Source organism: Pelophylax lessonae (genome assembly GCF_965119305.1).
Source record: "Pelophylax lessonae genome assembly, chromosome: 2".
Taxonomy (NCBI): Eukaryota; Metazoa; Chordata; class Amphibia; order Anura; family Ranidae; genus Pelophylax; species Pelophylax lessonae.
The window spans coordinates 44,154,046-44,442,403 of NC_138769.1; the positions used below are offsets into that span (position 1 = coordinate 44,154,046).

Here is a 288,358-nt window from a genome sequence, read left to right on the forward strand (position 1 = left end):
GGTTTATTACACTCACGATATCTGTTCATTGCACTGTTTGTGATTTATTTTTGATCTTTATGTGAATAAACACTTGCATATTTATTTAGATCATCACTTATATTATTTCTGGCACACTTCACTATTCGTGGTTTATCACAACTTTTTATCCCCACTCACGTTATTTGGGGCATTTATAAAGGTAGCGCCAACACCAATCCCACAATTTTTTTATTTATCACTTTCACCTTCACCTAAGGTTTGATTGGGGCAGCTTACACCTTTTTTGTTTGTTTGTTTTTTTTCACCCTATTTCATAATTTGAAATTCGTAGCGCTGATCACCTCTCTTTATCAGAATCCTATTTAGCTGGGAGAAAAAGGACTTCGAAATCCACTGTGGTGAGTTGCGGAACAGATATGTAAATTTCGGCAATATTTTCATTTTGATTAGGTTAATACGGCCCAGAAGAGAGAGCGGCAAATTCTCCCATGCCTTCAGCCTGGCTTTAAAAGCATTGACAACTGGATCCAGATTGAGCGGGATGAAGTCCGTCACATCTCTCGAGACACACATCCCTAAATAAGTAAACCTGTCCACCCATTGTAACTGAATATCTGGCGGGGCTACCCGTTTTGCCTCATGACCTTTACTCTTAGCTTCTTTAGCAAGGCAGTAGTCTTCTTGGAGGTGTGTTTGGGGTTGTTATCATGTTGGAATACTGCCCTGCGGCCCATTCCCTGAAGGGATGGAATCATGCTCTGCTTCAGTATGTCACAGTACATGTTGGCATTCATGGTTCCCTCAATGAACTGTAGCTCCCCAGTGCCGGCAGCACTCATGCAGCCCCAGACCATGACACTTCCACCACCATGCTTGACTGTATGCAAGACACACTTGTCTTTGTACTCCTCATCTGGTTGTTGCCACACACGCTTGACACCATCTGAACCAAATAAGTTTATCTTGGTCTCATCAGACCACAGGACGTGGTTCCAGTAATCTATGTCTTAGTCTGCTTGTCTTCAGCAAACTGTTTGTGGGCTTTCTTGTGCACCATCTTTAGAAGAGGCTTCCTTCTGGAACGACAGCCATGCAGGCCAATTTAATGCAGTGTACGGCGTATGGTCTGAGCACTGTCAGGCTGACCCCCCCAACCCTTCAACCTCTGCAGCAATGCTGGCAGCACTCATATGTCTATTTCCCAAAGACAACCTCTGGATATGACGTTGAGCCTGTGCACTCAGCTTCTTTGGTTGACCATGATGAGGCCTGTTCTGAGTGGAACCTGTCCTGTTAAACCGCTGTATGGTCTTACCCACCGTGCTGCAGTACAGTTTTAGGGTCTTGGCAGGCTTCTTATAGACTAGGCCATCTTTATGTAGAGCAACAATTATTTTTCTCAGATCCTCAGAGAGTTCTTTGCCATGAGGTGCCATGTTGAACTTCCAGTGACCAGTATGAGAGAGTGAGAGTGATAACACCAAATTTAACACACCTGCTCCCCATTCACACCTGAGGCCTTGTAACACTAACGAGTCACATGACACCGGGGAGGGAAAATGGCTAATTGGGACCAATTTGGACATTTTCACTTAGGGGTGTACTCACTTTTGTTGCCAGCGGTTTAGACATTAATGGCTGTGTGCTGAGTTATTTTGAGGGGACAGCAAATTAACACTGTTATACAAGCTGTGTCATTTCTTCAGTGTTGTGACATGAAAAGATATAATAAAATATTTACAAAAATGTAAAGGGTGTACTCTCTTTTGTGAGGTACTGTATATGTGGCCCCACGGAAAAAAGCCCAGTTCAGTGAGTCTGCATATATGCGTTATATTGGTGGGAAGGGGTTACGGTTTCTTGTTTGTGTTAATTTCAGTTATAGCATAGGCACCTACATGCATCAGCTTCTGAACCACCGAGACTGAATCCCTGGCAGTTCTGATGACCATTCCATAGTTTTTTATTTTATATTTGAGTTATTTTGAGGGGACAGCAAATTTACACTGTTATACAAGCTGTACACTCACTACTTTACATTGTAGCAAAGTGTCATTTCTTCAGTGTTGTCACATGAAATGATATAATAAAATATTTACAAAAAATGTGAGGGGTGTACCTACTTTTGTGAGATACTGTATCTGTCATACATATATATATATATATATATATATATATATGTATATAGAGATAGATAGATAGATAGATAGATAGATAGATAGATAGATAGATAGATAGATAGATAGATAGATAGATAGATAGATAGATAGATAGATAGATAGATAGATAGATAGATAGATAGATAGATAGATAGATAGATAGATAGATAGATAGTGTGACAGGAAGTCAGGTAAATCTGTGGGTGTTGTCACAGACGGGAAATACATTTCTGCCTTGTTTAGACAATTAACCAATTACTATTAGGTGTCGGCTGCAGAGATAGCCAGAAAGGTTTAGGACGTTGGAAAGCTTCAGCTATTCAGAACAAGGCAATTAAGGCCTCTATAAGTTATCCAGAGGATGACTACTGATTGCTGCCTCCTGAGGCTTTTTGCGTTAAGGAGAGCAGTGAGCTGAGAAAGACTTCTGAAGGTGAGGTGGTGTTGACTCGTTCTGTGTGAAAAGAAAAACAAATAGACTATTGGTTTTCTGCTGTATGACCAGCAGTGTCTGCCCAGCAGTAGGTTGGTACAGACACCATAGGTAGGTTCCTGTGTTGTGAAGGTAGACGCCCCAAGTGGCCAGGGTTTATTTTATGTTTTGTTTGATTTATGCTGTTTGGATTCTTGCACTTGTTTCCAGCAAATTGGAAGAATAAACCATAGACCGTTGTTTTCAACCACTCCTCGGCTGTCTCTCTGTGTAGCGAACCCAGCCAGGGGGTCACCCACACCCGCTACCAAGCCAACCCCTTACAATAGATATACACTCCAAATTATCAGCGCTGGTAATTCAAACTGCTGGCGTGGCAATCAAATGATCACATTTTATAAACACCATCGGAGCCATGAACCAAAGGTCAGAGCTGCAGAACACAGGGGGAATGTGCGCCCATTATCTCGCTATGAAAACAATTTACGCCTTTTGAGTGTTACGCCATTTAAGTTTTACCTGTCAGAAAAGGTGCAGGAAATACGGGTACTGGTTTATCCGCCCCCAGGCATAAACTACAGCGCTTATCTGCATGTACGTTATCCGTATGGCTTTCCAATAAATACTACTCACAATGCAAATCATCATTTTCCTTTGCCTTCGTATAATCAGTCATTTATTTATTTATTCTAGCGAGACAGGCTGCTCTCTCACCGATACCTATTATTGCTATTATAGCAAATAAAATGACAAGACTTTCTCTTTCCTTGTTTGTAGATCTCACACCCTATTTACCTAAATGCTTTTATATGCTTTTATATGCTGGAAAAAGCAATGTCAAGTCAGGTTCTAGACTCTATAAAATAGTTTTTATTTAGTACAGTTGGTCCAGTACAAATAATATAGGTTAGTCTGGTGACCCTGAGTGGAAATATTACCCCCATCCAGAACTTAAAGCGCAATGACTTAAAGTCAATGACAGCTGTTTGAGTGTTTTCTATCTATCTTTTCCTTTTCAGACCCATGATCACATGGCAGAGGGAACATACTCTTTCTTAGATTCTTAGATCTGAGATTATTATTATTTTAATGCAGGATTATTATTTTATTGTGCAGGATTCATAGTGACATAAATAAAAATACACACACACACGCCACTTTATTAGGTACACCTTGCTAGTACCGGTGTTCCGTGAGAATTACCTACCCGTGAGAAAAACCTACCCCTCGTGACTTCCGGTGCACGGCACTGTATGTAATGCAGCGGTTACATTAAAACAGCTGTGCTGAAATACGAGTCATCTCCGCTCCTGTCCCTGTCACTTCCCTGATCTCGGCTAGTAAATATAAAAGCGGCGGTGGCTGTATGAGAACATAAATCACGGAGCCGAGAGCCGCTTTTATATTTACTAGCCGAGAGCAGGGAAGTGACAGGGAGAGGAGCGGAGATGACTCGTATTTCAGCACAGCTGTTTTATGTAACCGCCGCGTGGGTAGGTTTTTTTCACGGTACACCGTGATCTTTTCATACTAGTGCGCATGCACACTAGTCAGCTCCTCAGTTGTTCCATTAGGTATCCGGGGCTCTGAGCATGCGCACTGCTGCGCTGCTCAGCTGTTTCTGGCCGGAAGTGACGAGGGTAGGTTTTCCTCACGGGGTAGGTAATTCTCACGTTACACCGGGTTGGACCCCCTTTGGCCTTCAGAACTGGCACAATTCTTTGTGGCACTGATTCAACAAGGTGTTGGAAACATTCCTCAGAGATTTTGGTCCATAGTGACATGATAGCATCACACCGTTGCTGCAGATTTGTTGGCTGCACATCCATGATGCGAATCATCCCAAAGGTGCTCTATTGCAGGGATCCTCAAACTACGGCCCTCCAGCTGTTGCAGAACTACACATCTAATGAGGCATCGTAAAACTCTGACATTCACAGACATGACTAGGCATGATGGGAATTGTAGTTCCTGAACAACTGGAGGGCCATAGTTTGAAGACCCCTGCTCTATTGGATGAGATGTAGCGAGTGTGGAGGCCATTGGAGTACAGTGACCTCATTGTCATGGTAAAGAAACCAATGGTGACATGATTGGAGCTTTGTGACATGGTGCATTATCCTGCTGGAAGGAGCCATCAGAAGATGGGAACACTGTAGTCCTAAAGGGATGGCCATGGTCAGCAACAATACTCAGGTAGGCCTTGGTGTTTAAACAATGCTTAATTGGTACTAAGGGCCCAAAGCGTGCCAAGAGCATATCCTCCGCACCCTTACACCACCAGCCTGAACCGTTGATACAAGGCAGGATGGATCCATGCTTTCATGTTGTTTACACCAAATTCTGACCCCACCATCTGAATGTCACAGCTGAAATCGAGACTCATCAGACCAGGCAAAGTTTTTCAAATCTTCTATTGTCCAATTTTGATGAGCCTGTGCGAATTATATCTTCAGTTTCCTGTTCTTAGCTGACAGGAGTGGCACCCAGTGTGGTCTTCTACTGCTGTAGCCCATATCCTTCAAGGTTTGTTGTGTGTTCAGAGATGGTATTCTGCATACCTTACTATCAAATAATCTGCAAGCTTCAATGGGTATAGTGAGGGTATGCCGCTAGCACCAATCACTCCCCTTAAGGTGAGTGTGTAAGCAATTCAAATTAAATTTAAATAAAGTGCTGCGCAAAATATATAATTTAAAACAGTGTATCTAGATCCACAGTGTGCAAAAATAAATATTAATATGCTTAGGTCATGTGCATAAACTTCCCATAAATGCAATGAATAATCCTAGTGAGATTTGAAAATACAGTGATTCAATCAAATGAAATACTGGTGTGCTAAAATAAAGAAAAAATGAAAAAAAGTCAGTGGTTAAAAATCAAATATCCGTGATCATATGATAATAAGGCAAATCCCCATCACCAGTGCTCGTATTATAAATGAAAGTTTGTAAGGAAAAAAATTCAGAAGATATTGGTTATTGTGCCACCTCCACACTTGTGATCCCCCTCTGGGTGGATATCTCACCATAAGGTGTGAGACCTCGCAGCTAAGCTTGGTCAAATAAAGCCTCAGACAATCCCCATGGATGCTGAATAGGTTCTCCCCTCCACTGTGCTGGCTCCCATTTTATCTGTATTACACTTTATCCGCTCACATGTATGGGGAGAAACATATATCCATAGTGCGAATATTGTTGGGGTAAAAGCAATTTTCCCCTGCCTTCGCTACTGGCTGACACAGGGGTGGCTCCCTCCTCTCCCCTGCCTTCACTACTGGCTGACACAGGGGGTGGCTCCCTCCTCTCCCCTGCCTTCGCTACTGGCTGACACAGGGGTGGCTCCCTCCCCTGCCTTCACTACTGGCTGACATAGGGGTGGCTCCCTCCTCTCCCCTGCCTTCGCTACTGGCTGAGACAGGGGTGGCTCCCTCCTCTCCCCTTCCTTCGCTACTGGCTGACACAGGGGTGGCTCCCTCCTCTCCCCTGCCTTCGCTACTGGCTGACACAGGGGTGGCTCCCTCCTCTCCCCTGCCTTCGCTACTGGCTGACACAGGGGTGGCTCCCTTCTCTCCCCTGCCTTCGCTACTGGCTGACACAGGGGTGGCTCCCTCCTCTCCCCTGCCTTCGCTACTGGCTGACACAGGGGTGGCTCCCTCCTCTCCCCTGCCTTCGATTCTGGCTGACACAGGGGTTTCTCCCTCCTCTCCCCTACCTTCACTACTGGCTGACACAGGAGTGGCTCCCTCCACTCCCCTGCCTTCGCTACTGGCTGAGACAGGGGTGGCTCCCTCCTCTCCCCTGCCTTCGCTACTGGCTGACAGGGGTGGCTCCCTCCTCTCCTCTGCCTTCACTACTGGCTGACACAGGGGTGGCTCCCTCCTCTCCCCTGCCTTCGCTACTGGCTGACACAGGGGTGGCTCCCTCCTCTTCCCTGCCTTTGCTACTAGCTGACACAGGGGTGGCTCCCTCCTCTCCCCTGCCTTTGCTACTGGCTCACACAGGGGTGGCTCCCTCCTCTCCCCTGCCTTTGCTACTGGCTGACACAGGGGTGGCTCCCTCCTCTTCCCTGCCTTCACTACTGGCTGACACAGGGGTGGCTCCCTCCTCTCCCCTGCCTTCCCTACTGGCTGACACAGGGGTGGCTCCCTCCTCTCCCCTGCCTTCGCTACTGGCTGACAAAGGGGTGGCTCCCTCCTCTCCCCTGCCTTCACTACTGGCTGACACAGGGGTGGCTCCCCCCTCTCCCCTGCCTTCGCTACTGGCTGACACAGGGGGTGGCTCCCTCCTCTCCCCTGCCTTCTCTACTGGCTGACACAGGCATGGCTCCCTCCTCTCCCCTGCCTTTGCTACTGGCTGACACAGGGGTGGCTCCCTCCTCTCCCCTGCCTTCGCTACTGGCTGACACAGGGGTGGCTCCCTCCTCTCCCCTGCCTTCGCTACTGGCTGACACAGGGGTGGCTCCCTCCTCTCCCCTGCCTTCGCTACTGGCTGACACAGGGGTGGCTCCCTCCTCTCCCCTGCCTTCGCTACTGGCTGACACAGGGGTGGCTCCCTCCTCTCCCCTGCCTTCGCTACTGGCTGACACAGGGGGGGACTGCCGCTCACTCCGTTTTACCAACATGGACTTCGCCCCTCCCCTACGTTGACGACACAAGGGACTACGTGTCTTCCTCAGGGGGATGTCCCCCTGAGAAAGACATGTAGTCCCTTGTGTCATCACGCGTAGGGGAGGGGCGAAGGAAGTCCATGTCGGTGAAACGGAGTGAGCGGCAGTGAGAGGAACGCTTACATAGACAGTGAGCAGCTGACCGGGATTATCTGTCAACTCATTACTTATTTGTCACATCGCCTGCATAGATTGGTGCGCTGTAAGCACCTATTAAATGTGAGTAATATTCTTCTTTTTATTAAAATTGCTTTTACACCAACAATACTCGCACTATGGATATGTGTTTCTCCTCATACATGTGAGTGGATAAAGTGTAATACAGATAAGCTGGGAGCCAGATATATTCTCTTCTTTGGACCATTCTCTGTAAACCCGAGAGATGGTTGTGTGTGAAAATCCCAGTAGATCAACAGTTTTTGAAATATTCAGACCAGCCCATCTGGCACCAACAACCATGCCACGTTCAAAGTCACCTAAATCCCCTTTCTTATCCATTCTGATCCTTAGTTTGAACTTCAGCAAGTCGTCTTAATCACATTTGGATACCTAAAAACATTGAACACCCCATGAGCACCCCTAGACTGTTCATTTGTGTGACGAGCCATCAGGAGCAAGGAGGGATCCAGGGACTTTATCTAAAGGTAACCGTGACACTATTCAGCAGGCCCTGCAGGTACAGTGCTACATACAGGTGAGGACAACTCTCACTTGGCCTCACTTTAGTGGAAATGAATAGCAGATCTGCTAAACCATACAGCACTTGTATGGAAGAAGAAGTCCTTTGCTTGTGTTAGCAGAAGATTCAGTGAACTCTATCTTCAGGACACTAGCCAGTGTCCCCATTAGCTTACACCCAGCCCCCTGACTTTCCTGCACCAAGAGGGGGATTTCAACAGCAACAGTCTCTAGGATCCCTGTGGGATGTCTGTACTCACAAGGTACTTGTCCGCAGGTCACCTTCTCCCGTAGTACCAGACGAGATCCATGGACGTCCTCCCTCAGTCAGCTTTTAAAAGAGCCCCTGGGTTTCAGCATCTCTGACTATGGCCCTCAGGTCAACCACCTAAGGTCGCATGGCAGCCTGCGCTGGGGAGAGGCAGCAGTCCCCTCCCCACCTGGACTCCGCTCTCCAGCTGGCTATCAGGAGCCACATGTGCACCTCAGATATAAGTACAGTCACCCAGCTTGTACCGGGACCCATCCAGTGCCTATTGGCCAGGGCTGTACAGATATCCCCTTCGGCATGGTTTCCTCCCACTGTCCAATAAACTGCACTACTATTGGATTAGTGTGAAACATGAAACTAGGTTAAACAGCATCAGAGCACACTAGGCAGGACCTATTTAAGAATCATAGCCCTCTGTTAAGCAGACAGCTCCTAGATTTACTTAACTGTCTGCCTGTTAAACAGAGAAACCAAAAACTATATACACCTACCGAGCACCTACCTAGGAGGGTGCTACATACAAATTAGTACAACTGGTTTACCACCATTTATACATCCACAGTACCATTCTGTGGTGGTGTAATTGCCAATCTATTTATCAATATTTATGATTATGTGGTGTTTATGAAGGAAGTAATTACTAAGGTTTATTCCGGGTCAGCAATGGTGTAAAACGATTGATATGTGGTTGTAAATGGTGAACCTATGTGGATATAAAAATAGGAATATCTATTGTTAGGGCTCTTTCACACGGGCGTTCCGATCAGATCCGCCAGTCAGTTTTTTAGGCGGATCTGATCGGATGCCCCATGCATCCCTATGAAGCAGCGGATGTCAGCGGTGACATGTCCGCTGACACCCGCTGCCATCCGTATCCGACCCTGTCCGTGAAATCCGGACGGATGGAAACCCTATTTTCCATCCGTCCTGGGGATCGGATCGGATAGGATCGGATGAGAGCAGACAGGCGGTCCGCTCTCATCCGATTCCCCATAGAGAGCAGCGGGGGCTGTGACACCTCCCTCTCTTCACTGCAAGCGGAGACGGAGCTGTCATCCGCCGGCTCAGCGGGGACCGGCGGATCGATCCCCGCTGAGCAGCACGGATCCGCCTACAGAGGCGGACCGTGTGAAAGAGGCCTTAGACAGCAATAAAAACTGAATCAACATGGGAAGTTTGACACAAAAAGCTTGGGGAATCAACAAAAATATATATATATATATATATATATATATATATATATATATATATATTGTGACAGGAAGTCAGGAAAATCTATGGGTGTTGTCACAGACGGGAGATACATTTCTGCTTGGTTTAGACAATTCACCAATTACTATAGGGTGTCGGCTGCAGAGGTAGGCAGGAAGGTGTACGGAAGTTGAAAAACCTTCAGCTGTTCAGAATGAGGCAATTAAGGCCCCTATAAGTTATCAAGAGCATGACTAGTGATTGCTGTCTCCTGAGGCTGTGTAAGCTGGGGAGAGCAGTCAGATGAGAGACTTCTAAAGGTGAGGTGTTGAACTTTTTCTGTGTAAAGAAAACACAAATGCACATTTGAGTGTCTGCTGTAGGATCAGCAGTGTCTGCCCAACAGTAGGTTGGGAAGACTCTTTAGGTAGGTTCCTGTGTGTGAGAAGGTAGACGCCCACAGCGGCCAGGATTTATTTTGTGTTTTATTTAGATTTTTTGATATTTTTGCTGCATGCACTTGTTTGAAGAAATTGGAAGAATAAACCATAAACTGTTGTTTTCAACCACTCCTCGGCTATCTCCCTGTGTAACGAACCCCCCCAAAGGGGTCATCCACACCCACTACCGAGCTAATCCCTCACAAAAAAAAAAAAAAATATATATATATATATATATATATATATATATATATATTTAGAGCCATACTGGGCCACCATTTATAGACATACAGTGGGCACGGAAAGTATTCAGACCCCCTTAAATTTTTCACTCTTTGTTATATTGCAGCCATTTGCTAAAATCATTTAAGTTCATTCTTCTTCCTCATGAATGTACACATAGCACCCCATACTGACAGAAAAACACAGAATTGTTGACATTGTTGCAGATTTATTAAAAAAGAAAAACTGAAATATCACATGGTCCTAAGTATTCAGACCCTTTGCTCAGTATTTAGTAGAAGCCCCCTTTTGATCTAATACAGCCAGGAGTCTTTTTGGGAAAGATGCAACAAGTCTTTCACACCTGGATTTGGGGATCCTCTGCCATTCCTCCTTGCAGATCCTCTCCAGTTCTGTCAGGTTGGATGGTAAACGTTGGTGGACAGCCATTTTTAGGTCTCTCCAGAGATGCTCAATTGGGTTTAAGTCAGGGCTCTGGCTGGGCCATTCAAGAACAGTCACGGAGTTGTTGTGAAGCCACTCCTTCGTTATTTTAGCTGTGTGCTTAGGGTCATTGTCTTGTTGGAAGGTAAACCTTCAGCCCAGTCTGAGGTCCAGAGCACTCTGGAGAAGGTTTTTGTCCAGGATATCCCTGTACTTGGCTGCATTCATCTTTCCCTCGATTGCAACCAGTCGTCCTGTCCCTGCAGCTGAAAAACACCCCCACAGCATGATGCTGCCACCACCATGCTTCACTGTTGGGACTGTATTGGACAGGTAATGAGCAGTGCCTGGTTTTCTCCACACATACCGCTTAGAATTAAGGCCAAAAAGTTCTATTTTGGTCTCATCAGACCAGAGAATCTTATTTCTCACCATCTTGGAGTCCTTCAGGTGTTTTTTAGCAAACTCCATGCGGGCTTTCATGTGTCTTACACTGAGGAGAGGCTTCCGTCGGGCCACTCTGCCATAAAGCCCCGACTGGTGGAGGGCTGCAGTGATGGTTGACTTTCTACAACTTTCTCCCATCTCCTGACTGCATCTCTGGAGCTCAGCCACAGTGATCTTTTGGTTCTTTTTTACCTCTCTCACCAAGGCTCTTCTCCCCCGATAGCTCAGTTTGGCCGGACGGCCAGCTCTAGGAAGGGTTCTGGTCGTCCCAAACGTCTTCCATTTGAGGATTATGGAGGCCACTGTGCTCTTAGGAACCTTAAGTGCAGCAGAAATCTTTTTGCAACCTTGGCCAGATCTGTGCCTTGCCACAATTCTGTCTCTGAGCTCTTCAGGCAGTTCCTTTGACCTCATGATTCTCATTTGCTCTGACATGCATTGTGATCTGGAAGGTCTTATATAGACAGGTGTGTGGCTTTCCTAATCAAGTCCAATCAGTATAATCAAACACAGCTGGACTCAAATTAAGGTGTAGAACCATCTCAAGGATGATCAGAAGAAATGGAAAGCACCTGAGTTAAATATATGAGTGTCACAGCAAAGGGTCTGAATACTTAGGACCATGTGATATTTCAGTTTTTCTTTTTTAATAAATCTGCAACAATGTCAACAATTCTGTGTTTTTCTGTCAGTATGGGGTGCTATGTGTACATGCATGAGGAAGAAGAATGAACTTAAATGATTTTAGCAAATGGCTGCAATATAACAAAGAGTGAAACATTTAAGGGGGTCTGAATACTTTCTGTACCCACTGTAAATAAAGATAGTGGAGAACCACAAACTAGAACCCCAAGGATTGTTTCTATGAGCAGAGTGTCTTACATATAATGTAGTGCAGTATTCATTGTATCAAATAACCCTATTATGTAAATATCCGAATAGAGTCAAAAGGTAAAGCTCATTTGCAACTGGGGTCATTTTTGCATAGGTTTCCAGTTACTAAAACAAACTTCATTTGAGGCAATATCAAAGAATTAGTCTTTGTTGGACAAGGTTGGTGCCATTAAACAAGTTCATGGAGATGGGAACTTGATCAGTCCAGCAGCAATAGAGTGATCTTTGTCCAATATCAAAAAATATTAGAAACTATCTTTATTCAGGTAAATTACATAAAGCAAGAGATAGAAAAAATGTTATGATGACTGTGTCCGGGTTTGTGTGCCGATGGTGAAGGCCAGGTGCTCACAGTACATGCATATACTTTCACATATAATATATTCAGATAAGGGGAGACAGTAGTAGCTGGCTGCCACAAATTGACCATATTACTTTTTTTTGCCCGCTCATTCAGCCCGTACAGTAGAGTGTGTTAACTCCTCTCACCTTCCTCTATGGTCAGGTAGACTGGGGGCCAGATTCTCCAAAAAGTAAAAGGTTCTTCCCTACATTGTACAGTAAGATAGTGTGATAGTCTCCAAGGCTTCTCTGGATGGTCATGAAACACAGTTCCCATGTTACCAAAATTAAATTCTTAGTACTGGAGACCGGCTACTATGGGTAACTGCATCACAAATCTCGCTAGGCCACTTGTTGGGTGTCAACAATTTAGCATCCCATTACCCCTAGGCAGACATGGGAGTAAGTCACACATGTGCAAGTCACAAGCAAGTCTCAAGTCTTAACCTTCAAGTCTCAAGCAAGTCCCAAGTTACTGTGGCGAAAAGCAAGCAAGTCAAGTCGAGTCCCTGCTAGAAGTCAAGCAAGTCAAGTCATTTATTTTGGTCAAGTCACAAATCAAGTCAAAATGCTGATCTACCCCAATTTTTCCCTTTAACCACTTGCCGACCGCCGCACAACTATCTACGTCGGCGGTCAGCCCCTCACAGGCAAACTGACGTAGGGCTACGTCGCTTGCTTGTGAGGGTCTAGGGAGCGAGCGTGCGCCCCCGGAGGCGCGCTCCCGCTCCCGCGTGGTCACGGACCCCCCCGCGCGTGTGACCGGCGGACCCGATGTCCGCCGGCCACTCTGCGATCGGCGGGGGAGAGGGAGAAAGTCAGGCAGCTTGTGTAAACAAGCTGCCTGTCATTCTCCTCGGTGTAAAGACACTGATCACACGGATCTACTATGTAGATCCCTTGATCAGTGTCCTTACAGCTCAAGCCACAGCCAATCACAGTAGAAAGCACGCCCCTAGGGACACACAGCCCCTCCCTCCCAAATAAAGTTAACCCCTTCACTACCAGTGTATTTTTACAGTAACAGTGCATATGTATAGCACTGATTACTGTAGAAATGTCACTGGTAACCCCAAAAGTGTCAAAAATGTCAGTCAAGGGTCCGATCTGTCCGCCCCAATGTCGCAGTACCGCAAAAAAAATCGCAGATCGCCGCCATTACGCGTTAAAAAAAAAAAACAACAAAAATGACAAAAATCTTTCCCTTTGTTAGTAAACGCAATAACTTTTGCGCAAACCAATCAAAATACGCTTTTTGCGATTTTTTTTACCAAACATAGGTAGCATAAAACAAATTGGCCGAAAATGTTAAAAAATTTTGATTTTTACATTTTTTTTGGGGGGAATTTCATATAAAAAAATGTGAAAAATATTGTTATTTTTGCAAAATTACGCTCTTTTTTTGTTTATAGCGCATGATCAAAAAATCGCACAGGTGATCAAATACCACCAAAAGAAAGCTCTGTTTGTGGGAAAAAAGGACACCAAATTCGTTTAGGTACAGCGTCGCACGACCGCGCAATTGTCCGTTAAAATCACGCAGTGCCGAATCGCAAAATACCCCCTGGTCGGAATGGGGGTAAAATCTTCCGGGGCTTAAGTGGTTAAAGAGGTGGAGATCAACCTGGACACCATGGGAGAAGTCAAAGATCACCTTGCACAGTGTCATCTCCTCACACCTGATTTAAAGCTCTAAATGCCGTGTTGCAATCACATGCACTTCACGGCAATCATGGATTTAAATCAGGTGGTGAGGAGGTAACAAATTGCCTCCTCACCACCTGTAAAACACACTCGGATCACTTTTCAAAGGAGCAACAGTGCCTGCTGCACTTGTGAATGAGCCCTTAGTTGCATTCTGCAGCAGCACCCTTAGGGCTTGTTCACACGTAAAATTAGGGGTGGTAAAACCCTGTGGCTGAGTCACGGATTTACAGTAAATGGGGCCACTCTACAAACTAGTGATCGACCGATATCAGTTTTTCATTGCCGATACCGATATTTTGGCCATTGAATTTCGGTATTGGCCAATATTGGCCTGATATTTTCGTACATTTAAAAAAAAAGTTTTTTTTATTTTCATATTTAGCACTTGACAGGTACTCTTGTGGAGAGATCCGGGCATCTAAAAGACCCCAACCCCCTCCTCTGCACTTCAAAGCATTCAAAACAGCCAAGTTTGGCTGTTTTGAATGCTGTAATTTTTTTGAATTTGGCGCCGAGTACCCGGAAGTGATGTCATGACTTCACTTGCAGGTTTTACATGGAGACCCAATAAGAGCCGAATGCGGCTTTGATCGGGTCTTCGGCGGCCGTGCAGGCTGGTTGCCCGGGTCTCCCGGTGGGACAGGAGACCCGGGCGAGCCGTGGAAGGCGGCGGGAGGGGGGGGGGTGGGCGTCCCCTCCCGCTCCTTGTAATGACAGCCGAGCGGCTTCTCAGCCGCATCGGTTGTCATTACAAGACAGCCGACCATCGGATATGGACGCCGATACCGGGGTGATGCCTCTAGCTGCAGGCACCACTCCGGTACAGCACTTTCCTGAAATATCGGCAATATCGGTAACCTCCGGGGCCGATTCCGATATATTGGGCAGATCGGCTTTGCCGATAATCGGTCGATCCCTACTACAAACGCCCCGCAACTGCATGCTTCTGTGGGGCCCAAAGGGTTAAAGCAGGCGGTGAGAAAGCAACACAACGCTGCCTGATTTAACCCCTTGTTTGCTATACTCACAAGTTTGCAGGGCACTTGCAGAGTGGCCTCATTCACTTGAATGGTCATGCTTTGCGGGTACTAGACCCACCAACCATGACAAGGAGTATAACTCCTGCTGTGGCTGCGACATGTGGGCACCCCTGGACACTGCAGCTAAAGGGGCAGGGGTGGTAAAAACACTTAACTATGGGGTTTCACAACTCCCCAAACTACAAATGTAAATGAACCCTTATTATCTGAGCCCCCTTTAAGGCTGCTTTCACACTGATGTGCTGTGGTTTACTCGCACCGTGGGTGAAGTGCATGTGCCACCTTCCTGGGTTAGCTGCACTTTGCTATAGACTTCTATTATATCCTGTAAGTGTTGCACTTTCTGAAAGCGCCCCAAAACTCCTGCATTCAGAAAGTGCACCACACCTGCAGGATATAATAGAAGTCTATGGCTAAGTGCAGCTAGCCCAGGAAAGCCACAGATGCACTGTGCTGCACCCGCAGTGCAGGTAACCCGCAGCACATCAGTGTGAAAGCAGCCTTATAGGGGGTTCAGAACATAAGGGTTCATTTACATTCGTAGTTTGGGGTTAAGATGTGTTTTTACCACCTCTGCCCCAACCGCACCCCCTTTAGCTGCAGTGGCCAGGGGTGCGCACATGTCGCGGACACAGCAAAAGTTATATAAACTTCACAAGTATTCCCTCTGCATTGCAGTGTGTGTGATGGTCTGGAATGGCGGGTCAGCAAGCCCAGACCCCAATCTACCAGTCACCCCTCTGCGACTTACTGGTTGCTGACCCCCCGCTATACTGTGATGTTCCACCTGCTCAGTGCTGGGCTGATTCAGTCCATGTATGTCTGTATCATGGGATTGACTTTGTCCAACCAGGACTAATCCTTGAATAACGCTGAACTGATGTTAGTTTCAGTAACTGAATACTTAAGGCCCGTACACACGTACCGATCGTCAGCCGAAAAGCTTCGGCCGACGACCGATCTGCCGATTGTAGGCTTGTTAGTATGATGCCTCCGACAGCCGACAGCGCACATTCGGCCGAAAAGAATCTGTCATGCAAGCATTAAAATTTTTGTATGCCGACACCAGAGCGGCCGATTGTTCGCCAGTCAGTACAGAATTCGGCCGACAGACAGCAGATTTCCAAGACTGGGCATGCTCAGAAAAGGAAAAACACAGGGAAAGTTAACCATTACATGACATCACTTCTGCAGTCGGCTGTAGTCGGCGGACAAAATTCTTGTGCAGTCTTTTGCACTTTTCAGCGGACACGACAGCCCGGGGACAAAAGACGGCCGATCGTTCGGCCGACGATCGGTACGTGTGTACGGGGCTTTATGCAAAAATTTCCCGGATAGCAAATGAGATTTACCTTCTCACTCAAATCCTGATATTTCCATAATGGGGTTATCTGATACAAGGAACGCTGCAATACATTCTATGGGAGAGGCACATTGGTAAAATCCCCAGGGGTTTGTATGTGGCTGCCCTTGACTTCTGTTTTTATATACATAATAATATGCGCATACAAATAGAAATTAAATACGCTATATTGTCAAAAGTATTGGGACGTCTGCCTTTACACCCACATGAACTTTAATGGCATCCCAGTCTTAGTCCGTAGGGTTCAATATTGAGTTGGCCCACCCTTTGCAGCTAACAGCTTCAACTCTTCTGGGAAGGCTGTGCACAAGGTTTAGGAGTGTGTCTATGGGAATGTTTGACCATCCTTCCAGAAGCGCATTTGTGAGGTCAGGCACTGATGTTGGACAAGAAGAAGTCCTGGCTTGCAGTCTCCACTCTAATTCATCCCAAAGGTGTTCTATTGGGTTGAGGTCAGGACTCTGGGCAGGCCAGTCAAGTTCCTCCACCCCAAACTCGCTCATCCATGTCTTTACGGACCTTGCTTTGTGCACTGGTCCAAATCATTTGGTGGAGGGGGGATTATGGTGTGAGGTTGTTTTTCAGGGGTTGGGCTTGGCCCCTTAGTTCCAGTGAAGGGAACTCTTAGGGCTCTTTCACACACTATGTCCATCAAACGGACTCCGCTTTTCTCAGCGGGGGATAGATCTGCCGATCCCCCGCTGAGCAGAAGGATGACAGCTGTGTCTCTGCGCTGTGTGCGGAGACACAGCTGTCAGTTCCCCATGCATCTCTATGGGGGAAATCGGATGGGAACGGACTGTCGGCCCATTCTCATCGTCCAGATTTGACGGATCGGATAGGGTCGGATGTCAGCTGACATGTCTCCGCCGACATCCGATGCCGCATAGGAATGCATGGGGGGACCGTTCAGAGCCGCCAAAAAAACGAACAGGCGGATCTGAACGGTCCGCCTGTGTGAAAGGGGCCTTAAGGCGTCAGCATATCAAGACATTTTGGACAATTTCATGCTCCCAACTTTGTGGGAAGAGTTTGGGGATGGCCCCTTCCTGTTCCAACATGACTGCGCACCAGTGCACAAAGCAAGGTCCATAAAGACAGTTTGGGGGGGAGGAACTTGACTGGCATGCAGAGAGTCCTGACCTCAACCTGATAGAACACCTTTGGGATGAATTAGAGTGGAGACTGTGAGCCAGACCTTCTCGTCCACATCAGTGCTTGACCTCACAAATGCGCTTCTGGAAGAATGGTCAAACATCCCCCATAGACACACTCCTAAACCTTGTGGACAGCCTTCCCAGAAGAGTTGAAAAAAAATGATATGAGGCCGGAACGATTTAACTAGTTACTGCACACAATGCGATTCCTACTAATATTGGCTCCCTCTCAGCCACACAGGAACATCAGCTAGATTGAAGCTACCTTTACCTGGGCCTACACTGTGGGCCGGTCACTCCCAGCCGTTTACTGGAAACGCCGTCATGAAGGAGCGCAGAGGTTTATGCATTTCTATAAATCTCGTAAAGTCGCCCGGACTTTACTGTAATCTCATGTGAAACCAGAAGAGCCGGCAGAGCACTCCACTGAGATAACATCATTCCCTGGAAACACTTTGTATTTACTGTGAACAGCATACAACACACATTGACAGCAGAGAAGACGGGACAGCCAACCAGAACTAATGCCGCATTAAATCCAAAAACCTAGATAGTAATGAATTGCAGCTCACTAATCATTAGATGTGGTGGCTGCTTTTGTTTTCTTTTTTTTTTAGGCTTTTTCCCCCCTTTATTAGTCAGGTGCCACTCTGGATGAAGGAGCACAGGGGACACCTTTGGACAGCAGCATTGCCAGTCTGGGGAGAGAGGAGTGTGGGGGGGGGGGGATAAGGCCCCTTTCACATGGGCAGTTAGATTTCAACTTTTAGCTGCGGATAGAGGAACCTATTTACCGCCCCTAAATGCAGACAATGCATCCCTATGGCCCCGTTCACTAATGAGCGACCGATTATCGGCAACACCGATATATATCGAGGGCCGATATGCACTTTCCCCAATATATCGGAATCGGCCCCGGAGGTGACCGATATTGCTGATATTTCTGGAAAGTGCTGTAACGGTGTGATGCCTGCAGCTAGTGGCATTACCCCAGTCAGTGGTGTATTTTAGTTTTGTGCTGCCCTAGGCAAGACTAAAATTGGGCGCCCCCTTTCCCCCTCCTATGTAAATTTACCCCACTCCTTCCTTTTTAACGGATGTTACTCTCTCAAAAATTGAAGGACTCAAAGTGCCAGCATGAACCCCTGAGATCTCACGAGAGAGGGGGTGGGAGAGAGAGAGGGGGGGTAAGAGGGGATGGGTGAGTGAAGGACGGAGAGAGAGAGGGGGGTAAGAGGGGGGTGAGGGAGAAAGAGAGGGGGGTGGGTGGGTGGGTGAGGGAGGGAGGGAGAGAGAGAGGGAAAATGAGAGAGAGCAAAGGGGTGGGTGAGGAAGGGAGGGAGAGAGAGGGGGGATAAGAGAGAGGGGGGGTGGTGAGAGAGAGGGGGGATAAGAGAGAGGGGTGAGAGAGAGGGGGTGAGTGAGAGAGAGGTGGGAGAGGCGGCTCTAGCAACCAGTGGCCACAAGAGTCTCAGGTGGAGGGGGGTGTCTTTTTTGCTGCCCCCCCCCCCTGCAAAGTGCCGCCCTAGGCCTGGGCCTTGTTGGCCTAGGCCAAAATACAGCACTGACCCCAGTACCGGTGTCCATAGCCGATGGTCGGCTGTCTTGTAATGACAACTGATGTGGCTGAGAAGCCGCTCGGCTGTCATTACAAGGAGCGGGAGGGAACGTTCCCCCCCCCCCTCCCGCCTCCTTCCACGGCTCGCCTTGGTCTCCTGTCCCACCGGGAATCCTACCTTCATTGCCACCGTCTGACCGGCTCTCCATTTCTTTGAATTTGGCGCCGCCAAGTACCCAGAAGTGATGTCATGACATGATATCACTTCCGGGTACTGGCGGCGCCGAATTCCAAAAACGTACAGCATTCAAAACAGCCAAACTTGCCGTTTTGAATGCTTTTAAGTGCAGAGGAGGGGGTTTGGGGTCTTTTAGATCCCCAGATCCCTCCACAAGAGTACACGTAGACATTAAAAAAAAAAAAGATTTTAATGACCAAAAATATCGGCCAATACCGATATCCGATGACCAAAATATTGGTATCAGCGGTAAAAAAACGATATTGGTCAATCAATACCGTTCACACACCGCGTTTAGCAACGTTTTCATAACATACGGTTTTGTGCATTTAAGAAAAATAAAGCGGGCAGCGTCCGGGAGCGATGTACCGCAGCTATCTGTATATAGACGCAGTTAATCGCAGTACAAAGAAAAAATAAGTAAACAGTCACTTTACAAAAGGCAAGAATTTACTACCGCAGCCGCATGTAAACGCAAGTAATCGCATGTATACGCAATGTACAAATGTGAGTAATCTTTGTGCCAGGAGTGTTGGAATTTCAAAATCACAAAACATGATTTTACCAATGGTAGAACAACCGCCCGTGTGAAAGGGGCCTAAAGGTTATACAACATAAATAAATACAAGCTGATCATTGTAAGCACAACTTTCAGTGGTAAATGGTTTGTCCCTTCCTTGTAAACTGATACACCTGGCAGAGTTTGTTTATTTGAAAAACAACAGACTTACTGAGCAGATCACCAGATGAAAATAGAAGAAAGAAAGCCTAAAAAAAAAAAGGAAAGAAAACGAATGCAGCCATCAGATCTAATGATTGGTAAGCTGCAATATAATAAATGTTTGTTTTTGGGTTTAACACTTTAGAGTTAAACCCCACGCACATTGCAAAGACATATTAGTCAGTGCAACTCCTTAATTGTTAATATAAAATGTATTTTTTAAATACAAGCAGTGAAGGTTTCTGAATTGCACTCCCAGTACAGCAGAGCTCGGGCTGGTAAAGGGAGATGCAGCACAAAAATGATTATTATTATTATTCAGGATTTATATAGCACCAACAGTCTGCACAGTGCTTTTCAATGTAAAGGGAGACAGTGCAGTTACCGGGCTCTGCTCTTAAGAGCTTACAGTGTAATAGGGGGGTAATAACTGTGGGGGATGAGCTGATAAGAGTTAAAAGTTCAGTTGTTAGTTGGAATTTTAGCAACAATATTAGCTCCCTATCAGTCACACAGAAACATCTGATGGAAGCAGGGGGGTATCTACCGCGAGGCAAACAAGGCATTTGCCTTAGGGGGGCATTTTTAAGGGGGACAGCGCCGCCCCCCCCAGGCAGAAGGGCAGAGGCAGTTCTTTAACCGCTTGCTGATCACGCTATAACTGAATGACGGCTACAGCACTATCGTCCAGTACTGGGAGGGTGTCTATTGACGTCCTCCCAGAATTCACAGATCGGGTTAAAGAGCGAATCACAGCGGCTCTTTGCGACGTGATCACCTGTGTCCAATCACAGCTTATCATGATGTAAACACAGAGAAGAGAGACGGTAACCGGCAAGTATGATGATCAGGCAATGATCAGGGAACTGATCCTTTGTGTTCTGATTATCAGTGCAGTCCCAACAGCGCCCATCGGTGCTGCCATTCTGTACCCATCAGTGCAGCCTATCAGTGCCTCCTCATCATCAGTGCTGCTGATCAGTGCCCATCAGTGCTGCCAATAAGAGCCCATCTGTGCTGCCAATCAGTGCCCATGAGTACTGCCATTAGGTGTCTCCTCATCATTGCCACCTATCAGTGCCCATCAGTGCTACTTATCAGTGACCATCAGTGCCCTTCAGTGTTCATCATATGCCCTACTGACCCCTGTCTTATGCCCTGCTGACAGCATCCTCTGCATTGCTGACCCCGTCCTATGTCCCGCTGACCCCATCCTCTGCACTGCTGACCCTGTCCTATGTCCCGCTGACCCTGTCCTCTGCACTGCTGACCCCGTCCTATGTCCTGCTGACCCCATCCTCTGCACTGCTGTCCCCATCCTATCACCTGCTGACCCCATCCTCTGCACTGCTGTCCCCGTCCTATCTCCCGCTGACCCCATCCTCTGAATTGATGATCCCTGTCCTCTGCACTGCTGTCCCCGTCCTATGTCCTGCTGACCCCATCCTCTGCACTGCTGACTCTAGACCCCATCCTATGTCCCGCTGACCCCATCCTTTGCACTGCTGACCCCATCCTATGTCCCGCTGACCCCATCCTCTGAATTGCTGACCCTGTCCTCTGCACTGCTGTCCCCGTCCTATGTCCTGCTGACCCCATCCTCTGCACTGCTGTCCCCATCCTATCACCTGCTGACCCCATCCTCTGCACTGCTGTCCCCGTCCTATGTCCCGATGACCCCATCCTCTGCACTGCTGTCCCCGTCCTATGTCCCGCTGACCCCATCCTCTGCACTGCTGACCGGTCCTGTGTCCCGCTGACCCTGTCCTCTGCACTGATGACCTCGTCCTATGTCCCACTGACCCCATCCTCTGCACTGCTGACCCCGTTCTATGTCCCGCTGACCCCATCCTCTGCACTGCTGTCCCCATCCTATGTCCCACTGACCCCATCCTCTGCACTGCTGACCCAGTCCTATGTCTCGCTGACCCCGTCCTCTGCACTGCTGACCCCATCCTATGTCCCACTGACCCCATCCTCTGCACTGCTGACCCCGTCCTATGTCCCGCTGTCCCCATCCTCTGCACTGCTGTCCCCGTCCTATATCCCGCTGACCCCATCCTCTGCACTGCTGTCGCCGTTCTATGTCCCGCTGACCCCATCCTCTGCACTTCTGTCCCCGTCCTATGTCCCGCTGACCCCGTTCTATGTCCCGCTGACCCCGTTCTATGTCCCGCTGACCCCATCCTCTGCACTGCTGTCCCCGTCCTATGTCCCGCTGACCCCATCCTCTGCACTGCTGACCGGTCCTGTGTCCCGCTGACCCCGTCCTCTGCACTGATGACCTCGTCCTATGTCCCACTGACCCCATCCTCTGCACTGCTGACCCAGTCCTATGTCTCGCTGACCCCGTCCTCTGCACTGCTGACCCCGTCCTATGTCCCGCTGACCCCATCCTCTGCACTGCTGACTCCATCCTATGTCCCGCTGTCCCCATCCTCTGCACTGCTGTCCCCGTCCTATATCCCGCTGACCCTATCCTCTGCACTGCTGTCGCCGTTCTATGTCCCGCTGACCCCATCCTCTGCACTTCTGTCCCCGTCCTATGTCCCGCTGACCCCGTTCTATGTCCCGCTGACCCCGTTCTATGTCCCCCTGACCCCATCCTCTGCACTGCTGTCCCCGTCCTATGTCCCGCTGACCCCGTCCTATGTCCCGCTGACCCCATCCTCTGCACTGCTGTCCCCGTCCTATGTCCCACTGACCCCATCCTCTGCACTGCTGCCCCCGTCCTATGTCCCGCTGACCCCGTCCTATGTCCCGCTGACCCCATCCTCTGCACTGCTGTCCCCGTCCTATATCCCGCTGACCCCATCCTCTGCACTGCTGTCCCCGTCCTATGTCCCACTGACCCCATCCTCTGCACTGCTGCCCCCGTCCTATGTCCCGCTGACCCCATCCTCTGCACTGCTGTCCCTGTCCTATGTCCCGCTGACCCCATCCTCTGCACTGCTGTCCCCGTCCTATGTCCCGCTGACCCCATCCTCTGCACTGCTGTCCCCGTCCTATCTCCCGCTGACCCCATCCTCTGAATTGATGATCCCTGTCCTCTGCACTGCTGTCCCCGTCCTATGTCCTGCTGACCCCATCCTCTGCACTGCTGACTCTAGACCCCATCCTATGTCCCGCTGACCCCATCCTTTGCACTGCTGACCCCATCCTATGTCCCGCTGACCCCATCCTCTGAATTGCTGACCCTGTCCTCTGCACTGCTGTCCCCGTCCTATGTCCTGCTGACCCCATCCTCTGCACTGCTGACCACATCCTATGTCCCGCTGACCCCATCCTCTGCACTGCTGACCCCATCCTATGTCCCACAGACCCCATCCTATGTCCCACTGACCCCATTCTATGTCCCGCTGACCCCATCCTCTGTCCCATTGACCACATATATGGCACTTGATGAATAATGTCTCAGGGTCTGATGAAGAAGCTGTAGCTGTTCACTGTAAATGGCCACAGCTTCCCCATCAGACTCTGAGACAAGAACGGTATACCAAGTCTGGGGTGTGACAAATGTATATTGGGGATGGGGGGGGGGGGGGGTTGCCCGATCTTAGTCTTGCCTAGGGCAGCACAAAATCAAAATACACCACTGGATGGAAGCCACCTTTACCCGGGACTAAGCTGCAGTCCGGAAATATCCAGCCATAAACTGGAAGCACCATATCATGTAAACATCAGGAACACAAAGCATTTATATAAATCGTAAAATCGCCCAGACCCAATTATGACACCGGAAAGACTGGCAGAGAATTTAATTGAGAGAACATCATCCCCTGGGAATTCCTTGTATTTACTTTGAACTTGATAGAAAGAACATTTACAGCTGAGAAAGTTGAACCAAAAAGAAAGTTTTATTTGGTTACAGCGTTGCATGACCGCGCAATTGTCAGTTGAAGTAATGCAGTGCCTTATTGCAAAAAAATGACCTGGTCATAAAGGGGAGGTACAATTTCCGGAGATCAAGGGGTTAAAGGAGAAACGAAAGGTGACCATCTATCAGATGACCTCTTGCAAATTCTTTTTCATCTTACTCTTCTCTCCATAAAGCAATATAAATGTAATGTCACCCCCCTCCCCATTTAAATAGCACTGCAAAGAGGTTAGCCCCCTTTCACTGATGAAAAGGAGTGACCACCATTGATTCTTGAATAGATTAAAAAGGTGAATAATATTTTGGGAGCAGAGAGTTGGGTTTCTCTTGGTAGAGACCAATGTCACAAACTCTTTATCATTTGGGCCACATGGGTACACTTGACTCTGCAAGTGCCCCAGTGCCCAGACAGTCTGCTGCAGACAGGAAGAAGCATTTCCTCAGTCACTTTTCACCCAGTCATCAAACTACAACACTGTAACTTTGTAGCACCTTATAGCGTGAAAAGCTGTCGCAGGGGCTGATCTGTGTCAGACGTTTGCCAAGAACCACACAGGCGCCAGGATTTACATGTTTGATCACTTACAATGATAGTGGCATCCTTCTGGAGAGAATGGCAGATAAAAGCTTTGTCGGGGGGAGTATTTTGATCTCAGTGAAAGGTGATAAACATCTGAAAGTGTTACACTTACACATTACATGGCGTGCAGACTGCAAGTAAAATGACACGTTATGCTAGATCCACTTGAAGCACGGAATCTCTGAAAATATGACAACCATTACATCGAACAATTTACGTTATGCATGGAGATTTGTTGAATTCCAGAGTCCGCCCTACAAAAAGTCAATCATTGCCGTTATGCAGAATTGGCAGTAAAAAACAAGGCGAGGTACGAGGCTCCAGAACTGGTTATAGGGCACGAGAAACACCTCGGCCCCGCGGTCTTATTTCATCAAGGCCGCTGTTTATATGTTAAACAATAAGAAGAAAAATCCTGTCAATTATCTTGACAGAATGGATGTTTTATAAATGTCACCGGTGTAAGGGTAGAGGTGAGAAAACTTCCCCGGATCCGGCATGTCTGATCTTATCTGAACCAGCCGAGCACAGACTGAGAGCCGGGTAAGAGATAGGAGGGAGAGTTCTGGATGGGGAGTTGTGTGCAGGGCCGTCTTTAACACAGGGCAAAAGGGGCAGTTGCCCGGGGTCCAGTCATTGTTGTGGGGCCCAAATCAGCTGCCCCTTGAGCCCACACTGCCTGCAAATAGTTAATAAGGGGGTTTTGGGAGGGCCCAAGAAAATATTTGCTCAGGGTCCAATCAATATTAAAGACGGTCCTGGTTGTGTGAATAATCCAATGAGAAAGGAGGAAGAGAGAGGATGGGGGCAGGATAGGAAAGGAGAGAGGGGGCAAAAAGAGACAGAAAGGGGAGGAAGAGAGAGAGAGAGGGTATGGAGGAAGGGTGCAGAGAGAGAGAGAGAAAAGAGAGAGAGAGAGGGTATGGAGGAAGGGTGCAGAGAGAGAGAGAGAAAAGAGAGAGAGAGAGGGTATGGAGGAAGGGTGCAGAGAGAGAGAAAAGAGAAAGAGGGAGAGAGAGAGAAAGAAGAGGAAGAGAGAGAGAGGGTATGGAGGAAGGGTGCAGAGAGTGAGAGAAAGGAGAGGAAGAAAGGGAGAAAGAGGACAGGGAGATGATAGGAAAGGAAAGGAAAGAGGGGGTAGAGAGAGAGAGAGAAAAATAAATGAGTGAAAGAAAGGGAGAGTGGGGACGGGGAGATGATAGAAAAGGAGAGAGGGGGCAAAAAGTGAGAAAAGAGAGAGACAGAAAAAGAGAGGAAGAAAGAGAGAGACAATGGGGAGAGCATAAGAAAGGAGAGAATGTGGCAAAAAGAGAGCGAGAGAGAGAGGAGAGGAAGAGAGAGGGGGGAAGGAGAGAGGGGGCAGAGAGAGAGAGAAAAGAGAGCAATTGAGAGGAAGAGAGAGACAGAGGACAGAGAGAGGATAGAAAGAAGAGAGTGGTCATAATGAGGGAAAAAAGAACAATAGAAAGGCGAGGAGGAAAGAAAGAGAGAGAGAGAGGACAGGGAGAGGATAGAAAAGGGAGAGGGGGCAGAGAGAGAGAAAAGAGAGAGAAATAGAGAGAGAGAGGAAATGAGAGAGGGGGCATAAAGAGAGAAAAGAGAGCAATAGAAAGGAGAGGAAGAAAAAAAAAAGAGGACAAGAAGGGGATAGAAAAGAAGAGAGGGGGCAGAGAGAGAGAGAAAAGAGAGTGATAGAAAGGAGAGGAAGAAGGAGAGAGGACAGGGAGAGATTGTAAAGGAGAGACGGGGCAGAAAGAGAAAAGAGAGTGGTAGAAAGAAGAGGAAGAAAGAGAGGACAGGGAGAGGATAGGGAAGGAGAGAAGGGGGCAGAGAGACAGAGCAGAGAAAGATAGAAAGGAGAGGAAGAAAAAGCTAGAGAGAGGACATGGAGAGGATAGAAAGAAGAGAGGGGGTAGAGAGAGAGAGAGAGATAGAAAGAAGAGAGGGGGTAGAGAGAGAGAGAGAGATAGAAAGAAGAGAGGGGGTAGAAAGAGAGAGAGATAGAAAGAAGAGGAATTTTCATTCCTTCCACCATGGGAAAATTCCTGCTGAACCAGACAAATTGTGATATTCTACTGCTTGCTTAAAGGAGTTGTAAAGTCCGAATGCATTAAGATAAAAACCTTCTGTGTGTAGCAGCCTCCCCAGCACCCCCTAATACTTACCTGAGCCCCATCTCTCTCTAGCGATGTTCACGAGTCCCTCGGCCACCTGGGGCTCTCCCTCCTGATTGGCTGAGACACAGCCGCGGGGGCTCCATTGGCTCCCACGGCTGTCAATAAAAGTCATATAGCCAATCAGGAGAGAGGGGGCAGCGCCAAATGGCACAGAGCTGCAGCTGAGCTCGGGTGCCCCCCTAGCAAGCTGCTTGCTGTGGGGGAACTCGACAGAAGGGAGGAGCCAAGAGCAGCAACGAGAGACCCGAGAAGAGGAGGATCCAGGCTGCTCTGTGCAAAACCAACTACACAGAGATAAAGAAGGGTAAGCTGAGAGAGAGGAAGAGTAAGAAGAGAGATAAAGGAGGAAGAGAAAGAGTAAGGAGAGAGAGCGAGAGTAAGGAAAGAGGGTAGAGAGAAAGTAAGGAGGGAGAGGGAATGGATATAGCGAGTGAATGAGAAGGAGAGAGAATGTCCCCAGGACATCTTGATCAGATTTATAAAAAAAAATACACCTTGGGACATTTTTTTTTTTAAGGACTTGTTGAAAAGTGTAGCGTCATTATTTTCTTTTCTACTATGTACCCCTTATTCACCCACATGGGGGCTGTGTATGGGGGGCCCCCTTATATTAACCACATACCCACCAGGCCTATGTTTTACACTTTTTGTTTATAAGTTAAAATCAGTATTTTTTGCTAGAAAATTACTTAGAACCCCCCAACATTATATATATTTTTTTAGCAAAGACTCTGGAGAATATGGCGGTCATTGCAATATTTTTTTAGTAGTATTTGCGCAGTGGTCTTTACAACGCCATTTTTTTGGAAAAATTATGAAAAATCACATTTCACTGCATTTAGAAAAAAACTAAACAGTAAACTAAGCCCATTTTTTTGTATATTGTGAAAGACGATGTCACCCTGAGTAAATAGATACCCAAAATGTTACGGTTTAAAATTGCGCACACCAGTGGAATGGCAACAAACTACGGTCAATAGAAATCTCAATTGGCAACGCTTTAAATTTTTTTAACGTTTACCAGTTTACAGTTAGAGTGTAGCTCTTTTTTTTTTTTCATTATTGCTCACGCTCTGGCGATCGCGGCGATACCTCACATGTGCGGTTTGAACAGCGATCTAATTTGCGGCTCGACTTCCATATACGCTTTATTTCGTGCGCGAGCTAACGGCGACGGGGGCGGCTAAAATTTTTTATTTTTTTTTTCCTATTTATTTATTTTTTTTTTTTTTTTACTTTAACACAGGTTTTTAAAAAAATAAATAAATCTGATCACTTTTATTGCTGTCACAAGCAATGTAAATATCCCTTGTGACAGCAATATGCAGTGACAGGCACTCTCATCAAGCACATAGGTTTTATATGTATTTTTAGAAGAACCCCATGACATTTTTTTTTCATCTATACCAGATACTTATCTAGAATAAGTATCTGTAAAAGATTAAGTCCTTGTTCACACTACCGCGACTTGTCAGGCAACTGGTCAGCCTGACAAGTCGCGGTCCATGCAGTGCTACGGGAACCGTTCTAATAGGAGCGACTCAAGTCACTCCGACTTAGAAAATAGTTCCTGTACTACTTCGGGGCGACATCGGAGCGACTTGCATTGACTTCCATTATGTGAAGTCCGTGCAAGTCGCGCTGAAGTCGCGGTGCACGCCACTTCACAGGTTCGCCCCCGAAGTCGGATCGCCATAGTGTGAACCGACACTAAGGCCCCGTTCACATTGCCGCAATCCGACTTGGGGGGGCCACCTCGGAGGTCGCGGTGCAAGCAGCGCACCGCAACCTCGGAGCGGCCGCCACGGACTTCATAACATTGAAGTCTATGGCGGTCGCCTCCGGGTCGCCCCAAAGAAGCTCCGGACCCTTTTTCTAAGTCGGACGACGTTAATACTACATCATCAGACGATAACGAGCCACTCTGCCGCAGTAGTACTACCGTACTCAGTCGGCAAGTGGTTAAACTGTTTACTTTCCTCAAAGGGGTCATTTGGAGGGTATTTGTACTGTCCTGGCATTTTAACCCCTAGGCACCGAGCGCCCGCATATTTGGGTACGTTAGCCCTGACATAGCTGTGCCAAGAGCGAGCGCCCTGCGCGCTCCCAGCACAGTAACCGGTGGCTCAAGAAAAGCTCACAATCGCTCCATGTGATCTGGAGTTTTCTGATCATGTGACCGCTGTGACAGCCAGTCACGGTGGTCACATTGCCCCAAGCCCCAGGCTGCCTCCCAGAATTCCAAACCCCCTATAGGGCCAGCGGGAGCCGGCACCAAAGGTATAAGGGCCTCAAGAAATTCAATTTTTTTCACATTTTCAAATATATACCGTATACCATAGTGTGTAGACACTATAACTTTCACACAAACCAATTAATATACACTTATTGGGATTTTTTTTACCAAAGACGTGTAGCAGATCACATTTTGGCCTAAATTTATGAAGAAGTGTGATTTTATTGGATATGTCTTATAACATAAAGTAAAAAATATCGGGTCTTTTTTATTAAAATTGTTTTTCTTTTTTTCGTTTATATCGCAAAAAAAGCCCAGTGGTGATCACATACCAACAATAGAAAGCTTTATTTGTTTGAAAAAGAAACAGGTGTCAATCACAGGGCCAGCAGGCCAAATGCGGCCCCCCAGGCCATTTCACATGGCCCTCACACCTCTCCTGCAGCTACAGGACCCCCCTTGTCTCTGCCCCCACCTTGTCTCTGTAGTCGGCAGCAGAGAGGACAGAACTCCTTTGCCAGATCCTGCACTCCTCTGTGCAGCTGCAGAAAGGCTTGTCTTTGTCCACCCCCCCCCATTCTCAGCAGTCCGCAGCAGAGAGGAGGGCAGAACTACTCCTATAGATCCTGCACCTCCTTGACTCTGCCTCCCCTGGTCTCAGCATTCAGCAGACTCTGGAAGCTGACTCCATCCCTCCTCTGGTTCTCCTCCAGACTCTACACTTCTTCCCTGATCCATCCACATCTTCTTGCTGGCAGCAGCACAAGGTAAGGGGGTGCATTGTGATGAAAGGAAGGGTGGATGACTCTTGACTTCTGATGGTGGGGGGGGGGGGGGCTCCTGACATCTCATGTAAGGGTGTAGGGGGCGTGGGGTGCTCTGGACATCTAATCTTACAGATATAACCGGCCCTTTGAGGGGAACCATAATGCTGATGCGGCCCACAATGAAATTAAGTTTGACACCCCTGGTGTACAGTATTGGATGAAAGAGCAATTGTCAGTTAAAGTAGTGCAGTGATGAATAGCAAATAAAATGCTCAGGTCATGAAGGAGGGGGAAAACTTTCGGGAGCTAAGGTGGTTAAAGGAATTTTGCATTTTAAATGTTGACCTTAAAGCATTAAAATGGTTTTAAAGTCAAAAGGTTTTCATATCCTTATGCATTCTATGCATTAAGATAAAAAAAAAAACCTTCTGTGTACAGCAACCCCCCTCAGTCCCCCTGATACTTATCTGAGCCCCATCTCAATCCAGTGATGTTGCATGAGATCCTCCGCTGTCCGGGACTCCCCCTCCTGATTAGCTGAGACACAGTGGCAGATGTCATTGGCTCCCAGTGCTGTCAATCAAAGTCAGTGAGCCAATGAGGAGAGAAAGGGGGGTGGGCAGAGCCACGGCTCCGTGTCTGAATGGACACACAGAGCAGCAGCTCAGCTTGGGTGGCCCCATAGCAGGCTGCTTGGTGTGGGGGCAGTCCAAACAGGGGGGGAGGGACCAGGAGCACCGGCAGGGGACCCAAAAAGAAGAGGATTGGGGTTTTGCACAGAGCAGATAATTAGAACATTTGTTTTTTTGTTTAAAAAAACTTGACTTACCAAGCTGAATTTCATTTTTTTTTTTTTGCTGCTTTGGTACATATACCCCCCAGGGCAGTGCCCATCCCCCGTGCCTTTTTTTGTCTATTGGCCTAGAAAATGGTCATTACTGTTTTTTAAAGAGGAAGTAAACTTAAAATAAGTAACTTGTACCTATAGGTGAGCCTATGATAAGACTTACCTATAGGTACTGTAAATATCTCCTAAACTTGCACCGTTTAGGAGATATTTACCTTATATGCAGCCAGTGACATCACTGGCGTATGCACTCTGAAGGAATGGCCACCCATAACATTCCTCCAGAGCCTTGTGCCGTAATTGGCGGCTCCCACGCACCTGCACGGGAGTGACATCATTGTGACTCCGGCCAATCTGAGAACCGGAGACTGCGAACCAGGAAGAAAGATGGGTGAAGATGGGCGCCCCTGCAGCGCTGACATTTCAGCGCTGGACCAGCTTCGGTTTAAGGTAAGTTTTACATAATGTGCTAGCATGCAATGCATACTAGCACATTATGCCTTTACCTTGCAGGGTAAGAAGAAAAAAAAAAAAACCTGCGGTTTACAACTGCTTTAACTTTCAGCTCCCATTTACTTCAATGGAGTTCAGATTTGGCACCTGAACTTCTGTAATGTTCAGAATCGAACCCAGGTACAAAAAAGAAAAAAAGTTTTGTCTGGAGCCGGACTTTAACGCACTTTGTTTTTTTGTTACAATATATTTAACACGCCCTCTCCTTATGACCTCCCTGTAAACCCTCTAATACCAGCTAATACTCTCAGTTACTGTATATCCCATCATACAGCCTACAAGACAATCAGAGTTTTACAGGTCACTATAGCAATACAGACAACAGAATATAATAAAAAGTAGCATGACAATACAGCTGCCTGCCCCGGTGTCACCGAACACACCGACATCCCATGGGAAAATGATTAGCCGCTATTCAACAGATGGCATAGTGCTAATTCCAGAGTCTGTACCAAGAACAGACGTTTTCTTCTGTCCACGCACAGACTGAATGGTGGCATTGTGTTCTGCGGGCATTGTCTGCTGGGATAATACTCATGGTGTATTCATCTACTACATACAGGTTCTATAATGATGAACTGGTGCCAAAAAAAAATCAAACCCACAGAGAGTCTTGCTTTAATTTCATAAACCCTCCCTGACAGCGCCATGACCAGTATGACACCCCAGTGTATGACCTTGAACCATAGAAGTGGCAACCACTTGGAACCAGAGAGGCCAATTCGCTGCTTCAGGTGACATGTGTAATCCTGAGGACAGGGGGGACTGGGTTCTAACCCCGGCTGTGCAACTTGGTTGCACACCTCCGCTGGTCCAATAGATTTATTGAAACGTGTATAAAACTGCCACCAGGACAAGGGCACAGACCAAGGAAAGGTTGACGAGTTTCACAATGACAACGTGCTTCTTCAAAGGTTTTGAAGAAGCACGTTGTTAGTTTGAAACGCGTCAACCTTTTCATGGTCTGTGTTCTTGTCCTGGCTGGTCCAATAGATTTATTGAAGCGTGTATAAAACTTCCAGCAGGATAAGGACACAGACCATGAAAGGGTTGACGCATTTCACAATGACAATGGGCTTCTTCAAAGGTTTTGAAGAAGCACATTGTCAGTTTGAAATGAGTCAACCTTTTCATGGTCTGTGTTCTTGTTCTGGCCAGTCCAATAGATTTATTGAAGCGGTGTAACGCTCCTGCGTTTTATGTATAATGTGGATTTACAGCTGCAGAAATATTCCACTTCAGTAGTCATGTAGAGAAACGCTGAGACACCAATCCCAACTCCCAAGACTCATCATGTGTGGATAGTCTCAATTCAGCAAGTAGATACACACACTCAATAAGATGTTCCTAGAGTGACTTATATGTATAGTAATATAGTGATGATAGGCTGAAGAGACAGGTTGGGTAGAGATGGTAGATGACAGACACTTGAAAGGAATGTTCTTGAAAGTAAGATAGTAGCAGATGGGATGCAGATAGGTTTAGCAATCATGTATGGTAGCAGATGATAGAGTAGCAGGTGAACATACAGGATAGACCAACCAAGTGCAAGAGCAGATGGTATTAGGCTCAAGAGCTAGCAATCTTAGTTAATGCAGATGTAGTAATAGTCCTTAGTATGCAGAGCTAGATAGTGTAAGCTTTAGTATGAAGGTTATAGAGGTTTCCCCTGTGGGGTACTTATCACTAGTAGCAATGTAGTAGAGGAGAGGTTCGGCAAGAGCGGATGATCCGGTAACGGGATACAGGGATCAGCAGCGTGGTTCCGATAGCGAGGTATGCTTGCAAGCATGAGAGCTTCAAGGCAGATTATGCGGCGTTGAACGAACATGTGAGTGAGACCGCCGGAGGTTGAAATTGCCGCTCCAGCGGCGCTCAGTGATGACAGCATCGGTCTTAAAGGTGTATGCGCGCCTTACCAAAAGAGAATGGTGGGGCACATACACTTAGGAAAAGTGGAATTAGGGTACCAAAGGTACCAGAACATTACAGTACCCCCCCTTAAGGCCGGCTCCTGAAGGCCTCTGGAGCTGGTTTGTCTGGGTACTTCGCATGAAAGTTGCGGATTAATCTAGGGGCATGTATGTCAGAGGTGTTTAGCCAGGTGTCGTCTTGGGGCCCATAGTTCTTCCATCGAACTAAGTATTGAAGTTTTCTTCTGTGGATACGAGAATCCAGAAACTCTTTTATCTCGTATTCTTCTCCACCTTCAACTTGTACAGGAGGAGGAAGTGGGATAGTAGGCCTTATTCCTTGGTCAGGAACATGGGGCTTCAGTAGCGACACATGGAAAATGGGATGTATTTTGAGGTCTATTGGCAATGTAAGCTGTACTGCAGCTTTTCCAATAAGTTTCTTGATTGGGAAAGGTCCCAAGAAGAGAGGTCCAAGCTTTTTGCTAGGGATTTTCAGTCTTAAATTTTTTGTTGAGAGCCAAACGAGGTCCCCAATAGCATACTGAGGAGAAGGTCTTCTGCGAAGATCATAGTACTTCTTTTGTTGACTATGAGCGTGTGCAATGGTAGTATTAAGCAAACCCAGAGAGTCCTTTATTTGGGTAAGATAGTCTGAGGCTACTGGGTTATTTGAAGGAAGGATGCGTGGTGGAAGAATAGAGGGATGAAACCCATAGTTCAAGTAGAACGGACTCTGCTTGGTCGTACTGTGGGTTGCGTTGTTGTAGGCAAATTCTGCCAGAGGGAGAAGATCCACCCAATCATCCTGTTGGTAAGAAGTGTAACAACGTAAATATTGCTTGATGCATTGGTTGACTCTTTCAGTCTGTCCGTTGGTCTGCGGATGGTAAGGAGAAGTGAGCTTCCGCTCAATTCGTAGTATGTGACATAGTTCTTGCCAGAACTTGGAAATAAATTGTGATCCACGGTCAGACAAAAGAGTTTTTGGGATACCATGTAACTTAAAGACATGTTTCATCAGGAGTTCTGCCGTTTGTTTGGACGAAGGTAGTCTGCGAATAGCAATGAAATGTGCCATCTTTGTCAGATGGTCCACTGACACCAAGATGGTATTAAATCCTTTGGAAGGAGGTAGTTCTACTATAAAGTCCAAGGACACAACTTCCCATGGAGTTTGGGGTATTGGTAGACTGCATAGTAGACCGGATGGTCTCGTAGTGTCAATTTTGGACCTGGCACAGACATTGCATGAAGAGACGAATTTTTGTATAGATGTTTTCATGTCAGGCCACCAGAATTGTCTGGTAATCAGATTAAGAGTCTTTGTCATACCCATATGTCCTGCCATAGGCACATCATGCGATAATTCCAAGATCTTGGTGCGCATGGTAGGTGGTATGTAAAGTTTGTCGTTGTAGTAGAGGAAGCCTTCTGCATCGGTATTTAGTTGTGGTGGGGGTGAATCCAAACTTATACCATGCAAAACCTCTTCCTTCAAAGAACGGACAACTCCAATAATACGCTTGTGAGGTATTATAGGAACGGAAGGGATTTCGAAGTAGTTTTCTTCAGTTAGTCGTGATAGTGCATCCGCCTTTTTGTTCTTATCTGCAGGTGTGTAGGTCACTAGGAAGTTAAACCTTAGAAAGAATAGTGACCATCGTACCTATCGGTGAGAGACAGTTTTGTTAGTCTGAAGATATTGAAGATTTTTATGGTCCGTGTATATAAGTATTGGTAATTGGGTGCCTTCGAGTAGATGTCGCCAATTCTCCAGAGCCAATTTTATAGCAAGCAGTTCCTTTTCACCCACGGGGTAATTTACCTCTGGACTGCTTAAGGATTTAGAAAAGAAGGCGACTGGATGGAGTGGTGAAGTGTTAGTTGGTCGTTGGGAGAGTATTGCTCCTACTGCCATGTTTGACACATCTACTTCCAGAATGTATTGGAGGGATGGGTCTGGATGGCGTAGTATGTGAGCAGAAGTAAACCTTGTCTTTAACAGGTGAAAAGCTTTATTTGCTTCATCTGACCATTTGAATGGTCTCTTAATGCTAGTGAGCTGTGTGAGGGGTCTCACAATGGCAGAGAAGTTCCTGATGAATTTCCTGTAGAAATTAGAAAATCCAAGGAATCGCTGTAGCGCCTTGCGGGTGGTTGGTGTAGGCCAATCCTGAATGCAGGATATCTTACTCATGTCCATCTTGATTCCTGTTTTGGATATGATGTAGCCTAGAAACAGTACCTCTTCTTTATGAAACAAGCATTTTTTCGGTTTCACGTATAGGTTGTGTGCAAGCAATCTCGATAATACTAGTCTTACATGTCTTATATGTTCAGACAAGGATCGTGAATATATAAGTATATCGTCCAGATATACCACAACACAGACATCTAGTAAGTCTCTGAAAATATCGTTTATAAATCGTTGAAAGGCTGCAGGGGCGTTGCATAGCCCGAATGGCATTACAAGATATTCGAACAATCCGTATCTGGTTCTGAATGCAGTCTTCCACTCGTGTCCATCACGGATTCGAATGAGATTGTATGCCCCTTTCAGGTCCAATTTTGAAAAATAGGCAGCTCCACGCACCTGCTCAATGAGCTCAGGGATAAGCGGTAGAGGATAGCGATCTTTTATTGTAATAGCATTCAATTGCCTATAGTCGATGATAGGCCTGAGACTTGAGTCCTTATTGCGGACAAAAAAGAGTCCTGCTGCTGTGGAAGAAGTGGAAGGTCTAATAAAACCTTTTTTCAAATTCTCATCCAAATATTCTTTGAGATGGGAAAGTTCATCCTGTGAAAGAGGATAAACATGACCGAACGGCAATTTGCTATTTGGGAGTAGATCAATACTACAATCATAGTCTCGATGGGGAGGTAGTGCTTGAGCATTTTTCTCAAGAAAAACCTCAGAGAGATCCTGATAACATAGTGGTGCAATCTCATCTGTCACCACAGACAGGATCTTCCCGGAAGACGGGAGGTTACACGTACCCTCGCAATAGCAAGAGAGGAAGGCCAGGGTCCGTTCCTTCCAATCTATGGTTGGTTGATGTGTGTGTAACCAGGGAAGTCCCAAAACAATGGGAAAGTGGGGTGAAGGTATTAGATCGAAGGTAGTGGTCTCCATATGAGACCCGTTAGTAGTGACTAGGAGTGCCTGTGTCTGATCAGTGATCGGACCAGAGGATAAAGGAACACCGTTAATAAGACTCACTGAGACAGGTTTAGGTTTAGAAATAATAGGGACTTTATTTAAAGCAGCAAAACGTATGTCAATAATTTCCACAAGATCCTGTGTCAATCATGGCCTTAGTAGTAATCCTGTTCTGGTCCCACTGTAATGTTAAGCAAACAAAAAGGTAAGGGTTAGTAATTGAAGTTGTCAATCCCCCTAGGAGGACATGTGAACACTCACCCTTCTTTTTGTAGACTAGGGGACAGACGATTATCTTGTGATCCGGGGATGCACAGTACAAGCAGAGATTACCAGATCGTCTTCTGGCTCTTTCCATAGTTGATAGAGGTGGGCGTATGGTTCCTACCTCCATAGGAGTGGGGTCATCGGCCGAAATCCGAGAAGAACTGGATAAGGGCATTCCCATTTTTTCAGCCTTTCTTTCTCGTAGTCTTCTATCTATGGTGATACTGAGTTGTATCAATGCATCCAGGGTTTTTGGCAGATCCGCTCGGGCGAGCTCGTCTTTAACGGCCTCTGATAGGCCAAGCCTAAATTGAGTTTTCAGAGAGGCATCATTCCATTCTGAATCAAGGGTCCATCTCTTGAATTCTGCGACAAAGTCTTCCACAGGTCTCCTACCTTGTTTCAAGGACCTTAATTGAAGATCGGCAGTACTCTGCCTATTGGGATCATCATATAGGCTAGTAAGTTCTGCTAGAAATAAGGCATAGGATTTGAGAAGCTGATCGTTTTTCTCAAAAAGAGAGTCTGCCCAGGCCCGAGGATCGCCTGTTAGGTAAGAAATAATAGTACAAACCTTAATGTGATCAGTAAGGTAGGTACAGGGTTTTAGCAAGAAAAGTAACTCACATGCGTTTTTAAATTCGCTAAATTTTTTGCGATCGCCTATAAATACCAAAGGAGGATTTATTTTGGGTTCAGGGGACTGAGCAGTGGTAAGTTGTGTCAGTCTGGTTACCTGCTGCGTCAGAGCCTGATTTTCTTCTCTTAATTCAGCAAGTGCGTGTATTAACGCAGTTACTTGCTGTTTTAATTGTGTCACCTGAGTGGTTATTTCTGCTGAATCCATTTGAGGTTCGTTCAATCTGTAACGCTCCTGCGTTTTATGTATAATGTGGATTTACAGCTGCAGAAATATTCCACTTCAGTAGTCATGTAGAGAAACGCTGAGACACCAATCCCAACTCCCAAGACTCATCATGTGTGGATAGTCTCAATTCAGCAAGTAGATACACACACTCAATAAGATGTTCCTAGAGTGACTTATATGTATAGTAATATAGTGATGATAGGCTGAAGAGACAGGTTGGGTAGAGATGGTAGATGACAGACACTTGAAAGGAATGTTCTTGAAAGTAAGATAGTAGCAGATGGGATGCAGATAGGTTTAGCAATCATGTATGGTAGCAGATGATAGAGTAGCAGGTGAACATACAGGATAGACCAACCAAGTGCAAGAGCAGATGGTATTAGGCTCAAGAGCTAGCAATCTTAGTTAATGCAGATGTAGTAATAGTCCTTAGTATGCAGAGCTAGATAGTGTAAGCTTTAGTATGAAGGTTATAGAGGTTTCCCCTGTGGGGTACTTATCACTAGTAGCAATGTAGTAGAGGAGAGGTTCGGCAAGAGCGGATGATCCGGTAACGGGATACAGGGATCAGCAGCGTGGTTCCGATAGCGAGGTATGCTTGCAAGCATGAGAGCTTCAAGGCAGATTATGCGGCGTTGAACGAACATGTGAGTGAGACCGCCGGAGGTTGAAATTGCCGCTCCAGCGGCGCTCAGTGATGACAGCATCGGTCTTAAAGGTGTATGCGCGCCTTACCAAAAGAGAATGGTGGGGCACATACACTTAGGAAAAGTGGAATTAGGGTACCAAAGGTACCAGAACATTACAGTACCCCCCCTTAAGGCCGGCTCCTGAAGGCCTCTGGAGCTGGTTTGTCTGGGTACTTCGCATGAAAGTTGCGGATTAATCTAGGGGCATGTATGTCAGAGGTGTTTAGCCAGGTGTCGTCTTGGGGCCCATAGTTCTTCCATCGAACTAAGTATTGAAGTTTTCTTCTGTGGATACGAGAATCCAGAAACTCTTTTATCTCGTATTCTTCTCCACCTTCAACTTGTACAGGAGGATGAAGTGGGATAGTAGGCCTTATTCCTTGGTCAGGAACATGGGGCTGCAGTAACGACACATGGAAAATGGGATGTATTTTGAGGTCTATTGGCAATGTAAGCTGTACTGCAGCTTTTCCAATAAGTTTCTTGATTGGGAAAGGTCCCAAGAAGAGAGGTCCAAGCTTTTTGCTAGGGATTTTCAGTCTTAAATTTTTTGTTGAGAGCCAAACGAGGTCCCCAATAGCATACTGAGGAGAAGGTCTTCTGCGAAGATCATAGTACTTCTTTTGTTGACTATGAGCGTGTGCAATGGTAGTATTAAGCAAACCCAGAGAGTCCTTTATTTGGGTAAGATAGTCTGAGGCTACTGGGTTATTTGAAGGAAGGATGCGTGGTGGAAGAATAGAGGGATGAAACCCATAGTTCAAGTAGAACGGACTCTGCTTGGTCGTACTGTGGGTTGCGTTGTTGTAGGCAAATTCTGCCAGAGGGAGAAGATCCACCCAATCATCCTGTTGGTAAGAAGTGTAACAACGTAAATATTGCTTGATGCATTGGTTGACTCTTTCAGTCTGTCCGTTGGTCTGCGGATGGTAAGGAGAAGTGAGCTTCCGCTCAATTCGTAGTATGTGACATAGTTCTTGCCAGAACTTGGAAATAAATTGTGATCCACGGTCAGACAAAAGAGTTTTTGGGATACCATGTAACTTAAAGACATGTTTCATCAGGAGTTCTGCCGTTTGTTTGGACGAAGGTAGTCTGCGAATAGCAATGAAATGTGCCATCTTTGTCAGATGGTCCACTGACACCAAGATGGTATTAAATCCTTTGGAAGGAGGTAGTTCTACTATAAAGTCCAAGGACACAACTTCCCATGGAGTTTGGGGTATTGGTAGACTGCATAGTAGACCGGATGGTCTCGTAGTGTCAATTTTGGACCTGGCACAGACATTGCATGAAGAGACGAATTTTTGTATAGATGTTTTCATGTCAGGCCACCAGAATTGTCTGGTAATCAGATTAAGAGTCTTTGTCATACCCATATGTCCTGCCATAGGCACATCATGCGATAATTCCAAGATCTTGGTGCGCATGGTAGGTGGTATGTAAAGTTTGTCGTTGTAGTAGAGGAAGCCTTCTGCATCGGTATTTAGTTGTGGTGGGGGTGAATCCAAACTTATACCATGCAAAACCTCTTCCTTCAAAGAACGGACAACTCCAATAATACGCTTGTGAGGTATTATAGGAACGGAAGGGATTTCGAAGTAGTTTTCTTCAGTTAGTCGTGATAGTGCATCCGCCTTTTTGTTCTTATCTGCAGGTGTGTAGGTCACTAGGAAGTTAAACCTTAGAAAGAATAGTGACCATCGTACCTATCGGTGAGAGACAGTTTTGTTAGTCTGAAGATATTGAAGATTTTTATGGTCCGTGTATATAAGTATTGGTAATTGGGTGCCTTCGAGTAGATGTCGCCAATTCTCCAGAGCCAATTTTATAGCAAGCAGTTCCTTTTCACCCACGGGGTAATTTACCTCTGGACTGCTTAAGGATTTAGAAAAGAAGGCGACTGGATGGAGTGGTGAAGTGTTAGTTGGTCGTTGGGAGAGTATTGCTCCTACTGCCATGTTTGACACATCTACTTCCAGAATGTATTGGAGGGATGGGTCTGGATGGCGTAATATGGGAGCGGAAGTAAACCTTGTCTTTAACAGGTGAAAAGCTTTATTTGCTTCATCTGACCATTTGAATGGTCTCTTAATGCTAGTGAGCTGTGTGAGGGGTCTCACAATGGCAGAGAAGTTCCTGATGAATTTCCTGTAGAAATTAGAAAATCCAAGGAATCGCTGTAGCGCCTTGCGGGTGGTTGGTGTAGGCCAATCCTGAATGCAGGATATCTTACTCATGTCCATCTTGATTCCTGTTTTGGATATGATGTAGCCTAGAAACAGTACCTCTTCTTTATGAAACAAGCATTTTTTCAGTTTCACGTATAGGTTGTGTGCAAGCAATCTCGATAATACTAGTCTTACATGTCTTATATGTTCAGACAAGGATCGTGAATATATAAGTATATCGTCCAGATATACCACAACACAGACATCTAGTAAGTCTCTGAAAATATCGTTTATAAATCGTTGAAAGGCTGCAGGGGCGTTGCATAGCCCGAATGGCATTACAAGATATTCGAACAATCCGTATCTGGTTCTGAATGCAGTCTTCCACTCGTGTCCATCACGGATTCGAATGAGATTGTATGCCCCTTTCAGGTCCAATTTTGAAAAATAGGCAGCTCCACGCACCTGCTCAATGAGCTCAGGGATAAGCGGTAGAGGATAGCGATCTTTTATTGTAATAGCATTCAATTGCCTATAGTCGATGATAGGCCTGAGACTTGAGTCCTTATTGCGGACAAAAAAGAGTCCTGCTGCTGTGGAAGAAGTGGAAGGTCTAATAAAACCTTTTTTCAAATTCTCATCCAAATATTCTTTGAGATGGGAAAGTTCATCCTGTGAAAGAGGATAAACATGACCGAACGGCAATTTGCTATTTGGGAGTAGATCAATACTACAATCATAGTCTCGATGGGGAGGTAGTGCTTGAGCATTTTTCTCAAGAAAAACCTCAGAGAGATCCTGATAACATAGTGGTGCAATCTCATCTGTCACCACAGACAGGATCTTCCCGGAAGACGGGAGGTTACACGTACCCTCGCAATAGCAAGAGAGGAAGGCCAGGGTCCGTTCCTTCCAATCTATGGTTGGTTGATGTGTGTGTAACCAGGGAAGTCCCAAAACAATGGGAAAGTGGGGTGAAGGTATTAGATCGAAGGTAGTGGTCTCCATATGAGACCCGTTAGTAGTGACTAGGAGTGCCTGTGTCTGATCAGTGATCGGACCAGAGGATAAAGGAACACCGTTAATAAGACTCACTGAGACAGGTTTAGGTTTAGAAATAATAGGGACTTTATTTAAAGCAGCAAAACGTATGTCAATAATTTCCACAAGATCCTGTGTCAATCATGGCCTTAGTAGTAATCCTGTTCTGGTCCCACTGTAATGTTAAGCAAACAAAAAGGTAAGGGTTAGTAATTGAAGTTGTCAATCCCCCTAGGAGGACATGTGAACACTCACCCTTCTTTTTGTAGACTAGGGGACAGACGATTATCTTGTGATCCGGGGATGCACAGTACAAGCAGAGATTACCAGATCGTCTTCTGGCTCTTTCCATAGTTGATAGAGGTGGGCGTATGGTTCCTACCTCCATAGGAGTGGGGTCATCGGCCGAAATCCGAGAAGAACTGGATAAGGGCATTCCCATTTTTTCAGCCTTTCTTTCTCGTAGTCTTCTATCTATGGTGATACTGAGTTGTATCAATGCATCCAGGGTTTTTGGCAGATCCGCTCGGGCGAGCTCGTCTTTAACGGCCTCTGATAGGCCAAGCCTAAATTGAGTTTTCAGAGAGGCATCATTCCATTCTGAATCAAGGGTCCATCTCTTGAATTCTGCGACAAAGTCTTCCACAGGTCTCCTACCTTGTTTCAAGGACCTTAATTGAAGATCGGCAGTACTCTGCCTATTGGGATCATCATATAGGCTAGTAAGTTCTGCTAGAAATAAGGCATAGGATTTGAGAAGCTGATCGTTTTTCTCAAAAAGAGAGTCTGCCCAGGCCCGAGGATCGCCTGTTAGGTAAGAAATAATAGTACAAACCTTAATGTGATCAGTAAGGTAGGTACAGGGTTTTAGCAAGAAAAGTAACTCACATGCGTTTTTAAATTCGCTAAATTTTTTGCGATCGCCTATAAATACCAAAGGAGGATTTATTTTGGGTTCAGGGGACTGAGCAGTGGTAAGTTGTGTCAGTCTGGTTACCTGCTGCGTCAGAGCCTGATTTTCTTCTCTTAATTCAGCAAGTGCGTGTATTAACGCAGTTACTTGCTGTTTTAATTGTGTCACCTGAGTGGTTATTTCTGCTGAATCCATTTGAGGTTCGTTCAATCTGTAACGCTCCTGCGTTTTATGTATAATGTGGATTTACAGCTGCAGAAATATTCCACTTCAGTAGTCATGTAGAGAAACGCTGAGACACCAATCCCAACTCCCAAGACTCATCATGTGTGGATAGTCTCAATTCAGCAAGTAGATACACACACTCAGTAAGATGTTCCTAGAGTGACTTATATGTATAGTAATATAGTGATGATAGGCTGAAGAGACAGGTTGGGTAGAGATGGTAGATGACAGACACTTGAAAGGAATGTTCTTGAAAGTAAGATAGTAGCAGATGGGATGCAGATAGGTTTAGCAATCATGTATGGTAGCAGATGATAGAGTAGCAGGTGAACATATAGGATAGACCAACCCAGTGCAAGAGCAGATGGTATTAGGCTCAAGAGCTAGCAATCTTAGTTAATGCAGATGTAGTAATAGTCCTTAGTATGCAGAGCTAGATAGTGTAAGCTTTAGTATGAAGGTTATAGAGGTTTCCCCTGTGGGGTACTTATCACTAATAGCAATGTAGTAGAGGAGAGGTTCGGCAAGAGCGGATGATCCGGTAGCGGGATACAGGGATCAGCAGCGTGGTTCCGAGGTATGCGAGGTATGCTTGCAAGCATGAGAGCTTCAAGGCAGATTATGCGGCGTTGAACGAACATGTGAGTGAGACCGCCGGAGGTTGAAATAGCCACTCCAGCGGCGCTCAGTGATGACAGCATCTGGGTCTTAAAGGTGTATGCGCACCTTACCAAAAGAGAATGGTGGGGCGCATACACTTAGGAAAAGTGGAATTAGGGTACCAAAGGTACCAGAACATTACAAGCGGGTATAAAACTGCTACCAGGATAAGGACACAGATCATGGAAAGGTTGACGCGTTTCACAATGACAATGTGGTTCTTCAAAACCTTTGAAGAAGCACATTGTCAGTGTGAAACACATCAACCTTTTCATGGTCTGTGTCCTTGTGCTGGCCGGTCCAATAGATTTATTGAAACATGTATAAAACTGCCACCAGGACAAGGACACATACCAAGGAAATGTTGACGCGTTTCACACTGACAGTGTGCTTCTTCAAAGGTTTTGAAGAAGCTCATTGTTAGTTTGAAACGCGTCAACCTTTTCATGGTCTGTGTTCTTGTCCTGGCTGGTCCAGTATATTTATTGAAGCGTGTATAAAACTTCCACCAGGATAAGGACACAGACCAAGGAAAGGTTGACGAGTTTCACAATGACAATGTGCTTCTTCAAAGGTTTTGAAGAAGCACGTTGTTAGTTTGAAACGCGTCAACCTTTTCATGGTCTGTGTTCTTGTCCTGGCTGGTCCAATAGATTTATTGAAGCGTGTATAAAACTTCCACCAGGATAAGGACACAGACCATGGAAGGGTTGACGCATTTCACAATGACAACGTGCTTCTTCAAAACCTTTGAAGAAGCACATTGTCAGTTTGAAACGAGTCAATCTTTTCATGGTCTGTGTTCTAGTTCTGGCCAGTCCAATAGATTTATTGAAGCGTGTATAAAACTGCTACCAGGATAAGGACACAGACCATGGAAATCTTGACGCGTTTCACAATGACAATGTGCTTCTTCAAAACCTTTGAAGAAGCACGTTGTCAGTGTAAAACACATCAACCTTTTCATGGTCTGTGTCCTTGTGCTGGCCGGTCCAATAGATTCATTGAAACATGTATAAAACTGCCACCAGGACAAGGACACAGACCAAGGAAAGGTTGACACGTTTCACACTGACAGTGTGCTTCTTCAAAGGTTTTGAAGAAGCATGTTGTCAGTTTGAAACGCGTCAACCTTTTCATGGTTTGTGTTGTTGTTGTCCTGGCTGGTCCAATAGATTTATTGAAGCATGTATAAAACTTCCACCACGATAAGGACACAGACCATGGAAAGGTTGATGCGGTTCACACTGAAAACGTGCTTCTTCAAAACCTTTGAAGAAGCAAGTTGTCAGTGTGAAACGCGTCAACTATTCCATGGCCTGTGTCCTTGTCCTGGCCAGTCCAAGATATTTATTTAAACATGTATAAAACTGCCACCAGGACAAGGACACAGACCAAGGAAAGTTTGACGCGTTTCACACTGACAGTGTGCTTCTTCAAGGGTTTTGAAGAAGCACGTTGTCAGTTTGAAACGTGTCAACCTTTTCATGGTCTGTGTTCTTGTCCTGGCTAGTCCAATAGATTTATTGAAGCATGTATAAAACTTCCACCAGGATGAGGACACAGACCATGGAAAGGTTGACGCGTTTCACACTGACAACGTGCTTCTTCAAAACCTTTTTTTGTGCTTTCTAACAGTGGGGGAGGTGCTTTAACTGGAGGAACACAGAGATCCTTGTTCCTGCTTAGCAGAAACACAAGATCTTCCCCTCTCACAGAACAGCGGTCTGCCTTGTTTACATGGACAGAACGCCGTTCTGCCTCTCCTGAAAACGATCGGCGTGTATTCACCGGACCCGCTGATTGGCTCCCGCTGTGGTGGCTGCATTGGTTTTCTTTTTTTAGTCATTTTACCCTCTGTTTTCACTTAGTAATCTGTATTACAGCAAGAATTTTTTTTTGTGGGTGGAACTAATTATAGAAAATGTAAGCACCAACATCACAAGGATAACAAACCAAACAGAACTTAATGAAAAGCCAAAAAAAAGAAAAAAAAATCTAATATATATTAAACGTACTGATTTATTTATTCCAAAATATTGAAAACATCAATTTAAAAGAACTCTATGTTCAACTTGTATATTACTATGCTTTGATGACCGGTTTCGCCTTGTCGGCTTCTTCAGAGAAAGCGTAGATGTTTATCTGGCTAAATAAACTATAAAAACTATAAAATAAAAATACAAAATATGATAAATACAATAATATATACACCAATACAATATACCATAAATAATCTCACACGATCATATTTAAAATCCCAATGCAGTCCATGAAACTCAAAAATGCAAAGAATTATCTATACCTGCGGTGCAGAGCACACAACCTGATACAGGTGATATGAATAACAAAATATAAAATAAATCATAAATAATATGATAATTCATATCACCTGTATCACGTTGTGTGCTCTGCACCGCAGGTATAGATAATTAGTTGCATTTTTGAGTTTCATGGATTGCATTGAGATTTAAATATGATTGTGTGAGTGTATAGCAATAAAAACCTTGCGCTTATGGTAAATAAATTAACTTAAAAAGTGCTGAAAATTAGTGCTAAACCATAGAAGTGGTTTAAAATATGTGAAACGTGTATAAAACTTCCACCAGGACAAGGACACAGACCAAGGAAAGATTGACGGGTTTCACAATGACAACGTGCTTCTTCAAAGGTTTTGAAGAAGCACGTTGTTAGTTTGAAACGCGTCAACCTTTTCATGGTCTGTGTTCTTGTGTGAGATTATGGTATATTGTATTGGTGTATATATTATTGTATTTATCATATTTTGTGTTTGTTTATTTAGCCAGATTAACATCTACGCTTTCTCTGAAGAAAGCCGACAAGGCGAAACCGGTCATCAAAGAGTAGAAATATGCAATTTGAACAAAGAGCTCTTTTAAATTGATGTTTTAAATATATTGGAATAAATAAATCAGCACATGTTTAATATATATTAGATTTTTTTTTTTTTCTTTCTTGGCTTTTCTTTAACTACCTCAATACTGGACACTTAAACCCCCTTCCTTCCCAGACCAATTTTCAGCTTTTACCGCTGTTGCATTTTGAATGACAATTGCGCGGTCATGCAACACTGTACCTAAACCAAATTTATGTCATTTTTTCCCCACAAATAGAGCTTTCTTTTGGTGGTATTTGATCACCGCCAGGTTTTTTCTTTTTTGGTGCACAAATAAAAAAAGACCGAAAAGTTTGAAAAAAAAAAAAAGTTTTTTTGTTTAGGTTATAAAATTTTGTAAATAGATACGTTTTTTCCTGCACTGATGATGCCGCACTGACAGGCACTGATGAGGAGACACTGATGGGGTGGCACTGATGGGGTGGCACTGATATGCAGCACTGATGGGCACTGATAGGTAGCACTGATATGCAGCACTGATGGGCACTGATATGTGGCACTGATAGATAGCACTGATATGCAGCATTGGTGGGCACTGATAGGCAGCGCTGATGGGCACTGATAGGCAGCACTGATGGGCACTGATGGGCGGCACTGATGGGCACTGATAGGCGGCACTGATGGGCACTGATGGGTGGCACTGATGGGCGGCACTGATCGGCACTGATGGGGGGCACTGATGGGCACTGATAGGCAGCACTGGTGGGCAATAATGGGCACTGGTGGGCAGCACTGATAGATGGCATTGGTGGGCAGCACTGATAGGGGGGCACCACTGGCAGGCTCTCTGAGCCCTGTTTGCCATCCCTGGTGGTCATGGTGGGCATCCCTGGTGATCATGGGTGGGCATCCCTGGTGGCTCTAGTGGCATCCCCTCCCCCAGGACTGCACTGGTAATCAATCATCTGATTACCAGCACAGACCCCCCCTGTGATCAGTGAGTAATTAGAAATACTCACTGATCACCCCGGCTGCAGAATCGATCCTCTGATCTTCTCCTCACTGACAGGATCTGTCAGGAGGAGAAGAGATCGAAGCCGTTACAACGGCTGTATTGACATTACATGACGGCTGTGATTGTCACAGCCGTCATGTGATCAGGAGGGCCAATCACAGGGCCCTCCTGCCGAGTCTTGTTGCTCATCGAGATCGCGCATCCGTGGCGGCGCGATCTCTCTCCTTCTGAAGGACGTTCCGGAACGTCCGATCAGAAGGACGAGACTCCCACCCGGCCGTATATGTACAATGGCCCGGGTGGGAGGTGGTTAAGTTCTGTTTGGTCTGTTATCCTTGTGGACCTAAAAAGTCCCCAGTTCTCACATTTTATTTTATCTATATTAGAGCGTCTCCACTCTGGATGAAGGAGCACAGGGGGCACCTTTGGACAGCAGCATTGTCAGTCTGGGGGGGGGGGGGTTGAATGTAATAGCAGGTTTAAATACACTAACAAATTGAAGCTAAACTCCAGCTAATACCTTATAAGCAGTTGCAGCATTCAGTCTTTTTGGGATAAGGGTTTTACATAAATAAATAAAAGCTGATCGCTGTAGGCCAGGGGTGCTTAACCGGTGGCCCTCCGATGTGGCTGTTATCTCCTGCTCTAGGATGGGGGGTCGGCAAGCTCAGATCACGGGGGTTGCTGACCCACCATCCCAGATCATTAGAGTGGATGGAGCCAGCGCCGGAGGAAGCAAGTGGCTGCGGAGGGAGCAGGAGCCACATAAGCCGATGCTTCCTCATTTTTCCCCATGTGAAGTGGATATGGTGTCACTCTGTCTGGGACAGGAACCTTTCAAACAGCAAGTGATGCCAGCAGAAGCTGAAAGATAAAAGGTCAGTTTATTAACCACTTAAAGCGGTTGTATCCCCCCCCCCCCCCAAAAAAAAAAAAACAACCTGCAGGACAATGGCATAATGTGCTAGTATGCATCGCATACTGAAGAAATACTTCACTTAGAACAAAGCCCTGACACGGTCGCCTGGACACCGCTAAGGGAGCTGACATCTTCCCTCGGGCGTCTCTTCTGGGTTCGGTGGCTCCGACGCTGTTAGTGGCCAGAGCCGCGATGACGTCACCCCCGCGCATGCGTGCGGGAGTTCACTTTCCGGCAAGGAGCTCTGAAGATCCGGCAAGATACGCCGGACCTCCAGAGCGCATGCGCCGCTGGTGTCAGCGGCTGCATGCAGGGCGAATATCTCCTAAACCATGCAGGTTTAGAAGATATTAATTTTACCTACAGGTAAGCCTTATTATAGACCTTATTATAGGCTTACCTGTAGGTAAAAATGATAAAACTGATTCAGGATTGCTAGCTGCGTAAGAAAAATACGAAGTTGTGGCAGCTAGCGGAAGCCATAACCCCGGTAAATATTTTCAAAGTACCGACGTAAATACATGGCAGGCGGTCCAGGAGTGGTTAAAGCGGTAGTTTCGGAATATACTTAAATGTTACCTACAGGTAAGCCTATAATAAGGTCTATATAAAGGCATACCTGTAGGTAGAATTAATATCTCCTGAACCTGCACTGTTTAGGAGATATTCGCCCTGCATGGAGCCGCTGACACCAGCGGCGCATCATGCGCTCTGAAGGTCCGGTGTATCTTGCCGGACCTTCAGAGCTCCTTGCCGGAAAGTGAACTCCTGCACGCATTCGAGGGAGTGACGTCATCATGGCTCCGGCCACTCACAGCACCGGAGCCACGGAACCCAGAAGAGACGCAGAGGGAAGATGTCAGCTCCCTCAGCGGTGTCCGGGCGACCGTGTCGGGACTTCGTTCTAAGGTAAGTATTTCATAATGTGCTAGTATGCAATGCATACTAGCACATTATGCCATTGTCCTGCAGGGTTTCTTTTTTGTGGGGGGATACAACCGCTTTAAAGTGGTTAATAAACTGACCTTTTATCTTTCAGCTTGTGCTGGCATCACTCACAGCGCCGGAGCCGCTGAATCCGGAAGAGATGCCGAGGGAACATGTCAGCTGCCTCAGCCGTGTCCAGGCGACCTTGTAGGGGCTTCGTTCTAAAGGTAAGTATTTCATAATAATGCATACTAGCGCATTATGCCATTGTCCTGCAGGTTTTTTTGTTGTTTTTTACACAAGAAATACAACCACTTTAAGGTTTTCATACCAGTTTGCAAAGCAGACATTTTTTCACTCTCTTAACCTTTTTACAACCGCCCGCTGCAGATGTACTGCGGCAGGCAGCCGCTCCTGCTCGAAGTGGCGTAACTATATGTCAGTCGCGCACAGGAGGCTAGGGGGCGAGCGCGCGCCACCAGCGGCGTGCTCCCGCCCCCGCTCGTCAGCGGGGAAGCTGATGCATGGGTCAGGCAGCTCCGATTGCCGCCTGACACCCGCTATCGCTCCCCGCTAAGAGAGAAGGACGGTTGGCTGTTGTAAACACAGCTGACCGTTCTTCTCCCTGCAATAATCATACAGCCCCTGTGATCCTTCTATATAGGATCACATGTCTCTATGGTTATTTCACAAGCCACACCCCCCCAGAGTTAGAATCACTCCCCTAGGCTCACATTTAACCCCTTGATCACCCACAGAGTTAACCCCTTCCCTGCCAGTGTCATTATTACAGTAACAGTGCATAGTTTTAGCACTGATTACTGTAGTAATGTCACTGGTCCCTCCAAAGTGTCAAAAATGTCAGTAAGGGGTCCGATCTGTCCGCCGCAATGTCGCAGTCCCACAAAAAATCGCAGATCGCCGCCATTGCCACTAAAAAAAAAAAAAAAAAAAAAAAAACAATAAAAATGACATACATTTTTCCCCTAGTTAGTAGACGCAATAACTTTTGTGCAAACTAATCAAAATATGCTTATTGCGATTTTTTTTTTTACCAAAAATATGTAGCAGAAAACATATTGGTCTAAAATGTTAAAAAATGTTGGGTTTTAATTTTTTTTTTTTTTTTGGGAATATTATATTTAGCAGAAATATTGTTTTTTTTTTCAGAATTGTCGCTCTTTTTTTGTTTATAGCGCAAGAAATAAAAATCGCACAGGTGATCAAATACTACCAAAAGAAAGCTCTGTTTGTGGGAAAAAAAGGACATCAATTTTATTTGGGTACAGCATTGCATGACCGCGCAATTGTCAGTTAAAGTCACGCAGTGCCAAGTTGAAAAAAGTGGCCTGGTCATTAAGGGGGCAAATCCTTCCGGTCTTAAAGTGGTTAAATACATGAAGACTTATTTGAGAAATGCTTACAATATAAGAATGTGATTGACTGGACTGATTAATAGCATGACTCTTAAATATGGATGAAAATATGAATTAAACAATTACTGAATCATCAGTCATTAGGGAAAGTCGAATCACGTAATTTTGTTTATAAAAGCCAAGGGGTTTCCAGTCACAACTTACCAACCAGCCTGCGACCAACCGAATTGACCAGTCTAAAGGCCCGTACACACTTGCCGAAATTCGGCAGGGAATTTTCGTCCGAAGGCTGATCTGCCGATTTAAGGCTTGTTAGTATGATGCTTCCGACAACCGACTCCGACTTTTCGGCCGAAAAAAAATCTGGTGTGCATGCTATAAAATTTTTGTCCTCCATCAAAACACGGCCGATTTTCGTCTCATTAGTACAGATTTCGACAGGGAAAAATCTAATGAGCAAGACTGGGCATGCTCAGAGAAGAAAGAACACAAAGAAAGCAATCCAACACATGACATCACTTCTGAAGTAGAATTTTGTCGGGCGAGAAAATTCGTGTGCAGTCTAGGCACATTCCAACCAACAAAACACCACTCTGGACAAAAGACGGACGATCGGTCGGCCGATAATCATTGCGTGTGTACGAGGCTTAACAGAAGTTAACAGAAGACTCTATGGACTCTGTATTGTCAGGACTCTGTATCTTCAGGACTCTAGCCAATGTCCCCTTTAGCTTGCACCAAGCCCGCTGAAATTCCTGCACCGAGGGGGGGGTTCTAACAGCAACAGTCTCTAGAATCCCTGTGGGAGGTCTGTACTCACAAGGCCCTGTCCACAGGTCACCTTCTCCCGTAGTCCAAGATGAGATCCATGGACATCCTCCCTCAATCAGTCCTCAAAAGAGTACCTTGTTTTCAGCCAGTGGCGGCTGGTGCGGATGGCGGATGGCATAGGCATGGCACAGGTGATGGCACAGGTGATGGCATAGACATGGCACAGGTGATGGCATAGGCATGGCACAGGTGATGGCACAGGTAATGGCATAGGCATGGCACAGGTGATGGCATAGGCATGGCACAGGTGATGGCATAGGCATGGCATAGGTGATGGCATAGGCATGGCACAGGTGATGGCATAGGCATGGCACAGGTGATGGTACAGGCATGGCACAGGTGAGGGCACAGGTTGGCTTCAATCACTTACCTTCTGACGGCGGCGGGATGGCGGGATTCCGGGAACCGAGACGAGCAGCGCCGTGGACGTCCTCCTCTTCAGTCTTCTGTCTTCCGGTCCGGGTGGCGGGAAGGAGATCGGGCGGTGACGGTGCGTGACTGATGCACGCACCGGCACCGCCCCCATTGCGAGTCAGCGATGTCCTGGATGATGATTGGTCCAGGCTGGAGACTGGACCAATCACAGCCAGGATATCACGAAGGTGGGGGTGGCTCAGCGCTTTTTCCTGCGCCCAGGTTACGCCCCCAGAAGGCAGCCAATCGGCGCCTCTTCTGGGTCGTAAACCCCACCCCCCCCCCCAAAGCCACCAGGCCGAGCGCATAGGCCTGTGAACACAATTTTTTTTCTTTTTGTCATTTTTTTTTCTATTTCTTTTTCTTTTTTTTTAGGGGGGGCGGCGCTCTGGCGCCCCCTATGCACGGGCCGCCACTGTTTTAAGCATCTCTAACTATGGCCCACAGGTCAACCACCTGAGGCCGCATGGCCGCCTGCGCTGGGGAGGGGCAGCAGCCCCCTCCCCATCTGGACTCTGGTCTCCAGCCGAATACCAGGAGTCACATGTGCATCTCAGATATAAGTACAGTCACCCAGCATGCACCGGGGCCCCTCCAGTGCCTATTGGCCAGGGCTGTACAGATATCCCTTTCTCTCATCTGTATGGTTTCCTCCCACTGTCCAATAAACTGCACTATTATTGGATCAGTGTAAAACATCAAGCCAGGAGGAGCAGCATCAGAGCACACTAGGCAGGACCCATCTAAGATCCACAGACCTCTGTTAAGCAGACAGCTACTAGATTTACCTAGCTGTCTCCCTGTTAAGCAGAGAAACCCAAAACTATATACACCTACCGAGCACCTACCTAGGAGGGTGCTACAATTATTTTAAAAAAAAAAGAAGAATAAATTGAGCATAAAGGATCAATAAAACAGAAGAAAAGAAATTAACATTTCAGGACATTGTGAGAAATTCCTTTTTTTTTTTCACAATGTTATCAGGGGGATTGATAATCCGTAATGCAACAAACTACATGCTGTTAACTCACTGAAGGCCCCTCAAAGGAAACATCAGCGTCAGGCTTGAGATGGTTAATTACATGGCCGTATAGTCCTGCAGCACCTCTCCTTTTTGAAAGCAGTTTGGTGAAACTATGTAATATACATAGCAATGTAAATTATTTCAAATTGTCATTATGAAGGTAAAGGTCAAGTAAAAAATAAAATACATGAAAAGATCTACTAACAATACTAATATACATATGTAAAAGTCTTCCCAGCAAATGATATGCTTGCCTTTTATGTAGCTTTTTTTGCACAGCCGGGTCCTCTAGTTTCTAGGCATTTTAGACTAAAAGGTTTATGAATGACATTTGACAATAGTCTCCTATGGGATCAGTCCCGGATTACCAAATAGGCACCGGCCTGTGGGCCCCATGCCATTTAAGGGGTATGTGATAACAGATATAAATAATATTAATTTGATCTTGAAAGAAAATTACAATTAGGCTTTCTTAACCACTTTACCACCGGAGGATTTTGCTGTCTTCCGTCCAGGCCACTTTTTGCGATTCGGCGCTGTGCGACTTCAACTGACAATTGCGCGGTCGTGCGACGCCGTACCCAAACAAAATTTACGGCCTTTTTTCCCCACAAACAGGGCTTTCTTTTGGTGGTATTTGATCACCTGTGCGATTTTTACTTTTTGCGCTATAAACAAAAAAATAGTGTTTATTTTGAAAAAATAACAATATTTTTAACATTTTTTTATATGAAATTCCCCCCAAAAAAAGATGTGAAAACCAATTTTTTTAAAAATTTTTGGCCAATTTGTTTTCTGCTACCTATGTTTGGTAAAAAAAATCGCAATAAGCGTATTTTGATTGGTTTGCGCAAAAGTTATTGCGTTTACTAACAAAGGGAAATATTTCTGTCATTTTTGGTGGGTTTTTTTTAACTCGTAATGGCGGCGATCTGCGATTTTTTTTGCGGGACTGCGACATTGCGGCGGACAGATCGGACCCTTGACTGACATTTTTGACACTTTTGGGGGTACCAGTGACATTACTGCAGTAATCAGTGCTATATATATGCACTGTTACTGTAAAAATGACACTGGCAGGGAAGGGGTTAATTTTATTGGAGAGGGAGGGGTTAATGTATGCCTGGTGCTTACTGACGTGTGGGGGGGGAGGTGACTGAGTGAGTCATGGACAGATCGGATGTCCAGCTATGCTGAACAGTCCGATCTGTCACTCCCTGTCACTATGGAGATCCGCCCGCTTGTGTTTACACAGGCGGGCGGATCTCCACACTAGATCCCCAGCGATCGGGGCAGAGCAGCGGCGATCGCCGCTGCTCCTCCCCTGGCCCGACTCCCGCTGTGAATGAAAACAGCGGGAGCGAGCCTTCGGCGGCGCGCAAGCGCCGCCCAGGAGGGGGAGTGTCTGACGACGTAGTACTACGTCGTCAGACGATAACGAGCCACTCTGCCGCAGTACTATTACTGTGGGCGGAGGTAAAGTGGTTAAATTGTTTAGAAAAGATAGAAAAAATGAATCAACTGAAAGAAGTATAAACTTTGAATAAAGTGGTTGTAAAGCCTGAACATTGTTTACCTTAATGCACTCTTTGCAAAGTGTTTAGGCATCAGCGTCCCCCTCAACCCCCGATTTACTTACCTGAGCCCTCATTTGATCCAGAACCTTGCATGTCTGCAGCTCTTCTCTCCCCTCACTTTCCGGCCGCGTCTTACTGGCTTTGTTGGGACATCTGGAGCCATTGGCTCTCACTGATATCAATCAAAACTAATGACAAGGTGGAGCGGGGCTGTCAGTGGACAAGCAGCTTCCCATGGGGGCACTGGACAGAGGGGGGGGGGGGCCAGGAGCGCCGGCGGGGGACCTGAAAAGAGGAGGTTCTTGGCCACTCTGTGCAATTCTATTGCGCAAAGCCAGGTAAGTATAGACATGTTTGTTATTTTTTTTTTATGTACTATACAGTAAACCTTCAATTGAGAGTAACTTGGTTTGAGAGCGTTTTGCAAGACAAGCAACATTTTTTTAAATTTTGACTTGATAAACAAGCGATGTCTTGATATACAAGTAGCGTCACGTCAAAACGGAGTATAAAAGAGAAGAGAGGTGCCTATAAGTGTAGCAATATGGTTACATTTAATGAAGGTACAACATTTAGCAACTCACATGGTTGATGATTAAAAGAGGCACATCTAAGTATGCCGGCATCCGGGGTAAAGATGTCCACATAAACCCTCCTCCTCACTGCCATTGACGTCATCCCTTCTGTGACGAGACCAATCTCGCCCCATTGCATTGGAGGAGCCTGGTTGCCCGCCTGCTGCCTTTTGACTATGGACCCTCTCATCAGCCCATGCTAAACGTAAACCCCATGGCAATTTGACTGTGTTTGTGGCATCCGAGTGCTGTTTGGATATGTTGAGCGCTCAGATCCAGGCTATCTGGGGATGGGTTAAATATGGGGTTCTGTTCAGTAGACTGGGAGTTATGCATTTCTGTGTCTTTTTGTGTTTCTTTAAACATGTGGCTAATGGAGCCTTGCCTCTCCTGGAAGCTAAAACGTATTCCTGTAAACTGTAAGGAACAGGAAGCCAACTCCCTCCGCAAAGACTGGAAGTATGTATGGGAGAGGAGATTGTTACCACCTCTCCCCAGCGGCGGATCAATGATGGGCAGAGTGTTCTATCGGGAGAGGAGCTTGTTACCCCCTCTCCCCAGCAGCAGCTTAATGTACCAGGGGGAGACAGTAAGCCTCCCAACAGTGCAGATGGGACCGTGGTCTCTGCACTCACAGCACAGGGGGTAAAGACAGTCGGTCCTGACCCCCAGCAACAGGGCTGTTTAGCCAAAGGGAAGACAGTCGGTCTTCCGCCACAGCAGCATGGTGGTGTATCTAAAGGGGAGACAGTCGGTCTCCCCCTCCAACAACCCGTCTCCAACCAGGCTACTTCTGTGGTAGCGCTGGCACCAGGGCAGAGTACCGCTGGTCTCTGCCCACTCAGCAACCCACCAAGGCAGTCTGCCAGTCTCCTACACAGCCGTGGTGAGGCACCTGGACATGGACAAGTTTCTCCTCTACCCAGGTGTAGTGACCATTTATTGTGGGTGGGCTGTACTGTTTTTTCTACTTTGTGGGTGGGCTGCTGGACTAACAAGGGCACTGACCGGCAGGAGGTCAGGTACCCTGTTAGTCTTTTTGGAAAGGGGGAGAGATGTGACGAGACCAATCTCGCCCCATTGCATTGGAGGAGCCTGGTTGCCCGCCTGCTGCCTTTTGACTATGGACCCTCTCATCAGCCCATGCTAAACGTAAACCCCATGGCGATTGGACTGTGTTTGTGGCATCCGAGTGCTGTTTGGATATGTTGAGCGCTCAGATCCAGGCTATCTGGGGATGGGTTAAATATGGGGTTCTGTTCAGTAGACTGGGAGTTATGCATTTTTGTGTCTTTTTGTGTTTCTTTAAACATGTGGCTAATGGAGCCTTGCCTCTCCTGGAAGCTAAAACGTATTCCTGTAAACTGTAAGGAACAGGAAGCCAACTCCTAATATGGGCATTACAGGAAGTTCTGAGGAGACGGCGGTCTATTGACACTGAGTAATGTATATTGAGGGCTCGTTAGGGAACCATTGTTCTGTGTCTGACTATTGTGTACATTGATTGCCCCCTGGGGCTTCTGTCTCCTTGCATTGGTCAAAGCTATCTGACCAATCCCTGTTGACTCATTTTCAAGCCCTCATTTGCATATGCTGGAGAGGACCTTAGTGAGAACTGCAAGTACTTTACAATTGACCAATGGGAAAGCGGTTGTTGGGGGAAGGATGTTCCAATTTCTGTATAAAAGTGTGCTCTGTTCTTCCAATAAAGGTTGTGCCTGTTTTACCCCCATCTCGGAGCTTTGTCTCGTTATTGGGGGAATCTGCTGCAGGGATTGCTATGGTCTTCCATACTCCCTTAGAGAATCACTAAGCTCTTGTAAGAGCTTGTGAAAGAGCTTGTTCGTACTGCACTCTCTGGGGAAAGAGAGGTTCACCCACAGGAACCTGGGGCCTTGTCGTTGGTCCAGGGTGGGTAGGAGATGCCAAGACCCTAACCAAGCTGCGGCGGTTCGTGGAGTCTGAAGTGCTTACGGTGTCTGGTGGAGTGCTTGGAGCCCTCGGGAAGCACTAGGAGCGTCTGTCAACGGAGGTACCTGCTCAGGGGTGCCCTGTTCCGTAACACCTTCCACACTGCGCTCCAAAATCGTTTTAAGTCTCGTTTTCAGATCGCTCTACTGCAGGGTAGTCTTCCCGGTCATGACTGCAGACTGATGGCGGTGAGGAAGATGGTCCTTGTGGACAGCTTTACCCCTAGTTGCCTGCATTCTTAGATGTGCCTCTTTTAATCATAAACCATGTTGCTAAATGTTGAACCTTCATTAAATTTAATCATATTGCTACACTTAGAGGCTCCTCTCTTCTCTTTTATACTCTGTAGCTTCTGCTGGATTTTGCTTCTAATCCCCTTGTGGAGGCGCCATTTGTGGATGGACATTTTATGGTTTCACAGCCCAACACATTGCTATAATCTTTTTATATGGATTATAAACTGAAGGATTTATGAATAAATGGTTGTGGAACGAATCATCTGAGTTTCCGTTATTTCTTATGGGGAAATTCGCTTTAATATAAGAGTGCTTTGGATTACAAGCATGTTTCCGAAAGCGATTGTGCTCGCAATCCAAGGTTTTACTGTATTAATGTAATGTACCCAATAACAACTTAAAGTCCATAAAACATAGACATCAGGTTCACAATACAGTTTGTCTCTTAAAAGCTCATCATTTTTTTCAGCTGTCAGTTTTTACTAAATTTTTGCAACCTACGTACATGTAATGTACAGTAGTGATAGTTATCTCCATCTAGTGGCCGACATGTGCACTGCATGGTTCAATGTCATCCCACTAGAGCGTGTGCAGGAGAAATCTCCAGAAACCTGCGAGGAGGGCCCCAAGATTTTGACTGCCTAGGGGCCTCCACAGAGTTTAACTGCTTATGGACCACCCGTCGTAGATATACTGCGGCAGGACAGCCGTCCTGCGCAAAATCACATATATGTACAGGGTCTGGGGTGTGCGCACCGCCAGCGACATGCTCCCGCTGTGATTGGACACAGCGGGAGCCAATCAGCGGGTCCGTTGGACGCGATATCCGCTGGGATCTGCCGATCGTTCACAGGAAAGGCAGAATGATGGTCTGTCTATGTAAACAAGGCAGACCGCCATTCTGTTAGAAAGGAAGATGAAGATCTTATGTTTCTGCTAAGCAGGGACACGGATCTCTGTCTTCCTCCAGTTAAGCCACCCCCACACAGAGTTGTATAAAGTACTCAAAACCCATACTTGAGTAGAAGTGGAAGTGCTCGATCAAAAAGTGACTTGAGTAGAAGTACTAAAGTATTCAACATTTTTTGTACTTAAGTATTGCAAGTCGTTTTTTAAAAAAATTTGCTACTCAAGTACTGAAAGTAAAAGTACCAGTAGTTTTGAAAAAAAAATTGCTACTCAAGTACTGAAAGTAAAAGTACAAGTACTGTGTTATGTAGTTATTAAAGAAAGAAGTCAAAAGTTTGAACATCATATTGTTTTTTATTATTTCAAATGCAGCTTTTATTTATACATACAGTAGCATTTATTTTCGTATGCGCTGATAATACACATGTTTTGAGCTTCATGAAACCTGCCATCTACTGTTCTGGCAGTGGTAATTTTTATAATTGTAACGAGTAACTATGCAGCACAAAAAAAAATATCGGAGTAGAAGTATTGAAATCATTGAAAAAATGTAGTGAAGTAAAAGTGGAAGTAGGAGAAAAAAATTCTACTCTAGGAAAGTACAGATACCGCCTTTCGGTACTTAAGTACAGTAGTGAAGTAGGGCAGAGATGTATACTTAGTTACTATACATCTCTGCCCCCACACAGTTAGAATACACCGCTATGAGCACACTTAACCCTTTGATTGCCCCTGATATTAACCCCTTCCCAGCCAGTGTCATTAGTACAGTAACAGTGCATTTTATTTTAGCACTGATCACTGTATTAGTTTCACTGGTTCCCTCAAAAGTGTCAATTAGGTGTCCAATTTGTCCGCCGCAATGTCGCAGTCCTGCTAAAAATCGCTTATCGCCGCCATTACTAGTAAAAAAATATATAAATAAATAAAATGCCATAAATCTATCCCATAGTTTGTAGACGCGATAACTTTTGTGCAAACCAATCAATATAGCCGTATTGGAATTTTTTTAATTAAAAATATGTAGCAGAATATATATTGGCCTACATTGATGAATAAATTCGATTTTTTCCTTTTTTTTTATTGGGTGTTGTAACGGAGCTCCCATACCCAGCCTAGGTATCTCCGCTGTATCATCCTTGAAGCTGAGGAAGTACTTAAATATCCAAGGCAAAATCCCCCCAGTAACTGGACGACACACAGTTCTGAGAGTCAAACTAGACTACGTTTGTTTATTGAAAAAACAAGGGATCTCCAATCTAGGAAAACCCCTCCCTCTTTGAGCCATCCCACACACATGGCTGAACATCCCATAATAACCTTACTCAGAGGCACAATAGAACAATAGACTGCAGGTATTTAACAATAACAAACCCCCACCCATCTCCTGAGGGACACTGCTCCCTCACTCTTCCAACACAAATCACACTCTTAGTGTCCATTCCACTACACTGCTCCCCCTTAACCACAAGCCGGCATACACAGTCTGATCCATAACGGATCGGCTTGGGGATGTCCGGGGAATACTCACAGATCATTTTTCCAGTTCAGTTTGTCACGATAACCCGTCAGCATTGCCATTCTGGTGTCCATACAAGTAGGGCTGAAGCTTCTTTTCCCTGGGCAGAAGCTTTCTTCTCAAGTAGGTTACGGGTTGCTCTCTGCCATCTTCTCCAACCTAGCTCAATACTGCTCCCAATACAAACATTAAAGTGTCTGGACCTCAGAAGGCCAGTAGGTCTCTGTGATGTGGGCGTGGGATCTGGACTGGCAGGAATGCTGAGGGCAACTGGCCTAGGTCGTTCCCCAATAAGATGTCGGTGGGGAGCTCCCGTATCAACCCCACATCGATCAGACCTGACCCGTCACCCCAATTCAAGTGGACCCTCGCAGTGGGTAGCCGATGTACTGCTCCCCCTGCCATCCGTACCACTACTGAGCCTCCAGTTCGAGCGGCATCTGGGACCAGGTGTCGCTTGACCAAGGTGAGAGTAGCTCCCATGTCTCGGAGACCTTGCGCGGGCTTTCCATTTAACTGGACGGATTGTAGATGGTGCTGTCTGTTCTCCGTAGTGGCTTGCACCAGGTTAGCTTCGTGAAGGGTACCCAATTGCTCCTCGGTGGGTTTGAACCTGGGTATGACTGGGGGAACCTCTGCGGCATAGTAGGGGACCGTTGTCCGTGCTGAAGGGGGTGACCCGGGTCGGATCCCTGCAGCTTGGTTCCTGCTCTGGGTACAGTTTCGTCGATAGTGCCCAAACTGCTTGCACCTGTGGCACTGTACCCCACTGCGGGACGGGTATCTGGGTGTCTGATGTTTGGAGGAGTTTCGCCCCCTCTGTGGTAGTGGGGGTCCTGTTCGAATCCATGAAGCATGGTTCCGATTCTGAGTGCAGTCTCTCTGATAGTGCCCAAATTTCTTGCACAAATGGCACTGCACTCCGTTGTGCCCGTGGTATAGATTTTCTGGGCGCTTAGGGATTAGTCCTGATCTTTGTGGTGCTGGTGACCCTGGGTTATTGTTCAGCAGTCTGGGGTTTGGACTGAAGCTAATCTGCGATTGCCTGCGGGCATCCTGATATTCATCGGCCTGCCTGGCCGCTTCAGGGAGAGTGGTAGGTTTGCGGTCCCTTACCCACTCCTGTACACCTGGGTTTAGTCCATTATAGAATTGTTCCAGTAAAATCAGCTGGGTGATCGCTTCTGCTGTGGTTGCCTGACTGGCTTGTAGCCAGGCTTGGGCTGCCCTCTGCATATGGCAAGCCCATTCAGTGTGGGAGTCCTTCTCCTGTTTCTTGGTTTCCCTGAAGCGTCTCCTGTACGCCTCTGGGGTGATGGCATATCTTGCCAAAATCACTTCCTTTACCCGGCTATAGCTTGAGATTTCCTCCTCTGGCACGGCTCTGTAGGCTTCTGCTGCACGGCCTGACAGTTTACCAGCTAGGATCCGTACCCAGTCTGTTAGTGGTACTTTGTACAACCTGCATTGCCGTTCAAAATCTTGCAGGAAGCCATCAATCTCTTCCTCTGCTTCCACAAACATTTTAAAGGCATTATGTGGTACCTTTAATCTTGTCTCTGGTGCCTGTGTAGTAGTTGGCCGTCTCTCCAAGGCACGCTGCTCTGCCAGCCGGAGTTGGTTCTCCCGGTCCTCTCTTGCTGTGATAAAGGCATCCACTTGGGCTAACGTTGCCTGTATCAGCTCTATTGAGGGGTTTTCTCCATAAAACGCTAGCCTGCGTTTCACTTCTTTGTCAAATTCTGTATCCATGGCTTCCGTAGCCATACTGCATGCCCGATCCTCCTCGGTCATTTTGCAATCAGCGTGGCTTTGGTTTTATTGCTGGCGATCTTCCCTCTCACTTCCAGCAAATCCTTTAACGTGGCTCGTTTTAATCCAGCATAGTTCGTCTCCATTCACACTTCCATTCGTGTAACCGAATTTGTACAAACTGCTTCCTCTTGCTGCAAGGCTTGCATCCCACCGCTTGCCACCAATGTAACGGAGCTCCAATACCCAGCCTAGGTATCTCCGCTGTATCATCCTTGAAGCTGAGGAAGTACTTAAATATCCAAGGCAAAATCCCCCCAGTAACTGGACGACACACAGTTCTGAGAGTCAAACTAGACTACGTTTGTTTATTGAAAAAACAAGGGATCTCCAATCTAGGAAAACCCCTCCCTCTTTGAGCCATCCCACACACATGGCTGAACATCCCATAATAACCTTACTCAGAGGCACAATAGAACAATAGACTGCAGGTATTTAACAATAACAAACCCCCACCCATCTCCTGAGGGACACTGCTCCCTCACTCTTCCAACACAAATCACACTCTTAGTGTCCATTCCGCTACAGGTGTGTCTTATAGCGTAAAGTAAAAAATATTGTTTTTTTTTTTTGTTTTTTGTTTTTTAAATTGTTGGTCTTTATTTTGTTTATAGTGCAAAAAAACGCAGAGGTGATCAAATACCACCAAAAGAAAGCACTATTTGTGGGAAAAAAATTATTTTATTTGGGCACAGCGTCGCAAGTCCTCGCACTTGTCAGTTAAAGTAATGCAGTGCAGTTTCGCAACAAATGGCCCGGTCATGAAGGGGGGTAAATATTCCTGGGGCTGAAGTGGTTAATTTGACACTGGGTGAGATTATTGTACAAGAAGTCCATTGTGCATAGAAAAATTATGCTCTCCATGATAGCACTCACTTTCCAAAAATATTCAAGAGGACCCAAATTATGCCCAAAAATAGGCAAGCAGAGGGCAAAGTACTAGTCAACAGCACTGGCTGTATTTGTCCTGTAAGTGACTTTGTCTCCATTACTGATTCACTATGGCTTTTTCTGCAGTGTAGCTCTGTGTAAAGGCAGTCATCTTGGCAGAGGCTTGCTCATATTAGAAGCCTCCTTGTTACTGCAGGGGTATTGATGAAGAAGCAGCAGAAGAGTTGGAGAGTCACAGAACGGATGAAGCAGAAGCAGGTAGATACTTGCACTGCAGGTCTTCGGGTACAGCTTCTTCTTCAGCAAGGAAAGCAGTGAGCAAAACACTAGTAACAGCAAGCTCCACATCGGAAGAGACTGGCAATCAGAAGCAGCAGTGCCTTAGTTCAGTGTTTGCAACCAAGGTTCTGCTGCACCCTGAGGTGCTTCCTGGGTTCTCCTGTGGTGCTGTGAGCAGAGGACCCAGTTTGCCCTGGATCAGCGTCATGAGTTGGCATGGTGTGGATGAGCCGGCCACCAGCACCATAACAATTAGTGATACCCTGGGGCCAGTAAACACACCATCATTCTTCGCTATGGTGATGGTGGCCAGGTTTTCTGCACTATGGCAATACATGACTCCAGGGCAGATGGCATGAAGGCCTACCCCCAGCATTCAGGGGAAGATGAAAGTCCTCCTCTACCTCCCACCCTCTGCTGCACTGCTGGTGCCAAAAGGTAGAGCTCTGATGTGATAAGAGGACTGTGTGATTGGGAGGCTCTGTGATGGGGGGGGCCCATGTGACTGGTAAGCCCTGTATTGAAGGGAATGTTTGATTGGGGGGCCCTGTGATTGGGGTGACTCTGTGGTTATGGGGGAGCTCTTTGATAAAGCAGGGGCTCTGATGTAATGAGGTTACTCTGCCATATATAGGCACGCCTCTGATGTGATGGGGGGGGGAGCTCATGTATAGGGGGACCCCTGATGTATAGGGGGGACTCTGATGGGATAGGAGGGCCCTGTAGTGAAGGGGTGAGTCTTACATGAACTGATAACTCTGATGTGAAGGGGTGACACGTACATGAAGTGGGAACCTCTGCCATGATAGGGAGCCTCTGATGTGATGAGGAACTCTGATGTGAAGGGAGGGCTCTGATGTTAAAAGGGCCTTCTGGGCCTCGCGTTCCACCACTGTGGGGGGGGGGGGGGGTCCCAGGAGGCCAGGATGTTGCCGATCTGTGTTATAAAAACCCAGCACTTTTCTCTTGTACCTGAGAGGAGAAGAGTGCTATGGCTGTGCTGTAGTCTACGCTCAGCCCAACTGCTACTACTGCTCGAGCGGCAGGGAGCGGGTCCAGCGGTGGCAGTGTGGAAGCCCCGATCCCCAGCTAGGGAAAAAAAAACGCAGAAGCGGCTGACCTGAGTGAAGGAGGATGTAGTGCTGATGTTTGGTGTGCTGACTCCTCCTCCCTGCACTCCACTGCAAAGACGGACACCTGCTGCAAGAAGTGGCACCTAAAAGAAGCCAGTAATCCATTGGTAAAGTTAACATATCCAGTGAATGTTGGGGCTGTGGCAGGGAGAGGGCGAGCAGGATGGGAATAGGGCGGCCGTGAGGTGGGATTGCGCTCCACTCCTCCTAACAACAGCTTGATGGGAACAGGCTGGTCCGCATGGCAGGGATCAATAACAGCCTTCACTCCTCAGGGCTCTCTGTAGGGGGCACTCTAGAGGTACTATCTTACTACCTCTAGAGTCCCCCTTTTACCTTCTTTAGAGTGCCCCTTTAGTGCCTCCACAGTGCCCCTTAAATCATCCAGAGTGCCCCTTTACATTCACTGCCAGAGTGCCCCCTTAGTACCTCCACGGTGCGCCTTACATCCTTTAGAGTGCCCCTTTACATCCTCTGCCAGAGTGCACCCTTAGTGCCTCCAGCATGCCCCTTACATCCTCCAGAGTTCCCTTTACATCCTCTGCCAGAGTGCCCCCTTAGTCCCACCACAGTGCCCCTTACATCCTCCAGAATGCCCCTTTACATCCTCTGCTACAGTGCCCCCTTAGTATCTCCACAGTGCCCCTTAGTACAGCGCATTCTGGAGGTACAATGGGAGTACTCTGGAGGAAGATGTAAAGGGGCACTCTGGAGGATGTAAGGGAGCACTCTGGCAGAGAATGTAAGGGGCATTCTGGAGGATGTAAGGGGGCACTCTGAAGGATGATGTAAGGAGGCACTCTAAAGCATCTAAGGGGGCACTCTGGAGGTAATAAGTTAGTACAGCCAGAGTGTCCCCTTTCATCCTCCAAGTGCCACCTTAATACTACTAAGGGGGCACTCTGGAGAATGAAAGGGGGCACTCTGGAGGGTGTAAGAGGGCATTTTGGAGGCACTGATGTAAGGGGGCACTCTGCAGGATGTAAGTGGGCACTCTGAAGATTTTACGGGGGAATGTTTGGAGGCACAGATGTAAGGGGGCACTCTGAAGGATGTAAGGGGGAACTTTGGAGACACTGATGTAAGGGGGCACGCTGGAGGCACAGATGCAGGGGGCACTCTGGAGGCACAAATGTAGGGAGGGCACTCTGGAGGTATAGATGTAGGGGGCACGCTGGACACATTAATCTAAAGGGGGTAATCTATAAGGGGGGCACTCTGGAGGATGTAAGGGGGCACTCTGGAGGCATAGATGTAGGGGGCACTTTGGAGACACTAATCTGAAGGGGGCACACTGGAGGATGTAAGGGGGCACTCTGGAGGTACAGATGTAGGGGGGCACTCTGAAGGATATAAGGGTGCAATTTGGAAATTTGGAGACACTGATGTATGAGTGCAGTAAAAAAAAAATTTGCTCCATCAGTACATTTCTAATGCTTTGTCACGGGGGTAAAAAGCCCTAGGATCAGTGGAAAGGGCCCCAGGCTCAAGTGGGGGGGGGGGGGGGGGGGTGGGGCCTTCATGTTTTTGTTTTTGCACCGGGGCCCTAAATGGTTCTATTTATGCCTCTGGCTTGTACACAATTAATATCTCTAGATGTTCCCTATAAGATAGCAAATCTCCATTTTTTTGAGTTCAGGTTAATTTTAACTTTAGTATAAAGTTCTAAACTCCTGGCAGCTCAATAAGAAAATTGGGAAAAAATGTTTCTGAACAGTGGCGGCTGGTGCTCCATGGGCCGGGGGGGGGGTTCTGGCAGACCGAAGGCACCAATCCCCCCCCCCCGTACCACACCAGACCGCACACCACCCCCCCCTCCCCCCCAGGCCACAACGAGACAGGAGAGACAGGAGAGGACAGACAGACGGGAACCCCCCCCCCCCCCCCCCGCTCACTCACCCTGCCTGGATGCAGCAGCAGGCGGCGACAGCTTTGGCTTCTTCCCCGTTTTCTGCGTCTCCTCCCTCCTCCTCCATGCCCAATGGCATGGCTTCTCCTTTTGGCCAATCGGGAAACGGGTCTCAAAACCCGCTTCCTGATTGGCCAGGAGGAGGATCCATGTGACAATAGCGAATTTTCATTTGCTATTGTCAAACAACTGGGTTTTTAGCCTGTGAGAGCCTCTGGCTCTGATCACCTGGTTAAAAAAAAAACAGCCCCATTGAACTCCGCATGTAGATTAGGGGGCCGGACACATGGATAGGGGGGGCGCCCCATATGACAAGCCGCCACTGTTTCTGAATCATTCTAACCCAACAGTTACAATTACATTTCTGCTTTGCTGTTGGCCTATTTATTCATTAATAAGCTTGTAATTACTTTAAGTTGAATCCAGGAATTTTTTTTTTGCATACTTACACTTGGTCAGCTTGGCACAATGTAATCATGCATATATGAAGGGCCAATAGGGATGCTGTAAATTACTGTAGCAGTTTACGCTACAAACAGTGAGAGCTGCAATCTTCCAGGTCCTGTGCAAGCATCTCCCCCTCTGCATGCTGACTACAGGCGGCAGCTTGTTCAGCACCTCCGCCATTCATAGAATGCCTTGTATTGTTTCAGAGAATACATGGCATTCTCTGATTGGATCCGGGCGAAGATTGTGAAATCACCCTCTCCACCTCATCCAAACAGAGAACGACTTGTATTCATATATCAGATACAGTATGCACACTTACTTCGAGCCAAGCTGGCCCAATGGGAGTATGCAGAAAATATGACCCAGACTCGGCTGTCATTACAAGCATCGGGAGGGGATGACCCGGGCAACCCAGTCTGCGCGGCCGCTGAAAACCTGATCAAAGCCACATTTGGCTCTGATCGGGTCTCCATGTAAAAACCCGGAAATTATGTCATGACATCACTTCCGGGTACTCGGCAGGAAGATTTAAAAAAATGACAGCATTCAAAACAGCCAAACTTGGCGTTTTGAATGCTTTTAAGTGCAGAGGAGGGGTTTTAGGTTTTAAATGTCCGAAAATATCAGCAGATATCGGCCAATACCGATATGCGAAGACCAAAATATCGGTATCGGCAATAAAAAACGAGATCGGTCGATCACTAATAAAAAGTGCATTTTATATACAACTATATAGATCAGCCCAAAGTGAGAGACAAATGGAGAGGAAAGAGGGACTTTGCTCCAAATCAGGGACAGTCCCTCGAAATCAGGGACAGTTGGAAGCTATGCCACAAGGCATTGTATGTGCACTGCCGTGCAGGTCAGTTGGGACCCCTTGCACTTCTGCATTGGGGTGCTTTTTTAAATAAAAGCACCACAACCCCCTGCACACCAAACCATCACTGCAATACATATATCTGAATAGGGCCTCAAGACAGTTAAAGGGAAAAAAATAGCAAATAAAGAAAAAAACAATATAGCGTATACAATTGTGACGCAAATCATATTGTAATTGAATGTTATTAAAAATCCCCTCTCCTTTTCAATCTGCAGCTGTTGTAATTTTCTGAGAATGCAATGCCACACCCCCAGAAACATCATTTCCTGCTTGTGTGATTGGCTCACCAAATTTACCAGAAGTCTGTACTAAGATACAAGTCAGATTTCTGGCATCCCCTGCAACAAAAATGTCATTTTTGGTGAGATACTCCCAATAGGAACACGTCTAAAGGGATGCAGGCCCAGCAACTTTCCTCATTAGAGTTCTGCATGCTATGAGGAAGGCGTAAGGCCGAAACGCGTCAGCATCTGTCATGTTGTCACCGCTATCCATGTTGGAATAAAGCATTTTACTTGGAAGAAGACTTTTCGTGTGCCGGCATTATTCATATAACATAGAGTTCTGCAGCTGCCACAGCTGATAGATAATTATGAAACCACTCCCATTTGACCCGCTCAGCACAGAGGAACAAACAATGATTTCTTCAGAATAACAAAAAGTAGTAATCTGCAACAAAGTTTGCTAAAAATTCCTGCAATGTACAGAGATCACCCAGAGGGAAATGTTTTTTTCTCAACAAAAGTGGAATTACGCTTTAACCACTTTACCACCGGAGGATTTTGCTGTCTTCCGTCCAGGCCACTTTTTGCGATTCGGCGCTGTGCGACTTCAACTGACAATTGCGCGGTCGTGCGACGCCGTACCCAAACGAAATTTACGTCCTTTTTTTCTGATAAACAGAGCTTTCTTTTGGTGGTATTTGATCACCTGTGCGATTTTTACTTTTTGCGCTATAAACAAAAAAAGAGCGTTTATTTTGAAAAAATAACAATATTTTTAACATTTTTTTATATGAAATTCCCCCCAAAAAAGATGTAAAAACCAATTTTTTAAAAATTTTTGGCCAATTTGTTTTCTGCTACCTATGTTTGGTAAAAAAAATCACAATAAGCGTATTTTGATTGGTTTGCGCAAAAGTTATTGCGTTTACTAACAAAGGGAAAGATTTCTGTCATTTTTGGTGTTTTTTTTTTTTAACGCGTAATGGCGGCGATCTGCGATTTTTTTTGTGGGACTGCGACATTGCGGCGGACAGATCGGACCCTTGACTGACATTTTTGACACTTTTGGGGGTACCAGTGACATTACTGCAGTAATCAGTGCTATAAATATGCACTGTTACTGTAAAAATGACACTGGCAGGGAAGGGGTTAATTTTATTGGAGAGGGAGGGGTTAATGTATGCCTGGTGCTTACTGACGTGTAGGGGGGGAGGGGCCTGAGTGAGTCATGGACAGATCGGATGTCCAGCTATGCTGAACAGTCCGATCTGTCACTATGGAGATCCGCCCGCTGTGTTTACACACAGCGGGCGGATCTCCACACTAGATCCCCGGCGATCGGGGCAGAGCAGCGGCGATCGCCGCTGCTCCTCCCCTGGCCCGACTCCCGCTGTGAATGAAAACAGCGGGAGCGAGCCTCCGGCGGCGCGCAAGCGCCGCCCAGAAGGGGGAGTGTCCAGTCACGTAATACTACGTGACTGGACGATAACGAACCACTTTGCCGCAGTACTATTACCGTACTCGGTCGGCAAGTGGTTAATGTTTAAATATTATCCATCATCAAGACAAAACAGAAAGGGGTTTCTAAGGTCTTTATTTGGACTTAAAATTACTTTATATAAAATTCTTCACATCAACGTTAGTGAGGTTTTTCCCCCGTTATAGGTTGAGTCTGCCCAAAACTGGTATCTCAATTTGGATTGGCCACTGGGGGGGGCTATATCATCACCCCTGATTTCAAGGGCTCTCAAGGGCCCCACTATGAAGACCTAACTCTTCAACCTCCTCCACTTTCTGACATAAACTGTATTATTCAGCTTGTATTCTGGTATCACACTGCCCAGGTTCCTGTATTCCTACCAGAGAAAGAGAAACCATCAGCTGAACTTTTGAGATACCAGTTTTAGGTGAACGTTCCCATGGAGGAGTAGAATAGAAATGAGTTTTATAGACATAGTAAAATAGTTACATTCTTATATAGTAAAAATAGATTCATATAAATCCTTCTAATCTTCAATAATATAACAGTAAAGTACTCTTTTATGGGCTACACAGACCATTTTATTGCATTTCCAGTATATCTATCACTTTCTTACTGGGCTTCCTTGTAGGAGAAATGTCAAATGACCTCCAGTTTCATAACCTCCACCCTAATCTGCTGCACACCCCATCTCGGTGCACACAGACATTAGAGAATGTTCAACCAAACCAGTCATTTATTATCAGACTGAGTAGTATTTGTATGCCTGAAGGCCAGCCGACCAATTCTGTTGATCTCTATGGTGGCAGGTTAGCACCAACAGGGTTCTCCTACCCTCGCCAAAAGCAAAAAGAGTAGGGGTTATTTACTAAAAAAACTGGAGAGTGAAAAATCTCGTGCAGCTGTGCATAGAAACCAATTAGCTACCAGGTGTTATTGCCAAAGCTTAACCACTTGCCGACCGCCGCAAGTCAGCCCCTCACAGGCAAAGTGACGTATGGGTACGTCACTAGCCTATGAGGCTATGGGGAGCGAGCGCGCGCCACCGGAGGCGCGCGCCCGCACGGTCACGGACCCCCCCGCGCGTGTGCCCGGCGGACCCGATGTCCGCCGGGTACTTGCGATCTTCCGTTAGAGCGGGAGAAAGGCAGGCGGCTGATGTAAACAAGCCGCCTGTCATTCTCCCCTGTGTATGAACAGTGATCATACGGTTCTACTATGTAGGACCGTTGATCACTGTTCCAACACATCAAACCACAGCCAATCACAGTTAGAATCACGCCCCTAGGGACACACACAACCCCTCCCTCTCAAAAAAAAAAAAAAGTTAACCCCTTCACTGCCAGTGTCATTTTACAGTAACAGTGCATATGTATAGCACTGATTACTGTAGTAATGTCACTGGTAATCCCAAAAGGGTCAAAAATGTCAGTCAAGGGTTCGATCTGTCCGCCGTAATGTTGCAGTCCCGCAAACAGAATCGCAGATCGCCGTCATTACGCGTTAAAAAAAAACAACAAAAATGACAAAAATCTTTCCCTTAGTTAGTAAACGCAATAACTTTTGCGCAACCCAATCAAAATACGCTTTTTGCGATTTTTTTTTTTTACCAAAAATATGTAGCATAAAACAAATTGGATTAAAATGTTAAAAAATTTTGATTTTTACATTTTTTTTGGGAATTTCATATAAAAAAATGTGAAAATGTTGTTATTTTTGCAAAATTGACGCTCTTTTTTTGTTTATAGCGCATGATCAAAAAATCGCACAGGTGATCAAATACCACCAAAAGAAAGCTCTGTTTGTGGGAAAAAAAGGACGTCAAATTCGTTTAGGTACAGCGTCGCACGACCGCGCAATTGTCCGTTAAAGTCACTCAGTGCCGAATCGCAAAATAGGCCCTGGTCAGGAAGGGGGTAAAATCTTCCGGGGGCTTAAGTGGTTAAGGCTCGGTTCACACTGGGGTGACTCCATTCAGTGCAATGGAACCATTCTAAATGGAGCAACTCAAGTCGCTTCAACTTAGAAAAAGGCTCTTGCACTACTTGGGGGTGACTTTGGAGCGGCTTGCATTGACTTCTATTACAGAAGTCGTTTGCAAGCCACGCTGAAGTCAGGCAGTAGGTGAGTTTGAAGCAGCCCCAGTGTGAGCCGAGCCTAACGGAACAAGCTGAAGTTAGACACCAATTGGCTACCATGCACAGCTGCACTAGATTTTGAGTGCTCCCGTTTTAGTAAATCTCCCCCATTGTGTATAAAAGTGTGTACTTGCATGTTTGTACAGCGTTTGTTCATAAAAATGATGGTTCAGCAGCTTAACCAGGGCTTTTTTTCAGCGGGAACGCGGGGGAACGCAGTTCTGGCACCTCCAGAACTGAATGTATGTAATGGCAAGGGGTGCTGGAGGGTCTATTGATGCTGGCTAATAGGGAATCTATTGCTGCTATTTTTGCAGAGGATGGGGGTCTATTGTTGCTGGGGAGGTCTTCTGTTGCTCATGGGGATTTATTGTTGCTGGAGTGGGTCTTTTGTTTGATGGTGGGTCAGTTGTTGCTGGGAGGGATTGATTGTTGAGGGAGGGATCTTTGTTGCTGGCTGCTGGAGGGCCTATTGATGCTGGCTACTGGGGAATCTAGAGTTGCTGGAGGGGATCTATTTGCTGCTGAAGGGGTCTATTTGCTGCTGGAGGGTATCTATTTGTGCAGATGGTCTATTGTTTCTGGGGAAGTCTGTTGTTGCTGGTGGGGTATCATGTTGCAGGGAATCAATCATTGCTGGGAGGGATCTACTGTTGAGGGAGGGGTCTAATGCTGCTGGCTGCTGGAGAGTCTATTGATGCTTGATGTTGGAAGTCCATTGTTGCAGGGGTGGATCTATTGTCGCTGGGGTGTCCATTGTTTCTAGGTCTATTATATTGCCTTTCTTATTATCGTTAATTCTCTAAAAGGGGTGGTACTGGGAGGTGGATAGGAGGTGAAACCAAGGAACGGTGCTCGGGGGTGGGTAGGGGACAGGGTCAAGGGGTGACTCAGAAGGTAGGAGTTCCTGCACCTATTCACTGAGAAAAAAAGCCCTGAGTTTAACTATCAATGAATGGCTGGCCACCAACTGGTGTCTGCAAGCATCTTTAGGTGTTCAAGTGAACCTGTGCTATGCCCATGCCAATGCTGAGCATTCTCTTTCCACCCCCATGTGATAGCACTTGTGACTATGTGGTCAATCAACAAATACCAGTGCTTTTATCTGGGAGGGAGTTGATTCGTTGATTGGAGTGCCCTCGATAACGAAGGAAAGGAAAATATGCAGACAATGATTGGACAGGGCACAGGTGTGTTTTAAAGTAGAACAGTATGGACATTAAAGTATTTACACATTTATTTTACAAGCAGTAAATATATGTTTTAGGTCCTGTTCACACCTGAGTGATTTTCAGCTTGTAAAACACTCAGCTCAGAAGCTCCAAAACGCCCAACAAGCAAAATTCCATTCATTTTATTGGCTCCTGTTCACATCTGAGAGTTCTGTTGCCTGAAGCAAAATGCCTGAAGCTCAAAAAAGTACATAAGCTTCTTTTTGGAAGATTACAAGGGTTTTTGACACCATAGGCTTCAATAGAGACGCCTGGCTTGAGCAGAAAAACGCTTGTAAAATGCTCGTAAAGTGCTCAAAAAGCAGCTCTTCATCCCTAAATTCCTCTCCCTCTCTTCCCCCTAGTGCTTTCTATTGGCTAAACAAAAATGCCTGAAGCTGTAAAACACTTGTAATACTCTTCTAAAAAAGATGCAGCATTGTGGAACAACTCATCCTCAATTCACAATAGAAGCATTAAAGTCCTTCAAGTGAGATCTTTGCATTCTGGATTTCCCCTTGTCTCGTGCTCCTGCTATTTGCTTACTTTAGATACTAGAAGGCTGAAAAGCTGCCAGGTCATGGCTGGGTGAGAAGATAATGGGGACCTGAGAAAGGGGGGAGAAGGGTAGATTGAACTGCCAAGTCACTGCTGGGAGGGGGAGGATGAACAGAGCTGTGGAAATAAAAGTACATTTATTTTTTATTTTTTTAAGAATCTTTAAATACTTGAATGTCCATGGGCCACAGTTCTACTTTAAGTCCATTATTGCCAGGTGTAGTCTTCCCCTTGTCTTCAGACATCGATAGAGCCAGCTAAATTCTGGGACTGTTAGCCAGGTTTCATAATTGAAAGTTTCAACTAAGTCATCAAACTAAAAATAAGTAAGACACATTAGACACCCAATGGTCAAAATTTCAGAGAGACCAAGTTCCAAAAGTCAAGAAAAAGACTTAGGAAAATAGATGTATCCTCTAAGATTTAAAGTATAAATTGTTTTCTCTAAATGAAGGGAACTGATTAGTGTGCAACCAGTTGTTTAGTAAACGCAATAACTTTTGCGCAAACCAATCAAAATACGCTTATTGTGATTTTACCAAACATAGGTAGCAGAAAACAAATTGGCCAAAAACTAAAAAAAAAATTGATTTTTACATTTTTTGGGGGGGGGGGGGGATTTCATATAAAAAAATGTTAAAAATATTGTTATTTTTGCAAAATAAACGCTCTTTTTTTGTTTATAGCGCAAAAAGTAAAAATCGCACAGGTGATCAAATTCCACCAAAAGAAAGCTCTGTTTGTGGGAAAAAAAGGACGTAAATTTCGTTTGGGTACGGCGTCGCACGACCGCGCAATTGTCAGTTAAAATTGCACAGCGCCGAATCGCAAAACGTGGCCCAGACGTAAGACAGCAAAATCCTCCGGTGGTAAAGTGGTTAAATAGCAGTCATTGTAATATTTGGTTAGACTTACAGTATATAAAAGTTTTTCAGTTAAAAGCAAAACTATGGATCTCCACCCAAAAGCTGAAAAGAGTCTAGATTATTCAAGAAACAAGCAAAAAAAATCTATAACACCTTTGTCTGAGCTCTAACTATGGTATTGTTTTCTAGCTACTGCTGGTGGATCCTCCAGGCTTCCAGCATTCTAAGGCCTCTTTTAAACAGATGGTCTGATAAGGTAGGTGGACCTAATCGGAGGTTCTCCATCTCTGCCCCTCAAGGAGCTTACAATCTAAGGTCCCAATCTCACATGGATACATACATCTACTAGGGCCAATTTACACAGGAGCCAGTCAACTTACCAGCATATCTTTGATGTGGGGGAGGAAACCAAAGTACCAGAGGAAATCCATGCAGGCAGAGGAAGAACATATAAGCTCATTGCAGATTGATAACAGGCAGCACAGTGGCTAGCACTTCACCCTTGCAGCAGGGGGGCCCTCTGTTCAATTTCTAAACAAGGCACTGTATGCGTGAAGTGTGCATGTTCTCCCTGTGTTTGCATAGGTTTCCTCCAGGTACTCTGATTTCCTCCAACACTCCATGCTGGTAGATAAATTGGCTCCTGTCTAAATTGGCCCTAGTATGTTTATGTGCGATAGGGGCCTTAGATTATAAGCTCCTTGAGGACAGGCCCTATCTAAATACCTGTAATAATATTAGTAGTACAGTCTAAACACTTCATTTTCAAAAACATTTGAGGACAACTGTTGAAGGGCCGGTCCACCAAAAACTGGTATATCAGTGTTGAGTGGATACAGGACAGTTTCTTATATCTCTTTGGAGTTCTATTGATGAGATCCCTGCACAGAGTTTTTGGGTCTGCTGTTCCCATTATAGGAGGTTCCCACCAACGCTGCTGGAATTTAATTTTTTTATATTATGGAGGAGGTAGCCAGGTGGATGGAAGCAAAGTCCAGCAGTGGGATCTCGCTGTTTGAGCGTCCAAGACTTATAGGAAGCCAAGGACTGACTTAGCCCAACAGGTTCAGCCGATAGTTAAAATATGCTTTTTGATGGACTGACCATTTAGAGGTTGCGAGCTGCACACTACTGGTCTTTGTATTACGTCATTTAAAAATAATCCTAAATTGGACTACTATACAGTGCCTTGCGAAAGTATTCGGTCCCTTGAACTTTGTGACCTTTTGACACCTTTCAGGCTTCAAACATAAAGATATAAAACTGTAATTTTTTGTGAAGAATCAACAACAAGTGGGACACAATAATAAAATGGAATGAAATTTATTGGATATTTTAAACTTTGTTAACAAATAAAAAACTGAAAAATTGGGTGTGCAAAATTATTCAGCCCCTTTACTTTCAGTGCAGCAAACTCTCTCCAGAAGTTCAGTGAGGATCTCTGAATGATCCAATGTTGACCTAAATGACTAATGATGATAAATAGAATCCACCTGTGTGTAATCAAGTCTCCGTATAAATGCACCTGCACTGTGATGGTCTCAGAGGTCCGTTTAAAGCGCAGAGAGCATCATGAAGAACAAGGAACACACCAGGCAGGTCCGAGATACTGTTGTGGATAAGTTTAAAGCCGGATTTGGATACAAAAAGATTTCCCAAGCCTTAAACATCCCAAGGAGCACTGTGCAAGCGATAATATTGAAATGGAAGGAGTATCAGACCACTGCAAATCTACGAAGACCTGGCCGTCCCTCTAAACTTTCAGCTCATACAAGGAGAAGACTGATCAGAGATGCAGCCAAGAGGCCCATGATCACTCTGGATGAACTGCAGAGATCTACAGCTGAGGTGGGAGACTCTGTCCATAGGACAACAATCAGTCGTATACTGCACAAATCTGGCCTTTATGGAAGAGTGGCAAGAAGAAAGCCATTTCTTAAAGATATCCATAAAAAGTGTCGTTTAAAGTTTGCCACAAGCCACCTGGGAGACACACCAAACATGTGGAAGAAGGTGCTCTGGTCAGATGAAACCAAAATCAAACTTTTTGGCAACAATGCAAAACGTTATGTTTGGCGTAAAAGCAACACAGCTCATCACCCTGAACACACCATCCCCACTGTCAAACATGGTGGTGGCAGCATCATGGTTTGGGCCTGCTTTTCTTCAGCAGGGACAGGGAAGATGGTTAAAATTGATGGGAAGATGGATGGAGCCAAATACAGGACCATTCTGGAAGAAAACCTGATGGAGTCTGCAAAAGACCCGAGACTGGGACGGAGATTTGTCTTCCAACAAGACAATGATCCAAAACATAAAGCAAAATCTACAATGGAATGGTTCACAAATAAACATATCCAGGTGTTAGAATGGCCAAGTCAAAGTCCAGACCTGAATCCAATCGATAATCTGTGGAAAGAACTGAAAACTGCTGTTCACAAAACGCTCTCCATCCAACCTCACTGAGCTCGAGCTGTTTTGCAAGGAGGAATGGGCAAAAATTTCAGTCTCTCAATGTGCAAAACTGATAGAGACATACCCCAAGCGACTTACAGCTGTAATCGCAGCAAAAGGTGGCGCTACAAAGTATTAACTTAAGGGGACTGAATAATTTTGCACGCCCAATTTTTCAGTTTTTTATTTGTTCAAAAAAGTTTGAAATATCCAATAAATTTCGTTCCATTTTATTATTGTGTCCCACTTGTTGTTGATTCTTCACAAAAAATGACAGTTTTATATCTTTATGTTTGAAGCCTGAAATGTGGCAAAAGGTCGCAAAGTTCAAGGGGGCCGAATACTTTCGCAAGGCACTGTATATCCAAACTTATTGTTTTGTGTTTTTTTTAAATGACCCTTTAGTCATTTTTTTAAAAAAATAAATAGATTTTTTATCTGGTGACAGTGCTTTTAAAGTGTTACTAAACCCAGGACTCTGCAGTCACTATATCTGGTCTCACACAGTACACAGAACATGGAAATGCAATAGTTTAAGTAAATATAAACTGCTAAAAAAACTAAAGTTTTCATTTTACTCTGACTGTCCTATGAGGCTGCAGGACCCCTGACCCTCTGTCCAGACAGTGCTGATTGGCCCTGTGCTGACCACATGCAAGGAAAAAAAAACCTCTCTAGCAATACACACCAAACTGAGCATGTGCAGAGTGCCTCCAAGGCTCTGTTCTATCAAGAGATGGTTTGGGGAGAGTGAAAGAAGGGGAGGATCAGAGAATACAGGATCAAACAGCCTTTTTAGACAAAGCAGAGGATTAACCCACAGTGAGTATAACAAGCATGCTTTACTGCATATACAGACACATTTTACTGTTGTGGGTTTAGTAACACTTTAATGTCTCCAAATTATTACATTGCTCATTGTGAAATAATAAGACTTATGTCCTGCAGCCTCTAGTTGGAAAAGACTTGGTAGCCAACATCCCGGGTTTTCATCTTGAAGTTGTAGTTGCCAGTTCTCCGTTGATACCAGCAGACCAGGATGGCGGTGATGATGGCGATCATAGCAAGGACGCCGATGGCAATAAGGATGATGTAACCTGGGCCGAGTGCGCCATTAGCTGGCCTGTCTGCATCATTGCCTGAAAAGAAAATTCAAATAAATATAATACGATTGCAGGGCTGCATATAAATAGCAGGGGGCTGTACCTGCAAAGGTAGCTGATCCTGCAGACACAACTACTTTAATTTATATATATGTAAAACCTTTATTATGACAGTTTTTGAGTCTGTGTTATCAGCACCGAGCTCAGGCAGGAGATAGAACAGCTTTGTAACGGAACCGTGACCCCACAATGTGCTTGTGTGCTTCGCTCAGAATACCGCTTCCTTCAGACTTGAACAGAGATATCAGATATTCTAGCCGCCCCCATACAAAGCTAGCCAAGAATAGCTTGTATAAGATCAGGAACATTTATTGAACAAACTCACACCGAATATATACCCCACCAGGTCAGGTGCCTGATTACATTATCATATGCAGATGAAATTGTGTACATGAATATAATTAACATATCTAAAGAACAACCAACACAAATAGTATTCTACTTTCCTACTAGCAACTAATAGATGACAGTGATTTAATTAACTTGAGCTAATTAACTAGCAGACTTGCCAGCATGAGCTCATGAAGTACAATACACATTATTATAAGTGTAAAGACTGTGCGGAGCAGTCCCCTATTGGCAATAGGTAGCGATGCCTTTAAAATGGATCCTAGGCCTTGAGTCCCAGAGTCTGTGTATCTTGAGGAGATGTGGACTTGAATCCAAAGTAAGATTACTCCAAGGGTCCCCCCAGCATACACCCCACAAAGAGCAATGTTCCCTCAGAAGTCAGGGCCCATAGTCAGTAGGCAAGAGGCTAGCCTGCAGTCCTGTTGTGTTACTTTACCTGACTATTGTGATCTCATGCAACTCTGTACTCAAATTAAATTTATGTCATCCCCCCCCCCCCCCCCCCCCACAAATAGAGCTTTCTTTTGGTTGTATTTGATCACCTCTGCATTTTTTTTTTTGCTATAAACAAAAATATACCAACAATTAAAAAAATATATATAAAACTATAAAACACATCCAGTATAAAATTCAAAAAAATCTAATTTCTTCTTAAATTTAGGCCAACATATATTTTGCTAGATATTTTTGGTAAAAAAAAAAATCCCAATAAGCGTATACTGATTGGTTTACACAAAAGTTATTGCGTCTAAACACTATGGGATATATACTGTAATTTATATCTATTTATTTATTTATTCTAGTAATGGCGGTGATCAGGGACCTATAGCAGGACTGCAATATTGCGGCAGATAATCTGACACTAACTGACACTTCGTGGGAACCAGTGACACTAATACAGTGATCACTGCTAAAAATAAACACTGTCACTGTACTAATGATACTGGCAGGGAAGGGATTAAACATCTAGGGTGATCAAAGGGTTAAATGTTTGCCTAGCCAGTGTTTTTGTATTTACTATGTGTGGTGCTTTCACTAAGGGATGTGATGGATAAGAAATCCATCACATCCCCGCTGTCATGATGGAGCTCTGCGTTGTTTACATAGGCAGAGCTCTGTCCAGCCTCTCTCCTCGATAAGCGGGTGCCGGCGGACATCCATTGGCTGGCACCCACTGATCAGCTTCTGCTGTGACTAATCACCCCCTACCTGGAAGTGCATAATCACGTATATATACACGATTCTGCACAGAACAGCTGCCCTGTAGCAATAAATCTGCTGTTAGACAGCCAGAAAGTGGATAATCAAAATATTCACTGTGAGCTTGTAAAAATTAAAAAATAAATAGAAGTTGCCCTCTAAATGTTCCTATCTTTCATGGCATAACTTCTTGTGCTGTGACATATTGCCGTTCTACCCTGTACCATATGACGGTGCCTTTGTAAGGAGTGTGCTGGATTACACAGACTCAAACAAATAATCAAAACTCACACAGCCCTGTGTAGTAAATCTCCACAATAACCAGGACTGGCCCAAGATATTGTGCTGCATGGGTCCAAGAATAAAATGATGCTCCCCCCCCCAAAAAAAAAAAAAAAAAAAATCACGCCCAACAAAAGGCCCCCCACATCCATTATTTTATATAAATATAACATTTAGAAAATATTCTATATACTGTTCCATATGTACTTCCATAACTCACCATCGGAACGGTCCACCAAACACTCACTGTCTGTCCTCAGTCCTCCTGTCACTCCTGTATCTGTCGCTCCTACCGCCCCCTAGAGGATCCAACCTGCTATGTGTGAGATGGAGTGCGTTGATGTCTGACGTCATTGCGCACACCATGATCACGTGAGGGAAGTTCCCCGGAGGAAACGCTCCGCCTCCTCATACTCATCAGTTTGCACTGCAGGCGGCAGAATGAAGTGGAGAAATGCCACCCATAATGCGCCGCAAACTGATGACACACAAAACTGCTGGAATAGAAATCTTGAGAGTCGATTTGCCACCCCTCTCTAAGTTCTGCCTTGGTCCAATGGACCCAGCGGGACCCATGGTAGGGCCGGCCCTGACAATAACAGTTTAAGAATGGAGCTTCTAGTAATTACAAATACTTATTTGTGGCTGTTTAAATATAAAAGAATTCAGTACTAACTTCTGCTGTTGAAATGCAGGGGTCCCATCCGCGTGACTCCTGTGAAGACGTTTTCACCGCTCCTCACTGACGCTCGGGAATTGCTACATGACTGCGAAAACAAGAGCAGAGACCAGGCTACATATTACCTATGGAATCCTATCAGTGAAATCACCGTCATATGTACTGTACTGTATATCCTTACAGACCAGCCCCCCCATCCTTATTGTGTGGGTGCAGAATCATTTGATGGATTTTTATACCTCTCTGGAAAGATATCTGTACCTGAATATCCAGTTTTACTGCAAACAGGGAATAAAAAGATCATTAGAATGCCCAGCTGCAAGTGAATTACACCTTTTATTATAGTCTTGGGTGGAGACAAGCTACTGTGATTAAAAAGTATCAGCACAGTGATAGATAGATAGATAGATAGATAGATAGATAGATAGATAGATAGATAGATAGATAGATAGATAGATAGATAGATAGATAGATAGATAGATAGATAGATAGATAGATAGATAGATAGATAGATAGATACAGGGCTGCTGTTAGAAATCGCGGGGCCCTGTACAGACTACCTGGCAGGCCCCCCCCCCCCCCAAGAAAATATTAAAGATATATTTAGCTAAAATTACAAAAAAATCACTATTAGCAGACACAAATATAACACAACTCACATAATTCCTTCTAAATCTAAAAAAAAAAAAAAACTATGTTAAATAAAAAAGAAGACGAGATAAGAAGAATATACAGGCTGGGCAGTTGGAGCTCAGTGATCAGAGAGACAAAGAGAGAGAAACAAAGTTACAAATAAACTCGTGAGCAGAGATAACATTAGAGCCTGTGCTGGGAGGGGGGCCCACACATGGGAGGGGGATTAGTGAGGGACCACTGTCTCTTTCTCAGCAGATAAAAGCTGATAGCAGGGAGAGGGACAGATCAGATTCAGGTGCTGGAGGAAGATTTCTGTATTTGTTGTCCATCACTAATCCCCCTCCCTGTGTGGGCCCCCCTGTGTGTGGGCCCCCTACAAGAGGGCTGGTGGTCCCCCCCTATCAGCGGCCCTGGATAGATAGATAGATAGATAGATAGATAGATAGATAGATAGATAGATAGATAGATAGATAGATAGATAGATAGATAGATAGATAGATAGATAGATAAAACCTCCTGCTCTCTAGCCCCCTCGTCACCTCCTCCCATGCTCGCCTCCAGGACTTTTCCAGAGCCTCTCCAATCCTATGGAACTCCTTACCCTTATCTGTCCGATTATCTCCTATTCTATTAGCTTTTAGGCGATCTCTGAAAACCCTCCTCTTCTGAGAAGCCTATCCTACCCACACCTAACAAATGTACCTCCATTTTCTCCATCAACCCATCCCCCACGGTTTTTGCCTTTTGTTTCACTTGACCCTCCCTTCTAGATTGTAAGCTCTAATGAGCAGGGCCCTCTGATTCCTCCTGTTTTGAACTGTATTGTAACTGAATTGTCTTCCCTTACATTGTAAAGCGCTGCGCAAACTGTTGGTGCTATATAAATCATGTATAATAATAGATAGATAGATAGATAGATAGATAGATAGATAGATAGATAGATAGATAGATAGATAGATAGATAGATAGATAGATAGATAGATAGATAGATAGATAGATAGATAGATAACCAAAAGTATTAGGACGCCGCCTTTACACGCACATAAACTTTAATAGCATCCCAGTCTTAGTCCGTAGGGTTCAATATTGAGTTGGCCCACCCTTTGCAGCTATAACATCTTCAACTCTTCTGGGAAGGCTGTCCACAAGGTTTAGGAGTGTGTCTATGGGAATGTTTGACCATTCTTCCAGAAGAGCATTTCTGAGGTCAGGCACTGATGTTGGACGAGACGGTCTGGCTCACAGTCTCCGCTCTAATTCATCCCAAAGGTGTTCTATTGGGTTGAGGTCAGGACTCTGTGCAGGCCAGTCAAGTTCCTCCACCCCAAACTCGCTCATCCATGTCTTTATGGACCTTGCTTTGTGCACTGGTCCAAATCATTTGGTGGAGGGGGGATTATGGTGTGGGGTTATTTTTCAGGGGTTGGGCTTGGCCCCTTAGTTCCAGGGAAGGGAACTCGTAAGGCATCAGCATACCAAGACATTTTGGACAATTTCATACTCCCAACTTTGTGGGAACAGTTTGGGGATGATTTAAATGGCATAAACAATAACTCACCCTAGCTCCACCGCACTGTGGGAAGATAAAGAGCTAAGTGTCGGTGCTCAGGCTGAACGTCCAAACCAAATGTTATATGAATAAAGCCGGCACACGAAAAGTCTTCTTCCAAGTAAAATTCTTTATTCCAACATGGATAGCAGTGACAACATGACAAATTCTGAGGCGTTTCGGCTTTACGCCTTCCTCATAGCTCACTGTTCAGTGCACAAATCAAGATCCATAAAGACATGGATGAGCGAGTTTGGGGTGGAGGAACTTGACTGGCCTGACCTCAACCTGATAGAACACCTTTGGGATGAATAAAAGCGGAGACTGCGAGCCAGGCCTTCTCATCCCCATCAGTGCCTGACCTCACAAATGCCCTTCTAGAAGAATGCTCAAACATTCCCATAGACACACTCCTAAACAGTGCCAGGACAAGGTCATCCAGCACCCAGGGCAAAGATGTCAAACTGTGCCCCTTCCCCCACTTCTCTAAGGGTTATGGTTAGCAGTGATGTCACTGTCACTACTCCTGTCAGTCTTGTAACAGAAGCATCTTGCACAGGGCGCCCCCATCCCTGCAAAATACTATTGTGCCCAGGGCAGCCAACCCTCCTGCCCACCCCTGCTGTTAAACCTTGTGGACAGCCTTCCCAGAAGAGTTGAAGCTGTTATAGCTGCAAATTGTGGGCCAACTCAATATTGAACCCTACGGACTAAGACTGGGATGCCATTAAAGTTCATGTGTGTGTAAAGGCAGGCATCCCAATACATTTGGTAATATAGTGTGTGTATATGCATGGTCTAAAAACACTTATTTTTCATATTAGGGAAATTATGGGAGATGAATATAAATTGTCCAGCTTGAATTTGGAATCACTTCTGACCAGACCCCCCCCCCCCCATCAAAATAATAAAAGTCAGCAGCACAGATGTCAAAGTTCTCCTCTTTCATCTTCCTTCAGCACGTTCTATGTATACATACCGGTTTGCAGGCGTTAGGCGCCACCTCCCGACACACAGACAGCCGGCAGTGCAGGTATACGATGGGATTGTTGACGAAGGAGAAGATCTTTGTCTGGAAAGTTGCATTGCTGGAGACGCCGTTTGTCTGGATGGTGGTGAAGGTGTTCGCCAAGGCGCAGCTTTAATGTGTAACGCAGATGAATGGTTATAAAGCACAAAGTGGACACAGACAGCAGTAAAAGCTTTACAGGAGTCCCAGCCCTTCCTCATCCAATCCAGAATTAAAAACAGAAATGTTTCAGCTGGAGTTAGACTTTAAAGTGTTACTAAACCCATAACAGTAAAATAAGTCTGTATATGCAGTAAAGCATTCGTGTTATACTCACTGTGGAACCTAAGGGGTTAATCCTGCATATTGTGTAAAAAGGCAGTTTGATCCTGTCTTCTCTGATCCTCCCCTTCTTCCACAGCCCCCAATCCATCTCCTATGGTACAGAGCCTTGGGGACACTCTGCACATGCTCAGTTTGGTGTTTATTGCATACCTGCCAACTGTCCCATTTTTCCCGGGACAATCCCGGCAAATAGGAGCCTGTCCCGGGTATTTTACATTGTCCCTGTTAATCAGGGACAATGTAAATCATTTAAAAAAAAAAAAAAAGTAAATCTTTTTTTTAATTTTGTGCCACACAGTGTCGCTCTCACCCCAGCTAGGAGTTGTAGTTCTGGCAGCAGGTTGTCTCTCTCTCTGTGCCCGCTCACTCTTCCCGCCTGTTGCAAATTTAACGTGTCACCGAAGGCAGGGTGTCAGCATGGTGCACTTTCCAAAATCAGCCAGCAGGGGGAGGCAGAGCACCTTCCGACAAGCTGGAAGCCTCACACTCCATTAATTACTACTATCAATAATGTTTTTTTATAGATATAATTTATACACCTGTTAATTGATACATATATATAGTTTTCTAGCTCTAGATAAATGTGTGTACATATCCGTGTATGTGTATGTGTGTGCATATATACAGGTATATATATATATATATTGCTCAAAAAAATGAAAACAGACCTCAATCCTCAATGGGAAAAATCTCATGCTGGATATCTATACTGGTATGGACTTGGTATGTGTTAGGATAATATGGACTGAGTAATGTGTTAGGACCTATACTGGTATGGACTATACTGGTATGGACTTGGTATGTGTTAGGATAATATGGACTGGATAATGTGTTAGGATCTATACTGGTATGGACTATACTGGTATGGACTCTGTAATGTGTTAGGATCTATACTGGTATGGACTGGGTAATGTGTTAGGATCTATACTGGCATGGACTGGGTAATGTGTTAGGATCTATACTGGTATGGACTTAGTAATGTGTTAGGATGGTATGGACTGGGTAATGTGTTAGAATCTATACTGGTGTGAACTGGGTAATGTGTTAGGATCTATACTGGTATGGACTTGGTAATGTGTTAAGATGGTATGGACTGGGTAATGTGTTAGGATCTATACTGGTATGGACTGGGTAATGTGTTAGGATCTATACTGGTATGGACTTGGTAATGTTAGGATGGTATGGACTGGGTAATGTGTTAGGATCTATACTGGTATGGACTGGGTAATGTGTTAGGATCTATACTGGTATGGACTGGGTAATGTGTTAGGATCTATACTGGTATGGACTGGGTAATGTGTTAGGAAGGAAAGGATGCCACATTGTTTTATGTAAATGAAAATGATCACCCTACAGAGGGCTGAATTCAAAGACAGGTGAATAAAGTGTGAAATGTGCTCAGGTGTGACCGTACAAAAAATGGAATATGTAAATCTAAATAAAGTGCAAGGTGTAAATAAGTACGATAAAACCTAATTATACCAGATAGTATAATCGTACTTATTTATACCTTGCACTTTATTTATATTTCCAGATTACATTTTTTGTATGGTCACACCTGAGCACATTTCACACTTTAGAATTGCAGGGAATTGTGATGAGAATTTTAAACTTTAGGCAGAAGTAGTGCAGCTGAATGGGAGAATTATTCCAACTCTGCTACTTTGGCCTTAAGTTTTCAATTCCCTTTTCAATTTCCTGTAATTCTCTCTTTATGAAGTAGACCCTATAATCTGATAAATGGGCGGAGATTAATTATGTGGAGTGGGCGGAGCTTCAGGGAAGTGGGTGTGGTAAGTAATTGATAGCTGTGCTGCAAAGTGTCCCTGGAAATTTTTTTCAAATGTTGGAAACTATGGTATTGCTAGAGAGTTTTTTTTTCTTGGGAGGGTGCATGTTATCAACACAGGGCCAATCAGCACTGTCCATACAGAGGGTCATGTAGCCTCATAGGACAGTCAGAGTAGAATGAAAACTCATCCTACAAGCTTTAACCAGACACTGATAGAAGTCACAAGACTGCTACAGTGGGGGGATCATTATTTGATCCCCTGCAGATTTTGTAAGTTTGCCCACAAAGAAATGAAGGGTCTATAATTTTTATCATAGGTGTATTTTAAATGATAGGGACAGAATATCAACATAAAATCCAGAAAAAACACATGATACAAATGTTATAAATTGAGTTGCAGTTCAGTGAGTAAAAAAAGGACCGTATTTATCGGCGTATAACATGCACCTTTTCCTCCTAAAAATGGAGGAAAAAGTAGCAGTGCGTGTTATACGCAGATATAAGAAAAAAAAAGTATAGGAAGCAGCGCCAAGAGGTAGAAGGGGGCGGGCGGGGCCGAGGAGAAGGAAGGACGCGCTGTCATCGGAAGTCCCGCCTCCTATGTCGACGTCTATCATAGGCGCCGGGACCGCCGATGACTGCGCGAGCATCCTTCTTTCTCCTCGGCCCCGCCCGCCCCCTTCTATCTCACGGCGCTGCTTCCTGGACTTTTAAAAAAGTGCTTCACATAGTGTCATTGGCGCAGGCGAGGCTGCAATTACGGGCACAGCGCTGGCGAGGCTGCAACTATGGGCACAGTGCTAGCGAGGCTGCAACTATGGGCACAGCGCTGGCGAGGCTGCAACTATGGGCACAGCGCTGGCGAGGCTGCAAGTATGGGCACAGCGCTGGCGAGGCTGCAAGTATGGGCACAGCGCTGGCGAGGCTGTAAGTATGGGCACAGCGCTGGCGAGGCTGCAAGTATGGGCACAGCGCTGGCGAGGCTGCAAGTATGGGCACTGCACTGGCGAGGCTGCAATGATGGACACTGCGCTGGCGAGGCTGCAATTGTGGGCACTGTGCTGATGAGAAGGCTGCATTCGTGGGCACAGCGCTGATGAGGAGGCTGCATTCGTGGGCACTGCGCTGATGAGGAGGCTGCAATTGTGGGCACTGTGCTGATGAGGAGGCTGCAATTGTGGACACTGCGCTGATGAGGAGGCTGCATTCGTGGGCACTGCGCTGATGAGGAGGCTGCAATTGTGGGCACTGTGCTGATGAGGAGGCTGCATTCGTGGGCACTGCGCTGATGAGGAGGCTGCATTCGTGGGCACTGGTGAGACTGCATTTGATTAAAAAAAAGTTCTGAGTTCAAAGCTGTTTATTTTAAATTTCAGCTTTTTTCCAAAAATTTCTCTCCTAAAATTTAGTTGCGTGTTATACGCCGGCGCGTGTTATACCCCGATAAATACGGTATTTGATCACCAAGCAAAACATGACTTTGTACTTGGTTGGCAAGCACAGAGGTAAGACGTTTCTTGTAATTGGTGACCAGGTTTGCACACTTCTCGGGAGGGATTTGGGTCCACTTTTCTTTCTAGAGCTTCTCTAAACCCTTAGGGCTCTTTCACACACTCCGTCCGTTGGACGGAGTCCGCTTTTCTCAGCGGGGGATCGAGCCGCCGATCCCCCGCTGAGCAGCAGGAGGACAGCTGTGTCTCCGCGCTGTGTGCGGAGACACAGCTGACAGTTCCCCATACATCTCTATGGGGGAAATCGGATGTCAACGGACCGTCAGTCTGTTCTCACCCGATCCCATCCGATCCCGATTCCATCCGCTGGACGGATGGAAAATAGGGTTTGACGGATCGGATCGGGTCGGATCGGATGTCAGCGGACATGTCTCTGCTGACATCCGATGCCCCATAGGATTGCATGAGGGGACCGTTCAGATCCGCCAAAAAAACGGACAGGCGGATCTGAACGGTCCACCTGTGTGAAAGGGGCCTTAAGGTTTCTTGGCTGTCGCTTGGCAACTCAAAGTTCCAGCTCCCTCCATAAATTTTCCATAAGATTTAAGGTCTGCAGACTGGCTAGGCCACTCCTTAATGTGCTTCTTCTTGAGCCACTCCTTTGTTTCCGGTATGTTTGGGGTCATTGTCATGCTGGAAGACCCATCCATGACCCATCTTCAGTGTTCTGGCTGAGGGAAGAAGGTTCTCATCCAAGATTTTACAATACATGGCCCCGTCCATTGGCCCCTCAATGCGGAAAAGTCGGCCTGTACCTTTAGCAGAGAAACAGCCCTAAAGCCTCATGTTTCCACCTTTGTGGTTGACTGTAGGGATGGTGTTCTTAGGGTCATAGTCAGAATTTTTCTTCCTCCAAACATGGCGAGTGCCCCTCCTCACAAAGACACATGTACAGTCATGCCAATGAACATCTAAATGATTCAGAGAAGGATTTGGAGAAATTGCTTTGGTCAAATAAAACCAAAATGTAGGTCTTTGGTATTAATTCAACTCGCTGTGTTTGGAGGAAATGTCTTACCTGTGTGCTTGCCAACAAGGGTTTCTCCACCATGTACTAAGTCATGTTTTGCTTGGGGATCAAAAAACTTATTTTACTCACTAAACTGCAACTTAACCGCTTGCCGACCGCCGCACGACTATTTACTGCGGCGGTCAGCCCCTCACAGTCAAAGCGACATAGGGCTACATCGCTAGCCTGTGAGGCTCTAGGGAGCGAGCAAGTGCCGCCGGAGGCGCACTCCCGCTCCCGCACGGTCATTGACCCCCCCGCGTGTGTGCCCGGCTGACCCGATGTCCACCGGGCACTCGCGATCATCCGTTACACCAGAAGAAAGGCAGGCGGCTAATGTAAACAAAGCCACCTGTCATTCTTCCCTGTGTAAGAATGGAGATCAGACGGTTCTACTATGTAGGACCGTTGATCTCTGTTCTTACACTAGTAGCCACATCCAATCACAGTAAGAAGCACGCCCCTAGGGACACACTTAACCCCTCCTTCTCAAAAAAAGTTAACCCCTTCACTGCCAGTGTAATTTTTACAGTAACATTGCATATGTATAGCACTGATTACTGCAGTAATGTCACTGTTAACCCCAAAAGTGTCAAAAATGTCAGTCAAGGGTCCGATCTGTCCGCCACAATGTCGCAGTCCCGCAAAAAAAAACGCAGATCGCCGCCATTACTCGTTAAAAAAAAACAACAAAAATGACAAAAATCTTTCCCTTAGTTAGTAAATGCAATAACTTTTGCGCAAACCAATCAAAATACGCTTTTTGCGATTTTTTTTACCAAACATATGTAGCATAAAACAAATTGGCCGAAAATGTTAAAAATATTTGATTTTTAAATTTTTTTGGGGGGGGGAATTTCATATAAAAAAATGTGAAAAATATTGTTATTTTTGCAAAATTTACGCTCTTTTTTTGTTTATAGCACATGATCAAAAAATCGCACAGGTGATCAAATACCACCAAAAGAAAGCTCTGTTTGTGGGAAAAAAAGGACGCCAAATTCGTTTAGGTACAGTCTCGCACGACCGCGCAATTGTCCGTTAAAGTTACGCAGTACCGAATCGCAAAATAGGCCCTGGTCAGGAAGGGGGTAAAATCTTCCGGGGCTTAAGTGGTTAATTTACTTTTATGTGTTTTTTCTGGATTTTTGGTTGATATTCTGTCTCTATCATTTAAATACACCTATGATAAAAATTATAGACCCTTTATTTTGTTTATAAGTGGGCAAACTTACAAAATCTGCAGGGGATCCAATAACTATTTTCCCCACTGTATATACTGCTGATGAGAAAAGGTATTTAGCAGTTTATATTTACTAAAATAATTCCATTCCCATATTCTGTGTAGTGTGGTACACCAGATATAGCCTCGTACACACGCACTGATTGTTGGCCGACCGATCGGCCGTCTTTTGTCCAGTGTTGTTGTGTTGGTTGAAATGTGCTCTAGACTGCACACGAATTTTGCCGGCCAACAACAACCAACTGCAGAAGTGATGTCATGTTCTGGTCTACTTTTCGTGTGTTTTTTCTTCTCTGAGCATGCCCAGTCTTGCTCACCTGACTTTTGTTGGCCGAAATCTGTACTGACTGAAGAACAATCGGCCGTTCTGGTGACGGCCAACAAAAATTTTATAGCATGCACACCAGATTTTGTTCGGCCGAAAAGTCGCAGTCGGTTGTCGGAAGCATCATACTAACAAGCCGAAAATCGGCCGATCGGACGCTGGCCAAAAATTTACGGCCAACAATCGGTGCGTGTGTACGAGGCTTAACACTTTAACATTAAACAGAATGAAGAGGCGGGGGAGGTAGAGTCACTACCTGTCCTTGATGAAGGGGAAAGACACAGGATCGTAGGCATTTTCTGTTGGTGTTGCCCAGCATTCATTGATGACAACTTTGAACTGGTCCTCCTCTGTCCTGATCCATATCCGAACCGTTATGTCGTCTGTGGCGGACAGCGTGAAGTTTGACGGGATGGGCTGATCTCCAATGAACAGTTGGAATTCTGGAAAGAACGATCCTCCTCCTTCTAGCTTCTCGATGATGGTGTAAAACCTGAAGAACCATAAGAAGTCACAGTGTTTTGATAAGCAGCCAGAGACTAAATTAGAGATGAAATCTGGTCTATGATACATTTACAACTGTGATTGTACAAAAATAGCAGACCACGGCCAAAGCACAGCACCCAGCACTGGAGAAGGCATCCAACACACCCAGAAATGTTGGATGCAGAAGATTCCTCAGCTATCTTAGCTCTTCAAAAGAGTAAAGATCAATCACAAGGGTGGCGGGTAGGTATGAGCGAATCTCCTGCGTTCAGTTTACAGTTTCTTGAATCTTGCTCAAAGTTCATGAACTTTGCAGGCAGCCCAATTAACCACTTGCCGTCTGCTCACTAGAGCTCTACTGCGGCAAAGTGGCTCTTGTAGGTCTGACGACGTAGACCTACGTCGGCAGACACTCCCTCTAGTCGGCGGCACGCGCGCGCCACCCGAGGCTCGCTCCCGCTGTATTCAGTCACAGCGGGAGTCAGGCCAGGGGAGGAGCAGCGGCGATCGCCGCTGCTCTTCCCTGATCGTCGGGGATCTAGTGTGGAGATCCGCCCGCTTGTGTAAACAAAGCAGGCGGATCTCCTAAGTGACAGGCAGTGACAGATTGCAGGGTTCAGCGTAGCTGAACATGCGATCTGTCCCTGTGTCACTCAGTCACCTCCCCCCACACACGTTAGCAAGCACCAGGCATACATTAACCCCTCCCTCTCCAATAAAATTAACCCCTTCCTTGCCAGTGTCATTTTTACAGTAACAGTGCATATTTTTTGAATACAAACGTTTTTATTGAGCTTTATAAACAAGAAAGCCAAAAAAAACAAAACCAAAGTATGACATATCAAAGCTGTGTCAGTCAGGGGCGTAACTACAGGGGTTGCAGGGGTTGCAATCGCTACCGGGCCCCATGCTCCAGGGGGCCCGGTAGCAAACCAGTGGGTGAACTTCTAGGATCTCAAAGGTCACACTTGCGACCGGGCCCTGGCATTTCACCACTGTGGGGAGGCCCCAAGATTGCAGGAAGGGGGCCCACTGCAGAACTTGTGAAAGGATCCTGATGCGGGACCATAATAAAAGGCCATGCAATGAGAGTAAAGAGCCCCAGGATTAGTGGGAAGAGCCCCGGGCTTGAAGGGAAGGGCCCCGGCCAGGGGTCTGGGGGGCCCTTCATGGTTTCTTGCATCGGGGCCCTGAAGGTTCTAGTTACGCCTCTGGTGTCAGTACATATTATTCCAACAAGTCATATATAGCACATGGTAAGGTAAATATATATACCAAAGAAAAAAAAAAGAAAAGGTATACAGTATATCAAGTTATGTAAGGCAGCGATATCACATGCTTAATAACCAGGGGCATAGTCATGTGTTTGTAGAAGGCAAAGAATGATAAGACATATCAGAGTCCCAGTTAGAAAGTAAGGCATGGAGATCGATGTCATAATAAATGTGCTATAGTATATTAGCTTGATATCCTGATCATATCAAGTTTCTTAGTGCATACTTCGGAAAAACTAACAGTAACAGTATTAACAGATTGTTCCTGAGATATAAGTTATTGTCTGGGGTAGGACCCCCAAGTAGACCACCGAGTGCTGAAAAAGGGCAACCTCATGAAAACTTAAAACAGGATTAGCCCGTAAACCAATTCTCCCATTTTTTATGGAAGATATGCATAGTATCATATAAAGTGTGATGAACCCTCTCCATACTCCCTGTCTCCATACTACCTGTCCTTGATGAAGGGGAAAGACACAGGATCGTAGGCATTTTCTGTTGGTGTTGCCCAGGAGAGGGTTCGTAACAGTGCATATTTATAGCACTGATTACTGTAGTAATGTCACTGGTACCCCCAAAAGTGTCAAAAATGTCAGTCAAGGGTCCGATCTGTCTGCCGCAATGTCGCAGTCCCGCAAAACAAATCTCAGATCGCCACCATTACTCGTTAAAAAAAAAAACACCAAAATTGACAGAAATCTTTCCCTTAGTTAGTAAATGCAATAACGTTTGCGCAAACCAATCAAAATACGCTTATTGCAATTTTTTTTACCAAAAATATGTAGTAGAAAACAAATTGGCCTAAAATTTTAAAAAATTTTGATTTTTACATTTTTTGGGGGGAATTTTATATAAAAAAAATGTGAAAAATATTGTTATTTTTTCAAAATTTACGCTCTTTTTTTGTTTATAGCGTGAAAAGTAAAAATCGCACTGGTGATCAAATACCACCAAAAGAAAGCTCTGTTTGTGGGAAAAAAAATACGAAAACTTTGTTTGGGTACGGCGTCGCATGACCGCGCAATTGTCAGTTAAATTCGCACAGTGCCGAATCGCAAAAAGTGGCCCAGACGTAAGACAGCAAAATCCTCCGGTGGTAAAGTGGTTAAAAGCATAGTATAGCAAATTATCTCTCTCTATACAGAACTGTCAACTCTTCCTAACCACAACACCCACTTGTAGGCAGGTGCAGTGTACAGTCTCCGCTGTAGGTGGCACTCCTCTATAATGCCAATGAAGCTAGAGGAGAAAGTCAAGAGAAACTGGGTTTCTCTATGGTTCCCTTGGAGCAGCGAGCGATCCGGTTGGTTACGCTAAATCCAGAGGATCCTTGCAGCAATCTTGGGTCATGCAAAGTCTTTTTTAAGTTCCCGACCCTGGATTTTGGGGCGCATCTTTACGAGTTGCTAGTGCAAGGACAGATCCCCCCCATCTGGCAGGGAAAGCACTAGTGGTAGGGAGAGGTTCCGGGGGGAGTAGGGAAAGCTTAAGGCCTACGTCTGATCTTTACTAAGCTCCCCTTTGGGGTTGGACTGGCCAGGCCGCATTCCATTCTCCTTGACAGCCAGCCACTGTTTCAACTCAATCCTGCACACTGATGACTCACTCATGGAACTGTTGTATGTGCCCCAGACGAGACATCCTCCACACCAGGTCTGTTGTACTGTCTTCAAGTTTTGCAATACATTGCATTCTGCAACCCGAGACTCTGTGTGCTTTCTGCCGCTGCTCTAAGCTGCACCATCGCTCCCAACTGTCCCTGATTTCGAGGGACTGTCCCTGCTTTGGAACAAAGTCCCTCTGTCTCTCCTCATTTGTCCCTCATTTTGGTCTGATCTATATACAGTGCCTTGCGAAAGTATTCGGGCCCCCTTGAACTTTTCGACCTTTTGCCACATCTCAGGCTTCAAACATAAAGATATAAAACTGTAATTTTTTTGTGAAGAATCAACAACAAGTGGGACACAATCATGAAGTGGAATGAAACTTATTGGATATTTCAAACTTTTTTAACAAATAAAAAACTGAAAAATTTGGCATGCAAAATTATTCAGCCCCCTTAAGTTAATACTTTGTAGCGCCACCTTTTGCTGCGATTACAGCTGTAAGTCGCTTGGGGTATGTCTCTATCAGTTTTGCACATCGAGAGACTGAAATTTTTGCCCATTCCTCCTTGCAAAACAGCTCGAGCTCAGTAAGGTTGGATGGAGAGCGTTTGTGAACAGCAGTTTTCAGTTCTTTCCACAGATTCTCGATTGGATTCAGGTCTGGACTTTGACTTGGCCATTCTAACACCTGGATATGTTTATTTGTGAACCATTCCATTGTAGATTCTGCTTTATGTTTTGGATCATTGTCTTGTTGGAAGACAAATCTCCGTCCCAGTCTCAGGTCTTTTGCAGACTCCATCAGGTTTTCTTCCAGAATGGTCCTGTATTTGGCTCCATCCATCTTCCCATCAATGTTAACCATCTTCCCTGTCCCTGCTGAAGAAAAGCAGGCCCAAACCATGATGCTGCCACCACTATGTTTGACAGTGGGGATGGTGTGTTCAGGGTGATGAGCTGTGTTGCTTTTACGCCAAAAATAACGTTTTGCATTGTTGCCAAAAAGTTTGATTTTGGTTTCATCTGACCAGAGCACCTTCTTCCACATGTTTGGTGTCTCCCAGGTGGCTTGTGGCAAACTTTAAACAACACTTTTTATAGATATCTTTAAGAAATGGCTTTCTTCTTGCCACTCTTCCATAAAGGCCAGATTTGTGCAGTGTACGACTGATTGTTGTCCTATGGACAGAGTCTCCCACCTCAGCTGTAGATCTCTGCAGTTCATCCAGAGTGATCATGGGCCTCTTGGCTGCATCTCTGATCAGTCTTCTCCTTGTATGAGCTGAAAGTTTAGAGGGACGGCCAGGTCTTCGTAGATTTGCAGTGGTCTGATACTCCTTCCGTTTCAATATTATCGCTTGCACAGTGCTCCTTGGGATGTTTAAAGCTTGGGAAATCTTTTTGTATCCAAATCTGGCTTTAAACTTCTCCACAACAGTATCTCAGACCTGCCTGGTGTGTTCCTTGTTCTTCATGATGCTCTCTGCGCTTTAAACGGACCTCTGAGACTATCACAGTGCAGGTGCATTTATACGGAGACTTGATTACACACAGGTGGATTCTATTTATCATCATTAGTCATTTAGGTCAACATTGGATCATTCAGAGATCCTCACTGAACTTCTGGAGAGAGTTTGCTGCTCTGAAAGTAAAGGGGCTGAATAATTTTGCACGCCCAACTTTTCAGTTTTTTATTTGTTAACAAAGTTTGAAATATCCAATAAATTTCGTTCCACTTCATGATTGTGTCCCACTTGTTGATTCTTCACAAAAAATTACAGTTTTATGTCTTTATGTTTGAAGCCTGAAAAGTGGCTAAAGGTCGAAAAGTTCAAGGGGGGCCGAATACTTTTGCAAGGCACTGTAGTTGTATACTGTATAAAACACACTTTTTATGTTTCAAAAAGATTCCCAGTGCTAAACTTTTCATCCAATTTCTAAATTGCTGCATTTGTAAATTTAAAAACCCAGTATAAACAAATAGTCATGGTAAAATAAAGCACCTGTGGGTTTAACGAATCATTTTTTTTCTGTATAATTCTCTTTTAAGGGGGTCTGGCAGGGGGTGTGTCCTATGCCTACATACTTTCGCTAATAAGTGTCCCTCGTTCCCATCTCAAAAAGTTGGGATGTATGCTGCACCTACCCAACACACTGACAATATGGCTGATGTTAGCCTCATCAAGGCCAGTGTGACATTAATGTGATGCTGATCATTGTTGCTTCAACACCCACCACAGAAGTCCAATACCTATTTGGTATGTGATGAAGATATATTAACAATCTTCAACAGTCCTATTCTGATTGAGCTGACATTCTGATTGAGCTGACGTGCAGTAATGGCATTGGCTCACATGCCATGACAGAAGAGTAGAACTGTGTGCAACAATAAAATCTTCTGATGGTTACATGCTGTACAAACACTCTCATGCCATAGGAAGGTCCTAAGTGACTTGGTCCTTACCCAATCCTTGCAAGTAGTGCTGGAGAGCAGCATTTTTTTTTTTTTTTTTTATTGAATCTGGTCCCCTTGATACATGCTGCTCATTATACAGTACTTATATGTTTGGAAAATGGTATTATGATACTACTACACTCATCGTGGAAATACATTACCCTCCAGCAGGATTGTATCCACTGGACCACAGGATGTTATTCTGGAAGACGCAGCGGATTAAGCTGACCGCCCTCGGGGTGATGTTTGGCATTGTTGCAGATAAGTCAATGTATAGGGTTGAGTTTACCACAGTGTGAGTCTTATTCTGAAAAACCAACAAAATAGGAGCATGAAGAAACTGAAACAAACAACTTGCTCAATTACAATGCATTCTGTATAGATAAACATTAGTTTGTACATCATTAGTTTGGACACTTGAAAATCACACCTGTATGAGGTTGTAGGACTGGACCATTACACCTGTATGAGCTTGTTGGACCTGACTATCACACCTCTATGAGCTTGTTGGATCAGACCATCACATTTCTATGAGCTTTTTGGACCTTGCCATTACACCTGTATGAGCTTGTAGGATTGGACCATCACACCTGTATGAACTTGTTGAACCTGATCATCTCACCTGTAAGAGCTTGTAGGACCTTGCCATCACACCTGTATGAGCTTGTTGGACCTTGCCATTACAGTAAACCTGTATGAGCTTGTTGGACCTGACCATTACACCTGTATGAGCTTGTATGTAGGACTGGACCATCACACCTGTATGAACTTGTTGAACCTGACCATCACACCTGTATGAGCTTGTTGGACCTTGCCATTACACCTGTATGAGCTTGTTGGACATGACCATCACACCTGTATGAGCTTGTTGGACCTTGCCATTACACCTGTATGAGCTTGTTAGACCTGACTATCACACCTCTATGAGCTTTTTGGATAAAACTATCACACCTCTATGAGCTTGTTGGACCTGACTATCACACCTCTATGAGCTTGTTGGACCTGACTATCTCACCTGTATGAGCTTGTAGGACTGGACCATCTCACCTGTATGAGCTTGAAGGACTGGACCATTACACCTCTATGAGCTTGTAGGACTGGACCATCTCACCTGTATGAGCTTGTAGGACTGGACCATCACACCTGTATGAACTTGTAGGACTGGACCATCACACCTGTATGAACTTGTAGGTCTGGACCATCACACCTGTATGAACTTGTTGAACCTGACCATCTCACCTGTATGAACTTGTTGAACACTACCATCACACCTGTATAAGCTTGTTGGACCTTGCCATTGCACCTGTATGAGCCTATTGGACCTGACCATCACACCTGTATGAGCTTGTTGGACCTGACCATTACACCTGTATGAGCTTGTTGGACCTGACCATCACACCTGTATGAGCTTGTTGGACCTGACCATTACACCTGTATGAGCTTGTTGGACCTGACCATCACACCTGTATGAGCTTGTTGGACCTGACCATTATACCTGTATGAGCTTGTAGGAATTGACCATCACACCTGTATGAACTTGTTGAACCTGACCATCACACCTGTATGAGCTTGTAGGACCTGACCATCACACCTGTATGAGCTTGTTGGACCTGACTATCACACCTCTATGAGCTTGTTGGACATCCCATTTCAAAACCATGGGCATTATTACTGAGTTGCCCCCTCCCCCTCTCTTTGTGGCTATGACAACCTCCACTCTTCTGGGAAGGCTTTCCATAACATTTTAGAGCCAGAAGAGCACTTGTGATGTTGGATGAGAAGACCTGGCTCACAATCGACATTCCAATTTATGCTAAAGGTTTTCGGTAGGGTAGAGGTCAGGGCTCTGTGCAGGACACTTAATGTATACTACATCAAACCAAATCTTTATGAAGTTGGCTTTGTGCACAGGGGCACAGTCTTGCTGGAACAGAAAAGGGCCATCACCAAAAAGGTTGGCAGTACATAAATATCAAAAATGTCTAAAACATTATTACTCTTCACTGGAAACACCAAAACTCATTAATTTGGTTGGTATCCCTGTTCACCACTGTGGACTACAGAACAGCTCACCATGTTGTAGAGATGAGGAGAGGGGAAGGTATTCTGAAGTCTAAATCAGGAGTGTGCAGCCTAAGGTATATAGTGGCTTGCACAGAGCCCTGACCTCAATCGCACTCAACACCTTTGGAATTACAGTAATTGGGGTCCTAACAGCAATCCAGATCTTCTCGTCCAACATCAGTACCAGCATGAGAAAAAGCTAACACACCATGCAAATAATGCAAACACATTGATGGTATCACTTGTGAGCTGGGGATAAGTTTTAGGTATAATTCTCCCTGGCGTGAGCAACCTTTTCAGGCACACATATTAGTCCAGTAGTACAGTGAGAAACAGTGGTTAGGTCATGCCCGCCCCTTCGTTTATTTAGCATCAGGTAGGCAGCGGAGCTGTCATTCATTGGGTGTTGGGTACATATCCTTTTTTTTCATGCAGGTCAGCAGCTGGCGTTCATCATGATTTATGCTGGATTTACTTCCAGGGACATTTTCTGTGGGAAATAAAGTGCAGCGCTATAAAATTAAAAATAGTGCATAAAATCATTCACATTAAAAATGTATAAAACGCACAATAAAAAGCATGTGGATCATAAATCATAAAGTCCTTAAAATCTGATTTCCAAAGTGAAAAGCAGGAATAAGTAAAACACCACTGCAAACGTGACTCCTCCACCACAGATGATACAACCTCTCACCTCCTGTATTCGACCACTAGGGGTCACACCACTTTGTATCAGTAAGCATTAATATGGAGACAGCCAGAAGATCTGTATATCCAGGACCCAACAAGTTTTACTTATTCCTGCTTTTCACTTTGGAAATCAGCTTTTAAGGACTTTATGATTTTTGATCCACATGCTTTTTATTGTGCACTATTTGTAATTTTATAGCGCTGCACTTTATTTTCTTTTACTGCATATTATAGGTTTTGGTAGGTTTGACCTATCCTGGTGTACAGCTGCTTACCCATCCATTTGATTTTAAGCGCTGAATTTTTATCTTTATTGTACATTTTCTGTGGGGGCGCTTTTTTAATAAAGGGCTTGTCAAAAACAGTTTTTTGTTTGTATTTTTTGGGTGAATGAGTAGGGGGTACTATGTACTCCATACTCATTTACATGGGGGGTTGGGATCTGGGGGCCCCCTAGTTAAAGGGGGCTACCAGATTCCAATAAGTCACTTCCCATACCCCAACAACCACCGGGCCAGGGTTGTGGGAAAGAGGCTCTTGTCCTCTACAACATGGGGACAAGGTGCTTTGGGGGGGTTGTCCCTATGTCGAGGGCATGTGGCCTGGTATGGTTCAGGGGGTGAAGGGGGTGCTCTCTTGTACCCCCCACCCACTTCCTTGTCTGCCAGTGCACAAAGCAAGGTCCATAAAGACATGGAAGAGCGAGTTTGGGGTAGAAGAATTTGACTGGCCTGCACAGAGTTCTTACCTCAACCAGATAGAACACCTTTAGGATGAATTAGAGCAGTGGTTCTCAATTCCGGTCCTCGGGACCCACTAACAGGCCAGATTTTAAGTATTACCTTGGGGGATGCAGACTAGAATACTGCAATCACTGAGCAGCAAATTAGATCACCTGTGATGTAATTTAGTTATCTTGCAAACCTGGCCTGTTGGTGGGTCCCGAGGACCGGAGTTGAGAACCACTGAATTAGAGCACAGACTGCGAGCCAGGCCTTTTTGTTCAACATCAGTGCCTGACGTCACAAATGCACTTCTGGAAGAATGGTCAAACATTCCCATAGACACACTCCTAAACCTTGTGGACAGCCTTCACAGAAGAGTTGAAGCTGTTATGGCTGCAAAGGGTGGGCCACCTCAATATTGAGCCCTACGGACTAAGACTGGGAAGCCATTAAAGTTCATGTGCGTGTAAAGGCAGGCGTCCCAATACTTTTGGTAATATAGTGTATTTTACAGCTGATCTTAAAGCGGTACATACCGCTTTGTGAATGGAGCCCACTGTTGCTTTTAACATCAGTACCTAACCTCACATATTTGGCGGAATGGGCCAAAATTCCCACTGACACATTCCAAAATCTTGTAGAAAGCCTTCTAAGAAGATCGAAGGCTTGTATAGGGGAGACCAACTCCATAAAAATAGTTTTGGAATGGTTTTGGATTTGGATGTCCAGCAATGATAATGGTCAGGTAACTAATGTTTGCCAAAATATGGTGTATATTCACAGATATTTTTTTATTTTATTCAATTACATTTTAAATCTTTCACCTTTTCTACTGAGAAATATACATAATCCCTTCCCTCCCACCATATGTATATAAACTATCCCCCCACACCTGTACTCCATCAGTGTCCACTATCAAGTAGATATAGGAGGAGTCCCCTGTAGTGCATTTGCACATCTCTCCCAGCAAGGAGTATTATCTCCAAGGGTTAGAAAGGCTGGATTCATCTCTTTTTCATGGATAGTGTAGGACCCACTGATAATGGGGTACTTTGACGCAGTGGTGGGCTTGAGCACGATATGGCCATATGGTGGGACCAAATCCCAATTTTTTTCTTATGGATTGTCTTCAAATTTGGTAGGAATTTCTTTTGCATGTGTGCGCTATTCTTTTTTAATGTATATAAACTATCCCCAGCACAATTCTCCGGGGGTGCAAATACTTTTTAAAAATGTATCCCTTTAGGAGTCAAGAGCCAACACTTGATGGTGCAGATGGTGGCTCTCAGTCCCAGCTGTCACTGTCAGCTCAGATCCCTGGATCATGTGATCACTATGTTAGACATGAAGAGAAAATAAAATGGCTACAGATAAAGCTGCAGGTCTGAAGGGCACTCACATTGAACACATCCGTGTTGCAGTCATTCCAGCCGGATTGTATGAGGACGTGGGTACCCGAGCTGCAGTTCACCGAGCACTCAGGGCTTCCAAGAAACAGAGAATGGCTGGAGATGGACATCATTTTCAGAAAGTCCTTCTCAATGGAGATCCCAATCCTCCCCGTCTCACAAATCACGTTGCTGGCGTCTTTTAAAGTCAGGCTGGGGGAATGAGGTGTGCTTGTAGTCTGAAGAGCCAGGAGGGGCGTACTGGTGGATTCTGTGCAGAAAGGAGACCTTTCATTAATACTGATAAGAACAAGTATGTGGCTGTATACTGTGCAAAATAAATACAGGGGGATATTATAAAATCAAAGTATGCAAGCATGGGAAAAAATAAAAAATTGGAAAAACAAAAATTTCAGATCAGTTGCTAAAAAGATTTAGGTCAATTTAATTTTTTTTTTTGGCTCCTCTGTAGTCGGTGGAGCAGTGTGTGATTTTTGGGCTGTTCTAGGTTTCATTGGCTGCAGGCTCAACTGCTTCCCCCTACCTTGTAGTCAATTGTAGAATGTATTGGGCTGGAAGAGGCCGACCCTCAGCCTGAACATTTATGTGGTGCCGGCCAATCCCTGGGAAAGGATGCCCAGTAGGTGGCTGAGAAATGGGGCCTGCAGCAGCAGGGTTGTTTTCCAGGAGGAGAAGTTTCCTGCCTATAGGGCTGCTTCCCTTCTGGGCAATACATCTCAAGTTCAAAGGAGCTCATCGAGGTCCCAGTTCACCTAGAGCTGGGGGGGGGGGCTATTTTCTGAGAATAGATGGAGCTGAACAAGGCATTCCATTGAGGATCTGCACTGGGAGCTCCCAAGAGAAATGTCTGTTTGATATTGGAAGGAGGCATTCAAGTATCCAGGGACATTGTGAGACTTAAGTGTAGGATCCTAGTGATTGTTGGATGCTACTAACCCTTTGTGCATCAGTGCCTGTTCTCCCTTGGATTGAGACATTCCTTTTCATTCACCTGGAGGCTTCTAGAGGGACTGTACTAATGGCACTTTTCCACTGCAAGTACCGGCTCGGCTCTACTCGGCCCTGCTTGGCCCTGTTTGCTTTTCCACTGCTGGTACCGCATGGTACGGTGTTGGAATGGTTCGGTACGGTACGGTATGGTTTGCTTTTCCACTAAAGTAGTACTAAAGTTAAGTGGGTGGGATAACAACGGGGTGGGTGGGATTCTCTGACCAATCAGTGGCTAGTAGTGACTGCATGCAAAGGATTGTGGGATATGGTACCGGATATGGTACCCCTTGGAACCACAATCGAGGTGGTACTGTTTTTGAGAGCCGTACCGTTCGGTTCCATGTAGTGGAAAAGCGCCGCTGTACCGTACCAAACCGTTCCTACACTATACCATGCGGTACCAGCAGTGGAAAAGCACAAAAGCGAGCCGAACCGTTCGGTTCCATGCAGTGGAAAAGCGCCATAAGAAGTTCAGACAAAGCAAAGAGTGTCCTCTGATAATTGCACTGTTTCTGGAGTATCTCGCAGCTCCCTGCACCCTAAACAAGTTCAACTTATAATAAAGCATCAAAAGATACCCCTAGACAGATCATTGAGCCGTGAGAGTGACTGTTGCTGTGTGCCTGGCTGCTACTACACCAACCTGGAAAATGAACCTTGGGATTATCAGCGGGTTCTTTTGGGGGGTAAGTGCTACTATTACGTGGGCTCCAAGAGGTTAAAGACCTTTCAGTTGATTATTTTGCTGTATGTGTCCTGTTAGTGAGGTTTATCGTCACTCCCTACATAACACAACAGGAAGACAGTGGAAGTTTCTACAAATGATGGAGGACAATGGTCACCAAAGAAAATGGACAGGATGAATCTCCCCAGCAGGGACATAAACTTGACAGGGGTTCTAATCCTTCCTTACTTTATCTAAAAAAAATAAGTTTTACCTATGCATACACATCAAGTGCCAATGATCACCAGTTATAGGTGGTGCGGGGGTTTAAAGTTATGGGACTGTTTTGGTGGGTTTAAAGTGCCACTGACCACCAGTGATGGTGATGGGGGAGTTCTGAGGCATTTAAAGTGCCACTGATCACCAATGATTGTAGGATTGTTTTTTATGTCTTTCTTTTTTTGGGGGGGGGTGCTCAATTGTCACTGACCACCAATTATTGGTGGGGGGTAATTTACCACTTGCCGCCTATTATTGGGGGGGGGGGTTCCATTGCCAATGACTATTAATTATTATGAGTGGGGGGGGGGGGTGTTTTAAAGTGCCAGTGAACATCAATGATAGGGAGGGGGGGTGGAAGTTTTTAAAATGCTTTGTCCACCAATAATTGTGGAAATATTTTGGGAATTAATTTGGCCATAGACAGTTTTAATCTGGGTCAGTTCAGTAGGGACCAGCTAAGATTCGATCATCCATCTATGGGCAGAATCTATCAATCAACTTGGGTACCACCAGCACGTCAGATTTCTAGCCATCAGCAATAATCATTCTGTTTCCCCGGTAACTGTGTTGATGAAGGAATTGAGTGATTTTATTTCCTGGAACCTCTGGTTGCAGGAAAAACAAATCTACATTATCTATGACTGGCCTTAGGAGTTAAAGTTGTTAACCTGTTGCGGACCGCCCACCACAGATTTACTGCGGCAAAGTGGCTCGGCTGTGCGAACCGACGTAACTGTATGTTGGTCGTGCGCAGGGCTAGGGGGCGCACACGTGCCCGCCGTCCCTGCGATGTTCTGAATTGGGTTCAGAACCGATCAGTCATCAGGTCCAGGCCAATGACTTTTGGCCTGGACCTGGTGATCGGTTCTGACCAATTGCAGAACATCCTGTGCCTGTGTAATGTAAACACAGGCACAGGAAATGATGCAATCTAGTGAGAAAAGAGAACATCTACCGTAAGTACACAAGCACTACACTGACACCAGTACACATAGGCACACATTGAACCCCCTGATTACCCCCCAGTTAACCCTTTCACTCCCTGTCACAGTGTACACTATATACAGTATACAGATTATTTACTGATTATTGTATTAGTGTCACTTGTCACTTCAGTTAGTGGTAGTTAGAGGGAGTGCCAGATAGGTTTAGGGTCCCCACCATACATCCCCTAATAAAGATTTAACCACCCTGATCACCCCCAGTTAACACTTTCACTCCGTGTCACTATATACAGTTTACAGATAATTTACTCATCACTGTATTAGTGTCACTTGTGACTTCAGTTAGTGTGAGAGACAGTTAGTGGTAGTTAAAGGGACTCCCAGATAGGTTTAGGGTACCCGCCTTATATCCCCTAATAAAGATTTAACCCCCTGATCACCCTCAGTTAACCCCTTCATTGCCCTGTCACAGTGTCACTATTATAGTGTACAGATCATTTTTCTGATCACTATATTAGTGTCACAGGTGACATCAGTTAGCGTTAACGTTAGTTAGCTTCAATACAGGATAGTGTCAGTTTGCCTGCCACATATTTAGTAATAGATTTTAACCCTTTGATTGCCAGTGACACACAAACACACGCTAAACACCTCCATTACTAGTATAGTGTCTGAACGGATCAATATCTTTGATCTGATCAGAACTATACTAGCGTCCCCAATAGTATAATATAGTGTTCCCAACACCTGCCAGCACCTGCGTTTAGCCCCAATACAACCCCCCCCCTCCCCCCCAGAAGTGCAGAATCTGGAGATTACTGTCACTTCCAATACACAGCACACTAAACCATAGCATTAGCAGTGTCAGGCCTGATCTCTGCTAGCACTAGCAGTTACATTTTTTGGTAGCGGTTCAAATAGTCCTTGACAACCAGGTGCTTTTTTTTACCAGTGAGTCGCACTGGGTACCTATAAATTGATTGGCCAAAATGTCCAAACAGAGGTACACTAGTGAAGAGGCCTACACGATCCTGAGCATGACAGATGAGAGCGATGGGGAAGCCTCACTGTCAGAATCAGGCTCAGTATACGAACGTGTAGAGAGCAGCGGCACCCTGACAGATAGCTCTGATGACAGAGTAGTGGTCGCTGCTAAGGCCAGGTGCACCCGACCCTGTTTTTCTGTTGCTGAGGTGCAACAACTGTAGGGTTCTCGTATGCAACAAAGTGTCAGTACTAGTGACGCTCAACCTTCTGGTGAACTGGCAAGCACCAGTGACCTAGTTCATTCTGGTCATAGTCAAACCAGCACTGCAGTAACACTTGGTGACGCGGCGAGTCCCATAAGTGCAGTTCAAGCTGGTGGCTAGCACAAGTAGTGTCCCGCAGCCACCAATAATTCCAAGACAGGCCCGTAGAGCCCATAGTGTCCTCCCTGATGCACTTGCAAATCCTCATTGCGAGCCCACCACTTCTGCAGCTCCCCTACTTCCCCCATTCACTGGCAAACCCGGAATTCAGGTAGAAACAGCCGATTTTACTCCCCTTGGTTTTTATGAGCTGTTTTTCATGGAAGATCTGTACAGATCTATTGTGGACCAAAGCAATTTATATGGCGATCAATTCATCGCTGCAAATCCAAATTTGACCCTTGCTAGAGAAGTTGCATGGAAAAGTATCACGGTTTCCGAATTTAAAACTTTTCTGGGCCTATCTCTCCTCATGGGCATTACTAAAAAGAGTGGGTTGAGGTCAGATTGGTCCCCTGACCCAATTCATCATATGCCTGTGTTCTCTGCTGCCATGACCAGGACTAGATACGAGCAAATCTTGCGGTTCATGCACTTCAGTTACAATGAACTCTGTCGTCCTCGGCGTGACCCTGGATATGACCGGCTCCACAAAATTCGGCCACTCATAAACCACTTCAACCAGAAGTTTGAAGCTTTGCATTCGCCCCAAAAAGCTGTCTGTGTTGATGAGTCCCTGATTAAATGTTCCAGCTGTCTTGCTTTCAAACTGTTTCTCCCCAGCAAGCGTGCCAGATATGGGGTCAAGCTGTATAAAAACGAAAAAAAATTCAAGCACTCCCCCCCCCCCCCGAAAGCAAGCATCGGTCTGCTGTCATATGTAAACAACAATTGCAGCATGCATGTGAGGTATCGCTGCGAACGTCAGATCGAGGGCAGTAATGCTTGCAATAGACCTCCTCTGTAAATCTAAAGTGGTAACCTGTAAAGGCTTTTAAAGGCTTTAAAAAATGTACGTAGTTTGTTGCCGCTGCACGGGCATGCGCAATATTAAAGCATGTCATGTTTGGTATCTACGTACTTGGCATAACATCATCTTTTATATGTTACCAAACAATTGGGATATACAGTATATAGTGTATTTGTGCATTCAATTTTAAAAAAAAGTGTTTTTTTTCCCAAAAAATTGTGTTTGGAAAATCTCTGCAAGTACCATGTGACAAAAAATATTGCAACACCCACCATTTTGTTCTGTAGGGCCTCTGCTTTAAAAAAATATATGACGTTTGGGGGTTCAAAGTGATTTTCTAGAAAAAAAAAATTGAAGCCGATCTGGCCCGTTCTCCAGCGGCAGAAGTGACATCAACCATAGACTTACTATGGAGCTTCCGTTGTCGGCTGCCTCTCCTGCAGATTCCTACACAGAGAACCCGCTACTGACAGCCAGGGGGGTACAGGCAGTACACTTGTAATGGGCCTCAGCTTCCAAGGGGGCCCGGCCCATGGACTGTATAAAGCCTGCAGGCCGTATGCAGCCCCCACAATCATTTGGTCCGGCCCCCTCTGTGGCTGACTCAGCTGAGCTGTCAGAACGGAGCCGATGTGATATCCCATGCACTCTGCCTGTGAGGAGACTGACCATGATGCAAGAAGCAGCTTCCTCCAGTGCGGCCGCTCCTGAGCCTCTAGCCAGCATTTCCCACAGCAGTACCAGCCTGAGCCAGCAGTACACACAGCAGTACCAGCCAGCAGTACCCACAGCAGTACCAGCCTGAGCCAGCAGTACCAGCCAGCAATACCCACAGCAGTTCCAGCCTGAGCCAGCAGTACCCACAGCAGTACCAACCTGAGCCAGCAGTACCCACAGCAGTACCAGCCAGCAGTACCAGTCAGCAATACCAGCCTGCTGCCTGAACCAGCAGTACCCACAGTAGTACCAGCCAGCAGTACCAGCCTGAGCCAGCAGTATCAGCCTGCAGTACCCACAGTAATACCAGCCAGCTGTACCCACAGAAGTACCAGCCAGCAGTACCAGCCTGAGCCAGCAGTACCAGACAGCAGTACCCACAGCAGTACCAGTCAGCAGTACCAGCCTGAGCCAGCAGTACCCACAGCAAAACCAGCCCGCAGTACCCACAGCAGTACCAGCCAGCCGTACCAGCCTCAGCCAGCAGTATCCAGAGCAGTACCAGCCTGAGCCAGAAAGTACCAGCCAGGAGTATCCACACCAGTACCAGCCTGAGCCAGGAGTACCGGCCAGCAGTACCCACAACAGTACCAGCCAGCAGTACCAGCCTGAGCCAGCAGTACCCACAGCAGTACCAGCAAGCATTAACCACCAGCAGTACCAGCCAGCTGTACCCACCAGCAGTACCAGCCAGCAGTAGCCACCAACAGTACCAACCAGCAGTAACCACCAGCAGTACCAGCCAGCAGTACCCATCAGTAGCCAGCAGTACCCACAGCAGTACCAGCCAGCTGTACCCCTCCCCCCAGCAGTATCCACCAGCAGTACCAGCCAGCAGTACCAGCAAGCTGTACCTACCAGCAGTACCCACCAGCAGTACCAGCCAGCAGTACCCACCAGCAGTAACCACCAGCAGTACCAGCCAGCTATACCCACCAGCAGTACCAGCCAGCAGTAACCACCAGCAGTACCAGCCAGCAGTACCCACCAGCAGTACCAGCCAGCTGTGCCCACTAGCAGTACCCACTAGGAGTTATTTTCAAAACTTACCACCGCAAAGAGTCGACTGCGCTGCAGACTGACTGACACAAACCTGGAAAACCAGTTTCGAGTAGCAATATCATCAATACCTAGCTAACATCACACACCTCACCAAAGAGAAGCAGTTCCAGCCAACACATTAGGGGTGAGTTAGTTAGATAAAACAGTCTAATTTTTACGTTGATAATTTTGTACGGCCCCCGAATTATGTTATAAATATCCAAATGGCCCTTGGCAGAAAAAAGGTTCCCCACTCCTGCCCTACAGAATCAAATGTGATTAATTTTACTTAATATTCAATATTAATATTCATCTGATTAGACAACACTTGGGCAGAGGGTGTGGTCAGCTGGTCAATGGGGGAAGTAGACCCAGCCCACGCAGGTACATGGAGCAGATACGAGATAGCAGGGTAAGTCACCAATCGAATTTTGTGTGTGCAGCAATATGCTGCTGCTGTGCAATTTGTGCTGTTGATTGGACTCATTTTATTTATGCTCCCGAGTCCTCAGATGGGACAAGCTGACAAGCTGGCATGATGGAGTTGCATTGTGAAAATGGATGAGGATGATTCTGGGTGGGGGTGAGAGTTACATTGTGGAGAGCCTATAATATTATCCCAATTCTTGCCCAGAATTATCCATCCCTTTCAACAATATATCCCCATCCTCGCCCAGAATTATCCACCCCTTTCCACAATGTATCCCCATCCCCGCCCAGAATTATCAATCCCTTTCCACAACAATCCCCATCCGCGCCCAGAATTATCCACCACTCTCTAGGATTCTGGGCAGGGATGGGGATACATTGTAGAGAGAGATGGATAATTCTGGGCAGGGATGGGGATACATTGTGGAAAGGGATGGATAATTCTGGACGGGGTTGGGGATACATTTTGGAAAGGGATGGATAATTCTGGGCGAGGATGGGGATACATTGTGGAAAGGGAGGGATAATTTTGGGCGGGGTTGGGGATACATTGTGGAAAGGGATGGATAATTCTGGGCAGGGATGGGGATACATTGTGGAAAGGGATGGATAATTCTGGGTGGGGATGGGGATACATTGTGGAAAGGGAGAGATAATTCTGGGCGGGGATGGGGATACATTGTGGAAAGGGAGAGATAATTCTGGGCAGGGTTGGGGATACATTGTAGAAAGGGATAGATAATTCTGGGCGGGGATACATTGTGGAAAGGGAGAGATAATTCTGGTTGGGGTTGGGGATACATTGTGGAAAGGGATGGATAATTCTGTGCAGGGATGGGAAATAATACACTTTTCATTTTCATATATTAAGCTTTAAGAGTGTTAAAATAAAAGTGGGTGCACTGAAAGACTCGGTGGGATGGTCAGTGGGCAGATTTGGTGGGAGGGCCAGTAGGCGAGCCATAGGGAATGTTGGTGGTCAGGTCCCAGGGGGCACAGGCCTAAAGCTTTGTAAGGGGCTCAAAAATTTCTCATGGCTGCCCTGCTGACAGCTCAGCATTGGACCGGACCGGAGCAGCTGCAGAAAAGGTATGTATAGCGATTTCTTCTTTACAGGGTTAGATAGATTCGTTTTAGAATGTGGCGGCCAAGTAGATTTAGAGTTAGGTTGTGGCCGAACTTCTACTTTAATAATGGAAGGATTGAACTTGACTTCAGTGGGCCACTTTTAAAAAGGCTAAGAGCACCTTAAGCAAGCTACAAGTTCATCCAGTGTGGGTTAACACCTGCTTTAAATAATTTCAATATTGAGAATATAGTATAAATATGTGTATAATTGTGAAGGCAAAGACAAGGCAGGGCATGGTGGAAATCTCAGATCACCTACCAGTATTCGGATTATTATTCAACATAAGAGAGAAGGAGCACCGAAGGTCCTGGGCTGTGGTGAGTTTGGCAGCTGTGGAAGTCATGGGGACAAATCCATTATTGGTGGTGGAGGAACTCATCAATGGATCAGCCTTTGGGTGCACTGTTGATGTCAGCGTAGTGCTTTCCTTATCACTGGTGGTTGAGTGAACTGCGATGTGATCTGGATATGTTGTGGCATTCAGCTCCATCGAATTCTGACCCCTGATAGGATTGGTAGACTCTGTGAGGGTCCCGGGACTGGTGTGTACTGTTGTCACCTTTGGATCTTTTAATGGGATTATCGGATCCTGAGACTTGGTGTTCCTTGTTTCAGAGGGAGCTGGCTCTGTAGTGACTGTTGTAGGTGTACTTGATACAAGCTGCTCAGTCGTGGGAATTTTGGGTGCGGAAACAGGGGACATTATGTGATTTGTTGGAGTTGTTGGTTGAGGCAGCTCAGTGGCAGGTTGTGTGGTGGTGGCAGTGGAGAGGGTTGTTGGAGGGGAAGTATCTATGGAAGTTGCAGAAGAATTTTTGCCAATGAATTCTGTGTTTGCCATGGATGTTGTCGACAAACTGCCTACTACCGTACCTGTGAAGAGATGAATGATAGTTTTAGGCCAAAATGAACTTTCAGCTAAAATCACTTAAATACAATCCAAAGCAAAAGATGTGCAGGTTTTGTTTATTTCCTTAGAGAGCAGTCTCTCACTTATTAGAAAAGCCTGTCCCCTGCCAGCATGATGGTCCCTGCCAAGACACTTGCTCTCTGTGGGGAAGCAGTGGTATCTCTGCAGAGGTTCAACACATGCCTATCTGAGTAAGGGCTCACTCACATGAGCAGTAAAAGCAATTGGTTGAACCCCAGCTTCACTACCTCCTGACCGCCTACCTAAACAAACCGATGCAACTATACAGGGCTGTACTTATGCTGCATCTGTAATACTTTTCGCCCCTGACAAAAGTTATATGACATGTCATTCAAGTGAATAAGGCGTCACTGCAACCACCCTGCGACCACATGGTTGCGGTGCAGTGGTGGGGCATTTTTAGGGTTAAATCAGGTGGGCAAATAACCTCTAAAAAGTGAACCAGAGGGGAGGCAGTATAGCCGCACATGTGAATGAGCCCTTAGAACCAGAGCTCCCCAACTGGCAAAGGTGCTACATACCGACTGGAAATCCAGCAAAGAATGTGTTGGACCTCTGCAGAGAGACCCCCTACTGTTACACAGAGGGTCCTTCTCTACAGCTCACTGGCAGGAAACAGACTGCTCCACTCAGGATGTGTCTGCTTCCTAAAGAAAGGTTCCATTTGCTTTCAATTTTCCTGATGCATTTTTCATACGCTTCCACAGCACTCGATGGGGTCAAAAACGCACAATGCCGCACCAAAAAAAAATAATCTGTACTTTTTTCCAAGATGTATGGAGGAGAAATGCACAGGCATGAACTGGCCCTAGGACTTTGCAAGTTTATTTTCTATGCAAATAGAATGTATTTAGCTGATTGCAAGTGATTGCGAATTTGCAAAGGGATAAAAAACATTTTTAAGTAACAAACATGTTATACTTACCTGCTCTGTGCAATGGTTTTGCAAAGAGCAGCTCCGATCCTCCTCTACTGGGTTCCCCGTCAGTGCTCCTGGCTCCTCCCTCCTTCCGAGTGTCGCTATAGCAGGCCACTTGCTATGGGGGACACTCGCCCCAGAGCCAGGCTTTGTGTGTCCATTGACACACACAGAGCAGCGAAGCCCCACCCGGCGCTCTCTTCTCACAGGAGCCAATGGCTCCTGCTGCTGCCTCCATGTCCAGTGAGGAGAAAAAGAGAGAGAGAGAGCTGCTGCTCTTGAGCACAGCTCTGGATCGAGACCCAGCTCAGGTAAATATAAGGGAGGGCTGGGGAGGGGTCTGTATACGGAAGGTTTTTTACTTTTATGCAGAGAATGCATTAAGATAAAAAACCATCTACCTTTAGAACCACTTTCAAGTAGAATTCCAGCCTACACCTAACTAGTCTTAAAAATGCTCCCTCCCCCCTCCTAACACCTATGCTGACTGACTTGTGTAAAGAGGATGTATATACTTACCAATTTTCAGCCCACTCAGGTGTTCCATCAGATTACCGCTACCCATCAGATTGTGTACCGGAAGTGACGTTCCGACAAAAAATACTTACTACGCATGCTCTATGTGTTCCAATATGTGTTCCATTGTGCTATGGATTCCAAACGCTCCATGATCTGATAGAACACGCATGCGGACAAATTACTACACCCAGCTACGTCTCGAATTTCAGAGTAATTCTAGCAATAAAGTGAGTGTGTGTGTATATATATATATATATATATATATATATATATATATATACATATTGATATCTGCAATGCTGTTTGGATGTTTCATTTTGAAAGCATAAAGGTTTAGCGCTGAGCAGTGCGGGGTGTACCAACATGGCCTCCGCCACCTTACTAATGCTGGCGTCCAGCTTTCAAAATGTAACATCAAAACAGCATCACAGATGTCAATATACTATATTTATTTATATACGCTCACTTTATTGCTAAAATTACTCAAGATGTAGCTGGGTGTAGTAAAATGTCCGCATGGGTGTTCTATCAGATTACCGCTACCAGTTATAGAACGCATAGCGCATGCGCAGTAAGTATTTTGTTGTCTGAAGGTCACTTCAGTTACACATTCTGATGGGTAGTGGTAATCTGATAGAACAGCGGTCTGGCAACATGATCCAGTTCCCCTGAGTCAGCCAGTAGTGGCAGCAAGGGGTAGGCGAGATTGTCAACAATGGCTGGGCCATGGAAGCCCATGGGTGCTTAAAAAAATTTTTAGGCCTGAAGATGACACAAACCCCCCAAAACATTATATATTTTCTGAAAGCAGATGCCCTAGAGAATAAAATAGTGTTAGTTCTAAGTTTTTATGTTACAGGTCTAGAAAACGCAAAATTTCAGTAAAAAATCCACTAGAGTTAATTTTAAGGCACACAACCGCAAACAATTACACAATCTTTTGATAAACTATAAAAGAAGAGGTTGCACCGAGTAAATAGATACTTAACATGTCAAACCTTAAAAGTTGCGTGCGCCTGTGTAATGGCGACAATCTTTAGTACCCTATAGTTTCCATAGGCGACTCTTTAAAGACCCTATAGATCATGGGTGTCCAACCTTTTGGCTTCTCTGGGCCACATTGAGTGTAGAGAAATTTTCTCGGGCCGCATATAAAATATATACTATAGTTAAGGTATATAAGTAATAAAATGCCGCCGCACACCCCCCCCCCCAAAGCCCCCCAGCACTAATTTAACACAACTAGTGGATTATCCCCTCCGAGGCAGTCTCTGCGGCCATGCCCCCTTTCTCCCCAGAAAAAAAAACAGGGGAGGGGGCCGCATTGTCAGGGGGCAGTGGGCCGCATTGCCTGAGGTTCCGGGCGGCATGCGGCCCCCGGGCCGCAGGTTGGACATGCCTGCTATAGATCATCAGTTTAGTGTTATAGAGGAGATCTAGTGCTACAAATAATTCTCTCGCTCCAGCGTGCACGGCCATATGTAACATGTGTATTGTAAACGGCATTCTCATACGTAGATGCCCCCAACACGTGCGTTTACGTTCGTACATATGTACATGTGGAATACTTAACTTTTTTGTATCACAAAGTGGACCATAAATCCCCCATGTAATGATTTTTTGTGACCGGTTCTCTTTTATGAGACATCCAGGGTCTAAAAGACTCTAGATGTCTCCCCTGCGCTCCACTGAATGTAATGCAATGCAGATCATATTGCATTACACTATTTCCCAGGTATGTTGCCCAGGGACACTAAGAGGCAGACCTGGAAGTGACGTCAAACACGTCGCTCTCTGGGTCAGCAACAAGGAGGGGAGGAGAGCGGACGTGCGACCGCTCTGCTCCCTCTACCTGGCAGCACTCGCTATGCTGCTCCCGGGCCCGCAGGTGGGCAAGTGGAGCCCGGGATACATGGCAAGGGCGCACCCGGGCTGTAGCCACAGAGAATGTGTGTAAAATGCGTGTAAACCCCCCCCCCGCTGGCAGTGAAAGGGTTAAACTCAAAAGAAGTGAAAATGGCCCTAAGGCACTCTAACACCCCCTTAGCAGCCTGTTTTAACCCTATAAATGGCGCACCAAAATGCTGCATTGCACGCATTTGAGGGGTCTTTGTGGTGCACCCTCATTTGTTTGGGGTGGTACTGCCTTTATAATGTGACACGATCAATAAGCAAAGCATCACTACTGCAGCATGTGAACATCCCCCGTCCACAACTGGAAGGGCAGTTGTAAAACATGTTTTTAACGCCCCCCAACTGAAAGTCTAAACAAACCCTTACTTTCACATTTCCTTCCAGGCCTGCTGGGATCTCGGTCAATGTACGTCTGATGACATTCACAGGTAAATGAGGTCTGTAGATCCTTACAGTCTGCATGGTCGTCGCAGTCATTATCCAGAGATGAAAGGCATTCATTGAACTCTGAAACCAAAATAAACCAATTATAGGAGGTTCAAAATAAGACTGGTCACAGATTCCCCAGTTATAAACAGCATGGATGGAGTATTCTGACAGCTGACGCCCACGGCTGTCTGAATACTCGAACAGTACCTGCATCTGTTGGGATGCAGCCTCTGTTCCACCAACAATTTTCCACCTGTCTCCTTTATTTTTTAAAGGGTGAGAACAGGGCCACCCATGGCTTGAATTTTGTCTGGTTTATTAGAAACTGGCCAAAATCAATATTTTTTGCTAGAAAATTACCTAGAACCCCCAAACATTATATACTGTGTATATGTTATAGCAGAGACCCTAGAGAATAAAATGAAGGTTGTTGCAATTTTTTTCTTGAAAAAAAATATACAAAATCAACTTTAATCCAAAAAAACACAATATATAACCCAATTCTTTGGTAAAATATAAAAGATAATAGCTAACATGTCATGCTTAATAATTGTGTCAAATGGTGACAAACTACTACAAACGATACTTAAAAATCTCCATAGGCGATAGTTTAAAAAAATTTACAGGTTACCTGTTTAGAGTTACAAAGAAAGTGTAGTGCTAGAATTATTGCTCTTGCTATACCTTTTGCGGCGATACCTCACATGTGTGGTACCAACACCATTTACAGATGCGTTCAGAACCTCCACGCATGAGCACAGGGGGACCAGCGGCGCTTTAAAGGTAGAAAATGTAAATTTTTTGCAAAATTTTCACTCTTTTTTTATTAATATCGCAAAAAATAAAAAGCGCAGAGGTGATCAAATACCACCAAAAGTAAGCTCTGTTTGTGGGAAAAAAAGGATGTAAATTTCGTTTGGGTACAGCATTGCATGACCACGCAATTGTCAGTTAAAGTCACGCAGTGACAAGTTGAAAACAGTGGCCTGGTCATTGAGCAGCAAAATCTTCCGGGGCTAAAGTGGTTAAAAATGTTTATTTTTACACAGTCCCTTTAATAGTCCTCTTTATGGAGACATTGGGGTCCTTAAGCCCCGGTTCACACTAGGGCGACCTGTGAGGCGACCTGGTCGCCTCACAGGTCGCCTCCCATAGGGAAGCTGCGGACCCGTTCTAATAGGAGCGAAAACAAGTCGCTCCGACTTAGAAAAAGGGTCCGGAGCTTCTTTGGGGCGACCAGGAGGCGACCGCCATAGACTTCAATGCTATGAAGTCCGCGGCGGCCGCTCCGAGGTCACGGCGCGCTGCTCGCACCGCGACCTCGGAGGTCGCGGTGCGAGGTAGCGTCGCCTGCATGTGAACGGGGGCTTAAAGCATCAGATAAAAAAAAACAAACAAACAAACATAGATCTGATGCTTTCCCAAAAAAAAAAAAAAGGCGGTGTTTACATCTGTCCTAAACCGGAAGTGTCGCTGCCAGCCTCCTACATTGTAGAGGTGAACAGAGACAATCTGGTCTCTCTTCAGCTATGTTTGCTTGGAAGTCCCAGAACTGCCCGATCGGATCCAGGGCCTACTGATGGGATGGGTAAGCCCATGGGGGGGACTACCCCTCCTGCTGTTTCTAAAAGCGATCCAGCAGCTAATCAGACACTTGAACTGCTTTTAGGGAAAAGGGAATTGATAGCTAAAAATTTTAATACTAGGGTTATGGCATTTTGGTGGCACGATGGAGATGGAGAACGAACGTAGCTGCCCTCTGAAAGGAATTTAGATGACAGCAGCAGCAAAAAAAAAAAACGAGGAATTTAGAGATTTGGAGGAGGCTGAGAGCAGTAGAAGGGACTTTTCTAATTTAAGAATACATGCTTGAATATAATTGTTTTTTATAATACAAAAGTTTAGTGTCACTTTAATGGACAATGTTAAGTTTGCTCTGTGCATTGTGCATCATAAACAATACTTTTTTCATCCAATTTTGCATGTCAGATGTCAGAACTGCACTCCAGCCAATTTCATCTACTTTCTGTCTACATGCCCGCACTCCTGTGTCAGCTATACATCATTGCTCCAAACCGGCTTCCCTACAATGACATTGTAGCTTCCCTACAATGACATTTTGTGGACCTTAATCGGCTTCCCTACAATGACAATTATGGACCATGATCACTTCCCTAAATGACAATTGTGGACCATGATCGGCTTACCTACAATGACAATCGTGGACCGTGATCGGCTTCCCTACAATGACAATCGTGGACCGTGATCGGCTTCCCTACAATGACAATTGTGGACCATGATCAGCTTACTTACCATGACAATCAGGGACCATGATCGGCTTACCTACCATGACAATCAGGGACCATGATCGGCTTCCCTACAATGACAATCATGGACCATGATCGGCTTCCCTAAATGACAATTGTGGACCATGATCAGCTTCCCTACAATGACAATAGTGGATCGTGATCGGCTTCCCTACAATTTCAACTATGGACCAGGATTGGCTTCCCTAAATGACAATTGCGGACCATGATCACTTACCTACCATGACAATCAGGGACCATGATCGGCTTCCCTACAATGACAATCGTGGACCATAATCGGCTTCCCTAAATGACAATTGTGGACCATGATCAGCTTCCCTACAATGACAATCGTGGATCGTGATCGGCTTTCCTACAATGACAACTATGGACCAGGATTGGCTTCCCTACATGACAATTGTGGACCATGATCGCTTACCTACCATGACAATCAGGGACCATAATCGGCTTCCTTACAATGATAATCATGGACCATGATCGGCTTCCTTACAATGACAATCATAGACCATGATTGGCTTCCCTACAATGAAAATCATGGACCATGATCAGCTTCCCTAAATGACAATCGTGGACCATGATCGGCTTCCCTACAATGACAATCGTTGACCCTGATCGGCTTCCCTACAATGACAATCATAGACCATGATCGACTTCCCTACAATGAAAATCATGGACCATGATCAGCTTCCCTAAATGACAATCGTGGACCATGATCGGCTTCCCTACAATGACAATCGTGGACCGTGATCGGCTTCCCTACAATGACAATTATGGACCATGATCGGCTTCCCTACAATGGTAATCATGGACCGTGATCGGCTTCCTTACAACGACAATCGTGGACCGTGATCGGCTTCCCTACAATGATAACTATGGACCATGATTGGCTTACCTAAATGACAATTGTGGACCATGATCGGCTTACCTACCATGACAATCAGGGACCATGATCAGCTTACCTACCATGACAATCAGGGACCATGATCGGCTTCCCTACAATGACAATCAGGGACCATGATCGGCTTCCCTACAATGACAATCATGGACCGTGATCGGCTTCCTTACAATGACAATCGTGGACCATGATCGGCTTCCCTAAATGACAATTGTGGACCATGATCAGCTTCCCTACAATGACAATCGTGGACCGTGATCGGCTTCCCTACAATGATAACTATGGACCATGATTGGCTTCCCTAAATGACAATTGTGGACCATGATCGGCTTACCTACCATGACAATCAGGGACCATGATCGGCTTCCCTACAATGACAATCATGAACCATTATTGGCTTCCCTTCATAGACAATCATGCACCATGATCAGCTTCCCTACAATGACAATTATGGACCATGCCTGTGCCATGTGTTGCAACGCAGCTACCTGTAATCTCCACCATGAGGGGAGGAGGGGATTTGACTGGGTGACAAAGCAGTTCAGCAACTGGCGGACGGCTGTCACTGCATGACAGGAAGAGCCTGAATATGGCAGGATCACCAGGGAATATTTGAAAGAAAGCTGCAGATCCATATACATTGAAAACAACATTTGAAGAGACCATGACACATAGGTGATTTTAATGAGTGAGTTTATGGATGATAGAACTTAACATAATAAATTTGTACATCCAAAACACTTTCAATCAAGTCCTAAGGTGATTGGCTGATTTACTCATACAGAAATAATATTGCGCTCTTTCTGCAGTAATAGTTACCTGTGATTTTAATAGACTGCGGATCGACCTTAAACGCGGAGCTTTCGTTGATGGCAGACAAAGAGGATGATGTGACATTGATGTAATTCTCCGTGCCATTGATGATGATTAGGAAATTTGTAACGATGCTCCCGGGACTCAGGGACAGGATTTGTACCGAAATCTGCTCTGGAGGGATGTGACTGGACAGGGACTGTTTCACCTAAAAAAGAGTAACGTACAGAGAAAAAGATGAAAGTGTGATATTTATGCCATGCAGGGCAAGTTTTTAGGATAACCATACACTATAGGTTAGTCTCAGGAGTCTCCAAATTTTCCAGAGGGCAAGTTTACTGTCTTCCGGGTATTAGGGGGGCCAGACTATGACCAGTGGGGAGTAGAAAATGTCCTGGCATCAGTGGCAGTTAACAATGCCCCATCTTTGAAATCAGGAGGAGGAATAGTGCCCCATTTTCGGTGTCACTGGGAGAAATAGTGTCTCATATCAGGGGGAGGACTAGTACCCATTTTCAGTGTCAGTGATAGAAATTATGCCCCTTCGTTAATGTCAATGGTAGGAATTATGCCCCTTTGTTGGTGTCAGTGGGAGGAATTGTGTCTCATATCAGTGGAAGGAATAGTGCCTCAAGGGAAGGATAAGGGAACCGGGCTGCAGTTTGGAGACCACTCCAATATTCTATCTGATAATGTAAAATCTTAGTGGCCATGTATTAAAATATAGAATCACACTTACATCAATGCAAAAAATAACATGCTAAAACATTCTCGCCGGCCGCCATAGACAAAAGCAACCCGCACTTTCAGGGACCGAGGTACGTGATGATGTCAGCACATTGCTCCTCCCTACGCATTTTGTCACAGGATGACGTCTTCCGTTCCCCCTAGATTTGGAATATGACTACTCTGAAGAAGGGAAAAGTACTTTTTGAGATGCAGCCCAATGATTGAATCATTGCCATGGGTAACTGGGACAGGGGCAGTAAAAGTAGTATTGCTGCAGTTTTAGGCTTCATTAAGACGTGCGCTGGCACCAGTCTTCCATGCAGGCAATTCTTTATTTACAGTAACCGAAAAAAATGTTTCCATACCAGCAAGGCAGTATTAAAAGGCAAAATTGTACACATATTTACAGAGCATGACTGTAGATATCCAAGAGCAAGGTCTTAACATAAAAAAGGATAAGCAAAGTCACAAACAATGAATACCTACAAGGCTATGTACAAACCAGCCATGGGGGGGGGGGGGGGTAACAAAAGGCTTCCATATCATAGGCTCTAAATGATATAGAGCTTGTCATGGAAAGCAAAACTGGCCAACTTTTTGTTTAGAGTAAAGTAGAGGAAAAGAAAAGGGAGGGAGGGAGGGAGGGAGGGAGGGAGGGAGGAAAGGAGTAAGGAAGGGTTAAGAAAATGGCAGAAGAAGAAAAAGAGAAAAAATATATATTTAAAAGAGTTGGGGATGAAATAAATAAATGGGCAAACAAATACACTGATAGGAAGTGTTGGTATGTCCTAGTAGGGGGTGCTACAGAAAATCCCTCAATCATTAGGCTGCATCTCAAAAAGTACTTTTTTTTCCCTTCTTCAGAGTAGTCATATTCCACATCTAGGGGGAATGGAAGACGTCATCCTGTGACAAAATGCGTAGGGAGGAGCGATGTGCAGACGTCATCACGTACCTCGGTCCCTGGAATTGCGGGTTGCTTTTCTCTATGGCGGTCGGCGAGAATGTTTTAGCATGTTATTTCTGCATTGATGTAAGTGTGATTCTATATTTAAATGCATTACCACTAAGATTTTACATTATGTCTTCTATTTTAGAGTATAATACCATGGAGAGTGTGTTTGGATGACCTCTACCTTTGCTCAAGTAAACCCCGCAGGAACATCTTTGAGAGGCCCGGCTGGGTATAAATACTTTTGACCTTTCTTGAGCAAAGGTCCATTCTAGTTGATAAGCAGGCATTTTCACTGTTCCAGGGTGGTGGTGGTGGTGTCTTTTGTGGACTTTGCACATTGTGATGGATGGTGACTAGTGTTGAGCGAACACGGACTGTATTATTCGTGTTCGTACCGAATAATTGGATTTTTTGTACCCGAACACGGACACGGACACTTTACTGTATGTTCGGGTAAAAATCCGTGTTCGGTCGTTTTATTTCCGGGTTTTGCATGCTTTGGCGCTCTTTTCATGGCGGGCTTTCAACAGCCAATCAACAATCGTTTAACTGGTGTGCCTTAAGCCATCCCAGCCATGCCTGCAAATGTCTTAGTAGCTGTGATTGGCCGTCTGAAGCATGTGACCAAGTCTTTATAAGTTCGAGGCAGCCGCAGCGGCGTCATTATGCTGCTTATATCAGGGACAGAGCACACATCAACGTGCTGGCTGCTGATTAGGGAAAGATAGGCAGGAAAAAACCATTTGTGTCCAGATAGAATTGAGGGACAGGTCGGAGTGTTTAGGCAGGGCGAGTTGTAGGCATTTTAGGGATAGAGTCTGCTGAATTATAGGGTCAGTGTCTTCTACAAACTACAATCGATATTGCTGTGTGGGGGGTGGGGTGAATCTGCACTCAATCCTGATCTACGATCTCTTCTCAATCCTGTTAGGGACAGAGTCTGCTGAATTTTAGGGAAACTGTGTTCTACAAACTACAATCGATATTGCTGTGTGGTGTGGGATTGGAGATAGGCAGGTGTCAGTGATCCACATCCATTTTTCTGTGTGTGAGCTGCAGTGAACACAATCTTTTTGGGCTGCAGTGAACACAATCTTTTTGGGCTGCAGTGAACACAATCTTTTTGGGGTGCAGTGAACAAAATCTTTTTGGGGTGCAGTGAACACAATCCTTTTTGGTGTGCAGTGAACACAATCTTTGTGGGGTGCAGTGAACAAAATCCTTTGTGGGGTGCAGTGAACACAATCTTTTTGGGGTGCAGTGAACAAAATCCTTTTTGGGGTGCAGTGAACAACATCCTTTTTGGGGTGCAGTGAACACAATCTTTTTGGGGTGCAGTGAACAAAATCCTTTGTGGGGTGCAGTGAACACAATCTTTTTGGGGTGCAGTGAACACAATCTTTTTGGGGTGGAGTGAACAACATCCTTTTTGGGGTGCAGTGAACAAAATCATTTTTGGGGTGCAGTGAACACAATCTTTTTGGGGTGCAGTGAACACAATCTTTGTGGGGTGCAGTGAACACAATCTTTTTGGGGTGGAGTGAACAACATCCTTTTTGGGGTGCAGTGAACAACATCCTTTTTGGGGTGCAGTGAACACAATCTTTTTGGGGTGCAGTGAACACAATCTTTGTGGGGTACAGTGAACAGAATCTTTGTGGGGTGCAGTGAACACAATCTTTGGGGGGTACAGTGAACACAATCTTTTTGGGGTGCAGTGAACACAATCTTTGTGGGGTGCAGTGAACACAATCTTTTTGGGGTGGAGTGAACAAAATCATTTTTGGGGTGCAGTGAACAACATCCTTTTTGGGGTGCAGTGATCAAAATCCTTTTTGGGGTGCAGTGAACACAATCTTTTTGGGGTGCAGTGAACAAAATCCTTTGTGGGGTGCAGTGAACAGAATCTTTGTGGGGTGCAGTGAACACAATCTTTGGGGGGGTACAGTGAACACAATCTTTTTGGGGTGCAGTGAACAAAATCTTTGTGGGGTACAGTGAACAGAATCTTTGTGGGGTGCAGTGAACACAATCTTTGGGGGGTACAGTGAACACAATCTTTTTGGGGTGCAGTGAACACAATCTTTGGGGGGTACAGTGAACACAATCTTTTTGGGGTGCAGTGAACACAATCTTTGTGGGGTGCAGTGAACACAATCTTTGGGGGGGTACAGTGAACACAATCTTTTTGGGGTGCAGTGAACAACATCCTTTTAGGGTGCAGTGAACACAATCTTTGTGGGGTGCAGTGAACAACATCCTTTTAGGGTGCAGTGAACACAATCTTTGTGGGGTACAGTGAACAGAATCTTTGTGGGGTGCAGTGAACACAATCTTTGGGGGGTACAGTGAACACAATCTTTGTGAGGTGCAGTGAACACAATCTTTGTGGGGTGCAGTGAACACAATCATTGTGGGGTGCAGTGAACTCAATCTTTGTGGGGTACAGTGAACACAATCTCATACTTCTGAAGATTTGAGGGTGCTGCCTGTTCCATACTCCCCCTACTCCTCATCTAGCCTTTTAGGGGTACAAACAATAGTAATTGGGGCCTAGTGTGGTTGTGTACGTGTGATATACATACACTTTTTTTGGATCATATTTTCTATTCCGCTATTTAATCAAAAACCTTTGGGGATCAGTTAAATTGGGGGATAGTCTGTGTTGGTACGTGTGAGAGAGATCCACCTTTCCAAGTTGTTGGGGTTCATCTCATACTTCTGAAGGTTTGAGGGTGCTGCCTGTTCCATACTCCCCCTACTCCTAGCCTTTTAGGGGTACAAACAATAGTAATTGGGGCCTAGTGTGGTTGTGTACGTGTGATATACATACACTTTTTTTGGATCATATTTTCTATTCCGCTATTTAATCAAAAACCTTTGGGGATCAGTTAAATTGGGGGATAGTCTGTGTTGGTACGTGTGAGAGAGATCCACCTTTCCAAGTTGTTGGGGTTCATCTCATACTTCTGAAGGTTTGAGGGTGCTGCCTGTTCCATACCCCCCCTACTCCTCATCTAGCCTTTTAGGGGTACAAACAATAGTAATTGGGGCCTAGTGTGGTTGTGTACGTGTGATATACATACACTTTTTTTGGATCATATTTTCTATTCCGCTATTTAATCAAAAACCTTTGGGGATCAGTTAAATTGGGGGATAGTCTGTGTTGGTACGTGTGAGAGAGATCCACCTTTCCAAGTTGTTGGGGTTCATCTCATACTTCTGAAGGTTTGAGGGTGCTGCCTGTTCCATACCCCCCCTACTCCTCATCTAGCCTTTTAGGGGTACAAACAATAGTAATTGGGGCCTAGTGTGGTTGTGTACGTGTGATATACATACACTTTTTTTGGATCATATTTTCTATTCCGCTATTTAATCAAAAACCTTTGGGGATCAGTTAAATTGGGGGATAGTCTGTGTTGGTACGTGTGAGAGAGATCCACCTTTCCAAGTTGTTGGGGTTCATCTCATACTTCTGAAGGTTTGAGGGTGCTGCCTGTTCCATACCCCCCCTACTCCTCATCTAGCCTTTTAGGGGTACAAACAATAGTAATTGGGGCCTAGTGTGGTTGTGTACGTGTGATATACATACACTTTTTTTGGATCATATTTTCTATTCCGCTATTTAATCAAAAACCTTTGGGGATCAGTTAAATTGGGGGATAGTCTGTGTTGGTACGTGTGAGAGAGATCCACCTTTCCAAGTTTTTGGGGTTCATCTCATACTTCTGAAGATTTGAGGGTGCTGCCTGTTCCATACCCCCCCTACTCCTCATCTAGCCTTTTAGGGGTACAAACAATAGTAATTGGGGCCTAGTGTGGTTGTGTACGTGTGATATACATACACTTTTTTTGGATCATATTTTCTATTCCGCTATTTAATCAAAAACCTTTGGGGATCAGTTAAATTGGGGGATAGTCTGTGTTGGTACGTGTGAGAGAGATCCACCTTTCCAAGTTTTTGGGGTTCATCTCATACTTCTGAAGATTTGAGGGTGCTGCCTGTTCCATACCCCCCCTACTCCTCATCTAGCCTTTTAGGGGTACAAACAATAGTAATTGGGGCCTAGTGTGGTTGTGTACGTGTGATATACATACACTTTTTTTGGATCATATTTTCTATTCCGCTATTTAATCAAAAACCTTTGGGGATCAGTTAAATTGGGGGATAGTCTGTGTTGGTACGTGTGAGAGAGATCCACCTTTCCAAGTTGTTGGGGTTCATCTCATACTTCTGAAGGTTTGAGGGTGCTGCCTGTTCCATACCCCCCCTACTCCTAGCCTTTTAGGGGTACAAACAATAGTAATTGGGGCCTAGTGTGGTTGTGTACGTGTGATATACATACACTTTTTTTGGATCATATTTTCTATTCCGCTATTTAATCAAAAACCTTTGGGGATCAGTTAAATTGGGGGATAGTCTGTGTTGGTACGTGTGAGAGAGATCCACCTTTCCAAGTTGTTGGGGTTCATCTCATACTTCTGAAGGTTTGAGGGTGCTGCCTGTTCCATACTCCCCCTACTCCTCATCTAGCCTTTTAGGGGTACAAACAATAGTAATTGGGGCCCAGTGTGGTTGTGTACGTGTGATATACATACACTTTTTTTGGATCATATTTTCTATTCCGCTATTTAATCAAAAACCTTTGGGGATCAGTTAAATTGGGGGATAGTCTGTGTTGGTACGTGTGAGAGAGATCCACCTTTCCAAGTTGTTGGGGTTCATCTCATACTTCTGAAGGTTTGAGGGTGCTGCCTGTTCCATACCCCCCCTACTCCTCATCTAGCCTTTTAGGGGTACAAACAATAGTAATTGGGGCCTAGTGTGGTTGTGTACGTGTGATATACATACACTTTTTTTGGATCATATTTTCTATTCCGCTATTTAATCAAAAACCTTTGGGGATCAGTTAAATTGGGGGATAGTCTGTGTTGGTACGTGTGAGAGAGATCCACCTTTCCAAGTTGTTGGGGTTCATCTCATACTTCTGAAGGTTTGAGGGTGCTGCCTGTTCCATACTCCCCCTACTCCTCATCTAGCCTTTTAGGGGTACAAACAATAGTAATTGGGGCCTAGTGTGGTTGTGTACGTGTGATATACATACACTTTTTTTGGATCATATTTTCTATTCCGCTATTTAATCAAAAACCTTTGGGGATCAGTTAAATTGGGGGATAGTCTGTGTTGGTACGTGTGAGAGAGATCCACCTTTCCAAGTTGTTGGGGTTCATCTCATACTTCTGAAGGTTTGAGGGTGCTGCCTGTTCCATACTCCCCCTACTCCTAGCCTTTTAGGGGTACAAACAATAGTAATTGGGGCCTAGTGTGGTTGTGTACGTGTGATATACATACACTTTTTTTGGATCATATTTTCTATTCCGCTATTTAATCAAAAACCTTTGGGGATCAGTTAAATTGGGGGATAGTCTGTGTTGGTACGTGTGAGAGAGATCCACCTTTCCAAGTTGTTGGGGTTCATCTCATACTTCTGAAGGTTTGAGGGTGCTGCCTGTTCCATACCCCCCCTACTCCTAGCCTTTTAGGGGTACAAACAATAGTAATTGGGGCCTAGTGTGGTTGTGTACGTGTGATATACATACACTTTTTTTGGATCATATTTTCTATTCCGCTATTTAATCAAAAACCTTTGGGGATCAGTTAAATTGGGGGATAGTCTGTGTTGGTACGTGTGAGAGAGATCCACCTTTCCAAGTTGTTGGGGTTCATCTCATACTTCTGAAGGTTTGAGGGTGCTGCCTGTTCCATACCCCCCCTACTCCTCATCTAGCCTTTTAGGGGTACAAACAATAGTAATTGGGGCCTAGTGTGGTTGTGTACGTGTGATATACATACACTTTTTTTGGATCATATTTTCTATTCCGCTATTTAATCAAAAACCTTTGGGGATCAGTTAAATTGGGGGATAGTCTGTGTTGGTACGTGTGAGAGAGATCCACCTTTCCAAGTTTTTGGGGTTCATCTCATACTTCTGAAGATTTGAGGGTGCTGCCTGTTCCATACCCCCCCTACTCCTCATCTAGCCTTTTAGGGGTACAAACAATAGTAATTGGGGCCTAGTGTGGTTGTGTACGTGTGATATACATACACTTTTTTTGGATCATATTTTCTATTCCGCTATTTAATCAAAAACCTTTGGGGATCAGTTAAATTGGGGGATAGTCTGTGTTGGTACGTGTGAGAGAGATCCACCTTTCCAAGTTTTTGGGGTTCATCTCATACTTCTGAAGATTTGAGGGTGCTGCCTGTTCCATACCCCCCCTACTCCTCATCTAGCCTTTTAGGGGTACAAACAATAGTAATTGGGGCCTAGTGTGGTTGTGTACGTGTGATATACATACACTTTTTTTGGATCATATTTTCTATTCCGCTATTTAATCAAAAACCTTTGGGGATCAGTTAAATTGGGGGATAGTCTGTGTTGGTACGTGTGAGAGAGATCCACCTTTCCAAGTTTTTGGGGTTCATCTCATACTTCTGAAGATTTGAGGGTGCTGCCTGTTCCATACTCCTCCTCCTACTGCTCAACCATCCTTTTAGGGGTACAAACAATAGTAGTTGGGGCCTAGTGTGGTGGTGTACGTGCGAGATACATACACTTTCTTTTTGATCATATTTTCTATTCCGCTATTCAATTAAAACCTTTGGGGATCAATTCAATTGCGAGATAGTCTGTGTCGGTACGTGTGAGATCCACCTTTCCAAGTTGTTGGGGTTCATCTCATACTTCTGAAGATTTGAGGGTGCTGCCTGTTCCATACTCCTGCTCCTACTGCTCAACCATCCTTTTAGGGGTACAAACAATAGTAATTGGGGCCTAGTGTGGTTGTGTACGTGCGAGATACATACACTTTTTTTGATCATATTTCCTATTCCGCTATTCAATAAAAACCTTTGAGGATCAATTGAATTGCGGGATAGTCTGTGTCGGTACGTGTGAGATCCACCTTTCCAAGTTTTTGGGGTTCATCTCATACTTCTGAAGATTTGAGGGTGCTGCCTGTTCCATACTCCTCCTCCTACTCCTCATCCATCCTTTTAGGGGTACAAACAATAGTAATTGGGGCCTAGTGTGGTTGTGTACGTGCGAGATACATACACTTTTTTTGATCATATTTCCTATTCCGCTATTCAATAAAAACCTTTGAGGATCAATTGAATTGCGGGATAGTCTGTGTCGGTACGTGTGAGATCCACCTTTCCAAGTTTTTGGGGTTCATCTCATACTTCTGAAGATTTGAGGGTGCTGCCTGTTCCATACTCCTCCTCCTACTCCTCATCCATCCTTTTAGGGGTACAAACAATAGTAATTGGGGCCTAGTGTGGTTGTGTACGTGCGAGATACATACACTTTTTTTGATCATATTTCCTATTCCGCTATTCAATAAAAACCTTTGAGGATCAATTGAATTGCGGGATAGTCTGTGTCGGTACGTGTGAGATCCACCTTTCCAAGTTTTTGGGGTTCATCTCATACTTCTGAAGATTTGAGGGTGCTGTCTGTTCCATACTCCTCCTACTCCTCATCCATCCTTTTAGGGGTAGAAACAATAGTAATTGGGGCCTAGTGTGGTTTTGTACGTGCGAGATACATACACTTTTTTGGATCATATTTCCTATTCCGCTATTCAATAAAAACCTTTCTAGGGCAAGATCTTAAATTACAGAAATATGAGGAGACCGTCAAATAAGGGCCGTGGCCTGGGTCGTGGTGCTGCTGGTAGAGCTCCTGTTGCAAGGAGAGGACGTGGTCGATCTGTGCCAGCTACACGCACAAGTGAAACACCTTCCTCAAGTGTGAGTAGGCGACAGAACCTGCATCAGTATTTGGTAGGGCATCAAACGCCCCTAGAAGTGATGAGGCCAGAACAAGTTGAGGCGATAGTAGATTGGTTTGCTGCTGACAGTGCCTCCAGTTCCTTCACATTGTCTCCCACCCAGTCTACTGCAGAAAGGTCAGAGTTGGCACCTGCAGCCAATGTCCAACCGTCTTTCACCTCACCCCCTTGCAAATCAGGCCAGCAGTCTGAGCCCCAAGCCATACAGCAGTCTCTTATTCTTTTTGAGGACTCTGTCAGCAGGGTTTCCCAGGGCCATCCACCTAGCCCTGCCCCAGAAGTGGAAGAGATTGAGTGCAGCGATGCCCAACCACTTATTTCTCAAGATGAGTACATGCAAGGATCATCGCAGCACGTCTCCGATGATGACGAAACGCAGGTGCCAACTGCTGCGGCGTTCAGCATTGTGGAGACCGACAAGGAGGGCAGGGGTGAAGACTGGGTGGAAGATGATGTGGAGGACGATGAGGTCCTCGACCCCACATGGAATGAACGTCATGCAGGTGACCTGAGTAGTTTGGAGGAAGAGGCGGTGGTCGCACAGAGCCACCAGCACAGCAGAAGAGGGAGCAGGGTGCAGAAGCGGAGCGGCCGTGCCCTAGACACTACGCCCGCTACTGCCCAACGCAGCAAGGGAACGAGCGCACCAAAGTCAGCTCAAAGGAGTTCTCTAGCGTGGAAGTTCTTTAGAAAATGTGCTGATGACAGGACACGAGTGGTTTGCACCCTGTGCAATCAGAGCTTGAAGCGAGGCATAAACCTTCTCAACCTGAGCACAACCTGCATGATCAGGCATCTAAGTGCAAAGCACGAGCTGCAGTGGAGTACACACCTTCAAAACCAAGAAACGTCTCTGGCTCATCCTGCTTCCTCTTCTGCTGCAGTCTCGGCCGCTCCAGCCACATCTGTAGTGATACCGGCACCTGCCACCCCGCAAACAGACGATCTGTCAGCAACACCACCACCTGGGTCACCAACAACCATCTCCACAATGTCCCGTGGAAGCGTTCAGCTTTCCATCTCCCAAACACTTGAGAGGAAGAGGAAGTACCCCCCTACCCACCCGCGATCCCTGGCCCTGAATGCCAGCATTTCAAAATTATTGGCCTTTGAAATGCTGTCATTCCGTCTGGTGGAGACGCACAGTTTTAAAAACCTTATGTCGGTGGCTGTCCCACAGTACGTCGTGCCCAGCCGCCACTACTTTTCCAGGCAAGCCATCCCTTCCCTGCACAACCAAGTGGGGGAAAATATCAGGTGTGCACTGCGCAACGCCATCTGTGCCAAGGTCCACCTAACTACGGATACGTGGACCAGTAAGCACGGTCAGGGGCGTTATATCTCCCTAACGGCACACTGGGTAAATGCAGTGGCGGATGGGCCTGAGGCGGATAGCAATTTGGCGCATGTCCTTCCACCACCGAGGATTGCAGGGCGCTTCAGTTTGCCTCCTGTTCCTAACTCCTCCTACTCCGCTTCCTCATCCTCTACCGCCTCCTCATCCGGACAGCGTAACACCTTCACCACCAACTTCAGCACGGCCAGGGGTAAACGACAGCAGGCAGTTTTACAACTTGCCTGTTTGGGGGACAAACCACACACCGCGCAGGAGTTGTGGAGGAGCATGGAACAGCAGACAAATGAGTGGTTGCTGCCAGCGAGCCTCAAGCCCGGCCTGGTGGTGTGCGATAACGGGCGAAATCTCATAGCAGCTCTGGGCCTAGCCGGTTTGACGCACATCCCTTGCCTGGCGCATGTGCTGAATTTGGTGGTGCAGAGGTTCCTTAAAAACTACCCCGATATGTCAGAGCTGCTGCAGAAAGTGCGGGCCGTTTGTGCGCACTTTCGGCGTTCTCACCCTGCTGCTGCTCGCCTGGCAGCGCTGCAGCGTAACTTCGGCCTTCCCGCTCACCGCCTCATATGTGACGTGCCCACAAGGTGGAACTCCACCTTGCACATGCTGGAAAGACTGTGCGAGCAGCAGCAGGCCATAGTGGAGTTTCAGCTGCAGCACGCACGCGTGAGTCGCTCTGCGGAACAGCACCACTTCACCACCAATAACTGGGCCTCCATGCGAGACCTGTGTGCCTTGTTGCGCTGTTTTGAGTACTCCACCAACATGGCCAGTGGCAATGACGCCGTTCTCAGCTTAACTATCCCACTTCTATGCCTCCTTGAAAAAACAATTCGGGCGATGATGGAAGAGGATGTGGCACAGGATGAGGAGGAGGAGGAGGATGAAGAGGTAACATTTCCAAGGCTTTCAGGGCAGTCATTCGCAAGGGGCTCCGAGGGTGGGTTCCTGCACACGCAAACGCCAGGGACGCAATTGTCCAGCAGGGGCACAGTTCTGGAGGATGAGGAGGATGAGGAGGAGGAGGAGCTGGAGGAGGAGATGGAACCATGTTCACAGCAGGGTGGCACCCAGGCCAGCTCATGGCCATCACTGGTGCGTGGCTGGGGGGATACAGAGGACACGGACGATACACCTCCCACAGAGGACAGCCTTTCGTCGCCTCTGGGCAGCCTGGCACACATGAGCGATTACATGCTGCAGTGTCTCCACAACGACCGCCGAGTTGCCCACATTCTAACTTGTGCTGATTACTGGGTGGCCACGCTGCTGGATCCCCGTTACAAGGACAACGTACTGTCCTTAATTCACTCACTGGAGCGCGATCGCAAGATGCGCGAGTACAAGCGTACGCTGGTAGACGCCATGCTGCTGGCATTCCCATCTGACAGCGGGGCCACAGTGGAAGCACAAGGCAGAGGAGGAGGAGGAGGAGGTCGCCAACGCAACCAGGGCACCGCCAGCACCTCAGAAGGCAGGGTTAGCATGGCCGAAATGTGGAAAAGCTTTGTCAGCACGCCACAACAAACAGCAGCACCAGCAGCTCAGATGGAACGTCTTAGCAGGAGGCAGCATTTTACCAACATGGTGGAGCAGTATGTGTGCACACGCCTACATGTAGTGAATGACGGGTCTGCCCCCTTCAACTTCTGGGTCTCCAAATTGGGCACATGGCCTGAGCTTGCCCTTTACGCCTTGGAGGTGCTGGCGTGCCCTGCAGCCAGTGTATTATCTGAACGGGTATTTAGCACGGCTGGGGGCGTTATAACAGACAAGCGCAGCCGCCTGTCCAGAGACAATGTGGACAAGCTCACGTTCATTAAAATGAACCAGGCATGGATCCCACGGGACTTTTCCGTACCTTATGCAGAATAGCAATGGATACCGACCTTACCCACCCATTGTTCCATTTTTGCTCTTTCTCACTCTTTTGGGGTGTACCCTCATTTAAAATTTTTGAAAAGAAGCAGTGTTGGCTACCTCGTCCTCCTCCTCAGGGCCAGATTAATGTAGGGGCTATTGGAGCTGCAGCTCCAGGCCCCTACCTTTTATATAGGCCCCGGGTTGGCCATATTAACTGTTACCGCTCTTCTGTCACTTGTAAACACAGAAGTCTGGCTTCTATGCTCGCTTCCCCAGGCAGCACCCTCAGAACCTCCCCACACAGCGTGAAGGCCGGACAAGGAGGGACAGTTGGCGATGCATGGATGTGTTTATGGGCTTCAGAGACAGCATCCCATGTTGAATTAGGCATGCATGGCTGCACCCTTCCTCCTCTGGGTGCATGGCAAGGCACGGCCCTTAAGGCCCTTCAAAATCCTCAGCACCAAGCCCATGATGCTGTTAATCCGGCCCTGGTCCTCCTCCACCGCCGCTTCCACCTACACCGCCCATAGGTGTGCGCAGCCTATTGCATTAAGGTGTGCACCCCAAAGTTGAAATACACATGCATGTGTTTGCCAGCAGGGAGAGTAATGTATCGGGGCCATGTACCTGTAGGCAAGGAGAAATAGAGCAGAGCAGGTCCCAGGGAGATCTTTCCCATCTCCTCACTGGCAATGCTATGTGCCCTAGGTGATTAGGGTGTGCCCAGGCACACCCAGCACACCCTGTGCGCACGCCTATGTCACCGCCACATCCACCACCACCTCAACCTCCCTCCTACTCCATATGGGCCTCGTCCTTCAGAGATGAAGAAGAACATTGTTTTATTTTTCTGTTTTTTTTTGTTGTTTTAAGTTATTTCCCTATCCACATTTGTTTGCAGAGCACTTGCCATGCTCTTAATTACGTTTTGCTGCCATTTGCAGCACTCTAGCCCTTTCCTTTGGTGTTTTAGAGCCATTTTAGTGCCTTAAAGTTCGGGTCCCCATTGACTTCAATGGGGTTCGGTGTCCGGGAAAAGTTCGGTAAAAGTCCGGGACACGGACCCGGACTTTTTTTTAAAGTTCGGCCGAACCCGTCGAACACGGACATCTAGGTGTCCGCTCAACCCTAATGGTGACTGCTTGTATTTCAACCTGGGTCACATATGAGGAGGACTTTCGTAGCATCCCTTTGGATTCTATGTTTGGACTTATTTTAGCACCTGTTATATGTTTCTCATTGTGTTTGATTTGTTGTTCTCTTCTACCCAGTTAAGCCAAAGACCAATGGTCGGTGGTTGCGGGCATTTCTAGGTAAGAGGAATGCACGATTTGGCGGCGTTAAGGAGATGACAAACTTTAGATATCTTGTAGATATCTTGTAAATTTTAGCTGGAATGTTTGAGACATTAAGAAGGAAAAAGGCCAGGTCACCCAGTACTTCATGATCTGTAAATTGTTACACAATCCTCCGAACCTCTCTCCAGAAAAGACGAAGTTTGGAGCAGTGCCAAAAGATATTCATCATTGTTCCCCGCTCCTCCTGGCAATGCCCAACAATGGTCGGTAGGATTTGTTTGCCTTTGTTTTTATGCCTGCATCCACCCTTAGCAGATACAGTGGCTGCATGGCCACAGCACAAATTCTGCAATCTGGTCCACGCACCCACTCCTGCATAGCTGCCACATTTTGACATGCGTCCGTGTCTGTGAAGCTGCTGCACCTGCATCTACCTTTATAGGTTGCCTGCATGCAGCTCAGGGGGATTGTAAACCAAGACAACCTGCATACAGCTCAGAGAGAATGTAAACCAAGACAGCCTGCATGCAGCTAAGAGAGAATGTAAACCAAGACAGCCTGCATGCAGCTCAGAGAGAATGTAAACCAAGACAGTCTGCATGCAGCTCAGAGAGAATGTAAACCAAGACAGTCTGCATGCAGCTCAGAGAGAATGTAAACCAAGACAGTCTGCATGCAGCTCAGGGGGAATGTAAACCAAGACCGCCTGCATGCAGCTCAGGCAGAATGTAAACCAAGACAGTCTGCATGCAGCTCAGGGGGAATGTAAACCAAGACCGCCTGCATGCAGCTCAGGGAGAATGTAAACCAAGACAGTCTGCATGCAGCTCAGGGAGAATGTAAACCAAGACAGCCTGCATGTAGCTCAGGGAGAATGAAAACCAAGACAGTCTGCATGCAGCTTAGAGAGAATGTAAACCAAGACAGCCTGCATGCAGCTCAGGGGGAATGTAAATAGAGAGAATGTAAACCAAGACAGCCTGCATGCAGCTCAGAGAGAATGTAAATCAAGACAGTCTGCATGCAGCTCAGGGGGAATGTAAACCAAGACCGCCTGCATGCAGCTCAGGGAGAATGTAAACCAAGACAGTCTGCCTGCAGTTGAGGGAGAATGTAAACCAAGACCGCCTGCATGCAGCTCAGGGAGAATGTAAACCAAGACAGCCTACCTGCAGATGAGGGAGAATGTAAACCAAGACAGTCTGCATGCAGCTCAGAGAGAATGTAAACCAAGACAGCCTGCATGCAGCTCAGAGAGAATGTAAACCAAGACAGCCTGCATGCAGCTCAGAGAGAATGTAAACCAAGACCGCCTGCATGCAGCTCAGAGAATGTAAACCAAGACAGCCTGCATGTAGCTGAGGGAGAATGTAAGCCAAGACAGCCTGCATGCAGCTGAGTGAGAATGTAAACAAAGACAGCCTAGATGCAGCTCAGGGAGAATGTAAACCAAGACAGTCTGCCTGCAGTTGAGGGAGAATGTAAACCAAGACCGCCTGCATGCAGCTCAGGGAGAATGTAAACCAAGACAGCCTACCTGCAGATGAGGGAGAATGTAAACCAAGACAGTCTGCATGCAGCTCAGAGAGAATGTAAACCAAGACAGCCTGCCTGCATCTCAGGGAGAATGTAAACCATGACAGCCTGCATGCAGATCAGAGAGAATGTAAACCAAGACAGCCTGCATGCATCTCAGGGAGAATGTAAACCATGACTGCCTCTGTGCAACTCAGGGACAGCCTGGATGCAGCTCAGGGCAGGGGCGTAACTACAGGGGTTGCAGGGGTTGCGATTGCAACTGGGCCCAATGCTCCAGGGGGCCCAGCATTGGATTGGAGGGGAGGCGGGGGCAGCATGTAGAGAAATCACTGTCCTCCTTTTTCCTCCTGTAGCTGCAGAAAGAAAATGGAGGAGATTGCATCCTCTGTATGCTGCCCCCGCCACTCCTCCTATCCAGTTCATTTGTGTTCTGCTGTCTCTGGGCCCCTGTGTGCTCCCCTGCCCCCCCCCCCCACTGTGATCCCTCCCCTTTCCTGCCGGCTGCTGCAGGGGATGTGTAACAATAGAGAACCAGGAAGGGGTCGGTAAATATGTAATTTACCAGCTCCTTGCTTCTCTAAATGGACATAGTCAGTGACATTGTAAAAAAATAAAATAAAATGATAAAAAATAATACAATTAAAATACCAAAAAATAAAAACTACTGACACCAGTGGGTGAACTTCCAGGATCACAAAGGTCCCACTTGCAACCGGGCCCTGGCATTCCACCACCGTGGGGAGGCCCCAAGATGGCAGGAAGGGGGCCCACTGCAAAACTTGTGAAAGGGACCCGCGGTGGGACCGCAATAAAGGACCCCGCAAGCGGAGTAAAGGACCCCAGGATCAGTGGGAAGAGCCCCGGGCTTGAAGGGAAGGGCTCCGGCCAGGGGTCCGGGGGGGGCCCTTCATGGTTTCTTGCACCGGGGCCCTGAAGGTTCTAGTTACGCCTCTGGCTCAGGGAGAATGTAAACCAAGACAGCCTGCATGCAGCTCAGGGAGAATGTAAAGCAAGACAGCTTGGATGCAGCTCAGAGAAAACGTAAAGCAAGACAGCCAGCATGCAGCTGAAGGAGAATGTAAACCAAGACAGCCTGCATGCATCTCAGGGAGAATTTAAACCAAGACAGCCTGCATGCAGCTCAGGGAGAATTTAAACCAAGACAGCCTGCATGCAGCTCAGGGAGAATTTAAACCAAGACAGCCTGCATGCAGCTCAGGGAGAATGTAAACCAAGACAGCCTGCATGCAGTGCACATGCTAGCGCCCATCTGAACAAAGCCTTACTGCCCCCAACTTCCCACCTGCACAAGGATATTTAGCTGCTCAGGGCACATGATGTCTTGCCTCCGACTGCGGCAAAAATTAAACAGTATGTTGCATTTGATGGGCAGTACCGCTGCTGAATGTGACCCAATGCAATGAATGGGGCAACCGTTCTGTAACTGTGTGCATTGCAGCATGGTGGGTCAGCATTTTCAGGCTTTAAACAGGTGGTACGGAGGAAGCGACATTTTGCCTCCTAACCTCCTGTCAAATGCCGCCATGGGTCGCTTTTTAAAGGCATTAAAAGTCACACGTCTGAATGAGCCCTAACTGTAATTTTGATTTCCCCTCATTTTCTTTCTAAGTGACAACAGTCATCAGTACAAATAGAGGGTAAATGGAGACACGGACAGCAATAAAAAACTGATAGAAGTGGAAGTCTGTTCTAAGTATCAACTACTCTTTTAGTAAAATGATCCTTTTTGCTTTGAGGTCATCTCCCTGTGTCTTTGATCATTTCCAGGGATGGTGTCTATCTTTTCTATATCTGGTACACAGCAGAAATCAGGATCACATTTTCCAGTGGGGACACCTCTGCACCATGCAGTGAATGGGTGAACATGACAAGTATAAGACCTTACCTCTGAGATGAATTTGTTCGCAAACTCCGCATACTCTGGAGAATTCGGATCCTTTAGGGATTCTGTGAGGTTCCAGTTTTCGATCTTCAGAGTTCCGTTCAGCATTTGTCCCTCTGTAATTTTCAGCAAAAGCAATTCAGATATTGCCGATAATATCCACTACATGGGACAGTTTATACAACCTCTTTTTTTTGTAAGCACCAAAATCCAGACAGCTGACCTCTAAATAGAATCCATCTTTAATGTAGCATAAAAAGCAACATAGTACAGCAAAACTAAAGACACTGTGGGGAATGGAACAAGTCAACGCGTTTCACGCTGTATCAGCATTTAACTATGACTCCAATTGGAGTCATGATTAAGCTCTGATACAGAGTGAAACGAGTTTGATTTTTTTTTCATTCTCCACAGTGTCTTTTTTACTTTACTATGTTGCTTTCTATGCTATTATAAAGATGCATTCTATTTGGAGTGCAGCTGTCAGTTGGCATTTCAGTGCCTACGTTATGTCCAGTGTGATAGGCTGAGCTTGCACCCAAATGAGAAGTGTGCATTAGATTGTGGCGGGGGGCCGACCTGGAGCAAGGCTATTCCATTTGCTACTCAATATATTGTTGTTGTTGTATTTTGGGGGAGGAAAAGGGGTGATCTTTTTTCTTTTTTTCTACCCAACTTTTACAGGAGTATAGAGGGTAGGGCTAGAAACACAATGAACTACTTTATACCAACGGTTGTCTGGTGTTCACTTTGGCTATAACAATCACTGGGAAGTACACTGATTGGCTACTACACATTTCTAAGGAGCATCGGCTGACAACTGGTTCACCTATTCATGATTGTCAACAACATTCCCGCAGACATGGAGCAAGCAAAGTTGTGAAAAAAAATGGCATCCATAAAAATAAAGCCGGCTGTTACAGAATTTTGTGTTTTGCCTGGAGTTCTCCTTTAAATGCCTTGCTAAATGCTGAAAGATCATGATCCCATATCTGCATGTTTTGCATCAAATACAAGGCAGAAATAGGGAAAGGTCAGGACAGGAAGTATTATACTGACATCTAGTGGTAGAAAGTGATCAGTGCGTGTGTGTGTATTTGAAGGTTACCATGCCTTGTAGTGAGCTGCAACTAAGCTGCGTGAAAATGCCATTAAGGGCTCATTCACATCAACAGGTGTGTGCACTCTGGTATTTGTTGTGCATTTACGCTGCTTTTGTGCATTGTTAAAGCTGAATTCAAAGTATGGATTTTTAGAGAATACCTACATTGACATAAACATATACACACACACACATCATAGGTTGAACTAGATGGATTGGTGTTTTTTTTTTTCAACCTCACCAACTATGTAACATTGGTCCAGCCTATAAGAATGTAAGTATGTATATTTCATATCTGTGGGATGCCTGTGGAAGCAGAGAATCAGTCTAGTAGTCTTTGATGCTATAGTTATTGCCCAGTGTTGGGGGTAACTAGTTACAAAGTAACGGATTACAGTAACTACATTACTTTTTTTGGTAACGAAGTAACGTAACTAGTTACAATACTAATATTGGAAACTACACTACTTTACTAGGCTATAGGAGGTAACTACACTACTTTACTAGGCTATAGGAGGTAACTACACTACTTTACTAGGCTATAGGAGGTAACTACACTACTTTACTAGACTATAGGAGGTAACTACACTACTTTACTAGGCTATAGGAGGTAACTACACTACTTTACTAGGCTAAAAGAGGTAACTACACTACTTTACTAGGCTATAGGAGGTAACTACACTACTTTACTAGACTATAGGAGGTAACTACACTACTTTACTAGACTATAGGAGGTAACTACACTACTTTACTAGGCTATAGGAGGTAACTACACTACTTTACTAGGCTATAGGAGGTAACTACACTACTTTACTAGGCTATAGGAGGTAACTACACTACTTTACTAGGCTATAGGAATGCGCTTTCCTGCGTTAGCCAAGCCGTGCGATACAATCGTTATTTCGAAGAATAGAGAGGGATGAAGTTTATGACTTTTTGTTGCACTTTATGTTTTATTCTGTTTTTTCAGGTTATGTTCTCATGTTTCCCAAAGCCTGTGTTTATACAATAAACTCTATGCAGAAAGAGTGTCATGTATCTTCTTCTACACGGTCAATTAAGAAAGAGGAAGGTAAAGTAATAAGTAGGGAAGTTACTTTTCAAATGCAGTAACTAGTAAAGTAATCTCGTTACAATTTACAGAAGTAACTAGTTACATTTTTTGAGTAACTACCCCAACACTGTTATTGCCTCTATCTTTGGACTTCTGTGGCAAGTGACTTTCCTGCTGCATAGAAACCACAGTTCACCGACTCAACATGGGTGCAATTACAGAACGCCTTGCATTTTTTTTTTTTTTAATAAATGCAAAGCATACTTTGATTGGACCAGGGGGAGATCATGACATCACTGGCTCTTCATTTCATCCAATCAGAGAATACCTTGCATTGATTAAGAAAAACGCAGGGCATTCTGTGAATGGCACCTGTGCTGAGTGGGCAACCCCCTGTGGCTACTATAAAGCAGGGCAGCAGCTAAGCACAAGACCCAGAAGACAGCGGCAATCACTGGAGTAGCGGAGACTAGTTAAGTGATTCTTAGCTTCCATAGGGATCCCACAGGCATGGTATATGCATACTTACATTTTTCCAAGCCGGACCAATGTAACTATGCAAATATATCCATGCCTGCTGTTAGCTTCAAACCACTTTGCAGTGTTTGTTTTTTTACGGTTGCAGTAATTGTTATGCATTGCAGCAGATTACAATGCATTACAGCACGTTGGAACATGCTGTGCAAGAATGCAACACGTCCTTCTTTTCTCAGTGCACAACAACACAGCTCATTGGTGTTAACTAAAGCCCTAGAACAGGGATCTTCAAACTACGGCCCTCCAGCTGTTGCAGGAACTTCACATCCCATGAGGCATTGTAAAACTAGGCATGCTGGGAATGGTAGCTCCTGAACAACTGGAGGGCCATAGTTTGAAGACCCCTGCCCTAGCACATAAGGCAAAATAAATTGTATTGTTCTTGGGTAACCCAACGCAGCTGCGGTGAGTGAGCCCTTAAAGGATAAGTTCACCTTTTTAGGAAAAATAATAAACACATGTATTTTTGCAGAAAAAAATGTGCATTTATTATTTTTTACTGCAGGAGCCTGGAAAGCATTGCACCCGTGATCAGAGGTGCAATGTCAGGCTTCTGCAAACAAGTCCTGCAGCTTTCAGCCCATACTTCCATGCGTGCAGTCAGGTTGAAAGCTACAGGGCTTGTGAATGAATCATGAGTGTGCTCATCAGCGCCCTTGCAGTTCATTCAGAACTAAAAGCCATCTGACATAGTGGATGATGGTACTTGTAGTTCATTCACAGTAACCTGATTGAATTAGATAATTAGATATAGAGTGCTATGCCCACGTGGCTGTGCTGTTTTTGAATTATGATAATGGATGCGGAAGAAGATCCCCCGCCTGCTGTCACACTGAGGGTGGATCAGAGGGGAGAGGCAGCAGGAGCTGGTACATGTTCTACCCCTAAACACAGGTGGAGCATGTAACATCTTCCAAAAGGTGAACTTTTCCTTTAAAATGACTGGCACAGAAGAATACTACCAACGCTATTAGTGCTGCAATGTGAATGCGGTCTGAAGTATATGATTAAAATCACATGCATGATGCCACTTACCTGTTTTCACTTTCTCCTCCCATGACTGTGTCTCTCCAGAACAGGTGTGGAATGTGACCAGTACAATGTATAGTTCCCCAAAATTCAACCCGCTTATATCCAGAGATGTCCCGGATATATTGTCGCTCCTGTGAATTCCCTTTGAAGACGTTATCTGTATGTTATAAATGTGGTTGTCAGGACAGTCAGTACTCCACCTAATGTGAAATCCGCTAGTAGTTACATTACTGATGCTGTGATTGAGAAAGGCGGAGCAGTCTGTAATGAAAAGAAAAGACAGCGCAAAGAATCAGAGTATGCAAATCAATGGACTGACAAAAAGGCTCATGCATATGGATGATTGCAGGCACAAATGTGGTGTATGCATGTACAGTGCCTTGCGAAAGTATTCGGCCCCCTTGAACTTTGCAACCTTTTGCCACATTTCAGGCTTCAAACATAAAGATATAAAACTGTAATTTTTTGTGAAGAATCAACAACAAGTGGGACACAATCATGAAGTGGAACGAAATTTATTGGATATTTCAAACTTTGTTAATAAATAAAAAACTGAAAAATTGGGCGTGCAAAATTATTCAGCCCCTTTACTTTCAGTGCAGCAAACGTTCTCCAGAAGTTCAGTGAGGATCTCTGAATGATCCAATGTTGACCTAAATGATGATAAATAGAATCCACCTGTGTGTAATCAAGTCTCCGTATAAATGCACCTGCACTGTGATAATCTCAGAGGTCCATTTAAAGCGCAGAGAGCATCATGAAGAACAAGGAACACACCAGGCAGGTCCGAGATACTGTTGTGGAGAAGTTTAAAGCAGAATTTGGATACAAAAAGATTTCCCAAGCTTTAAACATCCCAAGGAGCACTGTGCAAGCGATAATATTGAAATGGAAGGAGTATCAGACCACTGCAAATCTACGAAGACCTGGCCGTCCCTCTAAACTTTCAGCTCATACAAGGAGAAGACTGATCAGAGATGCAGCCAAGAGGCCCATGATCACTCTGGATGAACTGCAGAGATCTACAGCTGAGGTGGGAGACTCTGTCCATAGGACAACAATCAGTCGTATACTGCACAAATCTGGCCTTTATGGAAGAGTGGCAAGAAGAAAGCCATTTCTTAAAGATATCCATAAAAAGTGTTGTTTCAAATTTGCCACAGATGAAACCAAAATCAAACTTTTTGGCAACAATGCAAAACGTTATGTTTGGCGTAAAAGCAACACAGCTCATCACCCTGAACACACCATCCCCACTGTCAAACATGGTGGTGGCAGCATCATGGTTTGGGCCTGCTTTTCTTCAGCAGGGACAGGGAAGATGGTTAAAATTGATGGGAAGATGGATGGAGCCAAATACAGGACCATTCTGGAAGAAAACCTGATGGAGTCTGCAAAAGACCTGAGACTGGGACGGAGATTTATCTTCCAACAAGACAATGATCCAAAACATAAAGCAAAATCTACAATGGAATGGTTCACAAATAAACATATCCAGGTGTTAGAATGGCCAAGTCAAAGTCCAGACCTGAATCCAATCGAGAATCTGTGGAAAGAACTGAAAACTGCTGTTCACAAACGCTCACCATCCAACCTCACTGAGCTCGAGCTGTTTTGCAAGGAGGAATGGGCAAAAATGTCAGTCTCTCGATGTGCAAAACTGATAGAGACATACCCCAAGCGACTTACAGCTGTAATCGCAGCAAAAGGTGGCGCTACAAAGTATTAACTTAAGGGGGCTGAATAATTTTGCACGCCCAATTTTTCAGTTTTTTATTTGTTAAAAAAGTTTGAAATATCCAATAAATTTCGTTCCACTTCATGATTGTGTCCCACTTGTTGTTGATTCTTCACAAAAAAATTACAGTTTTATATCTTTATGTTTGCAGCCTGAAATGTGGCAAAAGGTCGAAAAGTTCAAGGGGGGCAAGTACTTTTGCAAAGCACTGTATGACGTACTTCCCAAACGCTGCAGTTTTCCATTCGGGGGGAATACTGTACGTCATACACGCAAAGGAGCATCTGCATTTACACGGGTACAAGCGTGTGCAACCTTATTTCTATAGCTGGCTATATGCATCACCTGAGGCTCCCGCAGAAAAACAACAGAAATTTTACACTAGAGGACATTTGCGCAAACAATAATTACATCATAAGAATATACATAGATGTTACCCTCTTTACCTGGCAAAGGATTTGTATGTAAAGCACGGTGTAAATTGTCGACGCTATGTATATACAGTACCTGTGATAAAAAATGTATTTGTAATTCTTTTTGGTCAGTCTTGTGATTTACACACCTGATGCACATAGAGCCAGCAGAAGACATGTGGCATATTTTAGCTTTGCAATTTCATCTGTCACCTGCCAGTCCTGTGCCGTGATCAAGGCGGTTTGCCGAAACATGTTAGCCTTCCTGTATGCTCTTTTCATGTAACAAATACAATTTCAATATGGATTTGGAGTTGCCGGCTCACTTACTGGATATGTTTGTCACCTGCCAGTCCATTGGACAATAAATAAGTGGTGTATTGATGCTTATCCACTGTGTAATGTCCAGATGAGTAACATAGATATCTTGTAAAGCTGAAGAAAGAAACTCGGCATGCAAAATCACATTTTAGGGAATTCTATTATTAAATCGCAGACTTACAAAAATGATGGGTTTGTAGTCATGACTGGGGCAGGATTGTTGGCGACAATTAGGCCCCTTTCACACTTGTGCGACTTGAAAGTCGCGTGATTTTACAGCGATTTTGCCGCAATTTTGTTGCCGCAATTTTGACTGGACTTGAAGTCTATGTCTTTGGACCTCAAAACGCATTAAAATCAGGCCAAAGTAGTGCAGGAACTACTTTGAAGTTGCTGCAACTTTAAGTTGCGCATATATGAATGGGTATCATTGGAAAACATGGCAAACGACGTCGTGCAACTCTGATGTCCAAAGTTGCATGACAAGTTGCATAAGTGTGAAAGGGGCCATAGGCTGGTTTGAGTATTTCTATAACTGCTGATCTTCTGGGATTGTCACCCACAGCAGTCTCTAGAGTTTTCTTGGGGATGAATGGGATGAAAAACAAGAAACGTCCATAAAACCGCAGTTCTAACGATCAAAATGCCTTGTTGATAAGAGAAGAGCAAAATGACCAAACTAGTTTGAGCAGACAGAAAGGGTATGGTACTCCGATAACCAAAATTTAGAACTGTGTTGAGCAGAAAAGAATCTCAGAATAAACAATAGGTCAAACCTTGAGGCAGATGGCCATGATGAGTTCCACTTCTATCAGCCAAGAACAGAAAGATAAGGCTGCAGTGGGAACAAGTTCACCAAAACTGGACAGATGAAGACTGGAACCTGGACTTATGAACCTTTATTTCCATAGTTATGGTCCATAGGGTCAAGACATGTCCCTCTTGGGCTGCTGGGCTACCACCCCGGTCCTCAGCTCCATCTCAAGGCCTGGCTTAGAGACCCACCTAGAACCTCGATAAAGTGAGGCCTCACAAGTATCCATAGTGATGTGTAACGCCTGTCCTAGTGAGCAATCTGAAGTTGAGGTGAACCCTGTGTGTGTGTGAGAGAATAGTGCTACAGGAGGGCCCAGGTTAAGCTCTTAACCTCTTGAAATATACAAGTGAGCAGAGCCAGGTCCCTGGTCAGCAACCTGGCTTGAATTACGTAACACAACAAGGGATAGCTCCGTCACGCATGTAAGGCCCCCTACATAAGTTCTGGCCATGATGACCTCTGATTGCTAGGGTGAACTTATATACTTTCTTTTTCTTAGTCTAAGAAAAAAGTATCATGGAGAGTTCTCAACTGTACTGTTGCAGATGAACTTATACAGCGTAGAAGTCCCTTACCCCCAGGTGGAAGATGTGGTCCCCCAGGTGGTTTGTGGGCCAACATCTCAATCTTTAGAGGTCGTTCAAGACACTCAAAAAGCAGAAAAAGAGGACAGGTGTTCTGATATATAAGCAGGCCCTTTAAGGGCAGCCTTTAAATAGATGCTGGTATTGAGGGAGCAACGAGACAAATCTATGGCCCTATAAGAGCAGTCACAGTCCTTTCTCTTACATCTGGTTTCTGTCCCTCGGTAAGCAGACAAAAATACAGTCCCTGAGTTTGTGGGCAAAGAATCCCCCCTGCAAGGTAGATGGCAGCTATGCCTAGCATTTCTGCCACACTATTCAGGTATTCACTCTACCTTCAACTTAAATCTTTGGGTCTTCAGCTCATGCTCCAGGCTGAGGCAAAGGCCCAATCCGATGTGCTCTACACAAACATCCTCCCAGGGAGGGTCCTTAGGGCATAAAGCACACTCTGGGAAGGTGTTCCCAACATTTATCATCTTCCCAAACCATACCTCTGAATGAGGACCTCAGGGAATGGTTGCGTCAGATAAGTATTCATAACAAGGTAATTGCCCTTAGCATTCTTCTTACTGGAACCTCCTTCACATTAATAGGCAGAAGCAATCAACCCACTAAGCTTAAAGTATATCAAAAGGCAAAACGTTTTTTCATAGTTTTGGATAGAGTGGAGATGGATTAGAACGCATTCAGTTTTTATTGCTGTCTGTGCGCCCGTTCAGGAGATTCACCCTCTCTCCTCCAAAGCCATAGAGACCTTATTTTATAAAATAAGGTCTGCAGGTATCAACCGCAGGGTTTGCTCTTGGATACGGAACTGGCTAAAAGGGCGTGTCCAAAGGGTGGTAATAAACAGCGCATACTCAGACTGGTCTGTGGTAGTAAGCGGGGTCCCCCAAGTCTCAGTCCTAGGACCAACCTTGTTCAATTTATTCATAAACAGCATTGAGGTCGGGATCAGTAGTTCTATATCAGTTTTTGCAGATGACACAAAATTGGGCAGGGCAATAAATGCGTTAAGGGTAGAGAGTTTCCGCGCTTATGGTTGAAATAGAGATGGCTGCAGCCTACCTCGAAATATAGCAAAGCTATATCAAAAGAATGAAGATAGATATGGAGGTAAATGGCGCTGCCACAGTGTAAATAATAAATATGGGTTAGGGTGTGTGCATTTAAATCTGGGGCAAAAATGAGTAATAAATAGATAAAATCTGGTGGACTAAAATGGTAGGTTCTAAATCTGTGCAATAAATAATGTATGCAAAAAATTAAGAATTAATGGTAAAGAGAGTGGTGGCATAAATACAATAAATAAATTGGTGATAGATGAACGTGAATAAATACTATCAAATAAATATAGAGAAATGTGTAAAGAATGAATCTGTGGGTGTACACAATAAAGTGATCACATGAAAAAATATTAACCCCACTCAGGTGATAGTGGTTCAAATAAATAAAGTGCATATATCAAAGACCGTGTGCAGATAAAGTGCATATAACGTGCTCAGAATAATTAGACCACTTTATAAAACATGTGAATAAAACCAATAGCCTCAGATAAAAAAAAGAAATTTTCTCTTAAAAGTCCATAAAAATCAGCAGCAATAGATTTATATGATGGTAATCCCAATTGAGTCCATAAACCAAATCTAAGCAAACTCCAAAGAAAGTGAGGAAAAAGTGGATTTCCGGGTGATAAATAGGGATGGGGGTGCTCAATGGAGGAATAAGTGCTCCCCTCCTCTTGATCCCGCACTCACCAGAGGGTGATACCCCTACAGGGGTAACCAGCGTTAAATATATCTCCTGGGGGTCCCTCAAATGCTTGTCCAGATATCCACTTGTTCCAAGATAGGAATCAATAGGCAGTAAATCCGCAGTAAATCCTCAATCATATACCGGTAACATAGTAATAGGGAACCGTATCCAGGAAATGTGAAGAAGGGAAAACTCCAATAGTGAAGTATTGCTTAAACAACTTTCACTTTATTGTTAAAAACAGTACATGGTAGCTGCTCCTGATGACGTCATTGATGACGAAACGCATAGAGCGTGGTCACGTCAGTTCCACTGTCCTGTGAGTGGAGCGCACCGCGTCCCGGAAGGGCACCGCTACATCACTACACCGCTACACGAGGGTCTTGCGGTCCCTAATTACATATATGCACGTCTACTAATGCCAAATGTGAGTACCATGTACTGTTTTTAACAATAAAGTGAAAGTTGTTTAAGCAATACTTCACTATTGGAGTTTTCTCTTCTTCACATTTCCTGGATACGGTTCCCTATTACTATGTTACCGGTATATGATTGAGGATTTACTGCGGATTTACTGCCTATTGATTCCTATCTTGGAACAAGTGGATATCTGGACAAGCATTTGAGGGACCCCCAGGAGATATATTTCACGCTGGTTACCCCTGTAGGGTTATCACCCTCTGGTGAGTGCGGGATCAAGAGGAGGGGAGCACTTATTCCTCCATTGAGCACCCCCATCCCTATTTATCACCCGGAAATCCACTTTTTTCTCACTTTCTTTGGAGTTTGCTTAGATTTGGTTTATGGACTCAATTGGGATTACCATCATATAAATCTATTGCTGCTGATTTTTATGGACTTTTAAGAGAAAAAATTTTTTTTTATCTGAGGCTATTGGTTTTATTCACATTTTTTATAAAGTGGTCTAATTATTCTGAGCACGTTATATGCACTTTATCTGCACACGATATATGCACTTTATTTATTTGAACCACTATCACCTGAGTGGGGTTAATATTTTTTCATGTGATCACTTTATTGTGTACACCCACAGATTCATTCTTTACACATTTCTCTATATTTATTTGATAGTATTTATTCACGTTCATCTATCAACAATTTATTTATTGTATTTATACCACCACTCTCTTTACCATTAATTCTTAATTTTTTTGCATACATTATTTATTGCACAGATTTAGAACCTACCATTTTAGTCCACCAGATTTTATCTATTTATTACTCATTTTTGCCCCAGATTTAAATGCACACACCCTAACCCATATTTATTATTTACACTGTGGCAGCGCCATTTACCTCCATATCTATCTTCAGGGCAATAAATGCACAGCATGAAGCAGATATCCTACAGTATGACCTGGACAAAATAACAGAGTGGGCAACAACATGGAAAATAAGGTTTAATGTGTAGAAGTGTAAGGTTTTGCACTTGGGGACTAAAAACATAAAAGCACAATACACTTTAGGGGGGGAACCCTTGGGGGAATCAAAAATGGAGAAAGATCTGGGAGTCTTGGTTGATGATAAACTAGGCAATAGCATGCAATGTCAAGCGGCAGCTGCCAAAGCCAGCAGAATATTAGCATGCATAAAGAAAGGGATGTATTCCAGAGATAAGACTATAATCCTTCCACTTTATAAAACTCTGGTCCGACAGCATCTGGAGTATTCTGTCCAGTTCTGGTCGCCAGTCCTCAGGAGGGATGTGTTGGAGCTGGAGAGAGTCCAGAGAAGGGCAACTAAACTAATTAGGGGATTGGAGGACCTTAATTATGAAGAGCGTCTGCAATCGCTTGATTTATTCTCCCTGGAGAAGAGACGCCTGAGAGGGGACATGATAGCAATCTATAAATATGTCAATGGGGATCTCGGCATAGAAAAATAGCTATTCAGTCGAAGGGATTTCATGAGGACTCGAGGGCATATAATGTGATTAGAGGAGAAGCGTTTTAACCTCAGGCAGTGAGGGGGGTTCTTTACTGTTAGGGCTACAAGATTGTGGAATTGTCTACCACAAGAGGTGGTTTCTGCGGGAAGTATGGTGGCTTTCAAAAGACTTTTAGACGTACATCTCAAGGATCAGAACATTCAGGGCTATGTGAGATTATTACGGCAACACACACCTACACAGGTTGAACTGGATGGACTATTGTCTTTATTCAACCTCACCTACTATGTAACTATGTTATTATGAGTGGGGTCCAGCTTGCCCTCACTGGACTTCCTGCTTAGAAGGGTAGAGGACCGGATCGTTTTTCACTACCGTCGGCTTCGGTAAGCGGGGAATACAACCGGGAAGCGGCAGGGAGGCACCGATCACGCGGTGAATCCACTGCTGGGACCACTTTTATGAGTAAAAGGACTACCCGCCCAATAAAAATACACCGGGGATTATGGCAGTATCTGCTGCCAAAACCCCGGTATTTAACGTCAAAGTAGTGACGTATAACTGCGGCGGGCGGTTCGAAAGTGGTTAAGGTAGGGTTATAATTATTTCTGAGATTTCCCTTCACTTCCTGTTCCATAGTCAAACAGGAAGTGAGAGGAAAGCCCTGCAATTTAAGGGAATCCCTTGGAACCCCCAAGTCACCAGAACTAGTGTCCCAAATGGAAGGTTTTCCCTCTATTACTTTTCTGAGGACAACCCAAAATTTGGATTTTTCACTACTTTCACTTTCAATTATAATGATTAATGGGACAGTGACGATTCTGATGTCTCTTTCTGGCACATAGCTTGCGGAATTTGGGAAGTATATCAAGTGATTCTTCAGAATTTCCAACAGAGCGATGTGCCAGAAAGAGACATCAGAATCGTCGCTGTCGTCACTTTCCATGCCTGATGACGAATTTTCCCACAAATCCCTATCGCTCAGTTCTTCAAGTAACTCCGTTTCGCTGTCGCTGTTTCCCAGTTCGTCTAAAAGCGATTTTGCGCAAAAAGAACACTTTTTTGGACGCCATGGTCGTTCTCTGTTTTCCAGGCACAAAGAACTGGAAAAGCACAGGCAGGGCACTGGAAAAGTCACCAGGTGAAATCCTGTGGTGAAATGGCATGATACAGTGTAATCCGTTAGGATCACAGCTTTGTATCGTGTCATTTGGTGTATTTACATTTTTTGAAATTGCCGCCGTTTCCACCCCCCTGCGTCGCAACGCTCGCAAGGAAGGGAGCCGGAAGACAAGTGCCGGCATCGGCTGGGAAGACAGCGGGAGGATGGCTGGAGGACAGCAGGGAGGAGGGCAGGGAGGATGGCTGGAGGACAGCAGGGAGGAGGGCAGGGAGGATGGCTGGAGGACAGCGGGGGAGGACGGCGGGGGATCGCAGGGGAAGGTGAATTTTAAAACATAAAACAACAGATTTCCATGCAAAACAATGTACCGCTTTTAGCACAGAAATCCTGACATAAGCAGACCGCCAGGGAGGTTAAACCAGAAATTTAACATATTGCAGCTTACCAATCATTAGATGAGGTGGCTGCATTAGTTTTCATTTTGTTTTTTCCCTTTGGTTTCAGCTTGTGAATTGGCCAGTATTACACCTCTGAAAGGTATGCACAGCCTACTGCATTAGGGTGTACACCCGATGCTCAAACACACTTGCATGTGTGTGTCTCTACATATATATGACCTCAAAACATTAATCTCTCTGCCGGCGCAGTGAAAGAGAACTGCAGAGCCAATAAGAGCGAGATCTTTCCCATCTCCCCGCCTGCACACAGAGTGATAATGTTAATGCGCACGAGGTGATTATGGTGCGCCCAAGCACATCCGGCACACCCTGTGTGCACACGCCTTTGACACCTCCTGTTTTAGAGTTCCTACACTCTGGATGAAGGGGCAAAAGCAAAACCTTTGAACAGCGCATTGTTATTTTGGGGGAAGATTAAGAGCCCATTCAGACTAGTGCAACTTGTCAGGCGACTTGTCAGCCTGACAAGTTGCGTTCGGTCGCAGTCCATTGAAAAGTACAGGACCCGTTCTAATAGGAGCGACACACTACTTTGGGGCGACCTCGGAGCGACTTGCATAGACTTCCATTATGTGAAGTCTCTGCAAGTCACGCCGAAGTCGCGGTGCACAGCGGTGCATGCGACTTCACAGGTCGCCCCTCCAAAGTCGTGTTGCGCCAGTCTGAATGGGCTCTTAGATACACTAACTGTAGCTGAACCACAGCTTACACTTTTTAAACAGTAAGTGCCGGTTCACGTTTGTGCGATGACAGAGATCGCATGTAATTCGGAGCGCACTGCTCCTAAAATTACATGTGATCTCTGTGCGGTGCAAATTCAGCCATACAGTTTGTATGGCTGAATTCGCACCGCAATCGCACTAAAAGACGCACAGGACCCTTTTTTTGGTCCGCAGCAGAATCGGATCGCATGGTGGTTCACACTAGTGCGATCCGATTCTGTGCGAACTTTCAGATCGCACTGTGATGTGCGATCTGATCTGGGGGTGTCGTTAACTCTTAATTGACACCCCCAGCGTATCGCATATGGCAGTGTGAACTGCCAGGGGTGCGGATGCAATGCGGGAACACGCTGCATATTCGCAGCGTTCCCGCATCGCACAAATGTGAACCGGCACTTACAGCAAGTTTTTTTCTCCTTTTGAGATAAAGGTTTTACATAAATAAATAAAAGCTGACAATTGTAAGAACTCCTGTAAGTGGTATATGGTTTGTCTTAATCCTCTGACTTACTGGCTAGATCATTAGACTTAAAAAAAAAAAAAAGAAAACGAATGCAGCCATCACATCTAAGACTTAGTAAGCCGCAATATAATAAATGTTTGCTTTTGGGCTTATTATTGCCTAAAGCTTTGTAATATGTGGAATCCGTGTCATGAAGTAGTGAGGCTGTTTTGAGTGAACTGTTTCTAATTAATTGCTCATTGAGTATACATGTACATTGGGGGGGGAAGCCATATTTGCTCATTATATATACAGGGTGGGGGAGAACCTGGGAGGCAAAACATAACCAATTGGCCTTTTGTTCAGATGATTTTCATACATGGCGGTCCAAAAGTACTGTTCTTCTTTAACCTCTTGCTGACCACCCACCGCAGATATACTGCGGCAAGGTGGCTCTGCTGCGCGAATCGCCATACCCATACGTCGCTCCTCGGGAGCAAGCGTGGGGCGGGCGTGGTGATTCGCGAGAGGGGAAGCTGACTTGCGGGGCCGGCGGCCGCGATCGCCGCCGCTCACCCACGATCACTCCCTTGAAAGACAGAACGGCCTGCCGTGTTTATAACACCAGACCATTGTTCTGTCAGCAATCAACACAGAGCTCCTGTGTTCCTCCTATTTAGGAGCACAGGTCCCTGTGATGATTCCATAAGCCCATCCCCCTCACAGTTAGAAAACACCCCCTAGGCATACATTTAACCCTTAGATCGCCCCTGGTGTTAACCCCTTTCCTGCCGGTTTCATTATTACAGTAACAGTGCATATTTTTAGCACTGATTACTGTAGAAATTTCACTGGTCCCCCCAAAAGTGTCAAAAATGTCAGTTAGGTGTCTGGTCTGTCCTCCACAATGTCGCAGCCCCGCTAAAAATTGCTGATCGTCGCCATTACTAGTAAAAAAAAAATAATAAAAATGACATAAATCTTTCTCCTAGTTTGTAGATGCAATAACTTTTGCGCAAACCAATCAATATACACCTATTGAGATTTTTTTTACCAAAAATATGTGGCAGAATACAAATTTGCCTAAAATTTTTTTTGTTGAGAATGTTATATAGCAGAAAGTAAAAAAAATATATATATATATATTTTTGTTTTTTCAAAATTGTCGCTTTTTTTTCTGTTTAGAACGCAAAAAATAAAAATTGCACAGGTGATCAAATACCGCCAAAAGAAAGCTCTATTTGTGGGAAAAAAGGACATCAATTTTATTTGGGTACAGCGTCGCACGACCGCACAATTATCCGTTAAAATAAGGCAGTCCCGAATCGCAAAAAATGGCCTGGTCATTAAGTGGTTAAATAACAATGTGATTTGCTAATGCTGATATATGCCCTACTGACTAATAGAAATACAGTGAGGGGAAAAAAGTATTTGATTCCCTGCTGATTTTGTACGTTTGCCCACTGACAAAGAAATTATTTCTATAGTCTATAATTTTAATAGTAGGCTTATTTTATTTTTTTTATTTATTTTTAATTAAATTTTTATTGATTGCTACAATCAGGTAAAGAAGGTCGAACAAGAATGTGGATGACCATAGCCAAAAACATTACTCATCAGACATAACTAACTTGTCATCGTTACAACCGGTCATCTCATGTAAACGGACGGAAAAGTAGAGCATCAGGATGTAAAACAATTGGGTATATAGAGAAAAAAAAAAAAAAGGAGATATAAAACAAAGCAGAAGAAAAAAATGGGCAAACCAAGGCTTCAACTGTGGCCTCATAGCCAGTAAATCATCATCGTTGGACTGATAAGGCTTGCCATATGTTAATAATCAATCTAGCTTAGGTAAAATGGTTAATCTAGATTTGTCAAGTGGAGGGGCGTGGCCGGCTACTGATGTGAGAGCAGCGCGGTCCCGGAGCTCTCTCCTGCTTGCCCTGATCCTTCAGTGATCCTGTGGAACCCCGAGCCGCTACTCACCTGCTTCCGACGCCTGTGTACCCCTGATCCCTCGGTGCATCAGCGGAGATGGTGAAGATCGGTCCCCCTGGTCCGGAGGCGCCTGGATCCCGGCCGTCGGCCTCCCTCCTCGAGCGGTCCCAAGATGGCGCCGGCCCGCCATGGAGCTCGAGCCAGCCAGCTGCTGCTGCAGATCCTCGCAGCCATCCGCCTCTCTCTCCCACGGAGGTGGTTCGGAGCCTGACGACTCTTCTTCCCTGCAACGGCATGAGTCTGTGAGTGATCTTCTTCTTTCCTCCCCCCTGGACCCCACTGCTGAGGCAGGGGTGGGGGTAGATAGGCCTGAGCCATCCCTTGCTGCCATCATGGATGCCATCCGCCATTGTCAGGCCTCTCTCACTACTCAAATTGAGTCTGTGAGGATGGAGATGTCGTTCCTGAAGCAGGATGTCCATAATCTCCGCCATAGGGTGGGGAACGCGGAACAACGTATTGGCGACCTGGAGGATGCCCACCGCCCCTTGCAGGCCTCTGTGTCTGATTTACAGAGGGGTAACACGGCCACCATTGATAAGATCACTGACATGGAGGATCGCCTCCGACGTAATAACCTCCGCTTTCTGGGATTCCCTGAGGGGGCGGAGGAAAAGACCCCCGAATCATTTATGGAAAAGTGGCTCCTTGACACCTTTGGGAAGAATGTTTTTTCTCCGTTATTCGCCATTGAACGGGCGCACAGGGTGCCGTTGCGCCCCCTGCCACCAGGGGCGCCACCTCGTCCTCTTCTCATTAAACTTCTGCATTTCCGGGACAGGGAGGCTGTGCTACGGGCCTCCAGGGAGAAGGGCCGTGTCTCCTACAATAATAATGCTATCTCCATCTTTCCTGACTTCTCTGCAGCCACCCAAAAGCAGCGGGCCTCCTTTATGGCGGTTAAGAGGCGGCTGCGTGATCTCCAGTTACCATATAGTATGCTTTATCCTGCCCGTCTCCGGATCATCTCTCAAGGCAAGGCTCATTTCTTCCAGGATCCTCGGGAGGCCGCGCACTGGGTGGACTCCTTGGGCCGTGGCTCTCCTTGCCGCCAGGACCGGCGGTCTCCTCCTAGATGAAAGACTGTCTATCTGCTGATAGTCTGGTTGGGCTCTGGGCTCGTCCTGGTGCTCTTCATGGACCCTCTCTCGCTTGATTGATTTTTTGGGACAGATGGCTATTCCCTTTTTCTGAGGGTCGGGGTTCCTATTTTTCTGTTTTTTCTGATGGGCATTTTTGGGGTGGGGGGGCTCCCCCCTCATCTCCTTCCTTTTTATTGTTTTTTCTCGTTTGTCTACTACAGGACGAGCAGATCCACGTTTCCCTGCATTTGACTTCCTTTTGTTGTTATGGGCTACAAAGCTCTCAATTGTTGGGGTTTGAGGGCCGGGTGGGCTAGGGTGGGGGGAGGGGGTGTTTGTTACTATTGCCATCCGCAACCTGCGGGTTTTGGCGGGTTTCTTCTTTTTGGTTTGCTTGTTTGCACCATTTTGATCCACAGGGTCGGTACAGTTTTTCCTTTTTTTGTTTTTGGGGTCATGCTCTCTCCTTATGCGATACAGTTGATTTTGTTTACTATGTTACTGTGGTCACTTTTTTTATGTCTTATGTGTACTCCTTTTTCTGGGCTCCTCTCAGATGCTGGTTGTGCCTTGGCCCTTCGGGGTTTGCCTGTTTTTGGGCTGACCTACGGGGCGCTAACGCTGATTGTTGGTATATTTCTATGTCTACTCTACGTATAATCTCATGGAACGTCAGGGGGCTAAATTCTAAAGTGAAACGGTCTCTGATGTTTGACTATTTAAAACACCATAGTCCTCACGTTGTTTTGTTACAGGAGACACACCTCCAGGGGTCCAGGGTTATGGCCCTTAAGCGGGCACACGTGGCGTATGCGCTACACTCTACCTACTCTTCCTATGCCCGAGGCACGTCCATTTTAATTGCCAAATCCGCTCCAGTCACTATTAAACATCTAAAGACGGACCCCTCGGGGTGCTTTGTTATCCTTGTTATTGAATATTTAGGTAAACCTTATACCCTGGTGAATGTTTATGTCCCCCCGCCGTTTACTAAGTCATTCTTTGACCGTGTTTTGGGTTTGGTTTTGGAAATGGCGGAGGGCCCTCTTATTATGGCGGGTGACTTTAACACGGTCCTCGACAATGCTTTGGACCGCTCTGGGGCTGCTTCTTCCCAACATACCCCCCTGCGCTCCTACTTGGACAAATTGGACCTCACGGACGCCTGGAGGTGGAAACATGGGGGGATTACTGAGTTTTCTTGTTATTCGAGCTTACACCACACTCTATCTAGGATTGACCTCTGTTTGCTCTCTCGGGAACTGCTGGGTCCGCTCTCGGGGATCAGGTACCTCCCTCGGGCGGTATCTGACCACTCCCCTTTGCTGGTGGACCTTGCTTTGGGGTCCCCACCTAACTATAAACTGTGGCGACTGAGCCCTCTGTGGCTGGCGGACCCCGCGGTGACTGATCAGGGGCTCACGGAATTGAATTCTTTCTGGGCGCTCAATGGACGGGAGGGGTCGGCACTGCTGACCTGGGACGCCTTCAAGGCCACTATGCGGGGCACTTTCTCGTCTGCCATAGGCCATGCTCGGAAGGCACGTCAGACCAAGTTGGTTGACGCCGAACGGGCATTGCATACGGCTGAACGGCAATACTCTGACGACCCCTCCCCTCAGAATCACGCCGCTTGGCGGGCCAGAGCCCGTGATTTGGATCTCGTCCTTATTGAGCGCACCCAGAAAAAACTGTTATATCAGAATCAAAGAATTTTTGAACTGGGGGACAAAAACAGTCGCTTGTTGGCCTACTTAGCTAGGCCGGATTTTCAACCTTGTATCATTCCCCGGGTCACCAGCCAGGCCGGTGTCATTGTAGAACAAACTCCTGATATTCTTCATAGTTTTGTTGAATTTTATTCCTCTTTATACCGCACCCAGGCCCATTACACTATTATCGAACTTGATGATTTTCTGTATGATATTGATTTGCCCGCATTGTCGGTCGACCAATCTCGCTTCTTAGACTCCCCTTTGACCACAGATGAGATTGACAAGGCCGTAGCTACGTTTGCACATAATAAGACACCTGGCTTGGATGGTTTCCCCATTTAATGGTATCTTCACTATAGGGACTTACTGGTCCCCCATTTGTTGAAAGTGTTTACTTGTGCTCTGAGGGAAGGACGTCTGCCACCCTCCATGACGGAAGCCCTTATAGTACTCATCCCGAAGCCGCGCAAGGACCCTCTTCTCTGTGAATCGTACCGTCCGATCTCACTTATTAATACAGATGTGAAGATTTTGGCCAAGGTCCTGGCGAGACGGCTGAATACGGTTGTCACGGACTTGGTCGGGGCGGACCAGTCGGGGTTCATTCCTGGCCGGTCTACCTCGATCAACTTGCGTAGACTTTTTACCAACCTTCAGACGACTCATGATTCTGTGGGGGCCAGGGTTGTGGTAGCCCTGGACACTCACAAGGCTTTTGATTCCGTGGAGTGGCCTTATCTCTTGGAGGTATTGGCGAAATTCGGATTTGGATCGGGGTTCATAAAATGGGTACAACTTCTATATTATCTCCCTCGTGCCCGTATCAGGGTCAATAATTCTGTGTCTGACTCCTTTCCCATTTTTCGGGGTACTAGGCAGGGGTGCCCGTTGTCCCCGTTGCTTTTCGCCCTGGCCATTGAGCCTTTGGCTGCGCAGATCCGCCAGTGTGCGGCTGTTGCGGGCTTTGTGATCAATGGCTTGGAGGAAAAGGTTTCATTGTATGCGGACGATATGTTGATATATCTAGCGGATCCATATCAATCCCTCCCCACTCTATTGTCCATTATTGATCGTTTCGGTCACTTCTCGGGTTTTCGGGTGAACTGGAGTAAATCTACTCTGTTCCCCCTGGATCCCCAGGTTCTGCCCCCTTCTCTCGCATCATGCCCTCTCCAGGTAGTGGATCGGTTTCGATACTTGGGGGTTGACATTCAACTTCCCTTGTCTCGTTTCCTCCCCAATAATTTAGATCCCTTGGTTGCCCGACTTAAATCTTCTCTACAGCTCTGGTCCCAGCTTCCTCTCACGGTTTTGGGTAGGATCAACATTTTTAAAATGATATTCCTTCCCCGATTTCTGTATGTGTTGAGTCACTCCCCGATCTATGTTACCAAACGTCGTTTCCAGGTCATCGATTCGCTCCTCACTTCGTTTATCTGGGGGGGTCGGCCGGCACGTGTGGCCAGAGATGCGTTACAGTTACCTGTATTGGCGGGGGGACTGGCAGCGCCCAACCTACGCCTTTATTATTTCGCCTCCCAGTTGGCACACGCACATTGGTGGTTCCATCCCGAGGACAATCATGCTGCGGCGGCCTTGGAGGCGGCTATTTTCACGTCCTATGAATCTCTGCAAAATTTGCTGCACCGTAGATCTACTATGGGCAGGCCGAACACTGCACTTATCTCGGTCACTCTACGGGTTTTTGCGGCTACCGCATTGGGTGAGGCCGACCCTCCGGGGTCGTACTCCCCTAATGCCCCCCTTTGGCACAATCCAAGGTTTCGGGAGTTTTTCGGTCGGGACGACGGTATTTTTTGGGCCCGTCTTGGGGTGAAGTCTGTTGATCACCTGTATGTCCGGGGAACCTTCCGGTCCTTTGCGGACATGCAGTCCACTTTTGCTGTACCATCTACGGCTCATTTTCGCTACCTCCAGCTGAGACATGCGGCGGCTGCGCAGTTTGGCCTCCGGGATGTCTCGCTGGAGCCATCCCCCTTGGAATATCTCCTCTCTGACTCTTCACATGAGAAACTGGTCTCCACATATTATCGTAGGCTTTTGCATTCTAAGTCTAAGCGCTTGGCGGTGGTTGAGTCCCAGTGGCGTGAGAACGTCCCGGACTTGACAGAGGAGGTATGGCATGACGTCCTTCCTGAACAAATCCCGGTTGTAATTTCCTCCAGGGATAGAGTCATACAATTAAAATTCCTGTATAGGGCTTACTACACTCCCCTGTTCCTTCATAAAATTGGTACATTATCCTCCCCCCTCTGCTCTAAGTGCTCTGATGGTGTGGGATCCTTCTTTCACATGTTTTGGGATTGTCCCCCTGTCCGTGCCTTTTGGTCAGGGGTGACGGCCTTTATAACTGATATCTCTCAATTGTCCAATGTCTGTAGCCCCCTTCGTTGTCTCCTAGGGTATGTGGATGATGAGGATGCTCCGGCTCGCACGAAACTATTTCTGCGTTTGCTCTTTTTCTATGCTAGGAAAGCTATTGCTCTCCGTTGGAAATCTTCCACACCCCCTGACGTTCCATTTTGGATCTCTATTGTTAATCAGGCTCTGCCTTTGTATAAACTGACGTATGAGGCCAGAGGATGTCCGAAGAAATTCAATAAAATCTGGTCCTTCTGGGTAGACTCTGATCTTACTGCCTCCTCGGTGTCTGACGCTTCCTAGGCGATGTCTAAAGTGACTTCTTTTGCTCCGCATGTGTCGTTATATATTGCTTATAATAATGTGTTACCCCCCCTTTTACCACGATTACTGGGTATTCTCTGTACTGTGGTTCTATTTTGTTAGATGATTGGAGAGGATGCTTTGTATGTTCCGTATCCTCTCTTTTATGTTGCACTGCCATTTTTCTTTTGGTGTACTGTGTTTTGTTTGTTTAATAAAAACCTTTAAAAAAAAAAAAAAAAAGATTTGTCAAGTGTGCACAAAAGGGATTTAGGATGGAAGGTACAAACTATCTCCTGGTTATAACTCAAGGATAAGAAGAACAGTATCACATAACTACCAAAATCAAGCATCAGAGATATCCTCTAAAAAAGGAGTAACCAGATTAAAAGAGAGGATGGATCGGGCAGTCAGAAGCAAAGAGGAATGAAGAAAAGAGTAGGAAAAACATAGGGGTAGGGAGGAAGCACAGGAAAATTGTAGGTTTATTTTAACCGTGAGAGACAGAATAACAAAAAAATCCAGAAAAACGCATCTCAATAAAGTTATAAATTGGTTGGCATTCTAATGGGTGAAATAAGTATTTGATCCCCTATCAGTCAGCAAGATTTCTGGCTCCCAGGTGTCTTCTATACAGGTAACAAGCTGAGATTAGGAGCACTCTCTTAAAGGGAGTGCTCCTAATCTCAGCTTGTTACCTGTATAAAAGATACCTGTCCACAGAAGCAATCAATCAATCAGATTCCAATCTCTCCACCATGGCCAAGACCAAAGAGCTGTCCAAGGATGTCAGGGACAAAATTGTAGTCTTACACAAGGCTAGAATGGGCTACAAGACTGTAACGTAACCACTGACCCACACTGTGTTTGTGGGCTTCCGTCAGTATACGGCTTCCTCCAGTCTTGAACATAGATAGAGACTCCAGCCGCCCTACATACAAAACTAGCCTGACAACTTAGCTTGTATGTGTCTGAAAACATCAACTCCTTTATTGAACAAGAAACAGACTTTTATACACTTGAGAAGTATGTCAGTCACTACATGAACAATGACCCGAATATTTACCCAAAACATCACACATTGATTAGATAATGAGGTACAGCTGACTCATGGCTAATCCCATCTAGACAAGGTAATCATTCACATGCTAATTAACTCAGTCCACTTAAACAAGCTGGGATGACAAGACTGCCCAGCAACAAAGCTAAAACAAAATACAAAATTACACATTATCCTAAGTATAAAAACAGAACACCTTATTATACAGACAATGGCAAGAGACCCCAGTATCAGTCTGTCCATCAGTTACAGACTTCATGGCAACGGTCTACAACAGTCTAGGTCTCACAGTGTAAAGTGGGATTAAATCTTCATAGTCTTGAGATATATTGTTGATAATTATTACTGTCCCATTTGAGTAATCCAAACCATATTCTGTGTCCATTAAGTCCATCATTTCCTTGGCCACCCTGTGCCCCTAATAGACACAGGGTGTCTTACACATAAGAGGAGCCTAGGGACCCGAGACAGGGATTTCCCAACCTCTCTAAGGTAAGCTGGGTTCCACAGCCCCCCCCCCCCCAACTAAAGTGACTCCCATCACAAAGACCTTCGCCAAGCAGCTTGGTGAGAGGGTGACAGCAGTTGGTGCAATTATTCGCAAATGGAAGAAATACAAAATAACTGTCAATCTCCATCGGGCTGGGGCTCCATACAGGTTCTCACCTTGTGGAGTTTCAATGATCATGAGAACGGTGAGGAATCAGCCCAGAACTACACGGGAGAATCCTGTCAAGGCAGCTAGGACCATAGTCACCAAGAAAACAATTGGTAACATCCTACATCGTGAAGGACTGAAATCCTGCAGCGCCCGCAAGATCCCCCTGCTCAAGAAAGCACACGTACAGGCCTTAAGTTTGCTAATGAACATTTGAATGATTCAGAGGAGAACTGGGTGAAAGTGTTGTGGTCAGATGAGACCAAAATCAAGCTCTTTGACATCAACTCAACTCGCCGTGTTTGGAGGTGGAGGAATTCTGCCTATGACTCCAAGAACATCATCCCCACTGTCAAACATGGAGGTGAAAACATTATGCTTTTGGGGTGTTTTTGTGCTAAGGGGACAGAACAACTTCACCACATCAAAGGGACGATGGACGGGGCCATGTACCATCAAATCTTGCATGAGAACCTCCTTCCCTCAGCCAGGGCATTGAGATTGGTTAATGGATCAGTCTTCCAGCATGACAATGTAGAAAAACACATGGCCAAGGCAACAAAGGAGTAGCTCAAGAAGAAGCACATTAAGGTCCTGGAGTGGCCTAGCCAGTCTCCAGACCCTAATCCCATTGAAAACATGTGGAGAGAGCTGAGAGTTCAAGTTACCAAACGTCAGCCTCGAACCCTTAATGACTTAGAGAGGATCTGCAAAGAGGAGTGGGACAAAATCCCTCCTGAGATGTGTGCAAACCTGGTGGCCAACTACAAGAAATGTCTGATCTCTGTGATTGCCAACAAGAGTTTTGCTACCAAGTACTAAGTCCTGTTTTGCAAAGGGGTCAAATACTTATTTCACTCATTAAAATGCAAATTGATTTATAACTTTTTTGAAATGCGTTTTTGTGGATTTTTTTGTTGTTTTTCTGTCTCTCGCTGTTAAAATAAACTTACCAATAAAATTATAGACTGATCATTTCTTTGTCCATGCAAAATCAGCAGGGGATCAAAAACTTTTTTCCTTCACTGTAGTGAACATTAAGTGATAGGTTCACTATGAAGCTGAACTCCAGACAGGCATAACATAATGTAGATCTGTATTCATGAATATATCCTTAAAGCAAAATTAAACTGGAACAAACATGGTCTTATTCTGTCCCTCTTACATAAATGCTAATTACGGTAAGTGGTTTCTAATTTCTACCTATTGGTTGTTTTTTTGTGTTGACAGATAGAGATAGCACTTCTGGGTTTCCAGCCTAGAGCTCTGCTGTCTCCTGGGATTACTACATCACAGCAATCCCATGAGGCAATAGGTCACTGATACGGAATTTTGCGGTGCATGTAAACACGTGTGACAGATTTACGTGCATGCTCACAAATGGCGCTATATTGCCCATCTACCAGAAGCTGGCAGCATTGGTGCACATGTAGGGAGAATCCACCCCAAATGCATAGATACGTCTCAAGTCTTTTTCAGCTCCCCAGCAGTTTAGATCCTCATTTACCAGCAGTTTAGATTTGCTTTAAGTGTTTTTTTAAATACAATCAGTATAAGTACCTGAATTTGACTTGATATCAGCCTTACGCATTCCATGTTCAGCACAGGGAACCAATCAATTGTGCTGCAGTGTAAGCATCATGCTGATAGGTGCAGAGGGCAGAAAGATGGAGAGTAGAGATGGGCTGAACAACCCCCGGTTTGGTTCGCGCTAGAACTCTTGAATGTCGCCAAATTTTCGGACCCGAACGGTGAACCCCATGGAAGTCTATGGGAGCCGAACTTGAAAAATCAAAAGTTCCCATTTTGAAGGCTTATATGCAAGTTATTGGGCATAAAAAGGGTATAAGTATCCAGGTACTGCCCTAAAGGGACATGTACCAATGCAAAAAAAACTTTTAAAAAAGATAATTTTTTAAGGAGCAGTGATTTTAAAAAAAGCTTAAAGTGAAACAATAACAATGAAAAATTATTTTAAATATAGTGCCTAGGAGGTCCCCTTAGTCTGCCTGTAAAGTGGTGTATCTGTACCATGTATAGAACCTGCTGCAGCAAAACTGACATTTATAAAGAAAAAGAAAAATTACATTTAAAGAGGTTCGGCACATCATGGATCTGGTGGACAGATTATTGGGTGTGGCTGGGGAGGACCTGGCTGTCATGGTACACGTGGGTACCAATGACACAGATAGAGGAAGGTGGAGAGTCCTAAAAAAAGATTTCAGGGATTTAGGAGCTAAAGTAGAACCTCCAAGGTAGCATTCTCAGAAATACTACCTGTACCTTGAGCCACGCCAGAGAGACAGTGGGAGATTAGGGAAGTTAACAAGTGGCTGAGAAGCTGGTATAGTAAGAAGGGGTTAGGGTTCCTGGAGAACTGGGCTGACTTCTCAGTTGGCTACTGGCTCTTTGGTAGGGATGGACTGTACCTAAATGGGGAAGGTGCAGCCATACTGGGCTAGAAGATGGCCAAAAAGTTAGAGGGACTTTTAAATTAGGTGATGGGGGGGAGGGTCCAGAATAAGCCAGCGGGGAGCAAGGTTCAGCAGGCATTATTGGGGGCATTAGCGGTAGGGTGACCAGAAATAAAAAAAACAAGGTAGGTAGGCTGAAAAAACGAAAGTGCAGCCTCATAACATCTATTGCAACAGCAAATGGACAAAACTATGAGGTTTGCATACCAATTTTAGAAGTCTGGCCAACAAGATGGGAGAACTGGAGCTGTTAACGTATGAGGAGGATTTTGAGTTTGTGGGAATCTCGGAGACTTGGTTTAACAGCTCTCATGATTGGCTGGCAAACATTCAGGGGTATTCCCTTTATCGTAGAGATAGATAGGGTAAATAAGGAGGAGGAGTATGTCTTTATATCAAGAACAATCTGCAAGTGAATTTGAGGGACGATATCACTAATGGAGCTAGGAAGGAGGTGGAATCCCTATGGGTAGAGCTTCAAAGGGAAGGTGCTATGGAGATAGTAATATTGGGCGTATGCTATAGGCCCCCCAACCAGAGGGAGGAGGGGGAGGCGGACCTCCTATCACAACTTGGAATGGCAGCAAGGATGGGAAATTTCGTTATAATGGTGGACTTCAATTATCCAGATGTAGGCAGGCGGAAGGGACCGTGAATTCATCTAAGGCTCGCCATTTCCTAAATGTTTTGCAGGACAATTTCATGAGTCAGATGGTGAACTCACCAACAAGAAACAATGCATTACTAGACCTACTGATTATGAATAATACAGACCTTATTGCGGATGTAGAAATACAGGGAAACTTAGCAAACAGTGACCATAGGTTAATTAATTTTAGTATAAATCAGAGAAATAGGAAACACAAGGGTAATACAAGGACACTGAATTTCAAAACAGCCATTTCCCTAAACTGTGCTTTATGCTAGATGCCAATAAATGGGATAAAATCCTAGGAACAAAGAACACAGAGGAAAAATGGGAGTGCTTTAAGAACATACTAAATAAAGGTATTGGCCAGTGCATTCCAACGGGAAATACATTTAAAAGAGCTAAAATAAACCCTGGGTGGCTAAACTCCAACGTAAAAATGCATATAAAAACAAAAGAAAAGGCCTTCAAAAAATACAAGGCTGAGGGTTATTGGCAGCATTCCAAAATTATAAAGAATGCAATAAGAAATGTAAGAGCGATATTAGGGTGGCTAAAATAGAACATGAAAGGCACATAGCGGAAGAGAGTAAAAAAAAAAAACCCCAAGAAATTCTTTAAGTGTATAAATAGTAAGAAAGTGGCCCCATAAAGGACAACGAAAGGAATCTGGCTACAAAAGACAGAGAGAAGGGGAAGGTGCTAAATAAATTCTTCTCCTTAGTCTTCACAAAGGAATTGGGGGGCTACATTAACCAAGCTTGTAATGTCAAATTAATAACATGTCACAGGAAGCACCCTCATGGTTTACAGAAGACCGACTCAGAACTAGACTTGAAAAACTTAATATAAATAAGTCACTGGGACCAGATGGCTTACACCCGAGGCCCTGTATATGACGGCCTTTTTTTGTCACAATTAATAATATATCACACACAGAGCAGACGCAAACTCATTTTTTGTAAAAAAAAAAAAATTATATTCCTTCAGTATTGTCACATGAAGACATATAATAAAATATTTACAAAAATGTGAGTGGTGTACTCACTTTTGTAAAATACTGTATATACAGACAAACATACTCACACCACTGCTTTCCTGCACAGTTCTCCTCTCTAAATGAATACTCATGGATCTCTGCAGTCTCCTGTTATCTCCCCCCTCATCCAGCCCCCTTTAGCTCTGCAGCTTTCCTTGGCTTTCCTTTGACTAATCTCTCCTCACTTGCTGGCAAACTCTCACGAGAGTAAGAGAGGGCTGTGCATGTTGTCATTAGCCTAGACTTATTACCAGACAAGAAAGATGAAGTGGGCTGTATAAGGTATTTACTGGCAGAAAAAAATGTTTTACTATCCAAAGGTAAAACAACAAGGGCAGAGGATTTAATAGATGGAACGATTAAAAAAATTGACTGAGGAGCTGCTTTAAATTGATTTTCCCTGCAAGCTTTCTTTATTCTATATACAATGGCTTGGGGAGCCAGCCTGTATGAGGAGGCCACATTTTAGTAACTTCAGAACAAGATTAGAGATTTTTTGGATACATTCCGTTATCTCTTTTGCAGACTTTGGATGGAAATAACAATTTTTTTCACCACAGCGAGCAAGCCTTATGTGAAGAAGCCAAATTATAGTCAACTCAGGCCAAGATTAACACTTTTTTTTTTAGATAAAGTCTGGTGTCTCTTTCGCAGACTTTGGATAGAAGTAACAGGTGCAGAAAAATTGGACTTTGGGTGTTGGTGGTGCCTTCACATCATTACCCTATAGAGGTACTCTTGATAAAAGCAAGAAGTGGCCTCCCTGTAAAAAATTGTGGTACCCAAATGGCTGGTGTTTTTGCCACACTTGATCTGTTTGCAGCAGAGATTGTAGGTTGCAACAGTGCGATCAGCTGCACATGTGCTAAAAAAGGCCCACACAGCTGAGCTGTGGGAAGAGGGAAGGAAGATAACAGCTCCACAATCTGATGGAATAGAGTGGCTGCTCTCTACTCTTCCATGTTGGCTGCCTCTGGAGGACATCCTGCCTCATTTGGGTTGTGCCTCCCACTCACTTTCCTCCTCTGCTTTATCCGGCACCCAAGTTGCATCAGTGACCTCATCGTCATCATCCCCTCCATCCTCATCATCACTTGAGGCAACCTGGCAATAGGCTGCGGCTGGGGGAACATGACCACCAATTTGTTATTTATCAGTGTTATCCCCTCTCTGTAGGTTCATGCTACTCCCTTTCTCTACCTCAGAACCAACATCAGACTCAAGTAATGTCTGTTCATCCTCAAGAAGCAAGTGGCTGATGTTGTGTTCAAATAATTCAGCTGACTTATCCGTGCATGATGCTGGGGCTTTGGCAGGAGTAGCTGTGGACAAGGAGGCAGAATAAAAATCTATGGCAGCAGCGGTGGACTGCACACTATTGTCAGCTTGGGTGATAGAGGATGAGGAGGATAAGGATGGTTTAGTAAGCTAGTCCACCACCTCCTCTGTATGCTGTGGCTGGATAGCATGGGCAACATCACTAAACAGAGACAAACACACCCTGCCTTAGGACGGACCATGTCCACCTTTGCCTGTGGACACAGATGCTGTTGGCCCCCATAGAGTGGCATGGGAATGTCTGCCTCACCTTGTTGACCTCCCATACATGATGGGGGAGGCTTATTACCCAAATTTATTAGAAACTGGCAAATGTATGATTGAATGCACTTTATTGAATGAAAAGTGGTGTTTAATGCACTTTACATTAAAGACTGACGCTGAAAGAAATGTAAACACTATAAAAAAAATTAAAAAGGGGGAACACCAGTGATGCAGTCAGAAAAACTGTGGCTGACATTTTAAAAAATAAGTGACATGCAGGGGACAAAAAAAAAAAAAGCCAAAATAAAAAACACGCACCAAACTTAAAAAAATATATGGGTATACAGAAATGTATATAACACCAAATGTTATGTATTGCTGAGTTAAACACTGCACTACACTAACACACTACACTATACTCAAACTATGCTGACACACTATACTAACACTACACTTACATGCTACACAATGAGTGACCACACTAACTAGCCAGTAGCAAACTGAGCTCTGCTCCATGTATCTCCACTCCAACACAATGCAAAAGCTTCCTATGGGAAGGAACCTTTCATAGTGTTGGGTGGGACTAGGGCCGGTGCTTCCACTAGGCAAACTAGGAAGCCGCCTAGGGCACATTGCCACCTAGGGGCACAGCCAGGAGTCGGCACTCTCTCTCCATCATGAATTCTCCATCATGAATGATTATTGTGAGCTGAGGCGAGGGGCGGAGGTGGGGGGGAAGAAGGGACAGCCGAAGATGGCAAGTGTCTTGGGCAGTGGTGGAACTACCAGGCCCTGGCTTTCCACCACTGTTGGAGCAGCCCCAAAAGGCAAGAAGGGAGCCCCCCAGAGTGCTGCCTGCATGATGATCCTCTTCAGGTGGAGCTGAGCGGCCTTAACCCCAGGCAGGAAGTGACTCTCTGCACTGAGCTGGTGGGCAGCCATTTATTTCCCTAGGTCACTATTAAGCAGGGAGCGGAGGAGAGCTGAACCTGAGCTAGAGCTCAGCACTGGAGGGCGGAACCTTTACTGGGGCAGAAGCGACGAGGCACCAGAATGGTCTGAGGAGGTTGGTGATGAAGGACGTGCGGAGCTCCCTGACTGCTGCTTTTCCCTCCACCAGGAGCCACAGCGTTTAACAGGGGTTCGGGGTCACCAGGTGTGCCATGAGGAATTGGGGTCCCTGGGTGTGCCATGGGGGATTGGGGTCCCCAGGTGTGACATGGAGGAACATCAGGGTCCCCAGGTGTGACACAGAGGAATATCAGGGTCCCCAAATGTGACATGGAAAAACATCAGGATCTGACATAGAGGTACATCGGGGTCAGTACATATGACAGCTTGACATGGAGTAATATTGGGGTCCCAGGGTGTGACATGGAAAAACATCAAAGTCCCTGGGTGTGACATGGAGGGACATTAGGGTCCCTGGGTGTGAAATGGAGGAATATGGGGGTCACTGGGTATGACAGCATAACATGGAGGAACCATCAGATCAGGGTCACATAGAGGAGTTTTTAACCCCTTCCCTTTTTTGGGGGGGGGGGGGGGAGCGCAAGTAGCTGGTCTTGCCTAGGGCATAAAATAGTCTAGCACCGGCCCTGGGTGGGACTATAAGCACTGAGCCGTGATTGGAGAAAGTCATCATCACTTTGTGCAATCATGGCTCTGAAAGTGTACTGTACCCTAATTGGCAAAGCCTTGCACCTGACCTGGTCAGGTGCAAGCTTCATCGAGCTAGGGCCCTAAAATGCACTATGAGTTGTGAGGCGCACAGCGGGTGAACATCCCACCGAGCACCCCAAAAATTTGGGTGTTTGCTGAACAGGCGATGTTCCGGCAAAACTTTTGTTCGGCTCAAACCGTTCGCCCAACACTAATGGGGAGATAATCTTATCAGTTTGCTGGTTCTTCTTTCACTGTCCAGTCACAGGCTGGGGGAGGGACAAGACCAGCAATTTTTTCTGAACTGCAGCATAGAAAAATCAGGTCTCCTGTTCTGCCAAACAGGGTTGGGAGCTGTGTAAATCTCAGAGTTGGATGAGCAGAAATACAAATCCTTTGACAGATAAAACGGGTCCCTTTACAGTATGTGCATATTTAGCAGTTTGACTTGAGTGCAGCTATGAAAGGATAAGGGTGTATTTAAAAAAATAAAAAAAGATTATTATTTAATTATATTTGTTTTCATATTTGTATAATATAAGTTACTCACAACAGGGAGGAGGAGTTCCAGAAAGAAATACAGCACTGTGGTTCGTAGATCCATTGGGGTAGACTGGACTTGGCCCTACATTGATACCTAGACATGAATAAAATAATTTATAGTTAGAGACATAATTACAGGCTTAGACAGAACGAGCAATAAAAAAAAGATCCAATTGACATCGAAAGTGGGCACTTAGTGGTGACTTATTGGTGGAACTACGTTGTAAGACCATAGCAGCCCATGCAGTGAGTATGGGGTCTAGGCCATGTGGTGACCGGTGGGGGCCCCTGAAATGAGTAATGGTGGGCTGAAGGAAGCTACCTTTCGTGTTGGATCCAGGACATCCTGCAGTGTGCCAGGTGGTGCCCTGATACTGAATTGCAAGCATTCCAGCACCAGACACTGCTTCTTCAGGCATCATTAAAAGGCAATGTAGATCAATGAGTCCCCTTTTGCAGAACAGCTACAGACCACTTGTCATTAGGGATGCCCACCAGAGAGTGAGGTCTTGTTCTTCCTGTCCTGGCCATGTGACCTGTCACATGAACGTAGCTAACTATATGTATTTTTACCAAGGATTTTTTTCAGCACGAACGTGGGGAAAGGCAGAGCCAGAAACGGAACCTCCAGCATTAAATGTATGTAATGGAAAGGGGGTGTTGGGGGCCTACTGTTGCTGGCTGCTGGGGAACCCATTGTTGCAAGGGTGAATCTATTGCTGCTGGGAAGGTCTATGGTTGCTGGCGGGGGGGGGATTGTTGCTGAGAGGCATTTACTGTTGAGGGAGAGGTCTATTGATGCTGGCTGCTGGGGAACCCATTGTTGCAAGGGTGGATCTATTGCTGCTGGGGAGGTATATTGTTGCTGGGGGGTAAATTGTTGCTGAGAGGAATTTACTTTTGAGGGAGAGGTCTATTGATGCTGGCTGCTAGGGAACCCATTGTTGCAAGGGTGAATCTATTGCTGCTGGGGAGGTCTATTGTTGCTGGGGGGGGGGTTGTCGCTGAGAGGCATTTACTGTTGAGGGAGAGGTCTATTGATGCTGGCTGCTGGGGAACCCATTGTTGCAAGGGTGAATCTATTGCTGCTGGGGAGGTATATTGTTGCTGGGGGGTAAATTATTGCTGGGAGGAATTTACTTTTGAGGGAGAGGTCGATTGATGCTGGCTGCTGGAAAAATCTGTTGTTGCTGGTGGGGGTTTATTGTTGGGGGGTGGGGTTTATTGTTGCTGGCTGCTGAAGGATTTTTGTCAGTGGGGGGCATTTGTTGCTGCTAGTGGGGGGGAGTCTTATGTTGCTAGGAAGGATCTGCTGTTGAGGGAGGGGGTCTATTGATGCTGCCTGCTATGAGATCTATTGTTGCTGGGGGGGGTATATTATTGCTGGGGGAGTCCACTGTTGCTGAGGGAATCTATTGTTGCTGGCTGCTTTTATTGTTATCATTAACAAATTCAATACATGTTACTTAGCACCATAGATATTACTTGGTTCTGTATTCTCTGTAAGGAGTGGTACTGGGAGGTGGGTAGGGGGTGGAACCAATGGACAGTGCTTGGAGGTGGATAGGGGACAAAGACAAGGGGTGACTCAAGAGGGGGGCAGTACTTGCAATTATTCTCTGAGAAAAAAAGCTCTGATTGTCACCCACCTTGCAGAGTGCCCCACCCTGCTTTATTATTCAAATATTGACCAGCTCCTATGGCTGACTATAAAACCCATAATAATAATTATCTGTAGATCTGTAGTCATGTATATATCCCTAAAGTGGCATTAAAGTGGAATTAAACTTTCATCTATTGTTGGTACCTATGGGTAAGCCTATAATCGGGCTTTCCGATAGGTATTGAAAATATCTTCGAAACCTGCACCGTTTAGGAAATATTCCCGGCCAGTCACACAGTCAGAGTCCGCGGACCCGGAAGGAAGACGGGTGAAGATGGATGCGGCCTCCAGTGGTGACGATGTCTTCGTTTGCAGGTAAGTTTCACGTAATGTGCATGTGTTTCGCGATGCATACTAGCACATTATGCCATTACTTTTGCAGGTCAGCATAAAAAAAAAAAAAAGAAAGCGGCGCTTTACTTTCTCTTTAAACATGAACAAACAGTTTCTTATTCTGTCCCTCTTACGAAAATGTTAATTCAGTGGTTTCTAATTTTTACCAATTGGTTGTTCTTATCGTTGGCAGATAGCACTTCTGGGTTTCCAGCCTGGACCGAGTCCTGCTGTCTCCTGGAATTGCTACATCACAACTATTCTAGGAGGCAATGGGTCACTAAGCCACAACTTTGCAGTGCATGTGAGCATGCGTGACACATTTATGCATGTGTTAAAAAAATGCCAATGGGCGCTATCAGGGCCGCTGATAAGGCAGTACAGCTGGTCCTGTTGTACTGGGTCCAGGCCTCATCAGCTAAACAGGGGGGCCCAGGCAGCTTTATTGTTCATTTCTGCCTAAATGAATAAATTGATTTTACTAGACCACACCCCTGCTCCTATTTGCTTTACCAGGACATAGATTACATTTCCCTGGCCCCATCATGTCAACAGAGGGGCCCAGGAGTTAGGAGCAGAGGAGGGACTTTTTTTTATTTTCTCGGTGTAGGCGGATAAAGTCAGTGCTGTTGTTCTGCTGCACAACCGGGGTTGGGGGCAGGGTTGGAGGGCCCCATTGGGAAGGCTGTACGGGGCCTCATGATTTCTAAAAGCAGCACTGGGCGCTAATATATTACCCATCCACCAGAAGCTGGCAGCATTTGTAAGCAAGTGGTGGAATCCACCGCAAATGCATAGATATGACTCAAGTCTTTTCCAGCTCCCAAAAGCCTGGAAGACAGCAGCAGCACATCTGTACAAGCAGGTTTTCTTTTGAAATGATGGAGTGGAGGGAGATTACGTTACTTATCAGCAGTTATGCACTCCATGTGCAGCACAAAGAGCCAATCAGTTGTGCTGCAGTGTAAGCCCCATGCTGATAGGTGCAGAGAGCAGAATGAGAGAAAATGTCATCAGTTTGCTGCTTCTTCTTTCACTGTACAGTCACAGCTGGGGGAGGGGCAAGACCAGTAATTTTTGCTGAACTGCAGCAGAGGAAAATCAGGTCTCTTGTTCTGCCAACAGGGTTACATGTGGCATGGCTGTGAAAAACTGAGAATTGGATGAACAGAAATACAAAGGTAAAACAGGTCCCTTTATGTGCATTTATTCTGTTTATTTAGCAGCTTCGCTGGAGTGCAGCTATGAAAGGATAAAGGTGCTTTCAAAAAAGTTTATTTTTTATTAATAATGTTTTACCCATTTGTATTATAAAAAGTTACTCACAACAGGGAGGAGGAGTTCTAGGAGGCAATACAGCACTGTGGTTCGTAGATCCATTGGGGTGGACCGGACTTGGCCCTACATTGATACCTAGACAAGAACAAAATGATTTATAGTTAGAGACATAATTACAGGCTTGGACTAAATGAGGAGGAGCAAAAAATAAGATCCAATTGATATCAAAAGTGGGCACCTAGTGGTGACTAATTGGTGGAACTGCGTTGTAAGACCATTGCAACTAGGGATGCACCGATCCGATATTCGGATCGGATATCGGCGCCGATATGGCCATTTTAGATAGATCGGGGGATCGGTAACATTGACCGATCCACTGGCCGATCCGGTTTTTGCTTGGCTAGGTGCAGTAGTAGTATGGGATGGGAGCCGCTACTTCCTGTGTAGGTCCGGCTCACAGGCGGAGTGATATCAGATGCACTCCGCCTGTGAATGGAGGAGCCGTACACATGAAACAGCGGCTTTGCTCTGTACTGCAGCCGCTTGCTTTGTGTGTAGCTCCGGATCGGTTCCAGTATCGGCGATTTCACAACGCCAGATATCGGTATCGGGTCCAAAAAAGTTGGATCGGTGCATCCCTAATTGCAACCCATGCAGTGAGTATGGAGTCCAGACCATGTGGTGACAGGTGGGGCTCCTAAAATGAGCAATGGTGGGCTGGACACAGCTACCCTTAGTGTGTTCCTAGATCAAAGACATCCTGCAGAGTGGCAGGTGGTGCCCTAAGGCTGGATTGCTGAGCATTCCAGCACCAGGCACTGCTTCCTCAGGCATCATGGAGAGGCATTGTAGTTCAATGAGTCCCCTTTTGCAGAATAGCAAGGTCCATAAAGACATGGATGAGTGAGTTTGGGGTGGAGGAACTTGACTGGCCTGCACAAGTCCTGACCTCAACCCAACAGAACACCTTCTGGAGAAATTAGAGCAGAGCCAGGTCTTCTCGTCCACATCAGTGCCTGATCTCACAAATGTGCTTCTGGAAAAATGGTCAAACATTCCCATAGACACCAGTGGCGGCTGGTGCTCCATCAGTTGGGGGGGTGCGGCAGACAGTCCTGCCCCCCCCCTCAATATCACTCCAGCCTGTACCACATCTCCCTCCCCCAGTCAGTCAGTCAGTCAGTTTACATACCTCCGGAATGACAGGTGGCGGCGTCTTCCCCCTCCAGCTCCTTCATGTCCATTCTTGGTGGCCATCTCCTCTCCTCTTCTTGGCCAATAGCATGCCTTCTCCTTTCGGCCAATCGGGAAACAGGACTCAGGACCCGCTTCCTGATTGGCGGGGAGGAGAATCAGTGTGGCAATAGTGAATATTAATTCGCTATTGTCACACAACTGGGTATGCTTGGGGCGCAGTGCTCTACGCCCCGAGCCCACCCTTTTTTGAAGCCTATTAGAGTCTCTGGCTCTAATCAGGTGTTTAAAAAAAAGAAAAAAAAAACCCATTGGAATCCATGCATCCGGCACCCTGCATGTAGAATAGGGGGTCGGATGCAAGGATAGGGGGGGGCGCCCCTGTGCCACCAATGGACGGGCCGCCACTAATAAACACACTCCTAAACCTTGTGGACAGCCTTCCCAGAAGAGTTGAAGCGGTTGTAGCTGCAAAGGGTGGGCCAACTCAATATTGAACCCTACGGACTGGGATGCCATTAAAGTTCATGTGTGTGTAAAGGCAGGCGTCCCAACAGTGGTGGGACAAGGTATTTCAGTGCCCAGGGAGAGGATGCCAAAATCAAAATGCACCCCCCCCCCCCATCAGGGCAGGGGGCGGAGCTAGTAGAAGCATTTGCAGCACAAAAAAACATATGGTGATGGTTGCTGAGTGCACCAGTATTACTATTTACATTTGTGATTGGTCATCACAGTGATCACAAAGCACACAGCCAATTAGTTTGCTTTGATGACGGCTTGGTTTGCAGCCAATAATGAGTAACCTGGCAGTCCGAGGATGATTTCTGAAGATTGCAAAATGGTGCTCTACAACTAGCTGAAGCTGATCTTGGTCCAAATTAACACTATTTTATTCAACTAAATAATGACTATAACTAAAGCAATTCAGATGACTAAAATATGACTAAAACTAAAATTGCATTTTAGTCATAAGACTAAAATACGACTAAAATTATATTTTAGTCAAAAGACTAAGACTAAAACTAAATTGAAAATTTACATAAAAATTAACACTACTCTGCTGGCCATTTCTAAATCGGCAACACAATTCCATCCAAAGCCTGTAATAATAGCACATTAGAGTTTAAACATGTATTGCACTACCGCATAAACAAAATTTAAGGGGCATCTACTAAAGGAGAAGGAGAAAAAATTAAGAAAAAGGCCTTTTTTTTATTTTTTCTTAATAAATAATGTTGGTAATATAGACAGAAAAAATTAGGATATGAATGCCCTCTACCTGCGCGCCCTAAAATGAATAGCTAAACAATTAGTGCAAACTGGAAATAAATACAGACAAATTGCATGTTATGAGGCTTGTGTGCCTAAAATTGTGCAAAAACCAACATTGATAAACGGCGCTCCTTTAATACTGTGCAAAACCAATATAAATAAATGCGGATAACATAGTGCATAAAAATGGCCATTAACACCAAAGTGCTCCAATTAGTGCAGTAGACAGGATTGTTGAGATCTTCTCTGGATCATCCATAAGTTTAAACCCTGATCTTTGTGCTCTCATCCACCACGATTAATCAAAATACCTACTCACCAGAGGCAAGCTTGGTTATCACACGTAGAGTTAATGAGAGAGAACCCTCATATCTTTAGAGGAACCCCTTACTATGATCCACTCCAAACACACTCCAAACTGGTGTACCATAAGATCAAGGGAAACAGAACAAAAGACCTTCCATAGTGCACTATTTTTTTTTATATTTAATAAAAGCGCAAAGTTAAAATTACACTTACAGTGTTATGAATAAAGCTGAGCTCTCTCAGTTTTGCAGGGAACACCAATATGCGTTCCACCTGCGTTCCAAATGGCAGAAGTGACGTGTAGCGTTAGTACTACCCTACGTGTTTCGTCAGAGATGTCTGACATCATCAGGGGTCATATCATGTGCCAAAATAACACTGCTGTGCAGACAGGGGGTGGGTGCTACCATCTAGGCTATATACAGAAACATAGCAGCTCTCTGTCTGTGTTACACTCTGAGCCATATTCTGTGCTGGGCACAGTTGTACCCGGCAAACTGTGCCCTCTTCCCACATTAAATCGTTCCGCCCAGGGCAGCTGCCCCTCTTGCCTCCCCTAGTACCGGCCCTGCTTCCCAATACTTTTGGTAATATAGTGTATGTAATGGGAAGGGGTGTTGGGGGCCTATTGTTCCTGGCTGCAGGGGGACCTATTGTTGCAAGGGTGGATCTATTGCTGCCGGCGAGGTCTATTGTTGCTGAGGGGGTCAATTGTTGCTGAGAGGAATCTACTGTTAAGAGAGAGGTCTATTGGTGCTGGCTGCTGGGAAATCTGTTGTTGCTGGTGGGGGTTTAGTGTTGGGGGGGACTATTGTTGCTTTGGTGTCTATTGTTGCTGGCTGCTGGGGGGATATATTGTCACTGGGGGACATCTGTTGTTGCTGGGGGGTCTTATGGTGGTAGGAGGTATCTACTGCTAAGGGAGGGGTCTACTGATGCTGCCTGCAATAAAAATGTATTGTTGCTGGAGGGGGAGTCTATTGTTGCTGGCCGCAGGGGATCTATTTTACTGCTTTTATTGTTATCAATCAAAAATTCCTTACAAATTACTTAGCACCACAAATGGTGCTTGGTTCTGTATTCTCTAAAAGGGGTGGTACTAGGTGGGAAAGGGGGTGGAACCAAGGGAAAGTGCTCGGAGGTGGGTAGGGGACAGAGACAAGGGGTGTCACAAAAGGGGGAGTACCTGCACCTATTCTCTGAGAAAAAAAAGCTCAGATTTTCACCCATCTAGCAGAGTGCCCCATCTTGCTTTATTAATAAAATCTTGACCAGCTCCCATGGCTAACTATGGACCCATAATAATAATGAGTTGCCTAGCGGAGAGTGGAGTGGGAGAGTGCTTTGTATTTCGAGGCCCCTGGGAAAGTGCCAATAGCAGTAAAACACAACGGCCAATCAATTATCATATTTTATCTTTTGTTTTATGACTATTTATAACTGATGGAAGATCAAACCAGATTGGCTGCTATGGGTTACTGCACATTCCACTGCCTGATGAGGTCCAACATCCTTACCTGGTCCCGGTGGAGTTGGATGAGTAGAGTTTGGTTTGCAGTTGTAGGAACCCTCTGTGTTGGTACAATCATGGGATGGTGGACAAGCACCAAGCTCACGGTGGAGACATTCATCCAGATCTGCCAAGACAATATAAACTTTTTATTTCCTGTAGATCTTATTTATAAAATGATGCGAAAAAAATTCTACAATCGTGTACAATCTCGTTTACATTTAACATCAGATTGCAAAGTGTTGTGTCTTGATGATATTTGCAATTTAATTAGATGCAGTACAGTATTTTTTTATATTTTCACTCAAATAAATACATTTTCAGTCCCACAATACCCTTGAAGAGAGCTTTTAATGTCTGGGCTTCAGAAAAATGTTGAAAATGCACTTACTTTGCAATATGGATAATATGCATTTATAAAGCTCAAATCCAGGTTGGGTGGGCAGTTGATTTCCCTTCCCTGGAGCACCCCTCCCACGTTTAATTTAAAAAATAGTTTTAGTATATTTAGCTTTTTTCAAGGGAACTTCTGGCCAGTGAAGTGACACTTGAGCACCTTTTCTGTTCTTGTCCAGTGGTGGGCGTTACAGAACGATTCCCTTCCCTATAGTTGTAGTGTGGGTGGCCTCTGTGCAGACTTGTATAAAGTACTCGAAATTTCTACTTGAGTAAAAGTACAAGTGCTCGATCAAAAAATTACTTGAGTAGAAGTGGAAGTGCTCGCAGAAAAAGTTACTTAAGTAGAAGTACTAAAGTATTCAACATTTTTTTTACTTAAGTATTGCAAGTAGTTTTTTCAAAAAATTTGCTACTTAAGTACTAAAAGTAAAAAGTACCAGTAGTTTTGAAAAAAAATTTCTACTCAAGTACTGAAAGTAGAAGTACAAGTACTGTGTTATGTAGTTATTAAAGAAAGAAGTCAAAAGTATGAACATCATATTGTTTTTATTATTTCAAATGATTTATTCAAATGATTAACCGGTGTTTGTTAGTAGTTTCTTGATGCACTTTAAGCGCTGTAGCATCATTTATTTGTTTTTTTCATATTTTCTTTTTATTGGAAAGATTTGGTATAGCAGCTTTTATTATACACAGCCTTTATTTTCGTATGCGCTGATTTACAAATGACATTATACACATTTTTTTGAGCTTTATGCAACCTGCCATCTACTGTTCTGCCAGTGGTAATTTTTTTAAAAGTAACGAGTAACTATGCAGCACAAAAAAAAAATACTTGAGTAGAAGTATCGAAATCATCGAAAAAATGTAGTGAAGTAAAAGTAGAAGTAGGAGAAAAAAATTCTACTCTAGGAAAGTACAGATACCGCATTTCGGTACTTAAGTACAGTACTTAAGTAGTTCTACTTCGTTACTATACATCTCTGCCTCTGTGTGAGGAATGATGAAGTACCATGGAGTCACTTCTCCTGTTCTTCTTGGTTTTTGCAAGCCTCCGCAAAGGCTTTGTCTCAATTCCAGCAGGCAAGGGATGGGCATCTGATTTCACGCACTGCACAACACAGAGAGGAGAGCTGAGTGTAATCTGCGGCCTGAGTGGAACACTGCTTTGACAATGGCACTGGGGGGATCCCAGCATTGGACTTCTGTATCCTCTGTTATGGGCTCCAGACTCCATCTTGGGAGAGCCGTGTCTACTGTTGGTACAAGATTGTCACAAGATTTCCGCAACTATTTTGGGACACAGATGAGCTATAAATAGCATGATGTGTCACTAAGATGTGACCCGGAGTGGAAAGTTCAAAGTAGGGACAGGAACCCTTTTGGCAGAGACAGATAGGGACCATCATTTTTTCACCCCATGGGTAGAACTGGTGGGGAACAAAGAGGATTAGGTATCTCTGAATTCAAGACCCCTGTGGGTAACTCATTTGTCAAGGACTTCTGCCCGAGAATTCGGAAAGTTAAATAGGTCTCCTTCCATGGAAGATCGTTTAACGCTGAGAAACCATTTTAGAGGAACTGAAAGTAGTTGCTAAAATTCAGAACCTAAAGTGGTTGCAAACCTCTGAAATGAAAAATGAACCAAGCATATACCTCTACAGTATGTACATGCCTCTATCCAAAGCACAAAGTGTGAATCATGTCTCCTTTCTTCCCCCTCTGGTATCTGTATTAATCACTTTTGACGGGTTACCCCGAAAGCCACAAAATCTTGGGATTCAGCCCCGCCCTCCTCCAGCACACCTATGGTGCCTCAGCTGTACATGTTTCCCTGTGAGACTGTGTAGAAGGGAGTGTCATTACACTCCACTCAGGCCACATTTTACACTCAGCTCTCCTCTCTGTGTTGTGCAGTGTGTGGAATCAGATGCCCATCCCTTGCCTGCTGGAACTGAGACAAAGCCTTTCATCTGTTTGTTTTAAAAGGCAGTAGAGGAGAGGAGGGCTAGAGATAAACAGGTAAAACTTACTGTACGTAGGAGAATTTATTTCATTTCTGTGTATCACCTGAGGATAGGCACTTCTCTGGGTATATGTAAGGGTTTACAATCACTTTAAGGGAGACATCCCCCGGTAATTCCCAATAGTCTGTAAAATATTGTAGATCTGAGGTCAAACCTATGTCACCTGTTCAAGTATTTGAAAGGCCCCTGCGCTATCACAGCAGAGGTGAGGAAGTGGTGAAGTCATTAGAAAAAACAGAAGGGGAGCTGCAGCTCCTAGTACAGCCTAACCAAGAGACTGAATATATAGCAAAGTAGTAAGGTTAGTGGAGCTGTGCTTTTCCAGTGGGTGTATAACAATGGTTAAGTATACAATAGTCACTGAAAAAGTGATAATGATGCAAAAAAAAAAAAAATCATACATAAATAAATTATGACTAAAGTGCTGTCCAAGATAGCAAAAATGTGCTTACAAATAAAAAGTGACTACAGTGCCAGTACTGTGAATGGTTATACCGTGACAACAAACAAATCAATAAAAATGAATACAAAATGTAAAATCAATTAAAATCTTGATAATACAGGATCATGTGTTGAAAGCAATAAAATAGTCCATAAATAAACTAAATAAATAAGACATGACGTGACTTCAGTGCCAATGATGTGAATAGTGACTGGGTAACACCCGTAATAAATAGGGAAAATTAATAAATCATACAAGGTCATATACTGAAAACAACAAAACAGTCCATAAATAAAAATAAATATTCAATAAATGAATCACACCATAAACGTTCATGAACGTGAGTGCAGAGTGAAATCTTGTGAGTGGGAATCCCGCTGGGGGTACAGGTGAACGAGTGACTTTAACACCAACAGCGGACAGTGATGAAATAAGGATGCGATTCTTCCAGGTGTACTACACCCCTACCTTACTGCTGTAAGGTTACAGCATAAAAGAGGGGAGGCCTCCTGACACTCCAGTGATCATCCAGGAGGGGGTGTGTTTTTTTTTGGGGGTGCCGTAGTATGTTTCAGGATACCGCTTGTGGCAGGAATTCCTGGCGATCCTATAGCCTTCCAGGGAGGGTAAGGGGCGTCATGGTATCCTAGGAACACTCCCGATGGGATGCGGCACCTGTGCATGTTGCTAAAGTATCTTGACTGCCTGGAAGGTTGAACTGGAAGGCTTTTATATTATAATTTTTGTATATTCTGGTCATCTAAAATGTTGTTAGAAAAAGAACTGCCATTGTGTTTTTCGTTTGCTCCTCTATGTGACGGCGTTATACCTGCTACACATGTGAATACATACCCTCAAGGGGGAGAGAGCACAGCCCGCACCTCCTCCTGGCTCTCTCCTCCTCTTCTTGCTGCTTCCAGCGCTGGGCTGATAGTAGTTATGCCGCTGTCACTACTCCTGTCAGCTTTATAGAAGGAGGAACTTGCGGCGCCCCCATCCCAATAATATATGCTTCCCCCGGGGCAGTTGTTCCTTCTGCCCACCCCTTAACCCCTTGTCCCGACCCTGTCCTTGGGTAGCTTTAGTCCAAAATGTTTTAACTCCCACCCCCAAACCCCAAGCAGCATACCGTATTTTTCGGCGTATAAGACGACTTTTTAACCCCTGGAAATCTTCTCAAAAGTCGGGGGTCGTCTTATACGCCGGGTATCGTCTTATAGGCCGAAACTGGAGAATATGCGGTGGAGGGGGGGCTCAAAAACATCCGCAGTATGGGAAAAAGAGAGAGAGCACAGCGATGTGACCAGAGTCTGACCCGTGACCCACCCGCCCGCCCTTGTATCCCATTACTCTACCTTCTCTGCGTCCCTGCGTCTCGCTCCTGAGGCCTGCTAGGTCTCCCTGTGTTGGTATCCCTGCCGCAAATGCACATGCGCCGGATTTTGGCAGAACAAGCCGAGCACCGAGCCGATACAGCCGCATATTAACCCTTAGTTGGCGGAGCTGCATGGATGGATGGCTACAGCGGGCGGAGAGGAGAGGAAGGTGAGCGGTGTGGAGTACGGGGAGATGGACACTGGATCAGCATGCAGGGATAGCAGCTTTCATGGGGATACACAGCTTCATGGCTACAGCAGGGCAGAGAAGAAAGGAAGGTGAGCTTTATCAGTTACCATATTGAAATCAAATCTGATGTTTTTTTCATTTTTATTTGGTGTGCGTGTGCATTGGAAGAGGGGTAGTCTTATACGGCGAGTATATCCCAAACTCTATATTTTAACTGGAAAAGTTGGGGGTCGTCTTTTACGCCAAGTCGTCTTATACACCGAAAAATACGGTACTAAAGCCTCGTACACACGCACCGATTGTTGGCCGTGAATTTTCGGCCAACGTCCGATCGGCCAATTGTCGGCTTGTTAGTATGATGATTCCGACAACCGACTCCGACTTTTCGGCCGAACAAAATCTGGTGCAGGCTATAAAATTTTTGTTGGCCGATTTTTCGTCAGTCAGTACAGATTTCGGCAGACAAACATCAGATGAGCAAGACTGGGCATGCTCAGAGAAGAAAAAAACACACGGAAAGTTAACCAGAACATGACATCACTTCTGAAGTTGGTTGTTGTTGGCCGAGAAAATGAGTGTGCAGTCTAGAGCACATTTCAACCAACACAACAACACTAGACAAAAGACGGCCGATCGGTCGGCCAACAATCGGTGCGTGTGTACGAGGCTTTACTTTCCCTTCACCCTATCTCACCTCTCCATCAGTGCTGGAAACCAAGAAAAACACCCACCTGGTTTGGATGACTTACTGCACGTGACAGCACTGGACCAATCAGGGACTGTGCTCAGGCACAGTGCAGCAGTTCATTTCACCCTGCTCATTAGTTGTAGGGCCACACTGAGAGATGTCTTTATAACAAAGCAGTGTTTAGGAAATGCTGCTTTCTCAGGTAACCACTGCCAAATAAAAGCGATCACCACTTCAGATTCAATGTGTTCATCTCAGACCATTCATTGTGACCGAGACTGTTAGAAATGCCCTGGTCACAGCAAGTGTACATTGGATTGGTTCCTTCCTGCAAGCCTCAGCCTATTTTTGTGTTCTCACATACACGTGTGCAAAACAAGTTCACATCATGTATGTGGTCCAGTTCAAAATATACATGCTAATGTCCACTGCTGTGCTGGATCACTAGCAGACTAGCTTCTACACTCAACTAGTAAAGGATAGAAAATAACAGTCAATAAATTTCAGTAAAATAATTTTTAAAAATTTACCATCTATCTGAATGTTGAGCACTTCTGGTAGGCGAATCGCAATGTTGTTGAGAGATGTTGTGATGTCCTGCAGGGGTACTGATTTATTTATGCCAATAAGGATGTGAGATACAATGCTGACAAGCCCGGAAGGCTGCGTGGAGATATGGTACACGGCTGCTTCTATCGGCCACAATTCTCCAGTGATCTTAAGAGAAAGAGATTGGTTTTTACTAAATATACATTGTGACATTTTCCATCATACTCCACAGAGAAAACCATTCACAAAAGTCAGTGTCCCAGATGCCTTACACCTCACCCGGGCATATGGTTAGCAGATAAAAGCAGCCTCAGCTCACTCCCTAAAGGCCACCCCCAACGCATTTCGCCACCCACCCAGGGCTTAATCATGGACCTCCATGACTAAGCCCAGTGAACAAGGCAAAACACCTTGGAGGCATGGTCAGGATGAAGTGAGCTGAGGCTACGTTTATCCATACAGCTGGGTGAGGTGTGCGGTGACTGGGACACTTCTCTCCATCTCCTTTGGGAGCTTTGAGTCAGAACGGACTTATCCCCAGCCTGCACCCTCAATAAATAGTGGCATCCACCTCACAGGACCTCGGTAGCCTAAGCTGGGCCCCTAAGCAAAATCCAGGGTCTTGTTCTCAAGAGTCCCAACAAGTCTTGACAGGTGTAAAAATAGGCCAACAATGGTCCAAAGTCAAATAACCAAATCCATACTAATAAAGTAGCCCAACAAGAAAAGGCCCACAACAAAACTAAATATTTAGGTGAGAACCAGCCAGGCTGATTTAAGAACCCCGGGTCTATGACTACTGTTCCTGTGAGACAGCCATTGTCAACCAGGGTTCTGTGGAACAATAAGGTTCCTCCAGTGGTTGCATGGGGCTCCTTGAGCTGTGGCTGGTTGATCTCCCATCTGATGGTGCCTGCCTAGTTCCAGGGTCAACACTACTAGGAAGGGCCAGCTGAATAAACCTAATGAACTTTTTAGCTGTCTGTTAGGGTGACATTCACATTGATTCCCACTGTACAGGGACATTCTTTCCACCAATGTAAGCAGAATTTTTCCCACTGGCCAGCAATATAAGGAGCATTCTTCCCACTGGCCACCAATGTGAGAAGCATTCTTCCCACTAACCACCAATGTAAAGACATTCTTCACACTGACCACCAATGTAAGGGGAATTCTTCCCACTGACCACGAATGTAAGGACATTCTTCCCACTGGCCACCAATGTAAGAGGCATTTATCCCACTGGCCAGCAATGTAAGGAGAATTCTTCCCACTTGGCACCAATGTAAGGACATTCTTCCCACTGACCACCATTGTAAGGAGCATTCTTTCCTCTGACCACCAATGTAAGGGGGATTGTTCGCACTGACCACCAATGTAAGGAGCATTTTTACCACCAATGTTAGGGACATTCCACCCCAAACTCGCTCATCCATGTCTTTATAGACCTTGCTTTGTGCACTGGTCCAAATAATTTGGTGGAGAGGGAATATGATGTGGGGTTGTTTTTCAGGGGTTGGGCTTGGCCCCTTAGTTCCAGTGAAGGGAACCTCTTAAGGCATCAGCATACCAAGACATTTTGGACAATTTTATCCTCCCAACCTTGTGGGAACAGTTTGGAGATGGCCCCTTCCTGTTCCAACATGACTGAGCACCACCAGTACACAAGCAAGGTCCATAAAGACATGGATGAGCAAGTCCGAATCCTGACCTCTACCCGACAGAACACCTTTGGGATGAATTAGAGCGCAGACATTCCCATAGACACACTCCTAAACCTTGCGGACAGCATTCCCAGAAGAGTTGAAGCGGTTATAGTTGCAAAGGGTGGGCCAACTCAATAATGAACCCTGCGCACTAAGACCGGGATGTCATTAAAGTTCATGTGCGTGTAAAGGCAGGCGTCCCAATACTCTTGACAATATAGTGTATATAGAACCTCATACAGCAGCTGATGTTGGCAGTGGTACTTGGCTGTGGTACTTACCATTGCATGCAGTAGTCTTGTGTGATTAGCATAGCCTGGGTCCAGCTGTACCAGTTCAAAATATTTCATTTTTATTGTGATGGTTCCATTGTACCAAAATTTGATTGTGTTCCGATCCAGAGCTGCAGGAAACAAAGTAAAGGAGTTCAGTGTTCAGTGCAGGGGGGAGGGGGGGCTGAGAACTTTCAATGCAGCCCCTCTTTATCCAGCTGATCTCTCAAAACCTTGCTCTGCATATTTCTGGTATCCTTATAAACAAAGTTAGTGTACATTTTAAAGGAAACCCATACTGAAAGCCATAGGGAGTCTGCCACTAGCTGTCACTGGCTTGAGTACTTTGGGACACCGACTCAGAACAGGCATGCAGATTAGGAAAGTCAGAGTAAGATCATATCTCCTAATTTGCACACTTGTACCAAGTCACTTAGTACTGGAGCAATTGGATTAGTATGAAAGCCAGGGAAGTAGCATTTTCTGGAGAGATGGAAAGTAGCAGCTTTCATACTTGGTCAAACGTCTTTTAAATGCAAATAGCATCCACAAGGGAATGGAGCGACAACGTGTTTTGAGGGTGTCTCCCTCTCTCTCAAGTCTTGAAGAAACACGTTGTCATCATGATATCCCGCTGAGGTGCCTGTAAAGTCTCAGCCAGATTTTCTATGCAGAACCATGGAGGTTATCAGCTAATACAAGACACTGGTGGATGTTTACCCTGCTCTTCCAGCTCTGCTGACAACAAGCATGTTTAGGAGAATTCCTTTTAAATTGCATTGTGTCCCTGGCCAGGATTTCAGTCTTCCTAAGGCAACAGGCTGTGACAGGGGCACACCCCCACTGGGGTTATGTGAGTGTAATTCTTGTTTTTATAATTCCTTAATAAATAAAAGGTTTTATTTTGTCTCCCAAATTTTTACCCAACCCTCCCTATGTCCTTCTCTTACTTTTGTTACTACAACAAGAAATAGCATTATTATTCCCAGTGACACAATTACCAGGCTATAGCATAGCTTCTGTCAGGACCTGTGTCAATACTTGGGTCACCTGCTGGTGGCACTGTTGTTCCTGGAGTCAAAGGGGGCAGTTGTGATGGCCACCAGCGTGTGTCTCCCAGCAGCTGGGCTGCCCGTGTAATTTGGCTGCACCTAATGTGGGCTGCTGAAAGGTATATAATCCTACCCGCTGAAGTTTGGTGCTTCAGTCAGATCCTTATTCCTGTACCTGCTCATGTACCTGATCCTGTGACCTGCTCCTGTACCTGATCCTGTGACCTGCTCCTGTACCTGATCCTGAGACCTGCTCCTGTGATCTGCTCCTGTGACCTGCTCCTGTACCTGATCCTGTGACCTGCTCCTGTGACCTGCTCCTGTGACCTGCTCCTGTGACCTGCTCCTGTACCTGATCCTGTGACCTGCTCCTGTGACCTGCTCCTGTGACCTGCTCCTGTACCTGATCCTGCGACTTGCTCCTGTACCTGATCCTGTGACCTGCTCCTGTACCTGATCCTGTGACTTGCTCCTGTACCTGATCCTGTGACTTGCTCCTGTACCTGATCCTGTGACCTGCTCCTGTACCTGATCCTGTGACCTGCTCCTATACCTGATCCTGTGACTTGCTCCTGTACCTGATCCTGAGACCTGCTCCTGTACCTGATCCTGTGACCTGCTCCTGTACCTGATCCTGTCACCTGCCCCTGTACCCGATCCTGCGACTTGCTCCTGTACCTGATCCTGTGACCTGCTCCTGTACCTGATCCTGTGACTTGCTCCTGTACCTGATCCTGTGACTTGCTCCTGTACCTGATCCTGTGACCTGCTCCTGTGCCTGATCCTGAGACCTGCTTCTGTACCTGATCCTGTGACCTGCTCCTGTACCTGCTCCTGAGACCTGCTCCAGTACCTGATCCCGTGACCTGCTCCTGTACCTGATCATGGGACTGCTCCTGTACCTGATCCTGAGACCTGCTCCTTTACCTGATCCTGAAACCTGTACCTGATCCTGTGACCTGCTAAAGTACCTGATCCTGAGACCTGCAAAAGTACCTGATCCTGTAACCTGCTCCTGTACCTGATCCTGAGCCCTGCTGCTGTGACCTCCTCCTGTACCTGATCCTGAGACCTGCTCCCTGCCTCCAGATCCCAGTACCTTGCTCTCTGCTACTCCTGTTTCCTGTCACTGTCCTGACTTTGCCCTGCTCATGCATACTTCACAACTTTTTGATATGGGAATGAGGGACACCTATTAGCAAAAATATGTAGTCATAGGACACACACCCCTGCCATGCCCCCAGAGGCTCGGTTCACATTTATGCGAGTGCGGGAAGGCTGCGAATTCGCAGCGTGTTCCCGCATCGCACACGCACCCCCGGCAGTTCACACTGCCATATGCGATACGCTGGGGGTGTCAATGTAATCTTAATGACACCCCCAGTTTGATCGCATATCGCAGTGCGATCGTGCAGTTCGCACAGGAGCGGATCGCACAAGTGTGAACCGCTGTGCGATCCGATCCTGATGCGGCTTTGCTCCGGGTGCGATGCGAATTTAGCCATACAAACTGTATGGCTAAACTCGCACCGCACAGCTGATCGCATGTCATGTCGGAGCAGTGCGCTCCGACATTACATGCAAACCCGGCACTCGCAGAAGTGTGAACCGGGGCTTAAATGAGAAAAATACCAAACAATTGATGTTAAACCCACAAGTTGTTTTTTTACCACTACTATTCCTTTATGCTGACTTTTGAAATTTACAAATGCACCAATTTAGAAATTGGTTGAAAGGTTTAGCACCAGGAAACACTTTTTGAAAGATAAAAAGTACATTTTATATACAATTATATAGATCCGACCCAAATGAGAAGGAAAGAGGGACGGAGGGACTTTGTACCAAATTAGGGACAGTCCCTCGAAATCAGGGACAGTTGGGAGCTATGCACATGTGTGCTCCCTCCATTTCTACATTCAGTACCGGTTCACACTTCCGCGTGTGCGGCGATCGCATGTAATATTGGAGCGCACTGCTCCATCATTACATGCGATCGGATGTGCAGTGCGAATTCAGCCATACACTTTGTATGGCTAAATTCGCACTGCACCCGCACAAAAGACGCACATGAGGCATTTTTTCAGCCGCATCAGGATCGGATCGCACAGTGGTTCACACTTGTGCGATCCGATCCTGTGCAAACTGTCAGATCGCACTGCGATATGCGATCAAACTGGGGTGTCGTTAACATTTCATTGACACCCCCAGCGTATCGCATATGGCAGTGTGAACTGCCGGGGGTGCGTTTGTGATGCGGGAACAGGCTGCGAATTCGCAGCCTTCCCGCATCGCACAAGTGTGACCCGGCACTCAGTTAGGTTGTTAATTGCTGCATTTTAATGTTTATGTGTCACTTTATATTGTATATGGTTAACTGGTGTTTGTGTTGGAATTGTATTATTTGTCTTAATAAACCTAAATTTACTTTCTTCAGCATGATTCCTGTTTTCCTAACCACTTCAGCTCTGGAAGATTCCCCCCCCCCCCCCCTTCATGACCAAACCATTTTTTGCGATACTGCACTGCGTTATTTTACCTGTGCAACACTGTACCCAAATAAAACGTATGAACTTTTTTTCCAACAAATAGAGCTTTCTTATGGTAGTACTGTAGTTGATCACCTCTACGTTTTTTTACTATTTGCGTTATAAACAAAAAACAACCGACAATTTTGAAAAAAAAAAAAAAATATTTTTTACTTTCTGCTTTAAAACATAAAAAAAAAATGTAACAATCAAATTTCTTCTAAATTAATTTATGCCAATATATATTCTGCTACATATTTTTGGTAAACAAAATCTCAATAAGCGCATATTGATTGGTTTGTGCAAAAGTTATATAATCTACAAACTATGGGAAATTTTTATGGAAGTTTATTTATTTTTTTTACTAGTAATGGCGGGGATCAGTGACTTAAAGCAGGACTGGACTGCAATATTGTGGCAAACAAATCAGGCACCTAACTGACAATTTTGACACTTTTTTGGGAACCAGTGACACCAAAACAGTGATCAGTGCTAGAAAAATATGCACTGTCACTGTACTAATGACACTGGCAGTGAAGGGGTTAACATCAGGGGCGATCAAAGGGTTAACCGTGTGCCTAACTGGTGTTTCAGTGTAGTGGGGGAGGTGTTTTTACTAGTGGAAGGCATGGGTGGGTGTCCCTGCTTTACAGGAACACAGGATCCATGCCTTGTTTACATAGGCAGATCGCTGTTTTGCCTGTGTACAGAATGATCAGTGGGTGCCGGCAAACATCGGGTCTGCGTGACCCGCTGATCAGATTCCCGCAAACAAGCTGCCAGCGGCGCGCACCTGCACCCCAGACCTGGAAGTGCAGGATCCTATATATTTAAGGGATCCTGCGCAGCGGGGCCACTCTTTAGCAGTAAAACTGCTATAGGGCGGTCGGCAAGTGGTTAAGGTACAGCCAACTGATGAGGCCCTCCTTGTTGGATACCTCCATATGGTAATCCCTTACAGCACAGGTATCAAATTGGTGGCCCCCCAGCTGTTAAGGAACTACAAGTAAAAGGAATTGGCAGCACTCCAGGTTGAGTCAAAATCCAGATTTATTGACTGGACATCCAAATATGACAATCGTGACAAGGTAGACGCGTTTCACACACTGACTGTGTGCTTAATCATTATCATAATGATTAAGCACACAGTCAATGTGTGAAACGCGTCTACCTTGTCACGATTGTCATATTTGGATGTCCAGTCAATAAATCTGGATTTTGACTCAACCTGGAGTGCTGCCAATTCCTTTTCCTTTATCAAGTTTTCACGGAGGCGAGCCGGGGCATGCACCAGTGTGAGTCATCAGGCAATCACACCACCTTGAGCAGTGAGTTCTTGTCTTTTCAAGGAACTACAAGTCCCATGAGGCATTGCAAGGCTGACAGATACAAGTTTGACTCCCACAGGCAGAGGCATGATGGGACTTGTAGTTTCGCAACACCTGGGGGGCAGCCAGTTGGACATCCCTGCCTTACAGCTTCTTCCAAGAGGCACCCCACTGCTTGCGTCAGGCCTGAGGTCTCTTGAGAGCAGTACTCAGGTAGGGTGCTGTGATGTTCTCAGGAAGCTATGTACTATACCTTGTTGGCCCCTCCCACCAGCCATGATCTTCCTTCATTTCATTGAGAAACAGAGACCCAGTGATGATGCCACTGGTTTTGAAATAAGAAATGTCATGAAAATGGAACAGTCTTATTTCAAAGTTTCATTGGCAGGTTGATGAGGGGGTCAAGAGGAAGTAGAGAAGGCAAAACACTGGGAAATTAAACCTTAGCTTTGAATGGGTTTTATTGACTGATTATAATGATTTCTTTCTATAAATAAAATGTGTTTAGAGTTCTCTAATAAGAACTGACCTGGAGGTTCAGGAGACACACAAAAAGATCCAGCAGGAGTCTCACAACATTTCTGGAATCCGGGACAGTCATGATCTGCAATGCACTCCGGACACGGGAGCCCCTCATCTATTTTCACAGGGCAGACACCGGGCCTGGAGATGGATAAATTCAGACTTTTTGCAGCTGTAACATATAAATTCTGATGTTAAAATGTGAAACCAATCAAAGATCTTTATATATAAAAAAATTAATTAATAAAGAAAAAAACCTGATGTAGCTTACACATGGCGCAGTAATGGCCCACAAGCTCGTACCCTTCACAGCACTCATTAATGGTCATGGTGTCAGGCACCCATATTGTCCGGTACTCCGTCACGTAATAGGTCCTGGAACACAACTTCCACGGAATCCATCCCATACACACAGATTTCCCAACATGTGGCTTCTGGAAAGGGACCACCTTCGAGACGTTTAGAGTCACTGTCCGTTCACAGACATGATAACTTACAGGGGAAATCATGTTGTCTGTAGAAGAGAAGAAATGAAGGGAAAATACTAAATTTGGTTTGTATGAGGATACAAAAAAGAACACCAATAAAACGGAAGCTCTGCCAAAAGTTTCTTTTTAGTTGGATGGAGTAGGGAAGGATCAAAACCTCAGTGGTCTGTGTCCCTACTGGGGAGATTTGTCCTAACTTCCTGCCCAGAAAACTATAGAGGAAAGTGAGAAGAGTTGTTCTGGGGCAGCTTTTAATTTTACTTTTATTTAAAAGTGTAACCATTTTGTAAGCTGTATTTTTTTTACTGGATATATAAAATCCTTGTTTTAAAAATATATATTTATAACAAAGCTTCCCATGACACTTGTGTTACAAAGCAATATGGGGTTTAAAAAGAGAGAGCACAGCAGCAACTGTTTGCCTTCAGACTCTCTTTCTCATTGATGCTGCCTTAACAGGAAGGATGCAGGAGTAAAGGGGAGGAGTCTTCAAAACAGGAAAATAAAACAAAAGCTCCACCTGCTGGCTGAATATGGGAGTACAATTTATTCATTTACAACCCAATACATTATATTTACAGTACCTACCTAAACAATATAATATAAATATATAAACTGCTTACACAGACACGGAACCCACAATTATAGTAAGCAACCAAGCGCTTAATGAGGATATATACCTAAAACTGCATGGTATCAAATGCTGCTACTTAATGACAATAATGTATAAAAACAGAATATGTATATCCGTGAAGAAGTCGGAAGTACGAAACGCGTCGGGCGTGGCCAGGCGGGCGTAACCTCAATCTAAGTGTACGAGGAGTCTGAACACCCGGAAGGCGCGCGATCCGGACACGGGTCCCGAAGGGTGCACACCTCCATTTTATGCGGATGTTCAACTGAATACATGTGAGTGCAATATCTGTTATTTACTGGAATAAAGTGAGTGTAAAACGGTATCACACTAGTGGAGTTCTATTCTTTCCTCTACATGCTATTGTACCTGACCGAGCCTATGCCATTGTTCCTGTTCCGGAGTCCTTAGTGGATGTGGTGGATGTTTGGCTTGTTTGCTCAGTTACGAGAGTTACTGGGCCTGTGGAGCTGGTGAGTGCGCATTGCTTCTCCCCCTTTCAGAGCACAGTGGTGGTGGTCGAGGTGATCCAGTACATCTGCACCTACAAATTTCCCCAAGAGATACATCATTGTGGACTTTTGTTATTTATTTATTTATTTTGTGCTGCTTTGGTGGATTTATATGTGCAGGACTTCCTGCACTGGGACTGTCCTATATATTTAGTCATTCTTAGATATATAGTCATATTTACTGCTTTACAATATATTTGTATTATTATATATTTGTATTTTTAAAGTGGTTGTAAAGACTGAAGGTTTTTTACCTTAATGTATTCTTTTCATTAGGATTAAAAACCTTTAATGCTTAGCTCCCCCTCCCAACCCCCCCCCCCCCCCACCTAAGCTCGATCCCGATCCAGCAAAGTGCACAAGAGCAGGGGCTCTCTACCTCCTCATTGTCTCAGAGACAGCACACATCCAGTGAAGAGGGAGGGGAGAAGTGTTAAGTTCTGCTCTATGTGTCAATGGACAAGCAGAGCAGGGCTCTGGAGCGAACATGCACGAGTGCCCCCATAGCAAGCAGCAGGAGTAGTCAGAAGTGCCGCCAGGAAGACAGAGAAGAGGAGGATCAGGGCTGCTCTGTGCAAAACCACTGCACAGAGCAGGTAAGTATAACATGTTTGTTTATTTTATTTTAATATTTTTTAACATTTTTTATATTTTATTTTATTTTATTTTACAGTTTACTATCACTTTAAGCCTCTACCGTAACAAATAAATAAAATATATACAAAACAGCATTCCTTACAAGCTTACATCAGTAAAAAGGAATAAATGCATTTATACCCATAATTAGGGATGGGTTCAAACATCAGGTGTTCGTGTGTTCACTGAACACATGAACAAACGGGGTGCTCAGCAGGAAGTTTGCCCGCCGGCGAGTGCCCTATATTGCACTGCGATCTCGCAGTGCATTAGCTGATGATGATTGCCAAAGCATATACCTGACCTGTATGCTTTGGCCAATCACAGCACAATGTACTGTCAGAGCAAGGTGCGGCAGCACTAATAATATTTAGAGCATACTGTAATTGCTATCCCCCCTTCTGCGTCGCAGGTGTTCCTCTTTCAGCATCAGCAGTGGTTTCCTTTTTTTTTTCCGCAGCAGCACTAAAAATATTTAGGGCATAATTGCTGTTGCTCCATTTTGCAATTGCAGGCATTCCTCCTCTGTCACGTGACATAAGAAGGGGGTGGTGCCACCGGGTGACGAAGCTGGGTGGCCCCACCCCTTGCCTATATAAGAACTGTCTAAGTGCAGATCAGGCAGACGGTGGGAGGCCTCCCAAGAGGCAGAGCATTTTTTATCTTTTCTATTTTTCGGTGCCTGCGGGCGTCATGATTGACAATGGATTTACATCGAGATACACTATTTTTTTATTTTTTAATCAAGGACTTGTCAAACACTTTTTTGGTGAATGGGTAGGGGTAGGATGTACCTGATACCCATTCACATTGGGGGGGGAGGCGGGATCTGGGGGCTTTCAGATTCCGATAAGCCCCCCCACCCGCAGACACCGACAACCACAGCCCAGGGTTGTTGGGAAGAGGCCCTTGTCCCCATCAACATGGGGACAAAGTGCACTGGGGAGTGGGGCAGAGCCCTCCCTTCCCCAAATCACCCACTCCCCCATGTTGAAGGCATGTGGCCTTTTTTGGTTTCTGAGGGGTGGCTCCCTCGTCCCCGTCCCCCCCTTTCCATACCAGCTAGGCTGCATGCTTGGAAAAGGGCCTGGTATGGATTTTGGGGGGGGGGGGGCCCACACCGTTTTTTTTTTTTTTTTTACATTTTGGCTTGGGGTTCCCCTTAAAATGCATACCAAAACTGAAGGGCTTGGTATAGACTGGGAGGGCGGGCCTACGCCATTTTTTTCTTCTTTTTTTTTTCCTATATTGCCAGGAGCCGGCAATAAATTACAGCCGTGAGCAAGTTTAAATGGCATATTTTCCTTTAGAAATGTCAGTATTGGTGCAGCAGGCTCCATACATCGTACAGATGTGTCACTTTACAGGCACATTAAGGGGACCCACCCCCCCCCCCCCCGGCATGATATATAAAGGAATTTTTAATTTTTATTGTTTCACTTTAAACATCAACAAAATCATTGCTCCTTTAAAAATAATTGTTTTAGTCCCGGTTCACATTTGTGCGATGCGGGAACGCTGCGAATATGCAGCGTGATCCCGCATCGCATCCGCACCTCTGACAGTTCACACTGCCATATGCGATACGCAGGGGGTGTCAATTAAAAGTTAACGACACCCCCCCCCCCAGTTGCGATCGCATATCGCAGTGCGATCTGCAAGTTCGCACAGAATCGGATCACACTAGTGTGAACCACTATGCGATCTGATTCTGCTGCGGATAAAAAAAAAAGCCTCATGTGCGTGTGTGACAGGAAGTCAGGTAAATCTGGGAATGTAGTCACTGAGAGGAGACACATTCCCACCTGCTTTGAAAGTTCACTGATACTATAGGGTGTTGGCTGCAGAGAGAGCCAGCAGGAAGTTGAAAACCATTCAGCTGTTCAGAATGAGGAGATCAAGGCCTCTATAATTTGTCCAGAGAAAATCTATTGAGTGCTGCCTCCTGTCGCCGTGTGGGCTGGGAGAGGAAGGCAGACATACGTGTACCTCCCGACGCCGTGTGGGCATGGGAGAAGGACTGCTGCCTCCTGTCGCCGTGTGGGCTGGGAGAGGGGGACAGTCGGATGTGTGCCTCCCGACAAGCTGGTGAGCATGGGAGAAGACCCCCTACAGCGATGTGAAGCTAAGGAGGGTAACCACGAGTGAAGACGTCTCAAAGGTGAGAAGACAAAGTGTTCCATGTGAAGAGTGTGAAGAGTAAAGGGACCTGTTAAATGAACTGTGTTCAATGTGAAGAATCTGAAGAGTAAAGGATCCTGTTATAAATGAACATGTGCTGTGTGAAAGAAAACAAAGGGACATGTTCAATGGACAATGTTTGTGCTGTGTGAAAAGCAAACAAATGGACATTTGAGTGTCTGCTGTAGGATCAGCAGTGTCGGCCCAACAGTAGGTTGGAAAGACTTCTTAGGTAGGTTCCAGCTGTGAGAAGGTAGCCGCCCACAGAGGCAAGGATTTATTTTGTCTTTTATTTTATTTTGATGTTTTTGCTGCATGCACTTGTTTGATGAATAAATCAGTCTTGTTTTCAACCTCTAATCGGCTATCTCTCTGTGAAAACGCACCCCCAAAGGGGTCACCCATACGCCTACCACCGAGCTAATCCCTTACATATGGTGGAGGTATGCAGTGGGCAGAAGCAGCAAGATCCCTGCAAGGAAGTGCAAATGTTTGATGAACTTTGTCTGGTGCATGAGATTGCACAATCTATGTGTGCAGGAGAGAAGATCCTGACAGAAAAAAAAAAAAGTGTTTTAAAGAGACAGCGGTCTCAAAATTATTTGATGAACTTTGTTGTGTCTGGTGCAAGTGACTGCACAAACTGTGTGTGCAGGAAAAGAGATCTTGCAAGAGAGAGAGAAAAACTACATGTGTTAAAGAGACAGTGGTCTGAAAAATTTTTGCTGGACTGTGAAAAATTTGTTTGTGGAGTTATTGAAGATGGGGCGTTCAAAACGCCTGAAAAATGCAAAGATAGATGAAATGAGAGACCGGATTCTATGGATGGAGGGGATGTTGCCGTCTGAACCAGCCCCATCCATGCCTAAAGAGAGTCTACTAAAGAGGAAGGTTGTTGTCCCTAGCAACACTGATGAAACTGCTATGGAGACGCAGTGTGCTCAGATGAAAAGTAAACTCAAAATGGAGGAGATGTTGAAACATCTGATTATATCAAATGCAGCTCAACAGCAAGCAAATGCAGCTCAACAGCAGGCAAATGCGGATTTTCAGCAGAGCTTTGCAGCTCAACAAAAGGCTCATCAAGAGAGCATGGCAGGCTGGAAACAGAGACGCCAGCAGCCAATGGAGGCCATCGGTATGGAGGAAACCGAGTATGTGTGCAGGGCTAAGTTGGATGCCTTGCAACGGAAAATGGAAGAAAAGGAACAAGCCTTGGAATTGCTTAAAATGGAGCATAGAAACTTGCAGGAAACGAATGAACTACTCAAGTCTCATGTGTTACAGTGGGAAGAATCCACTGCTCTTCTTTTGGTCGAGTTGCAAAAACGCAGAGAGACTATAATGGAGAAAGATACCATCCTCATGGAAAAGGAAAGTGAAATTCAGACTTTGCAGAAGCAAAGTATGGCTGATATGTTGGAGTTGCGTAATCAGCTGGAAAAAAGTCTTCAGTGTTTGGAAGTTACAAAAATAGACCTGCAGGAGTCGCAGGAACAGAATGTCGCTCTGAAAACGACATTGTCTCTCAGCGACAACGAGAAAAGTGAAAGAGAGGCTAAATTACTGAGTACTGTGTATGAGCTCACCACTTTGAGCAATGTGGTAGATGAATTACGTGCAGACTGTGAAAGTTGGAAAGGTGAAGCCCAACGTTTCCAGCAGCAGTTAAAGGAGAAAGAAGCCTGTGTGGCAGAATTACAGTCTCATTCCCAGAAACTAGCCAATGAGGTGAAGGCTCTTATGCAGGGAAAAGAAGATTGTGAACATAAGAGGGAAAAAGTAGAGGCACAGCTTCTGGAATCGCAAGTCAAGGTGTCAGAAGGTGACCGATTGTGTGCTAAGCTGTCAGAGAAGGCAAACCGACTGCAGGTTGAGTTGGACAATGTTACAAATCAGCTTTCTCAAGCAGACAGCAAATCTAGAGAAATTGCGGAAGATTTTTCTATCTTGGAATCGCAGCTGCAAGACACGCAGGAACTCTTACAGGAAGAGAGGTGTCAAAGGCTGAGTTTTAGCACAAAGCTCAAACAAATGGAAGATGAGAAAAATGGCTTCCTGGAACAATTAAAAGAGGAGGAGGAAGCAAAGAAAAACCTATCAGAGCAAGTCGCAACATTGCAAGCTCAGATAGCGGATATGAAAAAACGCATGGAAGAAAGCGTTGGTTCATTACAGTGTGTTGAAGATGTGAAAAAGAAGTTTGATCAGATGCTTGGTGAAGAGAAGACTGTGTCTGCAAAATATGCAGAAGAACGCGCACGTGCAGAAACGGAGGTGCGTGATAACGAGAGCAAAGCCCTGTTCTTGGCTCGCTCTTTGGAGGAAGCTCTAGAGTGTAAGGCTGAACTAGAAAGTGTTAAACAGCTGCGTACAGAAATGGAAGAATTGGTCAGCTCCAAGGATGATGTTGTGAAAAGCGTTCAGGAGCTAGAAAAGTCTAAGCGAGCCTTAGAACAGCAAGTAGAAGAGATGAAGATTCCGTTGCAGGAACTGGAAGAGGAATTCCAGGCAACAGAGGATCTGTCCCAAAGAGGGGATAGTGTGCCTGATGCAGTTTTTAAAAGGATCAGTGTTTTGGGGTCTGTCCTGAGTGAGCCTCAGAAATGTGATGACATGTGGCTTGAATCACCCCTTTGGAATAAACCGTTCCTTCAAAAACTTCAAGCATTGGAAAATGTATCATTAGAACTTCAGCAAACAAAGGAGCTGAGTAAGAAATGTGATGATTTCTCAGTTCAGGCTGAAAACCTAGTGGAGAAAACTAAGGCTGTTGGTGAAAACGTGAAGCAAATGAATAAGTGCCTTTCAGGGAGTGTTTCCAAAATGGAACTGGTGAAAGACGGGTGGCAGAAGTTTGATCGTGATCTTAAGATGCATTCCATGTGGAATTCAGATAGAGAAAAGGAACTAGGTGACTTTGAGCGGTCAAATAGTTCAGCAGAAAGTGCATTGAAGAAACCTGTAAAAGAATGTGTTGCAGTTCCATGCTTCTTCACTGATGCAGAGAGGAGGTCTATAATGGATACCACCCAGATCGCTGGGTTCAACTGTGTTGTTGCCTTTGACCCATATGATGATGGAAGGAAAGTTGATAAAGTACAGACGTTTCCTGGAACAAAGCTAAGTGAAGCAGAGGTTCTCAAAGTGTTGTGGAAATCATTTGTTGATTGCAGAGAGAGGCGTCTTAAGAATGTTGAAGACTTTAAGACTAGCAAAATTGAGTTGCCTATGGATCACGGACCTCCATGGTGGATTGGACAGACGGTTATGAGGGACAAGCTGTCTGACATTTATGAGAAAGCTGTCAATGAAGATGACAGAAACGAGAAGGAGCAAAATGATGCCAAAAATGCAGTTGAAGAATGTGTATATGAGATGAGAGACAAACTGTGTGGCATTTATGAGAAATCTGTCAATGAAGATGACAAAACAGTTTCATCCGGAAGCTTGAGGATAATAGGAGGCTTATCAGTGAGTCAGCAGTGCCTGACACATGCGTGCCTGGAAATATGTGTCCCAACCCTAGGGTTGAAACAAGAGGGGGGGGTATGTGACAGGAAGTCAGGTAAATCTGGGAATGTAGTCACTGAGAGGAGACACATTCCCACCTGCTTTGAAAGTTCACTGATACTATAGGGTGTTGGCTGCAGAGAGAGCCAGCAGGAAGTTGAAAACCATTCAGCTGTTCAGAATGAGGAGATCAAGGCCTCTATAATTTGTCCAGAGAAAATCTATTGAGTGCTGCCTCCTGTCGCCGTGTGGGCTGGGAGAGGAAGGCAGACATACGTGTACCTCCCGACGCCGTGTGGGCATGGGAGAAGGACTGCTGCCTCCTGTCGCCGTGTGGGCTGGGAGAGGGGGACAGTCGGATGTGTGCCTCCCGACAAGCTGGTGAGCATGGGAGAAGACCCCCTACAGCGATGTGAAGCTAAGGAGGGTAACCACGAGTGAAGACGTCTCAAAGGTGAGAAGACAAAGTGTTCCATGTGAAGAGTGTGAAGAGTAAAGGGACCTGTTAAATGAACTGTGTTCAATGTGAAGAATCTGAAGAGTAAAGGATCCTGTTATAAATGAACATGTGCTGTGTGAAAGAAAACAAAGGGACATGTTCAATGGACAATGTTTGTGCTGTGTGAAAAGCAAACAAATGGACATTTGAGTGTCTGCTGTAGGATCAGCAGTGTCGGCCCAACAGTAGGTTGGAAAGACTTCTTAGGTAGGTTCCAGCTGTGAGAAGGTAGCCGCCCACAGAGGCAAGGATTTATTTTGTCTTTTATTTTATTTTGATGTTTTTGCTGCATGCACTTGTTTGATGAATAAATCAGTCTTGTTTTCAACCTCTAATCGGCTATCTCTCTGTGAAAACGCACCCCCAAAGGGGTCACCCATACGCCTACCACCGAGCTAATCCCTTACAGTGTTTATTGCGGATGCGGTGCGAATTCAGCCATACAAAGAGTATGGCTGAAATTCGCACCGCACATGAGATCGCATGTAATTTAGGAGCAGTGCGCTCCGAATTACATGCGATCTCCGCAATCGCACAAATGTGAACCAGCACTTAACAAAAATGTTTTGCATTAATGCATGTCCCCCAGTGAAGTACCCGGTCCCCATACACTTTTTTACGGTGATAACTTGTATATAAGCCTTTAAAATTAGGACTTTTCATGTTCGTGTCCCATAGACTTTAATAGAGTTCGCATGTTCAATAGAACTTTTTCTTTGTTCTAGATGTTCTGGTGCGAACCGAACAGGGGGGTGTTCAGCCCATCCCTACCATTAATCACAAAAGCAAGCTTTTATATTTAATCATTAACAATTCAATAAAGCCCCTTGGATTTCAGTGGCGGCCCGTGCATAGGGGGCGCCAGGGCGCCGCCCCCCCCCCTAAAAAAAAAGAAGGGAAAAAAAAAAAGACAAAAAGAACAATAAAGTTCGGAAAAAAAAAAAAAAGCGGTTCGCCGGCCAATGTGGTGGCTAAAGGGGGGGTGGGGGTTATGACCCAGAAGAGGCGCCGATTGGCTGCCTTTTGGGGGCGTAACCTGGGCGCAGGAAACAGCGCTTGGCCACCCCCACCTTCGTGATATCCTGGCTGTGATTGGTCCAGTCTCCAGCCTGGACCAATCATCATCCAGGATATCGCTGACGTCGAATGGGGGCGGTGCCGGTGCGTGCGTCAGTCACTCACCGTCACCGCCGCTCAGAGAAGAGGAGAGGCCGCCCGCCGGTTCCCGCCGCCGAGACGAGGGAGAAGGACCCGCAGCAGAAGAGGAGGAAGAAGCTGAGCCGCGCCACCGCCAGGTAAGTTTAAAGGGAGCACGCACGCTGCACTCTGCATCGATTGGGGTACAATGCTGGCACTCTGCAATCATTGGGGTACAATGCTAACACTCTGCAATCATTGGGGTACAATGCTGGCACTCTGCAATCATTGGGGGACAATGCTGGCACTCTGCAATCATTGGGGTACAATGCTGGCACTCTGCAATCATTGGGGGACAATGCTGGCACTCTGCAATCATTGGGGTACAATGCTGGCACTCTGCAATCATTGGGGGACAATGCTGGCACTCTGCAATAATTGGGGGACAATGCTGTGGCACTCTGCAATCATTGGGGGACAATGCTGTGGCGCTCTGCAATCATTGGGGGACAATGCTGTGGGCGCTCTGCAATCATTGGGGGACAATGCTGTGGCGCTCTGCAATCATTGGGGGACAATGCTGTGGCGCTCTGCAATCATTGGGGGACAATGCTGGCACGCTGCAATCATTGGGGGACAAAGCTGTGGCGCTCTGCAATCATTGGGGGACAATGCTGTGGCACTCTGCAATCATTGGGGGACAATGCTGTGGCGCTCTGCAATCATTGGGGGACAATGCTGTGGGCGCTCTGCAATCATTGGGAGACAATGCTGTGGCACTCTGCAATAATTGGGGAACAATGCTGTGGCGCTCTGCAATCATTGGGGGACAATGCTGGCACTCTGCAATCATTGGGGGACAATGCTGTGGCGCTCTGCAATCATTGGGGGACAATGCTGTGGCGCTCTGCAATCAATGGGGGACAATGCTGTGGCACTCTGCAATCATTGGGGGACAATGCTGTGGGCACTCTGCAATCATTGGGGGACAATGCTGTGGGCACTCTGCAATCATTGGGGGAAAATGCTGTGGCGCTCTGCAATCATTGGGGGACAATGCTGTGGCGCTCTGCAATCATTGGGGGACAATGCTGTGGCGCTCTGCAATCATTGGGGGACAATGCTGTGGCGCACTCTGCAATCATTGGGGACAATGCTGTGGCGCTCTGCAGTGATTGGGGACAATGCTGTGGCGCTCTGCAGTGATTGGGGACAATGCTGTGGCGCTCTGCATTAAAAAGGGGCTCGCACGCTGAACTCTGCATTGATGGGGGCACGGAACAGTTGCATTGAAGGGGGCACGCACGCTGAACTCTGCATTGTGGGGGCACAGCACAGTGTTTATTGCATTGAAGGGGGCACAGCACAGTGTTTATTGCATTGAAGAGGGCACAGCACAGTTGCATTGAAGGGGGCATGCACGCTGAACTCTGCATTGTGGGGGCACAGCACAGTGTTCATTGCATTAAAGGGGGCACAGCACAGTGTTTATTGCATTGAAGGGGGCAGAGCACAGTTGCATTGAAGGGGGCATGCACGCTGAACTCTGCATTGTGGGGGCACAGCACAGTGTTCATTGCATTGAAGGGGGCACAGCACAGTTGCATTGAAGGGGGCATGCACGCTGAACTCTGCATTGTTGGGGCACAGCACAGAGTTCATTGCATTGAAGGGGGCACAGCACAGTGTTTATTGCATTGAAGGGGGCACAGCACAGTGTTTATTGCATTGAAGGGGGCATAGCACAGTGTTCATTGCATTGAAGGGGGCACAGCACAGTGTTTATTGCATTGAAGGGGGCACAGCACAGTGTTTATTGCATTGAAGGGGGCACAGCACAGTGTTTATTGCATTGAAGGGGGCATAGCACAGTGTTCATTGCATTGAAGGGGGCACAGCACAGTGTTTATTGCATTGAAGGGGGCATGCACGCTGAACTCTGCATTGTTGGGGCACAGCACAGAGTTCATTGCATTGAAGGGGGCACAGCACAGTGTTTATTGCATTGGAGGGGGCACAGCACAGTGTTTATTGCATTGAAGGGGGCATAGCACAGTGTTCATTGCATTGAAGGGGGCACAGCACAGTGTTTATTGCATTGAAGGGGGCACAGCACAGTGTTTATTGCATTGAAGGGGGCACAGCACAGTGTTTATTGCATTGAAGGGGGCATAGCACAGTGTTCATTGCATTGAAGGGGGCACAGCACAGTGTTTATTGCATTGAAGGGGGCATGCACGCTGAACTCTGCATTGTTGGGGCACAGCACAGTGTTCATTGCATTGAAGGGGGCACAGAACAGTGTTTATTGCATTGAAGGGGGCACAGCGCAGTGTTCATTACATTGAAGGGGGCACAGAACAGTGTTTATTGCATTGAAGGGGGCACAGCACAGTGTTTATTGCATTGAAGGGGGCATAGCACAGTGTTCATTGCATTGAAGGGGGCACAGCACATTGTTCATTGCATTGAAGGGGGCACAGCACAGTTGCATTGAAGGGGGCACGCACGCTGAACTCTGCATTGTGGGGGCACAGCACAGTGTTTATTGCATTGAAGGGGGCATAGCACAGTGTTCATTGCATTGAAGGGGGCACGCACGCTGGTCTCTGCATTGAAAGGGGGCATGTACACTGGTCTCTGCATTGAAAGGGGGCATGTACGCTGGTCACTGCATTGAAAGGGGGCATATACCATCTCCTGTACCATGACCTGTGACATGCCTATACCATATCTGTGCCATGCCTATACCATCTCCTGTACCATCACCTATGCCATGCCTATACCATCACCTGTGCCATGCCTGTACCATGACTTCAAAGTCACGCAATTGCGTTTTTTGACGCGAAGCAATACCTATTACATTTTTCTTTTTGCGCCCCCCCCCCCCCCCCCCAAAAAAAATTTTGAGCACCAGCCGCCACTGTTGGATTTTTATATTACCAACAGTTAAATTATTAAATCAAGCTTGTTTGATCGAGGCAAAACTAAACTAACTGGTTAAGGGTCAGTAAAGATGAATATGCTCATGCATCTTGATACTCTCAAACTACCCAACCTTTCAAGCAAGTTAGAAACATAGAAAAGTAATGTCAGAAAAAGACAGAGTAGTCCATCAGTTCTGCCAGTTCGTATTTTTTTTTTTTTTTTTTTTTTTATTGTGCTGACAGCACGACAGCACTTAAGTTTGGTGATTGGGCAACAGCAGCGTTGTCGGGCTCATACCTCTTACCTGTAAGCAGCAGGTCATTTTTGGGGCATCTGGCCTTAGATCTGGGCAGTTGGAGAAGGGGTAAGTACAGTACTTATATGTACTATTTTCCCACCTGTCTTCTTTTAGGGATGTATGAGGTTCTGCAATGGGCAGTCCTTGCTCTTGCATGAAACCAAGCGCACATAATGGTGTTTAGGCACTGAACAGAAAGCGGGTATTGCCATCAAAGCTGTCTTTGCCTATTTTAAGCTGCCTGGGGCAAGCAGGAGTTGGCTTTGAAATGTACCTCTTTATTTCAATTTAAACTAGCCCTGGAAATAAAAATCCTGATAATTTCAAATCATTCTCTAGATTACTGAAAGCAGGATCAGAGTATTGTATGAGCACTGCTGTCACTTACATAAATCATGCTGGGCTCCAGTGCTGACAGTAATTTGCAACCTAAATTTAAACAAGGTGATCAGCCCTGAGAATATCTGCCCTTACAGTGCCAAGGTCACGTGGTGTCAGATGGAGGCAGTGACATGAATCTCTTTTTGCAATGTCATATCACCAATGCTACAGCACTGGTCACATGACCAACCACCAAGGAGAGGCAGGAGCACCAGGTTCTGCACAAAACAGTTTTTAGCATTCGTATTGACTCTATATTGATATGATGAATTATCTTCTTAAAAACTGAATTCCAGGAAGACAGCTCAACACACAGCTGAAACACATACTGCCTCTGTAAACTGTTCCACCTGCCAAACAATTTTTAGATCTGTTAAGCCAGTTTTGTGACTGACCCCTTCAACCAGTGGCGGGACAGGGTTGTCCAGCACCCAGGGCAAGGATCCAGAATTGCACCCCCCTCCATCACTGTTAATACATTCCATGTAACGGCCTTACAACCCTGTGTCTATTCTTTGCCCCCTTGGTCATCTGCGCCTAGGGCAACTGTATCTTCTGTCCACTCCTTGCCCCGGTCCTACCTGCAACACGGCACAGTCAGCTGTAGACTCCTGTTTTCTTTCTTTTTTTTACTTGCCAAACAGAAATTTTACATTGCAGGACTGCACTTCAACTGTGAGCCAATCGCTTGGCTTACAGTTGCATTGCGGCTCCATTTATCAATATAAAAGCGAGAGCTCCTTGCTATAATTCCTGACTCTGAACCTGTCCATCTGGGAGCTTTGGATGTTCCTGATCACCTTTCTGGGTTCCTCATGTTACATACCATATTTACATTAATATAATATAATATAGCACTCTCCTAGTGTAGTGTAGTGTAGTGTAGTGTAGTGTAGTGTAGTGTAGTGTAGTGTAGTGTGGTGTAGGCTGCTATGCAAAAAATTGAGTTAGCTCCACTGTAATAAGAAGAGCAAGGGGTTGATTGAATAGGGCTGTTCAGTGTTTCACAGGCTGCAGCTCTGTTGCTTTCCTTTGACTTTTAGAGGATTCCAGAACCATAGTGGGAGAAAGAACAGGGCATGTAGCCTGACTATTTATAGATTCCGGCCAATACATGGCAAGGTATGCCCAGTAGGTGGTGAGAAAGCCTATAAATAATCTGAGGCCTGAGCTCTAGGTGCAGTGTTCCTGGGTCCAGTCCTGCAGGAGAAGACCCCTGTGCAGGGGCTCTGCCCCTGGTACAGGACCTTAGAAGAAGCTTTTAGGAAGGCATAGAGGTCCTAGCTACGCTTAGCTGGGGAGCCTATTCACAATTTCAGGTCTGGGGACTAAGTTGGGTCAGAAGAAGTTCATTGGAGAGAGCCAGGAGGAAGTTAGTGAATTAGAGTACAGCTGTCCTATGGGTGTACATTTATCTCACAAGGAAGAGCCTGGTGGATATTGGCAGGAGGCAACTGATGATCCTGTTGCTCTGTGAGTAATGGCACTTTTCCACTGCAAGTACCAGCTCGGCTCTACTCGGCCCTGCTTGGCCCTGCTTGGCCCGGTTTGCTTTTCAACTGCTGGTACCGCATGGTATGGTGTTGGAACGGTTCGGTACGGAACGGTATGGTTTGCTTTTCCACTAAAGTAGTACTAAAGTTAAGTGGGTGGGATAACAATGGGGTGGGTGGGTTTCTCTGACCAATCAGTGGCTAGTAGTGACTGCATGCAAAGGATTGTGGGATATGGTACCGGGTATGGTACCTCTTGGAACCACAATCGAGGTGGTACTGTTTTTGAGAGCCGTACTGTTTGGTTCCATGCAGTGGAAAAGTGCTGCCGTACCGTACCGAACCGTTCCTACACCGTACCATGCGGTACCAGCAGTGGAAAAGCACAAAAGCGAGCCGAACCGTTCGGTTCCATGCAGTGGAAAAGCGCCATAAATGACCCCAGAGCTGTGACTGTGTAGTAGCTTTTAACTCTGGAAGGAGTAAAGGGTAACCATCGGCATAGAGATCCTGTGGGACATTCCTTGTTTTGTGCAGTGCCCCCAAAAGTGTGGAGTCCTGAAGTTGTTCAGTTCTACAGTTTATTGGGGTATCCAATGCTCCCTATCTTTATCTGGGTTCATTGTTCCCCATAAATATGACCAATAATGGGTAGAAAAGGTGTGAAGAGCAGAGAACTCGAAGAGAGTCTCAGAGAGATATTAGAGACAGTCAGGTGATTTAACTCTTCAGTACATCCATCCTCAAACAGGGTTCCTCCAGAGGTTGGTAGGGGTTCCTTGAGCTGTGGCTGATTAACCCCCCATCTAATGGTGCCAGTTCTGTGGCCAACTCCACTTGGCAGAGCCAGCTGCATGACACCAATGATCTTTTTAGCTGCCTTTAAGGGTGGCATTCTGACCACCACTGAAATGGGGTGCATTTTTTCTACTGGCAACCAATGTAGGGGGCATATTATCCTTTGATCCCCAATTAACTTAAAAATTACTTAAAAATTATTAAAAATTATTACAAGGGTTCCTCTGGGACATAAATGTTGAGAAAGGCTGCTCTTCCAAAAAACCCAATATCAACTTTGGGTGGACTGACCCTTAAAAAAAAAAAAAAGACGGAACAGTGCAAGAAGAAAATGTCGCAAATTACAGTAACCCAACAGATTGATCCTATTTCCTCCTTCACCGATTGGACCCCAATAAAGTTGTTGGTTGTTATGTGTTATGTTTTGTTAAGAGCTGCGCAAACTGTTGGCGCTATATAAATCCTGTATAATAATAATGTATTTTGCATCCCATCAATGCCCGGTGTACCATCTTATTAAATAAACCTGTATGTCCCCGATGGCCTGAGCTCCCTTCATTTCTCTATAGAGGCAAAGTAACAAGTGATGTGGCACTTACCGAGCATCTGTCCACTTCCCAGAGCTGCAGCCAGGCCAAGGATGACCACCTTGTATAGAAAATTCTTTATGTCCATGGTCCTGACCTACAGATCCAAAACAATAATCAGCCTGAAAAAAAATAATAATCGTAAACTGTCCCTGGAATGGCAGCTTTGTTTTCCTCGTCTTGTGATATGAGAAGACTGGATAAAGCGGAGGAGATCCGTTGGGTATTCCGTGCTGCCTCATTAATTTCTTCTGTAGAGCCAAACCCCTCCTGTGACACATCTGAGCCTCTGCACAGTGCCATAATTACAGCAGAGCAGCAAAGTCACACCTGGCCAATGTGACTTTATCTTTCAGCAAGGAGAGCGGCATGTGGACTGTAACATGTATGGCAATCTTTTCTGCACTTTGCACTACAACGCTGACTTTTTGTTTTTTAAAGTGTGCACCTAATGTATACCAAATGATATTCATAGCCTGGACTGAAATATTATAAGCAGTGCTTCACTGTAATTCTGTGAATCCAATGGGAAGGAGATAAATGAAAGACAAAAATTAGGATTGAACGCGGAGTTCCACCCAAACGTGGAATTTCCGCTCATCTGCTTCCTCCCCCACTCCGGTGCCACATTTGGCACCTTTCCGGGGGGGGGGGGGGGAACGGGTACCTGTTTTTGACAGATACGCTTCCCCGTTTTTGGGAGACAGCACGGCGGCGCTGTACCTCTGAAGTTCCTTCCCCTTTCTCCTTCCCCCTCCCGCCGAGCCAATTAGAATGCACAGGGTGCTTCGTGCATGCGCAGTAGGGAACCGGCTGTGAAGTCGAAAGGCTTCAATGCCGGTTTTCCTCACAGTGAATGGCGGCGGCAGCACCCAGCAGCCAATCCGAAAAACCGGCTGGGGTGCTGACATCGTGGGCTCCCTGGACAGGTAAGTGTCTATATATTAACTACTTTACCACCGGAGGATTTTGCTGTCTTATGTCCAGGCCACTTTTTGCGATTCGGCACTGTGTGACTTTAACTGACAATTGCGCAGTCATGCAACGCCATACCCAAACGAAATTTACGTCCTTTTTTTCCCACAAACAGAGCTTTTTTTTGGTGGTATTTGATCACCTGTGTAATTTTTACTTTTTGCGCTATAAACAAAAAAAGAACGTAAATTTTGAAAAAATAACAATATTTTTCACATTTTTTTATATGAAATTCCCCCCCCAAAAAAAAGTAAAAATCAAACTTTTTTTTTACATTTTTGGCCAATTTGTTTTCTGCTACCTATGTTTGGTAAAAAAAATCACAATGAGCGTATTTTGATTGGTTTGCGCAAAAGTTATTGCGTTTACTAACTAAGGGAAAGATTTCTGTCATTTTTGGTGTTTTTTTTTTTTAACGAGTAATGGCGGCGATCTGAGATTTTTTTTTTTGCGGGACTGCGACATTGCGGCAGACAGATCGGATCCCTGACTGACATTTTTGACACTTTTAGGGGTACCAGTGACATTACTACAGTAATCAGTGCTATACATATGCACTGTTACTGTAAAAATCACACTGGCAGGGAAGGGGTTAATTTGTTTGGAAAAGGAGGGGTTAATGTATGCCTGGTGCTTACTGACATGTGTGGGGAGAGGTGACTGAGTGACACAGGGACAGATCGCAGGTTCAGCTATGCTGAACCCTGCAATCCGTCACTGTCTGTCACTTAGGAGATCCGCCCGCTTTGTTTGCACAAGCGGGCGGATCTCCACACTCGATTCCCCGACAATCGGGGAAGAGCGGCGGTGATCACCGCTGCTCCCCCCCTGGCCCGACTCCCGCTGTGACTGAATACAGCGGGAGCGAGCCTCCGGCGGCACGCGTGCGCCACCCACAAGGGGAGGAGTCCAGCGACGTAGGTCTACGTCGCTGGACGGGAACGAGCCACTGTGCCGCAGTACAGGCACAGTGAGCGGGGGTAAAGTGGTTAAAAGTCAGCAGCTACAGTATTTGTAGCTGCTGACTTTTCATTTTTTTTTCCACAGCTGGAACGCCGCTTTAATTTGACCCTAAGGGAAGACATTAAAATTACATGGCTAAAAACAGAACTAGTGCTTAAAGCAGAACTATAGGCAAAACTTTATTTTCTCATTTTGGGTTAGGTGGATTCTATTTATCATCATTAGTCATTTAGGTCAACATTGGATCATTCAGAGATCCTCACTGAACTTCTGGAGAGAGTTTGCTGCACTGAAAGTAAAGGGGCTGAATAATTTTGCACGCCCAATTTTTCAGTTTTTTATTTGTTAAAAAAGTTTGAAATATCTAATAAATTTCGTTCCACTTCATGATTGTGTCCCACTTGTTGTTGATTCTTCACAAAAAAATTACAGTTTTATATCTTTATGTTTGAAGCCTGAAATGTGGCAAAAGGTCGCAAAGTTCAAGGGGACCGAATACTTTCGCAAGGCACTGTATGTGAGTGGCATATTCAATAACATTTGTAAACTGAATTATGCTATGTGACATAATTTTACCCGTACATGAGCATCACCACCTAATGGTTGGAGAAGGAGAAGATAAGTCTCGGACCCTGACATAGGATGTACAAAATATCGGCCCATATCGGCCGATACCGATACGTTGTAACCAATATATCGATATCGGCCCTTAAAAAACCATATCGGTCTATCCCTAGTTCACACAGGTCTGGGGCAGCTGCATAAGGGTCCTGTGCGTGTTAGGGCAAAAATTCTGACCTGATTCGCACCTGAATGAGTGAACAGACACGCACCGGACCCCATGCACGAACCCGCAGCCGCACATACAGTATGTGAACCCGGCCTTTCTGCCACTTTCACTCTCGGTGATAATGGTAAACAGGACAAATAAAGAGGGGGAAGTTCTCTGACATCTCCTTTGTAGTGAACAAGCATGCTGTGTTCCTGTGAAACGCGTATATCAATTGTATCCTGTTTGATGCTTGACATGTGTAAATAAAGGATCTTACTTTGTCCAAGTGCAGTGGTGGTGTGTGGCCGATTCTTCTCCTATATCTGTGACCCAACGGTGGCGGCACCCACACTGGATTGCTGATTATTCATTCATCTGAGTGGTGTACACACTCTTTGGCATTGGGGGAATCTCCCTAACATAGGCACAGACAGCAATAAATACTGACAGGGGTTCTAATCTCCTCTCCACTCTAAAAAATTCAACTAAAAAAAGTTTTCCCTTTAAATTATACGTTGACCCCTTACTGCCACCTCCCACTGGCCTTTTAAGGGTTTACAATGCCAGAGACCTTACATGGGCTTCCCAATCATGTGAGCACTGTAATTGGCTGCCACAGTGATCAGAAGCCCATCTATAGGCCTTCTGATGGTCACTGTGTGAGCGGGGGCTGTTGGTGATAATAGTGCTGGGGGTTTGAATACAGTCCCATCACAAAACATAAACACATATTGTATATATGGAAGCATGAGACAAAGCCTCTGTGCTCCCATATATACAGTATGTGTACAGTCAGCAGCAACAGGTTAGAATGCAATCTAAACTTGTCTTCAAACTTTAGACAAATGACAGACAGCACAACTTCTTGTAGAACAAGCCAGTAGCCATTTGTGTGTTTGAGATTCCTGAGATCTCAGCCAATCAGCGATCCCAGATCGTGGGATCATTGGGAATTAATTTTTTTTTTTTTTTTTATCCTTTTAATAATTCATTGATGCCTACATGCCCAGAGCATATATTGTAGCGTCATTTTTCAGTTCACTAAGGCAAACCCTCTATGAATATTTTGCATACCTTTTATAAATAAACTATATTGTCAAAAGTATTGGGACGCCTGCCATTACAAGAACATGAACTTTAATGGCATCCCAGTCTTAGTCCGTAGGGTTCAATATTGAGTTGGCCCACCCTTTGCAGCTATAACAGCTTCAACTCTTCTGGGAAGGCTGTCCACAAGGTTTAGGAATGTGTCTATGGGAATGTTTGACCATTCTTCCAGAAGCGCATATGTGAGGTAAGGAACTGATGTTGGACAAGAAGGCCTGGTTTGCAGTCTCCGCTCAAATTTATCCCAAAGGTGTTCTATCGGGTTGAGGTCAGAACTCACGTTCCTCCACCCCAAACTCGGTCATCCATGTCTTTATGGACCTTGCTTTGTGCACTGGTCTAAATCATTTGGTGGAGGGGGTATTATGGTGTGGGGTTGTTTTTCAGGGGTTGGGCTTGGCCCCTTAGTTCCAGTGAAGGGAACTCTTGATGCATCAGCATACCAAGACATTTTGGACAATTCCATGCTCCCAACTTTGTGGGAAGAGTTTGGGGATGGCCCCTTCCTGTTCAAACATGACTGCGCACCAGTGCACAAAGCAAGCTCCATAAAAACGTGGATGAGTGAGATGGGGGTGGAGGAACTTGACTGGCCTGCACAGAGTCCTGACCTCAACTCGATAGAACACCTTTGGGATGAATTAGAGCAGAGATTCCCAAAAGTAGTTCATGCACTACTTTTGGCAACTTCGGGGGCGATTTCAATAGACAACAGTGCATGAACCCGCACAGATGTCTCTCAAATCGCCCCCGAAGTCGGACAAAAATGCCAGTTTGAAATCGTGCAAATTCAGTTGAACTCGCACGCTTTCAAACCCACCCTCAGTGTTAGCAAGGGCTTAGGGTTTATTAGGACAGTCCTGAACGCAAGCTGCCTTTGTTTTTGCACCCACAAGTTGTATGCATGCAACCTATAGAGGTGGTTGCATGGACACAGTGGCATTTTAACCGCTTTACGACCGCCCTATTGTATTTTTACTGCTACAGGGGGGCCGCTGTGCGCAGTATCACGTATATTTACCTGTACTTCCGCGTCGCAGGAGCGAATGCATGCCGCTGGACTGTTCACCCCCACTGTAATTGTGCACAGGGTAGCCAATCAGCGGGTATTGCAGACTCGATGAACACCGGCACCCGCCGATCATTTGTTACACAGGCAGCACGGCGGTCTGCCTATGTAAACAAGGCAGATTGCCGTTATCTCAGTAAGGAAGGCATGGATCCTGTGTTCCTCCAAACCAGTGACATGAATCAAAGTCTTCCTTTAGAAAAAGCACCTCCCACACAGTGCACAAACACTGGCTAGGCACACAGTTAACCCTTTGATTGCCCTTGATGTTAACCCCTTCCCAGCCAGTGTCATTAGTACAGTGACAGTGCATATTTTTAGCACTGATCACTCTATTAGTGTCACCTGTCCCCAAAAAGTGTCAAAAGTGTCAGTTAGTGCCCGATTTGTCACCCGCAATATCGCAGTCCCGCTAAAAGTCGCCAATCGCCGTCACTACTAGTAAAATATAAATAAATAATTAAATAAATAAAAATTCCATAAATATATCCCACAGTTTGTAGACGCGATAACTTTGGCGCAAACTAATCAACATACGCTTACTGGAATTTTTTTTTTGTAACTAAAAACATAGCAGAATATATATTGGCCTAAATCAGGGGTGGAGAACCTCCGGCCCGCGGGCCGTATGCGGCCCGCACGATCCTTCTGTCCGGCCCGCGATCCGTGCCGCTGTGTCAGAAGAAGCCGATGGCTCCGTTCTGACACTGTGAATCTCCGAAAAGGCTGGACCCAAGGCGCAGAGCAGTGCGCTTTGAGCCTGCCCATTTGTGTGACAATAGCGAATGAAAATGTCATTGGCCGAGGAGGAGGCGGGAGGCGGGACGCGGGAGGACTCGAAGAGACGCGGGGACTGAAGAGAGGAAGCCGGCCGCCGCTACAACAGTTAAGTGCTCTGGGGCTTGGCACGCTGTTCACTCTGCATTGTGGCCAATCACTCCGCATTGAAAGGGGGCACGCTCTGGGCACTCTACATTAAAAGGGGGCACGCTCTGGGCACTGCGCATTAAAAGGGGGCACGCTCTGGGCACTGCACATTAAAAGGGGGCACGCTCTGGGCACTCCGCATTGAAAGGGGGCACGCTGTGGGCACTCCACATTGAAAGGGGGCACGCTGTGGGCACTCCGCATTGAATGGGGGCACGCTGTGGTCAATCACTCCGCATTGAAATGGGGCACGCTGTGGTCAATCACTCCGCATTGAAAGGGGGCACGCTGTGGGCACTCCGCATTGAATGGGGGCACGCTGTGGTCAATCACTCCGCATTGAAATGGGGCACGCTGTGGTCAATCACTCCGCATTGAAAGGGGGCACGCTCTGGGCACTCCGCATTGAAAGGGGGCACGCTGTGGGCACTCCGCATTGAAAGGGGGCACGCTGTAGTCAATCACTCTGCATTGAAAGGGGGCACGCTGTGGTCAATCACTCCGCATTGAAAGGGGGCACGCTGTGGGCACTCCGCATTAAAAGGGGGCATGCTCTGGGCACTCCGCATTGAAAGGGGGCACGCTCTGGGCACTCCGCATTGAAAGGGGGCATGCTCTGGGCACTCCGCATTGAAAGGGGGCACGCTCTGTGCACTCCGCATTGAAAGGGGGCACGCTGTGGTCACTCTGCATTGAAAGGGGGGCACGCTGTGGTCAGTCTGCATTGAAAGGGGGCACACTATACCTTGATTACTGAAGGCCCCTTTCACACTTTTGTGACCTCAAAGTCACGCAATTTTTTACAGCGTTTTTTGCCGCAAATCAATGCCTATTACATTTATGCATACATTTTGTACGGCCCCCAAATGATGTTACAAAAATCCAAATGGCCCTTGGTAGAAAAAAGGTTCCCCACCCCTGGCCTAAATTGATGAAAACATTTTTTTTTTCTTTTATTGGATATGTATTGGATATGTTTCATAGCGGAAAGTAAAAAGTATTGTTTTTTTTTTTTTCCAAAATTGTCAGGCTTTTGTTTATAGCGCAAAAAAAAAAAAACGCAGAGGTGATCAAATACCACCAAAAAAAAGCTCTATGTGTGGGGAAAAAAGGACATCAATTTTTATTTGGGTACAGTGTCGCCTGACCGCGCAATTGTCAGTTAAAATAATGCAGTGCCGTATCACAAAAAATGGCCTGGTCATGAAAGGGGGGTAAAACCTTCCAGAGGTCAAGTGGTAAAAAGATTAAAACATAAAGTTTCCACTCACAAGTTTACTGGGTAAAACAAACTTGTAATGCCGGTTCGGAACCAGCAGCGCAGCATGCGCTGCAAGAGGCGGATGTGACATCACCGAACGTTCTCGTCGAATGCATTTCGTCCTCCCACTGGGTCAAAAAATGGCCTGGTCATTAAGGGGGTAAATCCTCCGGAGCTGAAGTGTTTAAAATGCTGTCAGCTGTTCCTGCATGGCTCTGAATGCAGACAGTGTGCGTTCCAGGCCATGCAGCTACTCCTGCACAGCTGTCAAATTTTGGCATGTGGCTGTGTCCGTGAAGCTGCTGCATCTGCAGCCACCTCTACAAGCTGCCTGCATGCAGCTCAGGGCGGACGCAGGTGCAGTAACACAGGCAGCCCGGGCCAGGGCCAGCACCCATCTCAATCCATGGCTGCAGATACTGCAACATCTATATACAATACTATAAACTGCTCTGGAGGAATAAAAGCCAGAATTTTATTTTACCTCTTCAAAACTCTTCATGTGTCAACTTTGAAGGTTTCAGGAAAAAGTTGTCAGAGATAAAAGATACAATTAGCTTTTGGGCGCAGCAGGTGCACAAAAATAGAAAGTCACATGACTTACCAGCACCAATCAGTACGTGTTCTGCAAGTCATTTGATGAGGATGCTACAGGCCTTTACACGCAGTTTGAAGAGACCGGTCCCTGGGCTCCCTATTAACTTGTTTTTCCCACTGCGAGAATGGCATCTGCGTAATAAGTCAACTGATGTTACCAGGGAGAGCAAGCCAATTGTATGACTGGGAAAAAATAGCCGGCGTTTAAAGATGGCAGAGGAAGAAATCCAAGGAATCATTATTTTCAGGAACTAACATGTTTCTTAAAGAGAAACATATGTCTGTTTAATAAAATAAAATAAATACAAATCAGCAATTACAAATACTGTAGCTGCTGGATTTTAATAAAAAGACATAAGGCCCCGTTCACACTGGGGCGATCCGACTTCCCTGGGCGACCACACAGGTTGCGGCGCGGTGCTCACACCGCGACCTCGGAGCGGCCGGCACGGACTTCATAACATTGAAGTCTATGCAGGTCGCTCCGGGTCGCCCCAAAGAAGCTCTGGACCCTTTTTCTAAGTCGGAGCGACTTGTGTCGCTCCTATTAGAACGGGTCCACAGCTTCTGTATGGCAGGCGACCTACGGCGACCTGTCAGGCGACCAGGTCGCCTGACAGGTCACCCCAGTGTGAACGGGGGCTAAGGCTCCATGTACACGGGACGTTGTAAATGGTCGTTTAGGAGCAGTTGGGCGTTTTTTTCAGGAGCCCCTGAACCCACCTACATGTTATCTTATCTGTCCATGTACACAGGGTCGTTTACAGTCATTTACAGGCAGTTGAGTTCAGGGACGTTTTTTGGAAAGCAATTATTTGCGTTCAAACGTGTGTTTCCTGGCGTTTCAATCGCAAAAACGCGACCGAACGCGATGACCCGCGTTTAGCGCTCACGTTTTTCCATTTTAAAGGGAATGATTTTTTTGACCTCTAGGAACAGTTTTAGACACAAACGCCCGCTAAACGCGGGTGCAAACGCGTTTTAAACGTCCTAAAAAAAAAAAAAAAAAAAATTCCAGCATTCAAAGGACTATTAACAACGTCCCGTGTACATGGAGCCTTACCTGTCCAGGGATCCAGCGCTGTCCTCATCTAGTTGGGTTCTTCACAAGTCTTTGGGTCATGCTTACTATGGGAAGCCAGATGGGACTCCTGACGGCTTCACAGTCGGCTTTTCTACTGTGCATGCGCAAGCTGCGCTGTGCTCTGTGCATGGTCCTGCAGTGCAAGGAAGTTGCAGGCGGTGGGGGGCTGCTGGCAGCGAACGTTCGTCTGGATCGTTTAGGCAATTTCAGTGGAAGTGAGAACGGGTATTATTATTATTATTATTATACAGGATTTATATAGCGCCAACAGTTTGCGCAGCGCTTAATTAAAACTGTCAAAACTAGGTACCTGCTCCCCCCCCCCCCCCCCTTTCAATAAGGGGATAAGCGGAACTTTGTTTTTCAGGTGATGTCCTGCTTTAACCACTTACCGCATACTAACGTAGATCTACGTCGGCAGACTTTGCGGTAGTATACCGGGATGATGCCTCAAGCTAGAGACACCATCCCAGTACCGTGGTTTACAGCCGACGGTCGGCTTTCCGTCGGTAATGACCGATGCGGCTCGGGAGCCGTTCGATCGTTACCCGGTGGAGCGGAAGGGGGCATCCCCTCCCCTCCCGCCGGCTGGATGGAGTCCCGATCAAAGCCGGAAACGGCTTCGATCGGGTCTCCTATGACGTAACCCAGGGGCGGCGTCCATGACGTCACTTCCGGGTTACTCTGCTGCAAAAGGCGTCAGTTTTAAAAAAACGGCTGTATGCAAAAACGCAGTTTTCGACGTTTTGCATACATGGAAGTGTAGTGGAGGGGTTTGGAGTCTTTTAGACCCTCGATCCCTCCATAAAGAGAACCTGTCACTGCATATTGGTATCACAAGGGATGTTTACATTGCTTGTGACAGCAATAAAAGTGATCAGATTTTTTTTTTTAAAAAAAACCTGTAATAAAGTTAAAAAAAAATAAAATAAATAGGAAAAAAAAAATTTCGCCGCCCCCGTCACCGTTAGCTCGCGCACAAAAAAAAACGTATACGGAAGTCGAGCCGCGAATGAAATCGCTGTTCAAACCACACATGTGAGGTATCGCCGCGATCGCCAGAGCGTGAGCAATAATGAAAAAAAAAGAGCTACACTCTAACTCTAAACTGGTAAACGTTAAAAAAAATTGAAAGCGTCACCTATTGAGATCTCTATTGACCGTGGTTTGTCGTTATCCCATGGGGGGGGGGGGCGCAATTTTAAACCGTAACATGTTGGGTACCTATTTACTCGGCGTGACATCATCTTTCACAATATACAAAAAAAAAATGGGCTAACTTTACTGTTTAGTATTTTTTGAAAGCAGTGAAATGTGATTTTTCAAAAATTTTCCAAAAAAATGGCGTTTTAAAGACCGCTGCACAAATACAGCGTGACAAAAAATATTGCAATGACTGACATTTTATTTTCCAGAGTCTTTGCTAAAAAAATATATATAATGTTTGGGGGTTCTAAGTAGTTTTCTAGGAAAAAATACTGATTTTAACTTGTAAACAAAAAGTGTCCAAAATAGGGCTGGGGCTTAAGTGGTTAAGTGTACTATTACTTTTGGTGTCTGTTTTTTTTTTTTCTTATTTCTAAAAGTGGATGTAACATCAATCACTAAAATATGAGTTTTAACATAGAAATGAAACAGATACCGACATATCACAAAGTTTGCGCGCCCATGCTTATGTAAGAAAAGTACTAAAATCAAAAAACAAATATAGGGCACACCAACCTAGCGCATTATCCTCAAAAATAGGCTTTATTAACCACTTCTGGACCGGAAGGATTTACCCCCTAATGACCAGGCCCTATTTTGCGATTTGGCGCTGCATTAATTTAACGGACAATTGCGCGGTCGTGTAATGTTGCACCCAAATAAAATTGATGTCCTTTTTTTCCCACAAATAAAGCTTTCTTTTGGTGGTATTTGATCAACACTACAATTTTATTTTTTGCGCTATAAACAAAAAAAGTGCGACAATTCTGAAGAAAAAAAAAAAAAAACAATATTTTTCACTTTCTGCTATATAACATTCCCAAAAAAAAAATTTAAAATCAAAATTGTTTTACATTTTAGACCAATTTGTTTTCTGCTACATATTTTTGGTAAAAAAAAAAAAATCGCAATAAGTGTATTTTAAATGGTTTGCGAAAAATTTGTCGCATCTACTAGCTACGGGAAAGATTTATGTCATTTTTATTGTTTTTTTTTTCTTTACTAGTAATGGCGGCGATCTACGATTTTTAGCGGGACTGCGATATTGCGGCGGACAGATCGGACCCCTAACTGACATTTTTTACACTTTTGGGGGTACCAGTGACATATTTTTCAGTGCTAAAAATATGCACTCTTACTGTAATAATGACACTGGCAGGGAAGGGGGTTAGCACTGTGGGTGATCAAGGGGTTAAATGTGAGCCTAGGGGAGTGATTCTAACTGTATGGGGGCGGGGCTTGTGAAATGATCATAGAGACCGGTGATCCTATATAGAAGGATCACAGGCACTCTGTGATCATTCCAGAGAGAAGAACAGTGAGCTGTGTTTACAACAGCTGACCGTTCTCTCTCAGCGGGGAGCGATCGCAGGTAGCAGGCGGCAATCTGAGCCACCTGCCCCGTGCATGGGAGTCCCCACTGCTGAGTGGGGGCGGGAGCACGCTGCCGGCGACGGGCGCTCGCCCCCTAAATGCAGGCACACAACCGACGTATACCTACGGCAGTTAGCGCAGGAGGGCCAGTCTGCCGCAGTATTTCTGCAGCGGGCGGTCAGGAAGCGGTTTATTGTAAGTGTATATATTCACAAACAAAGGTTTACAAAAGCACATCCAATCTGAACATCTGGAACAATCTGTATCTGTAACCAATGTCCTTAATAGATGATGGCTGACGCGTTTCAAGGCTTAGCCCCTTCTTCAGAGCCAAGTTTGTGGCTCTGAAGAAGGGGCTGAGCCTCGAAATGCATCATCTGCTAAGGACATTGGTTACAGATACAGATTGTTCCAGATGTTCAGATTGGATGTGCTTTTTTAAACCTTTGTTTGTTAGTATATACACTTACAATTAATAGAGCCTATTATTGAGGATAATGTGCTAGGTCAGTGTGCCCTATGTTTGTTTTTTTATTTTAGTGCCTTCAGACAACCCGTCTTAAAGGGCAGCAAGGCTGTGGCCATTTGGGAAACCAAACATGAGTTCTGTGGAACACTTCTAAATAAGTTGGATAGGGGGCCCTCTCTCTGAGCGCAGGAAAAAGGTGCTATAGCATCGCATTTTTGTCTTAGGTAGGAAAAGTGCCTGTGAAATAAAGTGTTTACAACTGGTGAATGGGCTGCTGCTGGGGAAAAAGGTGTAATTTCCCTGAAATATGTGCAAATCCCCAGCGCTGTCCCTTTAAATCATGCAGTTCATATATTAACAACACTATTGATTATAAATTAAATAAATAATATTTCATAAAGTCCAATCGTGAACAAATTGACAAAGTTCTCCTAATAAAGTGCAATGGTGCTTTCTTCAAAGTGCAATCAGTGCTCCAAGTCTTCTATGTGCAATAAAGTGCTGTGCTCCCCTCTTGTGCCCTCACTCACCAAATTATGAGTATATATGCGCCTGTCAGTTTAGATGAACTCTCAGATGTCGTTTTTTTTCAACGCCTCCACTTCCACTTCAGTTCTGCGGCAGATTAAAAGGATGATAGTCATATAAAGAAGATAGAGGAATCTCCATAGTGTAATTCCATTTTAATAATAAAAAGGTTAAAATATAAATTTTCCACTAACAAGTTCACTGGGTAAAACATGCATGTAGTGCCAGTTCAGAACCAGCAGCAAATCTGAAGACGCCCAGTTGGAGGACGCAATGCATTAGGCGGGAACCTTCGGTGATGTCACATCTGCCTCTTGCAGTGCACACTGCGCTGCTGGTTCCGAACCGGCATTACAAGCTTGTTTTACCCAGTTAACTTGTGAGTGGAAACTTTATGTTTTAACCTTTTTACCACTTGACCTCTGGAAGGTTTTACCCCCCTTTCATGACAAGGCCGTTTTTTGTGATACGGCACTGCGTTATTTTAACTGACAATTGTGCGGTCGTGCGACACTGTACCCAAATAAAATTGATGTCCTTTTTTCCCACAAAAAGAGCTTTCTTTTGGTGGTATTTGATCACCACTGCGGTTTTTATTTTTTTGCGCTATAAACATAAACTAGACTGACAATTTTGAAAAAAAAAAAACAATTTTTTTTTACCTACACAGGGCTCTCTTCGGTAATGTCTGGAGCCGATCGTCGGGTGCCTGCAACCAATCAGGGGCCGCACCCATTGATTGGTTGGTGCTGCAATCAATCGCAGCCCAGTCGAGGTAGCGGTGGCACTCCCTACCCTGGTGCGCGGATCACATACTAGGTACGTGATCTGGCACAGGAGAGCTGCCTTGCCACCATATATGTACTGTATATGGTTTGCAAGCAGTGAATAATAAACACTATGGAGACACTATTACACTATGGAGATTTCTCTATCCTCTTTATATGACTAGCATCCTATTAATCTGCTGCCGTACTGTGAGAAGTGGAGGAGTTGAAGAAATGAGATCTGAGATTTCACCTAAACTGACAGGCACATATATTCATAATTTGGTGAGTGAGGGCACAAGAGGGGAGCACAGCACTTTATTGCACATAGAAGACTTGGAGCACTGATTGCACTTGGAAGAAAGCACCATTGCACTCTATTAGGAGAACTTTGTCAATTGTTTTTTAACATTGGACATTATGAAGCCTTAAAATTGCACATGCCTGTGAAACATAGTTGAACTTTGGTGCACAAAATTATCCTCAGGCGACACATTAAAAGCCCCTACAGTTTATCAGTTTGGAGTTAACTGGGAAAAAATTAAAATGAATGCTCTCATTCCAGCGTGCGTGGCAATATGAAACTTGTGTAGCACAATCAACATTTTCTTATGTTTGCACCCCAACATGTTCTTATACTGGCAGGTACATGGATGCAGGGTGGTCTCAAAAGTTTTTGGGGGTTTTCTTAAAGTTCATGGGTGTAACTTTATTTTGTACACTTTTTTCTTCACTTGAACCTGGAAGTGATGTAATACACATTGTTGTTTCTGTTTGTATCTTGCACAAACCCTACTCTTAAAGCAGAGCCCTATTTTATCATGGTTACATGATAGTTTACGTTTTTGGAGTTGTATTCCAGATGTGCAAAGAGAGATCACACAAATAGTTATAAGTATAACATTTAATTAAGTAATGACAGATATAGATAACAAATGAAATAATATTAGAAATTATAACAAGAATACTCAACTAAAGATGCTGTGTCCACCACAAGTCCCTCCATCTTATATATGGCGTGGCACAGATGATCAGAATCAGATGCATGCATAATGGCAACTCTGAGGCAAGACTGAATTTTCCAAGGTATAGTTGTAGTATATAGGACTTGTGTTTAAGGATATGACCAACCCCCGCCAACTCTCCTTTACAAGCAATTTGACCTTTTAGGGGTTGGTCAGTTTGTAATGACATTACTTTGGTATGAAATCAGCCAAGGTAACCAGGATTTTGAAGGCTTTCTCAGATATTGTAAGACAACCTCATATGGAAATATGAAATATGCAATCACACCGTAAAAAATTCTGCTTTAACATCTCCTTCCCCCTCCTCTCTCACTTTTGGAGGGTTTTTTGGGGGGAGGTGGGGGGAGAGTGGATACCTATTTTTAGCAGGTTCCTGCTCCCACTTCTGCTCCAGCCGCCTAGGCAATCAGAGTAGAACCCCCCCCCATTTCGGCCCACAAACTCCTGGGAGACCTCACAGGTCCCAGAAGGCTGCAGAATCATTCACATATCTGAGAGTTACATATCTGAGAGTCAGAAAGTGTTATTGCTCAAGGAATCCTGGTTAACAAAAGCTGTCCCAGGGCAAAGAAAATCACACATCTGAATAAATACAGATATACAAGGCGGAACAAGCAATGAAGCAAAGCTGATATGAAAAGCTATTCATATAAAAACCTTTGGCACAACTTTTACAAGCCAATAAATTTAAGTCAGCGGATGACAGAGATCCCTTTTAAAGCTGCAGAAAGCTCTTAACGCCGGATGATGTCCCGTCTGTCAATATCTAAATTGTTTTGTTTTGAGGATATGATTCAGCTTGATCTGGAATAAAGAAAGAAAAACTTCAGCAAAACCACATTTCCTGATAGAAATGATTAAAGCTTTATGTAAGAAATCATGCAGTTGTGCATTTATTAAAACATTAAAAAAAAAATGTTTAAATGCAAGTAGTGTAAGCCTCCACATTGATCTTGGTACTACATCAGCACTCTCCCATCAGACTGAGAGAAAAAAGGCCAACACAAGGAGACAATCAGGCTCTGCCGCAAGCACATGTATTAACATTGAATATGCTGCATGAGGGAGTAGAAGGGTGACTCATTTGTGTGCTTCTGCCCCTTCATTATGCAATCAGCTGGCAGCAGGGTGTGTTCTTCACCAAATCCTATGTTATGAGGCACCCCATATTAAAGATGAACTCCAGGCTAACAAGTTTATGCACAGATGAAATACATATAAGAGAGCACAGCAGCATCTTGCAGGGAAGGAGATGAGACCTGATCCTATTCTGCTGCAGTTAAAGAGGAGTTACAACCTGTAAAAAAATACAAATACTGTAGCTGCTGACTTTTAATATAAGGACACTTACCTGTCCAGGGATCCTGTGATGTCGGCACCCCAAGCCAATCCATCCATCTTCACGAAGAGAAACAAGAAGTGAAGCCTTGCGACTTCACAGCGTGTTACTACTGCAAATGCGTGAGTTTTGCTATGCATTCTGAATGGTCCCCCTGTCTTCTGGGACCTATGTGTCTCTCAAAAGGCAGTGGGGGGGGGAAGGAGGAGGGGCCGGAAATTTTGTAGATCGTGGCGATCTTACCCAGAGTGGGAGTGGGTAACTGATTTTGACAGGTATCCGGTCCCCTCCCGAAAAGGTGCCAAATGTGGCAGTGGAGGGGGGGAAGGAGGCAAACAAGTGGAGCTTCCCCTTTTGGGTGGAGCTTTAAGAAGCACTAAAGGCTCATCCACATGGACGTTATTTACCCTGCATTCAGCGTACAGATCTGTATACTGGTCTATAGGCATCATTGTTGCTTGGAGGTTTCCACCTGCATGGAGTTTGCATGTCCTCCCTGTACTTGTGAGGGCAATAAGAAATGTAAGAGCGCAATCAAGGCAGCTAAAATAGAACACGAAAGGCACATAGCGGACGAGAGTAAAAAAAAAAAAAAAAAAAAAAAAAAAATTCTTTAAGTACATATATAAATAGTAAAAAAGTGAGGCCAGACAACATTGGCCCCATAAAGGACGACAAAGGGAATCTGGCTACAAAAGACAGAGAGAAGGCGAAGGTGCTAAATAAATTCTTCTCCCCAGTCTTCACAAAAGAATTGGGGGAATACAGTAACCTAGACTGTAATGTTAAAGGTAATAACACATCACAGGAAGCACCCTCATGGTTAACAGAAGACAGACTCAGAACTAGACTTGAAAAACTTGAAAAACTTAACATTAGTCACCGGGACAAGATGGCTTACACCTGAGGGTCCTTAAAGAACCAAACCATTGTTACGAGATTTTATGGATAGTCTACTGATGGGAATGGTACCAGCTGATTGGAAAAAAGCCAACATGGTACCAATATTTAAAAAAGGGCAGAGATATATCCCGGGGGACCTACAGGCCGGTTAGCCTAACATCAATAGTCTGTAAGATATTGGAGGAGATGATAAGGGAGTATATAGAAGACTTTAGTAATGAAAACGGTATCAGTAGTAGTAAAATCAGCATGGATTCATGAAAAATCACTCTTTTCAGACCAATCTATTAACCTTCTATGAAGAAGTGAGCTGCCATCTAGATAAAGGAAAGCCTGTGGATGTGGTGTATCTGGATTTTGCAAAGGCATTTGATACAGTTCCCCACAAACGCTTACTGTACAAACTAAGGTACGTAGGTATGGACCATAGAGTGTGTACCTGGATTAAAAGCTGAAATGATCACAGAGCTCATGTGATCCTTCTATATAGGATCACAGGTCTCTATGGTCATCTCAGAAGTCACGCCACCCCCACTGTTAGAATCACTCCCCTAGGGTCACATTTAACCTCTTGACCCCTTCCCTGCCAGTGTCATTATTACAGTAACACAGTAGTAATAAAGTACTCCTGTAGGGGGCAGTATATCCCTACTGATATTAATCAAGAAGTCTGCGTCTGTCAATGAGCGACAGAGAAATATTTTTAGCACTGATTACTGTAGTAATGTCACTGGTCCCTCCAAAAGTGTCAAAAATGTCAGTTAGGGGTCCGATCTGTCCGCCGCAATGTCGCAGTCCCGCTACAAAACGCAGATCGCCGCAATTACTAGTAAAAAAAACAAAACAATAAAAATTACATAAATCTTTCTTGTAGTTAGTAGACGCGATAACTTTTGCGCAAACCAATCAAAATACGCTTATTGCCTTTTTTCTTTTACCATAAATATGTAGCAGAAAACAAATTGGCTTAAAATGTTAAAAAATTTTGATTTTTACATGGTTTTTAGGAATGTTATATAGCAGAAAGTGAAAAATATTGTTTATTTTTTCAAAATTGTCGCTCTTTTTTTGCTTATAACGCAAAAAATAAAAATTGCACAGGTGATCAAATAAAAGAAAGCTTTATTTGTGGGAAAAAAAGGACGTAAATTTTGTTTGGGTACAGCGTTGCACGACCGCGCAATTGTCCTTTAAAGTAACGCAGTTCCGAATCGCAAAATAGGGCCTGGTCATTAAGGGGGCAAATCCTTCCGGTCTTAAAGTGGTTAATGACACTCCTAGATCAGTTCGTAGATCGATGCGATCTGTGAACTGTCACACCCATGCGATACGATTCCAGTGTGGAACAAAAAAAGGTCCTGCACTGATTTAGTGCAAATTCGATGCGATTTCAGCCATACAGTTTGTATGGCTGAATTTGCATCGCACAGACATCGCATGTGATCTGCACAGCAATCCGATGCAAATCACATGCGATGTCTGACATCGCACAAGTGTGAACCCAGCCTTACAATCGCTTTAAGTACGCCCATGTGAATGAGGCCTAACATAATGGTCCCCTAAGCAGCTAACACCCCCTACTAACTGTAGTCCGCCACTTTCTCTATCCAGCTGTAGTGTAGTATAGGCCTAGAATCTGATATGGAAATTCTAAAATAATTCAGCGAAGAGGACAATAAAAGCCCAACAGGGGTTCCGGCCCTTACCCATGCTATTTAAAGCTAGAAAGAATATTTTTAGCCGGAGTGTCTCTTTACCTTTTCACCGCCCATCCTCCATGCGTCTATTTTTTATAGTTTCAGAATGCTTGTCACATAAAAAGTTTTATCACAGCTGCCGCAATGGGCCGACCTAAAAATAAACGCAGATTTTAAATTTCCAGGAAAAGCACAATTACGGCTATTGTGTATAAGAACGGGAAGGAAATGGTCTCGTCTGCAGCAGCATTTAATCGGTAATGGTTCTGTTTTCTTAGCTTCATACAGGATCACTGTTTATTTTTATGGGGGTTTTACTTGTATCTGGAATCTCCCCAAATTGTACCCGCCATGATTTTCTGCTTGAAGCACTAAAACGTTCGACAAGCCGAATCCCATTCATTTCAATGGCCCCTGTTCACATCTGAGCATTCTGTTGCCTAAAGCAAAACTCCTGAAGCTCAAAAAAGTACATGAGATCTTTTTGGCAGGTTACAAGCGTTTTTGGCGCGCCATAGACTTCAATAGAAACGCCCGACTTCATCGTTTTTGTCGCTCGTTTTTTGCTCAAACAGCAGATCTCCACCCCTAACTTCCACTCCCTCTCCTCCCCCCAGTGCTTTCTATTGGCTAAACTAAAACGCCTGAAGCTGTAAAACGCTTGTAATACAATTCTAAAACGCTTTAAAACCCCTTACAAAAAGCTGCAAAACGCTTAAAAAAAACGCTTGAAGAACGCCAGAAAATTGTTATGCTCAGGTGTGAATGGAGCCTAAGGCCCCTTTCACACAGGCGGACTGTTCAGATCCGCCTGTCCCTTTTTTTGGCGTATCTGAACGGTCCCCCCATGCATCTCTATGGGGCATCAGATGTCAGTGGAGACATGTCCGCTGACATCTGATCCGTCCAGCAGATCGGATCGGATCGGATGAGAACGGACCGACGGTCCGTTCCCATCCGATTCCCCCATAGAGATGTATGGGGAACTGACAGCTGCGTCTCCACACACAGCTCGGAGACAAAGCTGTCATCCTCCTGCTCAGTGGGGGATCGGCGGATTGATCCCCCGCTGAGAAAAACGGAGGCCGTCCCACGGATGAATAGTGTGAAAGAGCCCTAAGAGAAGTCTCAGATGGAAGCTGTTGTTCTCTGATTACAGGGCTACATATTAACCATTTCAGCTCCAGAAGATTCACCTCCCTTCATGACCAGGCCAGTGTTTGCAATACGGCACTGCATTACTTTAACTACTTCAGCTCCAGAAGGTTTTACCCCCTTAATGACCAGGCCATTTTTCTCGATTCGGCACTGCATTATTTTAACGAAAAATTGCGCAGTCGTGCGACGCTGTACCCAAATAAAATTGATGTCCTTTTTTTCCCCAAAAATAGAGCTTTCTTTTGGTGGTATTTGATCACCTCTGTGGTTTTTAGATTTTGCGCTATAAACAAAAAAAGAGCGACAATTTTGAAAAAAACTTCATATTTTTTACTTTCTGCTATAAAATATTCCCAATAAAAACAATCAGTTTAGGCCAATTTGTATTCTGCTACATATTTCTGGTAAAAAAAAATCCCAAAAAGCTTATTTTAATTGGTTTGCGCAAAAGTTTGTGTTTACAAACTACCGGATAGATTTTTGGACTTTTTATTTATTTTTTTGTTTTTACTAGTAATGGCGGCGATCAGCGATTTTTTAGCGGGACTACGACATTGCGGCGGACAGATCAGACCCCTAACTTACATTTTTGACACTTTTTGGGGACCAGTGACATTACTACAGTAATCAGTGCTAAAAATATACACTGTTACTGTATAAATGACACTGGCAGGGAAGGGGTTAATACTGGGGGTGACCAAAGGGGTTAATGTATACCTAAATATGCTTGCTCACTGGGGAGGGTTCTGTGACAGGCACAGAGACTTTTAACCACTTGCCGACCGCCGCACGACTATTTACTGCGGCGGTCAGCCCCTCACAGGCAAAGCGACGTAGTACTACGTCACTAGCCTGTGAGGCTTCTAGGGAGCGAGCGCGCGCCGCGGGAGGTGTGCTCCTGCTCCCGCACGGTCACTGACCCCCCCCCGCACGTGTGCCCGGCGGATCCGATGTCCGCCGGGCACTCGCGATCGTCCGTGACACCGGAAGAAAGGCAAGCGGCTGATGTAAACAAAGCCGCCTGTCATTCTTCCCTGTGTAAGAATGGAGATCAGACGGTTCTACTATGTAGGACCGTTGATCTCTGTTCTTACACTAGTAGCCATGTCCAATCACAGTTAGAAGCATGTCCCTAGGACACACTTAACCCCTCCCTCTCCAATACAGTTAACCCCTTCACTGCCAGTGTCATTTTTACAGTAACAGTGCATATGTATAGCACTGATTACTGCAGTAATGTCACTGGTACCCCCAAAAGTGTCAAAAATGTCAGTCAAGGGTCCAATCTGTCCGCCGCAATGTCGCAGTCCCGCAAAAAAAAATCTCAGATCACCGCCATTACTCGTTAAAAAAAAAAACAACAAAAATGACAAAAATCTTTCACTTTGTTAGTAAACGCGCAAACCAATCAAAATGCGCTTTTTGCGATTTTTTTTACCAAACATATGTAGCATAAAACAAATTGGCTGAAAATGTTAAAAAATTTTGATTTTTACATTTTTTTGGGGGGGGGGATTTTATATAAAAAAAATTTGAAAAATATTGTTATTTTTGCAAAATTGACGCTCTTTTTTGTTTATAGCGCATGATCAAAAAATCGCACAGGTGATCAAATACCACCAAAAGAAAGCTCTGTTTGTGGGAAAAAAAGGACGTCAATTTCGTTTAGGTACAGCGTCGCACGACAGCGCAATCATTCGTTAAAGTCACACAGTGCCGAATCGTAAAATAGGCCCTGGTCAGGAAGGGGGTAAAATCTTCCGGGGCTTAAGTGGTTAATATAAGGACACTTACCTGTCCTGGAGTCCAGCGACGTCGGCACCCGAAGCCAACCTGTCCATCGATTCCAGGTGCGGGTGCGGGTGCAGGCGCTGGCATTCTTACTAAGGGATGCCCAAACAACATTTTTATTTATTTTTGTTCACATAAATAGAGTTTTCTTTTGTTGGTATTTAATTACCACTGGAAATATTATTTTTTATTATATAAAATTTTGAAGAAAAAAAAAATGTTATTTTCTACTTTCTGTTATAAAACATATCCAATAAAAAAAATTAAAATTCAAATGCCTTCATTAAATTTAATAATAAATGTTAATGTATTCTTCTACATATCTTTGGTAAAAAAAATTCCAATAAGTGTATATTGATGGTTTGTGTAAAAGTTAGAACATCTATACACAATGCTATATATAATTTTTCTTTTTCAATACTAGTAATGGCAGTGATCAGCAACTTATATTGGGACTGTGATAGTGTGGCAGGCATGGCAATCTGACACTAGCTGATACTGGGGGGAACTGACTAAATGACACTGACATCACCAGTGACACTAATACAGTTATCAGTGCTAATACTATACACTGTCACTGTACTAATGGCACCGGCTAGGAAGGGGTAACATCTAGAGGCAATCAAGGGGTTAAATGTGTGCTTAGCAGTGTGTAATGTGTGTGTTATGTGCTGTTTTTACTTACAGAATTTTTGTTTTTTTATCCCTGCTTTGCAGGGATAAGATACAGAGAGATGTGCAGAGCCCTGAGTTAATAATTGCCAACACAGAGCTCTGGGCTGTGATTGGACACAGCCGTTCAAGCAGGCAATGATGTACGGGTAAGTCAGTACATTGCAGGCGGTCTACAAGTGGTTTTAACAGTACCCTTTAGTGATAAGCTTGGGTTTGTCCTGAACCCGGAAGGCAGCTGAGGGCGGAATGCTCCCCACCCTGCTGATGCCTGTAGACAAAGGGGCAGGGGTGCTTGTGACATCATTGACCTAATGTGGTCACATTGTCAATGTCATTATTCTAATATAGCCATGTGGCCTTATTAGATCAATGATGTCATGAGTATTCTCTTATCTTTGCAGCTGCAGAGCCCTGAATCCCCCATCCACAGCTCATTGGCCCAGCACTAACAGCTGCCTTTCAGGATTGGATGAAGACCAGCATGGACTGATCCTGGAGCCGAACCCAAGCTCATTCATAGTACTTTTTTTTTTGGCGTGCATTCACACCTCAGCATCATATTTTTTGAGGATTTTGGAGTGTTTACACATTTTTGAGTTTCTGTGTACAGTGTTTTTAAAGTTTTTTTGAGCTCTGGAATTTTATTTAGCCAATAGGGAAAAATATCGTCTGTTTCATCATATTTTGCGTTGTTTTTCACTTTTATTTATTTTTTCTTATTAATTTATTTACATTTTTGGTAAAGTGATAAGGCTTAGGGTTTAAAGGTTAGTGTCAGGGTCCGGACTGGTAGCAGGAGCGATGCAGGGAGTGGATCCGCTGTGTCAGTGAGGGATTGGCGTGGACCATACCGGAGGATCGGTTCTAAGTAGTTACTGGTTTTCACCAGAGCCCGCCGCAAGGCGGGATGGGCTTGCTGCGGCGGTAACTACCAGGTCGTGTCCTCTGGAAGCGGCTCAACCTCACCGACTGCTGATATAGGCGTAGTACAAAAGGGACAGGCAGAGGCGTAGTCAGACGTAGCAAAGGTCAGGGCAGGCAGCACAGGTTCAGAGGCGATAGTCGTTAGCAAAGGGTTCGGCAACAGGCAAAGGATTACACAAATAACGCTTTCACTAAGGCAACAAGGCAACAAAGATCCGGCAATGGCTGGAAGGGGCAGGTCACTTATATAGGAAACAGGAAACAGGTCACAGGAAACGGGTCACAGGAAACGGGTCACAGGAAACAGGTCACAGGTCACAGGAAACAGGTCACAGGAAACAGGAAGGGAGGTTTGGACCAGGCACCAATTACTGGTGCACAGGCCCCTTAAATTTCAAACGACCTGCGCGCGCGCGCCCTATGGTGCAGGGGCGCGCGCTCCGGGAACCATGTGAGCGGGGAGCGGAGGAGGGAGCCGGAGCGGGCACAGGTGAGTGGATCTGGAACGAACGCTGCGAGCGCTCCGGTCCATAAGCAGGGACTGGAGCGCTCAGCGTTACAGTACCCCCCCCTTTGGTCTCCCCCTCTTTTTGGTACCCAGAAACCTGAGGATGAGGTTACGGTCCAAGATATTCTCCTCTGGCTCCCAGGATCTCTCTTCAGGACCGCAGCCCTCCCAGTCCACCAAAAAATATCTTCTCCCCCTGACCAATTTAGAGGCCAATATCTCCTGAACGGAGAAGACATCCGAGGTACCGAATACAGGCGTGGGAGGAAGATTCTTGGGGGAAAAGCGATTAAAGACCGCAGGCTTGAGGAGGGAGACATGAAAACAGTTGGGAATTTTAAGGGAGGGAGGGAGATGGAGTTGGTAACACACAGGATTGATCCTCTTCTTGACCTTGTAGGGTCCCAAATAACGAGGACCAAGCTTGTAACTAGGAACCCTGAAGCGGACGTACTTGGAGGAGAGCCAAACTCTGTCCCCAGGAACCAGGACAGGAGGAGACCGACGTTTCTTGTCCGCTTGGATTTTCATGCGGGATGAGGCCTGTAAGAGGGACAGGCGCGTCTCACGCCAGATGGCAGAAAAGTCTTGCACCAGGTCTTCCACTACAGGTACACCGGAGGAGGAGGATAACGGCAGAGGAGGCAGAGGATGACGACCGTAAACCACGAAGAAGGGAGACTTGTTGGTTAGCGGAAGAGTCTTTGTGGTTATAGGAGAACTCCGCCCACGGGAGGAGGTCGACCCAATCGTCTTGACGGGAGGAAACGAAGTGGCGAAGGTAGTCGCCCAAGATTTGATTGACCCGCTCTACTTGTCCGTTGGTTTGGGGGTGGTATGAAGAAGAGAAATCCAGCTTGATTTTAAGCCGTCCACAGAGAGCCCTCCAGAACTTGGACACAAACTGGACTCCTCTATCGGAGACAATATGTGAAGGCAGGCCGTGTAACCTGAAGATGTGTCGGAGGAAATGCTTGGCCAACTGAGGTGCGGATGGTAAGGCTGGCAACGGGATGAAGTGCGCCATCTTCGAGAAGCGATCTACGACGACCCAAATTATCGTTTTCCCGTGAGATGGTGGTAGGTCCGTAACAAAGTCCATCGCGATATTGGACCAAGGGGTCTCTGGTATGGGAAGTGGCTGGAGAAAGCCGGCGGGTCTTTGGCGAGGGGTTTTGTCTCTGGCACATACAGAGCAGGACTGTACAAATTCAGAGATGTCCTTCTCCAAGGATGGCCACCAATATCTCCTGGAGATAAGTTGTAGAGTCTTTCGGACGCCAGGATGTCCTGCGAGAAGAGAAGAATGTCCCCACTTAAGAACCTTTAGGCGAAGACGGGGAGAAACATAGGTCTTTCCGGGAGGGAGGTTACGCAAGTCTATAGGTGCCACGGTGACCAGGCATTCCGGGGGCACAATGTGCTGTGGCTTGACTTCCTCTCCTGTGACATCAGATGAACGAGAGAGGGCATCGGCCCTGAGGTTCTTGCTCGCTGGACGAAAGTGGATCCGGAAGTTAAATCTGGCAAAAAATAGAGACCAGCGAGCTTGGCGGGGATTTAGTCTCTGAGCAGACTGGAGGTAAGATAAATTTTTATGATCCGTGTAGATGTTCACGGGATGTACCGATCCTTCCAGTAAATGCCGCCACTCTTCCAAGGCCAGCTTGATGGCGAGTAATTCTCTATCCCCAATAGAATAATTTCTTTCAGCGGGAGAGAAAGTCTTAGAGAAAAACCCGCAAGTAACCGACTTGCCTCTCGTAGTCTTTTGCATGAGCAAAGCACCAGCACCAACAGAGGAAGCGTCTACTTCCAGGTAGAACGGCTTAGTAGGATCCGGTCTGGACAGAACTGGGGCGGTGGCAAAGGCAGACTTAAGAGCGCTGAAGGCCTTCTCGGCCTGGGGCGGCCAAGATTTCGGGTTAGCCCCCTTCTTGGTTAGGGCTACAATTGGTGCCACAAGGGTGGAGTAATGTGGGATGAACTGTCTATAATAGTTTGCGAATCCGAGGAATCGCTGGATGGCCTTAAGGCCAGAGGGACGAGGCCAGTCCAGGATGGCAGACAGTTTGGCAGGATCCATTTGTAGTCCCTTGGCAGAAATGATGTAGCCCAGGAAGGGAAGGCTGGTACGGTCGAACAAACACTTTTCAAATTTAGCGTAGAGACGGTTCTTTCTGAGACGGGAGAGTACTAAGCGGACATGAGCACGGTGTTAATCCAAGTTAGTAGAGAAGATGAGGATGTCATCCAAATAGACCACGACACAGGTATAGAGCAGGTCTCGGAAAATGTCGTTAACGAACTCCTGGAAGACCGCTGGAGCGTTACAGAGCCCGAAAGGCATGACTAAGTACTCAAAATGCCCGTCTCGGTTGTTAAAAGCCGTCTTCCACTCGTCACCCTCTCGGATGCGAATAAGGTTATAGGCCCCTCTGAGATCCAACTTGGTGAAGTACTTGGCACCTTGTAACCGGTCAAAGAGTTCCGTAATCAGGGGAAGAGGGTAACGGTTCTTTACAGTAATGCTGTTGAGACCCCGAAAGTCTATGCAAGGCCTAAGGGTACCGTCCTTCTTCGCAACAAAGAAGAATCCTGCTCCGGCAGGAGAAGAGGATTTCCTGATAAACCCTCTCTGCAGGTTCTCCTGGATATACTCTGACATGGCTAGAGTCTCTGGAGGGGAGAGAGGATAGATTCTTCCCCTAGGCGGCGTAGTGCCAGGTTGCAAGTCAATGGGGCAGTCATATGGCCTATGTGGAGCAACACCTCCGCCTGTTTCTTGCAAAAAACGTCTGGAAAATCCGCATATGGTTCAGGCAGACCGGGAGGAGGAGAAATAACAGGTGCAGACTTGACTCGTACCGAAACAAGCCGAACCCCAGCTTCGAACCTCTCCGGAGGTCCAATACAGAACGGGACAATGGCGCTGGAGCCAGGGCAGACCCAAGAGGAGTTCTGAGGTGCAATGGGGTAACACAAAAAACTCCAATCGCTCAGAATGCAGGACTCCGATGTCCATCTGGAGGGGTTCTGTACGGAACTGCACCATACCGTCGAGTCTCTCTCCATTAACTGTGGAGATGAAGATGGGCTTCATTAAACGAACCACAGGGATGTGGAACTTGTTCACCAGCGAGGCGTCGATGAAGTTACCGGCTGAACCGGAATCCAGAAAGGCAGAGGCAGCAAAGGAGATCTTGGCGGACACGGAAATCCGCACGGGTACCGTAATGCGTGGAGAGGAGGTATTCACACCTAGCAACGCCTCTCCCACGTTGACTAGGTGCGAGCGTCTCCCTGACGCGGTGGACGGAGAGGACAGTCCTTTAGAAAGTGCTCAGTACTGGCACAGTACAAACAGAGGTTCTCGTATCTACGGCGGTTCCTTTCTTGCATGGTCAGGCGAGACCGATCCACCTGCATGGCTTCCTCGGCGGGAGGCCCAGAAGAGGGTTGCGGTGGAGGCTGGAAGATAGGCGCCAGACGAGGAAAGCGTCTGGGACGAGCACTTCCCTTTTCCTGTAGCAGTTCCTCTCGTCGCTCAGCAAAACGCAGGTCAATCCTGGTGGCCAAATGGATGAGGTCACTCAGGTTGGTAGGGACTTCTCGTGCGGCCAGGACGTCCTTTATGGCGCTGGACAAGCCCTTCTTAAAGGTAGCACAGAGCGCCTCATTATTCCAGGAGAGTTCCGAAGCCAGGGTGCGGAAACGGATAGCATAGTCTCCGACAGAGGAACTCCCCTGGGACAAGTTCAATAACGCAGTCTCTGCTGAGGCAGCCCGGGCTGGCTCCTCAAAAACACTCCGGAATTCCACAAATAAACTCTGGACACTGGCAGTGGCAGGATCGTTGCGGTCCCAAAGTGGTGTAGTCCAGGCCAGGGCCTTCCCCGAAAGCAGGCTAACGACAAATGCCACCTTGGCTCGTTCCGAGGGGAACTGGTCAGCCGACATCTCCAGGTGAAGGGAGCATTGGGATAAGAATCCGCGGCACAACTTGGGATCACCGTCGTACTTGGCCGGCATGGACAGACGGACTCTAGAAGTGGCGGCGGCCACAGGCTGCGGTGGTGAAGCAGATGCAGGCGGTGGAGGCGGCTGCTGCTGTGCTGGAAGAAGCTGCTGCAGCATGGCGGTCAACTGTGCCAGCTGTTGACCTTGCTGAGCGATCTGCTGCGACTGCTGGGCCACAACTGTAGTAAGGTCCGCGATACTAGGCAGAGGCACATCAGCGGGATCCATGGCCGGATCTTACTGTCAGGGTCCAGACTGGTAGCAGGAGCGATGCAGGGAGTGGATCCGCTGTGTCAGTGAGGGATTGGCATGGACCGTACCGGAGGATCGGTTCTAAGTAGTTACTGGTTTTCACCAGAGCCCGCCGCAAGGCGGGATGGGCTTGCTGCGGCGGTAACTACCAGGTTGTGTCCTCTGGTAGCGGCTCAACCTCACCGACTGCTGATATAGGCGTAGTACAAAAGGGACAGGCAGAGGCGTAGTCAGACGTAGCAAAGGTCAGGGCAGGCAGCACAGGTTCAGAGGCGATAGTCGTTAGCAAAGGGTTCGGCAACAGGCAAAGGATTACACAAATAACGCTTTCACTAAGGCAACAAGGCAACAAAGATCCGGCAATGGCTGGAAGGGGCAGGTCACTTATATAGGAAACAGGAAACAGGTCACAGGAAACGGGTCACAGGAAACGGGTCACAGGAAACAGGTCACAGGAAACAGGTCACAGGAAACAGGAAGGGAGGTTTGGACCAGGCACCAATTACTGGTGCACAGGCCCCTTAAATTTCAAGCGACCTGCGCGCGCGCGCCCTATGGTGCAGGGGCGCGCGCTCCGGGAACCATGTGAGCGGGGAGCGGAGGAGGGAGCCGGAGCGGGCACAGGTGAGTGGATCTGGAACGAACGCTGCGAGCGCTCCGGTCCAGAAGCAGGGACCGGAGCGCTCAGCGTTACAGTTAGAGGTTAATTTATTTATTATTTATTTTTTAAGTTAGGGGTTAATATTAGTATTAAAGTTTAATATTTGTGTTAGGGGTTAATAATAGGATTAGGGGTTAATATTAGTGTTAGGGTTTAATATTAGGGTTAGGATTAAGCGTTAATATTAGTGTTTGGGTTTATTAATAGCGTTAGGGGTTAGGATTAAGGGTTATTATTAGTGTTAGGGTTTAATATTAGGGTTAGGGGTTAATATTAGCACTAGAATTAGGGGTTAATATTAGTGTTAGGGTTTATTATTAGATTTAGGGTTTAATATTAGTGTTAGGGGTTAATATTAGCACTAGGATTAGGGGTTGTTATTATTAGTGTTAGGGTTTAAAATTAGGGTTAGGGGTTATTATTAGGGATAGGGTTTAATATTAGTGTTAGGGGTTAATATTAGGGTGAGGGTTTAATATTAGCGTTAGGATTAAGGGTTATTATTAGTGTTAGGGGTTAATATTAGTGTTAGGGGTTAGGATTAGGGGTTATTATTAGTGTTAGGGTTTAATATTAGAGTTAGGGGTTAATATTAGCACTAGGATAAGGGGTTAATGTTAGTGTTAAATATTAGTGTTAGGGTTTAATATTAGGATTAGGGGTTAATATTAGAGATAAGAGTTTAATATTAGCATTAGGGGGTTAGCATTAGGGGTTAATATTAGGGTTAGGGTTTAATATTAGGGTTAGGGATTAATATTAGCACTAGGATTAGGGGTTAATATTAGTTTTAGGGTTTATTATTAGATTTAGGGTTTAATATTAGTATTAGGGGTTAATATTAGCACTAGGTTTAGGGGTTGTTATTATTATTGTTAGGGTTTAAAATTAGGGTAAGGGGTTAATATTAGGGATAGGGTTTAATATTAGTTTGAGGAACAACCCCAGTGTGTGTAGCTGAAGCCCCCACTCTTCCTTTGGGCATCTGCTGGGCTGAGGATCCGGTCAATTGCGGCTGGGCCCCCAAAAAAATTTAGCCCGCAGCTTGCGGCCTGCTGGGCCATATGGTCACCTCCCTTGGACCGGGTGGCACTGTGGGGGCACTTAATTTTTTTAATAACAGTCTTGCCGCCATTATTGTGTGGGGCATTAGCGAGGGTACCCTGCCTGCATGTCCGCGTCATGGCAGGCGGCCTCCTTTTAAGGGGGCTATGTCCTATTATGTCCTCTTTGGAGGGCTCAAAGGGTGACCCCCTTGTTTTTTGCGGTCCAATAGGTGGTCCATTTGTGAACCCTTGGCTGGCATCCACTTTGTGAGATCGCAGTCGGCGGCCTCCCCTGATTTTTATGTTTTTGGGGTGAGCTCAGTATATAGCGACACTACTGGGTCTGCATCCACTAGTTTCCAGATCCATGGCCCTCCCTGGTACAGGCCAAGTGGGTCCACATAGTTATTCGGTCAGGCTATGCGATCGAGTTCAGTCTTGTCCTCCGGAAAGGTTTTTTCCCTTCCAACCTGCACTTGCCCCCAGATCACTTACGGGGTCTCTTTGTGGCAGTGCAAGACTTATTTCAAGGGTTGATTTCTCCGGTTCCGACTTCGAAACATTTTCAACGATTTTTACTCAAACCTCTTTACTTAACCTTTTATACTCAAACCTCAGGAAGGAAGACAAGGTAAGTCGATTTTGGGTCTCAAGGCGCTAAGCTGCTTTGTGCGAGTATATAAGTTCTGCATTGAGTCCATTCACATGGTAGTGGCGTCCCTAAGATTTCTTCTCACTTCTTTCGACATTAAGGATGCCTACCTGCACATTCTAATATGTGCCGGTCGCCAGCACTTCCAAAATTATCAGTTTGGGGTGCTAACCTTTGGTCACACCTCCGCACCTCGGGTCTTCACAGGAGTGTTTGCCCCAGTGCTAGCATTGTTTGAGTCAGCGGGGGATCGCAGTACTGGGGTACCTGGACGATCTTCTTCTGCGAGTGGAGACTCCGACTGCTTTGATGGACTACTGGAGATTGCTCTGTGAACTCTGAGGAAGTTCGTGGGATCCTGAACATTCAGGAATCTGCTTTGGTTCTGTCCACTAAAAATGCCCTATCTGGGTCTGACTCTGGACTCGGCCTCAGCCAAAGTGTTTCTTCCTCGGGAAAAACTCCGGACATTGCAGGAGGCAATTCAGGTTCTGTTTTTCAGCAGACAGTCATCTCTCCGAGCTTGCATGCACATGCTGGGCCTGATGGTATCCACTCTCGAGGCAGTCTATTTGTACAGTTCCGCACAAGATCTCTGCTAAAGAGATTCTGGTGAAATGGGCTAAGGATCCACAGTCTTTTGAGGTGGCTCTGCTTTCTGGCACTTCAACAGGGAAAATCCTTCTCCTCCTGTACTGGATGGTTGTCTCCACGGATGCCAGCCTGTCCGGGTGGAGAGGCGTCCTCAGCACAGGCGTGCTTTGGGGGTCTGGACATTTTGCTAGAGCCCAGACTGCCGATTAGTGTACTGGAACTTCGAGTGATCAGACTTTGTCTGGCTCATTGGACAATCATGTTCAGGGGTGTCCGGTACAAATTAATTTGGACAATGCCACGGCAGTGGTCTGTCAATTACCAAGGGGGCACAAGAAGTTTCCTTGCAGCTCGGTAAGTAGCTGGCATTCTAAGGTGGGCTGACTGATTTGTTCCAGCCCTTTCAAACTTCTGTCACTACTCCTGTGCAGGATTCAGGCAGAAGGGATTCTAGTGGCTCCAGACTGGTCTCACCGGTCTTGGTAGGCCGATCTGGTACGGCTGGTCACCGATGCTCCTTGAGGACTTCCTCTCAGGGAGGATCTGCTGTCCCAAGGACCAATCTTCTGACCTGCTTTACGGTTGCTGGCTTTAACAGCTTGGCTGTTGAACGCCAGGTGCTGAAGGGTGGAGGTTTGTTTGAATCTGTGATTTCTACGCTGTTAAAAGCTTGGAAATCTGCCTCTAGGAAGATCTACCATCGTACGTGGAAGACGCACATTGTATGGTGTGAGTCTCTTGGGGTTCATCCTCGCTCCTTCTCGATGGATCAGATCTTAACCTTCCTTAAAATGGGGGGTTGAACATAAATTGGCCTTGAGTACCATCAAGGGCCAGGTATCGAGTTTTTTGCGGTCTTTTTCCAGCGACCTTTGACCACATACTCCCTGGTTATTTAGGGTGACCAACATTTGGTTCCTTAAGTGCGGGCTCATTTGCTGTCCTAGAATCCTAATGTGGTGCTTTCAGCTCTACTGAACCTTTTCTTTGAAAATGTGCGGGAGGTTTCCCTGCTTACGTTGCCCCAGAAGGTGACCTTCTTTGGTGGCTATCACCTCTGCATACAGGGTGTCAGGAATTGACAGCGTTATCTTGTCGTTCACCTTATGGTGCTTTACAAGGATAAGGTGGGGCTTTGCCTCTGTCTGTCATTCTTTCCTAAGGTGGTCTCTGACTGTCATTTGAATAAAGACATTGTGTTGCCTTCCCTGTGTCCCAGGCCTAAGCATCTAAAGGAAATTGCCTTGCATGTCCTGGATGTGGTCCAGGCAATTAGGGTGTACCTGGCAGCTATGGAGTCTTTTAGGAAGTCAGACTCTCTATTTGCGTTCACAGAAGGACCTCACGAACGGTTGTCTGCTTCTTCTGCTAGCATTTCCAGATGGATCAGACAGACGGTGGGTCAGGCCTATTGCATCAGGGGTAAGGTTCCTTCTTTCCCTGTTTAAGCGCACTCTACTAGGGCACTTAGTGTCTCCTGGGCTTTCCGTCTTCAAACGTCAGTGACGCAGGTTTTGCAAGGCGGCTTCGTGGTCGTCAGTGCACACTTTTACAAAGTTTTTTGTAAAGTGCATGTGTTGGCATTTGTGGATGCTTCCTTTGGCTGCAAGGTTTTGCTGGCTGCTGTTTAGAGGTCCTGGTCCTCTTTTAGGGTGTATTGTTTTTCAGGTGAGCTCCAGTTATTTATGGTTGAGCTCTATGTTACCTGGTTGGCTGTGGTTAGCCTTGGGAATTTTTTTCTGATGTTTTCCCACCGCTCATGTTTAACACTGCTTTGGGACATCCCAATGGTTAAGAACAATCAGGATCTGTGTCCGTCAATGAACGAAAGAGAAAATGGGATTTTTAACTTACCGTAACATCCATTTCTGTGATGTTCACTGACTGACACAGCACCCATTCCTCTGTGGAGTTGGCTTTCTTCTGACACTGCTTGTAACAAAACTGAGTGCCTATAGCTGAGAGTGGGTGTATACCCCTTGGGACTGCCCATAGGTGTAGTCAAACTTTTTCCTGCCTAGTGTCCTACTCCTGTAGGGGGCAGTATAACCCAATGGTTAAGAAGAATCAGGAGCTGACACCATTCGGTGTCCACTGCTCTTCCTGTTGGTGTCGCCGCCTGTGTCTTCACGCAGCGGCGACATCACTTCCATGCCGGTGGGACGTGCATTGCCGGTCACGCCCCCATACGCGATGACGCACATCCTGGTGCACCCGGCGTGTGGAGGCTGGGCTGGCAAGCACCGCCCAGGGAGCCCTCGGCTGGCGACGGGCGGCCAGCAATGTAATTACCTCCACCTGTGCTGACACTATAATATCCAGCTCCTAGCGGTGGTCATTTGTGCAATCCATCGCTGGGAGAAGGAGGCTTTACAGCAGTTTTCTTTTGGGATGTCCATTTACCATCCAGGTATTTTAATTAGGGGATCATTTTCTGCTTTTTTTGTATCTTCAAGACTTTTGCACAATTGATTTAGGTCCAATACATGGGATATTTTCCCTTTAATACAGTATATTATATTATGTCAATATTTAATCTTATACCTAGCCGATCTGAGCCCCAATAACAGATACCGGGGCTAATTATGCCATAAGTATCTTTTTTATCCACGATTGGCTTTTAATCCGCACAAATGTCCATGATTATACTTCATGGATATCTATGGAAAATATTTTAATATAGTACATCTATCTGGTTCATGACACCCCCATATATATCTGGTTACAATTATTTTTTGGACATTCAGCACATATTTACAGTGTGCTCATTATATACATTTTTTACGTTGCAGCTTTGCATGATTTACTCTTCCCTGTTTTGCTAAGCATCACTGGACTCCAGCTGCTCTGAGTGTATTGGAGGTGCATCACCCATCAGCCCTTTCCCTTCTCTTTATATTTGGGATACATATATCCATACATACTCTACTCTTCAAATATACAGCACTGCGTGGGTTTTCAACGTTTCCCTGTTTTTAAAGCAGCACGCTCTTTGTTTGTTTATATGCAAACCAACCATGTAAGTGTGTCTTATTTTTTATAATCAATGGCATCCTATGTATCTGATAAAGATTTCTCTAGACGAATATTAGTATTTAGATACCATATGTGATACATATGTTTCTTCAACACTTACAGAAAAGTTTCCAGTATTATCCCCGAAGAAGAGGTGATAAACCTCGAAATGTGTTGGATACTATATCTGGATTGGATGGTTGAGTCAAAATAATTGCATATATGAAATTTGCTTGCTAAAACAATTTTATCTAGACATTATTGTTTCTTTTTTTGTATTTATAATTATGTAATAAATAAATATTTTTATATCAATTTTTTGCTACTAATGTTGCATTGTGCCTGAAAAGTCCCACCCCTAGGGGAATTCATATTGTTTAGATTACAATCCAGGGATGTGGCACTCCTTTTGAGGACTACAGCGGGAACACATTTAGAAGAAGAATCAGGAGCTGTGTCCGTCAGTGAACATAAGAGACATGGATTTTATGGTAAGTCAAAAATCCCATTTTACCGCCTCTCTCTCTTCTTCTTTACAACTCTGCCTTGTCCCCTCCCTCCGCTTGTATTTCCTGTGCTGTCAGTCCCAGACTTGGTACCTTTGTGGTTCCCTGATTGTGCGCTGGCTGTGTGGCAGTTCCCTGCGGGATCATAGAGCTCTCCCCCGCTGAAGGACTCCACTCCTCTGGGCCTCTGCTCCATCCCCAGCCCAGCCTGGCTGAATTATGTGTCGGGACAAAAAGCTACCATCCGTATGTGTAATAACCAGCTGGTAAAGAAGCAAACAGGAATACAGCTGAGCTTGCAGACCGGAATCATCCCCCAAGTGGATGCATAATTTGTTTAACCACTTGCCGACCGCCGCAAGTACATATACTGCGGCGGTCAGACCCTCACAGGCAAAGTGACGTATATATACGTCACTAGCCTGTGAGGCTCTGGGGAGCGAGCACGCGCCTCCGAAGGCGCACTCCCGCTCACGCACGGTCACGGACCCCCCCGCGCGTGTGACCGGCAGACCCGATGTCTGCCGGTCACTCGGCGATCGTCGCTGCAGAGGGAGAAAGTCAGGCGGCTGATGTAAACAATCCGCCTGTCATTCTCCCCTGTGTAGGAATAGTGATCATACGGTTCTACTATCTAGGACCGTAGATCATTGTTCCTACACCTCAAGCCACAGCCAATCACAGTAAGAATCACGCCCCTAGGGACACACACAACCCCTCCCTCTCAAAAAAAAGTTAACCCCTTCACTGCCAGTGTAATGTTACAGTAACAGTGCATATATATAGCACTGATTACTGTAGAAATGTCACTGGTAACCCCAAAAGTGTCAAAAATGTCAGTCAAGGGTCCGATCTGTCCGCCGCAATGTCGCAGTACCGCAAAAAAAATCGCAGATCGCCGCCATTACGCGTTAAAAAAAAAACAACAAAAGTGACAAAAATCTTTCCCTTTGTTAGTAAACGCGATAACTTTTGCGCAAACCTATCAAAATACGCTTTTTGCGATTTTTTTATACCAAACATATGTAGCATAAAACAAATTGGCCGAAAATGGAAAAAAATTTTGATTTTTACATTTTTTTTGGGGAATTTCATATAAAAAAATGTGAAAATTATTGTTATTTTTGCAAAATTTACACTCTTTTTTTGTTTATAGCGCATGATCAAAAAATCGCACAGGTGATCAAATATCACCAAAAGAAAGCTCTGTTTGTGGGAAAAAAGGACGTCAAATTCGTTTTGGTACAGCGTCGCACGACCGCGCAAATGTCCGTTAAAGTCACGCAGTGCCTAATTGCAAAATACCCCCTGGTCAGGAAGGGGGTAAAATCTTCCGGGGCTTAAGTGGTTAAGTGAAATATCCTACAACTTATCGGAGCCTTTCCTGTTTGCTTCCTTACCAGCCGATATTACACCAGCTACACATGATGTAGCACCCCTAAAATCTGGCCCGAGGACTTTTCTGTGTGGTTGTGGGTGAAGCACTCAATACATTTGTATCATTTTTATGGTTGCTATACTGTTTATTTATGGTCATTTATATAAGTGTGATGCTGATAGATTATGGGATTTTTCTTTTAAGTTTGCTATGTTGGTTGGTTTGGCTGCACTACTCACTTTTTGGCATTCTAATATCTGTGGATGGCCACGGAATACCATAGATATAGTTATCCAATTTTTACGGCATGCGATAGGGAACCAGGGCATAATAGAGGGAATCAACAAAGTTGTTAATATTTATTTTTGTAACTTAATTCTGTATAAAACATTTCATGAGATAATTTATGAGGGTGTGTTTAGGGGTGGGGCATGGTAGGGGTTGGGTGGGGCAACTGGTGGCGAGTAACAAGCATATACAGTGCCTTCAAAAAGTATTCATACCTCTTGAAATTTTCCACATTTTGTCATGTTAAAATCAAAAATGTAAATGCATTTTATTGGGATTTTATGTGATAGACCAACACAAAGTTAATTGCCAAGTGGAAGGAAATCGGTAAATGGTTTTCAAATTTTTTTTTTACAAATACAAATCTGAAAAGTATGGAGTGTATTTGTACTCAGCCCCCTTTACTCTGATACCCCTAACTAAAATCTAGTGGAACCAATTGCCTTCAGAAGTCACCTAATTAATAGAGTCCACCTGTGTGTAATTTAATTTCAGTATAAATACAGCAGTTCTGTGAAGCCCTCAGAGGTTTGTTAGAGAACTTTAGTGAACAAACAGCATCATGAAGGCCAATGAACACAGCAGACAGGTCAGGGATAAAGTTGTGGAGAAGTTTAAAGCAGGGGTAGGTTATAAAAAAAATATCCCAAGCTTTGAACATCTCACAGGGCACTGTTCACTCCATCAATGGAAAGAGTATGGCACAACTCCAAACCTACCAAGACATGGCCGTCCACCTAAATTGACAGAAAAAAACACAAACATATAGGCGCTTAAGAGTCCATCCGCACAGCATTAACAATAATGTATAATGACCATAAAAAGTCCAATAAAAAGTCTAATAAAAAGTCTTATAAAAGACAATGATAGAAGTCCTGCTACACCAGGCAGCTTTTCTCAGAGATGGGGAAGGGAACTCTGGAACAACATGTAAAAGAAAAAGCAGAAAAGCGCTCTGGGTGCAGACTGCTTTAATGAAGATGTATAAAAACAAATAGTAGCAACTCACAAAAGCTGATGGTAGTAAGCTGACATAGATGTAAAGGAGTCCACCGGGTGGTGCCGTCCCTCTAATGGACATGCAGAGTGCAGTGAGCTGTGGAGCCGTGGATCACAGGAGAGAAGGTGGCCGGCCTTTGTCTCAGGGTGTCCGGATCGTCCAACAGGAATTAACACCGTGGTAGAGGGAGGAAGGGTCACGTCCATTACACAGCTGGTAACCCGGGACCTGGAAATGCACAACGCGTTTCTGAGCATGCACCAAGTCCGCAGTGGACATGCGTGCTCTTTTCTCAGGTGCTCCGCGGTGTTAATTCCTGTTGGACGATCCAGGCACCCTGAGACAAAGGCCGGCCACCTTCTCTCCTGTGATCCACGGCTCCACAGCTCAATGCACTCTGCATTTCCATTAGAGGGACGGCACCACCCGGTGGACTCCTTTACATCTACGTTAGCTTACTACCATCAGCTTTTGTGAGTTGCTGCTATTTGTTTTTATACATCTTCATTAAAGCAGTCTGCACCCAGAGCGCTTTTCTGTTTTTTCTTTTACCTAAACTGACAGGCCGGGTAAGGAGAGCATTCATCAGAGAAGCAGCCAAGAGGCCCGTGGTAACTCTGGAGGAGCTTCAGAGATCCACAGCTCAGGTTGGAGAATCTGTCCACCGGACAACTAAAAGTTGTGCACTGCACAAATCTGCCCTTTATGGAAGAGTGGCAAGAAGAAAACCATTGTCGAAAGAAAGCCATAAGAAGTCCTGTTTGCAGTTTGCGAGAAGCCATGTGGGGGACACAGCAAACATGTGGAAGAAGGTGCTCTGGTCAGATGAGACCAAAATGGATCTTTTCGGCCTAAAAGCAAATTACACTGTGTGATAGAAAACTAACACTGCACATCACCCTGAACACACCATCTCCACCGTGAAACATGGTGGTGGCAGCATTATGCTGTGCGGATGCTTTTCTTCAGTAGGGACAGGGAAGTTGGCCAGAGTTCTCCATCCAATCTGACAGAGCTTGAGCTATTTTGCAAAGAAGAATGGGCAAAAATGTCACTCTCTAGATGTGCAAAGCTGGTAGAGACATCCCCAAAAAGACTTGCAGCTGTAATTGCAGTGAAAGGTGGTTCTACAAAGTATTGACTCAGGGGGGCTGAATACAAATGCACACCACACTTTTCACATATTTATTAGTAAAAAATTTTGACAACCATTTATCATTTTCCTTCCACTTCACAAATATGTGCCGAAATTTCAAGGAGTATGAATACTTTTTCAAGGCACTGTATGGAGGAATCTCCACTGCCGGCTATTGTAGTCAGACAGCCACCACACACCCACGGCTGCCTGATACCCAAATAGTGACTGCAGGACACAGCAGTCCTGGGCTATAACATTTCATCCAGCTCAGTCAATTTTTAAATCAAATTTGAATTGGGTGCTGCCATCAGGGTCACTCGTGGCTTAAATTTTCGCTGATTCAACAGATATTGTCAAAGTTTGAGCTGTGCATCGCTGCCCTCCAAGGCTGTATGCCTGGATAAGGGTCTGATGTGAACTGTTACAGGGAACTCCACGCCATTTTTAATTTAATTGTCACTTTAAAAGGGTTAAAGGCTGTTCTATAACTTTGCGTGAAGCTTTAAGCTCCCTTTCACACTGATGTGGTACGGTTTTCCCGCGGAGGCACGGTTACGGACCCCCCGCGCGTGTGCCTGGCGGACCTGATGTCCGCCGGGCACTCGCGATCGTCCGTTACACCGGAAGAAAGGCAGGCGGCTAATGTACACAAAGCCGCCTGTCATTCTTCCCTGTGTAAGAATGGAGATCACACGGTTCTACTATGTAGGACCGTTGATCTCTGTTCTTACAGTAGTAGCCACAGCAAATCACAGTTATAAACACGCCCCTAGGGACACACTTAACCCCTCCCTCTCCAATAGAGTTAACTCCTTCACTGCCAGTGTCATTTTTGCAGTAACAGTGCATATGTATAGCACTGATTACTGCAGTAATGTCACTGGTAACCCCAAAAGTGTCAAAAATGTCAGTCAAGGGTCCGATCTGGCCGACGCAATGTCGCAGTCCCGCAAAAAAAATCGCAGATCGCCGCCATTACTCTTTAAAAAAAAAAAAACAACAAAAATGACAAAAATCTTTCCCTTAGTAAACGCAATAACTTTTGCGCAAACCAATCAAAACACGCTTTTTGCGATTTTTTTTACCATACATAGGTAACATAAAACAAATTGGCCTAAAATGTTAAAAAAATTTTGATTTTTACATTTTTTGGGGGGAATTTCATATACAAAAAATGTGAAAAATATTGTTATTTTTGCAAAATTGACGCTCTTTTTTTGTTTATAGCGCATGATCAAAAAATCACACAGGTGATCAAATACCACCAAAAGAAAGCTCTGTTTGTGGGAAAAAAAGGACGTCAATTTTGTTTAGGTACAGAATCGCACGACCGCGCAATTGTCCGCTAAAGTCACGCAGTGCCGAATCGCAAAATAGGCCCTGGTCAGGAAGGGGGTAAAATCTTCCGGGGCTTAAGTGGTTAAATATAATGCACAATACTGGTAAACGTTTACTTTAAATGTAATTGTGATGCCTTCTATTACCTCCAGTCTATCAGCCTCCACCTTCTCTGGGTTCAGATGCTGATCTTCTGGGCACAGAGTCTTTAAAGTGATCTTTTTTTTAAAAAAAACAACAAACATGTAACACTTACCTGCTCTGTGCAATGGTTTTGCACAGAGCAGCCCCGATCCACCTCTTCTGGGGTCCCCCACTAACGCTTCTGGCTCCTCCTACCTTCGGAGTGCCCCAAAAGCAAGCTGCAAAGTATAATATAGAGTGCCCTTATAGCAAGGTAAAAAAAACTTCTGCCTTTAGTACCACTCACTTCCTGCCCAGGACTACATGTCCCATGAGGCATTGCTCCTCACATTCACAAGTTCTCAAGCACTTACTGACATGTATGGAGGGTGTACTGAGCTGTATGTGTGCTGAACTGTATTTTCTGGTATGTAAACAAATAAATAATGCATTCTGTATGCAGGCCAACTAATCGATTATGAAAATAGTTGACAACTATTTTCATAATTGATTAATCAATTAGTTGCTTTGGCCCTACTCCTGTCAATAACCACTTGCTGCCAATAGTTGTTTTCCAGGATGATGCCGGCTGCAGGCATCACCCTGGTACCGTTTTTTTTAGAGCCGACGGTTGGCTCTTTTGTATTGACAATCAGAGCCGCTATCTAGCCACTCGTTTGCTATTACAAGCAGCGGGAGGGGAGGTTCAACCCCACCGCCTTAGGCGGCTCTCCCGCCCCACCGGATGACCCGAGCTACTAGCGGGCACGTCTGCTGGCTAGCAGGAGACCCATACAAAGCCAGAATCGGCTCCACTATGGTTCCCAAAAATTGCATTTGAAAAGACGCAGCGCAAATAATGTGTGACACAAAAAATTGCAAAACCCACCAATGTATTCTCTAGGGCCTTTTATATATATATATATATATATATATATATATATATATATATATACACACACACACACTACCGTTCAAACGTTCGGGGTCACCCAGACAATTTCATGTTTTCCATGAAAACTTACACTTTTATTCATCAAATGAGTTACAAAATGAATAGAAAATATAGTCAAGACATTGACGAGGTTAGAAATAATGATTTTTATTTGAAATGATAAAAAATTCTCCATTTGCAGCAATTACAGCCTTGCAGACCTTTGGCATTCAAGCAGTCAATTTGTTGAGGTAATCTGAAGAAATTTCACCCCACGCTTCCTGAAGCACCTCCCACGAGTTGGATTGGCTTGATGGGCACTTCTTACGTACCACACGGTCAAGCCACTCCCACAAACGCTCAATAGGGTTGAGATCTGGTGACTGCGCTGGCCACTCCATTACAGACAGAATACCAGCTGACTCCTTCTTCCCTAAATAGTTCTTGCATAGTTTGGAGGTGTGCTTTGGGTCATTGTCCTGTTGTAGGAGAAAATTGGCTCCAATCAAGCGTTGTCCACAGGGTATGGTATGGTGTTGCAAAATGGAGTGATAGCCGTCCTTATTCAAAATCCCTTTTACCTTGTACAAATCTCCCAGCCCCAGACCATCACATTACCTCCACCATGCTTGACAGATGGCGTCAGGCACTCCTCCAGCATCTGTTCACTTGTTCTGCGCCTGACAAATGTTCTTCTGTGTGATCCAAACACATCAAACTTAGATTCCTCTGTCCATAACACTTTTTTCCAATCTTCCCCTGTCCAATGTCTGTGTTATTTTGCCCATCTTAATCTTTTCCTTTTATTGGCCAGTCTCAGATATGGCTTTTTCTTTGCCCCTCAGCCTAGAAGGCCAGTATCCCGGAGTCGCCTCTTCACTGTGGATGGTGAGACTGGCATCTTGCGGGTATCATTTAATGAAGCTGCCAGTTGAGGACCTGTGAGGCGTCTATTTCTCAAACTAGAGACTCTAATGTACTTGTCCTCTTGCTTAGTTATGCACCGGGACCTCCCACTTCTCTTTCTATTCTGGTTAGAGCCCATTTGTGCTGTTCTCTGAAGGTAGTAGTACACATCGTTGTAGGAAATCTTCAGTGTTTTGGCAATTTCTCGCATGGAATAGCCTTCATTTCTCAGAACAAGAATAGACTGTCGAGTTTCAGAAGAAAGTTCTCTTTTTCTGGCCACTATTAAGAGTATAATAAAACCCACAAATGCTGATGCACCAGATACTCAACTAGCTCAAAGGAAGCCAGTTTTATAGCTTCTCTAATCAGCACAACAGTTTGTAGCTGTGCTAACATAATTGCACTAGAGATTTGTAATCATCAATTAGCCTTTTAACACGATTAGCTAACACAATGTACCATTAGAACACAGGAGTGATGGTTGCTGGGCTTCTGTACACCTAAGTAGACATTCCATTAAAAATCATCAATTTCCAGCTAGAATAGTCATTTACCATATTAACAATGTCTAGACTGTATTTCTGATTAATTTAAGGTTATCTTCATTGAAAAAAAACAGTGCTTTTAAAAAAATTTAAAAAAAAGGACATTTCTAAGTGACACCAAAAAAATGATTTTCACACGTATACAAAAAGTGCCAGCACATTCCTGGTCTTTAAGTGGTTAAATGAAGTCGCAAGCAGCAGTTAAATCGGAGGTCCAAATCAAAGATCTGTGGCTTTGAAATCAGGCTGAAGTAGCACGATTTCAAAGCCGCACTGGTGTGAATCAGATCCCGGTGTCACTTCAATTCTCCGCTGCACATTCTTGTGGTGAAAAAACGTCCGTTCGACTTACCGATAGCGGTGTTTCTACTAACCTTCCAGGAGGGCAAACATATGAGAGATGATAGGCTCCTCCCTACAGGAAACACAATCAGATCACAGCTTAAAAGGCCCACCCCTTCACCTTGTCCCTCAGTTGTAAAGAAGTAGTTTCTCCAACCGAAACACAAGGGATGTACAATCACTTAGGTACTTACCACCTGTTGTATACATTCTTCCTTACCCTTTTAATCAGGGCGGGAAGTAGGCCTGCCGTCCTGGAAAGTTCATAGAAACACTATTACCGGTAAGTCTAACGGCCGGTTTTCTCCTCTCACCTTCCAGGAGGGCAAACATATGAGAGGATAATAAAGTAACCATAGGCCTACCTTAGGGTGGGACCACTGCCTGTAGCACCTTTCGGCCGAAGGCTAGGTCTTACATAGTTACATAGTAGGTGAGGTCGAATAAAGACAATAGTCCATCCAGTTCAACCTGTATAGTTGTGTGTGGCTGTAATCATCTCGCATACCCCTGAATGTTCTGATCCTTGAGATGTACATCTAGTAGTCTTTTGAAAGCCACCATACTACCCGCAGAAACCACATCTTGTGGTAGAGAATTCCATAATCTTGTAGCCCTAACAGTAAAGAACCCCCCACGTTGCCTAAGGTTAAAACGCTTCTCCTCTAATCGCATTGTATGCCCCCGAGTCCTCATGCAATCCCTGCGACTGAACAGCTTTTTTTCTAAGCCTAGATCCCCATTGAGATATTTAAAAATTGCTATCATGTCCCCCCTCAGGCGTCTCTTCTCCAGGGAGAATAAATCAAGCGATTGCAGACGCTCCTCATAATCAAGGTCCTCCAATCCCCTAATTAGTTTAGTTGCCCTTCTCTGGACCCTCTCCAGCTCCAACACATCTCTTTTGAGGACTGGTGACCAGAACTGGACAGAATACTCCAGATGCGGTCGGACCAGAGTTTTATAAAGTGGAAGGATTATAGTCTTATCTCTGGAAAACATCCCTTTCTTTATGCATGCTAATATTCTACTAGCCTTGGCAGCTGCCGCTTGACATTGCATGCTGTTGCCTAGTCTATCATCCACCAAGGCACCCAGATCCTTCTCCATTTTTGATTCTCCCAGGGGTTCCCCTCCTAACGTGTATTGTGCTTTTATGTTGCTAGTCCCCAAGTGCAAAACCTTACACTTCTCCACGTTAAACCTCATTTGCCAAGTCGTTGCCCACTCCGTTATTTTGTCCAGGTCATTCTGTAGGATATCTGCTTCATGCTGTGCTGTTATTGCCCTGCCTAATTTTGTGTTATCTGCAAAAACTGATATTGAACTACTGACCCCGACCTCAATGCTGTTTATGAATATATTGAACAAGGTTGGTCCTAAGACTGAGCCTTGGGGGACCCCACTTACTACCTCAGACCAGTCTGAGTATGCGCTGTTTATTACCACCCTTTGGACACGCCCTTTTAACCAGTTTCGTATCCAAGAGCAAACCCTGCTGTCGATACCTGCAGACCTTATTTTATAAATTAAGCGCTTATGGGGACCTGTATCAAACGCCTTAGCAAAATCTAGGTACACCACATCCACTGGTCTGCCCCTATCTAGCTCACAGCTCACCTCCTCGTAGAATGTTAAGAGATTGGTTTGACAAGAACGCCCATTAGTAAACCCGTGCTGGTTACTACTGATGATGCTGTTGTCCTTAGCAAACTCTACGATCTAGTCCCTTATCATCCCCTCCAGAAGTTTACATACTACTGATGTCAGACTGACAGGCCTATAATTTCCCGGTATATGCCTCTGACCCTTTTTGAATATCGGAATTACGTTAGCTTTCCTCCACTCCCCTGGTACATCTCCTGTCCTAATACTGTCCGCAAAGATCAGGAACAGTGGTCTGGATATAACCTTACTGAGTTCCTTGAGTACTCTCGGATGTACGCCATCCGGGCCTGGTGATTTGTTTGTGTTAAGTTTATCCAGCCTTTCCCTGATTTCACCCTCTGTTAGCCATAGTGGCAAGTCCTGTGTATTACTACTAACCATACAGTCATGGTCAGTGTACCCCTCCGTTTCCTGTGTAAAGACTGACGAGAAAAAAGCATTCAGCACGGTTGCTTTTTCAGTGTCCTCTGTAACCATCCTCCCATCATCGTAAATTATGTGTGCAATATGCTCTGCCCTAGTTTTTTTTTGCTGTTGATATACTTAAAGAATTTCTTTGGGTTTTTTTTACTATCCTCTATTTGTCTCTCAAAGTCTATTTTAGCCATCTTGATTTCGTGTTTACACTTCTTATTTGCCTCCTTGTATTGGTCGAAAGCCAATACTGTGCCTTCTGATTTATATTTCCTGAAGGACAATTTTTTTCCCCTAATAAGTTTTTTCACACTAGGGTTTAGCCAGCCAGGTTTGGCTTTGTCTCTTCTAAATTTATTTCCCATAGGAATGCACTGCAAGATGCCTTTGTTTAATATATTCCTAAAGCATTCCCATTTTTCCTCTGTGGTCAGTGATCCCAAGGTTTGGTCCCAGTTTACCCTTTCCATCAACGAGTACAATTTTGGAAAGTCTGCCCTTCTGAAGTTAAGGGTTCTTATGTTCCCTACTTGCCTTGCTATATTGTTATTTACGCTAAATGTACTGCTAAATTGCTGAGACAGCACCTCCACTCGGTAGTGCTTCAGAAATGTGTCATGGCTGGACCAAGTGGCTGCATTGCGGATCTGTTCCCAAGAAGCTCCAGCTTTTTCAGCCCAAGATGTTGCCAGGGCTCTTGAGTGTACTTTCAGCTTTGCTGGCGCAGGAACACCTGAAACCTCATAAGACATGGTAATGGCCTCTAATCCACCTAGAGACTGAAGGTTTTGAGGCCTGTAGTCCTTTTCTTGGTCCAGAGTAGAGGATCAAAAGATGATTAGATCTCCTAAACTCCCTGGTCCTCTGTAAATAAGTGAGGAGGCACCTCCTCACATCTATGCAATGAAATTTAATTTCTTTTTCATTCCTAGGATTATCACAATAGGATGGTAAAATTATTTCCTGCTTCCTGTGAAAGGAAGATGCTACCTTGGGCAGATATAAAGGATGTGGCCTGAGAATAATCCTATCTGGGAAGATTAACATAAATGGTTCTTTAATAGAAAGACCTTGTAAATCCCCTACCCTCCTGGCTGTAGTGACAGCTAATAGGAAGGCTAGTTTTAGGGAACCTCTTCTATAGGTAGTTCTATCCCTGGCTGACAAAAATCTTTTAACTAAAGGTTCTTTCGCAAGTCTCGCATCTAGAAAAACTGAAAGAGCTGCTATTTGTACCCGAAGGGTGTTAACCGCCACACCCTTATCTATCCCATCTTGTAAAAAAATCTAAGATTATGTGGACAGAGGCAGAGGAAGTTTGCTTCTGCCTACACCAAGTACAAAAAGTTTTCCAAACTTTAAGGTATATTTTCTTCGTTACTGGTTTCCTGCTCAGTGGGAGTGTATCTATCGCTACTCTACTCTAAGTGCTTGAAAATGTAAGTGTATTTCCATCTCTATGTACAAATAAACAGCCTTATAAATCAGAGAGTACTAGATCTCTTTTATTTTCCACACTGGATGCCTTATATACCCGGAGGGAGTATCTGAAGGCGGTGATAGGAAGGTGGACCAGGCAACTGTGAATATCCCAGAGTGTATTTTGACTCTCAGGAGTCTATCTCTAAGGTGAGCTGCTAATCTGTCACTAGTCACCAGGAGCACTTGGAGTGAAGCATGCAGTTCTTTGATCACGTTCACGGATGAAGATTGATTTTCAGTTAATACTGTGTCACTTTTTCACTGCGAATTGGGACTATTATTATTAATTTAATCACGGTTTATGTTTTGATTCTATCACTTGGTATCACAGTCTATGGATTGATTTAGTTTGATTGTGAAAAGATTTGGTCACATAATATATTCATATTTATTTTGTTTGTTAGGATTGATTTATTCACTTGGCGCAGCAATATCATTTATTTAGTTATCACAGGTGTTTTTGTGTTTGGCACTGATTGTTTGCAGCCTTGTGCACATTATTGTTTTCCTTTTTTATTAAGGGCTTGCGCTGATTTTTTTTATTATAATACTATGAATGTATGGACTGACTGAAATCTCTTCCCAACACAAAATGAAGCAGTCTGCCCCCCACTTTGATTCTGGTGTCACTTAGTATCAGGGCCGGCCTTAGGTGTTCAAGCGCCCTGTGCGAGCTGATCCTGTTGCGCCCCCAGCCCCCCACCAGCGCCCGGCACATTTTTTCTTGCACTTTTTTTGCACTTCATTTGACTTTTCTTTTTTATGATCACTACAAACTTAGGCCCCCTTACATTAGAGACCCCCCTTACATCAGAGACCCCCAACGGAGCCCCCCTTACAACAGAAACCCCCCAACAGAGCCCCCTTACAACAGAAACCCCGCACAGAGGCCCCACTTACATCAGAGACCCCCACACAGAGCCCCCTTACATCAGAGACCCCCCACACCAAAGACCCCCCAAACAAAGCCCCCTTTACATCAGAGACCCCCCACACAGAGCCCCCCCCTTACATTTGATGCAGGAGAGAGCTTACTTACCTTAGTATGGAGGCTTACCACGAGAAGAAAGGGCGGGAGGAGGAGGAGAAGGGGGCGGGAGGAGGGGGAGCCGACGATCTCTCCTCTGGCGTCCCTGGCCTGGAGAGGAGGGGATCTGTCAGTGGCGGCACTGGCGGCGGATCTGAGGCTGAGTTGTGTGTGATACACAGCTCAGCCCTGCAGCTATAGAAGACACAGGCACAGCTGCACAGCGGGAGGTAAGCGGCGGCCGTGGCCTGTGTTAACCCTCTCCATGCCGCGGTCGCCGCTTACCTCCCACTGTGCGGCCTGATCATGTACGAGCTGCAATGGCCACACGGCGCCCCTTTTGCCCATGGCACCCTGTGCGGCCACACAGCTCGCACACCCCAAAGGCCGGCCCTGCTTAGTATCTTTGGAGCTAGTGGCTGGAGAGGGGAAGAGCAAATTATTCCATTGCCTACCTCTTCCAAAGCCCCATTTCTTGTTGGGCTCTTTCTTGGCTCTCTGCTGATTTTGCCCCGGGGGGCCACAAAAATTTTTTCTAAACCTCTCCCTCTTGGGCATGGTAGGGAATTTCTTCCCTTTCTCAGAGGACCTGAACAAAACTTCATCCAGGCCTGAGCCAAACAGTAAGGACCCCTCTAAAGGTAGTCCACAGAGCTTAGCTTTTGAGGTAAAGTCGCCTTCCCACTTTTTAACCCAAATGGCTCTTCTAGCTGCATTAATGAGAGCCCCAGTCTTGGCTGAGGCTATTACTGACTCAACTGCTGCGTCAGCCAGATGGGCGACCGCTTTCCCTATAACTGAAAGGGAATCCTGCAGGTCCTGGGATTTAACCTGTGAAAGGTGTCTTGTAAGCCTTTCCATCCAGAAATTTGCATTCCTAGCCACACAGGTTGCAGCTAGAGCTGGAGCCATAGTGGACAAGTTGGCATCCCAGGCTTTCCTTAACAAGAACATGATTAGTCCATAACAGACCCTCTAATAAAAAAAGGTGACACATCCCAGGGTTCAATTGTGCAAAAAGGGTATCCCCTAAGGGGTTGGGACTTTTAAGGCACGCAAAATGAAACAAAATTAGTAAAAATTATCATTTATTATACAAAGATTCAATACATACAAAATAGAACAATAACATAGAGGAAAAAAGCAAACAGGTGCCCAGATATTGTTACTAAATTTAAAACACGGGGGGAGGAAAAAAGATGCCCCATCACTGTAGCAAATGCAACATTTAAAGCAGAGTTCCACCCTGGGAAAGTTTTTTTTAATAAAAATACCCCCGGGACAGTCAGGGCTAGTGCATTCCACAATGGATAGCCTCTGTACTGTCCCGGGTTGCACTTACCTTTTAGAAGAAATACTTACCTTGAAAATGTATTGTCCAGCGCTGCCATCTCAGGTATGGGCAGCTTGAAGTCAGCGCGATCCTCTTCTGCGTCCTCTTCGGTCCCACGATGCACTGCGCCGGCCCCGCCGTCACTTCCGGTGCCGCAGCGTCATCCCTGCACAGCTTCTGGGCATGCCCAGAAGCTGTTTAGCAAGGTATGACGGCGCTTGCACCGGAACTGACGCCGGGGCAGGCGCATTGATACCTGGGAGTGATGACGTTCAGCTCCCAGGAATCATTGCAAAGCCAGGAAGTGACGAATCGCCGTGGCCGCCGAGGGGAGGAAGAAGAAGTAAGGTGAGTACATTTTCTTCTAAACAAGGTAAGTAAAAAAAAAAAAAAATTGCGATTATCCATTTGTTTTTCAGGTGACCCGGAGCAAGAAGATGGAGGTAAGTATAATTTTAGGGTGGAACTCCGCTTTAAAGGGAGTTTCTTTAATGGTATAATGCACAGAAAAAAAAGAATTGAGTAAAACCTCAAAAGTATTAAACAGAAAAAATAGTAGCCATAGAATACAATAATGTGCAGAACCCACTTTCCAAGAATTACCAGCGATGAATAGCGAAGTATTCTCTGAGCTATTGAGAACGCCCAGTAGGAGGGCAAAACGCTGCGTCTAGCGAGGCAGAGAGCATACAACGTGTGACGTCAGTTCCGGGCACTTCTGGTCGGCGGAACGTACGCTGTAGCCACAGCATCCACCGGACTGTACTGCGATTCACTTCCTGTATTTCTGTAAGTGTACTTCGTTTTGATTTTATTAAAACTTCTTGACATACTTCACCATGGCGGGCCTCTTGCACTCTTTTTCATGAGGATTATAAGAGAGTAAGTCATCCAGCATTCCTGTTGTTATCTGGCAAAGTGAAATCAGAAACCCCAAGGAAATTATCCCAGGCTGACTACATTCATTTTTCTTGTGAGTGGGGTCACCTAAGGGGAGCACTGGCACTTTTTGAACAGAAGCACCGGAGCACTTTGTGTACAACAGCACTGAAGCGCCTATTTGTACAATGAACTTTATTATTTAATGACTTTTTTGCACAATGAATTTAACCACTTGCCGCCCGCCCGCCGTCAATTGACGGCGGGACGGTGCGGCCATTGTTCTGGGAAGACGTCATATGACGTGATCCCAGAAAAGCAGGGTAGGCGCGCGATCGTGTGCGCGCCGCCCTGCACTGCCAGTGTTGGGGTGTCCCCGGGACACCCCCCGTCACCGGCAGGGGGGAAACAGCCAATGGGCATGGCTGTTTCCCACGTGATCGGCTGTGTTCCAATGACACAGCCGATCACAATACAGGAGCCCGGAAGATGACCGCGCATGCGCGATTGGGAGCGCGCAGCGCGGTCATGTCGGTGGCGCTGTGTTCCCTAGGAACACAGCTGTCACCGGCAGTAGTAAACAGTCACTGACAGTGACTGTTTACTATGTGATCGGCTGTGAATCCATTCACAGCCGATCACAAAATGTAAACAAAGAGCAGTAACTCACTGTTACTAGCTCTTCTCCCCTCACACAGTTTCCAGTGTGAGGAGAGAAGAGACAGAAATAGTGAGTTACTGCTCTGTACACCTGTAAAAGTAAAATCACAGCAATAAAGGTCCCCACACAGTCCTCAGCCCCCCCCCCCCCAATTGCACCTGTCACCCAACAGTCACCTCATCAGTGCCCAGAAATTGCCACCCATAAGGCTACGTTCACATGTGAGCGCAGCGATCACGGGCAGAATCACCGCGATTCTGCCCGCGATCCGGAAATCATTGCAAATTGCGGGACGCCTGTGCTTTGCAATAGCACCCCAAACGCTGTGCGATGCCGCGATTTCCACCTGGCATGACGCCCAAAAAAGGTACAAGAGCTTCTTTGGGGCGTCATGCGTTGTTTGCGTGATGTTACCTCGATTCGGCAGGCGGAAATCGCTGCAACATCGCACAGCGTTTGGGGTGCTATTGCAAATCACGGGCGTCCCACGATTTGCAATGATTTCTGGATCGCGGGAAGAATCGCAGTGATTCTGCCCATGATCGCTACGCTCACATGTGAACATAGCCTAAAGTTCACCTGTCACCAGAGACTGCCATCAGTACCGCCGTGCACCATCGCCCGTCACCTGTCACCCATCAGTGACCATCGCCCGTCACCTGTCACCCCATCAGTCATCGTCATCTGTCACCCTATCAATCATCGTCACTTGTCACCCCATCAGTGATCGTCACTTGTCACCCCATCAATCATCGTCACTTGTCACCCCGTCAGGGATTGTCATCTGTCACCCCATCGATCATCGTCACTTGTCACCTCATCAATCATCGTCGCCTGTCACCTGATCAATCATCGTCACCTGTCACCCCATCAGTCATCGTCACCCCATCAGTCATCGTCACCTGTCACCCCATCAGTCATTGTCACCTGTCACCCCATCAGTCATCGTCACCTGTCACCCCATCAGTCATCATCACCTGTCACCCCATCAGTCATCGTCACCTGTCACCCCATCAGTCATCGACCACCTAACGACTATATGCGTCGGCCATTAAAAGCTAAATACTGGGGTTATGGCAGCAGATAGCTGCCATAACCCCAGTATTTTTTGAAACGGCGGGCGGTCGGCTTTCAGATAAGGGTGGTCCCAGTCGCCGCGGAATTACCCTTACGGTGCAGGGGAAGAGGTGCCCCCCCTCCTGCCGTGTCCCAGACGTTTTCCCAGCTTACCGGACCCGCCGGCAGCGGGGAAAACTATCCGGTCCCGGATCCTCAGAGACAGGAAGTCGAGTGAGGGCAAGATGGCCCTCACTCGACTCTATGGTCTTGGAGGACCGGAGCTACGTCAAAAGACGTTGCCTAACAACCGTTTTAAAGGGCCACTTTTTTTTTTTTTTTCAGTTTTCAACAATTTTTTTTTTCTTTTTTAGTGTAGTTGTGAGGTCTTTTTGACCCCAGATCTCACAATAAAGAGGACCTGTCATGCCTATTTCTATTACAAGGGATGTTTACATTCCTTGTAATAGGAATAAAAATGATCAAAACATTTTTTTTTTTTTAAACTGTGTAAAAATAAAAAAGAATAAATAAAATAAATAGGAAAAAAAAATAAAAATTAAAGCGCCCTGTCCCCGTTAGCTCGCGCGCAGAAGCAAACACATACGCAAGTCCCGCCCACATATGTAAACGGTGTTCAAACCATACATGTGAGGTATCTCCGCGATCGTTAGAGCGAGAGCAATAATTTGAGCTCTAGACTTCCTCTGTAACTCTAAGCTGGTAACCTGCAGAATTTTTTAAAATGTTGCCTTTTAAAAATTAAAGCGCCCTGTCCCCGTTAGCTCGCGCGCAGAAGCAAACACATACGCAAGTCCCGCCCACATATGTAAACGGTGTTCAAACCATACATGTGAGGTATCTCCGCGATCGTTAGAGCGAGAGCAATAATTTGAGCTCTAGACCTCCTCTGTAACTCTAAGCTGGTAACCTGCAGAATTTTTTAAAATGTTGCCTATGGGGATTTTTAAGTACCAATGTTTGGCGCCATTCTGTGAGCATGCGCAATTTTGAAGTATGACATGTTGGGTATCTAATTACTCGGCGTACCATTATCTTTCACATTATGGAAAAAAATTGGGCTAAATTTACTGTTTTCTTATTTTTTAGTTCAAAAAAGTGAATTTTTTCAAAAAAATTGCTTTTGGAAGACTGCTGCGCAAATATGGTGTGATAAAAAATATTGCAACGATCTCCATTTTATTCTCTAGGGTCTCTGCTAAAAAAAAATATATGTTTGGGGGTTCTAAGTAGTTTTCTAGCAAAAAAAATGATTTTAGCTTGTAAACACCAAGTGTCAAAAATAGGCCCAGTCTTAAAGTGGATAAATGGACAACTTTGTGAAAAGTGCTACTTGGATGTTAGGCCAGGCTGTGAAAAAGTGTTACACATGTGGTATCGCCATACTCAGGAGGAATAGCAGAATGTATTTTGGGGTGCAATTTTTGCTATGTACATGCTATGTGTTAGAAATATTGCATAAATGGACAGCTTTGTGTAAAAAAAAATGTGTTTTCATTTTCTTTCCACATTTTCCAAAAACTTGTGGAAAAAAATGACATATTCAAAAGACTCATTATGCCTCAAAAATTATACGTTGGGCTGTTTGCTTTCCAAAATGGGGTCATTTTATGGGGGTTTCCATTGTCCTGGTGCTCCAGGGCCTTCAAAAGTGCGATAGGTTGTCAGGAAATTATATGTGTAATTTGTGCTCCTAGAATGCCGGACGGTGCTACTTGGATGTTAGGCCTCTGTATGTGGCCAGGCTGTGAAAAAGTCTCACACATGTGGTATCGCCATACTCAGGAGGAGTAGAGTGTGTTTTGGGGTGTAGTTGCAAGTATACATATGCTGTGTGAGAGAAATAACCTGTTAATACGTCAATTTGTAAAAAAAAAAAAAAAAAAAAAATCTTCATTTTGCAAAGAGTTGTGGGAAAAAATTACAACTTCAAAAAACTCACCATGCCCCTTATTAAATACCTTGGAATGTCTACTTTCCAAAAAGGGGTCATTTGGGGGGTATTTGTACTTTCCTGACTTTTTAGTGTCTCAAGAAATGAGATAGGCCTTCAGTACATCAGGTGTGGTCAAGTGTGATAACTTACCACATAACTTACCACCATAACTTGTGGACTCTATAACTTTCACAAAGACCAAATAATATATACTTATTTGGGTTATTTTTACCAAAGATAGGTAGCAGCATAAATTTTGGCCAAAATTTGTGAAGAAAAATTACTCATTTGCTAAATTTTATGACAGAAACAAAGAAAAATGCGTTTTTTCACAATATTTTCAGTCTTTTCTTATTTATAGCACAAAAAATAAAAAACCCAGTAGTGATTAAATACCATCAAAAGAAAGCTCTATTTGTGTGAAAAAAGGACACAAATTTTTTATGGGTACAGTGTTGCCTGACTGAGTAATTGTCATTCAAAATGTGAGAGCGCTGAAAGCTGAAAATCAGTCTGGGTAGGAAGGAGGTGAAAGTGCACTGTAGGCAAGTGGTTAATCAATTAAGGATTATATTTGTTATTTATTGTCTTTTTATTGTTTTGTTATTGATTTGATTATGCAATAGCACTAGCACTTGATGATATTTATTATATGTTGACACATATTAATACAGATTGTTTTGAATATTCATTTTAAGTTGCACTTAGCCCTTTTTTCACATATGATCCAGCACATATCATTGAAACAAAGAGAGGAGCAGCGCTGACCTTTTCACTTATTCAATCCAAAGGCACCACACCTTATTTTGTCAGCAGCAGCCCCATCTAAATATACACATTTATTTTTTCCATAAGCGCTCGGACCTTTGCTCATTCAGCTGAACTACAACTAGGCCAAGGACTATTTAGAAATGTAACATTGGTCATACAAAGGTCCAGGGACGAATTGTCAATATATGAAGGTCCAAATAGGGTAGATATTTTGCCATAATTGGGGGCTCGCTTCACATGTTGAAAACTTTACTAAAAAATGCATTTTTTTTTGCAAAATGTTTATGATAAATCAAATAGTATATATGCCACAGTGTAAATGTAATAGCCTGTTTAACCACTTGCCGACCGCCGCACGACTATCTACGTCGGCGGTCAGCCCCTCACAGGCAAACTAACGTAGGGCTACGTTGCTTGCTTGTGAGGGTCTAGGGAGCGAGCGCGCGCCCCCGGAGGCGCGCTCCCGCTCCCGCGTGGTCACGGACCCCCCCGCGCGTGTGACCAGCGGACCCGATGTCCGCCGGCCACTCGGCGATCGGCAGGGGAGAGGGAGAATGTCAGGAAGCTTGTGTAAACAAGCTGCCTGTCATTCTCCTCGCTGCAAAGACACTGATCACATGGATCTACTATGTAGATCCGTTGATCAGTGTCCTTACAGCTGAAGCCACAGCCAATCACAGTAGAAAGCACGCCCCTAGGGACACACACAGCCCCTCCCTCCCAAATAAAGTTAACCCCTTCACTACCAGTGTATTTTTACAGTAACAGTGCATATATATAGCACTGATTACTGTAGAAATGTCACTGGTAACCCCAAAAGTGTCAAAAATGTCAGTCAAGGGTCCGATCTGTCCGCCGCAATGTCGCAGTACCGCAAAAAAAATCGCAGATCGCCGCCATTACGCGTTAAAAAAAAAACAACAAAAATGACAAAAATCTTTCCCTTTGTTAGTAAACGCGATAATTTGATATTAACGGACAATTGCGCGGTCGTGCGACGCTGTACCTAAACGTATTTGACGTCCTTTTTTCCCCACAAACAGAGCTTTCTTTTGGTGGTATTTGATCACCTGTGCAATTTTTTGATCATGCGCTATAAACAAAAAAAGAGCGTCAATTTTGCAAAAATAACAATATTTTTCACATTTTTTTATATGAAATTCCCCCCAAAAAAATGTAAAAATCAAAATGTTTTTACATTTTAGGCCAATTTGTTTTATGCTACATATGTTTGGTAAAAAAAAAAAAAATGTCAAAAAGCGTATTTTGCTTGGTTTGCGCAAAAGTTATTGCGTTTACTAACTAAGGGAAATATTTTTGTCATTTTTGTTGTTTTTTTTTTAACGAGTAATGGCAGCGATCTGCGATTTTTTTTGCGGGACTGCAAAATTGCGGCGGACAGATTGGACCATTGACTGACATTTTTGACACTTTTGGGGGTACCAGTGACATTACTACAGTAATCAGTGCTATACATATGCACTGTTACTGTAAAAATGACACTGGCAGTGAAGGGGGTTAACTTTTTTTGAGAGGGAGGGGTTAAGTGTGTCCCTAGGGGTGCGCTTCTAACTGTGATTGGATGTGGCTTGAGGTGTAAGAACAGAGATCACCGGTCCTACATAGCAGAACTGTCTGATCTCCATTCTTACACAGGGGAGAATGACAGGCGGCTGTGTTTACATTAGCCGCCTGCCTTTCTCCCGCTGTAACGGACAATCGCGAGTGACCAGCGGACATCGGGTCCACCGGGCACACACGCGGGGGGGGGGTCCGTGAGCGAGCGGGAGTGCGCCTTCGGCGGCGCGCGCTCGCTCCCTAGAAGCGTAGTCCTATTGTTTTTATATTTATTTTTGATCTCTTTCTATGTTTGTTTAATTTGTTTACTTATGTTGGTGTCGGCCGCCACCTCTCCATCTGGTCCCTGGGGGCACCACTATTCTATGGTGCATTGACGTGTGAGGGTTCACGTGCATGTGCGGCCCGCCAGGCGCTGTAGCACCAACAGGACCCATGATTCATCATGGCTCTGTGTAGTGGCTGCTGGGGGGGCACTCCAAATGGTGTGTTCCTACTTGGTGTGCTGTGACCGGCCCCTTTGCGTCAACGAAGCCCGCTTGTTTCTGGCTTTCGGTGTGAGTGTCGGTGCATGCACACTATTGGCAGCCGGACAACATCATTGCCGGTCTCCACCAGTGTCAGGCGTCAGGATCGAGACACGTCCATAAAAGAGTGCGGGATTGCGCTCAGCAGCACACGCTACTCGGGTGGGTGTCATGCTGAGGATGCAGACATATTTTATGGGGACTAATAGCAAGGTCCCATAGTCCCCAGGGACTAACAGGGACCAGAGTCCCCTGGGACAAACAGGGACAAGAGTCCCCTGGGACTAACAGGGACAAGAGTCCCCTGGGACTAACAGGGACAAGAGTCCCCTGGGACTAATAGCAAGGTATTCTCTGGGAAACACAGTTTAAAACTTGAGTAGTGCCTTCAAGCATTACTAAACCCACAACAGTAAAATCAGTGTGTATTTGCAGTAAAGCATGCTTGTTTACTGTGGAACCTAAGGGGTTAATCCTCCACATTGTGCAAAAAGGCTGTTTGATCCTGTCTTCGCTGATCCTCCCCTTCTTCCACTGTCTCCAGAACAGGTCCTGATAAGACAGTTACTGGAGGCACTCTGCACATGCTCAGTTTGGTGTGTATTGCTAGAAAGTTTTTTTGTTTTCGTGGGAGAGTGCATGTGATCAGCACAGGGCCAATCAGCACTGTCCAGACAGAGGGTCAGGAGCCCTGCAACCTCATAGGACAGTCAGTGCAGAATGAAAACTCCTCCTACAAGCTTTAACCAGACACTAATAGATGTCACAAGACTGCTATATACTGCTGATGAAAAAAAGGTATTTATCAGTTTATATTTACTAAAATAATTGCATTTCCATGTTCTGTGTACTGTGGGAGATCTGATATAGTGACTGCAGGCTCCTGGGGTTAGGATGGGCCCTGGCATCCCTATGATAGCTTTGTAATATATACCTGGTTGTATAGGTTATTGAAGCTTTTTTATAGAATGGTTCTGGCACATCCATCCATTGAAGATTTGGAATACACAGTGCTGGGGTGACCTATATTTGGCCCACAGAGCAGATTAGGATTACTATCTACACAATCCATGTGGTTACACCTTCTGAATGTGATCACTTTTAATGGTGAATGAATTGCGTGCCAATTGTACCCTCAGGCTGTGCTTTGGTGATTGCTATGTAGTGCTTGTGATGGCCATTACTGTGAGGTTCAGTGGTTAATGTGTTATTGACTATGCTGACCTTCTATACCAGGGATTCCCAAACTACGGCCCTCCAGCTGTTGCAGAACTACACATCCCATGAGGCATTGTAAAACTCTGACATTCACATACATGACTAGGCATGATGGGTATTGTAGTTCCTGAACAACTGGAGGGCCATAGTTTGGGAATCCCTGTTTTAGATACCAGATATATTAGATGATTGACTCCACAAATATTGCTCCCTCGGTTGGTTTTACTTTAATAGTTCAGCCCCACTACTTTCCATTAGCATGTAAGCCCCTTACAATATTACTCTATCTTTGCCTCTATTCAGTGTGTGTCACAGGGTCCCGGCAATACTATCTATGGAGAGATACCAAAATCTGTCTGTTCACTTGGTGCGTTACCCTCATATCACTGGTCTGCATGATGCATGGCACTTTGGTGTCCCACATGCACATTTGCTTCAAGTGCGCCCGTGTATATTCGGGCCCCCACACTGGTTTGGGGGGGGTGTCAGCCTTCACCAACTACAGTAGTATTGATTGATTGATTGTATATATTTTCATTGTATATTATCTTTGAACTGACATCTATTTTTGCATTACCCAGATAGTCTGCATAAGCTCCTGAGGAAGCGCAACAGAGTGAAACATGTCAAGCCTGGATAAGGGTGCACAGGCTTTATCAACACACACCAAACCCACCTGGATATAGTCGGCCACAATATTCTGGCACATACAAGACTGTCTACAATAAGGGATTCATTTATGGTGTGATAGTTGATATTAACTGCAAGATGGTTAGCAAATGCAATTTTTTATTTTATTGTGTGTAAAATTATTCTATGATTTTTGTAATAAATTTCTACTTTTTATACAAATAGTGGTGTATTCTGATGCCTATAAAGTCCAGCTATACAGGGGTGGACTGACAACTCATGGGGCCCCTGGGCAATCAGAGATCATGGGGCCCCCTGTGTCCACACTCGAGCCCCACAAAGCCCCACCTACAAATTGCAGCTCAGCCACATAGAGTGGGCATTTATATATCTACCACAGCATAGCCTGCATGGAAGTTCCTGGCTTCTTTCTGTAGTGTGTAACCTCTCATGGGGCCCCCTACTGACCCTGGGCCCTCGGGCAGTGCCCTAATCCCCAAATGGTCAGTCCGCCCCTGCAGCTATATGAATTATGTTTCATAATAACAATTATTATAGGATTTTATATATGATAGAATTATAGAATGATAGAATTATATATATTTATTTTAATAGTAAAAGATTTTTAAAAGATTGTGAAAGGATTGTATATATTAAGAAATATTTTATATATCATAGAATTTTTGTGTGTATATATATATAATTTATATATATTTGTGGGGAAAAAAAGGACACCACTAGCTCATCCACTAATACAGAAGGCAAACGGCCTCACCCACAAGCTCCTCCTATACCACGCCTCTAGGACTTTATTTTTATATATTGTTAAAGAATTTTATATATTATAGCTATATATACAGTGGGTACGGAAAGTATTCAGACCCCCTTAAATTTTTTACTCTTTGTTATATTGCAGCCATTTGCTAAAATCATTTAAGTTCATTCTTCTTCCTCATGAATGTACACATAGCACCCCATACTGACAGAAAAACACAGAATTGTTGCAGATTTATTAAAAAAGAAAAACTGAAATATCACATGGTCCTAAGTATTCAGACCCTTTGCTGTGACACTCATATATTTAACTCAGGTGCTTTCCATTTCTTCTGATCATCCTTGAGATGGTTCTACACCTTCATTTGAGTCCAGATGTGTTTGATTATACTGATTGGACTTGATTAGGAAAGCCACACACCTGTCTATATAAGACCTTCCAGATCACAATGCATGTCAGAGCAAATGAGAATCATGAGGTCAAAGGAACTGCCTGAAGAGCTCAGAGACAGAATTGTGGCAAGGCACAGATCTGGCCAAGGTTACAAAAAGATTTCTGCTGCACTTAAGGTTCCTAAGAGCACAGTGGCCTCCATAATCCTCAAATGGAAGACGTTTGGGACGACCAGAACCCTTCCTAGAGCTGGCCGTCCGGCCAAACTGAGCTATCGGGGGAGAAGAGCCTTGGTGAGGAGGTAAAGAAGAACCCAAAGATCACTGTGGCTGAGCTCCAGAGATGCAGTCAGGAGATGGGAGAAAGTTGTAGAAAGTCAACCATCACTGCAGCCCTCCACCAGTCGGGGCTTTATGGCAGAGTGGCCCGACGGAAGCCTCTCCTCAGTGTAAGACACATGAAAGCCCGCATGGAGTTTGCTAAAAAAACACCTGAAGGACTCCAAGATGGTGAGAAATAAGATTCTCTGGTCTGATGAGACCAAAATAGAACTTTTTGGCCTTAATTCTAAGCGGTATGTGTGGAGAAAACCAGGCACTGCTCATCACCTGTCCAATACAGTTCCAACAGTGAAGCATGGTGGTGGCATCATCATGCTGTGGGGGTGTTTTTCAGCTGCAGGGACAGGATGACTGGTTGCAATCGAGGGAAAGATGAATGCGGCCAAGTACAGGGATATCCTGGACAAAAACCTTCTCCAGAGTGCTCTGGACCTCAGACTGGGCCGAAGGTTTACCTTCCAACAAGACAATGACCCTAAGCACACAGCTAAAATAACGAAGGAGTGGCTTCACAACAACTCCGTGACTGTTCTTGAATGGCCCAGCCAGAGCCCTGACTTAAACCCAATTGAGCATCTCTGGAGAGACCTAAAAATGGCTGTCCGCCAACGTTTACCATCCAACCTGACAGAACTGGAGAGGATCTGCAAGGAGGAATGGCAGAGGATCCCCAAATCCAGGTGTGAAAGACTTGTTGCATCTTTCCCAAAAAGACTCCTGGCTGTATTAGATCAAAAGGGGGCTTCTACTAAATACTGAGCAAAGGGTCTGAATACTTAGGACCATGTGATATTTCAGTTTTTCTTTTTTAATAAATCTGCAACAATGTCAACAATTCTGTGTTTTTCTGTCAGTATGGGGTGCTATGTGTACATTCATGAGGAAGAAGAATGAACTTAAATGATTTTAGCAAATGGCTGCAATATAACAAAGAGTGAAAAATTTAAGAGGGTCTGAATACTTTCCGTACCCACTGTATATACACACATATATATATATATATATATATATATATATATATATATAATTTGGGGGGAAGGACACTGCCAGCTCATCAGGTGATACAAAGGGTAAAGGGCCTCACCCACAAGCTCCTCCTAGACCTAGACCATGCCCTAGTAAAACCTTGGATTGCGAGCATAATTAGTTTGTAATCCAAAGCACTCTTATATCCAAGCAAATTTCCCCATAAGAAATAATGGAAACTCAGATGATTCGTTCCACAACCATTTATTCATAAGTCCTTCAGTTTATAGTCCATATAAAAAGATTATAGCATTGCGATAGGTTATATAACCATAAAATGTCCATCCACAAATAGCCGCTTCCACAAGGGGATTAGAAGCAAAATCCAGCAGGAGCTACAGGGTATCAAAGATAAGGGAGGCGCCTCTAAGTGTAGCAGTATGGTTCCATTTAATGAAGGTACAACATTTAGCAACTCACATGGTTGATGAATAAAACAGGCACATCTAAGTATGCAGGCATCCGGGGTAAAGCTGTCCACATAGACCATCTTCTGCACCGCCGGCTGCCAGTCTGTAATCCTGACCGGGAAGATCACCCTGCAGTAAAGCGATCTGAAAGCGAGGGGCAGCCTGGAAGGGATGACGTAGATGACGGTGCGGAGGATGGTCTATGTGGACAGCTTGACCCCTGATGCCTGCATACTTAGATGTGCCTTTTCCAATCATCAACCATGGGAGTTGCTAAATATTGAACCTTCATTAAATTTAACAATATTGCTACACTTAGAGGTGCCTCTCTTCTCTTTTAGCCCCCGTTCACATAGGGGCGATCCGACTTCGGCTGGCAACCTCCGAGCGGCTGCCACAGACTTCATAACATTGAAGTCTATGGCGGTCGCCTCCTGGTCGCCCCAAAGAAGCTCCGGACCCTTTTTCTAAGTCGGAGCGACTTGTGTCGCTCCTATTAGAACGGGTCCGCAGCTTCCCTATGGAAGGCGACCTGCGGCGACCTGTGAGGCGACCAGGTCGCCTCACAGGTCACCTCTATGTGAACGGGGGCTTATACTCAGCCGTGACTTGAGGCTACTTGTATATCAAGACATCGCTTGTATATCAAGTCCAAATTTATTTGAAAATTTTACTTGTTTTGCAAAGCGCTCTCAAACCAAGGTTTTACTGTATTGTTAAAGTAATTTTTATATATATATATATATATATACACACATATATAAAATTTGTGGAGGGGGAAGGAAGGACACTGCCAGCTCATTAGGTGATACAAAGGGTAAGTGTCCATTCACACTACCGCGACTTGTCACCCTGACAAGTCGCGGTCCATCCGTTCTAATAGGAGCGACTCAAGTCGCTCCGACTTAGAAAAAGGTTCCTGCACTACTTCGGTGGCGACATCGGAGTGACTTGCATAGACATTCATTATATGAAGTCTGTGCAAGTCGCGCCGAAGTCCCGGTGCACGCAACTTCACAGGTCGCCCCCCAAGTCGTGCCGTGGTAGTGTGAACCGGCACTAAAGGGCCTCACCCACAAACTCCTTCTAGACCACGCCCCTAGGACTTTATTTTTGATATATTGTTAAAGAATGTTACATATTATAGGATTTGTATATATATATATATATATATATAAATAAAATGTTATACATTAAAGGATTTTACTTTTTAAAATAAATATTATTTGTGGGGGGGGGCGGGAAAAAAAAAACAGGAAGAAGGGCACTGCTAGCTCATCAGGTGATACAGAGGGTAACCGGTGTCACCCACAAGCTCCTCCTACACCACGCCCCTAGGACTTTATATTTATAGATCATAGGAATTATTATAGCATTTTAATATATCTCTATATATTTGTGGGAAAAGGATACCGCTAGCTCATCAGGTGATACAGAAGACAAACTGCCTCACCCACAAGCTCCTCCTACACCACGCCCCTAGGACTTTATTTAAAGAATTGTATATATTTTAGGATTTTTAATACTTTTATATATCATTATGGGATTTTTTTTTTAATGTTATACAAGATTTTATTTTTTATATTTAACTTTTTTTTTTATATGAAGGATTTTAAGATTTTTATATTGTAAAATATTATTTATTTTTTATAGGTTATAGTTTTTAAACGCAATAAAATCCTGTAATAATATATAGAAATAAAAAAAGACAAACTCCTATATTATTTGATGTATAATTACTATTATAGGATCACAAGTTCTAGAACTCCTCCACAAACCTGGCCTGTCCCTGACTGGTGTGCAGTCTACATGCTGGGACTTGTAGTTCACCTGCAGAACACAAGGGGGGGGTGACATCCCCCCCCATGGAGCACGCGCTTCTCTCACCCCCCCCCGTCATCCCTTCTGCTGCTGATGACAATAACAATCATCATCACTTTCTCTCCCTGGAGCTCCTCCCCCCGCCCCTCCAGCGGATCCAGCCAATCGGAACGCCGCGCACGTGACGAGCGCTCCATGCGATGACCTCATCCCTGGTGTGGGATGACGTCAAATTCAAGATGGATGGAATCACGGCGGCAGGAGCTCGCGGATGAATTGCGGACCGGAGGGAGACGACAGCCCCGCGGTGAAGATTCCGCCGCCCCGGGCCGGGAGTGACGGTGGGTTATCCGGACGTCCCCGTAGAGCCAGGCCCGCGGCCTTTCCCTGACGTAACAACCCTGCGGTGCTTTCTCCGTCCCTTGGTTGCGTCTGCCCCCCTTCCCGGGAGCGCCGCAGCCTTCGCCTAAAATAGCTGTCAGCTCGCCTGCCTCTCTCTCCCCCTCACACACCCTTCTGTGGAAGCAGCTGCCACTGCGCATGCGCCGAAGACAGTCTGAGGCGCCGCGGACTGCGCTTGCGCGCTGTTTCGCCACGTGACGTGCCGCTGGCTATTCCCATTGGCGGAGTGTGCGAACTGTTGATTTTCGCGCTAGGTTTGTCCCCACTGAGTGAGTCATGTTGGAGACCGTTATATCTCTTCCTAAGACGTGGTCTCCGAGAAAATGGCGGCGTGAACGTATCATTTAGTGACAACTTTGCGTGTTTTTTGTTAAAGGGGACCTGTCAAAACTAGAATTGACATTTTCTAAAAGTTACCAATTAGTATTCTGTTATACTTTATAGGGGGATTATAACACATCTAGATTGATATGAACTTTATACACTGAACATTATAAACACAACACTTTTGTTTTTGCCCCCATTTTTCGTGAGCTGAACTCAAAGATCAAAGATTTTTCTATGTACACAAAAGGCCGATTTCTCTCCAATATTGTTCACAAATCTGTTTAACCACTTAAGCCCCGGAAGATTTTACCCCCTTCCTGACCAGGCCCTATTTTGCGATTTGGCACTACGTGACTTTAACGGACAATTGCGCAGTCGTGCGACGCTGTACCTAAACGAATTTCACGTCCTTTTTTTCCCACAAACAGAGCTTTCTTTTGGTGATATTTGATCACCTGTGCGATTTTTTTTTTTTTTTTTTTTTTTTTTTTTTTTGTTATCATGCGCTATAAACAAAAAAAGAGCGACAATTTTGCAAAAATAACAATATTTTTCACATTTTTTATATGAAATTCCCCAAAAAAAATGTAAAAATCAAAATTTTTTAACATTTTTGGCCAATTTGTTTTATGCTACATATGTTTGGTAAAAAAAATCGCAATAAGCGTATTTTGATTGGTCTGCGCAAAAGTTATTGCGTTTACTAACTAAGGGAAAGATTTCTGTAATTTTTTTTTTTAACTAGTAATGGCGGCGATCTGCGTTTTTTTTTTTTTTTTTGCTGGACTGCGACATTGCGGTGGACAGATCGGACCCTTGACTGACATTTTTGACACTTTTGGGGGTACCAGTGACATTACTACAGTAATCAGTGCTATAAATATGCACTGTTACTGTAAAAATGACACTGGCAGGAAAGGGGTTAACTCTATTGGAGAGGGAGGGGTTAAGGGTGTCCCTAGGGGCGTGTTTCTAACTGTGCAGGGATGTGACTTTACATGTAACAGCAGAGATCTACGGTCCTACATAGCAGGATCGTATTATCTGTGCTGTTACACAGGGGAGAATGACAGGCGGCTTTGTTTACATTAGCCGCCTGCCTTTCTCCCTTCCCGATACGTCACTTTGCCTGGCCGGGGCTGACCGCCGCAGTATATGTACTTGCGGCGGTCGGTAAGCGGCTAAATCTGTGTTAGTGAGCACTTCTGCTTTGCCGAGATAATCCATCCACCTCACAGGTGTGGCATATCAAGAAGCTGATTGGACAGCATGATTAATGCACAGGTGTGCCTTAGACTGACCACAATAAAATAAACTGGGATTCATCCGTGAAGAGAACATCTCTCCAAAGTGCCAGGCGCCATAGAATGTGAGCATTTGCCCACTCAAGTCGGTTATAACAACAAACTGCAGTCAGGTGGAGACCCCGATGAGGATGATGAACATGCAGATGAGACGGTTTCTGACAGTTTGTGCAGAAATTCTTTGGTTATGCAAACCGATTGTTGCAGCAGCTGTCCAGGTGGCCGGTCTCAGGTGATCTTGGAGGTGAAGATGCTGGATGTGGAGGTCCTGGGCTGGTGTGGTTACACATGGTCTGCAGTTGTGAGGCCAGTTGGATGTACTGCCAAATTCTCGGAAAGCCTTTGTAGACGGCTTATGGTAGAGAAATGAACATTCAATTCACGGGCAACAGCTCTGGTGGACATTCCTGCAGTCAGCATGCCAATCGCACGCTCCCTCAAAACTTGGGACATCTGTGGCATTGTGCTGTGTGATAAAACTGCACATTTTAGAGTGACCTTTTATTGTGGCCGGCCTAAGGCACACCTGTGCAATAATCATGCTGTCCAATCAGCATCTTGATATGCCACACCTGTGAGGTGGACGGATTATCTCGGCAAAGGAGAAGTGATCACTAACACAGATTTAGGGTGCTTTCACACGGCGCACCGTCCAACGAGGTCTGTTCTGCTCAGCGGGGGATTGATCCCCCGATCCCCGCTGAGCAGGCGGATGACGGCTCTGTCTCCGCTCTGTGTGCGAAGACAGAGCTGTCAGATCCCCGCTGTCCTCTATGGGGAGACCGCCTGTCTGTTCTCTTTCGATCCCATCCCATCCGATCCTCCAGACAGATGGAAAACAGGGTTTCCATCCATCTGGATTTCACAGATCGGAAACGGATAGCAGTGGGTGTCAGCAGAGATGTCTCCGCTGACATCCGCTGCCCCATAGGGATGCATGGAGCTTCCGATCAGGTCCACCTGAAAAACTGACAGGCGGATGGAATCGCCAGTGTGAAAGGGGCCTTAGACAGATTTGTGAACAATATTTGAGAGAAATAGGCCTTTTGTGTACATAGAAAAAGTCTTAGATCTTTGAGTTCAGCTCATGAAAAATGGGGGCAAAAACAAAAGTGTTGTGTTAATAATATTGTTCAGTGTAATTAGTGTTCTCTGCAGGGGTTATCCACCAACCACAAGGGTGACCAAACCCTTACTGAAAAACTCTTTTTCTCTTACGTCCTCCGACAGTCGCCGCCTCCTCTAAGTCATCACTGTTGGGTATTGACTTCCGCTCCGCAGGAGTAGCTAGGCACCGAAAAACTTTTTTTTTTTTTAACCACTTGCCTACTGGGCACTTTTACCCCCTTCCAGCCCAGGCCAAATTTCAGCTTTCAGCGCTCTCACACTTTGAATGAAAATTGTGCGGTCATGCAACACTGTACACAAACATCATTTTTTTTTTTACACAAATAAAGCTTTCTTTTGGTGGTACCGATTCACCACTTGGTAAATCAATAAATAAAGACCTGAAAATTTTGGGGGAAAAAAAACACAAAACTTTTTCATAGTTTGTTGTAAACTTTTGCAAACAGATCATTTTTCTCCTTCACTGATAGGCTGCACTAATGAGGTGGTATCGATGGGCATTGATGAGGTGGCACTGGTAGGTGGTACTGGTGGGCACTGATTGGTGGCATTGATAGGTGACACTGATGAGGTGGCACTGATAGGCAGCACTGTTGGGACTGCACTGCTAGGATACTGATAAGCAGTGCCCTAATTATCAGTGTAGATGTCCCTTTTACAGAAGCTGGTTATCGGCTCTCTGCTCCTCTCCTCATGCTGTCAGCGTAAGATAAGAAATGCAGATAACTGGCATCTGTGTACCTCCGTGATCAGCTGTGACGACACAGCTGATAACATGGTAAAGAGCGACGACACAGCTGATCACATGGTAAAGAGCCGCTGATTGGCTCTTTACCTCAATCTGTGATCAGCAGTGTCTGGGGGGACACTGCAATCACAGAGCACGTGCTCGCGCCCCTCAGTGGGCATAATGAGAGTCCATCACATGACAGCCTCCCAGAACTAGCCCACCACGCTCTACCCATCATTTGGCTATAGCGTGGTCAGAAGTTGGTTAAACTACTTGTCCGGGGCAATTGTGACGTTTTTCACACACACGTTAAAATCAGCATTTAATGCTAGAAAATTATGTAGAATCCCCAAAGCCATTATTTTTATTTCTTAAGGCTGCATTCACATGTCAGCATATTGATCGCGGGCGGAATCGCAGCGATTCCGCCCGCGATCCGGAAATCATTGCAAATCGCGGGACGCATGTGCGTTGCCCGTGATTTGCAATAGCACCCCAAACGCTGTGCAATGTTGCTGTGATTTCCGCCTGCCGAAACGCGGTAACATCGCGCAAAAAAAATCGCGGGGCGCATTACGCTCCAAAGAAGCTCTCTTACTTTTTGGGGCGTAATGCGTCCTGCAATTTTTTTTTTTGCGCGATGTTACCGCGATTCGGTAGGCGTAAATCGCGGCAACATCGCACAGCATTTGGGGTGCTATTGCAAAACACGGGCAACGCACATGCATCCCGCGATTTGCAATGATTTCCGGATCGCTGCGATTCTGCCCGCGATCAATACGCTGACGTGAATGCAGCCTAAAGCATAGGCCCTGGAGAATAAAATGGTGGCTGTTGCAATTTTTTTTTTGTGCCACAATATTTACAAAGCTGTTTATCAAACACATATATTAATGAAAAAATGAAATGCAATGAAATTAATTTTAGTGCAGGCAGACATAGTATAATACCCAATGTTTGGTATAATATAAAAGAATCTGTTGCATCAGTAAATAGCGAATTTGTCAAAATTTTCAATTGTGAATGCCTGGGAAATGGTGACAAATTACAGTACCTAAAATTATCCATAGGTGGCGCTTAAAAAGCCTTACAGGTTATCAGTTTAGACTTCTAAGTGGTTGTAAAGGCTGACGATTTTTTTTCCCTTCATGCATTCTCTTCATTTAATTGGAACTTTATGCTGGGAATTGAACATTGGCGGACTGGCAGGATTTTTAATGCAGAAGAGATATTCTTTGCCTCTTCTGCTTCATTAAAGCTTCTTACCTGCCTGTCCGCCAATGTACAGTAAGCTGCACAAGCCCAACTCACTGTACATTTTTAGCAAAGCTGAATCTGATGGAACTCCAGTGCATGTGCAGGAGTGATGTCATGTCCGCCCCGGCCAATGACAGTGACCAGCGCTGGAGAACCTAGAAGCCGGCTTCCTGAAGATGTCAGCCAGCGAGGAGTTCCAGGGACGGCACACTGCTGAATTGAAGGTTAATATAGTTCCACTTTAAGGTCCAAAAACCTTCAATTGTCTGTTCCCCCAACTCCTCCAATAAATTCTTACCTGAGTGCGATCTCGTTCTAGCGCTGTGCCTGAGAGCAGCACTGCTCTCTCTTCCTTCCTCAATGGACTCAGTAGCAGCAGCAGGAGCCAATAGCTCCACATGATTAGACTACAGGGTCAGAGTGAAACGCGTTGGGAGGCATGGTCTGGTTGGAGCCCGGGCAGGGGGTGTCATAAACCTCCTTACAGTGTTTTGCTGTGATGTGCGACTTCCTTTGCTGTAGGACTTCCCTTCCTCATTGCATACTTAAACTTTCTCCCACCCCATTCTAAAACTTGCTCCCACCCCATTCCAATCCCTATTCTAACTACCCTGTAAAAGAAAAGATGTCTATACTTCCCTATTCTGAGGGTGCACTGGTCATCTAAATCAGTGTTTCTCAACCTTTTTCCAGTTGGGGCACCCTTGAAAAGTATTTTCAGTCTTGGGGCACCCCTGTCCAAGGCTTGAGTCACGTTACTGTGTGTCGCTGAACACGCGCACAATCGCGCTTGTTCCTGGCAGACAAATGCTCTGCTCTTTAGGGATGCCATAAATTATTGGCACTGTAGGGGGAAGCAGGAGCACAGCACACCCCCCCCCCCCCCTATTACTTTCACTTTTGAGGCTCTCTATCAGTGCTGATGTAGTTTGGCAGGGGATCGGGAGATAGGGCTCATCTGATAGCCCTTTTCTCCCATGATCCTGTGGCACACCTTAGAACCTCTGGCGGCACACCAGTGTGCTGCGGCACACTGGTTGAGAAAGGCTGATCTAAATGGTTTCCAGCAGTGGCTTCAGTCAAGAGGAGAGATTGCCGACATTGGCTGCAGAGCCTGGGTGATGACGCCACCCATAGCCTTACAATGGTGCATCCATTGTTGGCTTTCCTTCCTCTACACCAGGGGTCTTCAAACTATGGCCCTCCAGCTGTTCAGGAACTACAAATCCCATCATGCCTAGTCATGTCTGTAAATGTCAGACTTTTACAATGCCTCATGGGACGTGTAGTTTTCGCAACAGCTGGAGGGCCGTAGTTTGAGGATCCCTGCTCTACACTGAAGCTGCCACTAGGAGCCGATCACGTAACCAGACCGGAGCGCTTTTCCACCTGGGGGTGGGACCAGGTTTAAGTATAGTTAGGATTTGGCAGGACTTACACTTTAAGTTCATTACCCTTATGTAAGCTCTGACAAAAACATGGAGCTTACACAGAGATTAGACTCGGGGCTCTGACAGATTAACAGCGAATTTTGGAGTCATTCGGGGATGGATAAGACGTAAACAACAAAGTGTAGCACCCATACGCCTCTTGGCTCATAAGGAACATAAGGGGGTGTGTGTTTGTATGAATTAAGGTGCACTACAGATTGCTTTTTTTTTTCTTTTTTTTTTTTTAACACCGGACCTTACTGCCAGCTATATCACAGCGAGAACCTCTGTAAATTCATGAGGCCTAATAAATATTTAGGCATGGCATGCCATGCGTTAAATGATGAGTGTTCCCTGTTTTAACACACTACATGATCTTGAAGCAGACCTTCACCGCCGCATCAATCTCCTCCTCCACCCCTCCTTCCATGCATTTATCTTCAAAAATCCTGGGTGTGCAGAGAAATGCGACGCTGGTCTGTCAGGTATTCGGGCAGAGCTCTGTGTTGCATCTGCACACGCCCAGAGGATTTCATTGTATACACATAAATGCCTCCAGATTTTGGTTTATGAGTACTATAGCAGCCCATAGCTTCTTTCTGCATGCGCAGAAATCCTGTGCATGCAAAGATGCACTGCACAGTTGTGGCGAGCATGCGCTGAAACTTGTCCTTAGTACCGCACTGCCTTCTGGGACAAGGGTGACATGGCAATTCCAGGAGGCAGTGGGGCCCGGTCTAGGCCGTAAAACAGGAAGCGTTGCCTTTAAAGCTAGAGATGCACAGAGATTTTGGAGGTCGAAATACACCCGCAGAAAATGGTGTTTTTAGCATTTTGCTCATAGGTGCCAATAATGGTGCCGAAAACGCATGTGATTTTGCTACAATTTTACACGATTTTACGATGCTTATTGTGTGTTTTTCATAGGTCATGTGACTCAAAAACAACATCTGAAAACGTAACACGGGTGCTTTTATTGATACGTTCTTGCTGAGTATCAGTGCATTTCAAAAGGGAGGTGCGTTTTTGGTGCGTTTTTTTTAACTGACCAAAAAATGCAGCAGGCAGGATTTTTACCACGACAACTGAAACACAACGGACCAGTGTGAAGGCATACATAGAATTTTAAAGGGATACATTTTGCTTGCGCTAAAGGTGCCAGTAATGGCTGACTATAAATTCATATTCATTTAAATCCATAATAATAATTAAAAAGTTGAATATAATACAGTTTGTGTGTGTGTGTGTGTGTGTGTGTGTGTGTATATATAGTATTTAGGGATGCACCTATCCGGTTTGCGGATCGGATATCGGCGCCGATATGGCCATTTTTGATGGATCGGTAACATTGACCGATCCACTGGCCACAGGTGCAGTAGTAGTATGGGATGGGAGCCGCTACTTCCTGTATAGGTCCGGCTCACAGGCGGAGTGATATCAGATGCACTCCGCCTGTGAATGGAGGAGCCTCACACATGAAGCAGCGGCTTTGCTCTGTACTGCAGCCACTTGCTTTATGTGTAGCTCCGGATCGGTTCCGGTATCGGTATCGGTGATTTCACAATGCCAGGTATCGGATCCAAAAAGTCGGATCGGTGCATCCTAGAGCTGCACGATTAATCGTAACAGAATCGAGATCGCGATTCACTCCCCCTGATGATCTTAACATGACACTTGCTCGATTCTTTACATAGCTATGAGGGAGCAGCTGTCAAAAAAAAAAAAAAAAGCCTCCCGCAAAAGCCTATCAGCATTAGTCTCCCACTGAACTGTAAACACAAATGATTACATTGTATCTTTTCTTTCCCTCTGCCGGAGGAAGGAAGTTTAACCTCTTAAAGACTAAACCTTTTTCCTACACTTGTTGCTTGCAAGTTAAATCAGTTTATTTTTCCTAAAAAAGTAGTTAGAACCCCCAAACATTTATATATATTTTTTTTTAGCAGAGACCCTGCAGAATAAAATGGTGATTGTTGTAAATTTTTATGTCACACTGTATTTGCGCAGCAGTCTTTCAAACGCAATTAATACACTTTAATGAATAAAAAAATAAAACAAAACCGTAAAGTTATCCCAATTTTTTTTATAATGTAAAAGATGTTACACAGAGAATCGTGAAAGAATCGTGATCTTTATTCCAAGCAAAAAAAATCGTGATTCTCATTTTGGCCAGAATCGTGCAGCTCTAGTGCATCCCTATTAATATAATGTATAATATTATTATTTTTATTCTTTATTTATGTATTTTTAAACTGTCATTTTTGGTTTTGGCCAAGTGCATCTTGAATTTTCGATTTCGAAACCAAAATTTCCATTTAGTGCACCTCTACTTACAGCAGGAAAAAGGTAAAAATATTAAGTGAAATTTTTTTTTTCTTATAAAATAAAAAACAAAATCACCACACTTACCAAACAAAATGTCCAACCAAATATGCTTTGTTGGCGCTAGTCACTGCTGTGTGTTCCCACACCAAATAAATATCAAAGATATCAAAAGTGCAGCGCAACTAAAAAAAAAATAAATGAATAAACTATATAATATTGTGCAAACAAACCTTAAGAATATGAGGAAGTCACTGTATCACGCGATGATACAAGGGAGGATCCACGCAATGTCATCCTGCCCAGAAGTTTGAGGTGGCCCATCTTTGATATCCATACATAGATGATCAATTATCCATAAGGGGCAATTTGAATGTTAAAAAGATGATTTAATCTAATGCACTGGATGCTTGAGTGCACTTTTTTTTGTAAGTATTTTTTAATCTTTCTGGCTAATAAACTATTAAGTGTGTTTGATGCTGCATCATGTGAGTTTCTCTATTCAATTTTTTCTGAATGGGCTGGCTTCTGAGATGTATGATGATCTAAAGCAACCAATAGTTCCTTGGAGGATCGCAGCTGAGTTTTAATCCAGGTTGTTGGGAAAGCACATGTTGACCTTACCTGTGTGTGGGCCATTCCTTCAGGTAAGCGGTATCTGTGAGAGGTGGTGGCACACCGTGGTGGTGGAGGACTTGTGTATTTTTGGAGCATGCATGTGTTTATTCACTGTTATTAATGGGGAGACAAGAGGTTTAAGACTAAGAGCTTGGACTTTATATTAGAGGTGCACCGAATGGAAATGTTGGTACCAAAACCGAAAATTCAGGATGCAGTTGCCCGAAACTAAAAATGGCATTTTTGGCGCCATTATCAGCACCTTTTATTTATCGGCAAATGCCGAAAACACCATTTTTGGCCGCCGAAATTTCGGTGCATCTCTGTATATTATTTGGAGGACTTTTTGCACTATTACTGATATATTGGCTTTGGGGGATTTCTGATATTTGGTCACGTTTATAATTTTTATTGTTATGAGACTGTGTTTTATTTATTTTTATATATATATATATATATATATATATATATATATATATATATATATATATATATATATATATATATATATATATATATATATATACACACACATAATAATAATAATAATAATAATAATAATATATATATATATATATATATATATATATATTTTTTTTTTTTTTTTGTATTCTTATTAGGACACATATAAGGTTTATTTGCACAATCCTATATAGTTTATTCATTTATTTTTTGAGTTGTGTTGCACGTTGATATTAAAGAAAAAATAAATTCTAATTTTTGTAAAAAGGAGGGGGAGGAAAAAAAGGGTGCCATAATGAGTTAGGTTCTGCATAACCTATCGCAGAAAAACCCCCTAAATTTTTTTTTTTTTAATAGTTTCATGTCTATTTTTTGTTTTCTAGGTTTCTCAGAACAATGGATGGCCTTCTACATTACATAAATCCAGCCCATGCCATTTCTATTCTAAGTTCCTTAAATGAGGAACGCTTGAAGGGTCAGCTGTGCGATGTTCTTCTGATTGTTGGAGACCAGAAATTTCGAGCACACAAAAATGTGTTGGCCGCCAGCAGCGAATACTTCCACAGCCTGTTTACAGACAAAAACAACGAGTCTCAGACGGTCTTTCAGCTGGACTTTTGCGAAGCTGACGCCTTTGAAAATGTCTTGAACTACATCTATTCCTCATCGCTGTTTGCTGAAAAAGGAAGTCTTGCGGCCATTCAGGAACTAGGATACAGCCTTGGAATAAGCTTCCTGACAAATATTCTTTCCAAAACCCCACAGGCACCATTTTCTTCTTCCAGCAAAAAGTCGACTGTCCAAGAGGAAGATGAAAGTGGGTCTCAGCAAAGAAGCGTTATCGTCTGTCAAAGTAGAACCGAGGCACAAAACAGGGACTTGTGTAATCAGGACAAAAGCCACACAAAGCCTTCAACGTCTTTGGGGAAAGCACCTTCCGTTAAGCACCATGTGCGCCCGGGTGATTCTCTTGCCAGTTTCTTGTCTTCTGAAAGAAAGTGGCACGGGTCCTCTAACTCAGGTGAACAGCCCTTAAGCGGGTCGCTGAAGCGAAAAGCAACATTTCATCAAAAGATATCTGAAGGACATGATGCTGTTATGAATGACTATCCTTCTACTGGATCACATCCAAGGGGAAATGAGATTCTGAAGAAGAAATTAGCTTCAGCATCTTTACTTGGCTCAACGGAATCTCTATATTCTTTGCAGAAAGCTGAAAAAGACACTTCAGAAATGAAGGACGAAAGAAAGATACTGTGCTATCCTCAGATAGGACTTGGAGGTTCTTCTATCAGATCCTCAAGCCAACAGATTGATCGTAGCGGTCCACTTGTTAAGAGTCTTCTTAGAAGATCATTATCAATGGACAGTCAAGTTCCTGCATACTCACAAAGTATTGACTTGCAATCCGTTCATGGAAGAGCATCTCCACGGGATAGTCCAAATGAGGATGTGCCTACTGGAATTTCTCAAAGGCACACTTTAAAAGGAGCTGTAGATAAACCTGGAATCCGAGACAAGGACCAGGAAAAGAATATCGATCCGTTAAGACCCTTTACTTCATCACAGGCAACGTCTACAGAGAACGATTTATGCATAAAGACTGAGCCTAGCAGCCCTGCTTCAGAACCATCAGAGGCAATGCGAATAAGAGATGCTGCTCAGAAAAGGAGTAGAGCATATCCTGTTAAATCTGAAGACTTTCGTTTGGGTACTCATTCAGCTAAAAGAAAATTTCATCCAGAAAAAAGAATACCACCTTTAAGAGTAAAATTGAAAAGAAGTAGTTCTCCAGAATCTGATGGGAATTATGCTGAAGACTCTATAGCCCATGGCGATTTCTCAGATTCAGACGATAGCAAGGAAATGGTCATTGCAACGCCAGATGTCCTTCAAAACAAAAAATTCAAATGTAAACACTGCCTTAAAATTTTTAGATCGACAGCTGGTCTTCATCGTCACATTAACATGTACCATAACCCCGAAAAACCATACTCATGCGATATTTGCTACAAAAGGTTTCACACAAATTTTAAAGTGTGGACACACTGTCAGACGCAACATGGCATATTGAAAAATCCATCGCCTGCTTCAAATGCACAAACCGTTTTGGATGAAAAATTTCAAAGGAAATTAATAGACATTGTAAGAGAACGGGAAATTAAAAAAGCACTTATGTTTAAGTTGCGAAGGGGGAAATCGGGCTTTCCTGGATCTTCTAGTAGCCAAGCACAAGCCATGAAAAGAAACTTAAGATCAAGAACCAAAGCTGCTTTTACTTGCAACCAGTGTGGAAAATCGTACCGTTTTCTTACGCAGTATAAACAACATCTCAAAATGCATCCAGAAGAGAGGTCTACGTATAGCAACAAGACCATCAGGCCTAAGGTAGCTTCTCCTCCGAAGAGCCCAGTGGAAAACAAGGAGGTGTATCCTTGCCGACTTTGCAATGTAAAGTTTGCTTCATTTCTTGAGCAAGGGAATCATGAACGCATGTGCAGAAATGCTACTCTATGCCCTTACTGTAGCCTTCGGTTTTCAACCCCAGAACAGAAAAACGAACATGAACCAAAGTGCGAATATAAGAAGCTGACATGCCTTGAATGCATGCGAACATTTAAATCTTCTTTCAGCATCTGGCGTCATCAAGTTGAAGTCCACAACCAAAACACGATGACGCCAACGGAAAACTTTTCACTGCCTGTGCTCGATCACAACGGAGAGGTCAACAACCCACCAAGGTTGCAGTCTTTGTCTGAGTCCAGCAAAGGGAATAGTTTTCTCACGTCCAAAGACGACGGCGTTTATAGCGATTCTTCAGAACATATGAACTTCGATTCTGAGGATTCAAACTGCCTGCCTGAGGATCTTAGTGTTTCAAAACAGTTTAACGTTAAAGTTAAGGAAGAACCCACTGATGAGATGGACGATAGCTCAGAAGCCATTTACAGTCAAAAGGAAGACATGACTGGCTCTGAGCGAGGCATGTGGTCGTGCGAAAAATGCGGGAAAATATTTACAGTTCATAAACAGCTGGAACGCCACCAGGAACTCTTGTGCTCAGTCAAGCCTTTCATCTGTCATGTATGCAACAAAGCCTTCCGGACAAATTTTCGACTTTGGAGCCACTTTCAGTCGCACATGGCACAAGGAGAAGATGTGTCATCTTTTAAAGAGCCAGAAGCTTGCGCTCCTGTGAGCTCTCCATCCCCACCTCCTCCTCCTCCCCCACCACCACCGCCACCTAAAATACCGCCCGTAGAGCCAGAGAGACGCCCGGCTTTACCGGAAAAATCAGGCGGGAGTGAAAAAGGCTTTACCCCTCAAGAATCCGATACTCTTTTTTACCACGCCCCACCCCTTTCAGCCATTACCTTCAAACGACAATTCATGTGTAAACTGTGTCATAGGACCTTTAAAACTGCGTTCAGTTTGTGGAGTCACGAGCAAACACACAACTGAACCTTCGGTGCTACAAAACATGTTTTTGTTTTGTTTTGTTTTTTTGTTCTGACAGTTGCTACCGATGAGCTCAAAGTAGAAGACCTTTTGAAGAAGATTTTGAGAGCCGGTGATTTTTTTTTTATTGCTGTTGCTAGAAGAATTTTTAAATGGTGTGCAGTAATTTGGTCTTAAATCGACTAGTAAACTAAACCCCATTCCCCCTCAAAATCTGCATTTTTGTCTTACATTATCGGTTTTATATGCATGGAATACCTTACCTGCCCTTGCTTTTACATAAAAAGTTTCAGTTGCACCAACTTATCTTTTTGGTGTTGGTCGGAGACTTATTCTTTTGAAGTTTAGTCACCTCACATCTATAATTCTTCAGGACATGATATTTTTCTTATTTACTGCAGATCGTGAAAGATGATGTAACTATTTTAGTTATCCTGTAGCAATAATCAATACAAGAACCTCAACTCAGTATGTCACATTTTTTTGGGTGAATCTTTGTCTTTATCTGGCCGACCAGATGGTTCTGTTCTGTGCTGTGCTATTAGATTAGCATTGGTAGAAGAAGTATTTTATATTGTTTTAGTATTCAGTAAAACCAGATATCACATGGTTTTTAAAACGTATAGCTATGATATTCTCTTTTTTCTTAAATAGATCAAATTTTGTGAGGGTGAGTTTGACTTCATCTGATATCTAATTTTTTGCTAAATACCAGAGAGGTAAATCCACCCAACAGTTCCTGATGCCACTCAGTCACAAGGTGCTTCTCTCTGCTTAGGTTTGGATACACTTTATGGCCAAAAGTGCGATCACAGCTGTGTCACACATTCCAGTGCTAAACCATAAACATGAGTATGAAAATGCTGTTTTCCGATTGTAGCTTCACTAGTATCCGCTCCTCTTTGAAGGCTTTCCACAAGAATTTAGAGTTTGTTTGTGCCATTTCAGCCCAAAGACCATTTGTGTGTCAGATTCTGGTGTTAAGCCCCAAACACACGCAGCGATTGTTGGCCGTCAATTTTCGGCCAACGTTCGATCGGCCGATTGTCGGCTTGTTAGTATGATGCTTCCGACAACCGACTGCGACTTTTCTGCTGAACAAAATCTGGTGTGCAGGCTATAAAATTTTTGTTGGCCGTCAACAGAACGGCCGATTGTTCGTCAGTCAGTACAGATTTCGGCCGACAAAAATGTGATGCTCAAGACTGGGCATGCTCAGTGAAGAAAAAACACACGAAAAGTAGACCGGAACATGACATCACTTCTGCAGTTGGTTGTTGTTGGCGACCGGAACATGACATCACTTCTGCAGTTGGTTGTTGTTGGCCGACAAAATTTGTGTGCAGTCTAGAGCACATTTCAACCAACACAACAACACTGGACAAAAGACGGCCGATCGGTCGGCCGACAATCGGTGCGTGTGTACGAGGCTTTAGACAAGAAAACCTTAGCATTCCAAATTTAACCCGAAGGTGTTCAGTAGGGTTGAAGTCAGGGCTCTATGCAAGCCACTCCAATTCCTCCACACCAAACTCATCAAACCATATCTCTATGATAAATCAGGGGTGCTCCAGACAAGGAGAAGACCATAAAAGGGGATTAAAAAGGCCATGAGCGAGATATGCTGCAGGGATCTTTTAGCAACAAAATATATAATATTTATATAGTCACATTTGTGGGGTTGCAAGATACCCATTCAAAGGTTAAGCAACTTGATTATGAGCTTGTGGAAAATATGGCATTCTCCATGTGATGGAAGGTTGCATTCAGTGCTTGTCTGGATTTCCCTGGGATGTCCTGTACTTTACGGAGGGATTGAGCACAATTCTTGTATTTAATGGTATAGAGCAGCCATTCTTCAGATCCTGCACCATGACACCATTGATCCTTCTCTGTCTGCAAGGGTGGCATTCTGACTACCACTGTCATAATGCAATCATTCTTCCCACTGACTACCACTGTAAGGGGGGCATTCTTCCCAAATGACCACCAATGTAAGGGGCATTTTTGTTTTCCACTGACCACCAGTAAATTGGTTTAGTCAGGGGTACCCTGAGACCCTGAAGTTATATCAAGGGTTCCTCTGGGTTAACAGGGTTGAGAAAGGCTGGTATGGAGGATAAGGCCCCAAACAAGTAATTCAAAGATGAGGTTAACAGGTACCCATATGATAAGAAGGTACTTCCTTGTATATTCTTTAAAAAGGGTTGGTACTGGTTAAGGTAAGGCATGATCAATGCGTTTCTTGTTTTTTCGGTGGCCATTTCACCAGAAAAAGGTGTCCAGCAGAGGTATTGAATTAAAACTAACGGAGGTCTGATCAGTGGAATTTTCTTCCAGCAGAGGTCCGAAATGCATGTTTGTCTGATAATTCATTTCACAACCCCCCCTCTCTTCTTTTATAACAATCCAATTCGTACATCAGTGTCCTTTGCCCCTTCCCAATAGTGTTCTGAATCCCCCCCCCTTTCACATCAGCACCCCCCACAGCAGTGTCCTCCGCCCTCCTTCACGTCACCCTTCCCACACAACAATGTACTGTGCCCCTCCCACATCATCTGCCACCCACAGCAGTGTCTTCTGACCCTCTCGCATTACCTCCCACAGTAGTGTCCTCCTCTGCCCCCCCACACACATACACACAGTAGTGTCCTCTGCCCCTTCACATCACCCTCCCCCCTTTACAATACCCCCTCAGCAGCACTGTTCCTCTACACCCCTACCCCCCACACACACACACAGCAGTGCTCATTGCCCCTTTACATCACCACCCCCACAGTAGGGCTCTCTTGCCCTTTATACCAACCCCACAAAATAAGGCTCTTAGGCCCCTTTCACACTATCCGTCCGTCGGACGGATTCCGTTTTTCTCAGCGGGGGATCGAGCCGCCGATCCCTCGCTGAGCAGGAGGATGACAGCTGTGTCTCCGCGCTGTGTGCGGAGACACAGCTGTCAGTTCCCCATGCATCTCTATGGGGGAAATCGGATGGGAATGGACCGTCGGTCCGTTCTCATCTGATCCGATCCGCTGGACGGATGGAAAATAGGGTTTCCATCGGTCCAGATTTGACGGATCGGGTGTCAGCGGACATGTCTCCGCTGCCCCATAGGAATGCATGGGGGGACCGTTCAGATCCGCCAAAAAACGGACAGGCGGATCTGAACGGTCCGCCTGTGTGAAATGGGCCTAAGTCTCTTTATATCAACCCCTCCCAATATAGCGCACCCCCCCATTACACAGCCCCTCCTCCACACACACACACAGTAGAGATCCCTACCCCTTTAAATAATCTGCAACCCCCCCCCCGTAGTCCTTTCTGCCCCCTTCACATCCCCCCCCCCCACACACACAGTAGCGTGCTATGCCACTCTTCATCACCCCCCCCCCCCCCCAAAGTAGAGCTCTCTCTGTACATGCACATAAAGCATTGTCCCCTTTCACTCCCCTACCTGACAGGTAGAGAGAGCAGGAGGCAGGACAGAAGACAAAAAAGGCCCCTCCCTCACATATGATAATGTCCCAAATATTCTTTCACTTTTTCCCTTACGCCGTGGAGACCCTTCCCATGGGATCCTAATATTGTCCTCCGTAACGTTATTCAGACATTGCCATTGAGGCTCTTGAGCGCCCCTCTTTCCCCAACTACTTACGTGTACAGCACGCTTCAAATAGGCGGGATTGTGTGCGCTCCTTTATTGACCAACTAATACCAACCCTTTTTGTGAAGACTACATTTGGAAGTAATTTCTTATCACAAGCGCCTCTCCTAGCCTCACATTTTTAGTTTTGTTTTTTTTGGGGCCTTATTCCCTATACCATGTTTTAAGAGCTTGCTTTGCATATACAGGAGCACTGTCATGCCGGAACAGAAAGACTTTCCCAGAATGTTTCCACAAGGCCTGAAGAGCACAATTGTATGAAACATTTGTATGTTGTGGCATTACTAACATCCTTTCCTGGAAGCACCTGAACTCAATAATATGGAGAGGTGTCAACATATTTTTTGGCCATATTGAAATGTGATGATCGGGTTCTACAAACCTTTGGCCATATAGTTTATCTGCTACAAGGGGTTCTGCTTTCTTTTCTTGATTTTTATTTATTTTTTTAACCAAGGTGGGAGAAAACCGAGATTGGGGGAACCGCAGCAGAGAGAGATTGCAGCTGCAGTCTCCATGAGCTATTAAACTCCAGTATGTGGCTCAACCAAAAAAAAAAAAAAGAAGCACACATCGCTGAAATTTCACTTTCGGATGGACTGACCCTTTAAGCTTTTTACAGATTTTTATTTGTATGAACAGAAATCTTCTTCAACAATTCCTCTTCCATCAATTTAGTCATTTTTTTAAAAATTATTTCTGCCAACAACTACCAATCTTTATCATAAAGACAGTTCTTTATCTTAGGACAGTTGTTTTTTTAAGGTTACAAGGCATACACGTGTCTTTTTTATTTTTTTTTATAGTAGCACAAATACTAATTGAAATTCTCTTTGGTTTCATGGTTATCGGAGTGAAACTTTTAGTTTTGTAAAGAAAAACCACACAACTGGGATTACTTGGATTATTTCATTTTACTCTGTAAATTAGATACTAAATAAACTCGGAAAGCACAGTTTTAGGTAACAGAATTAGCGATTTACAATGCTTAATGTCAGTGTTGCTAAAAAAAACAGATTAAGGCTGGGATTATTAATGATCTGTCACACCGTACTACTCAGTGAATTACAATACTTTTATAGAAACCATTTCCAGAGTTGGTTAGGGAAAGTTGTATAAGGTTCAATAGGGTAAATGTGCATAACCGTTACTATTTTTTCCAATAAAAAAGGTACATTTTGTCATCATTTATTGTTGTTTTGATCTAATCTTTATGTGTCATATATCAATCAGATACTGTAAGCATTTACATAGAAAACGCATAATAAAGCGGAATAAGACTCCATTCACACTGCTGCAACTTGTCAGGTGACTTGTCAGCCTGACAAGTCGCGGTCCATTGACTGCTACAGGACCCGTTCTAATAGGAGCGACACAAGTCGCTCCGACTTAGAAAAAGGGTCCTGTACTACTTCGGGGCGACCTCGGAGCGACTTGCATAGACATTATATGAAGTCCGTGCAAGTCGCGCCGAAGTCGCGGTGCACGGGACTTCACAAGTCGCCCCCGAAGTAGTACAGAGTCGTGCTGCTGCAGTGTGAATGCGGGCTTAAACTCATGTTTACCAAAACAGTTACATTCAAGGCATGATGTAAATGATAACTGTCACAGCTGCTTGTGCTCTCAACTGAACTGTCAAGTCATGAAATGGCTGGTGCCATAAGTGATCATATCAAAATATGGTGATCTGTACCTAAATCACAGCGGCTCTCAGCGATCAGCTGATCCCTCGGCTCTCTTCTCTGCCCGGGTGACAGCTCCAGTGGGCAGGCCCGAGCACTGCAGATGACGTCAGCCAGGGAGGAGAGGAAGTGAGGAGAGCGATCGCTAAGTAGTCACTTGATCTCCAGGAGCCGCTGTGATTTAGGTACAGATCTGCATATTTTTTCTATAAGACAGGCACAGGAGCACTTAGTGTTATAATACAGAGGGGATTCGATTTTTTTATAAAAATTATGAGAGGAGCAAGAAGTGGAGGGGTGGGTGCTGACACAGCAGACAGGCAGGGAGGGGAGGGGGAGAGGAGGACACAAGACAGAGAGCAGGGCTGCAGATGACGGAGGCACATACACTGACCACAGTGTCAGAGCTCAGCAGCCATGATATACCTTGGTCAGTGTAGAGGAGGAAGGGCATAAACTGGCAGGATCAGCCAAGTTTTTAGGTGTTACAGGGGGCCAAATGGCACAGCACAAGCACTGTGCTGTATGACATGCTTTAAGGGAACAGTATCTGTTTTTTTTTTTTTTTTTTTTTTTAGGATGACAAGCATTTTAAGGGGGCTTCCACCGAGCCAGGGATGTGGGGAAGAGGCCCTTATCCTCATTAACATAGGGACGATGTGCTTTGGGGGGGAGACCCCTCTACTGTCCTGTTGGGCTGCATGGCCGAATAAGGATCTGGTAAAGATTGGGGTGGATCCCACACTGTTTTTTTTTTTTTTTAACTTTAATGCCGATTTACATTCTGCTGTCAACTGAGAATTCCACTGAAAGCAGATGAGTCGTGTTTGTTAGGATGCCAGCGGGCGCAGGCTCATTAACAACCAATTATTCACTGGTTGTTGAGGACTCCGGCGGGTGCCCATTCCTTAAAGAGGCTGTAAACCCCTAAAAAATAAAATTTCTGTAAGACAAAGGCATAACGAGCTAGTATGCATCGTATACTAGCTCATTATGAAGTACTTACATTAGAACGAAGCCCCCCCCAGTGCCGCACGCTCACCGGTGACACGGCCAACATGTTCGGCTGTCCTGGTTCGCGTCCTCTGGCCATCTGATTGGCCAGAGTCGCGATGGCACCACTCCCGCGCATGCATGTGGGAGCCGCCGTTCACGGCACAGGGCTCTGAGGGAACGGCACAGGCAGCTGTTTCTTCAGAGCGCATGTGCCAATGACGTCATCGGCTGCATGAAATGTAAATATCTCCTAAATGGTGCACGTTTACTTACCTATTTGCTGTACCTATAGGTAAGCCTTATTAAAGGCTTACCTATAGGTACAAGTTATGAGAGAGGGTTTACAATCTCTTTAACAATCAGTTATTCACTGGTTGTTAAGGACGCCAGCTCCTTAACAACCAGCTAGTTTGTTAAATACCACATGGCTAGACCACCCCTTATTTACCAAATGTTTTTGTTCACTTATTTTTTTTTGTGAATTTACTTTTAGACCGGTTTATGCGATATTTACTGAGCGTTTCTTAGTTTTTGCAGTAATTACCGCATAAACCTTTAAGCAACTGACCTTTTAGATATCGCATGAGATATTTGGGTTAAATGTGTCACATGACCCAAATGTCTCATGAATATTCTTTTGTGAATCGACCACTTTATTTTTAAATAAGGATTCCAGGTGTGGATATTTTTACACCTTGGACTAATATAACTATGCATATACTTGAATTGAAAATGTTTCTGTTTTCATGCTACATTCACCGAAGCATTCATATGGTAATTAACTAATTCAAGGAGCGTATATTAATGAGGTTTATTAAAGAGGAAGTAAAGCTTCCTCTGTAACTTGTACCTATAGCTAAGCCTATGATCAGGCTTACGTAAAAGTAATGTAAATATCTCCTAAACTTGCACTATTTAGTAGTTAATTACTTTGCATGCAGCCAGGGACATCACTGGCGCATGAGTTCTGAAGGATTGGCCGCCCTTCCCGTTCCTTAACCGGTTGCCGACTGCGCACAGTATATTTACTGCGGCAGTCAGCCCCGGCCAGGCAGAGTGACGTAGATCTACGTCACTCGCCTGTCACTGGTATTGGAGCCAATAGCGGGCGAGCGCCCGCCTCGGCTCGTTCAGGGAGGAGTGCGGGCGTGTGACCGGCGGACCCGATGTCCGCCGGTCACTCGCCGATCGTCGGTACAGCGGGAGAAAGGCAGAGCGGCTTATGTAAACAAGCCGCCTGTCATTCTCCCCTGTGTAAAAATGAAGATCAGACGGTTCTACTATGTAGAACTGTTGATCTTTGTTTTTACACCAATAGCCATGTCCCACTACAGTTAGAAGCACGCCCCTAGGACACACTTAACCCCTCCCTGTCCAATACATTTAACCCCTTCCCTGCCAGTGTCATTTTTGCAGTAACAGTGCATATATATAGCACTGATTACTGCAGTAATGTCACTGGTACCCCCAAAAGTGTCAAAAATGTCAGTCAAGGGTCAGATCTGTCCGCCGCAATGTCGCAGATTTCCGCCATTACTCGTTAAAAAAAAAAAACCCCAAAAATGACAAAAATCTTTCCCTTTGTTAGTAAACGCGATAACTTTTGCGCAAACCAATCAAAATACGCTTTTTGCAATTTTTTTTTATCAAACATATGTAGCATAAAACAATTTGGCCGAAAATGTTAAAAAATTTTGATTTTTACATTTTTTTGGGGGGGGGAATTTCATATAAAAAAAAGTGAAAAATGTTGTTATTTTTGCAAAGATTACGCTCTTTTTTTGTTTATAGCGCATGATCAAAAAATCGCACAGGTGATCAAATACCACCAAAAGAAAACGGAAAATTTATATCAAATACTTACCGTAATTTTCCTTTCCTGATGGACTCCATGGCAGCATACGTATCGGGTTTGGCCCCGCCTCCAAACCTACCCATAGGACCTCACTCCCATAAATCTTTGCTCCTGTTCAGCACACGTGTTCTGTAACTATCCTCCACAGAAATCCGGGAGGGAACTCCTGCTGCCATGGAGTCCATCAGGAAAGGAAAATTACGGTAAGTATTTGATATAAATTTTCCGTTTTCCTGACAGACTCCATGGCAGCATACGTATCGGGAAATAACTCGCCGTACACACAGGGTGGGCAGGTGCTGAACAGAAAAGTTTTAATGCATTTTGTCAAACAGACAGGACTTGCAAACCAAAATTCACAGAAGAAAGAGCCGCTGGCTCAACACAGTAATGGGATAAGAAAGTGTTAATAGAGGACCACGATGCTGCTCTGCAAATGACTTCAGGAGCCACATGTCTGGATACTGCCCAGGAGGTAGAGATGCTCCGCGTCGAATGAGCTGTAACTACTGCTGGAGGGGTCAAGCCCTTAGCCCTATAAGCCCACTGGATGGTCTGGATGATCCAAGAGGAAATGGATCTCGTCGAGGCTCTTGAACCTTTGTTTTTTCCATAAAAGGTAACGAAAAGATGTTCTGATTTTCTGAAAGAGGAAGTGGCATTTAAATATTTCTTAATACACTCTCCAACATCCAGCGGATGAACCGAAGATTCTTCCTCTTCCTGTCTAAAGGTTGGTAATACTGTTTCTATGTTTTCATGGAAGACAGAGGTCCTTTTTGGTCTCGCATCCAGCATGGGGATGAGCACCACTCTGTCAGGAAAAAAGGTTAAGAAAGGCTCTTGTGTCCCAAAGGACCCAATTTCCGACACTCTTTTTGCTGAGGTTATAGCTACCAGAAACACTGTTATCAGTGTAAGCTCTCTTATGGTCAAAGAATCAGACATGTCTTGAATTTGACTCGCCAGGAAATCCAGAACTAGTGGCAGATCCCACTTGGGAAACCTGGGTTTTCTCTGAGGTCTGATTCTCACTGCCCCTTGGAAGAACTGACGAATTAGGGCATGAGTGGCCCAGGAGATCCCTGTAAAAGCGGAAATAGCCGAGACCTGGACTCTGAGCGAACTCACTGATAGAGGCAAATCCAGTCCTGATTGGAGAAAGCTCAATACATCCTGGATCTTAATTGAAGATTGAGGATCAGGCCTTGTATTCAGTTGTGCAGAAAATTTTTCCCAGATTCTCTGATACACCCTGTTCGTTGAGCTTCTTCTAGCACTAAGTAATGTCGAGATTGCCGTTTCTGGACAGCCTAAAGCCTGTAACCTCCTCCTCTCAACATCCAGACCTTGAGATGTAAACGGTCTGGGCACGGATGGAGTACAGACCCCTGGGACAACAGGTCCGGTCTGAAGGGTAGCGGGATTGGGTCTTGGACACTGAGTAGCGTCAGAAGGGGAAACCATGGCCTGTTCGGCCAGAAGGGAATCACCGCCACTACCTCCACTGGCTCCGACCTGAGTCTCCGAAGGAACTGCAACACAATCGGAATTGGTGGGAAGGCGTATGCCCTGTGGAATCTCCACTGATCCGAGAGTGCATCTATCCCTGATGCTTGTGGATCTCTGAATCTTGAGTAGTACTTCGGCAGTTTGTGATTGCAGGGGGAGGCGAAGAGGTCTACCTCTGGAGAAAACCCCAATGTTAGGATCCAGTCGAACGTCTCCTTGTGAAGGGACCACTCGTTGTTGTCCAGATCCACTCTGGACAAGAAGTCTGCTTTGACATTCTGGACTCCTGGAACATAAACCGCTGAAAGATTCGAGAGATTTTTCTGTGCCCAGGACATAATCGGCTCCACTTCCCTTAATAGGGACCAGCTGCGTGTACCCCCTTGTTTCCTGATGTATGCCACTGCTGAGGTGTTGTCCAGGCGCAGCATGACAGGTTGGTCTTTTGTCAGGTGAGCAAATGCTCGAAGAGCTTGGAATGCTGCTCGGAGTTCTAGTATGTTGGATACTATTCCTCGAGTGGAAAACTCCCACCTGCCCTGTGCCACCTCCGACAGACAGTGGGCACCCCAGCCTATGTTGCTGGCGTCCGAGGTAACCACTACCCACGGAGCTGGCTTCAGAGAGTGGCAGTTCAGCAGGTGGTCTCTGCATAGCCACCAAGGAAGACTCGCTCTCATTGAAGGGGTTAGGAAGATGCGTTGATCCAGATGCCACGTATCCCATTGCTGAAGGAATCCCTTCTGAAAGGGTCTCATCCTCCACAGGGCCCACTTCACCATGGGGACTACTGCGACCATAGTCCCGATCACCTTCAGACATTGACGTGCCTGAAGATGAGAGGATGAGAGGGCAAAGCGAATCCTGTCTCGGAGAGTCCCTATCTTTTCCTCTGGAAGAGAGATAGTCGCCTTCTCTGTGTCGAACAGAGCGCCCAAGTAGATCAGGGACTGAGTTGGAATCAGGTGACTCTTCTCCTTGTTGAGTAACCAACCAAACTTCTGGAGAGTGGACACGACCTGCTCCAGATGAACTAATAGTTGGTCTCTGTCTTGGGACAACAGGAGTAGATCGTCCAAATAGTGGTGAAGACGGATACCTTTCAATCTCAGTAGGGCTACCACGGCCAATAAGATTTTTGAAAAGGTCCGTGGAGATGTTGAGAGCCCGAATGGGAGACAGATAAACTGAAGATGTAATCCTCCCACTTCGAACCGGAGAAACCTTTGAAAATCTTCGTCCACAGGGACATGAAAGTAGGCGTCTTTCAAGTCGATGGACACCATCCAATCTGCCGGCTGGACTGACTGCTGTATGGACAACAGGGTCTCCATTTTGAACCTTTCTTTTTTTATGAATTTGTTCAAGAAGGTCAAATCTATTACTGGTCTCCATGATCCGTTCTTCTTTTGGACCAGAAAGAGCGGAGAATATATTCCTTGGCCTCGCTCGGACTCTGGAACGGAGATGACAGCCCCTTGAGCAATGAGAGCTTCGACGTAAGAAAACAAAATCTGACGCCTTTCTTCTAGGCATGGTATGGCAGTAGGCAGGAACCTTGAGCCTGGCCTCTCCTTGAAGACCCACTTGTGGCCTGAAGACACCGTCCTGACGGCCCAGGGGTCCTGAATCGAAGCCGCCCAGACATGTCGGAAGGAGCGTAGACGCGCACCCACCCGACATGCCTGAGCGGGCCCACCTTCAAAAGGACTTAGTGGGCTCACGGTCCCCAGAGGAGACGTTCTTTGTCGTCTTCCTGGAAGACTGTCTGGATCTCCAGT

The 288,358-nt window shown here is 45.2% G+C and overlaps 2 protein-coding genes across 3 annotated transcripts; one reads left to right on the top strand and one right to left on the bottom strand.

The window, feature by feature from the left end:
• Window positions 1-76,205: 76,205 nt before the first annotated feature.
• Window positions 76,206-209,391, bottom strand: UMODL1 (uromodulin like 1). Of its 2 annotated transcripts, XM_082245766.1 has the most exons (20): window positions 209,284-209,391; window positions 201,618-201,727; window positions 185,792-186,034; window positions 185,528-185,692; window positions 180,103-180,224; window positions 178,097-178,283; window positions 172,452-172,571; window positions 168,211-168,297; window positions 164,896-164,982; window positions 137,497-137,754; window positions 133,772-133,884; window positions 116,274-116,475; window positions 112,170-112,310; window positions 107,779-108,393; window positions 99,095-99,354; window positions 94,378-94,523; window positions 88,651-88,887; window positions 82,140-82,299; window positions 78,973-79,063; window positions 76,206-76,439 (listed from the first exon to the last, which is right to left on the bottom strand). In XM_082245766.1, exons 2-20 carry the CDS (start codon window positions 201,691-201,693, stop codon window positions 76,252-76,254), a joined length of 3,498 nt encoding a protein of 1,165 aa, XP_082101892.1. In that variant the 5' UTR covers window positions 201,694-201,727; window positions 209,284-209,391; the 3' UTR covers window positions 76,206-76,251. The 2 variants fall into 2 exon arrangements, with proteins under 2 accessions (XP_082101892.1, XP_082101891.1); XM_082245765.1 differs by lacking the exon at window positions 209,284-209,391 and having other exon boundaries at window positions 201,618-201,840.
• Window positions 209,392-263,613: 54,222 nt separating this feature from the next.
• On the top strand, window positions 263,614-277,157 carry ZBTB21 (zinc finger and BTB domain containing 21). The gene is made up of 2 exons (XM_082247293.1): window positions 263,614-263,773; window positions 273,796-277,157. Exon 2 carries the CDS (start codon window positions 273,809-273,811, stop codon window positions 276,872-276,874), a length of 3,066 nt encoding a protein of 1,021 aa, XP_082103419.1. The 5' UTR covers window positions 263,614-263,773; window positions 273,796-273,808; the 3' UTR covers window positions 276,875-277,157.
• The last annotated feature ends 11,201 nt before the right edge of the window (window positions 277,158-288,358 follow it).

Excerpts from the sequence above, each read along its gene's own strand:
- ZBTB21 (XM_082247293.1), top strand. The coding sequence starts at position 273,809 with ATGGATGGCCTTCTACATTACATAAATCCAGCCCATGCCATTTCTATT.
- UMODL1 (XM_082245766.1), bottom strand. The coding sequence starts at position 201,693 with ATGGACATAAAGAATTTTCTATACAAGGTGGTCATCCTTGGCCTGGCT. Across the intron at positions 88,888-94,377 it reads GGATACAATCCTGCTGGAGG|GTTTTACACCATCATCGAGA; the intron begins GTAATGTATTTC and ends ATGGTTCTTCAG. Across the intron at positions 76,440-78,972 it reads CCTGCATTTCAACAGCAGAA|GCAATGATGCAGACAGGCCA; the intron begins GTTAGTACTGAA and ends TTTTCTTTTCAG.